Source organism: Schistocerca piceifrons, chromosome 4 (genome assembly GCF_021461385.2).
Source record: "Schistocerca piceifrons isolate TAMUIC-IGC-003096 chromosome 4, iqSchPice1.1, whole genome shotgun sequence".
Classification (NCBI taxonomy): Eukaryota; Metazoa; Arthropoda; class Insecta; order Orthoptera; family Acrididae; genus Schistocerca; species Schistocerca piceifrons.
This window is the reverse complement of record NC_060141.1, coordinates 371,392,410-371,680,767: the sequence shown is the minus strand read 5'-3', so window position 1 is coordinate 371,680,767 and position 288,358 is coordinate 371,392,410. Positions and strand designations below refer to the sequence as shown.

The window sequence follows — 288,358 nt, the reverse complement described above, 5'->3', positions numbered from 1 at the left end:
TTTCGTGATTCTTCTTCATCACCGTAAGCCTCTTCCACATCGTATTCATCATCATCTTATTCTTTTCCCCAAACTGCTATATCTCCACCTTGTGCAATCATAAATATATTGTTTTCTCTGATTTCATCTTCTTGGTCTGTCTTCTTCCAGAATATCTGTCCCAGCTTCTGTAGCGGTTGAGAAGCGGGTTTAAATACATTTTCCAGCACGGACTGAGTGTCAGCTTGCCTTTTGGCAGCAAAGTCAATTTCATGCAGAGGTTCTTCGAAATTTCAACGTCTGACTTTCAAAATTAGTCTTTCGTCCAATGGAACTGAGATACACGTTGACAACCGCAATGCTCCACCCACAACTGAACCGGCCATAAGCAAACGTCTCTATTTATACTACTGCTCACATGTAGCCAACGGTGCCAAATTCAGATATAGTTATCGAAATTCAGATGGATTCATTCACACAGAACGTTTAAAAACTAAAACGGGTTGTAACGGACTGCAACGTAATGGATCATAAAATAAGGGGTTGGGAGACATAGATTGTTAAAAAAAGGAAAGGGAAGAAAAAGATCTTTTAAAAGGCAGAACAGGTCACTGATTTTTTAAAGGGAAAAGATCAGAATACAACGTTCTGTAGCATTTTAGAAGTTTGGTTTATAAAAATTGCAGTACACTGCAAACAGACGTCTTTCACTTCTAAATCGCCTCAGTGCGAGCCAAAGTCATCGTCTGAAATGAGACTTCGAGAATATGGCCACTCCATATAACTCACTGAGGCCCACGTAGTCTTCAGTCCGACATCCGTCTATCCTTCGCAACCCTCTTCATATGTGCATAACCACTGCAAATTACATCCATCTGAACCTGCTTATTATAGACAGTGTTTGGTCTTTGTCGACAATTTTTACGCTTCTCGCACACTTTATATGTCCAATTGAGTACTGCTGTACGTTTAAGGTGTGTCCTATCAACACATATCTCCTTTTAGTCAAGTTGTGCGATAAATTTGTATTCTCCAAAATTCGATTCAATGCCTTTTCATTGGTTATCCGATCTACCATAAGATCGCCAACGTCCTTCCCTAACACTGTATTTCTAAAGCTTCAATTCTCTTCTAGTCTGTACTGTTGATAGTGCATATTGTACTTTAAGTCATGATTACGCTTCACAGAAAATACTTTCAGAAAAGAGTTATTAACACTAAAATATATCTCTTTTTACAAGTCGCTTTTTTGTGCCGTTCCACTTTCTGTATCCGCTCTACTTCGGGGCCGTCAGGTACTTTGCTGCGCAAATAACAAAACTAGTTTGCTACCTTCAGAGCGTAATTTCCCTTTCAAATTCCGTCTTTATCACTTGCTCCATTCGCGAATGGTTCGCGTGGAGAACGATTGCCGAATACCCTCCGTGTGAACTGGTATTTCTCTAATTTTATCCTCATGGCCTTTTCACGAGGTATACGAGTACGTAGGACGGAGCAATATGCGGGGGTGAACAAAAATATGGATATACCTCGAGAACCGCACGTTTGAACATAAACGCATAAGCTAGCCAAGCCTGCAGCTTAGGCTTTTATATTTTACCGCGAATGCCATCTGTGCAATGGCCTCAGTACGTTGCAACTGTCAGTCGTGGTAAGAGCAGTGACATCTGTAGTTGGGAGTGCATTGTATTGGAGTTCAATGCAATTGAATGTGGACAAATTGCTACAGTAAAACTAAAACTTCTTTTTTTTAACCAAATGCATTTCAAGAACCCACTAGATGCCTGAAACGTAAACAGCGACGTCCTTGTTCGACAGTTCCACTCAGAGAACGTATCAGGAAAGTGCTTTTATTCCTAAGGGTATGTTATGCCGTCTAAGATGGAAATAACGATGCACATATTTTTTTCTTATTTGGTCTAAGCCAAACGAAAAAAGCAAGTGTATATTTACCGTTCTATGGACGTCAAGATCGTTAGAGATGTAGCACCATATCGGATTTGACGAGGATGGTGACTGAAATTGACAATGGTCTTGTTTTAAGGAACTATCTGGATAGTTTCTTAACGCCATTTACAGAAAGCACGGGAAACAAACAAGGATGAAAAGACGGCGACTTCAGCCCTGCTAGCCCAATCAGAATTGTCTCTATTATTTTTCACTCGTTCGCTTCTTCTCTAGGATGTATTACTGAGAGTAGAAACCTTGGGAAATGTCGAGAAACAAAATGATTTATACAACACGTTGGTATGGTGTGAAAAGTGGCAGCTGACTCTAAAAATAGAAAAGTGTGAAGTCATCCACATGAGTACTAAAATAAATCCCCTAAATTTCCATTGTACGACGAATCACACAGATCTAAAGGCATCAAATTCAGCTAATTACTTAGGGATTACAATAACATATAACTTTGACTGGAACGATCACATAGATAATGTTGTGGAGAAAGGAAACCAAAGTCTGTGATTCATTACCAGAACACTTAGAAAATGTAATACGTCTACTAAATATACTGCTTACACCACGCTAATCCGCCGTCTTCTGGAGTATTGCTGTGCGGTGTGGAATCCGCATCACATAGTATTAACGGAGTACATCGAAAAAGTTCAAATATGAACAGTTCATTCTGCATTATAGCGTAACAGAGGAGAGAGTGCTGCAGTAGGACATTCTAATGACATTTCAATCACCAACTTTCTCCTCAGAGTGCGAAAATATTTTGTTGGTGCCCCTCTATATAGGGTGAAATGATCATCTTAATAAAATAAGAGAAATCAGATCTCGCACGGAAAGACTTACGTTTTCCATTTTCCCGCGCTGTTCGAGCGTGGAATGGTAGAGAAATGGCTCGAAGGTGATTCTATGAACCCTCTGCCAGGCACTTTATTGTGAATTGCTGAATAATCATGTAGATTTAGATGCAGATCAAGCTGATCCCTTTTTGCAACGTCTTATAACGCGACTGGATTTTTTTTTTTTTTCCACCTGAGTAGTGGATTAACCTGCTGTGTCTAACGACTATATTTCTCTGAGCACTCATGGATTTGGTACTTTCTTCGCAGCTGTGTATTGCGAATCCATGATAACTGCACCCAGTGGAATTTGCGCCCAACTAGATACGTGTGGAATCTGCGCCCAATACCTGCTCCCTTCGTGTCACGCCTTACCCCTGCCTCCGGACCGTCGTAATTAGTCTCAACTACCGGTTGTCTAAACACGGCCGAACTGCACCCCAAAAGCCCTCCTCTATCACAGTAGCCGATTGTCTGAAGAAACAGCCTTAGTATCGCTCTAGGTGTTCTAGAGCTGACATTGTGCGACTTATACACACATCAAAAAAAGTTTTGCATCACCTCGGTTCCGAGAGTTCCTGAACCTGTACAGAAAATTGGAACAGAGAACAACATAAACATCATTTCCGCCCTTTTTATTGCTCAAGAAAACCACATATTATATGATGTACCATCATTCAGTGAGACCTTCAGAGGTGGTGGTCCAGATTGCTGTACACACCGGTACCTCTATTACCCAGTAGCAAGTTCTCTTGCATTATTGCATGCCTGTATTCGTCGTGGCATACTATCCACAAGTTCATCTAGGCACTGTTGGTCCAAATTGTCCCACTCCTCAACGGCGATTAGGAAGCAAATCACTGCCGAGAAATGCTTAAAACAAAAGATTCGACGGTACTTTTTTCATCCGAACATGAATGTGGAGCCTCCGAATAACCCTCGGTTGAAAGTAAGGAAGATTTAAACCAGGCAAATAAAGAGTACGAGAGGAAGAGACTTCTATTTCCAAAATACGGTGGTCGAAACTTTAACAGTGGCAACTATTTACTTACAGCTCGTACAAAATAGTAACGAGTTTCAAAGTTTTACTGATCTTCAGAGTAGTCACCAGCATTGTGTATAACCCGTTGCCAGCGATGTGAAAGTTGTAGGATACTCTCAGCAGTGCCAGTTGTGTTGACAGTTCGAGCGGCGCGGTCTATTGCCCGACGAATTTGTAGCAGTTCTGAAGCGAATGCCGTGAAGTGTTTCCTGCAGTTTAGAAATCGAGTTGAACTCACGTGAGCTTAAGCCAGGGGAGTGCTGTAGTTGGTATAGCACTTAGCAGCCCCATCAGTCAAACAAATCAGTAACAGCTTGCACTGTACGTGGTTGAGCATTGCTCTGAAAAATGATGGTCAGGTCCTGGAGGAAGTGTCATCACTTCTGTCTCTGTGCTTTTATTTTTGAAACACAACCTACGACCAACTTCTATCACAGAAATCGTCACTGACTGAAAATCTGCGGTCATTCCATTCTGGAATAATTTCCATCAAATTTCGGGAAAGTCGGATGTGTGTCTCTCTTTTGCTTGACAATAATCCGAAGGTAACTGGGTATGCACTGAAGAGCCAAAGGAACCTGCCTAATATCATGTAGGGCCCCCGCAAGCACGCAGATGTGCCGCAACATCACGTGGCATGGACTCGACTAATGTCTGAAGTAGTGCTGGAGGGAAATGACACAATGAATCCTGCAGGCTGTCCATAAATCCCAAAGAGTACGAGGGGGTGGAGATCTCTTGTGAACAGCACGTTGCGAGGCATCCCACATACGCTCAATAATGATCGTGTTTGGTGAACAGCTGAAGCGTTTAAACTCAGAAGAGTGTTCCTGGAGGCTCTCTGTTGCAATTCTGGACTTGTGGGATGTCGCATTGTCCTGCTGGAGTTGCCAAGTCCGTCGGAAGGCACAATGGACGTGAATGGATGCAGGTGACTAGACAGGATGCTTACGTAAGTGTCACCTGTCTGCATATCCGTACACTCCATTGCTTTGTTCAGTTTGAAAAGAGTCTCGTCTGACCAGGCAACATGTTTCCAGTCATCAACAGTCCAATGCCGGTGTTGCGGGCCCAGGCAAGGCGTAAAGCTTTGTGTCGTGCAGTTATCATGGGTAGATGAGTGGGTCTCCGGCTCCGGAAGCCGATATCGATGATGCTTCGTTGAATGGTTCGTACCCTGACACCTGTTGATGGCCCAGCATTGAAATCTGCAGCAGTTTTCGGAAGGGCTGCTCTTCTGTCACATTTCACGATTTTCTTCAATCGTCATTGGTCCCGTTCTTGCAGGATCTTTTTCCAGCAGCAGCGATGTCGGAGATTTGATGTTTTACCGGAGTCCTGATGTTCACCGTACACTCGTAGAATGGTCGTATGGGAAGACCCCCACTTCATCTCTACCTCGGCTCGTGTGCCGACTATAACACCGCGTTTAAACTCACTTAAATCTTGTTAACCTGCCATTGTAGCAGCAGTAACCGATCTAACAACTGTGCTAGATACTTGTTGTCCTCGTATTCTGCCTCTTTGCATATCTGTGTATTTGAATACGCATGGCTATATCAGATTCTTTGGCGCTTCAGTGTATGTTTGTGTCATTATTTGCACTCCCAAAGTCGGCGTGAATGATGTATACTTGCGAAACTTGTTTGTGTTTTCTACAGCACTTGAACGTACCATGCATAAATAAGTCTTGTTTATTTTTAGAGCCTGTCTCCCTGCCCTTTCGCTTAAAATTCTTATCCTTTCTCGCGATACGTCGTCGCTCAACAGAAAACTGCTGCCATTACTCATTGCTGGTAACTCTGCCTGGTCGTAGCATGAGTTGCTGACTGTTGTCCAACGAGCATGTATGTCCGTAACAGCTATTACGAGATCAGTTAAAGGCACTGCAACATTTGTGGACTGGAGCAGTTTTGGCCCGAAGCTGACGTAGTGAAACGGCGAAACTGGCTGCCTACAAATAAACCTATATAACGGCGATTGGTATTGTTTTTATTGAAGATAAATTTTTGTCTTGAATCTGGATGAGGAATCACATGCCGACCTCCACGTGTGGCATTTTTTCTTCACCCGTACAATTCGCATTCAATTCGTATGAACTGAATTACAACGAAATGTCATTTCTTTTGTGTTATCTTTTCTGGTTCCCGTTTTCAGTGTGTTGTGTGTGACCTATTTTACTATCAGACTATTTACTTATTTAAAAGTAATTGTGGCATGAATTTTAAGAATTATTATACTTTGCTGTCTGGGCTATATTGGAATGTTTTGTACAAAAAAAGGAAAGCTGTAATAACAAACTGATAAAAAAGCAATCATCTGGAACTTTCATGCCATCTTTGTCCTACAGAGGTTCATGGAGGTATGTTCTGTCTATGCAAATAAATAAAAGTTTAACGCAGTGGCTTTGTCAATCACGCGGTAAGGCCACAGCAACTGCCCAGACGAGTCCCCACCACAGACGAAGAAATAAGATTTTTCTTTTAACCCTGATCACAGATTCGAACCTTATATGAAATTCCGAGTACCTCCGGGCAGTCGAATAATTAATTAAAAATTCATCAAACTTGATCATTGAATTAGTACCACTAAATTACTAAATTAATTTTCCCAAGTCCACAGACACTACCGATGTATTGTCTGCATAGGTTAGAGGGAGCAGGACAATTTTAGCATTCCCCATTTGATTAACATAGAAAACGCCCAACATGGTGGAATCTAGCTTGAAGTTCTGACCACTATCTGAAATCGTCGTTGGAGCCACGTGGTGGCGGAGGCACGCACGGTACTCCCGCCTTCTGAGAATTCTTGCCAGTTCAGGATACCCAACGTGAGGGTCGGAACTCTGCCACTTCACGCGGCCAGAAGAGCCCTGTTAGAGTGGCCAAGAGGACTTTTTCGCCTACCGCGGAGGTGCACTGTAGCTCATCGGCCGAGCATTTAAATAACCTGGAGAGCAACCCTCCACCCACTCCGTTGCAGTATCTAGAGGATTCAACATCGTGAAGTTCAGTGTACGGCATTTACCGCCATTTAATGGCCAGTGCTTCCCATTGCTCCGGGAGCTGCATAGGTTTAGTCATGTAGGAATCACAATTACGAAGGTTGTGACAACGTTATTGCTACGTCCGTACAGCAAGATACTAGCGCTGCAGAGCGGCATGTAGCGTAGTAAGATGTTTTGGCCTACCCCTGTTGCCGTTAGCGTGACCCACTATTTCATTTCTGTGCTCTCTCTGGGGACTGGTCTTCATACTGAAGACGTGTTTGTGAGTGATCTTATGTATTTTCAACTTGTCCTACAGCAAGTATGCTCGCCCAGCGACTACGCTCCGTGTATAACAAACCATGAATACTTGAGGCAGGGCTACCTCTGAATTTGTGTGTTCATCATGTTTCGCCAGATTACCCCGACTTTCATTGTATGTGGCTTCCTTACCGTCCCTTTTGTAAGCTAATTTCGTACCAGACTATGAAACACCTGCAGGAGAGATGAAATCTGACGCCTGGGACAGAAGATCCTCAGGTGAGTGATCTATTAGGGAACATTGTCAGTCGCAGCTTCACTGCTAATCTGCTACATTTATTGCCACCACAAACCAAAACACTACAAAAGACAGTTTTTTGCCATATGCGTTTCGCTTCTTTTAATTATGAAGTATCTTCAGTAGTCTGCAATACATGTTTCTTTCTATACTTATAATAATTGTATAATGTAGGAGCAACAAAATGTTCTATGTTAAGTTTTGTCATGCTTTTCTCTTGTTTTTCAGATTAGAAACAACTTTTGTAGCACAAATTTCGTGGCGTTAAATTATCGTGGGGTGTTACTTACGATTTCCATCGTTGTTAGTCTATATGTGTGGTCCTGGAGATGTTTTCATTCGGTCCCTATGTTCCAGATGGCCGATTTCCGCCTTTTTTTGCCCACATTATTACAACACATCATTTGTACTTTTCATTTTGTGCTCAACATGTGTGTGTTTACAGCGTGTAGTGTTGCCAACTGTCGCCGTATGCTTATCTTTCGTCTTTTGTTTTATTTAATGTGTATGTGTGGTTTGATATTTTGCATTTGTTGTGTGTGTGTGTGTGTGTGTGTGTGTGTGTGTGTGTGTGTGTGTGTGTGTGTGTGTGTGAATGAAATTCACCACTTCTTTAAAAAGATTACACTTGGTATGTTCAACGCCTATCATCCTCGTGCACTCTATGCACTCTAAGACGAATAAAAACTAATGATTAAACGGCTCACCACGAAGGAATTATGGGAACGGAACGGAAATCCTTAGATGCGAGGTACATGTACAGACAAACAAATTTTAGAAAAATTGGATAATTAATTCAAGAGAAATAGCTTCACAAACTAAGTAAGTCAACAATGCGTTGATCTACCTCTGCTCCTTAGTAAAGCAGTTATTCGGCTTGACATTGATTAACAGAGTTTTTGGATATCCTCCTGAAGGATATTGTGACAAATAGTCCTAATGGGACGTTAGATCACCAAAATACCGAGCGGGTTGGAGGGTGCTGCTCATAATGCTCGAAATGTTCTCAATTAGTGAGAGATCCAGCGACCTTGCTGGTCGAGGTAGGGTTTGGAAAGCACAAAGACCAGCAGTAGAAACTCTCGCCGGATATTGTCGGGCGTTCTCTTGGTGAAATGTAAACCCAGGATGGCTTGCCATGAAGGGCAACAAAACGGGGCGTAGACTATCGTCGATGTACTGCTGCGCTGTAAGGGGGCAGTGGGTGACAGCCAAAGTGGTCCCGCTATGAAAAGAAACGGCACCCCAGACCATCACACCCGGTTCTTGGCGGTATTTCGGGCGACAGTCAGGTTGATACCCTACCGTTGTCCAGGACCTTTCCAGATACCTCTTCGGCCAGAAACCCCATGAAGTGGGGTAGACTTGTCTTCAGTGATAAGTCCCGCTTCGAACTGAACCCCCATGACGAGCAACGGTCTTGGTCAGCGTGGTATACCAACCTCACTGTCGCCATCTGTATGACCCAACAACCAGGAATGATGGTCTGGGGTGACATTTCTCTTCATAGCAGTACTCTTTCGGTTGTCTTCCGCGGCAACCTTATAGCACAGCGGTACGTCGATGGTTTATTATAGCCCGTTTTGTTGCCCTTCATGCCAAGCCATCCTGGGCTTACATTTCAGCAAGATAATACCTGCCCACACACGGAGAGAGATTTTACTGCTTGTCTCATACTTACCAAACCCTACCTCGGCCAGCAAAGTCACCGGATCTCTCCACATTTGAGAAGCTCCACTGATACTCATAAAAGCATCAAATTATTTCTCCATCTGATGCTGCCACCCACGTCATGTTGTTCCGTACTATTTCCTTGTGTCAGAAGCTCGACACTCCACGTCAGTGTTTTTGGGGTTCTCTTAAATCTGTTTCATGCGTTTCTGGGGTTTCTTCGTGGTACTGTATTTATTTAGTCAAAAAATGGTTCAAATGGCTCTGAGCACTATGGAACTTCACATCTGAGGTCATCAGTCCCCTAGAACTTAGAACTACTTAAACCTAACTAACCTAAGGACATCACACACATCCATGGCCGAGGCGGGATTCGAACCTGCGACCGTAGCAGTAACGCGGTTCCGGATTGAAGCGCCTAGAACCGGTCGGTCATCGCGGCCGGCTTATTTAGTCAACACGCTCTTAGTTTTGAAGCTGTTACCCAAACTTGTCCCACAAAATTTAACATTGTGTTGTCAGTATTACTGAACGCCACACAAAAGAGTCATGCTGTCATAATCAGAGATATTACACAACTGCTGTGCAGAGGTTTGAAATAATGACTTAGTTTTTCATTGGTCAATCAAATGAATTTATATTTTTCATTTTACTTTTAATTACCTTTGATAACTAAACATCTTTTGACGCCTTAAAGATCTTACGTATCATAACACTACAGAAACTGCTGTAATAAATTAATATCGTCGTAATTTATTCAGTTGATAGATGCATTTTTATTAATATCTCACTGCCGTGTCTGAATTTTAGATTTGAGTTCGACCTATCAATTCTTTTACATAGAATCCTCTAGTAGACAAATATCAAATATTTCAGTTAAAAGTCTTCAGTAAAAATATCATCAGACATCATGTGGATAATTTATTGCTCATTTGCACTGTACATACTACTGCCAGATATTAAAAATATTACGTTAATTAGCAAACATCCATCGGCGTCCTTTGTTTCTACTTTGATCTGCTGTATTTGCTGATGTAGGTCACCGCAAGTACAAAGCTGGTTTCTGGAACCAAATATTACAGTTTTTTGGAACTTGCAAGTACTGCAGTGGTATCTCTAGACAAGAAAAGTTTTACATGGTAAATTCTAGGAGGTGCTTTTACTCGTGATAGCTGTTTTGCAAAGGTTAGCTTCAATAGAATCCCCATTTTCTGGAGACCGACATCTTAGTAACATGAGTTTGTAACCCATTATGAACAAGACCTGGGCAGCCACTGTTACTTAATTGCTACTGGGTTTCATCGAAGGACACGCAAGATTAGGGAGTATAAGGTCTGGCAGTACTTTGTACCTCAAGTTGGATTTTTGCTGAGCTTATCCTCTCATCTTGGGTATTCCCAGACAGCCACCTGGGCAGATGCAGCGGTCGTCAGTGTAGACTTGGCATGATAACAACTAATCTAATCTACCTTTCAGCAGATGTACCTATGTGTCTTTCTATATTTTTATCAACCAAGGTCTCTGCTTGAATTTATAAGTTGGTGCGATTGTTTCTGTCTTTGATCATGAAATGATTATGTTGTTAGTTCCCTTCTTCTGGCTGTTTTTGGTAGGTTCCCCACCAATATATGCTTAGGTAAGAGTCTTCTGAAGGCTTCAACATTTCCTATAATTTCCACTGCACTGTTCAAATCTCATAAACTTTCTTAGTGCCTAGAGAGTTTAAATTGACCTTATTTTAACGGACAATATTAAAAAAATCCTGCTATTCTGCATTATGTAAATATCTTCATGTAATTTACTCATCTTCAATCAATTATCTATCCGAGAATTTTCTGTCTGTTTCAACAATATTACTTTTTCTTTAACATTTGCATCTATTTTAGCATTTTGTAACTCCTAAGACTAGTATTGCGATGTCTTTATTTCTCAGTGAAGAAAAATCACTTTCTTTCTCATATACCTGTATTTGTTTTATTGCTTTGTTGCTCCTAAAATGTATAGAATGATTTAACCTAAATGCAGAAAATTAACTCGCCTTGGGGACTAATTAGAAGAACGAGTTGTTATTGGCGGCTACGTAGCTCATTTCGCAATCATTTACTGAACTTTCGCGTCTGTTGTCGTATTGTTACAAAACTATGAACTGGAAACCAGTTATACTTAACGTCAACGGCTCGATAATAAGTGTTTCGAGAATTAATGAATATCTCACTAGAATAGAATGGAAGCCAAACGCACGAAGATCTGTCTGTGATTCTAGATACACACACTTGAGTGTTCCAGAAAACACATGCACAACACGAAGGCAGTTTTTCCGCGTAGACACGTAACTACACAAGTGCAGTTTGCGGACTCCAGTGGCGTGTAACCAGAAACGTTATTGGTAACCATACATCTGATCACAAACCGAAGGACAGCGTGCGTAGATGAGTCCATAGATATACTCCTTAAGTAACTGGCGGATTATCGACATATTATGATTGTGAGGGATGGGACTGGATTTTCTGCAGCGGCCTACGGCTGCATTGACGTCTACGTTTTTCGAACCGTGTGTGATTCGCATGCACCAAATACAGAAGTTTCTTTCAGGCGCGAGGAAAGGATGGTCACTTATGTTGTTGTGTGCAACCAGATGTTCCTCTAATTTTGTCTTCTGTGTTCTTAACAGGACAGTATACAACAGAGCGAACAATATTTGGGGGATAGAAACTGAAAACAGCTTCTTTTTTGCAATTTTCCGAGACAATTTCAGAAGATATTTCGTCGATTATCTTCCAATCCATTTTCTGTAGCGCTCCAGTTACATTTTCTCTCAAGTCATTTCTTCAGTACAACATGGTACGGAGAAAACATAAAATCCAGTATCTGTCATTTTATAAACGAATTGTTTCACATGGAAACTGATCTGGAAACTAAAAATGAATCAACACTTAGCACTTCTCTGTCCCACGACTGGTCCAATACGATGGTTGCAATTTATATTCTACGCTGTGTCAGTCAGATATCTGTATGTTTTGAATATAGCTAGTGATGTCTAATTACTCATGTACACACATTTTTATCTCAGGTGAACTGCAAAAATTTATATGTCTCTAAATTTCAAGACATTTCCTAATTCCTGCAGGAGTGTCATATCTTACCGAAATCTGACTGGATATTTCTATATATATTCAGGAAAAGCACGAAAAATTACCGCCCGTGGTAACTCCTCCTCCTTCTCCTCCTCCTCATCGTCATCATCATTATCATGATCAGGATTTAGGTCCTTACTTCTGTTTCGTCTCAATATTGGTCTAGCTATCATTTACAACGGCGTCCCTGTCTTCGTCGACCTACTTGTATGTGTAACCAAGCCGTTTTAACTGTCTCCGCTTTAGGCACGTGCTACAACTGTTGTAGCTAGTCGTTCCTATAGTTCTTTATCAGTGATTCTCTGTGCTCCCTATTCATCCTTTATGTCTTCACTTCTTTTATTGCAAAGCAGTAAATAACCCGCTACGTATCGGAGGAATTTCATTTGGGCCGTTCCTATTTGTTTCACTTGGGGAGTCACTATCGTCCAGTTTTTAGTGCTTTACAGCAATAATGTAACCGCAATTACATAACTTAAGTAGTGTTTCTCTTCTCACTTAGTGGTCCAGCGTTTGCTATACTGTTCCCACGAAACATCAAATCTATTTTCGACCCCGCTTTCCTACAGTTTATCAAATTTTTCTGAAGATTCAGTAACAAGTGACATTAAAAGACAGTGTTTCTAGAAACTTTAAGGCCCACACTCGAAGTTTCAGGGGCAGGGAGTATGTGCCAGAGGTTATCCTGTTTGCCTGCTTGTGTTTACCCTCTGCTTATGCTACGCAACCATAAACGGTGTATGGGATGACACGTTGCAACACGCCTCTGTTTCAAGGTATAAACTGCGAGATAAACACAAGAAAAGTAAACAGTTATCCGGCGAGTAGATAATGCCTGTGATCGCAAACGCGCGTTTAGACTCCGTTAGTTACAGGATGCTGGCCGTCTTTGAGGATGCTTACATTTTTCACTGCTGAGCCAGAAAAAATGTGCTTCAGAATGAATTACTAATATGTACGAGGCAAACGAAAGTATAAATGCACGGATCACTTTAATAAATAGAGATAATGTAAATAGGAATATTATGTTAAAAGTAATGAAATTCTAGCTCTTATTGCACATTTTTAACAAAACAGGAAAGTAGATTAGGTTTTATCTTATAAAGAAGCCTCTGTTTTATGAAGTGGTCAAAACAGAAGTTGACAAAAATGTTCCGGTTAAGATGTAATTGCGAATATCATCAATCTGCACAAATCTCACAATGTCGCTTCATCGTCCAAACAAAATTACGTAGCACTCTGATATCTGAATGCATTCATTTGGGAAGCACTTTTCATCCCATGGAGGATGTTTTATGAGAGAGCTTTTTATCTCCATTAATATGAAGAGTTTTCTACATCATGTGGCGTCTCTCGCATCAAAGTTTCCATTTCGTTTTATCCCGACAGTCCTCGTCTTGCAGGGGTCTGTCCTCCATTGGACGTCTCACTTCATCGTTCCAATGTAGCTGGGCTCTTCCTCTTTCTGTGTAGTCGATGTTTCCAGTGCCAGATTTCAGAGGGTCATTTTTCCTTTGACTCTCTTTTAAGATGCCAATACCATGTTAGCCGTTTACTTTCAGTCGTGTCTACAATATCTTTTGTAACCCCCATCTGTTCTTGTAACACTTCACTTCCTTGCAGAGCAATGTTCTCAACTGTAGTTTCATGTATCCTCCTTTTCTAATCTTTTGACGTCGTTTTATTCCAAATAATGGAATATAAATGCCTAACTGTCACATTTCTCTTTCCGAATCTGTGCTTTATTTCCTCGTTGCTTCCACCTTTATCCGAAATGCTTGCCAATAAATATTTATATGAACGGCTATACTTTACTATGGATCCGTCAACCATAAGAAAATTCCTTCCTGTACCTCGACAACCAACTATACAGTCTTTATAAACTTTCAAGTCTCCTGCTCATATTCTTTCTTAAGCTTTCTTAACATATAATACACATTCTCTTCTTCCTCGACGAAGCTGACCTGATGTTCGGCGAAATTTGGAGAGAGCAGGATGTCATCGCCTGCTATAATCCTCAAGTCTTTGCGCTTCCTTTCCAGTGCTTCGTTAAAAAATATTTTAAAGATGGTATGTGCTAAACAACATTCTTGTTTCAGTCCTTTACTAACCCAAAGTTTCTGTGCTGGAAACTTTCCAACTTTCCCACAACAAGTATTATCCGAATAGAGCATTCCAACGGCCTGTACTGACACGTATGAACGTTCTGGTTTTCCATTGCTTCTTACATCCTAAAAATTGGTAGGCTGTCATAGGCCTCCTGCAGGTCTGTAAAAACCATGTTTGTCTCCAAGTTATGTCACCAATTTAAAGGACCAGATATTATCGACAGAACCTTCCTGCCCGAAGGCCTCTCTGTTCTACTTCCTTAATTTCTCTCTCAATTCTAGTTATAAATATCTTACCACACATTGTTGATATAGAACTGAGAATTGTGATGGTTCGATAATTTGTGCAGTCATCCTTGCTTCCCTTCCTAAATATATTTGCGATGAACCCTTCTTAAAAACTCGACAGTGCTTTCATCTCCACTAAGACAGCGTTTCACAAGTCGTGTCCTTTACAAAGGACCCATCCCGGCATTTGCCTGGACTTCAATATCTCCGCCAACGGACGTTGGCGATAACATAGTAGAGGCACTACAGTTAAAATTAGTCAGTTGCCACCAGGGATGCTGCCGCAAAGATACATGGTCAGATGCCCTGACGCCATGTGGTCAGTCTTATATCATACTCCACATGCACTCAGTTACACTATGCCTGATTGATATTCGGTATTTGACGTTGCTTTGGACTTCGACATCCGGCTTACTTTCTAGCCGTTTTTTCGGTGTTCCACTCAAAACAACAACGACTTTGTCTGTGGATCACGAGAGTGTGTCAGGCGCTGATACTTTGGGAGTGATTCAGAGAAATCATGGAAAGCCTATGTCTAGATGGGCGAACGCGCATTTTAACTGTCTTCCTCCTGAGTGTGAGCCCATTGTTCTAACCACTACGCCACCTCACTCGATGACACAGAGATAACAACAATTGTAGGATCACTCTGGTATAATATGACATATAATATTGTATCAGTTAATACAGGCTACATTCAGTATGAATCAGTAACAGAAATTAATTTCTCAGGATCATATAGCCTTCAGCAGAAGATACTACAGGTGATCTTATGTCACAACGGTCAAACTGCTTACTTCAGTGGAGACTCACCTTCAGTAATGCGAAACAGGAACAAAGTTATGTAACTATAAACTAAATTAATAAACTTTGTTATCTATAAAAGAGTTAGAACCGATAACGATAAATTATGACACGAAAGATCACAAGCAGGATTTTGGTGATATATTATAAATAATGTTTTATAACGAAGGAATGGGGTAACACATAAGTGTAAGTGAAATGAGATGACGAATTTTACACCTAAAGTATGAAGACTAATTGACACTATGAAGGACTAATCTTGAAGCATTTCTTTATTAAATATGACTTACAGGGTGCAGAAAAAATGCTGCATGTAATTCCTCATGGCAGTTCGAAGCAAAAGCATAGCTATCAAAATTACTCCCACCAATAAGTTTAACAGACATGCGATTAAAAACAAATTACTCTGGCAATGCTGTAGCTGTACGCCAAGAAGAGGTAGCACGAACTCTGCTGTGGGCCGCAGCTGTCCCATTAGCCCGGTCAAAGGGCTAGCTGCCCTGGGTGTCCAAGGACGTCTGCCCTGGAAAAGTGCGACGTACAATAACGAACAAAATGAGATAAAAAAAATTAGCTCAGTGAGACGATTAATGCAATGGATAACGGATATGCTGGCACGCCGATGTTCGAGTCGCGTTCATGCCAAACCGTTCATTTTTTTCCAGTTAGAGCGTCAAATTATACCAAACTACACATTCGCAATGTGGTATCTTGTGTATTTATTTCTGTTATTGTTACCTTTATTTACACATTAAGGCATAACATAAACATCTTGCAGAGGTGAACGACCACTTTGTTTTGTCCATGACACAACTAAAACCAGTAGAAAATAAATAGCAGATACAGTAACATCGTCTGTATCCAATGAAGTACAAAAACACAATAGTAGGTTACACTAGATTAACATGATCGATTCTGTAACATTATCTCGTTCTGTACGTTTGACGTTCAGGCTTACCATCAAAGAGCCAGTACGTATTCGTATGAGCAATGTTCACTTTAAAGAAGATGTTCAGAGCGTCCACCTTGCATTTGCAGACACTTCTCCACTCGCTGGATCATACTTTGCTGGACCTTAGGCAACACACCTGGATCCGCCATTGCCAAAGTGGCATCCATCCAACCCATTAGGTCGTGTATATCCATGGGTGCAGTACTATAAACTTGTTTCTTTAAGTGTCCCCACAAATTAAAATCTAGTAGATTATGGTCCAAGAACGTGGAGACCAGAACATTTGACCTCCACAATCAATCGATTTCTGTGGAAACGCTTTATTTAAATAGTTGCACCCATTCATTCTAAAACGAATGGTGGCAGTGCGCCATCATGCTGAAACCATAGCTGTCGCTGGACACAAAGTGGAACGTTTCCGCCGGCCGCGGTGGCCGTGCGGTTCTAGGTGCTCCAGTCCGGAGCAGCGCTGCTGCTACGGTCGAAGATTCGAATCCTGCCTCGGGCATGGGTGTGTGTGATATCCTTAGGTTGGATAGGTTTAAGTAGTTCTAAGTTCTAGGGGACTAATGACCACAGCAGTTGAGTCCCATAGTGCTCAGAGCCATTTTGGAACGTTTCCTGATGCGTCAGGCAAAGTACTGCAAAGAAACGTACAGTAAAGGGGCACATTCATCTTGTCCAGTAATAGGTAGGGGCCTAAAGCATTCCTCTTAGAGTTCCAGCCCACAGATTTATGCAAAAGCATGCATTGTTCCGACCAATAATGGCTGTTGTGGACATTGAAAATACCTTCAAGAGTGGAGTTAGGTGCATGAATCTATATCACTAAAATGTTTGTTGTCTTCGACTTGGTGCTATATCCATTCACAAAACTATAATCCTCGAATGCAGTCTTTTGTGTCTCTGGTGTTGAGTTAACGTGTAATGATATGGATGCAATTCTTCATGATGCAACACTTAAACAACCAGTTCTGGAGATACCGGGAACTGCCTTGCAACATCACGTGTACTCCGCCAAGGTGACTGGTGAGCGATTTCAGTAATCACGTCCTCTATTTGTGGAGTCCTTGGACGATTTCTGTTCATTATTTGTGGACAGAGGTTACTGGTTTACCGAAGGCGTTACTCCAGACGATGAAGAAAAGTACATACGGTTTATGAGTATTCTGGTTTTCACTGCTTCACGCATCCCAGAAAGTGGTAGACTGTGCCTTCTGAAACTTGCTAAAAACCGCGTATGTCTCCAAGTTATGTGCCAGTCTCTTGTTAGTCACATATTTAATGAACCAGATATTATCGATAAAAGACCTTCCTGCCCGAAAGCCCTCTGTTCTACTTCCTCAATTTCTCTCTCAATTCTAGTTTTAAGTATCTTACTATACAATGTTGGTACAGAACTGAGAACTGTGATGGTTCGATAATTTGCGCAATCATGCTTGTTTCCCTTTCTGAATATATTTGCGATGAATCCTTCTTTAAACTCGACAGTGCTTTTCTCTCCACTAACACAGTGGTTAACTAGTTTAGCGAGATGTTCAAATACCAAGTTTTTGCCAGCATCAACAACTCCATATGAACACTTACAGTTCCTAGCGCTTTCGCATTTTTAATCTGCTTAACTGTATCACTTCTGCTGTTATTATCTGCCTGATTTCTGTTTCATGTTCGTTGCCTGCAAAGGAGCGTATATCTATCTTCTTCAATCAGTCCTTCATAGTATGTCTTCTATCTATCTAAGCTTATCGCCTATGAGTTTATAGTATGTCTGTTATTTGTTGTTAGCTGTTTCATCACCTTTGAACTCCCTATGCAGTTATCAATTTCTTGACATTTAAAGTTCCACATAGCATTTTCTGCCCTAATTACTGCTTTATTTGCTCTCCCTCAGTCTTACATACTTACTTCTATCATCAGTGATATTTCTCAATAGCCATCTGTTGTAGACCTCCTTTTTCTCCTTCACCTTTGCCGCAATATCATCATCCCACCAATCACTTTTAAATTTGACAGACGTTTTTTCAACTGCTCCATGACTTTCAAAGGCAGCTTCATGAATAGCTCTGACAATTGTCTTATACGTTACCTCCACTGTTGTACCATCAGTCTCATGTAGCTTCCCGCTCAGTTAAACTTCAATAAGAAGGCAGTTGAAGGATCCTGTAATGAACTCAAGTCATATTGTGGTTGGTCCAGTTTCAGTCCATTCTCATGACAATTGTTTCGGCACGCAGAAATTTTTTGAAATGGGAAGCAAAGTTCACAATGATGCAAGAAATGGTCAGATTCACATTGTGCTCACCTGTAGACTCTGCAGTCCTCCACCTTTGGTTGATTACTTTCTTTCTCTGCAGCATTATCAATTACGGTTTGCAACTTCCTTGTAAGCTGTGTCCATGTATATTTATGAATCTCTTTGTGTTCAAAAAAAGCCGTTCCATATCTTAAGACTGTACTGTCCATTTATTTCTAGCAGCCTCACTCTATTCTCATTCACAATATTCTTCCCGAATTTTCCTACAACCTGCTTACCCTCCTGTCCATTAAAATCTAAAAGATATAGTTCCTTCCTAATGGTAATGGCATCTAAGAGGTTTGTCAAATCGTAAAAGAAATTATTCTTCTCAGCCTCAGCAGCATTATTTGAGGGTGCATATGCCGTAATGATCACTACGTCGTATCCTTTTACACTCCTGGAAATTGAAATAAGAACACCGTGAATTCATTGTCCCAGGAAGGGGAAACTTTATTGACACATTCCTGGGGTCAGATGCATCACATGATCACACTGACAGAACCACAGGCACATAGACACAGGCAACAGAGCATGCACAATGTCGGCACTAGTACAGTGTATATCCACCTTTCGCAGCAATGCAGGCTGCTATTCTCCCATGGAGACGATCGTAGAGATGCTGGATGTAGTCCTGTGGAATGGCTTGGCATGCCATTTCCACCTGGCGCCTCAGTTGGACCAGCGTTCGTGCTGGACGTGCAGACCGCGTGAGACGACGCTTCATCCAGTCCCAAACATGCTCAATGGGGGACAGATCCGGAGATCTTGCTGGCCGGGGTAGTTGACTTACACCTTCTAGAGCACGTTGGGTGGCACGGGATACATGCGGACGTGCATTGTCCTGTTGGAACAGCAAGTTCCCTTGCCGGTCTAGGAATGGTAGAACGATGGGTTCGATGACGGTTTGGATGTACCGTGCACTATTCAGTGTCCCCTCGACGAACACCAGTGGTGTACGGCCAGTGTAGGAGATCGCTCCCCACACCATAATGCCGGGTGTTGGCCCTGTGTGCCTCGGTCGTATGCAGTCCTGATTGTGGCGCTCACCTGCACGGCGCCAAACACGCATACGACCATCATTGGCACCAAGGCAGAAGCGACTCTCGTCGCTGAAGACGACACGTCTCCATTCGTCCCTCCATTCACGCCTGTCGCGACACCACTGGAGGCGGGCTGCACGATGTTGGGGCGTGAGCGGAAGACGGCCTAACGGTGTGCGGGACCGTAGCCCAGCTTCATGGAGACGGTTGCGAATGGTCCTCGCCGATACCCCAGGAGCAACAGTGTCCCTAATTTGCTGGGAAGTGGCGGTGCGGTCCCCTACGGCACTGCGTAGGATCCTACGGTCTTGGCGTGCATCCTTGCGTCGCTGCGGTCCGGTCCCAGGTCGACGGGCACGTGCACCTTCCGCCGACCACTGGCGACAACATCGATGTACTGTGGAGACCTCACGCCCCACGTGTTGAGCAATTCGGCGGTACGTCCACCCGGCCTCCCGCATGCCCACTATACGCCCTCGCTCAAAGTCCGTCAACTGCACATACGGTTCACGTCCACGCTGTCGCGGCATGCTACCAGTGTTAAAGACTGCGATGGAGCTCCGTATGCCACGGCAAACTGGCTGACACTGACGGCGGCGGTGCACAAATGGTGCGCAGCTAGCGCCATTCGACGACCAACACCGCGGTTCCTGGTGTGTCCGCTGTGCCGTGCGTGTGATCATTGCTTGTACAGCCCTCTCGCAGTGTCCGTAGCAAGTATGGTGGGTCTGACACACCAGTGTCAATGTGTTCTTTTTTCCATTTCCAGGAGTGTAGATTCATATCCTCGTGCGTCAGACATTCGTTCACACAATCCCATTTCTTAACGCAGCTTTTCCACTTTATGTACCACGACGCATATCCCCTTGTTTGCCCAACTCTTTATTCACACCATTGTAAATATAAATATAACCATCAATTTCCTCTAATCCTTTATCTTTCTTTTTTGTTTCTGTTAGTGCTATTGCGTTTACATTGTTCCGCTGGGTGTGATACTTTCTTTCCTTGGTTGCGGAAGTGCCAAAATCCATTTACCGTTTTTGTTTGCTGCGTCGAGTGGCACTAATTCTAATCTGGTATCGAGGCTTTACTCTTGGATTTTTTGCAGACCGAAGTTCTGAGTGATGTGGAGCAGGCCCAAGACGTGTTGTGTTTTTTCGGACAGAGAAGTTGCTGCAATACGTAGCTTTGGTCGATTCCGATAGGCCACCAACTCAAAAAACAGCGGGAGGCGGAACAACTGGACGCTTATTTGCGTGCCCAGTTGTTGAAATCGCCTTCCAACCATCCACACTGAGGTTCTCGCTGGAGGCAAATGGCGGCGTGGTTCCTTTGAAAGGATACGGATAGTTTTTTCCCTTTACTTCGCCAATCCGAGCTTGAACTCCGACTAACGACATCGTCATCGACGAGATGTTAAATGCTAACCTTACCTACTCTTTTTTTTTTGTGCCTGCTAGAGCTTTCAGAAAGTACTGCTGAGCGACGCGACAGCCTGCTGCTAGCTGACAAAGCGATGCCAAAACCGTAGACGTACAATCTGTTTCAAAACGTTGTGGAAATCAGCTGAAATATGAATGAACATACTATTTACTTTCAAGCTGCTACCATGATTGTATTTCATAATCATATTCCTTCTCAAATCTAACTCAGCACCTAGTACTATATTTTTCAGTGAATAATAATTCTGTAACAGGTAACAGACTGTGCCTGCCACTCAGTGCACGCGAGTCTTCCAGTACGGCATTCCATCATTCTTGGTCGCGCCATTAGTAAGCAACGCTGCCAAGGTTGATGACTCATCACACAAGTATTACTGCAGGAAGAGGAAAAACGAGACACTTTACTGATAGTCATAGCCGTCCTTAAAAAGTGGATTTCCTGAAGATTTGACGAGCTGCTCGAAAGTGACCTTCTCCTAAAATAGCGTAAAACATCTCGGATTTATTGTATGAGCATAACGTGGAGCAACGACGTACGTGGCATAATTTACTACTAAAAATCGTCCATAAAATACTTGAAAATGGCCTAAGGCCGAAACTGTACAACCGTACATGAAATAAAGAGAAGGACAGCTGGAGGCATCGCGAAATCTTTCAAAAAATTCATCGCAGCTTCAGACTCTGTCGCACTGAATATTGTAAAACGGTTTCTTTTGCAGGATGTGAACAAGTTCGGTCCAAAATAGTAATTAATAACGAAACAATGAAGCAAGTTAACGAAGTACATTTGTTACATGAATGCGTGGTATCTGTTCATTCGGACCTGTCCAGATGAATAGTAGCCACGCATTCATATAATAGATTCGTCTCGATGGACATTGAATCCACAATCTTCAGTAGAGATGCGCATTTCGTTCAACTTCCTGCGGGAATCTAAAATTAGAGAGATGGAGGAATGAATGGCAACCGTGGATGTGTGTCGCTAGGTGCGAAAGTCAGTCGGCCGGGGAGCTTGCTGAGATAGTCTGCGCATTTGCAGTGGGTAACGCAACTGCCTAGTAAGCAGGAGGTCCCGGGGTGGGATCTCGGTCTGGCACACATTTTCACTCTTCGCTCTTGACGCCGCATATAGTCCCGATGTATTTCCCTTTCCTTTCTTCCTCCTCCACCTTCAATTTACACAATAAAGTGAAATGTGTCAGGTTATCTTCCATTCAGAAGGCTGTTGCACGCAGCTACTGTTACTGACTTGTAAATAATAGATTTCAGCTATCAAAAAGCTATCATAAAGGACGACCGATATCTGAAAGTAAATTTGTCTTGGATGTCGGCATTTTGTCCACTCAGTAAACATTCCATCTCGAAAAACTCATCGTCGTCATTCTGCGAATGCATGCCACCCAATGGATTCTTTGCCAACAGGAAGATAAGGCAGTCACAAGGCGTCGCATCAAGAGAATAAAGGTCGGAGCAAAATTTAATAGTTATTAGTCTCTCCGTGTATTGAGAATGCTGTTGTTCCACAGCTGTACACTCAATTAACAAAAGGCCGCTCCAGTTGTATACATATTCGTAAAAGTCCTCGAACGGCTTTGCGCTTCACATCTAATCCATTTTCAGGTGGATCCGAAAATGAAAAGACATAAATGTTGAAACAGGTCGTGGGCATCAATATATCGACAACTGGAGCAGACTTTCATCAATTAATAAAATCTGACTGTCCAAAGAAGCGGGATGTATTGCAACATTGTAGTGACGCAGAAACACCTCTTTGGCCAGCCTAGAGCGAACCTCCATCTTAACAGTCTCCTAACTTCGCCAGGAGATTTCGGTAGCATGTTCTTTTGACGGTTTCTAGCATAATCTGTTATTATGACAATGAAGTACCGTTTCATTATGGTTACATTCTTTGATGCATGATGCATATTTATCACGCTGACTTTCACGTGGCATACTTAATTACTCCGCAAACCAATAGCCCCTGGAGAAGCCATGGGATGAGTTGTTCTATCCGGCCCTTGTATTCCCTTTCTGTGCTCATAAGTGAATCAAAATTAGTGTATCATTAGTTTCAATACTACCTCATAAGTTGAGTAGATTCATTGCCAACCCAATTTCAGGAGCAAGTTTAGCAAAGAACAAAGGATAGGAGATAATCAAAGTTATATGTCAGATCAAAACTTTATCATACAATGAGCCATTGCTCGGCATCTACCATGATAGCAACATTGTCTCCGGCGGACACGCCCTGTGGCACCGTCTCGTCTACTTTGTATACAGAATGCGTTATTTAGTTGTAGCAGCATCGTCTGTATTAGATAAATAGACCGAGGTCTTCCGCTTTTAACCCTAGTATTAAATTTTGCTGCAAGAGCGTAGTCTGATGGTCATAAGTGTGAGACTGTTTAACATTTTGTAAAATGTTAAAGATCATAAGTTGCCGTCTCTTCATCTAAGAATAGATGATGAATGTAGCTAGCCGCTAACTTTGCGTAATGTCTTGTCTGTATTGACGTGTATCTGTTGCCTTTAAGATCCCTTCACCTTCACACATAAATCTATAAGACAGGCGAAAAGTTAGACTAATGGAAGATTATTAGTATTATCTCTATTTTCATTCGCTCTCTCTCTTTCTCTCCTTTATCTATGTACAGTTTTTAATATAATATTTCATTACGTGAAATCAGCCAAATAGAATCTTCGGTGGAGTCCTTCGTCTTGGTAATCAGCGGCTGGCTTGCTGTAAGAGAGCTTTACATTTATTATTACTGTTAAACACTGCATTCAGTCGGGAGAATCAATCGTGTGGACAATTTGTTCCTTTTACGAAAGATTGCGAATTCCAGATGTGTACGAAGCCTTTTTGGACGATTTAACAAAGACTCAGTGATTGCAGGCTCTCTTCGACACAGCTGAAACTTCCCCACTAATTACAGGGCCAACGTGATCATCAAATGAATCAGAAAAAAAACTCATTCGTTCATTCACTCCAGAACAAAAAAGTCACAAACCTTATTTATGAAGGAAATTGTGTATTAAATCCATCTCCATTACATGTCCAGATCTCCGATGATTCCACGTCTTAATTATTTTCCGTTTACAGTCTCTTTCTCTTCAAACAAACCGCTAGCGGCACAAATGTTAATTGGCTCGCTTTAGCGAGAAGAAAAGCAGAATACGTATGTCTCAGAAGCACGTCAATCCCTCAACAGATACTCCAGAAGCTGTCCTAGTTACCACTCTAACAACCATGGAGAATGCATATATGCATCTCTGTTATTTCAAAGAATAAACGCACTAGAAAATACTTTGGCGTCGTCGAGCTGTCGCCGCATATGTTACGAGAAAATCAGATCAGATACTTTTCCAAAGTGAATGAATGTGGATGGTTTGATTGACAATGATTAATTGGTGCGTGGTAGAGGGTATTTTCTGTGGGGACATTACAATGCCCCTCGCAGCGAGCGAAGTTTGTGAGCCTACTTTTGATTTACCAAACACACTTCGCGAGCTATCTATTAGTGTGGGTAACCCGGAAGTGATGAGTGTCAGTCCTCCGACTGGAAAAAATTAATTATGTTTAAGACAGACGAAGAATAGAAACATTGAAAACAGAAGAAATGAAGAGACAGGTACCTCGGCTGTATTGCTTTTACGTGCATCAAGGTGTTATGTCTGTTGTGCACAACCAAGGAAGATGATCTTTCATGAAACTGTTATCAGGGTCTACCCATTCTGGAGCTTTCTTAAGCAGGGAAACCTTGGAAAACCTCTTAAGCCTAGACCCCCAGCCTACGGTACATAGAAGATAGGAAAGCCTACAGAAGAGAAAAAATAATTTTGAAATTTGTTCTCTAAATGAAAGATAGGTATCGATTTATATAACGATTTGGAGAAGAGTGATTTGTGCCTCTAGCTAAAAAATTTTACAATAAATAACTCGAGTTTTTTTTTTTCAAACTTGTTCCCAGGACAATATCTTGCGGTGCTGAAACTCCCCCGGATCTTGCATGTTCCCGACGTCCACATTTGTAGTCGGTCTTCTACGCGGCCCACAATGGGAAGAGTAGAAGGGACAGGGATACCAGATTTCACATGCAACATTCATTCCAAAAGAATTAGCAATGACCGAAAGGGAAACTCTTCCTGTAAATGAACTGGTTAGGTTGCACCGTCCAAGATTCTCCTTTTTGAAAACAAAATCCCTATGGCTTCATGCATCCTTTTTCTTACGATGTACTGCAAGGAATTTAGCCATTGACTTAAAGTTTCCATTTATCCATTGACTAATGCTGTTGCCGAAAACATCATAATATTTACTCTAGTTTGAATTTTCTTTTGGACTTCGTATCACCACTTGTGCTTGTAAGTCCAAAAATTCTGACACATTTTCTGTCAATGATTTATTCCGTAATTTAAAGGATTCACGCAACTTGCAGTAGATTTTGGATTCAAATCATCGAATAATGGAAAGTGTGGTTCATTTTATACAAAGACATAATCCATCATTTCCTTGAAAAGTCATATCATTTATCTATACTCATAAAAATGTTATCCTAAATACATATATTTCTCCGCTTGATTGCTGTAATGTAAAAGTTATTACTAGTGAGGAATGTGGATTCACATCTTTTATTTATTCTCTGATTCATCCGGCATTCATACATGCATGTATATGGAAATGGATTTTCAAACCAAATTCCAAAGTGAACAAGACCCATTAAATAACTACTAATTCTATGAATCTTAGTTTCTTTTGACATTCAACAATAAATCAAGAACTCTTAACGTCTAATTATGACACTTTTTTCAACATCAATCAGTTTCCCCTCGCGTTTAATGCGAGTCTCTTACAAAGCATATCTGTGTCGTCTATATCGATTCTAACTCTCGCGCCGACGTCAATAGTTTTGCGCGGGAAATTATCTTTGCGGCGTTAACCGTCACTCATGATTCACTGCCTAAACGCATCACTTCACACGTTTACATATCTAAGCGTGCACTTGAAATTATATATGAACATTCACTGGGAACCTCTTTTGATTATGCAGCGTCATTTTCTGGAAACATTTCATTCTTCTTGAAGGTCATTCAGATCCTTTATAAATCTTGATGACATTAGCAATGCTAAAGTTCCATGTTTACCCAAACACAGGGGAAGCCTATCTCCACTATCTTCTTTGCAGCACTCGATAGTAATAGTTAGTCACTATTTCTACAATCTGTGTCACTGATTAATTATTTCAGTTTAAAGTTTTCTAACACTAAACACACACAGTTTATTGTTATGTTTTTACGAGCATCCATCTCTGTCACTTGCAATGGGGAGCAGTATGGGCTTGCAGAGGGTTCGATCAAACCCCATTTCAACATGCGATCTATTTCCTTTTGAACTTGAGCCTTTAACCTCCAGGGAACAGGATAGAAAGTTCTACAATACGTTTCGTGCGGCTTAACGTAGAGATGGCATATGTATCCCTTAATAACTCCTGGCCTTTCATCAAAAACGTTTTCATACGTTAATAATAATTCATTGAGCTGCTTCTTCTGATCTTCGATAATGCAGTCGGATTCATTTAACTTTTCAAACACTAATTGATCGAAATCTTCTTTGACTTGGAACTCATTAATTCGTGCTCTTTCGAATTTTGGGCCGTCCTGATTACTTGCACACTGATCCCACAATTATATTTTCTCGTAAGGCTTTTTTTTCAACAACTCCAACTCAATTTTTTGTTTATTAACATTCAACCAAATTTTTCCTGCTTTAAAATCTATTCTGCATCCGTATCGACGTAGGCTGTCGACTCCGATAATGCAATCTACCACCAAATTTTTCACAACAAGGAATGTGCTTAATATTGCTACATTTCCGAATCTCACACCAAGTAGTGACTGCACCTTTACATTAGCCGATCGAGCCCCAACGGCGCCTATTATTCTGCAATTTTGAACTGGAAATACTGGTACTCGTCTTATATTTCTGATCCTTTTGAATAGTGCCTCCGAAATAACATTTGTGGTTGCAGCTGTGTCTAAAACCGCCACTATAGGTACGGTCTCCATAATGACTTGCACTTCGGCTACTGCCACCTGTTCCTTATCCTCATCTTGTGGTTCTAAGTCCTCGGTCAGTTCATCTGCCAGTAATTGTCCATCATTATACGTTAGCATGGGTACACATATCCTGTTGCCCCTCAACCAATTGTTGACCGCTCCTCCGGGGCACGAGTGGGTTTGTTGGATTTTGATTTGTCTGCTGGTTGATATCATCCGTCACTTCGGTAATTACCGGTTGATTCGTAGATGTCCGTCCCCACTGATGTTGGCTATTTGAATTCATTCCTCCCGGTTGATTCCACTTTCTATTATTGTTATTATTCCAGGCTTGGGGTCTGAAATTTCTTTCGTTCCCCCACACGGGATTGTATCTTTTCCCGTTCCTGTTGTTCCTTGAATAGCCCCTCGCAAGACCATTGTCGGGATTACTATTGAGATTTTGAGGGGTTTCTCCATTATTTAACGATCTCTGTTCATTCCCTTTAAGTGTCGATTGATCGCCATTGGTATAACACATACTTCCACCTTGCCTACCGTTTGGCGGAGGTTCTATCTCCCTATATTGGAATCTGTTATTACGGGCTTTCTGGTTGTTCTCTTCGATAATATCTATATGGTCTAACGTCGTGGGGAACGACTCCAAGTCTTTGTCGTTGCCGTAAATCAATTGATTCCGGATGCTAGTTGGTAGTCTTGCCTTAAGTATGTTTATTATGTCTGGCAAGGGCATAGGTCTGTCCCAGTATCTCGTTTTATTTATATACTTTTCGAAATACTTTTTAAGGCTTCCTTTCGAAAAGGAGAAAGGCTCTGGGTAGAGCACCTCCTGCCTTAGGCGTTCCTGTACCCCTTCTGACCAGAACTTTGCTAAAAACGCCTTCTCAAAATCGTCATACGTCGAGCAAACAGAAGTCATGTCCGAGGCCCAGATCGCCCTCGATCCTTGTATATATCCTGTAACAAAACTGATCTTCTACCACTCCGACCAATTTCTGGGTAGCACTCCTCTGAAACTTCGAATAAAAACAATTGGATGGACCCCCCTTTTGTCAGTGTTAAAAATCTGGAATTGCCGATGCTTTATCATTTTTTCTTCGGCATGGCAAAGGCTTTCGTAATCTCCGTTAGATAAGAATTCACGCGAACAACCAGCTTGTGGCAATTTAATGTTTGAATTACTTACACAAATCGGTATTGTGTGCGAATGGGCAGTAACTGGTTCTATAGTCGCTGCCAACTTCTGCTACTGCCCTGTATTCATTTGTTCTGAGCTTTGTTGTGAAGCGCGCATCGACTCTTCTATCGTTTGTTTCCAATGCTCCAAATCAGCACCTAACTGCTGCCGCACCTCCTCAAGGCCTTTCGCAAACAAATTTTCTTCCTGTTTGCCAGATAAACTCTGGAATGCTGCCTTAACATTTTGCTCAATGTTTTCACACATTAGCCTTTTGTTTTCTACTGTGATTTCGGATAATTTACCCGTTAATACGTTAATTTGGTGGTCTATAACGTCTTGACGCTCTGTCAGATGTTCAACGCTTTCCTTTAGGTTAGTCTGTGTACGTGCCAATTCAGGAAGTTGCGCAATTGCACATGACATGGCGTCTTGCTTTTGTGCTAATTGCGGAACCATTTCCACTTGTTCCCGTACAGTATCTATCTTAATAGCCACATACTCCTTCATTTCGATACGTACGCGGTGAGTAGATTCCTCACATTGTGCTTTCACCTATTCTATTTGTGCAGTTAATTTTCGTTCCGTCTCTTCGTCCTGATCTTTGAGTTCCTTGGTCTTCGCCTCTATCCGCTGCTCTAATTCGGAAAAACTGTCTTGTAACTGCTGCTTAATCTCAGTCTGGACTAATTTCATTTCTTCTTGAGTTTGAGTGACTGTCACTAATTGTGCTTTAAAATTGGTTTTCAGATTTTCCTGCCCTTCAGTAACTGAGGCTAATTTCGCGTTAATATCGGTTTTCAGATTTTCCTGCCCTTCAGTAACTGAGGCTAATTTCGTATTCAAATTATTTTGCCCTTCAGTAACTGAGGCTAATTTCGTATTCAAATCGTTTTGCCCTTCAGTAACTGAGGCTAATTTCGTATTCAAATCATTTTGCCCTTCAGTAACTGAGGTTAATTTCGCGTTAATGTCGGTTTTCAAAGTATTCATGCTCTCGGTTATCATCTGCATCTGTCTCATGATAATTACCAATGGATCTAATCCATGCTGCGTACTTGCTGTTACACCTCCAGCCGTGTCTACAGTGCGTTCTATTGCGCTATCTGTAGCCATCGGTCCTACAACACTTCTTACTGGATCATTATTATCAGTGCTAACAGCTGAAGGCTGTTGCGTGTTGCTATGCTCTGCTTGACTCATCCTAAACATTGCCCTAGTTAAAACCATATAAATGTTCTACCGTCACTATATATAACTCCCTTCTACTGTCACTATATGTAACTCCATTCACACAAGAGTACTTCTGCGTTCTATTGCGCTATCTGTAGCCATCGGTCCTACAACACTTCTTACTGGATCATTATTATCAGTGCTAACAGCTGAAGGCTGTTGCGTGCTGCTATGCTCTGCTTGACTCATCCTAAACATTGCCCTAGTTAAAACCATATAAATGTTCTACTGTCACTATATATAACTCCCTTCTACTGTCACTATATGTAACTCCATTCACACAAGAGTACTTCTGTGTCTACTTTCTTAATGTACGTACACAGATAAATGCAACTGGGCAGGTCTCTCAAAACACATCTAACATGAACACAATTATTCAGTGTTCAAATATCAAATAACACTAGACAGAAAAGCGTATACTCCAACTATACTAGCAAACTTTCATAATAAAAACATAGTTCTGGCCTCTTCTCTGCGCCCAGCAACTGGGACAGGTCTCTCAAAACACATCTAACATGAACACAATTACTCAATGTTCAAATAGCAAATAACACACTAGACAGAAAAGCGTATACTCCAACTATACTAGCAAACTTCCATAATAAAAACATAGTTTTGGCCTCTTCTCTGCGCCCAGTGTGCTGTCTTTCGGCTTTATTTGTAGATCCAATTATATCACCTGCGAGTCTTTCCTCTCTTTTCCAAGCGTCAGTTAGGTTCGTTTGTAGTAGCTGACATGAAACAGAGAACAAAATTATTTTAGCAACGTCCAAAAACGTGTCCTGTCACGGTCGCCATTTTAACATTTTGTAAAATGTTAAAGATCATAAATTGCCGTCTCTTCATCTAAGAATAGATTATGAATGTAGCTAGCCGCTAACTTTGTGTAATGTCTTGTCTGTATTGACGTGTATCTGTTGCCTTTAAGATCCCTTCACCTTCACACATAAATCTATAAGACAGGCGAAAAGTTAGACTAATGGAAGATTATTAGTATTATCTCTATTTTCATTCGCTCTCTCTCTTTCTCTCCTTTATCTATGTACAGTTTTTAATATAATATTTCATTACGTGAAATCAGCCAAATAGAATCTTCGGTGGAGTCCTTTGTCTTGGTAATCAGCGGCTGGATTGCTGTAAGAGATCTTTACATTTATTATTACTGTTAAACACTGCATTCAGTCGGGAGAATCAATCGTGTGGACAATTTGTTCCTTTTACGAAAGATTGCGAATTCCAGATGTGTACGAAGCCTTTTTGGACGATTTAACAAAGACTCAGTGATTGCAGGCTCTCTTCGACACAGCTGAAACTTCCCCACTAATTACAGGGCCAACGTGATCATCAAATGAATCAGAAAAAAAACTCATTCGTTCATTCACTCCAGAACAAAAAAGTCACAAACCTTATTTATGAAGGAAATTGTGTATTAAATCCATCTCCATTACATGTCCAGATCTCCGATGATTCCACGTCTTAATTATTTTCCGTTTACAGTCTCTTTCTCTTCAAACAAACCGCTAGCGGCACAAATGTTAATTGGCTCGCTTTAGCGAGAAGAAAAGCAGAATACGTATGTCTCAGAAGCACGTCAATCCCTCAACAGATACTCCAGAAGCTGTCCTAGTTACCACTCTAACAACCATGGAGAATGCATATATGCATCTCTGTTATTTCAAAGAATAAACGCACTAGAAAATACTTTGGCGTCGTCGAGCTGTCGCCGCATATGTTACGAGAAAATCAGATCAGATACTTTTCCAAAGTGAATGAATGTGGATGGTTTGATTGACAATGATTAATTGGTGCGTGGTAGAGGGTATTTTCTGTGGGGACATTGCAACTGAACAGTCGATACGTCCAGAAGTATCCCATGCCTTTAAGTGTTATGGATTCATAGTTTCTTAATATTTTGTTCATAGATAGCTCTCGTATAAATGCGGTGAAGTTTGTCCCAAATAAATGATTGTTTCTTTGTGAGCAGTATGAAGTTCTTTGTTCGCCACGTCCCCGACGTACTCATGATTTCACAGCCAGTAAACCATGCTACATTGCATTGAGTAGTATATTAAAATCCACGTACAACGTCTACCTACATCCCATACGGACTACTAAGTCGTGATTATTTCTCTGATTATTCGAGATTTTCGTAAACAATGTGTCTGCATTATTAGCTTCACTCAACACGCACGAATTTCTTCGTTTGGGTCACTAGTAAAGATGAAGATCTTCTTTAAACTACTAGTTTTTTGTGAATGTTGCACCAACCTTTGTTCGCCATCACCACCACCCTCGTATGGTCATCATTTTACTGCTAGTAAGTCTGGGTACGTTGCATTGCGTAGAACATTAAAATCTGCATAGATTGGCTACCTACATGCTGCCTGGATTATCGTTACTCAGTAACCTTTTTTTAAAATTATTTGTATCTCTGTCTATGTGCATGTGTCCTTGGTTTGAGTTTCCTCCATCACTCGGTGCGTTCGCTCTTCAATCAGATTCCTCTTAATAGTCAGTATTTGATGAAGTTGTCCACCAGTTATTAGCTGCTGAGTGCGGGCGTTATTTACATATTACTATCATTCAGTGGTGATTAGTAATGTTCATCTCCCATCATACTTTGTGTATCTAGCTTATTTTAGTCCAGTTGGATATTAGGGTATCAGCCGTTCTAGTATGATTTAATGCTTCCGATTTTGTGGCGAATGTATTAAATGTGTTCCCAATCGTTGCCGCCAAATCCTTTGGTTTAAGGAAATAAATATCTGCCATAAACCTGAATGGAATGCTCTTTCTTATGTAAATCTATCACCCAAGTCGTTGTCCAATACATCCAGACACTTTTACCCCAAAAGATCAGTTGTCTGCAGAGTTGAGCCTGAATAGAAATGGAGTAACGAGTGGAGAGAGGAATGTATAATACGATAAGAACTTGAGTGGCTTACGGAACCTTATCTTCTCTGACTTGCTACTATCACATAGCGTAATCGTTGTGCTAAGAACTAATGTAATTCTTATATTGGGTCAGGTTAGTCCTATATCGTGACGAGCCTTTTACTCAGCGAATGTTATGTGTTCGGAGGCTCACTTCCAACCTTTACAAAAGACATTACAACTACTAGCTTAGAATCAGTATTCAGAAACTTTTCTCTAACCCTCACGTGATCTATATAATAATAAACAATACAAACAATATTGTCTACAACTTCCTTTTAACATGATCGAATCACATTACCCGATAACGGTTGGGTTTTCGCCTTTTTCGGCGATGGTGAATCTACACTTTCTAGCTCTCGTTTGGCTCTTTTGTCTTGCTTTCGTAGTAATAAAAATAGGCGTCTGAAGAGTTCGTCTGTATCGGCCTGTCACACCTGCAACATTTCCGGTTCTCCCTGGGTGCGCCGGGCTCCTTGAATAAGCCGCTATATCTACAATGCTGAGACTGATAATAGAAATGATTGGGAAGAACAATGTGTAATACAGGGCCGGCCAGAAATTGTGCACGCGTGCGGTGCTCCTGCACATGTGCAACTTCCGGGTCACAGCGTGCACGCCGCAGCCGTCAGCGTTCATGTAGTGCATGTTTCTACGCGTAGATGTCGCTTTATGCACTTGCTGGGATACTCTGTACCGGCGCATTCTAGTGCTCTTTCCACAGCTTGCAAGCCAACCATGGGAAGGTATTTCGCGTATGAATGGCAAATGGCTCTGAGCACTATGGGACTTAACTTTTTGCGTATTAAACATCTAAAATACTGTCACAGTCTACTCATTGAGACGTCTACTTTTATGTTAACAGTTTAACCCAGTAAGACAAGTAATACAGTTAACAACCGTGGGTTTTTATTATGGCAGTTTGACTGACGGCACGTAAATACGCGTAATGTTTTTGATCAAGTATTTAAGAAAGAGAGCACTTAGCGACTTCCAACGAACCTTATTCATGATTTCAAATAACATTAAACTAATGCAAGGTTTCCTATAACTAATTCTCGGTGCCCTCAGTTACACCCACATAATTTCTGTCTCACTGACCTCTGAACAGAAATAATAACCGCAGACCTCTCGATGATCACCTGTTATTTCAATACCATTATTGCTATATCTTTCATCAGATCCGTCTGAAATCTACATAGTAACCGACAGTTAGCTGAATGTTATGTTTTATCGACTTCAGCCGAGCGTAACCCTTCACACATTAAAAAAAACCCTAAATGTAAGTATACATTGGAAAAATCGGTTTAATGACCAATTTTCCTGATAATAATGTAATGGAGCAGAATGAGGCAATAATGCACAGTTTGTAAACAATAATTTTTAAATATGAAAGGAATAAATCAAAACACGTTTATCACTGGTCATGTGAAATGATATAGTCAATATCGGGCACAAAAGCACGGCTCACTGACAAACGCAAGCAGTTGCGAAGATTCTCATCACTTATGTTTGATCTAAACCTTGATTTATTCATTTTCATCACCGAGAAGAATCTTTCACGAACATATGTCGACCCGAACATGAACATAACTCTCGCGGCTTCTCGGTGCAGGCGTGGGAATTCTTGTTGTCAAAAAATTTCGTGGAATTCTTTTGTACTTCGCACCGCAAAGAACTTGTCCTTCAGTCTTGTATTGCACTGTAGGTCGATCAGTTCCATCTGTAGATCATTTGGAGCATCTTCAACTGACGACAAGAACTGTCGAGCAAAGAGGCGAATGACAGGAGGCAAACTCGTAACATCTGCAAATTGTGCTCGAAATTGTTCCTTAATTTTTACAATTATTGACACGTATTCTTGAAATCTAGCACTTTCATGGACCGGTCCAAGAGTCGGGAAATGTGCAGTGTTTTCTGTCAATAGCTGGCTCTCCCAAAGCGCAAGATTCCTTTCAAAGGCATTTATTTTTCCAACACGTCAGAAATTAAATTATTTTCACTTTGCAAACTGACGTTCAGGCTGTTCATGTGAGACGTAATGTCCACGAGAAATGCAAGGTTGATATCCAACAAGGGTCTTTCAACATAGGTTCACTCTTTCCTTTCTCATGTAAGAATGCTACTATGACCAAACGTAAATCAAAAAATATTTTCAGCATTTTACCTCGACTGAGCCAGCGTACTTCGGTATAGTAAAGTATGTCGCCGTACTCCGCTCCTAATTCCTCCAAGAACCGCCGAAACTGGCGATGCGTAAGCCCATGTGTTTTCAGATAGTTTACAGTACGCACAACAATTTGCATGAGGTTTGCTAACGTTATTGATTTTGCACAAAGCGCCTCTCGATGCAGAATGCAGTGAATTCCATACGACGTCTCGTCTGTGCGCCCTAGCTTTTTGCGCATCCGTGCTATGAGTCCTGTCTGATGGTCTTGCATTGATGCGTATCTGTGGTCACTGAGACTAAACGATTCCAGTCCCTACCGACACCATCTATCGCTTGGTCGACAGCTTGGAGTAAGTCCGCACCTGTAGTAGTCCCTTTCAAAGGTACTAAGTCCAAAACGTCCTCTGTTACACAAATTGCGTTATCGACACCTCGTATGTATATCACAACCTGGGCTGTATCTGTAAGATCTGTTGCTTCATTGAGCGCAACAGAGAAAGCAACAAAATCTTTAGCCTTATTTATTAGCTGCCAGTGCACCTCGCCGGCCATAGCACTGATACGTCTTGTCACTGTTTGTTTGGATAGACAGATTTCTTGAAACCTGCTAAAGTTCGTGGGACACACAAGTTCTGCAGTATCAATCAGACGCCCTTTCACAAACTCCCCTTCGAAAAAGGGTTTCCAGATAGTACAATTCTTAATGCGATTTAAAATTTGCTCGCAGTGAAGATTTAGCGTGGTTGTCATTCTGGAAAATTGAAAACAGTAGATTGTACAGCGTACAGTAAAATAGACATAGATGTAACACAAGAAACTAAGAGTTCAAGAAGTATCAGTTACTTTGACGTACATTAAAATCGAGTTGATGTGTCCCATCCATTTTCTTAAGGACATTTAATTTTGCTTGCCGATCTTCACTGTTGAGTACACTACAATCGTCTTTGTGATATGTTTTGTAGTGTGTTTCAACTGAAAACTCACGCAGGACGCCTATTATTCGGCGGCACAGCAAACACTGTTGAGTTTTCGCCAACAGCTACGAAAAAGAATTGCAGTTCCTAGTCATTTTTAAACGTCTGAGAACATAGATCTCCCGTCCTTCGCTTTTTCTCAGTACCTGACGTTTCTCAGTACTTCTCTGTTAAGGTTACGCTCGCCAGGGGTAAACGCGACTGGGTATGTTGCGCTCTTGCTTGTACCACATAAACAGGGGAGTGGAGCCGCCGCCGTTCATTTAGGACACATGTTTAATAACAGATGTCGCTTTCGCTCGCTGTCGCACACGTGCGCACATGTGCAGCACTTCCGCACGTCTGTACACTGTACAGCGTTTGGCCGGCCCTGGTGTAATATGACCGCAGAACCCAACGGGTAGCGACTTACGCCAAGTTCAAAATTCCGCGCAAGATGTTGAACACTGATCCATTATTGATTTCCGCTTTTTGGAGTCTCGCCTCGACTGTGATAGACCGATGTTCGAGCACCAGGACCGCCACTTCCCTTGCGTTCCCGTTCCTTCACAGAGACCTCATTGGAAGCATTTGCGACACGTAGCCACTCTCTCATATGATGCTGCGTTGTTGTAGATTTCCGCCTACTCATAGATTGTTGCACCATTGTTTCCCTAAGAATGCTGAAAATAAATTGCCGCGCCATTATGTTTTGGCTCATCTAGAGGCAAGCATCGGTACTATGACGCGGAGATTTCATTAACAAAACTAGACGTGATTGTCTTATTGGGATTGCCGCGATCGTTCTTTAAATAAAAATAGGGCATTTCAGTCTTTGATCGTTATTTTTTTATTTTCAATGACCGGTTTCAGCCTAGCTGCCCATCTTCAGATCTGTTATATAAAGTTAAAAATACAATTAACAAGAGAGATATAGTTACTGATAGAACTCTCTTAGTTTACAAAAAGAATTTTTGGAATGTATTAAATGCCAACATAACATGCATTGCAGTTACAGAGTAACCTGTCAGGACAGAACTATTGCTTCACTGTCATAGCTAAAGTAATTTTTAATCTGTTAAAACCTTATATCACAGTTTGGAGAAACCTGATTGGTAGAAGTAAAAAGTGCCCTCTATCTGTAAGAATTGTACATATAGTAAGATGTTATTTTTTCACCATACATATTAATGGCGAAAATACTTCTTAAAAATAAGACAATTTTTAAAGAAATAACATATGAATAATCTTTTTTGAGTGGACCATGAACTGAAATAATTTACACAAATTTAAAAAAATTTATAAAGAAACTTAAAAATATAATTAAAACATATACATATTCTTTCGAAAATGTGCGTTTCCCCTTCTTTGTATTGAATGGTGGTGGAGAGGATTTCCCTGCGTCAGAACGTATACAGCGCCACGCCGAGTCCTCTTCCGCCGCGCCCAATTCACCTCGCCGCCAGTACGCTGGGGGTCGTTCCGCTGCAGCTGGTTCTTACTGGAGCGTGCTGTTGCATTCAAGAGTGAGCCTTAAACATGCCTTTAAAAATCTCGTAATAACTCCTGTGCATAAAATCACTTTCCTCATTAAGTAGCAGGTCTGGGTTTTTCCTTTGATGAGCGTATATTTCAATCTCTTCGAGCACGTTGAGATAGAGACTTTTTGGAGCTTTATGTAGCACCTCCATTTGTTCATTTGTATTGCTCACTTCATGTTTACTATGCTTTACATGCACTCCAAATGCTGTCCGATTGCTATGACTGCAGTGTTACCAGCATCGAATTTTAAAATTCCGCCCTGTCTGCCCTATATAATAACTGTCACACTCAGCACATTTGATCTTGTATACTCCGAAATTGTTGTATTTCATTTATTTTGTCGTTGTTGGTTTATGTCTTAGTCTATGTGCCATTTGCCCTTCATTCTGGAATACCACAGCGATGTTTTTTGGAAAGCATTTAGCAATTCTTCCCGACACACGCCCTTTGTATTTCAGGTTGACAAACTTCTTGACTTTAATTTTCCTAGAATCATTACTGATACCCGCGGATTTGTTTTTGATCTTGTTAAACATACGTGTAACATCTTGTGTCCTGTACCCTTTAGCTGCTGCTACTTGCTTAATAATGCCTAGTTCTTTCTGCAACTCATGTTCCTTTAGTGCCAACCTCAGGGCTCTGTTGCACATTGCATGAAAGTACGCTCTTTTATGCTGTGCCGGGTGGTGCGACGTCTCTATGATGTTGTCGAACAAGTGTCTTTTCTATAGACGCCGAAAACGTGCCTACCACCCTCCTTTCTGACGGTTAAATCTAAACAGTAAATCGCCCCATTGGTCTCCATTTCTAGCATGAACTGAATTTTTGGATGCTGCTCGTTTAAAACTTAGGCATTTCCTCTATTTCTTCTTTTTTCCCTTTGAATAATAAAAGTGTCGTCAGCATACCGTCTGTAATAAAGTAACTTCTCCTTAATTTCTGGAAAAAGAGCTGAAAACTTTGTTCTCAAAGTCATTCATAAAAATTTCAGCTAAAATTCCTGATACTGTTTCCCATAGCTAAACCTTCATCTTGAATAAAAACCTTGTCGTTAAAGACGAAACTATTAAAATTCAATGTGAACTCTAGCATATCCACGAGTTCGACGATTTCACCCATGCTCATTGACCTATTTTTTATCAGGTTTTTCCTTATAATTTGCAAAGTTTCTGTAATTGGTATTCACGACGTCCAACGAGGCTAGGACGGCGTCCTCTAGAATTGCAATGTCCTTCACTTATTTTGCGAAACACACACTATTTTTACGTTGTAAACTTGCTGGTATTTATATGCAGAATTTGACTTACGGTACAAAGCCTTCTTCAGGAGCTCATTAACGGCTTCCTTCCCATTACAAATAACCCGCATTGGTTTGTCCTCCTTGTGCAACTTTATCTGCGCTCTCGCTTCAGGTGTTCTTGAATTCACCTCTACTAATCTAGCTTTTTCACTTAGAGTAAATAAAAATTGTATTGCTGCTACCTTAGCCTTTAACTCTATCTGAAACTTCTTTGTTAGATCTTTTTTGATTTCTTTAATTCCATTTTCTCGAAAAAACTGCATTGTCTTATCTACATGATCTCTTTCGTAAATCACAACTGAGTCACTGCCCTTATCCGACTTAATCACGATTGCGTTGTTAGAATCCAGTTTTAAGTTAATTTCTTTCACTAACCTCAGCTCACTATATTTCCTTCTACGTAATGTTTTCTGGCATTCAATTGCTTCTTTGGCTTCGATGGCGATACATCTCTCCCGGAATTTAATTAACTTAGTGTCCCTACATGCTACCTTCACTTCTGCAATCATTCTCTTGATGTCTCGATCTTGGAAGTTCGTTCGCGGATTATGCTTAAGCCACTTATCCAAAAGCTTGTGCTCTTCATTAGAAAAGACAATATCTGTTAGGTTAATGGTTCTGTCATAAAATTTTGACATTTCATTGTGTATCTGAACTGCAGACATGTACTTGCAAATATAAGTTTGTTTTCGAGGCAATAATTAAAATTTTATTTCTACCCCTCGTAGTAACGCGTCAATATGCCGCTTGGAGTTTTTCTGTTCATTCTGCTTTTGTTGCGCTTTCAAACGCTGGACAGTATACTAAGCCTTATAGCTTGTAGAGGTGAAATAAAAGAATAACAGGAACCTAGAAGCTCAATTGAGTTTCTCGAGGTCCCAGTGAGGTGGCGCAGTGTTCAAAACAATGGAACTGCATGCACGAGGAGTGATACCCAAATCCCCGTCCAGACACCTGTGAAAGGTTTCCCGTAGTTTCATAAAACAGCTTCCTTTAAATAGGACATGGCCATTTTCCTTCCCCATCCTCGTCCAGCACAAAGTTGTGGTCTGTCCCTGATCATTTAATCGTCGACGAAACATTAAACTTCAGTCTTCCTTCTTTTACTTTACGTTACTGGCCCATCATAGTAATATTGAAGGGTCTCTGCATGAGCCTCTTCATGATTTTGTCATACCACACAGCTTCATCTGTTTGCCTCTGGCACCTCAATTGTTGGTGCAAATGGTCTATTACCCTGGATGTAATGAAGAAAAGGGAAAAGACTGAGCAGCCGAGAGTGTTTGTGGTGGCCGCAGTATATTATCCACATTTAGTTTTAACATTTCATTAGCTTATTGGTACTTGTCGGAGCCCCACACGCATGTTTGAAATACACTCCTGGAAATGGAAAAAAGAACACATTGACACCGGTGTGTCAGACCCACCATACTTGCTCCGGACACTGCGAGAGGGCTGTACAAGCAATGATCACACGTACGGCACAGCGGACACACCAGGAACCGCGGTGTTGGCCGTCGAATGGCGCTAGCTGCGCAGCATTTGTGCACCGCCGCCGTCAGTGTCAGCCAGTTTGCCGTGGCATACGGAGCTCCATCGCAGTCTTCAACACTGGTAGCATGCCGCGACAGCGTGGACGTGAACCGTATGTGCAGCTGACGGACTTTGAGCGAGGGCGTATAGTGGGCATGCGGGAGGCCGGGTGGACGTACCGCCGAATTGCTCAACACGTGGGGCGTGAGGTTGTAACCTCCCCCTCACTTACCGACCTTAATGACAGTGAAAAATGAAACCGCGTGTACCTAATGGGAGTTTTGGAAAAGCAATCGTCACCGAAGTTAACCTGTCGGTAAAGAGGGAGGAAAGGGTTACATCTAAATGAAAGGAAATGTGCTAATGAAACTGGTGGAAATTAATTTTGAAAAGGGGTAAAGTTAATAAAGAAGGTAAATGTGCAGCCGTTACGTTAACAATTAACTAGCGGTAATTAGGTATTTGAGATTTGGGGGAAATCACGGTCGCCAGTCCTAAGGACAATTACTATAGTAACTGAAAAAGAAAGGTTATTACACATATAATTAGCACTAGAAGCGTGGCAACTGAAGGTTGACACGTGTAGTGTGAAAACTGAAAGTTTGTCAGAAGTAATAAATTTCGCTACACTTAATTTAGCAAAAGAATTAATGAAACCGGAAAACTGAAAGTTAATTTAGTGACTGAAGTTAATAGTGAGCTTTCTTTCTGAAGCACATCGAAATTCAGTAAAATACGGTTAGTCTTGGACTACCTCAACAATCATTTCAAAAGCTACTTGAATCTACGCAATTTAGAAAGAAGAGATTTAACTTTGAACTTGAATTAAATGATTCTGAACAATTAACAATAGTAAAATTTAGTACGTACCAAGCTGAGCTGCAGTCACAGGTAACTAAAATACGGTAACAAAACTCGCACTCTTAATTTGTGCTTGTGCAATCTAAATATTGTAGCCAGCTGAACTTTGAAATTAAAGCAGTGAAATCGAAATCATATTATTTTAATGCTGGCGTTTGAATTTCAACGACACTCGGGTTCATTTCGGAAAAGGAAGGGACCCTGCTTGGCAATGCAATTGGGACAATGAGCAACAAAGGTTCATGCTAAGTTGCTGTAATTTTGCGAGGCAAATGGAACAATTTGAAAAGCTGAGGTCTGCCATACAGTTCTGAAACTTTACGTGCTTTTAGTCTTCCTTGTTGGTTGATTGAAGGTTTGAAGCCGTCGATCGAGGAGGTGGCGACAGTCACTCATTGTCGGCCGTCGCTGTTGCAGAAGCTGGATGTTGGCGCGCCTTCTTCTCGACACGGTTACCAGGCGAAACGGGCTCTTGATGTGCGCCAGCTAATGCTTCCCGTCCGCGACACCATGTCAGAAACTATCATCGCGAGTCGAGCGCAATTACATGCTGCCAAACCCCGAAAGCGCGGCAACTCGCGGGAGCTTCTCACAACACACCTGCTCCACCCGCTACTCCCGCCACACTCTCACTGTCCGCGCTCCACGCGGCAGAGTTAACACTACCAAAGATCCTACACACTTTGATTCTTCACACGACCTATCGTTGTAATCGTTCAATAGCAGTTTTCCCTAGGCAAGACCCAGCGTAAAAATACAAATAATCTTTACACAACAAACCAATTATACATCGACATAAATGCATAAATATATATACACAAACAGTAAAACAATTACAATATATAAAGAGACAGAAATGTCATATCTTGAGGTAGCAAAAATAAGGAAAACAAATTATAGTACAATAGATGGAAATAGGAGGATATGCATTTCCGGCGTTACACGTGCCCCACATTGTCTGAGGATGTTCGTGTAACGTAAACAGACTCAGAAAATGTCCCAAAAAAGAAACAGCGGAAATGCATATGCTCAAAACATCAAAAAAATTTAACATTCGTCTAATTAATCATAAATCAATTTTTAGACCATAATAATTGAGTGGAGACACTCCTAATCTTATTCCACTCTGTCATCTTGCACAAAATAAAACAGGTTGACAACATATTAAAATTCATAGAAAACATAGAAAGTGGTTTAGCTATTCTAAAATTGTCAAAATTCCTAACAGTATCAAGAAATGGAATACTATTTACAAAATTAATCAGAGTACATGGTCATAAAAAACAGGTATATCAAAATACGCAAATTAATAATTAATTACATACAATACGTATTTTATATAAACTTTTCATAATTAATATCTCGTCATGAGATTCCACTTAACGCTAAACAAGAAAATAATATTCAGTAGATCGAAAAAAACATAAATATTGACAGCAGAATTCTTTCACATCAGCTGTCCGGGAAGAAAAACTATTCCGCCTTTCGTACTCGCAAGTACAAAGAATGCCGACAGCGGCACAAGAGCCAACAGCGGCACAAGAGCCGACAGCGGCTCGCCTCGCCAGTATTGTTGCGCCCGCGTGTGCGGCACGCTTGATCTCACTCGCCCTTGTGACGGCGTTTCCAGAACGTCCGTTTCACTGAAATCTTTAGGAAAAACTCACTCCCGAGTAATCTCAAGGAGTCCCTTAATACTATCACAGTGGATAACTCAACACTGTCCATCATCACACGCATGTACTAGCCTGAAACTTAAAACAGCGTCTAAGTACATCGGCAATGACTAGTAAATCACATATTTATGGAATCTTACAGCTATTTACAAAATCATATTTACATTCCTTAATCTACCGTGACTCAGCTGAAACTTAAACTAGCAGCTTGGATTTTTAAATTGATTAATATTCAGTAACTTTTAAATCATTTAATCAACATAAATTACTTATTAATTACAACTTCTTTAATGACCTCTAGGTCAGGCAAAAGCATCGCCACATGGCACATCCTTAAATCTTACACTCTATATCTACATACTGTACAAATTACCCATTGTGTGGTATTAATCGATCCTAGGTTGGTACAATTTCAAGTCTACAATATTCCGTAAGCATTTGTGTGAGGCATACCAATGACTTTATGTGGTCCATTATAAACAAACTTAAATTTAGAGTTTTCATGGTCTATCTCGCTCGATTTCTCATGAGCTTTTACAAGTACTAAGTCTCCGATTGCAAATTTAGCAAAACGCGCTTTAGCGTCATGACGACGTATGCGAGCATCGGCTTTTAGCTTCATTACTTCTCGCAAACGATCTTTTTTCACACCAATACTAATGTTAATCCGTGGAGGGAATTTGATTATCTCTTCCAATTCACTTTCTACACTTTTGTCAACGCCGAAATTCCTCATGTTATGGCAGTTCAAACTCATTCCTACGTCAATGTCATCCGGCCAGTTAACAATGTGTATAGGCTGGTATTGCCTATGCACACCGTCTCCTGCCTCGTCAAAACTAACTACTATTGTTTTATCTTGGGACGTACATGTCAAAGTTTTGCTTTCGCAGTTAATCACTGCACGGTACTTTAATAGCCAATCTAACCCGATAATTACTTCCGTAGTTAAGTCTGGCACGACGACAAACTCTTGTTCAAATCGTGCCCCACATATCTCGAAGTTGACAAAAATCTGTTTCGTGACCGGTTTACTGGCCTTCCCAGTAGCACCGATAATTTTCACTCCTGTTACTGGCATAACTACGATGCCAGGTCTGTCTTTCAGTAACTCAAATATTTTCCCAGATACAGCACTCAATTCTGCACCGGTGTCAATCAACACGTTTAGTTGTAGGTCGTGCATATTAACAGACACTACTATCTGTCTACACTTGTCCTCGACTGTTTCTTTATTTTCCCACAGTAAATCCTCGTCTATATCCAGGTCATTCCAGAAAAAACCATCCGGCTTTGATCCCAAATCCGGTTTATCTGGCGGCTTTTTCAGCCTCTGTTCACATACAGTTTTAATTTCAACACGTCTGTCCTGAGGCTTAGTCTGTAGCTTCGCCTCCAATACCGAAACCTTTTCCTGTAACTCGTCAACTAGTGAGTGTTGCTTTGCTATCGATTCACTAATTGTCACCTTCGTTGATTCCTCTTTGGTCAGATTGATCTCATCTGCCAATCTACCTGGAGGAATGTGCCCAGTCGCATCTGAAATTACTTCCTCTGGATCTGCGCAACCCACACTGCTACCGTCTGACCGCATAACGTCAGCTCTAACCTCATACACGCTGAAATCTATGTGCTTTTCTACCAATTGTGTCCGGCTATCACTAAAATTTTCGTAATCTTTCCCCTTAATACTCTCGCAATGTTTAAACTGGAGGTTTGCGTCGGATGGGTCGGCTACTTCTACCACTATAACTTTCGGTAAAGTCTGCCGGTTAGGGCCAGAACTTTCCGTTACTCCTTCAACATCTAACTCCTGCGGGACGAAACACGACGAATCTTGCTCGTGCTGCCCATTAACATCAACTATTTCTGGTAAAGTCTGCCGGTTAGGGCCAGAACTTTCAATCACTTCACAAATACTATCTTCCTGTGGGACGAGACGCGGCAAATACTGCACGCGCTCCCCATAAACACTTCTCCCATACAGACCCCTATAATCTCTTAGTTCGTCGTATAAGCGACCGAACTGCCTTAACCAGACCTCATCCCTCTCTGCATCCCCTCGCTCAATGACGGACGTTTTATCCGACATCTGATCTTCTCTAAACAATTGCGAATCATTCTTAAACTCAATCTCCAGTTCCACTGTGGGTATTACAGCTGCCACTTTATGATCGATTTCCGGAACACTACTTAAATTGTTCTCACTGACAGCGAATGTATTTTCTACTGCCGTGTATACAGCTGATCTACTACTTGTGGGCGCACTCCTTTCTCCTAATACTGGCACACTCTCCCGCCGTTGATTATTCCATACGGAATTTTCATAACGACGACACCTGGGTTTTCTCCTGTTATTGGGCTGCCAAAATTTCTCCACGCCCGGTCGGCCCCTCACCGGCGCGGCTAATGGTTTCCCTGTCTCGTCCCAGCAGATACGCTCCCCGGATACTGCTGAGGCGGCTGGTCACACCCTCTGGCGTTATTACTATTCTGCGCAGCCCGTATCATGCTAGTATGATACTGGTTTCCGTCATTCCGGTTATTATTTGCATTGTACCGATTGTCATTACGGCCCGAACCATTATTGTTATTGCTGCCAAGATTGCGGTATGCATTATTCCCATAGTTATCGTTGTTGTGGTTCCTGTTGTTGTTACCACGGCCTCCACCACTGTCGCGATTATTGCGCCAATTGTCCTCGTCCTCCACTCTTTCCAGGAAATCATTTATTGTCCTGTAATTGCTTCCTACGTAGCGTTTTGTATCATCTGGAAGCTTCTTGTAGAGTTCCCAGACTATTTCGGATTCCGTGCGGCGATCACGCAAATATTCCAACTTGCGGACCCTGCCCTCACAAAACTCCCTCATCGAACCGCACGAATTCGCATCGAAAGGCCTCGATACGACAAATTCGCGCCAGACACTTTGCTGTTTTTGCTCCGACCAGTATTCAGCCAGAAACAAATTTTTAAACTCGTCAAAAGTCAGGTTCGTAATGTTGAGGTTTAAGCCCCAACGCTTGGCATCACCAGCCAGCACATCAATAACCGCATTAATTTTTCTCTCATTAGTCCATGATCTGGGTAAAACTCTTTCACAATTCTTAATGAAATCCGTCGCGTGTATACCGCCTTTTTTCAAGGGGTCGAACCGCTCCTCTTTCGTCAACAATTCCGAACTATGTGCACAGATTGGCACATAGCTCTGTTTTTCATCAAGTTTCTTTTCTAATTCCGACACTCTCGTAATTACTTGGCAAGTGGTTGTCGCAAGCGTTTCCACTTCCCTCTTTTTCTCTTCGCAGGTATTAGCCTGCTCCCTCACTTTAGTGTCTACTTCGGACACTAAAGCCTTTAAAGTTTCCACCTTCTGTTGATCCTCTTTTTTCACTAATTGAATTTGTTCCGTCACCTTATTCTCGATGATCGGAGCAACTGCTTCTCCTACACTTTTCTCGATTCTGCTAATTTCGGAATCAAAGCGAGTATTTATGCTCGCAATTTCCGCCTGAACGCCTATCATTTCCTGTTTAAGATTACCGATTTCGGTATTAATTACAACAATATCTTCTTTGATTTTATCAACTTTTGTATTAACAACTCCAACATTGTTGTTAACAACATTAATAGCTTTGTTCTGATTGTCTAGCTTTCGTTCAATCTTTTCAGACTGAGCTTCTTGCTTGGCAGACAGAGCTATAATTTCTGCCGATTGACTCTTGATTTCATTAATCAAAACATTCAATAAATCAGTTAAATTCCCGGAGACTACCGGTTTTACTTCCGTAGCTGGTTCCTCTGTACATGTTCCCCCGTATTCATCATCAAGGGGTACAGATTTGATTTTCGCTTCCGATTCCGAAACATTTTCTAAAGTTTGGAATTCCATTTCTGCTCTTTGTTGCGTTTCGGCGGTCGCGTCTTTCATGCTAGCCGCCTGCCCCTGAACAATGGGTACCGCGGTGCGCGTTTCCCACTGTTCGACCGATTGTTCCGTATCCAAGTCTACCAAATTTTGGCAGTTGTTGCCTTCACTCATTTTAATAATTTTCAATATAACTGACAAATCTCAAATGTAATTAGGATTACTCCCACTACTTATTCTCGCTGACGTAACGGCCTGTACGTAACCAGTACTTTGTTACGAGATTTGCACAATGCCAAATTCGTTTCCAGAACAACCTCAAATTCGAAGATTGTCCTGTCACGGTCGCCACGTGTAACCTCCCCCTCACTTACCGACCTTAATGACAGTGAAAAATGAAACCGCGTGTACCTAATGGGAGTTTTGGAAAAGCAATCGTCACCGAAGTTAACTTGTCGGTAAAGAGGGAGGAAAGGGTTACATCTAAATGAAAGGAAATGTGCTAATGAAACTGGTGGAAATTAATTTTGAAAAGGGGTAAAGTTAATAAAGAAGGTAAATGTGCAGCCGTTACGTTAACAATTAACTAGCGGTAATTAGGTATTTGAGATTTGGGGGAAATCACGGTCGCCAGTCCTAAGGACAATTACTATAGTAACTGAAAAAGAAAGGTTATTACACATATAATTAGCACTAGAAGCGTGGCAACTGAAGGTTGACACGTGTAGTGTGAAAACTGAAAGTTTGTCAGAAGTAATAAATTTCGCTACACTTAATTTAGCAAAAGAATTAATGAAACCGGAAAACTGAAAGTTAATTTAGTGACTGAAGTTAATAGTGAGCTTTCTTTCTGAAGCACATCGAAATTCAGTAAAATACGGTTAGTCTTGGACTACCTCAACAATCATTTCAAAAGCTACTTGAATCTACGCAATTTAGAAAGAAGAGATTTAACTTTGAACTTGAATTAAATGATTCTGAACAATTAACAATAGTAAAATTTAGTACGTACCAAGCTGAGCTGCAGTCACAGGTAACTAAAATACGGTAACAAAACTCGCACTCTTAATTTGTGCTTGTGCAATCTAAATATTGTAGCCAGCTGAACTTTGAAATTAAAGCAGTGAAATCGAAATCATATTATTTTAATGCTGGCGTTTGAATTTCAACGACACTCGGGTTCATTTCGGAAAAGGAAGGGACCCTGCTTGGCAATGCAATTGGGACAATGAGCAACAAAGGTTCATGCTAAGTTGCTGTAATTTTGCGAGGCAAATGGAACAATTTGAAAAGCTGAGGTCTGCCATACAGTTCTGAAACTTTACGTGCTTTTAGTCTTCCTTGTTGGTTGATTGAAGGTTTGAAGCCGTCGATCGAGGAGGTGGCGACAGTCACTCATTGTCGGCCGTCGCTGTTGCAGAAGCTGGATGTTGGCGCGCCTTCTTCTCGACACGGTTACCAGGCGAAACGGGCTCTTGATGTGCGCCAGCTAATGCTTCCCGTCCGCGACACCATGTCAGAAACTATCATCGCGAGTCGAGCGCAATTACATGCTGCCAAACCCCGAAAGCGCGGCAACTCGCGGGAGCTTCTCACAACACACCTGCTCCACCCGCTACTCCCGCCACACTCTCACTGTCCGCGCTCCACGCGGCAGAGTTAACACTACCAAAGATCCTACACACTTTGATTCTTCACACGATCTATCGTTGTAATCGTTCAATAGCAGTTTTCCCTAGGCAAGACCCAGCGTAAAAATACAAATAATCTTTACACAACAAACCAATTATACATCGACATAAATGCATAAATATATATACACAAACAGTAAAACAATTACAATATATAAAGAGACAGAAATGTCATATCTTGAGGTAGCAAAAATAAGGAAAACAAATTATAGTACAATAGATGGAAATAGGAGGATATGCATTTCCGGCGTTACAAGGTCTCCACAGTACATCGATGTTGTCGCCAGTGGTCGGCGGAAGGTGCACGTGCCCGTCGACCTGGGACCGGACCGCAGCGACGCACGGATGCACGCCAAGACCGTAGGATCCTACGCAGTGCCGTAGGGGACCGCACCGCCACTTCCCAGCAAATTAGGGACACTGTTGCTCCTGGGGTATCGGCGAGGACCATTCGCAACCGTCTCCATGCAGCTGGGCTACGGTCCCGCACACCGTTAGGCCGTCTTCCGCTCACGCCCCAACATCGTGCAGCCCGCCTCCAGTGGTGTCGCGACAGGCGTGAATGGAGGGACGAATGGAGACGTGTCGTCTTCAGCGATGAGAGTCGCTTCTGCCTTGGTGCCAATGATGGTCGTATGCGTGTTTGGCGCCGTGCAGGTGAGCGCCACAATCAGGACTGCATACGACCGAGGCACACAGGGCCAACACCCGGCATCATGGTGTGGGGAGCGATCTCCTACACTGGCCGTACACCACTGGTGATCGTCGAGGGGACACTGAATAGTGCACGGTACATCCAAACCGTCATCGAACCCATCGTTCTACCATTCCTAGACCGGCAAGGGAACTTGCTGTTCCAACAGGACAATGCACGTCCGCATGTATCCCGTGCCACCCAACGTGCTCTAGAAGGTGTAAGTCAACTACCCTGGCCAGCAAGATCTCCGGATCTGTCCCCCATTGAGCATGTTTGGGACTGGATGAAGCGTCGTCTCACGCGGTCTGCACGTCCAGCACGAACGCTGGTCCAACTGAGGCGCCAGGTGGAAATGGCATGGCAAGCCGTTCCACAGGACTACATCCAGCATCTCTACGATCGTCTCCATGGGAGAATAGCAGCCTGCATTGCTGCGAAAGGTGGATATACACTGTACTAGTGCCGACATTGTGCATGCTCTGTTGCCTGTGTCTATGTGCCTGTGGTTCTGTCAGTGTGATCATGTGATGTATCTGACCCCAGGAATGTGTCAATAAAGTTTCCCCTTCCTGGGACAATCAATTCACAGTGTTCTTATTTCAATTTCCAGGAGTGTGTATATATATATATATATATATATATATATATATATATATATATATATACTTCATGATATCCAGTATTACAAATTTACTCTTACTGGCGGACACACGTCCAGATCGTCTGCTCTTAAAATTCTGCCATTTTTCTCCACACATCCACCACTGCTGGCGGCTCACCTCCAACTGTGCAATGCTACGTGCTTTTCACATCCAACTGCCCAACACTACAATAGCGAATATTTCAACAATGCCAACCAGCCACAGACTGCACACAGCACAGTCAGTGATTTTCATACAGAGCGCTACGTGGTGTTACAAACATGAAAACCTAAACAGCCTACTTACACAACTAACGCAAATGTTACGCCCAGCGCGAAAGGCAAACATCACGAACATTGCGGGCAGGAAAAGAATACTTCGTACCACAGGGCACAGCCTAATCAGCTGTTGCTACACAGCTTTCGATACATGGCTCGTCGACTTGCAGGTGCAAGAACAAATGAACTTTATAAAATAAATTTCTATGACATGTGAGATACAGGTTCCTCAGTCTTATTGAAAAGAATGATCCAACAAGGCTCAAACCGATAGACAGGAATAATTTTAGCACAGACAGTTTCAGCCATTTAAGATAGCCAAGTTAGAACCAGCACTCTTTAAATAAAAACGGGGTTAGCTCAAACCTAACACAACTAACACTATATAAAGACCCCAACGGCACAGTGGATAGTGTGTAGGATCTTTAAATGGCCTACACATATAAGTAAATATTTGTAATGATCCTTATTCTCGCCGTCCCCGTGCGGCAAATATATTGTAGGGAGGTATGATTATACGTATGTCAGTAAGCTGACAAAATTGAAAGCTATACTGTCAATTTCTATGTACCTCTACTTTCTACAACGATCTTGTTGCTTGGCGATAAAGACGTCTGTAATTGCGCCCTCCCAGCGCTGTGTTAAGTCATAATATGAGGACGTCTCAAGTTTTCATTCTCCTACCGAGCTACGTCCTAATCTTCACATCCCCATGGGACGAGGACTTGCCTATTCAAATGGACCTTTTCGGAGAAGTCAAAGAAGGGAGAACAGCCGATGCATCCACGCCGGCATTGTTGGTTCAAATGGCTCTGAACACTATGGGACTTAACTTCTAAGGTCATCAGTCCCCTAGAACGTAAAACTACTTAAACCTAACTAACATAAGGACATCACATACATCCATGCCCGAGGCAGGATTCGAACCTGCGACCGTAGCGGTCGCGTGGTTCCAGACTGTAGCGCCTAGAACCGCTCGGCCACCCCGGCCGGCCCGGCATTGTTATACATCGTTAGGGAGACAAGGTAAATATCAAGTCGTTAATCTAGAATCAATGTTCCATTACTGCCACAACGTTTCTTAACCTACACGCATCCAGACCTGGCTGCATGCCTGCATTTGCAGTTTCGGGTACGGCTAAATGTGCATTAGCATAACTACGACAGCTCTGAACAATTCACATTCTCTCTCTCCCTAATCACTATAACAACTCCAGAATGAGATTTTCGCTCTGCAGCGGAGTGTGCGCTGATATGACACTTCCTGGCATAAAACTGTGTGCCGGACCGAGACTGTAGCTCGGGACCTTTGCCTTTCGCGGGCAAGTGATGTACTATGCGTGAGTCGTGCTTGGGTAGCTGAGATGGTAGATGTGACGTTGCAGGGTGCCACGCATTCGTACTATTACAGCGGACCTTTGAGCTAAATTTCAAATTTCTACGTCGCAATGGGAGATATTTACGGCGTTGCGGAAAAGCGATCCTTTGCGTTGCGCAGTGTAGTTAAAGTAGCGCAGTATGACACCTGTGTGTCCTCAAAGGGTAGTTCTACGCGACGCCCAATCGGGTTAGAGAGATTGTTGCTGCCAAAAGTGGGACTTCTGGAGTTGTAACGATCACAAGTACACTTTCGCATTAGTTCCTGTAAGTTGTCCAAAGCAGTTACTGTTTTGTTATTTTTCTTTACCTTGTAAAAACCAGTGTATTTGGTAAAGGAGATTAGTCATACATAGGCAGTATAGAGCTGTAAGGTATGTACGAAGTGTGATCAAAAAGCAACGGGGATTTTCTTTTTCTTAAGAATCTATTCATCAACATCAAAATTTTTTTCCCTTCAAAGTAATCCCCCTTATATGCAGTACACTAGTGCCAGTGCTTTTTCCAACCTTGGTAGCACTTCTGGAACTCACTTTTCTTTGTTGTTCAGCTCCTTTAGTGATTCTGTTTTTCAGCCTCGGGAGTAATAAGAAGTCGCAAGAGGCTATGACCAACAAACTCAGTGTGGAGGCAACATAATGGTTTTTTTTTTTTTTTTTTTTTTGCAAAAAACACGAACAATCACTGATGGGTGAGTGGAAGCATTATCATGATGCAATTTCCACGAGTGGTTTTGTGACAAATCTGGTCGTTTCCTTCGGATTGCTTCACGCAGACGGCGAGTATTGGGCATATGACCATAAGACAAGAACTCATGATACACCATCGCATTGTAATCGAATAAAACAGAACATCCCTCAATGTGGCCGACATTGTGCTGTAGTTTATGCAGGTTAACGCAGCTAAATGACAGGTAACACGATTTAAAGGACAAAATAAACTTCCGCTTTATTCGCACAACACATATTAATACATCTGACTACCAAAATTATATTACGTTGCCGCAACAACAAACACGCAACAGGTATTTTCCATAAAGTCTAATGCACTCTGCACATCATATCTTGTGCGCCACTATGCACGCTGGAAAATGTTCACATATCCCCAACAAATTGCCGAATTTTTGTCGGTGTTGGCTCTTCATGCAGTTTCCATTGAGATAATTGGGCCTTTGTATCGACTTAATGCCTGTATACCCATATTTCGTCAGTACTAAAACCTTCATAAATTCTACATCGTCGCCGACTTCGTTGAGCAGTTACTGGGCGATTTCTGCGAGTCGCCGTTTTTGGTAGAAATTCATCAGTTTCTCAACAAACTGTGCTGCTACACGTTTCATACCCAAAACAGAACAAAATTAATTAGCACGAGCCAAAGGATATGCCGATATCATTAGCTGCCTCTCTCTGATGGTCATCCGGTGATTTTCTAGAACCAGTTTCTTTACTTCTTCCACACTGTCAGTAATTCAAGTGCTCGGACGACCAGGGCGGTGGTCGTCTTTAACGTTTTCTCGAGCCTCTTTGAAATTTGTAAACCACACCTAAACTTCTGTCTTACTCATAGCAGATTCGCCTAAAACCACAGTCAACATTTCGAATTCGGTAATGCACTTTTTTTTCCATTTTTCAAGTAAATTTACTGTAAATTCTTTGATCCATCTCTTTAAAAATTAAAAATGAAGAACATGTATACCAAGAAGACAAATTTTGAAAATCGGATGTATAAAGCCTGCGAAATTAAAAATTCCCGTTACTTTTCGAGCACACCTCGTCTGCGTTGCAAGGTGAACACTGTTTTAGGTTACTGGACTAAAACGCAAGTAGTCTCCTGTTATAAACAAATTCATGACAAGTGAGCAATTTCGTAAGGCTTCAAAGATGAATAAGAAATTAGCTCAGTAGCTTACACTTCCATTAAATCTCGCAGCTAATAAAAGGCAGGCGTAGATTGTATTGCTGAACATCAACCGCTGTGAAAATAATTTGTGGGATCCTATTAGAATATCGTAATGGAGACCAACTTATAGTTCAACAATGTTGAATGGGTATCTTATCACCTGTTTGTAATCACCGTACTTAAATACGGAAATAACTCACCGCTGATAATACGTCAGATGTATTACATCTACAAGTTATTTGAATTCACATGAATTAATACGGAATCCTAAACACAACAGCAGAATGCTGTGGAACATGAAATGACACCGTAGAAAATCTGCAACAGCAGGTCTGCACTCGGCAATCAATGACAAAACTTACTTTCACAACTGAAAACTTGCGTACAGAGAGCGGGTTATTTGTTACTATAAATGAAGGAAAACTGCGTGAAGCACTTAATCATCTGCACTGTTTGAAGTCATTAGTAGCTAAAAAGGATACCTTCTATCATATGTGCACAAGATAGCTTCAGACAAAAGCTGCAACAAAATGTATGAAAATATTCGATAAATGACTGAGGAAATTAGAAATTTGTAACAGAAAAGAAATTAAATATTCTGTATTGAGTAAGCAAAATACAAGTCACTTAGCTTTCAGAATATATGGAGAGCATAAGTCGAGAATTTTAGTAATCACACATATTCAAATATGTATGTACAACTTCTAGCAAAACAAAGAATGACCTAAATTGTAGGAGAGAATGACGAAATTGAATGCATAACGCTTCGCAGTAAATGAGCAGAACATGATCCTGCAAACAGCCTCAAGTCCACGAAAAACACACTCTGAACTTCCGTAACACCTCGTGCCTAAATATCAGCTCGCCTTCGCATTTCATCACAACTTTATCACGCGAAATTAGTGAAAAATAAATCGTGCGATACAAGTACCACACAAATGAACTGACTGCAACACCCTGCCTATTAGCAAAATACTTAGAATAAATGGATCGTTGTCACCTGATCCCCTGAATGCTGCTGCTTGTGACCTGCGCCTACCCATCACACATTCCCTGGAACCAAGTGTCTTTCAAACACATACACGAGCGAGCCCCAACTAACAGAGTGACTAGTTGGGAGAGCGCGCTCGCGTGCGTAAACCACCACAGGTAGTACTCTTCTGCCGCAAATCAAAAAACCAACCCTGCATATCTATACCAGTTACTGAACAGCTTTGCAAAATGTTATCAAAGACCAGTTCGGGAGTAAATTAAAGAAACTTCCAACGTGTCTCCTTCAAGCAGAGTCTCTGGATGAATGAGTATGTTGATGTAAAAACTCAAAGTTAGTAAATTAGTTAGTTACGTATTCCTGAGATCATTTGAACGACGCTTTTATCTAAATGGTGTGGAACAAGTAAGTTTGAAGGATATGTATACAAATACACAATCAGTGCTAACAATAATGAAAACATTATTTAGTCCTACTCATACAACTTCCTAGTTTAGACAGTATGCTTTTCCCTTTTTTTTTTTTTTTTTTACATGCTACCAGTTTTTAAATATATATTGGTCCATGGGATAGAATGAATTGTCCAAGAGAAATGATATAAAGTTAATTTAAAATTTGCTTTGCTACCTATCGGACATTTTATGTTATTGTGAAACGTCCCCTTACAAAAATTAATGAATTACTGTGCTTAAACTGACACACAATATTTTTAGCGCAACGCAATCTGACTTTTAATAATCCCTACAAAAGAATGGCCCTGACTAACAATAACCTATACCTTTCACAAATCACTTACCTCACAAAAATCTTCGTTACTCGAACTACTGCAATACAGCGAGCGCCACTACTGCTAACTAAGTAAAAGATTCAAACTACTGAAGGCACTAACTACCGATAGGCATAGTTAGCAAATGAAAGATTTTGATAGAGAACAAACAATGTATTTACCTTAATATTGTTCAAAAGTCATATTATATATAAATATATAAATATATATATATATATATATATATATCAGTTCATGACATCCAGTCTTTCAAATGTACTGTCTCTGATGGACACACGTCCAGATCATCCGCTCTCAAAAATCTGCCATCTCACTTCCCCACATCCACCACTGCTGGCGGCTCACCTCCAACTGCGCAACGCTATGCGCTGTTAACAGCCAACTGCCCAACACTACAATGGCGAACAACAATGCAAACCAGCCACAGACTGCACACAGCACGGCCAGTGATTTTCATACAGAGCTCTACGTGGCGTTACCAATATAAAAACCTAAACAGCCTACTTACATAGCCCAAATGCTCCCCACAAAAAATTTTACAAATTGTTTTGGGCCAATACAGATTTGAAAAAAGTTTTCATAATTACATTAACAAAGATATCAAATGCACACACTTATTGATAAAATGTTTGTCAAAAGCTAAAATTTTCTCACAGTCCCATAAAGACAGTCCTGATCATTCATCACAGTAAAATTACAGTGTTTTTTTCTGAAAGTCTGGGCAGTAAAAGAGAATGCACATGGAAGTAGTGGATTTCCATGCAGTCTTGAAGAAGTAGTGTTGTCCTTCCAACGGAAAGATAGTGCTGACTCTTGACATGCAGACAGGTAATGGGCCACAGCAGAGCAAACCCACAGCAGAGTCATTCGAAGTTTTGAAGAATATTGGTAGGTAGGTCATCACAGAGCAGACCCACAATAGTCTTGGTAGAGAGTATGGTATTGGTGGGCCACCAGAGGTGCAAACCCACTGCAGTCTTTGTAGAAATAATGGTATTGGTGGATCATCAAAGGTGCAGACCCACTTCAGTCCTTGTAGAGACGGCCAGCAGTCATCTATTGCGACTGTGCAGGTGCACAATCACCATCGAAGAGTCTTGTACTATATAGCAAGTCCATAAACCACCACTTGTGCACGCACAAAGTTTTTGCTGAGTTATTAACAAACGTCCAAACACTAGCAGTCCTCTTTTTTTTCACATATTGTTCGTATACTATGACCAACAGAAACATGTACAGTGAAATGTAACTTACAAGTTACTTAATTTGATGAACTGGTGTCAATTACAATTTTATAACATAAGAATACAATAACAAAGGTACAAAATATATCATTAAAGAACATAACAATACAGATAACATTTGTAGTAACACGGGCTTTACAAAAGAATCGAACTAACATATACATCAGTGTTACAGGAATTATGACATAAGTAAATACATAAAAGATCAGAATAACTTTTGAAACATCAACTTTACACATGAGCATTAAAACAAAACGGAATAAATAATATCTAAGCATATTTACAAGGTAAATAACATATTATCAGAAAAACTCTACAACATAAATCTTATTAGCTAGACACATACAAACAGGAAAAACACAAATTCACATAGTGTAATAACGCAAAAATACAGGACAGGGTTTGTTTTCAGTGTAACATTTGTTACTGCAGTCCAACCCAAAACTTCATTCCATAGATCTTTCGTCTTACTTCAACATTTGTTTCCATCAAAAAAATCCTGTCCAAGCATGCTTTCTGTATTTATATGTTCACATATTTCTTACCTCATTATTTATTTTCCATTATCTTACCTCATCATTTTTTTCCAAGAAAATCCTACCTAAACCTGTTGTCTCTAAACCCTACTTCTTTGTTCATATCCTCTTTTAAATAATTTTTAGGTCAAACCATTTTCTTATAGCTTCTCAATGCATTTCTTTCCATTCATCACAACTCGTTCTCTTATATAGCCTACCCCATCTTAAGCTAACTTAAATCTACTGAGCTCAGATGCTAAACTAAGGGACGAGACAATGCAGCAGCACAAAACAATTAACACAAACAGCAATGAAAAAAATGCAACTTGGCAAGGCTAGCAGCAGTAAATGTAATAACTTATATCTAAACATGACAAACCCACAAGCAGAAAAAATATTACACTAAAGACAACAACGCAGATAAGGGAAATGTATATTCACATCTTAATGTCTATGTAATTAAAGTGGTGCATCACAAAAACTTATTCTATGAAATAAATTACCAAGTACTTGAAAAGAAAATTATGTATGCAGTTCCTGTGAAGGGAAATGTCTTTTTGTGCTACCTCATTTTTTGGAAGTATATCACAAAATTATTATTTACTGGATCTGTAGACAGAAAATATTTATATTAGTACATCTATAAAATTTTATTTTAACCAATGCTGCAGTGCAGCTAGAAACTAGATATAAAACAAAATAGGCAAAACCAAGCGTGAAACGTCATTCACTAGCCATATGACATTTCATAATGCAGTAAACAATCTTTCAACTAGCAAGACAATAGATGTGAAATGTTTCTCATCATTTCATTTCAGTAAATATCATAAATTAAGAACTCTACAGTATAATCATGTTTTCAAGTTTGAGCGTGTCATATTTGCGATGCTTTCTACAAAGAAATGTCAATAGCGAGGATAATGGCGTCTATCTTCTCCACCTAATGGCTTTCTTTTGTCAGGCAACTATCTCTCAGCTGGGCGCCCAAAATGCATTACGTCAAGGTCACTTACCATTCTTACTGAAATATTTATGACAGCAGTTTCTGCTACAGTGACAGTCTCATATAAAAATATTTTCACAGGTTGAGAATTTGCGTTACAAATGTGTAGAAAATAAAATCCTATAAATATAACAGTGTCCAAAAAATTTTCGACAGCATTGTAATAATTCACGCATGTACACACATTTCATAATTCTTAAAGTACGATTCTTGGTTTCCAACATCCTTTTCCACAAATCAGAGTTCCTAACCACTACTCATTATTCCTTACCTTATTATACATATACATATTCGTCGACACTTCTTCAACATTTCATCATAAGAAATATGTAGCATAATCAAATTCCTCATATATGGTAGCATCTCAACAGCATAATACACATCGTCATCCTAATAATATCATAACATCTCAGTCAATTCTCAAAATCGTCGTAGCTTCCTCCAATAATTTCAAAACCTAAAAAAAATTCTCTGTTCATTTCAATAGTGTCATCTACCTCAAACGTACTTTAAAGATCATGCTCCCTTACCAAATACATCATTCACACCTCCCATAGTATCACAATGGTTCTGAAAAAATATGAAGAGTTCACAAAGTACATACAAAATACAGTTTCATAAGTGTGAAGTTATCCAACTGTGTAATTGCGTAAACATCTGTCACTGACGTGGTAAAAAAATGTTTGTTTCTCTGTTAAATAATCAGGTAGCTGTGTAATTATGTGTTAGAGAAATATGGTACCGATGTGTAAAGTTGTATAAGCAAATACCATATTAGCTAGGGCTCCTTGTGTTTGCCAGACACATGGTACACCAAGTAAGCGTGTACCCCCCTGAGGATAAATGTAATTATACCCTCAGGTTTTACAGATTACAGCAATAGAATGAAATGTATAACGGAAAACTTTCTTTGTAATTCAAAAATCTTGAAAAATAAATGGTTCAAGTACAAAATTAATCACTCAAATGCGTGTCCTGTAGCGCTAAATGTGCGTCTTGCTGTAAGATAATTCTGTGGAAGTGTCGTAGTTATCGTCCTCTGTAAGCAAAGTTCTGCTGAAGTCAATGTACTTACCTCATCATAAACGAAAGTGAAATGATTTGCATATAGATATCGTAGTTATTACGTACCTTACCATGATCAAGAAATTACTATAATGTAACGTATTGTTGTGCTAGGGAAATGGCTGTCTCATTGTAGCTATACCACAAAAGTTACTACTAAAACATGTCTTCCTTTCCAGAAGAATTCAGAAAAACTGTGCAGATATAAAACAGAAACACCGCAAAAGCAACATTGTAAATTGTCACTCATTAGTAGTGTCGTGATAAAATCGTGTAGCTGTCACATAAACTAACCACTGTGTCATCTGGTATCTCACAGAAAGTACTTTAAATCCAGAATATATTTTCAAGTAAACCAAAATGTTGCATTAAAATCTCATTAGCAGTACCAGTATATGTTCTAAGTATGTAATCCTGATAGTTGTTATGTAATCGTGCAACTAACAAGCAAGAATGTACAAATAACAACACTATGTAGTCTGTTCACTATAACAATGCATTCATAAATACTGTCTAAATATGTTCCCTAGGTTCTAGACTGGATAGTTAACTTCAAAACATTGTTGCATGTTAACAGTTTCTCAGTGTGACAAATTGTACTAGTAGTGTGAAGTGAAAAATTGTGTGGCAAAGACTAAGTTAAAAAGCAGATTATCTCTCAATAAACGGATTTACATGTGAAATGTGGTGTAAACCTTTACTCTTCCTAGTACGCAGAGTTTCAACTTCAACGCAGTTATCATGTGGTATATGTCGGTAAGGAATGCTAAAATTTTTCTCAAGGTTAGTTTCTACGTTGTTTTTCTCAGAGCCAGCCGGCGCTCGTGGCTGCCTGCGGTGCGAGTCATTGTCTGTTTCTTTGTTGGCGCGCGCCGTTATTGGGATTAGGAGACCGAACTTCTACAAATTCACATTGTCGAAAGTGCCCTGCTCTGTTTGAATCCCGCCAGTTCTGATGCAATTCAGGTCTGTCGTCACGATCATATCGTCTGTCGTCATGTCGGTAGATTCCATAGTTTCTTTCTTGTCAGTCACATGGTGGAGAATTTCTCCCTGAATCGTAACTGCGCGCTGGACCGTTGCGTCTGAAGTTATTCTGTCTCCCTTGATAATAATTATTTTGGTTTCCATATTGTCTGTTTCTCTGATTGTTTCTGTGATAGTCATTACCATGGAGAGGTGATCTTTCCCTGTAATTATTACTACTCTGCCAATGGTTGTCATACGGGTAGTGTCTGTCTTGGTCACGATTTACGTTGTAAGAATAGCCTTGTCATGTATTATTTCTGTCATCGCGGAATTGTGACAGATGTGACCTGTAATTGTTGTGCTCCTGTTTTCGCGTTCCGTGATTGTCAGTGTCAATTTCCAGTTCTTGTAACAGTCCCTGAAAAGCTTCAATGTCGTCTTTGCAACGTCCTGCTAAAATAATACGTTGTAAATGTTCAGGCAATTTGGTTAAGCAAATGCGGATGAGTTCTGTGGGGCTGTATGGGTTTGAAACATACTGATTCTTGTGCAACATGTCTTCAAAATATTTCACAAGACTGGAGAATTCAGATTGTTCGAAATGTTTCATCATTATGATGCTATGTTTTACTCGGTCTTGTGTAGCTTGAGACTAATATGCTGAGAGGAAGGCATGACAAAATTCTCCTTCACTGTGGCAATCGTGAATGACCGATCGCATTCTTACAGCTGGTTCATTCTCTAAATAGCCACACATAAATTCTAATCTGTGCTCTAATGACCAGTTGGGAGGAAAACAATGAGAGAATTGATGAAGCCACGCTTGTGGATGAATGTCATTGCCGGAATTCTTAAATGTTTTTAATTTACGTGTAGTAATAAACAGCTTATAGTCAAAATCATCATGTCGGCGAGTCGCATATCAGTCATAGTTACTTCGTTTCGGCGGTTCCATCTCAAAATTCAATTCGCCTTGCCAATTTCTTTGATAATTTCCGAAGTGTCCTGTGTTATTATTTTGTGGTTGTTCCGTATTTCTATGTCCCTCTTCCCGTACTGGAGCGCGAGTGTCCTCTGAAATATGTAATTCTTGTATTACTTGTGCCAACTGATCTTGTACTTCCCGGATTTCTCCTCTTTTGTACTGTGTATTGATTTGATTTTGATTTTGTTTTAATTTTCTAATTTGTTCATACTCTTCAGTGTCAGTGAAGGCTACAGGTCTTGTGTCATTCAGATCATCATCTACCTTTATAGATAAGTTAGTGAACTGATCTGAAAGTTTGGCTACTTTATCCGATAGTGAAATTATTTCCTCTGTGTGTTTTTCTGAACCAAGTTTCAGAGTGTCCATTTGTGTTGAAATCGTATCTACTGTGTCCTTTAAGTTTTCCTGAGTTTTTGCAAGTTGCGTAACCGAATCGGTAGATGCAACTGAGTCAATTTTTGCTTGCAAGGTGTCGTGATTTTCATGAACAATAGTTCACAGTTCTTTTATGGCTGCTTCGTGATTCTGTAATGCATTTTCATGACGCGAAAAAATAGGTTGGAAATGCTCACAAATCTGTGTTTTTACGTCATTACAGACTTTTTGACATTTCGATCGATTTTATGTAACTCAGTAGTTAAATCATCACATGTTTGTTCAAGCGTATGTTCCACTGAGTCTAACTTTTGAAGCTTTTGTTCCATTACGTCTAACTTTTGAATATTTTGTCCCATTTGTTTCTGATTTTGTTCAAGCGTTGTGTCTAACTTTTGTAGCCTTTGTCCCATTAACTGTAATAACAATACACTGGTGTCTGAAACATGTTCCTCAGTGCTATTCGGCAGTGCATTTGAACTGGCAATATTCGCATTTTGAAAAGCAGAAAATGTGTCTTGACTTATTTGAGAAAACGGTGACGACGCAAAACCTGAACCTACAGTATTTGCAAGATTGTGTCCTGTCATTTCGGAATCCTGAGGCGAGCTGTTGCCGACCGATCGATCGATAATGCTTCCCTGTTCACTAATTGTTTCACTGTCTACGCCATTATTTGCAGCCCGCTCCATTTCCCCATGCCCAGTTACCAAATTACTACTTTGAACATTAGTTAATTCATTACACGGTGGCGCTAACACACTGCTTTCGTCTTCGCTGTCATTTCTCAGTTTACTTTGGAGCCTAGTGTTAAGTTTTTCACACGCCATTATTGTCACAATATCTCACACGATAACACAGAAAAGCACAATTTGAAGACCAAAAATAAGAGAACACATTAACATAGCACTGAAAATAATATCTAGTTAATTGCAAGCGCAGCTGCGAAATACTTGGCGCAAATCTACTTGAATGTCACAACTGTTTTACTGTACAACAATGAAAGACTGCAACTACAAAGGAGATTCTCTCTACAATTATGTGCTAGCAATAAATAAAAGCTACACTAATTACACAAACTCCAAGAAAAAATCAGAAGATTCCAGTGAGGTATCCTGGCAGGGTCGCCATATGAAACATCCCCTTAGAAAAATTAATGAATTACTGAGCTTAAACTGACACACAATATTTTTAGTGTAACGCAATCTGTCTTTTAATAATCCCTACAAAAGAATGGCCCTGACTAAGAATAACCTATACCTTTCACAAATCACTTACCTCACAAAAATCTTCGTTACTCGAACTACTGCAATACAGCGAGCGCCACTACTGCTAACTAAGTAAAAGATTCAAACTACTGAAGGCACTAACCACTGATAGGCATAGTTAGCAAATGAAAGATTTTGATACAGAACAAACAATGTATTTACCTTAATATTGTTCAAAAATCATATTATATATATCAGTTCATGACATCCAGTCTTACAAATGTATTGTCTCTGATGGACACACATCCAGATCATCCGCTCTCAAAAATCTGCCATCTCACTTCCCCACATCCACCACTGCTGGCGGCTCACCTCCAACTGCGCAACGCTATGCGCTGTTAACAGCCAACTGCCCAACACTACAATGGCGAACAACAATGCAAACCAGCCACAGACTGCACACAGCACGGCCAGTGATTTTCATACAGAGCTCTACGTGGCGTTACCAATATAAAAACCTAAACAGCCTACTTACAATTGGACCAATTATCAAAATTATTGTTGTTGCACACTGAACTCCTTTCTAAGCCACTGACGGCTGTTATAATGGGTAATAATGATCATTCTTCCCTCCAGAGCTGTAGGTGTGGACCTCACTGTTCTTCTGAACCTGTAATGGATTATTTATCACGAATTTTATTAGCAAATATATGTATTGTGACAGTGCAGTTAAAATGCCTAGGTGCTCGAATTGGTACCCACATGACGTACGTGGGAGTACTTCATATACTTATACTGCTCGCCTTCGTGTAATCAATACTTCCTTTCTTATTGGTTAGGAATCCCCATAAATTATTCCATAAGATGCTGAGTGGAAATCTGCAATATATATCACGAGTTTAATGCTTTTGTTTCCAAGATTAGAAATTATACAAAGAGCAAAACTAACTGAACGTAATTGTTTGAGAAGCTTAGTAATATACTTAAAGTTCAAGTTTTCACTAATATGTACACCCAGAAATTTGGAGCATTGTACCCAGTTTGTCAGCTGTTTTTGACGTGCTGCACCAGTTGCTGGTATGACACTATTTGTTGTACAGAACTGGAAATTGTTCAAATGGTTCAAATGGCTCTGAGCACTATGCGACTTAATTTCTGAGGTCATCAGTCGCCTAGAACTTAGAACTAATTAAACCTAACTAACCTAAGGACAAAACACACATCCATGCCCGAAGCAGGATTCGAACCTGCGACCGTAGCGGTCGCTCGGTTCCAGACTGTAGCGCCTGAAAATTGTGGCTTTTTCAAAATGTTGAGTCAGTTTTCTGACAACCACATAATAGTTCCATGGAAACAATACTTAGTCTCTTCTGTTGCGTGCTCTCTAATGGGGTTCATTAGAGCCTTAGTATCGCCTGCAAAAAATACTATTTTTGTTTGTTGAATGATAAGTGGAACGAAAATCGTATACACAGACTGAATCACCTAAAACTTGCACCGCAAATATTGCGGAAATGGAAAGCGCTTTGATGTGTGGTTTTCACAGTAAATAGATTGGTGGTAAGAGGCCCTTTTTGTGCGAACATGCCATTTTTAAATAGAACATTGCCTATTGACGTTAACAGACTGAAAACAGAATAAGTTAATACCTGTGGTAGCACACACTAAAGAACAAGGACCTACGCTAGTTATGTGAATTCTGACCAATAATGAGACAACTGACCATCAAGGATTGCGTTCAAAATGACCACCAGCAGCGGCAATATACACTTCCAGTCTGGTATGGAACGACTGCTGCACAGGTGCTAGCAGTTCAGCGGGAGATGTCCGAGCAGGTCGCAGTAATACGTCGATCCATATCATCGGGTGCAGTGCGTATGCTACTGTAGATAGCGTCTTTCAGCTTTCCCCGCAGGTAGAAGTCTACAGGCATCAAATCCAGAGAACAGGCCGGCCAGGGTACAGGTCCTCTGGGTCCATTCTGTAGTACTACAAGCACTATGGAGTGGATAGCCATCATGTTGGTATCACAGGATCCTCCTAGTATGCAGAGGCACGTTTTCTAGCTCCCGTAAAAGATGGTCTCTTAGAAGGCTTTGATACGTGTGCGCGTTCAGTGTTCTGTCTACGAAAAACTGGTCTATGATCTGATGGTTCACTACCCCACACCACACGTTTACATTCCTTGAACACTGATGCTCCAACTGACGAAGCCAACTGGGGTTATCAACAGACCAATAGTGAAACTTCCTGGCAGATTAAAATTGTGTGCCGGACTGAGGCAAGAACTCGGGACCCGAGTTCGAGTCTCGGTCCGACACACAGTTTTAATCTACCAGGAAGTTTCATATCAGCGCACACTCCGCTGCAGAATGAAAATCTCATTCTGGAACCATCCCCCAGGCTGTGGCTAAGTCATGTCTCCACAATATTCTTTCTTCCAGGACTGCTACTTCTGCAGGTTCTCAGAAGAGCTTCTGCGAAGATTGGAAGGTATGAGACGATGTACTGGCAGAATTGAAGCTGTGAGGGCGGGTCGTGAGCCGTTCTTGGGTAGCTCAGTTGATAGAGCACTTGTCCGCGAAAGGCAGTGGTCCCGAGTTCGAGTCTCGGTCCGGCAGTTTTAATCTGCCAGGAAGTTTCACTATAACAACTGTTTGTACAGCCTACACACTAAGCTGCTGACCAAACAAGTCTAGCAAGCGCCGATGTCTACGTCTCAGTACTCCCACCTTGCCTGTGAATTCTATAGGCGCAAACAGCAGAGCAAGTTCCAACGCCGTCTTCAACCAAATTCGAGAAACTTGCTTCCCGGGCATGCAGGTCAGTAGTAACAGATAACTCGGCTGCAGAGTGAAAATCTCATTCTGGAGAGCAATAGTGCATGTTTCGGCGATTTAGCTGGCCATGATTGGTAAATGTTAATTCATCAGTAAACAAGATACATTATGCATCTGCAGTGACCTGTCTTGCCCACGTACAGAAGTTTTCTCATAATCGTTACCATGCAGGTCTTGAAGGAGGAAGATGTGATAAGGATGGAGAATCCGTAGGACCCTTACCTGCCTCATGTCACTTCCTTGTTTGATTGCGCAGGAGCTAAAGTGCGGATGAACTGCAACAGCAGCAAGAACATAGGTTTTCCCCCCTCTACCGTCACTTGTTCCATTCTGTTACGTGGTCGAGTTGTTACACTAAGACTTTCACGTAACCGGTTGAAGAGGATGATAAACACCTGCCGAGATGGTTGACGTCTTTTGGGACATCTTGGCGCATACGTCGTACATCAACGAATTACATTCTTTCTACAATCTCCATGCACCATGAGCATGTTGGCTTTTTCCTCATCGGTAAATACCATCGTCCATTTACGACCTAAAGCTTGGACTGCCACACACTGCAATGCACGCGAGGAACACAAAAGTACTCTGTAAGAAAACACATCATCGTGCTCAGCAGCTACGCAGGGTGAATGGCACAAACAAGTATCGGTGTCACAACTTTTCAAAATACGATATCTCGTAAACATCTCGCACGAGACTTCTGCAACAAACGCCACTGAATTCTAATTTACACTACTTTTAGATTGCTAATGTCAGCAGGCATTGTTCCATTTAAGAAAGTATACGCTTTCTATGCATTATTACAGTCTGTTTATTATCTAGCAGTACGAGCCCCTGACAATCAACCCATTCTGTGAAGACTGAATGCCGGCCTGTGTGGCCGAGCGGTTCTAGGCTCTTCAGTCTGGAACAGCGCGACCGCTGCGGTCGCACGTTCGAATCCTGCCTCAGGCATGGATGTGTGTGATGTCCTTCGGTTAGGTAGGTTTAAAGTAGTTCTAAGTTCTAGGGGACTGATGACCTACGATGTTGAGTCCCATAGTGCTCAAAGCCATTTGATCCATTTTGTGAAAACCGAACGTCAATAGCAGTCTCCATTTCAGCAATATTTGCTGTGCAAATTTTAGGTGATTCACTCTGTCTATGGAACAGAAGTGTACCGAAAATTCAACCCTGTGGGACTCCCTTTGTGATTTCTCCCCAGTCACTAAAATCTTCTATTCTTTCAATATTCTTGAATGTGATTTTCACTTTGCAGCGGAGTTTCCGCTGATATGAAACTTCCTGACAGATTAAAACTGTGTGCTGGACCGAAACTCGAACTCAGGATCTTTGCCTTTCGCGGGCAAGTGCTCTACTGCCTGAGCTACGCAAGCACGACTCATGACCCCCCCCCCTCCCCCCCTCACAACTTCAATTCTGCAGTACGCCGTCTCCTACCTTCCAGGCTTCAAAGAAGCTTGCAGAACTAAAAAACTTAATCTCACTACTAATTATTGGGCAAATACTTCTATTAATTCTAGAATCAGCATAATTCAAGCTTATGTTTTCTCAATTCTAAGAACTTTATATTCTAGAGAAGTATACTAACCTATGTTAACAACTCGCACTTCTGGAAGAAAGGATATTGCGGAGACATGGCCTAGCCCGCGAAAGGCAAAGGTCCCGAGTTCGTCTCGGTCCGACATACAGTTTTCATCTGGCGGGAAGTTTCTTTCAACATTGTTTGAATTATTCGGCACGCCATTATTGTATTATATTTGTTAAGTATGCTCCAAACTAGCGGTGTGTGAAGCCAATGATTCCATAAAGAGTGTGTGGGTGTTGTGTCCACATGAGTGAGGCCCGTGAGCGGAAGCGATGTTTCATACTGTTGCACAACTGTTCGCGTCCGCTTAGCCATTCGGCGATATCCCCTGCGGTGCGCTCGTGCTCAGCTGCGCGATGACCGGCGAGCTCTGGCAGGCGATAACGAGCCGCCGATGTCACTGAAGGCCGGCCGCGGCGAGGATTTCCCAGTCGCGCAGCGGGCGCCGGCGCGGCACCATGGAGCAGCAGCAGAAGCGGCAAGCGCCCAGGGGCTCCCGGCGTCTCCAGTACGCCGCAGCCTTCTCCGGTAGGTGGCACGGCCTTTATATGCTATCTCACTTCGTCATTCATGTTAGATGCGCATTATTTGTGAATTGTATTTGGCACACGCAAACATTTTGATACTGACACCTTCTATTCACCTCTACGTCTCGTAAATACTAGAGACCACTGTAAAATGGATGGCAGAGGGTACGCGTATGGTGTATTAAACCTTTCCCTCGTTGCATCTACGAACGGAAGTGGAACAATGGTTGCTTTTACGCTAACGTATGTTATCGTTTTTGCAGTAAACGTGATTAAAGTGTGCATAGAATGTGCGCTTTTGTTTGGCTCGTACTTGGTTGTCAAAATATTTGCATCTGTACCTCTTTCCATCCAGTCACATCCGTCTGTACCTAGGTGTTTTTAGATTGCCTTTGTACATCTTTTTCACGTTGAATAAAATGCGTCAGTTACCCCCCTCCCCCCCCCCCCCCCCCCCCCCCCCGTGTACGTAAGAGAATTTCTGTATCACAGAAGTAGAATATTAGAGTAGGTTTCGAGCAAAAATTATTAGCGAGTGAGGTGGCGCAGTGCTGAGCACCTTGGACTCGTTTTCGGGAAGACGGCGGTTCAAATGATCGTCTAGTCGTCAGAGATCAGTTTCTCTATGATTTATTTAAATCGCTTAAGGTGAATAGCGGGATGGTTCCCATGAAACAGCACGGATGATTTAGCGACATTGTGCTGTCTCTAACGACCTCCTCGCAAAATTCTATTTGTCTTTCCTTCCCGCGCAAAAATTAAGCAATCGTCGCGAAGAATGATTTCGGATATCGCTAATATTTAGATGTTCGAAACCGAGCAAAAATGAGTTGTCAAAGGTCACATCATTCTTGATTAAGTTATCGTGGTAACCCTGTGTGATAACATGAACTAGATAAGGTACCACGTCACCATACGGAAGACTTTTTCCTGCAACTGCATCTGATAAACGCATTAGAAGCTACTCATCCAGTCACACTGACAAAGATATAAAATACAGCCGATGGAATTTGTTCTCCAGTGATACTGTAATATCGAAGCATGTTTCCTTATTAAGCCCATTGATTTCTAACTCGCAGTTGTTGTTGTTGTGGTCTTCAGTCCTGAGACTGGTTTGATGCAGCTCTCCATGCTACTCTAACCTGTGCAAGCTTCTTCATCTCCCAGTACCTACTGCAACCTACATCTTTCTGAATCTGCTTCGTGTATTCATCTCTTGGTCTCCCTCTACGATTTTCACCCTCCACGCTGCCCTCCAATACTAAATTGGTGACCCCTTGATGCCTCAGAACATGTCCTACCAATCGATCCCTTCTTCTAGTCAAGTTATGCCACAAACTCCTCCCCAATCCTATTCAGTACCTCCTCATAAGTTATGTGATCTACCCATCTAATCTTCAGCATTCTTCTGTAGCACCACATTTCAAAAGCTTCTATTCTCTTCTTGTCTAAACTATTTATCGTCCATGTTTCACTTCCATACATGGCTACACTCGCAGTTATCATCGTGCAAAAGTGGTAACAATGACGAACGCTAGCATTACTTTACCCATGCTTACAGTGACCCATTATCATATCGTGGCAGATTTTTGGTTGACCATTGTTTGAGATGTAACAAGCTCGTTTTATAACGTTTTCCTATAACCAGTCAAACCAATACAGAGTGAAGAGTAATCGTAACTCTGCAAATAGCGAAATGAAAATTTGTGTCGCACTGGGACTCTAACCACGATTCCCTGCCTCCACCAACATTCACCATAACCATCACGCTATCCCATCACAGCTCCCAGTTCGACGCAAACATTCCTATCAATAACATTTTCCCACTAACATTCTGAAGAATCAACCTGACCTCCATTTCTAAATTGCGCCATCAGACTAATGTACACTATCTGATCAGAAGTATCCGGACACTCCTATTCATTGTAGAATTGAGCACTAGATGTCACTAGAGGCGAGACCCAGGTAGAGAGCATATATAGGGAGAGAGTGGCCATCCGGACGATACGGCGGCCATTTTTCTGCCAAACTGCGGGCGGGACTTTTGAATGGCCAGTAGTGGAGTAGTGGAGTACACAGTCACCGAATCAAAAGCACGAGACAATATGGCGAAATCATTCGTCAAATGCCTTTCTTTACAGCTATAATATACTCATAGTAGCCTACTACGTACAGCACAGGACAATTTGATACAGTGGCTGTAAAAATTATTCGTTACTAGCATTTATCTCCTTTAAAGTTCGTTTACTAGACATATTGCAATGAATGTAACGTAAATAAAAAAATATAGTGTATAACATTTGTTTTGTATCGGAAGTGCATGACGCTAAAGATTTAACGTACCTGTATTACGCTAGATGAATGAAAGTCGTAAGCAGTTGTTTACTTGTGACATGCAAAAAGTGTGAGACGTATTAGTACTTCTTGTCACGTCTTCAAACTTTTTGCATGTCGTAAGTAAACAACTGCTCACGACTTTCTTTCATATATATACTGAATACCTCTCGTAGATAACAAACGAAAAAGATTACAAAAATCAGGTAATGTTAAGTGTAGGCTACTGTAATATCGACCAAATATAACAAGAAAACTACCGTATCCCTTCTACCCCACAGTAAGTAGGCCTATTAAAAACTGTCTTCAAGAGTACCTACCATTATTTACAACGAATAACGTTTCAGCAACCACGACAACTGCGGAAAACGTTCCTAAAATTTGCCTGCGTCAACAGTCAAGCAGTGGTTCATGGTGTGGGTTCCTATAGTCATGTCCTAGTTCATGAACCACGGGCAACGTATGAGTGGCCAAGTAAGTGGTCCCGACAGTCGGGATACCAGTTACTTTGGAATAAGGCTGGGCATCTCGGACATATTCTGAGTCGTGGTCACCTTAGTGCTCATACGGCAAAGACTACCAAATCCACCGGTTAGTCCCTCAGCCGTTAGGGGTAAAACCCAATGGAACTCGGGGCAAGTAAGGCTAGCAACCTGCTTCCCTGATACTTTAAATATGATGCTGGCAACAATCAGAGCAAAATGCCTCGGACCTTTGGAGGTGACGGAGTCCCACCTCTAACTGACATACCAGGGACTCCAAAGATACGACTTGGCAAACAAATGGTAATGAGATGGGGAGCTATTAATATCAATGGGGGCTACTCTGGGAAGAAGGTAGAGCTGGCAGAGGCTGCAAGTAAGATGGGGCTGGACGTTTTAGCTGTTAGTGACATTCGGGTAAGGGGTGAGAAAGAAGAGGAAGTGGGAGAATACAAGGTCTACCTGTCAGGAGTCAAAGCAGGAATAGCACAATGGGGCGTAGGGCTTTACATCAGGAAAGAAATGGAACCCAGCGTAGTTGCAATAAGGTATGTAAACGAACGACTAATGTGGATAGATTTGACAGTGTCTAGCAAGAAAATTAGGATTGTGTCAGTATATTCGCATTGTGAAGGGACAGATCAAGATAATATGGATAGTTTTTATGAGGCACTCAGTGATGTAGTTGTTAGAGTAAAGGACAAGGACAGTGTTCTGCTCATGGGTGACTTTATCGCCAGGATTGGAAATCGAACAGAAGGGTATGAAAAGGTTATGGGTAAATTTGGAGAGGATATGGAGGCCAACAGGAACGGGAAACAACTCTTGGATTTCTGTGCCAGTATGGGCTTAGTAATCACAAACTCCTTTTTTAAACATAAGAACATTCACCGGTATACTTGGGAAGGCAGGGGAACCAGATCTGTCATTGACTATATAATACCAGATCAGGAATTCAGGAAGGCTGTGAGGGACACACGTGTATTCAGGGGATTCTTTGATGACACTGATCATTATTTAATCTGCAGTGAAATTGGGATTGTGAGGCCGAAAGTGCAGGAGGTCAGGTCCATTTGTAGTAGGATAAGAGTGGAGAAACTTCAGGATAAGGAAATCAGGCACAAGTACATAACAGCGATCTCAGAAAGGTACCAGTTAGTTGAATGTAGTCAATTACAGTCATTGGAAAAGGAATGGACAAGGTAAAGGGACACAGTACTAGAAGTGGCTAAAGAATGTCTTGGAACAGTAGTGTGTAAAAGTAGGATGAAGCAAACAGCTTGGTGGAATGATACAGTCAAGGCAGCCTGTAAAAGGAAAAAGAAGGCGTATCAAAAATGGCTACAAACCAGAACCCAGGTAGACAGAGAAAGTTATGTTGAAGAAAGAAACAAAACCAAACAGATAATTGCAGCATCCAAGAAGAAATCGTGGGAAGACTTTGGAAACAGGTTGGAGACTATGGGTCAAGCTGCTGGAAACCCATTCTGGAGTGTAATTAGCAGTCTTCGAAAGGGAGGTAAGAAAGAAATGACAAGTATTTTGGACAGGTCAGGAAAACTGCTGGTGAATCCTGTGGATGCCTTGGGCAGATGGAGGGAATATTTTGAAGAGTTGCTCAATGTAGGTGAAAATGCGGTCAGTAATGTTTCAGATTTCGAGGTAGAATGGGATAGGAATGATGATGGAAATAGGATCACATTTGAGGAAGTGGAAAAAGTGGTCAATAGATTGCAGTGCAATAAATCGGCTGGGGTGGATGAAATTAAGTCGGATCTCATCAAATACAGTGGAATGTCAGGTCTTAAATGGCTACACAGGATAATTGAAATGGCCTGGGAGTCGGGACAGGTTCCATCAGACTGGACAAAAGCAGTAATCACACCAATCTTTAAACATGGAAACAGAAAAGATTGTAACAACTCTAGAGGTATCTCTTTAATCAGCGTTGTGGGTAAAATCTTCTCAGGTATTGTTGAAAGGAAAGTGCGAGTATTAGTTGAGGACCAATTGGATGAGAATCAGTGTGGGTTTAGGCCTCTTAGAGGTTGTCAGGACCAGATATTTAGCTTATGGCAAATAATGGAGAAGTGTTATGAGTGGAACAGGGAATTGTATCTATGCTTTATAGATCTAGAAAAGGCATATGACCGGGTTCGTAGGAGGAAGTTATTGTCTGTTCTACAAGATTATGGAATAGGAGGCAAACTTTTGCAAGCAATTAAAGGTCTTTACATGGATAGTCAAGCAGCAGTTAGAGTTGACGGTAAATTGAGTTCATGGTTCAGAGTAGTTTCAGGGGTAAGACAAGGCTGCAACCTGTCTCCACTGTTGTTCATATTATTTATGGATCATATGTTGAAAACAATAGACTGGCTGGGTGAGATTAAGATATGTGAACACAAAATAAGCAGTCTTGCATATGCGGATGACTTAGTTGTGATGGCAGATTCGATTGAAAGTTTGCAAAGTAATATTTCAGAGCTAGATCAGAAATGTAAGGACTATGGTATGAAGATTAGCATCTCCAAAACGAAAGTAATGTCAGTGGGAAAGAAATATAAACGGATTGAGTGCCAAATAGGGGGAACAAAGTTAGAACAGGTGGACGGTTTCAAGTACTTAGGATGCATATTCTCACAGGATGGCAACATAGTGAAAGAACTGGAAGCGAGGTGTAGCAAAGGTAATGCAGTGAGCGCTCAGCTACGATCTACTCTCTTCTGCAAGAAGGAAGTCAGTACCAAGACTAAGTTATCTGTGCACCGTTCAATCTTTCGACCAACTTTGTTGTATGGGAGCGAAAGCTGGGTGGATTCAGGTTACCTTATCAACAAGGTTGAGGTTACGGATATGAAAGTAGCTAGGATGATTGCAGGTACTAGTAGATGGGAACAATGGCAGGAGGGTGTCCACAATGAGGAAATCAAAGAAAAACTGGGAATGAACTGTATAGATGTAGCAGTCAGGGCGAACAGGCTTAGATGGTGGGGTCATGTTACACGCATGGGAGAAGCAAGGTTACCCAAGAGACTCATGGATTCAGCAGTAGAGGGTAGGAGGAGTCGGGGCAGACGGAGGAGAAGGTACCTGGATTCAGTTAAGAATGATTTTGAAGTAAGAGGTTTAACATCAGAAGAGGCACCAATGTTAGCACTGAATAGGGGATCATGGAGGAACTGTATAAGGGGGGCTATGCTCCAGACTGAACGCTGAAAGGCATAATCAGTCTTAAATGATGATGATGAACAGTCAGGTAATAATACTGAAGCCAAAATAATGCCTAGTGTTCTGATTCGGAACGAAATAAAGTTTGACGCTATAAAGTCGAACAAGCATGGCACAACTATTACAGAAACTTTCCGTTTGCAGCAAGGACTGTCAGATATTGGCTTCAGAAAAGCTTGTGATGCTACCAGTATGCGCGCAAACGCTAATTACGTACTAAAAACGATATACAACTAAATCGAACATGCATGCACAACGCATAACAAGTCTCTCAATAATTCCAATACCTTTTAATCGTTTCCAAAAGTCCTCTGAACTTAAATTCAACTCATAAGCACGGCGAACATAGGAAGAAAAATGGCTCCAAAGCTAATCAAACAATCACGTGCAACTTCACCTATGGCCACTCTCTCTGTATACAGACTCTCTAGACCCAGAAGTATAAAAGAAGTCGCGGAGTACTGTTGTCAGTAGAAAAGCAGTGACAGTAGAATGCGTCAGTTATAAGAGCTAGGTGACTTCGAACGTGGCTGAGCTGTGTGATATCACTTGAGTAACAAATGCATCAGGGACATTTCAACCATTTCGACGTACACTGTCGACTGTTGAAGTGGAAACGTTAAGGAGCAACCACGGCTAAACCTACCCCACGCAGACTTCAAGTACTGATGGACACGGACCATTGTTCCTTGCGAAGGGTGGTTGTAAAAATAATGTAAAATCAACGGAAGGAATGACTCGTGAGTTCCAAAGTGTTGACAGCAATCTAGCTAGCACAATGACTATTCGTAGTAAGTTGAAAAGAACAGTAAACAATGTCCCAGTAGCTCCTCACACACTGAGGACAAGTGAAAAGGTTCCCATCGTGATTATTGGCGCACGACGGGAATCAAGAGGCTTTGACCGCGGATTAGTAATTGGAGCTGGGACATTCCTTTTCGGAAATCGTTAGGGAATTCAGTATTCCGAGATCCACAATGTCAAGAGTGTGCCGAGAATACCACACTTTAGGCATTACATCTCACCACGGTCAACGCAACGGACGACGGCCTTCAATTACAGCCCGAGAGCAGCGGCGTTTGCTTAAAGTTGTCAGTGCTAACAGAGAAGTAGAAGTGCGTGAAACAATAGCAGACATCAATGTGGGGTGTACGATGAACGTAGCTGGTAGGGCAGTGCGGCGAAGTTTGGCACCAATGGGCTATGGCAGCAGACGAGCAACTGAGTGCCTTTGCTAACAGCACGACATCGCCTGCTGCACCTCTCCAAGGCTCGTCAGCGTATCGGTTGGACACTAGACCACTGTAAAACCGTGACCTGGCCAGATGAGTCCCAGTATCACTTGTTAAGAGCAGATGGTACGGTTCGAGTGTGGTGGAGACCCCACTAAGCTATTGACATAAATCATCAATAAGACATTGTGGAAGGTGGTGGTGGCTCGATAATGGTGTGGAATGTATTTATATGGAATGGACTGTATCTGCTGGTCCATCTAAACCGATCATTGACTATAAATGGTTATGTTCAGCTACTTGGAGATCGTTTGCTGATATTTATGGACTTAGAATTCCCAAACAATGATGGAATTTTTATGGATGACAACGCGCCGCGTCACCTGGCCAGTTATCTGCGATTGGTTTGAAGAATTCTGACAGTTCGAGAGAATGATTTGGCCACCTACATCGCCCAATAGGAACCCAACAGGAAATTTACAGGACATAAGCGATAGGAAACTTTGTACAAAATAACCAGCACCAGCAGCACTTTCGCAATTGTGGACGGCTATAGCATGGCCCTCTATTTCCCCAGGGGAGTTCCAACGACATGTTGAGTCCATGCTAAGTCGAGTTACAGACTCCGCCAGGAAAAATAAAGTGCGAAGCGTTATTGGGAGGTACCCTATAACTTTTTTCACTTCAGTGTAAGGCACACATTTCTGTAATCAATCCTTAGCGACGCTTGAGATGGAGTAGTGTGTCACTCCTGGACAGTGGATGACTAGAAACAAAGGATTTGCTGTGATTAATCATGCTACACTTTATGGGAATCCGATGGAATGGTTTTGGTTTGGGAAATGCCTGGAGCTTAATAATTTTTAACATTTTTATGCAGCGACAGCAACTGATATTGTTTATATAAGAATATACAGCCTACAGTTGCAGGTTAACTTTATCGTTTACCTAGGTTTCAACGTTAGTAATAACGTCTTCTTCAGAACATAAAATATTATTTAAATGTTTGCCTAAAACACGCCATGTCCTAGGTCAACTTTATAAAACTTGATGCATAACCATAAGATTTTGTCACTTCATTAAATAAGCTGTAGCAGATTCACTTTAAGCCCGTTGTATGGGCCTCGTCGTGTGACTTAGGACATGGCCTGTTTTAGGCAAACATTTAAATAATATTTTATGTTCTGAAGAAGACGTTATTACTAACGTTGAAACCTAGGTAAACGATAAAGTTAACCTGCAACTGTAGGCTGTATATTCTTATACAAATGCCTGGAGCACTTTACCTGTGATCATGTGTAGAGCCAACACTGAAATACGAACCAAGTGGTATTACGATGTTCAGATGCTTCTCGTGGTTGGATTTGGTCCTTTTATTGCGCTTCTGAAAACGCTACATTCAGAAGGGTATGAATACTTTTTGCTTTTACAGCACTGTGTATTGCATACAGTAGAGGAACAGTTAGGCCTAGGTGACGAAGATTATTTGCATCAGCATGGCAATGCACACTGCCATGAAGTACCATGTGTGAGGCGAAGGATAAGGTTTGTGGACAGTAACACTGCTGAATTCGGCTGGACTGCCCAGAGTCCCAACATGAACCCAATCGAACATATTTCAGATGAGTTACGACGTCGATTGCGCTCCACACCCCAGTGTAACTACCTTCTACTGGTTTTGGCCCTAGAGAAAGAATGGGCTTCCATTCATCAACAGACAGACACCTCACTAAAAGTGTCGCAAGCAGTGATGGAGCCGTCATAAAGGCCAAAGGTGGCCATACTCTACATTAATGTCAACTGTTAGGAGTTCATATGCTTTTCGTCAGCTAGTGTACCGCTAGACATTTCCCAATGGCAGGACATGGCACGTACCTCCATCAAATCTGTTCCCCCAGTGGTATTATTCCCATATATCCTGTGAGAAACCTCTCTCAAATAGGTTTCATTAGTTTCTATAGCTCATAACGTGGTTGCCGACAACATAACGATAATATTGTCATCTCTTTCAAATCATCACTGATTGCAGCTTGGCGTGTTTCGTCCTGTGCATTACACTGAGTAAAACACCGAACCACACCATTTTTGCTGACATCCAAATAGCGTGCTAATGGTCCTCCTATCAAACGCACTGCATATCGCCGCACTGACTGGAGGGCTGGGATCCAGCGAGACCTACCTGCTTGTAGTCTTCGAAAGTCACAATCACGGAATATACTCTTTCCGTGACAGTTAAATGCTGGAAAAATATCTACTTTAGTTAGGGATGCGTTTCGATCGATGGATCAGTCAGAACAAAAGAAACGTTTACTTGGTAGCGAGGTCGTTTCTTGAAACAGTACATAGAAGAAAGCTCTTCCCCAGTCACCACTGTGCCTGTCTTCACATAGACCTGCGGCGCGGGTCTTCCACGTTTTCTCACGACTCGCAAATGTAGGAGCATTTCACGTTAGTCATCGTAGAAACCAGATGGCAGTTATGAGTCTAGGGGCACGAAAGGGAAGCAGTGGTTGGGAAAGGAGTGAGACAGGGTTGTAGCCTATCCCCGATGTTATTCAATCTGTATATTGAGCAAGCAGTAAAGGAAACAGCAGAAAAATTCGGAGTAGGAATTAAAATCCATGGAGAAGAAATAAAAACTTCGAGGTTCGCCGATGACATTGTAATTCTGTCAGACAGCAAAGGACATGGAAGAGCAGCTGAACGGAATGGACAGTGTCTTGAAAGGAGGATATAAGATGAACATCAACAAAAGCAAAACGAGGATAATGGAATGTAGTCGAATTCAAATGGTTCAAATGGCTCTGAGCACTATGAGACTTAACAAAATGGTTCAAATGGCTCTGAGCACTATGGGACTCAACTGCTGAGGTCATTAGTCCCCTAGAACTTAGAACTAGTTAAACCTAACTAACCTAAGGCCATCACAAACATCCATGCCCGAGGCAGGATTCGAACCTGCGACCGTAGCGGTCTTGCGGTTCCAGACTGCAGCGCCTTTAACCGCACGGCCACTTCGGCCGGCTATGAGACTTAACATCTGTGGTCATCAGTCCCCTAGAACTTAGAACTACTTAAACCTAACTAACCTAAGGACACCACACACATCCATGCCCGAGGCAGGATTCGAACCTGCGACCGCAGCAGTCGCGCGGTGCCGGACTGAGCGCATAGAAACGCGAGACCATCGCGGCCGGCGTAGTCGAATTAAATCAGGTGATGCTGAGGTATTAACTTTGGAAATGAAACGCTTAAACTAGTAAATGAGTTTTGCTATTTGGGGAGCAAAATAACTGATGATGGTCGAAGTAGAGAGGATATAAAATGTAAACTGGCAATGGGAAGAAAAGCGTTTCTGAGGAAGAAAAATTTGTTAACATTGAGTATAGATTTGTGTCAGGAAGTCGTTTCTGAAAGTATTTGTATGGAGTGTAGCCATGTATGGAAGGGAAACACGGACGATAAATAGTTTTGACAAGAAGAGAAGAGAAGCTTTCGAAATGTGGTGCTACAGAAGAATGCTGAAGATTAGATGGGTAGATCACATAACTAATGAGGTATTGAATAGAATTGGGGAGAAGAGAAATTTGTGGCACAACTTGACTGGAAGAAGGGATCGGTTGGTAGGACATATTCTGAGGCATCAAGGGATATCCAATTTAGTATTGGAGGGCAGCGCGGAGGGTAAAAATCGTAGAGGGAGACCAAGAGATGAATACACGAAGCAGATTCAGAAGGATGTAGGTTGCAGTAGGTACTGGGAGATGAAGGAGCTTGCACAGGATAGAGTAGCATGGAGAGCTGCATCAAACCAGTCTCTGGACTGAAGACAACAACAACAACAACAACAACAACAACAACAACAATCGTGACCCAGCCGCCCTCAGCGATTTCGGTTACTATCAGTAACACGCAAACATGAGCCGCTAGCTCATGAAAGCCTTAATTGAGACATAGGCCAAGCTGCGCAGCGGCTTCGCCATCTCTAGTAGTCTAGTCATCAGAGGAAAATTAGGAGTAAAAGTTTGTGTAGTCGCAAAGTTTTGTATAGTAGTAGGAGGAAGTGCCATGAACCACGTACTATAGTTCCTTCCCTTTGCAGTGCGAACGTGGGAGGTGGGGAAAGGGGGGGGGGGGGGGGGGGGTAGGGGAGTCAGAAGTCCTTTTTTGTGTTTTTCTTGACTAACTTGAAAACTACGGTTTCTAGCGAAAATGTTTCCCGATTGAACTGCATTAAATTTCCTACGAAAAATTTCGATTTATTTTTTCTCTAGAGCTAAGAGTTTCTGTGTTTCAGAGGACGGAAGAATCGCAGATTATTATAAAATGTTTTAATGGTATAAAATTAACGTTTGTTACTAAATTAAATGGATTCAGAACAAATATTAGATGTGTACAACATGTAACTGCAGTAGCGCCGTGTTAAGGGATAAATTGTCTTCTATGGGTGTAACAAGCTAGACGAGGGGTGGGGGGGCGGTGGAGGGTAGGTAAGGGAATGTACTGTTAGTCTCCGGATTATGATCATATGCTTGCTCTTTCATAGGTCGGCAAACTGAAGAACGAGCAGGCGATTCCCCACTTACTCTTGCCCACTACAAGAAGCAACTACAGGGTGTTTCAAGAAGTTATGCTGACCCTTCCGCAGCCATTCTTATGAATCACTGGCGACGCAGTGAGTAGACGTGCCTGTGGGATAACACCAACGTGTTACGGAACTCCAAATATATCAACATAGGTCAACCAACACATTACAGCAGATTAACGCTCTAGACTGAAACCTAATCATTTCCATTGCATATGTTCACACAGGTATGTTGTGTGTTTTGGATAACTGTTTCCACTCAGCTACCAGCAAGATTTAATGATGGAAGTAAAGTAACTTTCTGGTCATTAATTCATCACCAAGTGACCACAACACTGTTACAGTTTTACAGTACGCTGTGAGGGATAGACAGTAGCAAGGTACCATATTTACCAATCAAATCCATTTCCACCACTACTGCATCAGGCACTGACAACATCTCACCTAAAAATTAAACATTTATCAGCCGTTTTGTCTATGAATGATGTTGTTGTTTTTGTTGTTGTTTTGTGGTCTTAAGTCCGAAGACTGGTTTGATGCTGCTCTCCATGCTACTCTATCCTGTGCGAGCCTGTTCGTTTTAGAATAACTACTGCAACCTACATCTTTCTGAATCTGCTTACTGTATCGTTCTTTTGGTCTCCCTTTACGGTTTTTATTTCCCCCCCCCCCCCCCCACACACACACTCTTCCCTCAAATACTAAATACTAAATTGGTGATTCCTTGACACTTCAGAATGTGTCCTATCAACCGGTCCCTTCTTTTGGTCAAGTTGTCACAAATCTCTTGTCTCCCCAATTCTGTTCAGTACTTCCTTATTTACGTGATCTACCCTTCTAATTCTCAGCATTATTCCGTACCACCATATTTCAAAAGCTTCTACTCTTTTTATCTAACCTGTTTATCGTCCACGTTGCACTTCCATACCTTCATAAAAGACTTCCTAACACTTAAATCTATATTCGATGTTAAGAAATTTACGTCTTCAGAAATACTTTTCTTGCCATTGCCGGTCTACATTTTGTATGTTCTCTACTTCGGCCGTGCTGAGTTATTTTCCTGTCCAAAAAGCAAAACGCACCTACTATTTTAAGTGTCTCGTTTCCTAATCTAATTCCCTTAGCATACACTAATTCAGTTCAACTACATTTCATTATTCTTGGTTCGTTTTTGTTTATGATCATCTTATACAAGGGTTGGAACTTTAATAGTGGCAACTATTTATTTACAGCTCGTGGAAAATAGATACATGTTTCAAAGTTTTACTGACCTTCAAAGTAGTCACCAGCATTGTGTATAACCCGTTGCCAGTGATGTGGAAGTCGTAGGATACTCTTAGCAGTGCCAGTTGTGTTGATAGTTCGAGCGGCGTGGTCTATTGCCCGACGAATTTGTAGTAGTTCTGAAGCGAATGCCGTGAGGTTTCCTTCAGTTTAGAAACTGAGTTGAACTCACGACGGCTTGTTAGGGGAGTGCAATAGGTGGTATAGCACTAAGGAGACCCATTAGTCAAACAAATCAGTAATAGCTTGCACTGTACGTGCTTGAGAATTGTCCTGCAAAATGATGGTCAGGTCCTGCAAGTGTCATCACTTCAGTCTCTATACTGTTCATTTTTGGAATACAACCTGCGACCAGCTTAGAGATAGAAGTGATGACACTTTCTGCAGGCCTGACCATCATTTTGCAGGACAATGCTCGGCGAAGTTATTTTGTGTGCTCACACAAGAGACCTGAACTGGAAAAGCTGTGAAGGTATATAGTCTGCCTGTAAACTGAAAAAATGAACAGCTCTCATCAGGAATGAAGTTGCCTTTTCTGGGATGACGCTACCGCTGCTGTACAGAATGACCCCTGCACCACGGAGACTACTGGTTCTAGAGAAATAATGAATACAATCTTGTATGTAGGAAATTTAATGTCATACATCAATAAAAGTTTTGCATCGCCCCGGTTCCCAGAAAACCTGAAGATAGACGCTGACTGTGGATATTGTATCAGAGACACAGGCCCTCTGACTGTTCAGAGATCTCACTAAACGCTCCAAAAGATGTAAACAAACATGCATGACCAGCACCTATTAGACTGAGGGATCCGACAGCGGATCAGTTCGTCATTCCACCAGGAAGGAGGTACACAGCTCGTGTAGTCTGTAGTTCAACCATGCCGAGACGGTCAGTACCGCGGTTCGATCGCGTCCGCATTGTTACTTTCTGACAGGAAGGGCTCTCAACATGGGAAGTGTCCAGGCATCTCAGAGTGAACCAAAGCGATGGTGTTCGGACGTGGAGGAGATACAGAGAGACAGGAACTGTCCATGACATGCCTCGCTCAGGCCGCCCAACGGCTACTACTGCAGTGGATGGCGGCTACCTACGGATTACGGCTCGGAGGAACCCTGACAGCAACGCCACCATGTTGAATAACACTTTTCGTGCAGCCGCAGGACGTCGTGTTACGACTCAAACTGTGCGCAGTAGGCTGCATGATGCGCAACTTCACACCCGACGTCCATGGCGAGGTCCATCTTTGCAACCACGACACCATGCAGCGTGTTACAGATGGGCCGAACGACATGCCGATGAGTGAGACACGTGCCTTAAACCAGAAAATCGTCTGAGATGGGTTTGGAGGCAACCCAGTCAGGCTGAACACCTTAGTCACATTTTTCAGCGAATGAAGCAAGTTGGAGGTTCCCTGATGTTTTGGGGTGGCATTATGTGGGGCCGACGTACGCTGCTGTTGGTCACGGAAGGCGCCGTAACTGCTGTACGATACGTGAATGCCATCCTCCGACCGATATCAGCAGCATATTGGCGAGGCATTCATCTTCACGGACGACAGTTCACGCCCCCCATCATGCACATCTTGTGAATGACTTCCTTCAGGATAACGACATCTCTCTACTAGTGGCCAGCATGTTCTCCAGACATGACCCCTACCGAACAAGCCTGAGATAGGTTGAAAAGGGCTCTTCATGGACGACGTGACCCACCAACCACCCTGACGGATGTGCGTCGAATCGTCGTTGAGGAGTGGGACAATCTGAATCAACAGTGGCTTGACGAACTTGTGGATAGTATGCCACGACGAATACAGGCATGCATCAATGCAAGAGGACGTGCTACTGGGTATTAGAGGTACCGGTGTGTACAGAAATCTGGAACACCACCTCCGCACGTATCGCTGTATGGTGGTACAACGTGCAGTGCGTGGTTTTCAAGAGCAATAAAAAGGGTGGAAGTGATGTTTATGTTGATCCCTATTCCAATTTGCTGTACAGGTTCCGGAATGCTCGGAACGGAAGTGATGCAAAACTTTTTTGATGTGTGTAGTTTACATTTTCAATAGGAGCAGCAGGTTTCGAGTTATCGAAGAAAAACATAAAAAGTAACCTAAATCACCCTCACATCACCCAGTAGACCCAAGAAACCACTGAAAAATGTGTTGGGAGATACTACCTCATCCTCCCTACGGTTCAGATTCGGCTACCTCGGATTTTCATTTCTTTGGTCCACTCCAGGAGTCATTACGTGGAATAAACTTCAGCAACAACGAGAAGGTCGAACGAATTGTGGTAAAGTAGCTCAGACAACAAGACAAAAATTTCTTTTCATCGGACTTAAACTAATTGATATTTGGGACAAGTGTATTAATATTGCTGGGGACTATGTTGATAAGTAGAAAGTCATTTTGTAAAAATAGTTTTCATTTTGTAAAAATAGTTTTTTTTTTTTTTTTTTTTGCTACACCAATCTGTCTAATTATCGGACAACCCTCGTATTTCCCGTCATAGCATTTAATTTATTTCGTTCTAACTGATTCTGTACATTTCATGCCAGTGAATGCAATTCAACTCATTTACAGATTTCCCCTAGTAATGATTGAAATCGGAAATTTGGTTTTCCGTGTGGTTAAAGTACGAAAATCGAAAATCATAAACTGCGATCCTCTTAATTTTTCTCCGCAGCAAACGTAATGAGTATTAGAAATGTAGCGTCTGTGACAGAGCGGACGGAGCAGGAGTCTCAAGTCCACCTAGGCATAATAGACACATTTTACTTTCATTTGTGACTGCAAATAAATCTCAACGCTTTGAATTCTTTTGTCTACGTAGGCACCAGTTGTCACCTAGAAGCTTTTATTACATACTTATTAGACGACTTAACCAGATGGAGAAATACACACTAACTTAATTCAGCATCTGAATATTGATTTGTGTCGTATGTTTTGATTACCACATTCTAGTCTTCATTAATCGAACTACTGAATCAAAGCAACACCACAACGTTTGCGGAGGAGTCAAAAATCACCTGAAACGAGACATGCTTAATTTGCTAGCCATCTTCCGCAGTAGGTGTGATGTATCTTTTATGGTACTACGTGGTTTCTATTTTTCTGACTTTAGCGTAATATAGTTTAAAAGAGTGGTTTACCAAACATACTTCACTTTTTTTTTACACGGCATCAGCAATCATTGTGTAAATATACCGCATAAAAGACATTCCTACAGTTTATTCTTTTGTGACATCTTCGTTTATTGCATTTCAATGCTGCAAATCTTCACACAGCGTAATTTCTACAAGGACAACTTGTGTCACAATTTACAAAAGTGAAACAAGGTGCAAAGAACGCAAATGCAACGAAAGGGGTCCCTGGAAACCGGAAAATCAAAAATGATAAAATTCCAACCGAGAGCCTTTCGGCTGCAGTCTCTGCTCTAAACGAGCGAAAAACAAGTCCATTTTAAAACATACTGCAAGGAGTAATAAATACCCTAAGTGAGATTCGTAGGCAAAACTTTTTTTTTTTCACGCTGGTGCTCATGTTTTGCATGTGTGCTTTTTCTCCTTAAAATATGTCGAGTTGATGTTTCCTCGTTAAGAGAATGGTAGCCAAGTCTGACATTCGTCGAATAGGAAAAACTATAAAAATTTAGTTCGATATAAGCAATCTCAGTTCGAGCCTACTGCCCCCCCCCCCCACCTCGCCCCCCCCCCCCTTCCTCCCACCGAATTGCAGGTTCAGTGAAAGTTTGTAACACTGCACTGGTACCTGATTTCTGATCGCACTTTGTTTGTGGATCCCTTTGGTAAAGTGTTCTTTATAATAGGACAGGCTGATAATAAACCACAGTATCGTAAACTATTGGAATTGTCTTGTACCAGATACCGCGCGAGCAGATAATGAAACTGCGAGTCCATACGTGAAGAAATGTTTCCGCATTCGCAAAGCGCGTATCAGTTTGAGCTGCGTCACTTTGTCGTCTAACCAGTTAAAGGCAAAAAATAAAAGATTAACGCTGCTACAGTAATTCCAGTGAGGAAACGCAGGCAATTACCGTTTGAAAAAACAAGTTTACTCTTACCAGCCACCTTTTTTTTTTTCATCATGCCTTTCAGATGTTTCATCCCTTATCGTGTGGATGTATGTGTTGCGTTTATTACTTTGAGGCAACCTGTGACAGTGTCTAGCAGAAGTTAGAAACAAAACACTATTTCATTACAAGGCTCATCGTTTTGTGAAGGTCTTTGATTGCAAAGTTGAACAAGAATATCAATTTAAACGTAAAAATAACTCCAGTGGTCACAGGATTTCTGTCATACTACATCACGTACAATATGATAAACACTTTTGCTTACTTTAGTGTTTACAATTGCTTACTTTAGTGTTTACAAAATGCGTGTAATGGTGGGTGTGATGTAACGTCAAAGGAAGGAACCCTGTGACCACTGAAAGTATTTTTACTTTTACATTTATATTTCTGTTCATCTTTTCAATCAAAGACCTCCACAAAATTATGAGCCATGTACTGTAAGTGTTTTGCTTTTGTTTTCTGCTACCAGACAGCGTCACAGGCTACCCTAAGCCGTAAACACAACATACGAATTCACCTGATCATGAAGGTTTAAACGTATGAAACCCGTAGTGGAAACAAAATAAATTGCGGCTGGTTAAGAGTAAACTTGTTGATTCAATCAATGTCAATGACAGTAGGTAACTTAACCATAGGACGCCCAAGCCTTTTTCTCTAACTTGGATGCCAAAGGGGGAGGGGTGTTAATTGTTATAAATATTGGATTGAGTGAATAAAAAATTGACATATTACAATACAAAATACAGATGTGTTAATATACAATAGACTACCCTGAATCCTCAACTTCATGGCAAGAGACACACTTCACAATTTTTTCTGAATGTGTGTTACACACATGTTTATGACTCTGTCCACAATACTGTTTTGGTTTACTTAGATTGTTGTGCTTCTGCTTCTTTGTTTAAGCGTCTCTTACACAAATATGGCACCTACCTTTCCCTGCAGTAGGCTGACGTGCTTCTGTTGTCACTTCTTTGATTTTCTTTTATAGAATAGTCTCCATTGATTGAACAATTTGGTTAGATAACCCTCTTGCACTGGCACTTCTTTCTTCTAGCTGCAATTTCACTAGTTCCATCCCAGCTTGCAGAAGATAAGGTTTCTGTTTGTTGTGTTTCTTTTCATTCCATCTTGGATGTTGCTGGATGAATATGGTGGTTTCAGTGATAGCACAAATGTCGATGAGAGAGTAAAATACGGATAGAGGCCATCCCTTTGTTCCCCTCTTGCAGGTGTACATACGCGCCATTTGATCAATGGTATCAATTCCACATTTAGTGTAATTATAATATGCATTTATCTCGGTTTTATTCTTCTCTCCTCCAACAGTGCCTTTATCTTGGTGCATTGTTGACAACATCAGTAAGTTTTTACTTGGTTTCGTTTTTGCTATCTAGGACACCAAAGTTACTGGAGGCCTACCTGTTGATGGGTCTGTGAACAAGAACATTGATCAGTGTAGCTCTCGATTTGACGTGTTCATTATTTCTGGAATATGCTTCCTGTTTGACTGGAGAGTTCCTATTGTAGTAACTTTGTAGTTTTGGTATAACTCTTCCGCCAAACCCACCGATGTGTAGTATCGGTCTGTAGTAATATTTCGACAGTATTTTTCACACATGCTACCAGATGTTTGACGACAGCTGCTGAACCCCGTTCTTCTTTCGACAAATTCTGAACATTACCAGCATAGCGTTCCATATTAAAGACGTATCTGTCAACTGCATCGGACATCATAAGGATGCCATACTCGCCCGGTTTATCCTTCATAAATACTTTGAACGGGTAGCGCCCCCTAAACAAGCTGAGCATCTCATCAATGGTGAGGTGGGCCCCTGGTTTATACAGTAGTGGAAACCTATTATTCACTTTGTTGAAAACATCACGAATTGCTGTGAACTTGTCTGCTTCTCTTCTTAGCTGGCGGGTACTTTTGTCATCAAACCTTATAATTGCAATAAGTTCCTTGAAACGTTCTCTTGCCATAATACCTTTGTAAACTGGCCGACCCATTAGGTCTGACCAAAGATCGTGTACACTGACAGAATTGTCCTTATTTGTCCCCATAAGTATCAGGATTCCTATAAAGGCATACAATTCTTTCTCATTAGTCAAAGTAACATTTCACCTAACTGCGTCTTCATTTGAATGTTTTACTATAATATCCACGATGTCAGGCGTAAGAAGTAACTTCAAGGCTTCTCCTGGTGAATGGCAAACACCAGCTGGAGTTACTCCTACCTGCTCTCTTACTATATTAGCAACAGACCTTCGAGGAATTCTAGGCTGTGTGGTTACGTACCTTCTTCCAGACCTGGCCACAAGTACATCCTGATGGTCACTGCCTGAAGCTGCGCTATCTTCATCTTTTCTAACATCCACATCACTTTCCCGATCTAAATCATACTCCATAACAACATCCTCATTTTCACTTTCACTCCCCGAGTCAGAATCGACATAAGTCTGGGTGTGATCAGTAGGGATCTGCACTAACTCACTGCAAGTTTACAAGATAAATAACAGCTGACTGACATCAACAATCACATCCCCTGAAAGTAAAAAGATTGTTGTGAATATCAAGAATACCAAACAACAAGAAACTAACTTGCATTGTTGTAGAGATGAGATACGGAATCCTACTAAGGGAAATTTCCTATAGCATGGAAACCTAAGGGGGGGGGGGGGGGTTTGGATCCATAATTATTTATTTTTTTCTTTCAAAGCAGGAATTTTCTATAAAATATATTGGCACTAACGTTTCATAAAATAGCCAACAAACAATAACTCAAAGGGAATATGTAGTAAAGTTACTTGGGCAAAAGCAGGGAACATAAAAAAATTGTGGGTTCAACGAACCCCCCCCCCCCCCCCCCCCTTAGACGTCCTAGGGTTAAGTACAATACTGAAGTCTTGCATTTGTAGGCGATACTAACAAATTGCTCCCCTCTTGTCCAAGGCACACAACTGAGCTATAAGCACATTTGCTCGCAGTTTGGCCTTGTAAATTCAGCGGTTTGTTAGCTTGTAAGGTTAGCGTTAAATATGCCCTGGACTAATATTCCCTCTCACACATAAACTTTAGGCCCACGAATTCATGTAAGAAAGGGATATGAGTGCAGCGTTAACGAAATATGACCGACAACAGGAGACACTCTGCTCGAGAAACTTCTAATGTAAGAAGCAAATAACTAATTGATTTGCGTGAACGCAGCTAGTTGTAATAAACAGTTGAAATTACGTAAGCAATGTATAAGCAACTGTGTTTTTATTTTATTTTTGGGGGGTGCTGGACCTGTTTTGGTTGGTACCATAGCCTACAAAAGCAAGATGTAAATTAATCACGCATTATACACACATAAAAAAAAGGTTTGCATCACCCCAGTTCCCAGAACTCTTGAAGATAGACGTCGACTGTGGATATTCTATCACAGACACAGTCCGTTTGACTGTTCAGAGATATCACTAAACCCGCCCAAAGATGTGAACAACCACGCATGAGCAGCGCCTATTACACGGAGGGGGCCCGACAACCGATCACTTCCAGTCATTCCACCAGGAAGGAGGTACACGTCTCGTGTTGTCTGTAGTTCAACCATGCCGAGACGGTCAATACCGCGGTTCGATCGCATCCGCCTCTGAAGGAGTCGCTGTATGGTGGGTCAACGTGCAATGTGTGGTTTTCATGAGCAATAAAATGTTCGGATATGATGTTTATGTTGATCTCTATTCCAATTTTCTGTACAGGTTCCGGAACTCTCGGAACTGAGGTGATGCAAAACTTTTTTGATGCGTGTATATACTTCATTTTCAGACTAATAATTAAAGCTATTGTGAGTAATTTGTTTTTATTAGTTAGTACTTCCAAGCAAACATAGCACAAGTAATCCATCAACGTTTATTTGTCCCTGGGCAGCAGGTCAAGTATTGCAGTGTGAACGTGTGGCCGCAAAATGGTTAGTTCGTACTGATAGCCATAGCCCATGTCGCGGTGTAGTTATAACTGTGCAGTAAACATCGGGTAGTAAATTGTGTGACGTCCTCGCAGGTAGACAGATAAAGAGAAGAAAAGAGTTAACACGCTGAGGTGAGCATATAATAAGTCCCCCAATGATCACATTATATGTGGTACACCTGAAAAGACGAGATCGATTTTGATCCGGTGACGGCATTTACCACCTGCTGGATAGCTGATGTACTGATAATGGTTTCAACAGATGGTATTGTGGGATAGCTACCAGAGCGCCATCTTTATCTACTCGTCAACAGGGAATGTTCTCAGCCAGAAGTCTCAGTTTGGTGCAGACGTTTGAAGCAAGTAGCCACCCATGCTACGAGACGCAGTTGCGGTTCCTACAGCCAACTGAGCAAGAATAAATTTCTTTATTTCACGTCTATGACCACAAATATTGCAGGTCTTCAGACTACCGGTTTCGCTCAGCAATTACCATCTTCAGATCTTCTGGAATACACAAATGCAGGTAGATGATATCTACAGCTATTTGCTCTGTGATTTTTTATATTATTCTGTGTATTCCTTACGCTGGTTATTATTTATGCCTTTATATTTTCATCTAAAATCGCCACTAGAGCATATTGTCACCAACCTTTTTCCCTTTCTAACAATCTAACTTTTGTTGTGTCTTAATTTATTCAATTTTATTATTGTAATGCTTTTACACCTGGTAAGCCTAGTACAGACATTACCGATTTTATTCTTCTTTTTACCTTGTATCGTGTAATTATATCGTTGAAGAATGTGTATGCCTACAGTAGCGGCATCTGGCGAGCTTGCGACACAAACATTTCGTGGCTACTGTGCGGCAGTTTCTTTTGTGCAGTAGCACTGTTAACAAGATGACTTTAGTGTGTTTAGCGTTTGACGATGCCATGATGGTAGAGTATATTATAAAACAGGTATCCATCGTTATATTTAAAGCGCGTAATTTTCACATGTATGTCAGTAATACTTTTCTTAGTGGTCTTTTTATAAAGCTATAGACATTCTTTCAAATTCTGAAGGTAGCGGGGGTAAAATACAGGGAGCGAAAGGCTATTTACAATTTGTACAGAAAGCAGATGGCAGTTATAAGGGTCGAGGGACATGAAAGGGAAGCAGTGGTTGGGAAGGGAGTGAGACAGGGTTTTAGCCTTTCCCCGATGATATTCAATCTGTATATTGAGCAAGCAGTAAAGGAAACAAAAGAAAAACTTGGAGTAGGTACTAAAATCCAGGGAGAAGAAATAAAAACTTTGAGGTTCGCCGATGACATTGTAATTCTGTCAGAGACAGCAAAGGACTTGGAAGAGCAGTTGAACGGGATGGACAGTGTCTTGAAAGGAGGATATAAGATGAACACCAACAAAAGCAAAACGAGGATAATGGAATGTGGTCGAATTAAGTCGGGTGATGCTGAGGGAATTAGATTAGGAAATGAGATACTTAAAGTAGTAAAGGAGTTTTGCTATTTGGGGAGCAAAATAACTGATGATGGTGGAAGTAGAGAGGATATAAAATGTAGACTGGCAATGGCAAGGAAAGCGTTTCTGAAGAAGAGAAATTTGTTAACATCGAATATAGATTTAAGTGTCAGGAAGCCATTTCTGAAAGTATTTGTATGGAGTGTAGCCATGTATGGAAGTGAAACATGGACGATAAATAGTTTGGACAAGAAGAGAATAGAAGCTTTAGAAATGTGGTGCTACAGAAGAATGCTGAAGATTAGATGGGTACATCAAATAACTAATGAGGAGGTATTGAATCGAATTGAAGAGAAATTTGTGGCACAACTTGACTAGAAGAAGGGATCGGTTGGTAGGGCACATTCTGAGGCATCAAGGGATCACCAATTTAGTATTGTAGGGCAGCGTGGAGGGTAAAAATCGTAGAGGGAGACAAAGAGATGAATACACTAAACAGATTCAGAAGGATGTAGTTTCCAGTAGATACTGGGAGATGAAGCCGCTTGCAGAGGATAGAGTAGCATGGAGAGCTACATTAAACCAGTCTCTGGACTGAAGACCACAACAACAGACATTGACTAGTTCTATTTGCGCTTTGTTGCAGATCTGAAGATGGTCATTGCTGAGAACTTACAATATGTGCGATCACAGACGTGGAATAAAGAAATTTAGTCTACATTTTCGGATCACTGCTCAATTCGCGACTACGCCGCAGCTTGTGCAGCTGAGGGAGTTTGAAAGGGTCAAACTGTGGCCTTCCGAGTGATGTAATGGCCCTTTCGCAGAATCGTCACAGAAGCTGGACGTGCTGCGTCACTTGTGCGACGACTGGTGTCATTGGTCACATGAACATTCTCACAACCGTGGACGAGTTTCTAGACGTCCACGCAGCACAGACGCCCTCCAGGTTCGTCGAATTATAAGATCAGCAGTGGCAGATCATAAGCTACCACAGCACATATGAGGCTTGTGATCCCAGACGTGTCAACACGAACTGTTGCGAACCAGTTGTTTGCAATTGTAGTATGGGCACGCACAGCTCTAGCCCATCGACCACTCACGCTACAGCATCGACGTGCACGGGTCTACTGATGCCGTCATAGGATCACATAGGAATGGCACGCCATGGTCTCACAGATGAAAGCAGTTACTACAGGCACACAAGTGTTGGTCGTTTGCGCTTATTATGGAGACCTGGACAGCGCTGTCTCGCAGAGCGCGTTCCTCCAATACACACTGGCCCCACCCCAGTACGATAATGTAAGTCTCTCGTTGACCTTTGGTGTTTCTGGAAGAGACGCTAACCAGTGCTCAGTACGTACAGGCTGTTGTTAGACTTCTTCTTGCAAGAGGTAGATGTGTTGTTCCTATGGGATAATGCTCGCCCACACACTGTCCGTGCAACTCAATGTGGTCCACAGGACGTGCAACAACTTCCCTGGCCAGCAGAACTACGTGAATAGGTCGAACAGGCGTTTCATAACGTATCCCGGGAAAGTACTCGCCATCTGTAGGGTCGACTGGAGGCCAGAGTCGGCGCCTGCATTGTCGCCTGTGGAGGCTGCACCACGTACTAGTATGGGTGTTTCAGCATGGGTCGATACCTGGTGCCTCAGAACCGCTTGTGCTATTGATCTGTAAAGGTAATCATTTCATGTACTCCGTGTTCACTGTTGCAACAATAAATCTTGACTGAAATGGAACCTCGGAAAGGTTGCACTAATTTTGTTCTGGGAGGATATACCGGGTGATCAAAAAGTCAGTATAAATTTGAAAACTGAATAAATCACGGAATAATGTAGATAGAGAGGTACAAATTGACACACATGCTTGGAATGACATGGGGTTTTATTAGAATCAAAAAAATACAAAAGTTCAAAAAATCTACATTCATACTCCGCAAGCCACCTGACGGTGCGTGGCGGAGGGTACCTTGAGTACCTCTATCGGTTCTCCCCTCTATTCCAGTCTCGTATTGTTCGTGGAAAGGAGGATTGTCGGTATGCTTCTGTGTGGGCTCTAATCTCTCTGATTTTATCCTCATGGTCTCTTCGCGAGATATACGTAGGAGGGAGCAATATACTGCTTGACTCTTCGGTGAAGGTATGTTCTCGAAACTTCAACAAAAGCCCGTACCGAGCGTCTCTCCTGCAGAGTCTTCCACTGGAGTTTATCTATCATCTCCGTAACGCTTTCACGATTACTAAATGATCCTGCAACGAAGCGCGCTGCTCTCCGTTGATCTTCTCTATCTCTTCTATCAGCGCTATCTGGTAAGGATCCCACACTGCTGAGCAGTATTCAAGCAGTGGGCGAACAAGCGTACTGTAACCTACTTCCTTTGTTTTCGGATTGCGGATAGCAATAATTAGCATGACAAAGTAAGACAAAGCAAAGATGATAATCTTTACACGAAATGCTCAATATGTCCACCATCATTCCTCTACAATAGCTGTAGTCGAGGAATAATGTTGTGAACAGCACTGTAAAGCATATCCGGAGTTCTGGTGAGGCATTGGCGTCGGATGTTGGCTTTCAGCATCCCTAGAGATGTCGGTCGATCACGATACACTTGCGACTTCAGGTAACCCCAACGCCAATAATCGCACGGACTGAGGTCTGGGTACCTGGGAGGCCAAGCATGACGAAAGTGGCGGCTGAGCACACTATCATCACCAAACGACGCGCGCAAGAGGTCTTTCACGCGTCTAGCAATATGGGGTGGAGCACCATCCTGCATAAACATCGTACGTTCCAGCAGGTGTTTATCAGCCTGGCTGGGGATGATGCGATTCTGTAACATATCGGCGCACCTCTCACACGTCACGGTAGAAGTTACAAAACCAGAATCACGCATTTCCTCGAAGAAAAAAGGCCCGATAACGGTAAATACCGTGACTTTCTCGTCGTGCAATGGAGTTTCCACGACAGTTCTAGGATTTTCGATAGCACATATTCTGCAGTTGTGCGCGTTGACAGGCCCTCGGAGCGTGAAATGAGCTTCGTCGGTCCACAACACGTTACTCAACCAATCATCTTCTGCCATCTTTTGAAACACCCACCGCAAATGCCCTCCGCTTCACTAAATCGCCAGGTAACAGTTCATGATGCCAATGGATTTTGTACGGATAGCATCGGAGGGTACGCCTAAGTGCCAACCAAACAGAAGTGTATGGAATGCCGGTGCGACGTGCGACTGCACGAGCGCCGACTTCCCCGTGCATAGACGAACCCGCTACAGTCTCCATTTCTTCCTGAACTGTCTCGGCAGCATTACGCCTTGTGCTCGGTCGGCCACTACGGGGTCTATCGTCTAAACAACCCGTGGCTTCGAACTTCGAAATCATTCTCGCTACAGCTGCATTTGCCAACGGACCCGTCCGAATCCCCTTCCTATGACGATATGATAACGCTGAACTAGCACATTCCACATTCTGATAATATAGCTTCATTAAAAGCGCCTTTTCAGGTAACGTCAACATGCTGCGACTGCTGGCGCATCTGATTCTCTCTCTCATTACAGCTCCTTTTATACACGATTGTCATGCGCAGTCACTGACGTTTTGCTGCCCAGCGCCATCTGTCGGACATTTTGTTAACTTTGTTTTTTTTTGTTTTAATTAAATCCCATGTCATTCCAAGCATGTGTGTCAATTTTTACCTCTCTATCTACATTATTCCGTGGTTTGTTCAGTTTTCAAATTTATACTGAATTTTGTATCACCCGGTATTTACAATTTCATTTTTGCATTGTCTACCTGGAGTCATCCCAAACAGGTAGTGCCCATCATGTTTTTCATCCAACGTCCAATGTCAGTGGAAAGCGTCGGTTTGTTTCCTGTTGTAAATAAAATGATTTTTAAAGCGGAATTTTAGGTGTCCATTCGATAGAGCGGTCCGCGTAAGTCTAGTCCGATACTCGTTTTGTTGATACCTATTAACATGAACAGTAAAACTCGAAGAATAACTAGTACCCCAGTATCGATAGTGCAGCCCTGGCCCACGCTGACTGCTGCCGCCAGATTTGCAGCGTTATCTGAGTCTGTTGCACTGCTGTTTATTCTTAGTGTTTCACTGTCCCTCTTAATGCAGACCGATAACACGAATATCGCACTAGACTAGTCTGAGACCGCTCTGTCGAAAGAGCACTGTAAAATTCCGCTTTAAAAATTATTTTGTTTGTAACGGGAAACAAACCGACGCTTTCCGGTGGCATTGGACGATATATGAAAGATGCGATGAGCACTATTTGTCTGGGCTGACTCCAGCTACACAACGCAAAAACGAAATTGCAAGTGTCTGCTGAAACGCCATAGAAAGCTAATAAATTCATAAATGCAGAACAGTCCACACTCGTTCTCTACTACTTCGAATCCAAATGCCAAACAGTGTTACAGGAAAAAGATTCTTCTGTGTTATCCAATTTAACAAATGATGAACGAAATAAAACCAACGACGTGACACTCGTAAGTTTTAGCAGCTACAAGGCTTCAAAGAATAATCATTGAATGCCGACGTATTTCCATTCTAGAAAAATCATATTAAAGTGTTACACTGCCCCTGACGTCGAGATACATTACTGTGTAACACAATGGGTGGTGACATCAATGATCAGTTAGTTACATTTTCCTGAGGAAAGCACGTCCATCAAATAATTCATATTAATGTTCAAAAATTCTTAGACGGCAGCGTTTAGAAAGTGGCAGTCGACAAAATTTCGTTTCATTTAACCTTAAGCTTATCCTAATTCACACTGAATCGTAGTTTTGACTTGACATCCGTTTGTCCTTCAGGCAAATCGATGAAGTTGTGTAAAACTTAAATTACTGATGTTTATCTTCTTGTGTAGTCAGTCAGCGAGACTCTATAGCTATGCTCACTTATGCCACAGTGCTACCTATGTACGTAAATTCGTCAATTTGTCTGTAGGACAGATAGACGGAAATCAACGCTTTTACTGTTGAATGTTTGAAAGTATGTGATTGTTTCTCTATCCGATGATTCAGATAGATACTGGAGCTACTAGGCTGCAAAAAATACTCAATGAATGCAGAGGTATTTATATTATAGAAAAATCGTATTAAGATACTAAACTGCTCCTAAGGTTGACATATATTGTTGTACGAGGGTTGCCCAGAAAATAATGGACCGCATTTTTTTTCTCGGGCGAAAACAATGCTACAAATGCGAAACGTTACTTGCGTATTATTTTATGTCTCCTGGGATAGAGCGCGCCACGTTTGTCACTTCCGACTGAGCGTAGCTCCAGGACAGTTTCAGAATGGCGTCTGTACGTGATATACGGTACGAGCAACAACGTGCCGTCATTGAATTTCTCACTGCAGAGACAAACTGTGGGGAATATTGACAAACGCTTATGCAAAGTCTATGGAGCATCTGCTGTCGACAGAAGTACAGTTTGTTCCTGGGCACGGGGGTCATCAGAAAGTGGTTCGGCGAAACTCCACGATTTGCAGCGGTCGGGGAGACCATCCACGGCTGTCACACCTGACATATTGCAACGAGCTGATGTTGCCATTCACGATGAAAGACACATTACGACTCGGCAGTTGGTGCTGCATCGTCAATCAGTAAACGAAGTTCACAGAGTGAAGCACTGGCTCCGCCACCAGGACAAGGATTGGTACCGACAGGGCATACACGCCCTTGTTTCGCGCTGAAGGAAGGCCACAGAACGGTATGGAGATTACGTGTGAAAATAGGCTCTGCAGATAAAACACCATTTTTTCGTGCGTGTAATTCTCATATGTTCAATAAAGAATGAAGAAAAAAACAAGTGATTCACCTTAGGACTGGGTGAGAGATAAGCTGGATACAGTAGAGACTCAGCTAGGAGGGCGGGAGTGTCGTCAGTGTAAGTAACGATCGTGGTACTAAGTTATATGATCTGTTTCCTTTTTTTGTATTTCCATTCATTACCGCTAATGGCTGTTAGAGTGATGACTCATTGGAGAGTCAGCGACTTTTCAGCAAAATACCAGCCAAGCCAGTAAGGGGCAAAATTGATTTTAAGTTCCAGCATTTCCCTTACAACCAAGGGAAACTTCTCGAAAACCTTGGTCAGAACGGGGATAAGAGAGTTATTCTTAATTTGATTCTGGGAAGCATGTCAAGTATTTCTTCTGTTATCCAAGGTTTCTTCGCAGGTACCTTCCTTGTACCTCTGTCTGTCCAGCTTCTATCAGTATCCTTTTTAAAGATTTCCATTCCTCCTCAGATGAAATGGCTACTGTGGTGTTCATTACCGAAATATCTACGGCCTTAGAGAACTTCAAACGTATCTCTTCATTCCTTACTATTTCAGTATCTTGTTTCGTTCCACAGTGATTCTCCCAGACGATTCTCTTAAAGTTCTGTCTACCTTTCATCATTACTACGGTTAGATACAGCTCAAGCATGATGGGACATAATGTTGTCCTCTAAAATAATGTTCTTTGAAGGGTCACTCAGCGGGTACCTTCCGGCTTATTTCTGTCGCCGCCAAAACATCACATTTTCCAGTCAAACGTGTTCGTTCACGGAGTTGCAGAGCAGTTAAATACGAATCATCCTGTAAGGTTTCAACCAGCAGCAGCGTATCTTCTTCCTCAATCTAAAAACACCATAAGCGATGTACAGTTCCTTACAAAGGCCTCGTTTCTCGGAACCAATCATTTCACCGATGTGCACACATTACAGCGGTGCGACACACTGAGAACGCAACCATTCCGTCACACATCCAGGCCATGTAATGGTGTCTTTCCAACATCACAGTTATCAGTTGCGGATTCCATAAAAATACGATTAAAATTCAGGGTGAAAGGATGTCAGCGATACGAGTTGCTTGCTTAGTTAGTTAGTTAGTTAGTTAAATGTTAGATCATTTGAACTATATCTTTTACAGGATATGTATACGTGATAATCGTTAACGTCAATGAACATATTTTTTTAGATTTACCTTTCCAGCTATATTAAAAAACTACGCCCTTTTTTAACAGATTACCTTTTCTAAATAAAAATTCGTCTGTCGAGTAGGAGTTGTCTAGGAAAAATGATTTTAGTTTAGATTTCAAACTTGCTTAGCTATCTATGAGGCACTTTATGTTATTGGAAAACTTCAGCTTTGATGATAGGTAATAAAGGCAATTTTTTCGTCTGTAGTTGCAGGTATGGACTTTACTATTCTTCTCATAGTGGAATGGATTAATTATGAGGAACTTCAGTAGCGAATTGATAAATTATGAAGGTGTAGTTAAAATGCCTAGCTCCTCGAAGAGGTACTTAAATCTTGACCGTGGATAGATACCACTTATTATTTGTACTGCTCGTTTTTGTGCTATCAACACTTTATTTCCAAGTGGTGAATTACCCCAGAAAATCATTCCATAGGACCTTATTTAGTGGAAATAAGCAAAATATTTCACGAGGTTGATTCGTTTGTTTGCAAGATTAACAATTATACAAATAGCAAAAGTAACTGAACTTAGTCGTTTGACAGCTCGGTAATGTGCTATTTCCACTTCAAGTTTTCACCAACATGTGCAACCACAAATTTGGCGATTCTACCCTGTTTACCGGCTTCTGTGCATGTGCTACTTCAGTTGTTGGTACGACTATTTCTTGAAGAGGCTCGCTTGATAATACTTTCAGAAACATAAATAACAATTTCTCCTGTTGCTTGCTCTCTAATGGGACTTATTGTAACATTAATATCGTCTGCAAAAAGTAGCAGTCCGCTTGATGAATGTTAAGTGGAAGGTCCTTCACTTATATAAGGAACAGTGGCGGATCAAAAAAATGATCGTTGTGGGATTCACTTATTGTTTTACCCCGCGTCATTACATCGGTATCATTAGTGAATGTGAGAAAGAATTACAGCACCTGTTGAGTGTAATTGTCTAATGAACACAGAATAGTGAATGACAGTAAAGAAATACCAAAGTAATGAGAAGAATGAAAAATGTCTACCAGTAAATGTAACACCAAAACTGCAGACCATGTAATAGATGAAATAAGGGAATCCTGCTTCCTTGGAAGCAAAATAACAGAAGCAAGGGGGATATAAGCAGCAATCTAGTGCAGGTAAATAGAGCATTTCCACAAAAAAAGTGTCTACTAGTGTCAAACACCCCTTAATTTGGGTAGTAAAATTCTGAGAGTATAAGTCTCGACGACAGCATTTTATAGAAGTGACTCACGAACTGCAAGAAAAACCGGAAAAGAAGAGAATCGAAGCGTTTGTGACTTGGGGTTGGAGAAAGATGTTGAAAACTTAGGAAACTGATAAGATAAAAATGAGGAGGTCCTCCACAGAGTTGACAACGAAAGGAATATGTGGAAAACATTAAAGAGATGGACTAGATGCTAGGACATATGTTGAGACATCAGCACGTGACTTCCGTGGTACTGTAGGGGAAAACGTACGTTGGAATATATTCAGCGTATAGTCGACGGTATAGAGTGCAAGTACTGCTCTGATATGAAGGGGCTGGCACAGGAAACTGTGACAAGTAGTATCAAAACAGTCAGAAGATGTGAGGCTAAAAAAGAAAAAAATCCATATGCAACACTAAGTTCACTTTGAAACTTCCCCTTTGAATGTAATGAATGACTGTACTGGTAAACTTCTTACGTTATTTGATTTTCAAACACCTGAGCAAAACTGAACGTACTCAGACTGTTTTCTCTTTACTTATTCTGATCATCACTAAACTGACACGATATTCGTAGCGCAACGCAATCTGACTTTCAATATTCCCTACAAAAGAATGGCCCTCCGAACTACTGCAATACAGCGAGCGTCAATACTGCCAGCTAAATAGAAGATTGTAACTACTGAAGGCACTAACTACTGATGGGAATAGCAAACGAAAGATACTGATAGAGAACAATCAATGTATTTACCTTAATAGTGTTCAAAAGTCATAATATATATATATCAGTCCATGACAGCCAGTCTTAAAAATTTCCTTTTTCTGACGGACACACGTCCAGATCGTCAACTCATAGTAACCTCTCAAAACTATGGCATCTGTGTCCCCACATCCACCACTGCTGGCGGCTCATCTCCAACTGCCCAACGCTACGCGCTGTTCACATCAAACTGCCCAACGCTACACTAGCGAATATTTCAACAATGAGTCCAACCAGCCACAGACTGCACAGAGCGCAGTCAGCGATTTTCATACAGAGCGCTACGTGGCGTTACGAACATAAAAAGCTAAACAGCCTACTTACAATTTAAGAACAGATTACGCAACAAACATAACTCATCGACGTTGCAATTGGAAAACATCGATGTACCTCTTTTCCATCAATGACACTGGCACACTGATTGAAATTGTCACGGCCTTCTAATTGTTGTTTATTTGGGCTTCTTTAACGATACATTCTCCTCTTTTTGCTGCTAGTAGCGTTTCTTTGCTTGTTCTTGAGAGTACCTGTTCGAATTCATACAGCTGTCCATCATGTCCAGTGCTGTACTAGACACTTTTCCTTTTAAGTTAAGAGTTGCAGCCTTTCATACAAGCACTTGTAACAAGGCTGTACATCCACAGCGACGCTGGGCTACGTGACGTTCGGTGCCTTCCTGGGCTGGGGAGCGCCGGTGCTGCCGCGACTCACCTCCAACTCGTCGCACATCCCTACCACCGAAGACGAGGCCTCCTGGATCATCGCGTCGAGCTCGCTCTCCATGGTGTTCCCCATGCTCTTCATCGGCCACCTAGTTGACATCGTGGGCCGCAAGCGGATGTTGCTGTGCACTGTGTTCCCCCACTCGGCACTCTGGCTGATCCAGATCTTCGCCACACAACCCTGGGAGTTGATGTTGTCCCGCGTCATCGGAGCCATCGCGCAGTGCATCGTCCTGGTCGCCTCCCCTTGCTATCTCGTCGAGATAGCCGAGCTCGAGATCCGGGGAACATTGATCACCATCTACCAGGTAAGCAAACAATGAAGCGACTTTTTTGATGCGTAATTGTTGTTGGGTTCTAGAGTGACTTGTCATCCAGAAGCAAAGTTCACCTCATCAGCACCTGATGTGTGAAGTGTGACTGACTATAAACGAGAGATTCCGGCTGTCACTATAGTATGAAGGAAATGGCACAATTCTGATTCCTTCTCCCACCAATTTCGGGGCTGGGTTTGCAACCAAGTGTTAATATGTTCATAAGTTACAGCGCCAACAAGTCAAATGAAAACCCAACACCCGGCACAAAGTGACCATGGAATGGGTCCATTCAAAAGTAATCACCACACTTGTTAAACATTTATCCCAATACGAGACGAAATAATCGATCCCTGTTTCAAATGGCTCTGAGCACTATGGGACTTAACATCTTAGGTCATCAGTCCCCTAGAACTTAGAACTACTTAAACCTAACTAACCTAAAGACATCACACACAACCATGCCCCAGGCAGGATACGAACCTGCGCCCGTAGCAGTCCCGCGGTTCCGGACTGCAGCGCCTAGAACCGCACGGCCACCGCGGCCGGCGATCCCTGTTTCGTAGGACGCGGTCGACCGCTGATGGATCCACAACCGCACCCTCATTTGCACTTCCTCGTCTGAATGAAATTAAAATCTTTCTTCAGGTCGTCAATGATGTGAAAATCACACAGTGAAAGATTTGGGCTATATGGAGGATGTTGCAGTGCTTTCCGACCAAAGTGCTGAAGCGTAGCCTTTGTCAGATTGGCAACGTGGGGGTGGGCATTAGCGTGTAACAGGATGATTCCCTCCAACAGCATTCTGACAGCACAAGGGAAAATGGCAAAACCAACAGTAGAAACATCCTACATCTCCCCACAAAGAAATCCAAAGCTGCTCACGGAAGTTCTGGTAAGTTCATGATGAAAAATGGGTCAAATGGCTCTAAGCACTATAGGACTTAACATCTGAGGTCATCAGTCCCATAGACGTAGAGCTACTTAAACCTAACTAACCTAAGGACATCACACACATCCATGCCCGCGGCAGGATTCAAACCTGCGACCGTAGCGGTCGCGCGGTTCCAGACTGTAGCGGCTAGAACCGCTCGTCCTCGCCGTCCGAAAGTTCATGATGACCTTCGTCTTCGACTGTAGTGACCTTTTGCTCACCTCCTCAAGCGATTTGACTTCATGGCACCTCGCAGTTTCTGCAAAGTGACTTCATAGCGCTGCACGTTGATTGTGGTTCCACGCTCGACGAACTCGACATTCAGAAGGACCCAACAATCGAAGAAGGGCGTCACGACTTTAACAGAACTTGAGTAACCAGCTTTGGATCACTTTGGCGAAGGAGGTTTGGGATGTTTCCACTGGTGGCTTTGCCATTTGTTCTCGGGTTGTCGGAATTCTGTCGGACGGTATCAACCTGTTGCACGATAACACCCGTCCCCACACTTCAGTGATTTGCTTAGGAAACACTTCAGCGCCCTACGTACTGCCCGGATATTTCACACCGAGTGATTTTCGCATCTGTAGCTACCCGAAGAAACACATACATGCACTTTGGTCTCAGTCGGACCAGGCAGTGCAAGAGTGGGTGTGGTTGTGGATCTGTAAGCGGACGGCCGCGTTCTACGAAACCGGAATTAATCGTCTCATCTGCCAATGGGGTAAATATATTAATGAATGTGATGATTACTTTGAATGGAACCATTCCATGGTCCTGTTGTGGTGGGTGTTCGATTTTAATTTGACTGCCGCTCTGACACAAATTGTTTGAAAAGCTTTTGTCCCAGTAACAATCAATTCCGTGTGGGCTTAAATTCAAACTGAGCAGGAATTGACAGAATAAGATTTATAAAACTAAAAAAAAAAAAAATTACTTGACTTTGAAATAAAAACAAAAGAGCAACCAGACTAAAGACAGTCTGACAAAAGTGCACATCTGTAAAATTAAAATTTGCTGGTGTGTAACATTAAAAACGATGTTGCCCCACTCCGTGCATTGTAAGGTTCTTGGATCCTCCTTGACATGCCTCCACAGGGCATAGCAAAACTCATTTACTACTTTGTCTCATTTCCTTCATTTCCTAATCTGATTCCCTCAACATCGCCCGATTTGATTCGACTACATTCCATTATCCTCGTTTTCCTTTTGTTGATGTTCATCTTATAACCTCCTTTCAAGACACTGTCCATTCCGTTCAGCTGCTCTTCCAGGTAGTTCGCTATCTCTGACATACGTACAATGTCATCGGCTAACCTCAAAGTTTTTATTTCTTCTCCATGGATTTTAATTCCTACTCCGAATTTTTCTTTTGTTTCCTTTACTGCTTGTTCAATATACATATTGAATAACATCGGGGGTAGGCTACAGCCCTGTCTCACTCCCTTCCCAACCCCTGCTTCCCTTTCATGCCCCTCGACTCTTATAACTCCTTCTGGTTTCTGTACAAATTCGAAATAGCCTTTCGCTCCCTGTATTTTACCCCTGCCACCTTCAGAATTTGAAAGAGAGTATTTCAGTCACCATTGTCAAAAGCTTTCTCTAAGTCTACAAATGCTAGAAATGTAGGTTTGCCTTTCCTTAATCTATCTTTTAGATGAGTAGTAGCGTCTGTATTGCCTCACCTGTTCCAATATTTCTACGGAACCCGAACTGATCTTCCCCAAGGTCGGCTCCTACCAGTTTTTCCATTCGTCTGTAAATAATTCTTTTTAGTATTTTGCATCCGTGATTTATTAAACTGATAGTTCGGTAATTTCCACACTTGTCAACACCTGCTTTCTTTGGGATTGGAATTATTATATTCTTCTCGAAGTCTGAGGGTTTCACCTGTCCTATACATCTTGCTCACCAGATCACCAGATGGTAGAGTTTTGTAGGAGCTGGCTATCAGTAGTTCTAATGGAATGTTGTCTACTCCCAGGGCCTTGTTTCGAGTTAGATCTTAATGTTTGGGTAGTGTGTGGTATTACCCCCAGACCTCCAAGTCCCACTCCATAAATCTTGGTTCTGGTGACAGACTGATTTGTAATGGTACTTTCCCAAGCAGGGGAACCACGAGCCGCGCCTGATCTGAGACAAGAGCGTCGTCAGGAGGTCCCGGGAAGTGTAATTATCTACGTACATAAATGTTTTGACGTTTAAGATGAGCAGTAGTCTCGGAGTCTCGGACTGTTTGCTGATGATACTGTATTATATGGGAAAATACCGTCGTTGACTGATTGTTGGAGGATACAGAACACAGATAGAATTTCTATTTGGTGTGACGAATGACGGCTTGCTGTACATGCAGAAAAATGCAGATGAGTAGGTAAAACTATCCTGCAACTTTCGAATACAGCATTAGTAGTGTGCTTCTAGACACAGTCGCAACGATAGAATATGTATCCATAACGTAGAAGAGGGATATCTACACATATATACTCCGCTAGCCACGAAGCAGTGTGTGGCAGATGGCACAATTCGCGCCAAATTCTTCCCCCCCCCCCCCCCCCTTTCACCCTCTGTTCCACTCGCGGATCGCGCGAGAGAAAAACGACTGTCTGACCGCCTCAGTAAGAGCTCTTATTTCCCTTATCCTTGAATGATGATCATTACGCGATTTGAAAGTTGGTGGTAATAATATATGCTCTACATCCGCGGTGAAGATTGGATTTCGGAATTTAGAAAGCAGCCCCTTCTGTTTAGCGCGTCGTCTATCTGCAAGTGTGTCCCACTTCAAACTTTCTATGAGATTGGTAACGATCTCGCGATGGCTGAATGTACCACTCACGAATCTTACCGCTCTTCTTTGGACCCTCTCAATCTCTTGAATCAGACCCAACTGGTAAGGGTCCCATACAGACGAACAATACTCTAAGACTGGACGAACTAACGTATTGTAAGCTATTTCCTTTGTTGAAGGACTGCATCGCTTCAGGATTCTATCAATAAACCGCAATCTAGAGTTCGCCTTACCCGTTACTTGTGTCCATTTGAGATCATTTCGAAAAGTCACACCCAGATACTTGACTGACGTTACCGCTTCCAAAGACTGGGAATTTATTTTGTACTCGTATATTAATGGTGATTTTCGCCTTGTTATACGCAGTACGTTGCACTTATTAATATTGAGAGATAACTGCCAGTCGTTACACCACGTATTTATTTTCTGCAAACCCTCATTTATTTGTTCACAACTTTCGTGTGATACTACTTTCCTGTAGACTACAGCATCATCGGCAAACAGTCTAATGCCGCTGTCAATACAGTCAACCAGATCGTTTATGTAAATCGTAAAAAGCAGAGGATCTATTCGCTATCCTGGGGCACACCTGAAGTTACTCTTGCTTCTGTTGAAGTTACCCCGTTCGGGACGACATACTGCTCCCTGTCTGTTAGAAAACTTTCTATCCAACCGCATATGTCATTGGATAGACCGTTAGCGCGCACTTCTTATAGCAAGCGACAGTGCGGAACTGAGTCGAACGCCTTTCGAAGGTCGTGAAATATGGCAGCAACCTGGGAGCCCGTATCTAGAGTCTGTTGTTTATCATGCACAAAGAGGGCCAACTGTGTCTCGCATGACCGCTGCTTCCTCAAACTGTGCTGGTTTCTGCAGATGAGCTTCTCAGGGTCTAGAAAGGTCATTATGTCTGAATACAAAATATGTTCCATGATTCTACAACAAGTCGATGTCAGTGAAATTGGCTGCTAATTATGAGCATCCGATTTTCTACTCTTTTTATAGATTGCTATGACCTGGGCCTTCTTCCGTGGAACTTTCCGCCATTCCAATGATCTCTGATAGATGACGGATAAGTGTACTATATTTGTAGCATAGTCAACATAAAACCTTATAGGGAAACCGTCTGGGCCAGATGCCTTTCTGGCGTCTAAGGATCTTAACTGTTTTACAATCACAGATACACTAAACACTATGTCAGCCCCCCCCCCCCCCATGGGGTCCACAACTCTTTTGTGGATACGTGCGTAGCGAGCACGGGACCCCGAGCTAATGTGGCCTTCCTTCCTTTCCGGGCTGCATACCTTCCCTTTCCGCATCCTTCATCATCCCCCATCTTCGCCCCCCCCCCCACCTCCGCCTCTTTCCTTCCCTTTCTCCCCCTCTGGGAGTATGTTTTGTGCCTACGTCGGGAGACGGACCCTCGAAAATGTAACACATTCTTTGCTTTCTCTGCTTGCAAGTCTTCGTCCTTCCTTTGTCCTTCTCTTTTCCATACCTCTTCTCTTTGCCCTTTTCTCCGCTGCGGCGTTTGAGACCTCTCTTCTTTCCTTTCCCTTTGCTTTTTCCCTTTCTCTTTTTTCCTACCCGTGCATGTCTGAAGGCCGGCCCACGAATTTCCATGCATAGCCGGTGACGGGGTAACGCGTAATTCCTCGCCCCGGGCAGACAGGTAGGACACGTACGTACCCCCTGGTAACGGCCAGGCCCAGGGAGGGGTGATTACCCGAGCTGATACCTTCCAAAAGTACCGATTGGTCCCTCCATCCGTTTCTCGGGAGATGTGACCCGAGGTGTGAACAATCACCTAAGGTGGGAGTGCCCTCAGAGAGGGCCCCCACAAGGAAGGAGCGCGCCATTGGAGATGCCGGTAATCATGGGGGATAATTTCGCAATGGTTTCCTCATCTTCTACTATGTCTGCTCACAAGCATAAGTTCAATGAGTCTCAGCCACAGCGAATCCTTCCATCGTTGCCACAGTTCCTTGTTGTTTCTCGGTCTGACGAAGGTCACGATTTCTCCATGGTCAACCCTTTCATTATTCAGAAAGGTGTCGACGCAATTGCAGGTCCTGTAAAGTCTTGTTCCAGATTACGAAATGGCACCTTGTTGTTAGAAACAGTCAGTGCCCTCCAGGCACAAAAATTGCTGCGTACTTCACTGCTACACACCTTCCCTGTCCGGGTGGAAGCGCACTGCACTTTAAATTCCTCACGTGGGGTCGTTTATACACGCTCCCTCGACGGATTGTCCGACGAGGAAATTCAACACTACCTGTCTGACCAGGGCGTAACGGCTGTACACAGTCATGAAAAGGGTTGACACGAACATCATTCCAACCCATACTGTCTTCTTGACATTTGACAAAGTTAAACTCCCATCTAAAATCAAAGCGGGCTATGAGATAATTTCCATTCGCCCTTACATCCCAAACCCTACGCGTTGCTATCGGTGTCAACGGTTCAATCACATCAGCCAGTCCTGTTCCAATCTGGCCAAATGTGTTAGGTGTGGCAAGGATGCCCATGAGGGTGCTTGTCCACCTCCATCCCCTCGTTGCATCAACTGTATGGGTAACCACACTGCTTCCTCTAGAGACTGCCCCATTTTTAAAGACGAAAAGCTCATTCAGGAAATCAGAGTGAAGGAAAAGGTGTCGACCTTAGCTGCTCGAAAATTATTCGCTAGTCGAAAGCCCACTGTGCCTCAGACAGGAAAATACAGCACTGTCCTTGGCTCTCCTCGGCCAACAAAGGAGGCAGCCACGCAGACTTGTGATCTCACCTTTAGTGCCACGGTCGTCAGATCGGCCAGCGCAAAGATCGCCCGTTGAACCTCCCCGCTTTCGCCTGCTCACTCTATGGCTCACCCTTCATCAGGTTCTGCTAAATCTCGAGTCCAAAAGTCAGGCACCAAGACTTCCAAAAAAGAGCATACGCATGAAGATTTTTTACGTACCCCAACCTCACAACCATCGGTTCCTCCTTTATCTAAACATCATGTTTCCAGGAAGGCTAATAAGAAACCCAGTTCCTCTCCTCTGCTAAGGCGTGTCTCATCTACAGCACCACCTGGCGGTAACCGCCCTCGGCCGTCTTCTGTGTCGCCAAGGCGCACTGCTGGCGGCCGATCAACCGGCAGATCTCTGGTGGCAGGAGCTGCTCCTGAACAACCTATGGATCACGATCTTCTGCCTTCGGCTGAATGCCGTTCCATGCTGTCGGTCGCAAGCTCTGAGCAGTCGTTGAGTTGACGGCAACCTTGGTCACATGCCTTCATTTTCTGTTCACCCAATGTCCATTATCCACTGGAATATCCGCGGCATTTGAGTCAATCGGGATGAATTGTCGATCCTCTTACGATCCTACTCGCCAGTCATCTTCTGTCTTCAGCAAACAAAGTTGCATCCCCACGACCGCTTTGTTCTCCCCCATTTTCAGTCTGTTCGATTTGATCTCCCCTCTGTTGAAGGCACTTATGATTCTTCTCCATTATACTCTCCATTATCACCCAATCCCCTTAAACACTTCCTTCCAAGCTGTCACAGTCCGTCTTTCCCTTTCTGGACACACCTTCTCTCTTTGTACAGTATACATTCCATCGTCCACACCAATGGCACGAGCTGATCTCCTTCATCTTCTTGGTCAGCTTCCACCCCCCTATTTGCTGGTTGGGGACTTCAATACCCACCACCCGCTTTGGGGATCTCCACATCCTTGTCCGCGTGGCTCACTATTGATAGACGTCTTCCGCCAAGTGGATCTTGTTTGCCTCAACACTGGGGACCCTACAATTTTGTCTGCCTCCACGACAAATTTCTCTCTTTTGGACCTTTCGGTCGGTACTGTTCCGTTAGCTCGGCGCTTCGAATGGTTCGCACTTGATGATACACACTCGAATGACCACTTTCCATGTGTCCTTAGACTGCAGCCTCAACTGCCATATATGCGCCCGCAACGCTGGAAGTTTGCCCAAGCCGATTGGACACTTTTTTCGTCTCTAGCGACATTCGATGACCATCACTTTCCTAGCGTCGACGATGAGGTCACACATATTACAGACGTTATTCTTACAGCTGCGGAACGTTCAATACCACGCACCTCCGAATGCCCCGGCGCCCCCCGGTTCCTTGGTGGAACGAGGCATGCCGTGACGCAATACGTAGGCGGCGACGTGCTCTTCGCGTTTTCAGCCACCATCCTACTTTGGCCAACTGTATCCGCTATAAGCAGTTCCGTGCGCCATGCCGTCGCGTCATCCGCGATAGCAAGAAGGCAAGCTGGGACTTCTTTACTAGCTCATTTAACACCTTCACTCCCTCCTCGGAAGTTTGGAGTCGGATTCGACGGTTATCTGGCGCGCCTAGTTTCTCCCCGGTCTCTGGGCTCACTGTCGCGCATGATACGTTAGTGGACCCCGTCGCAATTTCTAACTCATTGGGTCAACACTTTGCTGAGATTTCGAGCTCTTCAAATTACCCTCCAGCGTTTCTCCCGAAGACACGTGCAGCGGAAGTGCAACCTCTTGCTTTCTCCTCTCAAAATCGCGAAAGCTATAATACTGTTTTCTCCATGCGGGAACTCCAACATGCACTCTCTTCTTCTCGCTCCTCCGCCCCAGGACCGGATGGTATCCACATCCAAATGTTGCTGCATTTATCAACCCATAGTCTGCGTTACCTCCTTCGCCTTTATAATCGAATTTGGACCGTCAGTACTTTTCCCAGACCATGGCGGCAAGCTATCGTCGTTCCTGTTCCGAAACCTGGAAAGGACGAACATCTCCCCTCTAGCTATCGCCCCATTTCTCTCACGAGTAGTGTATGTAAGGTTTTGGAGCGTATGGTGAATAGCCGTATAGCTTGGTGGCTGGAGTCCTGCAGTCGCAGTCTTTTAACACCTGCCCAATGCGGTTTACGAAAGCATCGTTCTGCAGTTGACCATCTTGTTGCTCTCTCCACTTATATCATCAATTTTCTCTGGAAACGCCAAACAGTAGCAATATTTTTTGATCTGGAGAGAGCATACGATACCTGTTGGAGGACAGGCATCCTCCGCACACTGTTCTCTTGGGGCTTTCGAGGTCGGCTGCCCATTTTTCTTCGCGAATTTATGGCAGAGCGCACATTTAGAGTGCGGGTGAACACTACTCTCTCCCGTACTTACTCCCAAGAAAACGGGGTACCCCAGGGCTCCATGCTAAGTGTTGTACTGTTTGCCATTGCCATAAATCCAATTATGGACTGTCTCCTTCCCGATGTCTCGGGCTCCCTCTTTGTGGACGATTTTGTGATCTACTACAGCTCTCAACGGACCAGCCTTCTTGAACGACGTCTTCAAGGATGTCTCGATCGCCTCCACTCTTGAAGCATCGCAACAGGCTTCCGCTTTTCTCCCAGTAAGACCGTTTGTGTTAATTTTTGGCGTCGTATGGAGTTTCTTCCACCTTCCTTACATCTAGGACCTGTCAACCTTCAGTTTTCGGACGTCGCTAAGTTCTTGGGTCTTATGTTTGACAGAAAACTGTGCTGGTCCTCCCACGTTTCCTATCTTTCGGCTCGCTGTCTGCGATCCCTCAACACCCTCCGTGTCCTGAATGGTACCTCCTGGGGAGCGGACCGAGTGGTCCTTCTCCGCCTCTATCGCACCTTAGAGCGCTCGAAATTGGACTATGGAAGCATAGTTTACTCCTCTGCTCGACCGTCTATTCTTCGGCGTCTCGAATCTATCCACCACCGTGGATTACGTTTAGTGTCTGGAGCTTTTTACACCAGCCCTGTGGAAAGCCTTTATGCTGAGACTGCTGAACCTCCGCTGTCCAATCGGCGAGCAGTCCATGCCTGCTAATCCGGCCCATGACATTTTTTTCAACGCCTCCTTGGATTTAGGGTATGCAGGCCGCCCTTCCTCCCTACTACCAGCGGGAGTCCGCTTCCGTCAACTGCTCCATGCTCTTTCCTTCCGCTTTTCTAAAACCTTCTTGACAACTTGGGGTACAGCGCCGCCTTGGCTCCGTCCCCGGACCGTCCCGAACACTGGTCGGGAAGCCGAAATCGATTTGGGGTGTCGCCAACAATATATGCACTCCCTACACCAAAATCCCTTCGTCCTCATAACGACAGATGTTTCTCGAACAGAGTTCAGTGTCGATTTTCTAAAGCGTGTTCTCCCATGACTGATTTTTCAGACTGCGTAGGCGTTGCTCCACAGTGCAGTGGGCGACGTAATAGGAGCCACACTGATATGGCGGTTGCAGCGATCTGCAGCTCAGCAAAGCCTGGTACCCGGTCATCGCGAGGGACGAAAACATTAACACATGCGTCGAGGAAGGGGCACTAATGACGTACAGACAGCAGTGCGACCATATAACGGCGAAGTAACGGCGACGCAGCAAATCATTTACCACTTGACAATGGCCGAGGAGAGCTCTTTCCTAAGCTCGTGGATATTGGCCACGTGACGCGGCTGGAAGCCTTAGAAGATTTTATTACGAAGTTTGTGACTGCTGATTTCGTAGTAGCTACAATTCTTTTGATAAAATATATGTTTTTATGCGTGCACAGCCGCAAACCACACATTCTACAATATCCGTGGACGGAAACACATATGCAAATTACTTTTAAATACTGATTTTTATTACCCGTTATCGGTCATTATACTTCCTGCAAATCAGTTTTAATCCGAGGCTTTAGTATATTTTCATATGCTTTTTTCTCCTTTATGTTATACGACTGGCCGATGAACCATAGATCTTACCGTTCGTGAGGAAACTTGCGTGCCTCAGCGATGCAGATAGCCGTTCTCTAGGTGCAACCACGAAGGAGAGGCCAGACAAACTTGTGGTTCCTGAAGAGGGGCAGCTGCCTTTTCAGTAGTTAGAGGGGCAACAGTTTGGATGATTGACTGATCTGCTCGCATTCGGAAGGACGACGGTTCAATCCCGCTTCCGGCCATCCTGATTTAGGTTTTCCGTGATTTCCATAAATCGCTCGAGGCAAATGCCGGGATGGTTCCTTTGTAAGGGCATGGCCGACTTCCTTCCCCATCCTTACCTAATCCTATGAGACTGATAACCTCGCTGTTTGGTCTCTTCCCCCAAACAACCAACCAACCATGACTGATCTGGCCTTGTAACATTTACCAAAACGGCCTTGCTGTGCTGGTACTGCGAACGGCTGAAAGCAAGGAGAAACTACAGCCGTAATTTTTCGCGAGAGCATGCAGCTTTACTGTATGATTAAATGATGATGTCCTTCTGGGTAAAATATTCCTGAAGTAAAATAATCCCCCATTCGGATCTCCTGGAGGGGACTACTCAGGAGGATGTCGTTATCACGGGAAACAAAATTGTCATCCTACGGATCGGAGCGTGGAATGTCAGATCCCTTAATCGGGCAGGTAGGTTAGAAAATTTTAAAACGGAAATGGATAGGATAAACTTATAGTGTGAATTAGTGCAGTTCGGTGGCAGGGGGAATAAGAATACAGAGTTATAACTGCAAAATCATTTAAAGCTGATGCAGGAGTGGGTTTAATAATGAATAAAAAATAGGAGCACGGGTAAGCTACCACTAACAGCATAGTGAACGCATTATTGTAGCCAAGATAGACACGAAGCCCACGCCTATCATAGTAGTACAAGTTTACATGTCAACTAGCTCCGCAGATGACGAAGAGAATAAAGAAATGTACGAACAGATAAAAAAAATTATTCAAGTAGTGAAGGTAGACGAAAATTTAATAGTCATGGGTCACTGGAATTAGATAGTACGAAACAGAAGAGGAGGAAAAGTAGTAGGTCAATATGGAATGGGGGTAAGGAATGAAAGAGGAAACCACCTGGTAGAATTTGGCACAGAGAATAACTTAAGCATAGCTAAAACTTGGTTTAAGAATCATGAAAGAAGGTTATATACGTGGAAGAGGCCTGGAGACTGGAAGGTTTCAGACAGGTTACATAATGGTAAGACAGAGATTTAGGAACAAGGTTTTAAATTGTAAGACATTTCCAGGGTCAGATGTGGACTCTGACCACAATCGATTGGTTATGAACTGTAGATTAAAACCGAAGAAACTGCAAAAAGGTGGGAATTTAAGGAGATGGGACCTGGATAAACTGTAGTAACCAGAGGCTGTAGAGAGTTTCACAAAGAGCATTACGCAACGATTGACAAGAACTGGGGAAAGAAATACAGTATAAGACGAATAGGTAGCCTTGAGAGATCAATTAGGTAAAAAGACGAGGGCTAGTAGAAAAATGGCTCTGAGCACTATGGGACTTAACAGCTATGGTCATCAGTCCCCTAGAACTTAGAACTACTTAAACCTAACTAACCTAAGGACATCACACAACACCCAGTAGGGCTAGTAGAAATCATTGGGCAGCAGAAGAGATATTGAACTTAATCGCTAAAAGGAGACACTATAAATATGCAGTAAATGAAGCAGGCAAGAAGGAATACAAACGTCTCAAACATGAGATCGACGGTAAGTGCAAAATGGCTAAGCAGGGATGGCTAGAGGACAAATGTAAGGATGTAGAGGCATATCTCGCTAGGGGTAAGATAGACACTTCCTACAGGAAAATTAGAGAGACCTTTGAAGAAAAGAGAACCACTTGTATGAATATCAAGATCTCAGATGGAAAAACCGGTTCCAAGCAAAGAAGGGAAAGCAGAAAGGTGGAAGGAATATACACGGTGGTTCACTGATTGTGACCGGGCCAAATATCTCACGAAATAAGCGTCAAAGGAAAACACTACAAAGAACAAAACTTGTCTAGCTTGAAGAGGGAAACCAGTAGTTTTTTTCGTTTGATGTTTATTTCGTGAGATATTTGGCCCGGTCACTATCAATGGACCACCCTGTATAGAGGGTGTGTACAAGGGCGATGTACTCGAGGGCAATATTATGAAAATGGAAGAGGACGTAGGTGAAGATGAAATTAGAGATATGATACTGTGTGAAGAATTTGACTGAAAGACCTAACTCGAAACAAGGCCCCTGGAGTAGATAACATTCCATTAGAACTACTGATAGCCTTGGGAGAGCCAGCCGTGACAAAACTCTACCATCTGATGAGCAAGATGTATGGGACAGGAGAAATACCCGCAGACATCAAGAATATAATAATTCCAATCCCAAAGAAAGCAAGTGCTGGCAGGTGTGAAAATTACCGAGCTATTAGTTTCATATGTCACGGCTGCAAACTACTGACACTAATTCTTTACAGATGAATGGAAAAACTGGTAGAAGCCGACCTTGGGGAACATCAGTTTGGATTCCGTGGAAATTTTGGAACACGTGAGGCAATACTGACCCTACGACTTACCATAGGAGATTAAGGAAAGGCAAACCTACTTTTCTAGCATTTGTAGACTTAGAGACAATTTTTGACAATATAGACTGAATTCTCTTTCAAATTCTGAAGGTGGCAGGGGTAAAACACAGGGAGCGAAAGGCTATTTACAATTTGTAAAACCCTCAGGGGGCTCAGCATTTAGTTGCTGGGTATGGGCTTGGCGACCCCAGGGTCCCTGAGCTGGGGACTGGGAAGCGCCACCAGTCCTCAATACTGTAAGCTCTGAGCGTGCTTCAACGACCACCGTAAGGCGCGACGGTGGAACGTTGTACGGTACAGAGCCTGGGGGTCTTGACTTAACTGACTGGGTCGCGAGGATGGTATAAACTTCTATAAAAAAAACCTCAATCTCAAGGTGTGCTGCGCGCCGAGGAGATGCATGGCTGTTCATCTACATCTACATCTACATCCATACTCCGCAAGCCACCTGACGGTGTGTGGCGGAGGGCACCTTGAGTACCTCTATCGGTTCTGTGGACACTATCTGTTGAGATAGAACAGTTGCTAGCGGGCGACCTCTTGGGAACTTGCCGCCCCCAGTTGTATTAGGCTTACCCAGGCATGTGGGGCTCTGTCTGGGTAGACATTCCTTTCCCTAGCTGCTCGTGGGACCACCATGAAAAGAAATACGAATAGTGCTCAAGCACGAGTCTCTAAGAAAGGAAAGTTCAATGCTTTAAAGTACGACCCCCAATTGTTTCCTTCCCTGCCCACACCAGGGGAGGAACGGCGATCTAAATTACCTGGTGAGAAGTATTCTCCTCGATTTCTGGTTTGCAGCTGAACAGATGGGGACTCATTTCTGATCACAAAGTCTCAGTTTTTTGTGGAAAATTTAGAGGACAAGTTTGGAGAAGTTGAGGGCATGTCTAAAATATGGTCTGGAGCAGTCCTCATACAGACAGCATCCCCAGCACAGTCACGGGCATTGCTTGCTTGTGACAAGCTCGGTGATGTTGCAGTCTCCATTATGCCTCATTAGAGCCTTAAATGGTTCAGGGACTTATTTTTCATTGTGACCTGTTGTTGCAATCTGACGACAAGCTCCGTGCAAATCTGGAACGCTGCGGTGTCCACTTTGTACGACATGTCTGCAATGGGACCTAAAGATAGTTGGGTCGCTACCGGCGCCTTCATCTTGGCTTTCGAGGGTGACACCCTACCCGATAAGGTCAAGGTGATGATATTTCGATGTGATGTTAGCCCTTATGTCCCTCCTCCCATGCGCTGCTTTAAGTGCTGTAGGTTTGGGCATATGTCATCGAGATGTGACGCCAACCCTACCTGTTGGGATTGTGGATATGCCTCCCACCCCAACATCCCATGTTCGCCGCCCCCTGTTTGTGTCAACTGCGGACAGAAGCATTCACCTTGCTTGTCAGACTGCACGGTTTATCAAAAAGAACGGAAGATTATTGAGTATAAGACCTTGGACAGGCACACTTACACAGAGGCTAAACGCAAGTACGACCGACTTCACCCTGTGCGCATTTCATTGACATATGCTGCAGCAGCTTCTATGTCGTCATCCCTGGCAATGAGCCCCCAAGCTCAGCCGTTTTCTGTGGGCCCTCCAGCCTGGCCGTCTATTCCTGTCCCCCCTGGTAGTTGGAACACCCTCTTCCATTGCTCCCCCATTATCAACATCGGGAGTAACAATCCCTCCTTATTTGGGGACTTCAGTCCCCACCGCTGCACTGGAGAAGTGCCCGCCACCTCAAGCTTCCCTCACGCAGAAGGGATCGCTTGGTGCCCTCCCTTCCACGGTTACTGCCCCTCCAGATGTCATCCAGTGGCTGAAAAAGCCACCACCTGAGGAATGTAGGGCTTCCAGGTCTTCCTCGGTCCATGAGACTGGGTCAGAAATGCCCACCAAGCCTGATAAACCGAAGGACAAATGGGAACTTACCAAATAGAAGAAAAAGCAAAAGGAGGAGGACATAGAGACAGAAAAGGAGTTCACCACTGCACCTGAAGATGATGTGGAGCATCTAGTGTCCACTCAGGAGCTAGATGTTGCTCGACCCACAGCTCCTATGGAAGTTGATTGGTGGCGGCGAGCGCTTCTAATGCGTGACATATCTCCCCCCAGGTTCTTTCATGTCTTCAGTCAGATACCATTATCCTTCAATGGAATTGCTGTGGTTTTTCCACCACCTTGCTGAGTTGAAACAGCTTTTGTGCATCTTCCCTGCCACTTGTCTGGCCCTACAGGAAACCTGGTTTCCTGTTCGGCGGACCCCCTCCCTCTGTGGCTACCGGGGTTGCTATAAGATGGTTCAAATGGCTCTGAGCACTATGGGACTTAACATCTATGGTCATCAGTCCCCTAGAACTTAGAACTACTTAAACCTAACTAACCTAAGGACAGCACACAACACCCAGCCATCACTGCTATAAGAACCGCGTAGAATATGACAGGGTGTCTGGCGGTGTCTGTGTTTATGTTCTTGCCACTGTTCCCAGTGCCACTTCACACGGCTCTCGAGGCTGTGGCTGTTAGAATCTGGGCAGGAATGGAGCTTATAATCTGTTCCCTCTACCTTCCCCCAGATGAGGTTGTCCCTCTTGCTGACCTAGCTGCCTTGTTCTCCCAGCTCCCCCCGCCATTCCTCCTTTTGGGGGACTTTAATGCCCACCACCCTTTATGGGGTGGGGCCCAGATCTCGGGCCAGGGTAGGAATGTTGAGGCTCTCTTGGCACAGCAGGACATTTGCCTCCTTAACACTGGTGCTCCCACATATTTTAGCTTGACTCATGGCACATACTTGGCCATTCACCTCTCTCTTAGTAGCCCAGGTCTTCTTCCATACTTCAGTTGGAAGGTCCATGACGACCTCTGTGATAGCGAGCACTTTCCTATCTTGGTTTCTCTTCTTTATTCCCAACCCCCTGACCAGCTGCCACGATGGTCTCTTTGTGGAGCTGATTGGGCAGCCTACACTTCAGCTACTATGACCATTGCTCCACTTCGTGGTGACATTGATTTGGCAGTGGACGAGGTCACTATGGCCATTGTTTCTGCTGCCGAGGCAACTGTCCCCCGTTCTTCAAGTACCCTAAGAATCTGGTTGCCTTTAAACAGCTATGGGCCCGGGCCAGGCGGTTATTCCGGCGGAGCAAACAAGACTGCTGGGAATGATATGTTGCCATAATAGGTTCTCGCACCTCCCCATCTCAGGTGTGGTCGCGGGTTCGGCGTATTTTTGGCTTTCGCCCTCATGCGTCTGTCCCTTGCCTTTCTCTTCAGGGTACACATTATACTGACCCAATCGCCATCGCCGAACATCTGGCAGAGTGCTTCGCTCGTAGTTCCGTGACAGCAGGCTACAGCGCAGAATTCCGCGCCATTAAAGAGCAGCCTGAGCGTATGTAGTTGTCATTTCGCAAGCACCGTTGGGAACGATACAACGCCCTGTTTAGTAAATGGGAATTCCAAAGTGCGTTTACAGGTTGTCCTGATACCTCTCCAAGGCCAGACCAAATTCATAACCAGTTTCTTCGCCATCTCTCAGCGCACTGTCAGGGTGAATTACTCGCCCTGTTTAACTGCATCTGGACGGAGGGCATTTTCCCAACTCGTTGGCAGGATAGTGTTACCATCCCAGTGCTGAAACCTGGTGCAGATCAGTTGGTGGTTGATAGCTATCGCCCTATCAGCATTACCAACGTTATGTGCGAACTCCTGGAACAGATGGTGAGTCGGCGGCTCATGTGGATCCTCGAAGCTCGGGGCCTCCTGGCCCAGCAACAGGGGGGGCTTCTGTCAGGGCCACTCAGCGATCGACAATTTAGTCTCGCTAGAGTCTGCTATTTGTACAGCTTTTACTCGGCGTGAAAATCTAGCTGCTGTTTTCTTTGATCTTTGGAAGGCGTGCGATACCACCTGGCGCCATCACATCCTTGCTACACTGCATGAATGGGGCTTACAGGGTCCACTTCCGATTTTTTCGGAATTTTCTCTCCAATCGCCCTTTCGGGTTAGCGTACGTTTACACTGATTGCGATGCGATGCGACGCGACGCGACGCTATGCGAAGCATAACGGCCAAAGCGATGCAATACGATGGAGCGTTCACATTGCACACGATTTATTAGAAAACAGTGCTCTGAGAATTCAACGCAGTCGTGAATGGGTGCATGAAATCAACAAGGAGAGGAGGGCTTCAGGAGAATTTCATCATTTGTACAGTGACTTGAGAAAAGAGGAGGATAAATTTTGGAGTTACTTCAGAATGAGTACAGAGACATTTGATTATATAGTGTCGTCTGTTTCAAATAGATTACAGAAGCAAAACACAAATTTCAGAATGGCTATTACCCCTGAAAAAGTTATGATCACCATTAGGTAAGTCCAATATTAAGTTTACAGCAATCATTTTACTATGAAAAATTTACAAATTGTGATAGATTCAAACTTTCTTTTAATAAATTTTGACATAGTTGACAATGAGAAGTAAAATACATCACAGTTCACTCACTTAAGTATCAAAGCTTTCAGAATCTTGGTGGCTTGAAATAACAATGTCATCAGGTTCAATTTCAGAAATGACTATTTCATTCTGCGGATTTCCAGCAATTACGATTTCAACTGGATTTTCAGGTGCATAGGGTGACATCAACTAATGTGCAGTGGAAGTGATTGATTGTTCCAATTCTTCCAAAAGAACCTGCTGAATTTTTATCCTGGCTCTCAACTGAGCTGCTGGTGATGGTTTCGCATTGCTGGCAGCAAACTTACTACAAAATGATAGCTGTCATCTTGCGTTTCTGATTTCGACATTTGTTGCTCAATTAGCTTCAACTTTTGCTTCTCTATATTTAGCGCCCGAAAACCTCAAACCACACACACACACACACACACACACACACAGCAACTCAGAGTTTGTCGATTTCTTCGATCTCTTGTTTTGGTTTGTGTGTAGGGTGGGTGAGGGAGGAGGCATCGAAACGCTACCCTCTGAACTTACAGACAGTCTTGAAGACCTGGCTTGGTTGGTTTCATCAGGCCAAACACTCTCTTTCTCTGTAAGAGCTGGTGAAAATGGTACGTCGTCGTGTTGCGATGCTGTTCTTTTACTGTGATGAACATTAGTGTTGGTCTTCCGTGGCGTCATTATGTCAGTCAGGAAGGTCATTAGCTCGTACCACGGGCCGGCTAGAGTGGCCGAGCGGTTCTAGGCGCTACAGTCTGGAACCGCGCGACCGCTACGGTCGCAGGTTCGAATCCTGCCTTGGGCATGGATGTGTGTGATGTCCTTAGGTTAGTTAGGTTTAAGTAGTTCTAAGTTCTAGGGGACTGATGACCCCAGAAGTTAAGTCCCATAGTGCTCAGAGCCATTTCGTACCACTGCCAATTGGATTGGAAATGCGGCATGCCACCTTCGTCTCCTAAACGTTTTTGAGTTCAGAGCGGAAAGTGTCACGTAGGTTCTTCCACTTATTCTTCAGTACCTCGCCTGAAAATATAGACGTGAAATTCCAAAATGACAGAGCAAACAGTAGTGCTTCAAGAAGAGCGGGGAGTGTCAGAGAGGCCTTCAAAAACTATGTCAACAGTCACTAACGCAAATATATTTCATGTCGAAATTATCAAATACTGTAACTATTGTGAACGTCATTTCATTATCAAAATACTGTAATAGTATCTATACACAATTAAAATTAGAAAATAAACGAAGTTGTTTGTGTTACTTATTTCTTGGAGTCTTGTAGCTATTTATTTTACTTTTTTGTACTTACTGTCTGTTCCACGATCTTCAGCTATTTCATTCCATGCTTGACGAACAAAATCCCTATTGTGGTAATATTTATTTTTCTGCTCCCACAACACGGAGCGCTCACGCACACTGTTAATTAGTCTTTCAATGCCCATTGCAAGCAAGCAATTACTTCAGACGCAAGCGCAAACGAGCAATCGCTCCAAACACTCGCGCGAAACGCAAACTCGGTTGCGACTACACTGGAGTCAATCGCATCGCACCGCATCACATCGCTCGGCCCTGCCTGCAGTCTAAACGGGCACCGTTCTGTTGCCACTGTTAAACCAAGCCTGCCCATTGTCACGCGATTTCAGCGCTTCATCGGTCCGCTCGGCTCGGCATCGCATCGCATCGCATCGCGGGCAGTGTAAATTTAGCCTTAGAGTTGGCACTTATTTTAGCTCTGCTCATATTCAGGAGAATGGTGTCCCACAGGGCTCAGTTCTCAGTGTTCCCATCTTTTGGTGGCGATTAATGCTCTTGCGGCTGCGGTGGGCTCATTGGTCTGTTCCTCTCTATATGCCGATGACTTTTATCTTTATTACAGTTCCCCAAGCATCAGTGTCACTAAACGGTGACTGCAGTGAGCTATCCATAAGGCACATTTTTGGGCATCCAACCATGGTTTTCAGTTCTCAGCCTCTAAGACCTGAGTGATGCATTTCTGTTGTCATCGAACGGTCCACCTCCATCCAGAGCTCTACCTTGCCAATGAACTCCTTCGTATTGAGGAGACGCATCGCTTTCTTGGCATACTGTTTGATGCCCAGCTCACTTGGACACCACATCTTCGCGAGCTTAAATAACGGTGCTGGCAGCACCTCAACATCCTTGGCTGCTTCAGCCACACTGTTTGGGGGCTGCACGAACAGCCCTCCTACAGCTCTATAAGGCCTTAGTCCAATCCTGTCTCGACTACAGAAGCGTGGTGTACGACTCATCAGCACCTTCAACGTTGCAGATACTCGACCCGATTCTCCATTGTAGCGTCAGACTGGCGACAGGTGCATTCCACACTAGTCCGGTGACTAGCCTTCTTGTAGAAGCTGGAATCCTTCCCCTATGATTCCGCTGACAAGAGTTGCTTGCGTCATACATCGCCCACGTCCATGCCTCGCCTGACCACCCAAACCACAGGCTCCTTTTTCCACCTTCTGCACTCCCCTCCCCACGACGGCGGCCTATGTCGGGTCTTCCGATCGCGATCCGCGTTCGTTCCCTTCTCTCGTCACTAGAGTCCTTTCCCCTTCCTCCATCCTTCTGGCCCTCTTCTTCTACCCCTTCTTGGTCCCTCCCTCGCTTGCCGCTTTGCTTGTATTTGTCCTGCGACTCCAAGTCCTCCGTTCCACCTGCCAGTCTTCGTCAACAATTCCTGGCTCTTCTTGCCTCATTTCGCGATGCAGATGTAGTCTACACCGATGGTTCTGTGGTCGATGGACGCACTGGGTTTGCTTTCATCCACGGCGACTACATTGAGCAGCATTCCCTGCCTTGTGGGACCAGTGTTTTCACTGCGGAGCTGGTTGCTCTTTATCGTGCACTCGTTCACCTTTCCTCCTGCCCTGGGGAGTCATTTGTCACATTCAGTGACTCCCCGAGTGGATTGCAAGCACTCGACCAGTGTTTTTCTCGAGATCCTTTGGTGCGCGGTATTCAAGATGCTGTTTTTGCTCTCGCCGAGTGTGGTCGTTCAGCGACGTTTGTGTGGACCCCGAGCCACATCAGCATTCCAGGAAACGAACGTGTCGATCCGTTGGCCAAGCAGGCCACCACTTCGCCACCCCTGGAGCTTGGTCTCCCGACATCGCAAGGTCCGCGATATCTGGAGCTCTGAATGGTCTGTCTTGAACACGCATGGTAAAGTCATCCACAGCCATATGGAACTCATCCTTGAGGAGCACACGTAGGGACTCAGTTGTTCTCTGCCATCTCCGAATTGGACATACGCAGTTGACCCACAGCTATCTCCTTCGCCATGAGAACCCACCCAAGTGTCGCTGTGATGCAGGGCTGACAGTGGTCCATCTTGTGATGGACTGCTCCCTTTTAGATCCCTTGGCAGTCCCTTAATTTACCAGCTGCACTTCCTTTAATTCTAGGTGACGATGCCTCTATAGCTGACTCAGCTTTACGTTTTATCCGTGTAGCAGGCTACACCCACTCCAGCGACTTTTAATTGTGACATGGATACCAAAATAGTGTCTTTTATGGTAACAAGTTGTGTTGGTACCTCTATCAACGCTTTCCAGCTGGAGGTTCTTCGTTTGTAGTTGAGTGGTTGACCTTTTACCTGATCCATCATTCTCTGTAGTCTGTTTTACTCTAGTCAACTATTTGCTCTGCTCCTTTTAAGTGTCCTCTATTTTGTGTTATTGCGGTGTTTATTTTACCTCTGTACCCCTTGGTGTTCCCTCCCTCTGAGTACAGAGGTTACACTTTTACTGTATACGCCTTTTACAAGTATGTCGGTTTGGAACAGGGGACTGATGACCTCGATGTTTAGCCCCCATCAAACCCTAAAACCAACCAACCAACAAATTTATACATAAACCAGAAGGCAGTTGTGAGTCGAGGACCATGAAAGGGAACCAATGGTTGGGAATGGAGTGAGATAGGGTTGTAGCCTATCCTCGATGTTATTCAATCTATATATTGAGCAAGAAGTATAGGAAACAAAAGAAAAATTGAAACGTCCCCTTTGAACAATTATACAAGACTGTGCTTAAACTGACATACAATAATTTTAGCGCAACGCAATCTGACTTTCAAAAATCCCTGCAAAAGAATGGCCCTGACTAACATTAAACTATACCTTTCAGAAATCACTTACCTCACAAAAATCTTCATTACTCGAACTACTGCAATACAGCGAGCGCCACTACTGCCAGCTAAATAAAAGATTCAAACTACGGAAGGCACTAACTACTGATAGGGGTAGTTAGCAAATGAAAGATATTAATAGAGAACAAACAATGTATTTACCTTAATAGTCATAATATATGTAGCAGTTCATGACAAATTACAAAACTCCGCCATCTCTCTCCCCACATCCACCACTGCTGGCGGCTCACCTCCAACTGCGCAACGCTATGCGCTGTTCACAGCCAGCTGCCTAACACTACAATGGCGAGTATTACAACAATGCAAAGCAGCCACAAACTGCACACAGCACATCCAGTGATTTTCATACAGAGGTGGCGTTACCAATAAAAAAACCTAAACAGCCTACTTACATAGCCCCCATGCTCGCCACAAAAAATTTTACAAATTGGTTTGGGCAGTGGCCAATACAGATTTGAAAAATTTTTTCATAATTACAATAACAAAGAAATCAAATGCACACACTTATTGATACAATGTTGGTCAAAAGCTCAAATTTTCTCACAGTCCATAAAGACAGTCCTGATCGTTCATCATGGTAAAATAGTAGTGTTTTTCTCAAAGTCTGAGCAGTAGAAGAAAATGCACACGGAAGTAGTGGATTTCCATGCAATCTTGAAGAAGTAGTGTTGTCCTTCCAATGGAAAGACAGTGCTGACTCTTGACATGCAGACAGGTAATGGGCCACAACAGAGCAAACCCACAGCAGAGTCAGTCGAAATTTTGAAGAGCAGACCCACTGTAGTCCTGGTAGAGATTACGGTATTGGTGGGCCACCAGAGGTGCAGACCCACTGCAGTCCTTGTAGAAATAATGGTACTGGTGAGTCAGCAAAGGTGTAGACCCACTGTAGTCCTTGTAGAAATAATGGTATTGGTGGGTCATCAAAGGTGCAGACCCACTGTAGTCCTTGTAGAGACGGCCAGCAGCCATCTGTTGCAAATGTGCAGGTGCACAATCACCATCGAAGAGTCTTGCGGACAATATAGCAAATCCATAAACCACCACATGTGCACTCACAAAGTTTTTTTTAATTGTCCTTAGAACCAGCAATGCTGTTATCAGTCCCTTGCTGAATTATTAACACACGTGCAAACACTAACAGTCCCTACTTCTCACATATTGTCCATATACCATGACCAACAGAAACGTGTGCAGTGAAATGGAACTTACAAGTTACTTAATTTGATGAACTGGTGTCAATTACAATTTTATAACATAAGAATACAATTACAAACGTACAAAATACATCATTAAAGAACATAATAGTACAGATAACATTTGTAGTAATATGGGCTTTACAAAAGAATCGAAATAACATATACATCAGTGTTACAGGAATTATGACATAAGTACATACATAAAAGATCAGAATAACTTTTGAAATATCAACTTCACACATGAGCATTAAAACAAAACAGAATAAATAATGTCTAAACATCTTTACAAAGAAAATAACATATTATCAATGCAAATTATATTTGAGGATAACAGTATTCCTCATCATAGTGAATGTAGCTTAGTACTAGAACAGAAAAAAATTTCTATGAAACAGTACACAGAGACAGGAAGAAAAGAAATACACAAGGGTACACAAACACATAGTGGGATAACACAAAAGGAAAGGACAGGGTTTGTTTTCAGTGTAACATTTGGTACTGCAGTCCAACCCAGAACTTCATTCCATATATCTTTCCTCTTATTTCAATATTTGTTTCCACCAAAAAAATTCTATCCAAGCATGCTTTCTGTATTTATATGTTCACACATTTCTTACCTCATTATTTATTTTCCATTATCTTACCTCATCATTTATTTCCAAGAAAATCCTACCTAAACCTGTTGTCCCTAAACCCTACTTGTTTGGTTCATATCCTCTTTCAAAATACTTTTTTTTTTTTTTTGGCCAAACCATTTTCTTATAGCTTCTAAATGCATTTCTTCCAATTCATCATAGTTAGTTTCTTATATAGTCTACCCCCTCTTAAGATAACTTAAATCTACTGAGCTCAGATGCTAAACTAAGGGACAAGGCAATGCAGCAGCACAAAATAATTAACGCAAACAGCAATGAAAAAAAATGCAGATTTGCGAAGCAAGCAGCATTATAGAAATTAGCAAAGCAATTGGAATATTACAACTAATATAAGGCAATGTGCAGCAAACAATAAAAATAAATCGTTAGTAAAACTGGCTTAACAGAATAATACAAAGTCAATTTCAGTAACACTATGCCTGGCAAGCAGCAGCAGCAAGTGCTATAAACCTAAACATGACAAAGCTCAAGCAGAAAGAATATTACACTAAAAAATGGCCATGGCTAATACCTATGTCACATCTTAACACTATAGTGATGCATCACGAGAACTTACACTAGCAGATAAGTTACCAAATCGTAAAGAAATTATTTATGCAATTCCTGTGAAGGGAAATGTCTATTTATGTGCCCTCGTTTTCTTGGAAGTAGATCATAAATTTCTTATTGACTGGATCTGTAGGCATAAAATAACTATATTAGTACATATATTAAATTTTATTTTAACCAATGCTGCAGTGCATCTAGAAACTAGATATTAAAGAAAATGAGCAAATATGTACAAAGGACGACATGAAACATCATTCTTTAACCATATGGCATTTCATAAGGCAGTAAAAATTCTCTCAATTCTCGAGAAAAACGCTTGTCATAATCAGGTGTGCAGATGTAAGTATCTTTCCAAGTAATGAGCGTGTCGTATTTGCGGTGCTTTCTACAAAGGAATGTCGATAGCGAGGCTAATGGCCTCCCTTTTTTTTTTCTTCCTGTGCTCTGAAAAGGCACGCGCTAATGGCTTTTTCTCCAGGCATCTGACACAGCTGGGTGCCCACGACGCATTACGTGCAGGTGGTCACTTAATTTTCTTACGGAAATATTTACGACAGCAGTTTCCGCTACAGTGGCAGTCTCACATAAAAAATTTCAGAGGTCGAGAATTCGCGTTGCAAATGTGTAGATACAAAATCTTATGAATATAACAGTGTCCAAAAAATTTTCGCCGGCATTGTGATACATTCACGCATTGACATACATTTCACAACTCTTAAAGTATGATTCTTGGTTTCCAACAACCTTTTTCACAAATCAGCGTCCCTAACCACTACTCATTATTCCTTACCTTATTCGTCGACACTTCTACAATATTTTATCTTAATAGATATGTAGCATAATCAAATAACTCATATAGCATCAGCTTATTGATCATAAACATACCGCAACAGCATAATACACATAGTCATCGTAATAATAACATCATAGCACCTCAGTCAAGTCTCAAAATCGTCGTAGCTTTCTCCAATAATTTCAAAACCTAAAAAAAATTCTCTGCTCATGTCAAAAGTGTCATCTGCCTCAAACGCACTTCAAAAATCATGATCCCATACCAAATACATCATTCAAAGCTCTCATAGTATCACAATGGTTCCGAAAAAATATGAACAGTTTACAAAGTACAGACAAAATACAGTTTCATAAGTGTGAAGTTATCCAACTGTGTAATTGTGTAAACATCTGTCACTGATGTAATAAAAAAAATGTTTGTTTCTCTGTTAAATAATCAGATAGCTGTGTAATTTATGTGTTAGAGAAATATGGTACCGATGTGTAAAGTTGTATAAGCAAATACCATATTAGCTAGGGCTCCTTGTGCTTGCCAAACACATGGTACACAAAGTAAGCGTGTACCCCCCTGAGGATTAATGTAATTATACCCTCAGGTGTTACAGATTACAGCAATGGAATGAAATATATCACAGAAAACCCTCGTATCATTGTACTTCAAATATCTTTAAAAAAATGCATGTTTTAAGTGCGAAATTAATCACTCAAATACGTGTCCTGTAGCGCTAAATGTGCGTCTTGCTGTAAGATAATCTCTGTGGAAGTGTCGTAGTTATCGTCCTCCGAAAGCTAAGTTCTGCAGAAGCCAATGTACTTCCCTCATGATACACCAAATTTCAAGTAAACCAAAATGTTGCATTAAAATCTCATTAGCAGTACTGGTAAATGGTTCAAATGGCTCTGAGCACTATGGGACTCAACTGCTGTGGTCATAAGTCCCCTAGAACTTAGAACTACTTAAACCTAACTAACCTAAGGACAGCACACAACACCCAGCCATCACGAGGCAGAGAAAATCCCTGACCCCGCCGGGAATCGAACCCGGGAACCCAGGCGTGGGAAGCGAGAACGCTACCGCACGACCACGAGATGCGGGCAGTACTGGTAAATGTTCTAAGTATGTGAGCCTTATAGTCATTACGTAATCGTGCAACTAACAAGCAAGAATGTACACACACAATAGCACTGTGACGTCTGTTCACTATAACAATGCGTTCGTAATTTCTGTTTAAAAATGTTCCCTAGGTTCTAGACTGGATATATAACTTCAAACATTGTTGCATGTTAACAGATTCTAAGTCTGACAAAGCATACTAGAAATGTGAAGTGAAAAGTTTTATACCAAAGACTAAGTTAAAAAGCAGATTATCTCTCAATAAATGGTTTTACATGTGAAATGTGGTGTAAACCTTTACTCATCCTAGTACTCACAGTTTGATTTGAATGCAATTATCATGCGGTATACGTCGGTAAGGAATGCTAAAATTTTTCTCAAGGTTAGCGTCTGTGTTATTTTTCTCTGAGCGAGCCGGCGCAGGTGGCTGCCTGCGGTGCGAGTCATTGTCTGTTTCTTTGTTGGCGCGCGCCGTTATTGGGATTAGGAGACCGAACTTCTACAAATTCACATTGTCGAAAGTGCCCTGCTCTGTTTGAATCCCGCCAGTTCTGATGAAATTCAGGTCTGTCGTTGCGATCATATCGTCTGTCGTCATGTCGGTAGATTCCATAGTTTCTTTCTTGTCGGTCACGTGGTGGAGAATTTCTCCCTGAACCGTGACTGCGCACTGAACTGTTGCGTCTGAAGTTATTCTGTCTCCCTTGATAATAATTATTTTGGTTCCCATATTGTCTGTTTCTCTGATTGCCTCTGTGATAGTCATTACCGCGGAGAGGTGATCTTTCCCTGTAATTATTACTACTCTGCCAACGGTTGTCGTACGGGTGGTGTCTATTTTGGTCACGATTTGCGTTGTAAGAATAGACCTGTCGTGTCCAGTTATTGTTTCTGTCGTCACGGAATTGTGACGGATGTGACCTGTAGTGATTGTTTTCCTGTTTTCGCATCCCGCGACTGTCTGTGTCAATTTCTAATTCTTGTAAGAGTCCCTGAAAAGCTTCAATGTCGTCTTTGCAACGTCCTGCCAAAATAATACGTCGTAAATGTTCAGGTAATTTGATTAAGCAAATGCGGATGAGTTCTGAAGGGCTGTATGGGTTTGAAAGATATTGATTCTTATGCAACATGTCTTCAAAATATTTGACAAGACTGGAAAATTCAGATTGTTCGAAGTGTTTCATCATCATGATGCTATGGTTTACTCGGTCTTGTGTAGCTTGAGACCAATATGCTGAGAGGAAGGCATGGTAAAACTCTCCTTCACTGTGGCAATCGTGAATGACCGATCGCATTCTTACAGCTGGTTCATTCTCTAAGTAGCCACACATAAATTCTAATCTGTGCTCTAATGACCAGTTGGGAGGAAAACAATCAGAGAATTGATGGAGCCACGCTTGTGGGTGAATGTCGTTGCCAGAATTCTTAAATGCTTTGAATTTACGTGTAGTAATGAACAGCTTATAGTCAAAGTCATCATGTCGGCGAGTCGCATATCGGTCATTGTTACGTCGTTTCGGCGGTTCCATTTCAAAATTCGGTGCACCTTGCCAATTTCTTTCATAATTTCCGAAATGCGCTGTGTTATTATTTTGTGGCTGTTCCGTATTTGTATGTCCCTCTTCCCGTATTGGGGCGCGAGTGTCCTCTGAAATACGTAATTCTTGTATTACCTGTGTCAGCTGATCTTGTACTTCCCGGATTTCTCTTTGGTGTTGCGTATTAATTTGATTCTGGTTTTGTTTGAATTTCCTAATTTGTTTGCACTCTTCTGTGTCATTCAGATTATCATCTACCTTCGTAGATAAATTAGTGACTTGATCCGAAAGTTCGGCTACTTTCTCCGATAGTGAACACATTTCCTCAGTGTGTTTTTCTGAACCAAGTTTCAGAGTGTCCATTTGTGTTGAAATCGAATCTACTGTGTCCTTTAAGTTTCCTTGAGTTTTTGCAAGTTGAGTAACCGAATCGGTAGATGCAACTGAGTCAATTTTAGCTTGCAAGGTGTCGTGACTTTCATGAACAATAGTTTGCAGTTCTTTTATGGCTGCTTCGTGATTCTGTAATGCATTTTCATGGCGCGAAACAATAGGTTGGAAATGCTCACAAATTTGTGGTTTTACGTCATTACAGACTTTTTGACATTTCGATTCGATGTTATGTAACTCAGTAGTTAAATCTTCACGTGTGTGTTCAAGCGTGGTGTCTAACTTTTGAAGATTTTGTTCCATTGTGTCCAACTTTTTAAGATTTTGTTCCACTGTGTCTAACTTTTGAAAATTTTCTTCCATTATGTCTAACTTTTGAAGATTTTGTTCCATTGTGTCTAACTGTAGCTGCGTTTGTCTCTGATTTTGTTTCATTTGTTGCAGTAATTGCAATAATAATGTATTAGTGTCTGGAATCTGTTCCTCTATGCTTTTCGGCAGTGCATTTGCACCGGAAACATTCACATTTTGACAAACAGAAAATGTGTCTTGACTTATTTGAGAAAACGGTGAGGACCCAAAACCTGAATCTACAGTATTTGCGAGATTGTTTCCTGTCATTCCGGATTCCTGAGGCGAGCTGTTGCCGACCGATCGATCGATAATGCTTCCCTGTTCAGTAATTGTTTCACTGTGTACACCATTAATTGCAACCCGCTCAATTTCCCTATGCGCAATTACCAAATTACTACTTTGAACATTACAAAATTTGGAGTAGGAATTAAAAAACATGTCAAGAAATAAAAACTTAGACTTTAGCCGATGACATTCTAATTCTGTCGGAGACAGCAAAGGACCTGGAAGAGCAGTTGAACGGAATGGACAGTGTCTTCAAAGGAGGATAAAAGATGAACATCAAAAAAAGCAAAACGAGGATAATGGAATGTAGTCTAATTAAACCAGGTGATGCTGAGGGAATTGAATTAGGAAATGAGAAAGTACTAGATGAGTGTTGGTATTTAGGGAACAAGATAACGGATGATGGTCGAAGTGGAGAGAATATAAAATGTAGACTGGCAATGGCAAGAAATTTGTTAACATCGAGTATACTTTTACTAAAATTATTTGTATGGACGTGAGACACGGACGATAAATAGTTTAGACAAGAAGGGAATAGAAGCTTTCGAAATGTGGTGCTACAGAAGAATGCTGAAGACTAGATGGGTAGATCATGTAACTAATGAAGATTTACTGAAGAGAACTGGGAAGAAGAGGAATTTCTGGTACAACTTGAGTAGTAAAAGGGATCGGTTGGTAGGTCATGTTCTGAGGCAGCAAGGGATCTTCAAGTTAGTATTGGAGGGCAGCGTGGACGGTAAAAATCGTTGAGGGAGACCTAGAGATGAATACACTAATCAGATTCAGAGGGATGTTGGGTGCAGTAGTTACTTGGAAATGAAGAAGCTTGCACAGGATAGAGTAGCGTGGAGAGCTGCATCAAACCAGTCTTCAGACTGAAGGCAACAACTATAACAACAACAACAACATGTAATATGAAGTGTCTCTTCTACCCTGATTGTTCCATTATCTTTTCCGTGTTGCGTCAATATTTTCATTTCAGAATGACACCTAGAGCCAACAACGTTAACCGTGACAAGTAAATAATTAACCCCCCCCCCCCCCCCCCACGGCCCGTCTTTTTTTCGGTTTCACATTTTCGTCGCGTTTAGGAAGTTCCTATTGCGATAGTATTGGTGGCTGTTTCCTCCGTCGAGGGGCGTTATGTCATACCTATGAGGTGTATGTGGTAACGTTTATCTTCCTATAGTCAGGTAGCTCAAGAATGTATCAACTGCACACGGTATCTGTTGTCATGGTGATTTTTTTGTAAACCTGTTACATGGTATTATTTTGAATCTTATTTGAAACGGTTTCCTTTCTTCCAACATTAGTGAGGTTCCCTGTTGCCCAGTCACATTAACCCTTCAAATGGTTCTATTTCGTCAAACCCAGTTTGTTCCATAAACACGCAAATCCACGAAGTACGTGTGTATTCCAAGGAGTTACCCTCAAGGCTCGAAACAGAGATCTGCTTTTTTCACAAGCTGTTCCTTTCTTACCTTGAAACATTGCGGTTACATAAAGGGATGTACTTGATTACCCGACGATAAAGAATCCGAACATGCGACGGTCACGCAAACCACTATAGAACACGCTGTGATAGCGGTCGCTTATCGATAAGTGGACTGTGTGCAAAGCTGATAAGTAGTGTTCTGTCAGGGAGATGACAGAGCTCTTGATAAGCGATGAGAACGCTTTTCATTATCCATAGAATGATGCGCCTCTGTAATGAAGTAATTATTGTAATCCGTATGCCACAGGCAGGCATATCTTCTTTGGAGCGTGTAGTAACGTCTCCCCAAGTTGTATCGCGATTTCTGGCGGTGTACAACGCCTGTTCGTCCTTCAATCTTACCACTGTTGTCTGTATTTACTTTCACAAGCCTTAAGAAAGCTACGTGCCGAACTGGAATGAATCAATGAATCGCTAGTGACATGGTGGCAAGTTGAATTGTTTAGGAACAGGATCATTATATATATATATACAGCACATAAATTAATTTCTAATGAATTAATCAACTGAGACATAATTTGTAAAAAAAATGCTAATAAGGAACTAGATTATAAAAGTGGGAAAAACGGGAATCGTCTAATTGCAAGGAAAGATCGAGCAGATTATTGTCAATATAGCAGGTAAACACCAACTATGCTGACATAAATAAATCTAAAAATATTTACAAAATAATTAGTAACAAAACAGAATATAATAGTGGAAGAAAACTCATACAACGAACAAACCTTTACTATGACTTGTGGTTCGTAGAATTTAAGTTACTATCTTTCAAATGGCTCTGAGCACTATGGGACTCAACTGCTGAGGTCATTAGTCCCCTAGAACTTAGAACTAGTTAAACCTAACTAACCTAAGGACATCACAAACAGCCATGCCCCAGGCAGGATTCGAACCTGCGACCGTAGCGGTCTTGCGGTTCCAGACTGCAGCGCCTTTAACCGCACGGCCACTTCGGCCGGCTTAATGTCTTTCATTTCACTGATGTTCATCACTGATTTCCTTACTTCTGCTTTTCTCACTATGACAGTGCTATCCTGAATGCATAAACTTTGTAAACTAAACGAGAGATGGCGCTAGTTAACAGTTTTAGTCTCTCATGTGGAAAATCTGCACTGACTGTTAATTTATTTCAGGAGAAAAAATGTTTAAGGTGTTGCAGAAGACCTGGAATTTACTTGGAGTGAATATTGTTCCGGATCTATCTATATTGCAGTATAAAGCGAATGTTATTGGTAAAGATTTTATTATTCGCAAATAAGTATCGCATTCACATTACAAAGCACTTGTTTGCCGATTTATACATAGCAGTTGGTTAGCAATGCGGCGCATTCGCATTACAAAACACTCTTTTGCCGAGTTTATTCTTTACAATTAGTTAGCTATGCGATGTCACGTGGACCGTGAGTTTACGACAGTGTGGTGGCGCAACTCCCTACCACTATCCATCAGACACCAAAACTCCAAAGAGGACAGAGATGGATCACCCTTCTTGGCAAGTTTCCCCCTTTTAACTGAACTCTTCCGCTCTTTCTTGATATAATGATATGCTTATGAGCCTAGGTTTCATGACACCTGGTAGCCTCCGACCACCGTGATGGCTTCTGTCAATGTCCACTACATTTACCTGTAGGCCAAGCTTCTAACAGACAATCACAACAAATAAATCATTCATGTTTCCCCAGTCACCCCCCCCCCCCACCCCCCGCCGCCCGCCGAGCAAGACGAAGTTATTCATTCTCTATATTGCGTCAGTCTGTCAACGTCCACGATCATGTTATTCTCAACACCTGAGGATCTTCTCTTTCATTTTTGGTTAAAGAAATGCTTACAGATATGCTATGATTTTTGCCGTGTCGTCGTTGCGTGGGTGCCTGCCTGCCTGAGACCAGACGAATCACTGATGCCACGAAGTGAAGCCTTACCCTGTGAGTTTACGATCCTGGCTGACTCCTGGCTTCGTCTTGGAGGGGAGTGTACTGGTGATGAACAAAGCAGGGCGATGAATGCTGTAGGTTATAACTAGAAAGCCCTGACAGATTTTTGGTTCTGAAACTGTCTGTAGATGATGGCCGACGGTCTAAATGTCAGTTCTCTGTTACGAAACATTGCTCGTCAATACCACACAGAAAATACTAAAACTGAAGCCAAACAACTTACACAATAAATGAGGACCTCAAATTGTCACAAGTTCGATGCAGTGTTCGACGCCACTGTAAGAACTTGCATGGTTTTCGCATGGTTGGGTCTGACGGACAGTTGCTGGTGAGTCTAGGCGGTGTTCAACAGGGTTTGAACTTAATCTACGAGCTGTAATCCAGGTGAGCCATTTCAACACTTAAAATTTTGCAAGGAATGTTTTCGACTGTAAGATTTTAACTTTGCGTGACTGATAGTTCTATTTCGTGCTGAAGTTTAACAGACAGTGAAGCAGATCAGTGACAGAATTCCACATTAACACATGGTCGGGGCCTAGATTTAGGTTCAGCTTTCACACAGGCGAACTAACTAGGAAATCTGTCAAATTTTATTGATTATTCCCGCAATCATAACCACATTCACCTAGAATACTAAATTTTTAACCTTGCCGTCGAACCTACATGCATTTAATGATTTTATGTAAGAGCATTATGTTTATTTTTGTGTTTTTAACGAACACTTTATAACATTCAACTCAACTTCCCTACAGTATTGATTACGTTTCTTATTATTTATTTCCCTCTGAATTTTCATTACTTTATTAACTTATTTAATTATTCATTAATTGTTTCAATATATGCCAAAATTCAAGTGTGTGTTATCAGTGCTTGCCTAACGAAACGTATTGCAGACACCAGATGCCGTTATTAGGACATATGAACAGCACTGGACGCACCATTCCTGTGACTGTAGAGCCCTTATTCCTCGTCAGGGTCGTTCACTTATCTGCACCTCAATAAATTTCGGATCCTGTCCGACACCTTTGATGTAACATGTCGTAATCCGTCTTCTCAGCTTGAAGGAAGGAGGAGGGAGGGGGGGGGCAGAAGGTGTTGAGGGGAGGGAGACGGCTTGCAACCCGCAGCCTGGGATTGGGCACTCATTTTGTGCAGTTGAACACAATAGTGGGATGTCAAGTGTAGTTTTGCACATATATTGAACAATATCATATATTGCACATACCGGGTGATCAAAAAGTCAGTATAAATTTGAAAACTTAGTAATCCACGGAATAATGTAGATAGAGAGGTAAAAATTGACACACATGCTTGAAATGACATGGGGTTTTATTAGAACCGAAAAAAAAACATACTGCTAAACGCGTGAAAGATCTCTTGCGCGCGTCGTTTGGTGGTGATCGTGTGCTCAGCCGCCACTTTCGTCATGCTTAGCCTCCCAGGTCCCCAAACCTGAGTCCGTGCAATTATTGGCTTTGGAGTTACCTGAAGTCGCAAGTGTATCGTGATCGATCGACATCTTTAGGGATGCTGAAAGACAACATCCGATGCCAATGCCTCACCACAACTCCGGACATGCTTTACAGTGCTGTTCACAACATTATTCCTCGACTACAGCTACTGTTGAGGAATGATGGTGGACATATTGAGCATTTCCTGTAAAGAACATCATCTTTGCTTTGTCTTACTTTATGCTAATTATTGCTATTCTGATCAGATGAAGCGCCATCTGACGGACATTTTTTGAACGTTTGTATTTTTTTTGTTCTAATAAAACCCCATGTCATTCCAAGCATGTGTGTCAATTTGGACCTCTCTATCTACATTATTCCATGATTTATTCAGTTTTCAAATTTATGCTGACATTTTGATCACCGGTATATTGGACAACAGTGGTCCTCTAGAACTCCATCAAAGTTGGTAAAAACAGGCGAGCAAAAGTAACGCACGTTTTTCAGTGACTGCCGTGACACTTTTCACTGATTCGTAGTATTATCTCTCGATTCGTCAGACACTGGAAGTCTTAGTGGACGTCTGGAGCTGATATGTTGTTGGGTGGGTGCACTGTGCAGGTGATGCAGAACCTGGGCACGCTGGTGGTGTTCTGCGTGGCGCCGTACGTGCACTTCCGCACTCTGGCCGGCATCCTGCTGGCGTTCCCCCTGCTGCTGGTGGCCACCCTCTCGTGGATGCCGGAGTCCCCCACCTACCTGCTGCTCAGAGGGCGCAACAAGGAGGCCCAGCAGTCGCTCGTCAGGCTGCGCGGCATGAACAACTTCGAGGTAGAGCGCATTATGTTTAGCTTCAGTAGCAGTTATGAATGCTTGTTTACATCCACTCATCCGCCTTTCAAAATGTATGACGTAGTCATTTACTTCCGCTTTGTCTGACAGGTGCTAAGGAACGAAAGGAATTGTTGGACTGGAATAATCACAGGCAATGAGGAACGATATTAAACACAATACATACGTAATAGGGGTGGAATACTATATTTAAAACGAAAAATGATACCGTATTTAACCACATGAGAAAGCAGAGTAACAGGCATATATAACGTTCATTTTAAATGCGAACATTTTTAGGTTAGGCTTTACCGTGACTGTTACTGACATTAAATGAAACAACAAGTTCACTGTTACCAGTCACCGTTTTATTTATTTCCACGACGCGTTTCGAAGGTTCAAACCTCCATCATCGGATGGATTTACATTAGTAAGTATTACATTTGTGTGTGTGTTGTGATACCATTTTGGAGGAACTTGTGGCACTGCGTAGTGGAGAAACAAGACACTATTTCAGAATATGGTTTAGGATTACTTTTGACAAAAAATTAAACTGATATCTAATGGTAAACATTAAATAAGTAAAGTCGAGTACCTTCAGTGGTCACAGGTTCCTTTTGCTGTCGTAACACATCACATGTATACTGCCACATTTGTAAACAAATATGGCGTCTGGAATCAGCTGGGTGCAAGGTTCGTATAGCAGAAGAGAAGACATAATCACAAAGTGCAAAGAATATACATCGTAACAATATTATTGCAGAATAATTGTTTAAAGCATTTGGTGGTGTTTGTTTTGAGGTGTCAAATATATGTGTGTGTACTTCAGGTGGTATATAAATCCAATTCTGACAAGTTAAAACAGCTAAACATTCGTACTCGTTTATACAATCAGGTGAAGCGTTAAAATGGCTTAAACTTCATACTTGTTGATAACAATTAGGTGAAATGTTACATACTTTAATTACAATGATCATATTGGCTACAACAGTAAAATCATACACACATTACACTCTTTCATTGGGATTAATAAACAGATGTGAGGTGAGGGGCTGGAGGCAGAAGGAGAGGTAGAGAGAGAGAAAGAGTGTGTGTGTGTGTGTGTGTGTGTGTGTGTGTGTGTGTGTGTGTGTGTGTGTGTGTGAGTGAGTGAAAGAGAGAGAGAGAGAGAGAGAGAGAGAGAGGAAGGAGTGATTATATGAGAGCAAACATTTACATGGCAAGGAGTCTTAAGATTGCGTGTTGCATATATTAGCTACCTAAAGGTTGGGGTAGTACATTGGTCAGTGCTATAAAATATGCAGAGAGATATACATTTGTGCCAGTAGTTGATGTACATACAGTTTCAAGCTGACAAGGGGTACAAGCTGTTGGTGTGATGAATTATCTGTGAATGAAGTCAATCTCTTGTACTCTTCGCAGCTGTCAATATTTATGATAAATGTTAGGTGTGTGTGTGTGTGTGTGTTTGTATTTTTAAGAGTGTAGGCAGTTGCTGAAAACGGAGATGATACTATTGTAAATATTGTCATTTTTGTCATTTAAGATGGACTCTGGTTGTTTCATTTGATGTTTGTATATTTGGAGTGTTTCAAGGATGTCTAGTTTTCTGCCTTTTGGTTGGATGTGTAGGATGCTAATACTTGTGTTGTTAACATGGTGTTTTGTTTCTTGCAGGTGGGTAGCTATTGCCGATGTGTGATATTTTTTGTTTTTTAGTGCCGTCATGTGTTCCTTGAACCTAATCTCAAATGATCTGCCTGTCTGGCCTATGTAGAAGCAGTCACAATCCAAACATTCAATTGTGTACACACCTGTGTGATGAAGTGGGTTTCGTGTGCCGATGTTGTGGGGTAATTTCTGTCTGGAAATAAATAAAACGGTGACTGGTAACAGTGAACTTGTTGTTTCATTTAATAACGTTCATTCTTGAGACAGATCAGACTCCCAATGAGCGTTGATATGACGCTCTCAGTAAGGAGTATGCCCTCCCTGGGTGCACATTTTTCACCTGTTTTTCATACTGGCTACCAAACTGTTAAAGAGTCCTCCGGGACATCGTCCCACTCCCCTCTCAAGGGGGTTTTTCTTTCTTGCCCTTTTCGGAGAGGCAGTGTTCCGTTCAGAATCACCTCTTCAAAGAGTTTCCCAGGCACGCTCTATACTGTTTAGGTCGATGGAACACGCATGCCATTCCATGCTGTCAATATCTTAACTTTCCAGGGTGTCCAGCACTTCAGCGGTCCTGTGTCAGCGGCCATTGTCGTCTATAAACAGAAAATCGAAACCTACCGCACCCCTAAACAGACGGAGATGATCCAGAATAATCTCGCCGTAATGGCGCTGTGCTGTAACAGTACCTCGCACAAAGATAAGCAGCGGTGTTTGGCCATTGTGTATAATGCTTGCTCACACCGTAATGCCTAGGCCATACCGATTATTCGGTAACGTGTTCCCGTTGTAGCGATGCAAAGGGCACCAAATTTGTTATAAAAGTCAATCAATTACTCAACGGACAGTATTTTTCGTTCATTCCAAGCAAGTGTGGCTTCGTGATGTCATCGTCCAGACACGACAGTAATCTGAATCCGTTTAAGCAAACTAATAATTTTTCTTAGTTGATAAAATTTTATTGGTTATGGAATAAAAGTTCTTAAAGTTTATATAGAATTGGAAATTTTTAATTCGTAATTACATGCCATAATTTATTTGTTTAATATAATGCAGTTTTGAACTTTGTATACATCAAAAAGTGTGAATTTATGTGCGGTTTTTAGTCTGAGACTAGTTATCACTTAGTGCTAAAAGTGAGCGTGTTCAGTTCGTTGACCTATGTGGCGAGTTTTATTTTGTGATCTTGACCCGAATAGAGAGTAAATCCAGTTTAAATGAAACTTTAAGTGAGATAGACACATCACATTATTACAAAAGAGTCGTTTAGCCCATTAGGGAAAACTGAAACCTGCGCACTCGATCTGAAATACGTTACACGCCAGTGCGTGATCGAGCTGTCCAGTAAATCGAGTACAATAGTTGCAAAATGCGTTTGGACTTAATGCACGAAGCTGGAAATTAATTTTGAGACAAGTGCTGATTTTTACAAAAATAAATGAACCGAAAGATTATTCAAAATATCGAGGTCCAGTTTTAATTGAGACACGTATCACCTTGTTGATTAGGTTACCTAGCAACACTGTAAAGCAGCTTAGTTAATTCATTAGAACGCTTTGCGACGTAGTAAGGCCCATTACACACACACAAAATATTACACGAAATTTGCTGACCGCTTGAGAGTATGAGAGTGTTTTTCTTTCCATAAATGCCAATAAACCGGCAGTTTCAAAAGTTAAATTATTGTTGTGTAACTTCATTGACTCTCCTAAACCGCTACGGAATTTGTTGTATCGCGTCTCTTCACAAGAGATCTCAAGAAGCCGGGATAAACAACAAGAAGGAAAAGACTAAAGAAGAGGCACCGGTATACCGTCTCTCTTTACACTAACTAGTGGCCGGAATCACTAGCCACAGTGTAGCGGGATACAGCGGAGACTATCATTCTGGACCACTGTTTCTGACCACAACCAACATTCTCCCTACACCAACGAAATCTTTTTCAGTAGTGGTGTAGTAGGAGATATACGAATTCAACAGGCTTCCAAGCATACACACCAGCCTGAAATAATCACCGAGGAATGTTTCTGGCAGAGATATGTATACGAGTAGCGGTTCCAACAAGTGCAGCGATCTGCCTAGGAGTGAGATACGCTTGTCTTCACTAGGGCTACGTGTCGATCCTCTTGCGGTATGGTAGGCCGTCTGCGACTACGCTTTCGCGTATCACTTACTCCTTCAGTGGCCTTTTTAAAGTGCGATATGGTTCTTTTGAACACAGCCATTCGGTGGCCACAGTGGTGGCACTCTGATCGGCTTCAGGACGTCCGACTGCTCGTCCATGATCGTAAATAGTCAAATGATCTCCTACAGACATGTTGCCGTACCACATGGAATGTCGCACTACTTGGGTCCACAGCAACCTTCGTCTAACACCCAACTACCATGAAATGTCGAAGGCATACAGAGCGTTCGTGCACAGGCTTCGCTGCAGTTGTTTTGTCCTCTACAGTTCCTTTTACTATCATTGGTCGGGTGTTCCATAGCAATTGCCGGTTGATACGTAGCAATTGGCATTTATTCCTACGGACCATAGACTGCGCACGTCACTATATCTGCCGTGCTGAGGTTTGAAACCAACGTCTAAGCCACGTGTCGCAGTGTAGGAAGCAGAGTTTCCATCATTACGAGCTGTGTGGAGTAGACAGTTAATGTTTTTCTCATTTATAACTGAAATCAAGCATTGATTTTAACAATAAAACAATGTGCCTTATTTATATTACATATGTAGTAGTGCGATTAACCTATTTCTCCGAAAATACTAATATTAATGCGATGGTTATCGTCTTTACATGTGACCAGGTGAAACGCACTTACAGCTCCGTTTACAAGCAATAGAACTACAGTTCTTCAATGTATACCTGTTTTTGTTGCACTGTGAGGTTTTTATTCATCGCTTCCACAGGAGTGAAAAAGAAAATGACGACTACTCAACAATACGTGCGAAATGTTTTGTTATAATTTTTTTAAGAAATTAAATCCTCTTATATCCTTAAAGCTTATTTTTACTCAAAGTAAGCATACAACGAAACATTATATACTATATTATATTACAAAACTTTGATTATGGAGAAAACTCCTCACTTGGGGAAACTTGTGGCAACCATGAAACTCAGCCGAAACTGATGTAATAAACGATCAATGTCGTTCCAGGCAATAATTAAACATTGCGTCAGAGCAAATTAAATCAGAAGCATATATGGATATAAATGTTGAACACTGTATAAAAGAGACTGCCAAGAAAAAGAAAAGAAAGAAAGGAAGAAAGGAAAATACTCATAAAAATTTTAGGACCACAATAGATCAATGACAACATCTGGACGAAGAGGAGAAATGAAGATTTATACAGAAACATAGAAACACTCATGCAATAAGGAAGAGGAGATTAAAGTTTTACTGTCTTATTTACGGAATGAACGACAATAGGCTAACGAAGAAAACTTCTAATTTCATTTCCAAATTAAAAAACACAACGGGGTGGAAAGTAGAGACAAGAAGGAATTCAAGAAAACTTAACGTCACAGAAGACACCATACAGGACACAGACCATTTCAGCCTAATGATCAATACTCCTAAATTTCCTATCCAACAACAGTAATAAATAAAGAGGCCCAGGAATGGTGTCGGACGGAGTCATGTTGCACGATAACGCTTGACCCAACACTGATTATCGGACGAAGGCCACGCTTCAGCACTATCTTTGGAAAAACTGCAACATCCTCCGTACAGCCTAGATCTTTCACGATATCCTTTTCACATCTGTGGAGACCTGAAGAAAGACATGCGCGGATGTTGGTTTCAGCAGGACGAGAAAGTGCAAGAGTGGTTTCGATTCTGGATCCGTCAGCGGCCGACCGTATTCTACGAAACAGGACCACACAAACGATGGAGCCCCTCCACGCCCACACCAACGTGGTGACCAAACCAAAAGTTCTACTGCCACCTCCGTATAACATGCTAGTTTTTGAATCAGGAGTCACAGGATGCGGGCTGTGATGTTATCCATGCATCTGGGTAAGATTACTCATTAACATGGTCCATCAGGAGATAGAAAGTGGACGAAAGCGATTGAAGGGTAGCGGTTGTAAGCGCAGAGGAAAAAAAGTGCCAAGGCAAGAGCCAAGGGAAAAAAACCTCTGCGACAGTAGGACGGGTGGTAAGGGCAGTAGCGGCTTGCTATCTGCGACAGTGCATGCAAGGTGTGGTTATGTTAGTTCGAAGTATCGTGCATCGTTACCTTTGTCGTTGTTGGAGCTCGTTGCGGCGCTTGCTGCAGTTACTGCGTCCCTGCAACAGTTCTACGTCGTTGCAGATTAGTGGGCGATCGGTCATAGATCGGCTCACAGACGGTGTAGGGTGTGTGTGTGGCTGGTTTGCGTGCTGCGGTTGCCTGTTTTTCGGCTGGTCGAACATCTGGGGTTTCCAGTAATAACTGTGTTGCAGGGGCTCGCCAGTACTATCGTGTTAGCGTTCTATGGCCCATCGATGTTTAGTTCCTAGCCAGTAATGTCTTTGGTCTGTTATGCTTCCATCTATGGTTGTGGTCGTAGTTACCCAGAGAAAGGACAAACGGGTTGCGCGAGTGTCTCGTGTTATTGTACAGTCGTGTGGAGAGTTTTTGGAATACCTGCAACATAGTATCTAGCCGGTATTCCCGGTGAAGGTCCGCGATGCGTGTGTAGCGCGGAGCGTTGCTTATGATTTTGAGTACTTTGTTCTGTATGAGCTGCAGACGGCGCAGGTGAGTTGGCGCAGCGTATCCCCAGACAGGGGCTACGTACGTCATCAGGGGTCTAATAAGTGTCATGTACATGGACCTAGACACCCTCCTGTTCAGTGTGCTACGCCTGTTAAGCATAGGGTAGAGTTGTTTGAGCCTCGCGTTAGCTTTGTTGGTCACGTGTTGAATGTGGTCCCCCCAGAGTAGTTTCCTGTCCAGCCAGACACCGAGGTATTTGACCTTCTCGCGGAAACGTATTGGGCGTGTGTGTAGTGTTATTGGGTTGCAGTGCTGATGTTTGCGCAGTTGCTTCGGTCTTCTAGTGAACAGAACGGCCTCGCACTTGTCGACGTTTACTCTAACACGCCATTTCACCAGCCAAGGCTCCGCCGTTCTGAGTGCAGTCTGTAGTCGTGAGTTAATGTTAGACGGCTTCCAATTTTGCGCAAGGATGGCGGTGTCATCCGCGTAGATTGCTACCGTCGTGTTGTGTGTAGCTGGGAGGTCGTTAATGTAGAGGTTAAACAGTAGGGCCCTAGGATACTTCCTTGGGGTACTCCTGCCTGTATACCATGTCGTGTCGATTGTTTGCCCTGCACGTCGGTGTTGAAACTCCTGTCCGTGATATATGAGTGTATGAAACGTACGAGCCCGTCGGGGAACCCTGCGTCGCGAAGTTTGCGTATTAGGCCATTGTGCCATAGACGATCTAAAGCCTTTCCGATGTCCAGGAACACCGCCCAAGTTGCTTTGTTTGTGTTGTATCCGTGTGTTATGTATTCAACGACGCGGAGGAGTTGTTGTGTTGTTGAGTGATGATTCCCGAAACCGAATTGCTCCGGTCTCAGGGTGTCGTTTGTGATACAGTGCCTGGTGAGTCGTTTTAATATTACCTTCTCAACGATCTTGCTGAGCGCGCTCAGCAGACTGATGGGTCGGTAATTTTGTGGGAGGGAGTGGTCTTTTCCCGGCTTCCTGAACATCAGGACCTTGGCCGTCTTCCAAAAGGCGGGGAAGTGTTGGTGCTTGAGTATGGCATTCGTGATGTGTGTTAGGTAGTCTACAGCTTTGTCTGTGAGCTCCTGGAGAACACGGTTTTGAATGCCATCGTGACCAGGGGCCTTCCTAGCGGTGGTATGCATGATGGCCCATTTAACTTCAGCTGTACTAGCTTGTCGGATGATGATGCGCGCTGGTTGGGCCAAGATGCGTGTGACCTCCTGGTCCGTAGCAAGTCTGAACGCTGTGTCTGAGGGATCCAGGTTCGGTGTGAATGACGATGCGAGTGTGAGGGTCATCAGTTCCGCTTTTTCTTCCGCAGAATATGCTGGTCCGTCGGGCCCTTGTAACGTGGGGGTGTACAGTTTCTCCCTGGTGAAGTGTCGGGCTAGCTGCCACACGCGTGGTGTCCAGCCCTTCGAGTTTCTGGTCCCACTGTTGTGTCTTAAATGTTCGTATTTTTTCCCGGATTATACCCTGGAGCCTGTTAATGTGCTGCCAATGTCTCCTGAGTCGGTTCCTCATTGAGATCAGGCCCAGTATCTCCTGGGGCAGGGCAGCATTGTGTTGTTGTGGCGTGCGGATTGGTATGGTGTCGGCTATTGCGTCCTGGACGGCGCCGGTGAGGGTTTCAACTGCCTCGTTAATTTGGGCTGTCTCGTTAATCGCGTGGGTGGGATGCGACTGTCAAGCGTTTCCTTGAACTGGGTCCAATTCGCGCGCCTGTAGTCTAACATCCTGGGTGGGTTGTTCCATGTGCTGCAGTGTTTCTTCAATGTACAGTATAACGGGTTGGTGATTTGAGGGCAGATCGTTTTCAACGGCAACGTTGAGTGTTGTTGTTATGCCCTTGATGAGGGCCATGTCTAACACGTCTGGCCTGTGTCGCCTCCGGTAGGGAATGTGCGTCGGTTCGGTCGGCGCTAGTCTGATGTAGTTTCGTCCTAGTGCGTGTTCGTATAGTTTCTTGCCGTTGGAGTTTCGTATTCGTGAGTTCCAGTCCGGGTGTCTTGCGTTAAGATCTCCAGCGGCTATTACGCGCGGTGATATGTTGAGTATTGTGCTGATGTCGCGTGTTTTAATGTTTTTAGGGCTGTTGTATACTGACACCAGCGTAGTGTAGGCTCCGTTGAACATGACCCTGACGGCGGTTGCCTCTAGTTTTTCAAGTTCAGGGAGCACTATGTTTGTGTGTTATATGTCTTTGTGTATGATGATGGCTGTTCCGCCGTGACCGGAGCCGTCCGGTCGGACGGTACGATAGACGCAGTAGCCGGTGAAGTGTAGTTGGTTGCGTGGTTTCAGCTTAGTTTCGCTCAGTAGTGCGATAAGGATATCCTTACGCTCCATGAGCGCGGCAAATTCCGACCTTTTGTTGTTGATCCCGTCTGCATTCCAGAACAGGATCCGTGTCAGTGTCTGGTTGTTTGCGATGGGGGCGGGGTGTGGCGTGTTATCCATGTATGGGTGTAAACAGTGTGGTGAGCGCTGCTTGTATGGCGGCCCAGTACTGCCCAGGTTGAGCAGTCAAGAGCCGTGTGACGAGTGTGGTGACGGCCGCCGCGAACTTGTTAAAGGTCTGAGCGGTCGTGTGATGGGGGAATATTGTTTCCAATAAACCCTCAAGTGTTGTGTTGGTGTTGTGTGTGTCGGCCTGTGGCTCGGTTGGGGTGTTGGCGGCCGCTGGTGCGGGTGTTGGCGTTATGTGTGGGCTGGCGCTTGTGTTGTTGTTATGTGGAACATTTTGAGGTGCCTGTGTGTCAGACGTGGTGGGGGGTTGAGTAGTGCGTGTGTGTGCTGGTATCACTGGCTTGCTGACTGTGTGTCTGTGTTTTGTTGTTGTTGGGTACTTTGTTGTGGTGCACGTGTGTTCCCACCCCTGTTTCCGCGTGGTCGCCTACGCCTTCTCTGGGTTTTTGGTTCTGGGGTTCCTTGTGTAAGTGTGTCTTCCTGTGTGTCGTGTGTAGGTTCGCAGGCAGTGGCTTCAGGGAGTGGGGTTTTGTTGTTTTTGGGGGCTGGTGTTGGTACTGGTGTGGTTGTAGTGTCGTGTGTTGGCTGAGACGACTGTGTTGTTGTCGCAGCGGTTGTGTTAGGTGCGTGTGCTGGGCGCAGAGGTTCCGCGGCCTGCTCCGCTCCTCCAGGGCGTGTAGCCATGGCGAACGACACTCCGTTCCTGACAGGGTTTGGTGCGGGCCTTGGACGTGTTATGACGTTGGGTGGCTTCGACTGTTGATTTTTGCGCCTCTGCGCCTCTTTGTACACGTCGCAGCCCCCGTAGTTGGCCGCATGGCCTTGGCCACAGTTGGCGCAACGGTGTATGTTTTCGTGGATTAGTGTACATGCGTTGGATGCGTGTTTGCCAGCGCATCCGCGGCAACGGGGTGGCAGGCCGCAGCGGAGGGCCGAATGACCGAACCGCTGGCAGTTGTTACTTTGTTGTGGGACCTGTGGCGGTTCGTATATTTCTACCCTTACGTCCATCCGCAGAAGGCTTTTTATCTGCAGAAGGCCGCGGGAGGCGGCCGTTTCGGCCATCTCGACCAGGTAGTGTGGTAGACGGTGGTGGAAGCGGAAGCCCGTCATCCTGGAAGCACTTTTGCAGTCGAATCCTAGGAAGTTGAGCGCCGCTTGTACTGTGGTGTTTGGGGTACTGGGGTCCACTCCCTTTGCCACGTACTGCTGTGTCCGTTCTTCAGCAGTCCTGTACGTATAATGTTCGATCCCCTTTTCCTTTGGGGAATATAAGGAGATCTTTATATTCATTGTTAGTTGATACGTACAGTGAGGCCCTAACCCCAGAGTACTTCGTGTGTAGCGTTCAAGGTGTGTGCCTTTCCGCGAATGTTGTGTTGAGGACACTGAGGTCCCCGTAGTTTTGTATTACGACTGGGGGAAAACCAGTCTTCTGTTGTGCGGGCGTAGCTGCGGTTGGTGCTTGTGTGGTGTTGCTGACCGCAGGTCGGGTCGTGTTTGTTGTTGTGTTGGTGTTCCTAACCGGAAGTGCGGGTTTTGGTGTAGGCAGCAGCGCCTTTCGGCTACCTTGCGAGTGTGGTTGCTCGCTTGTTTGCGTAGTGTTTCTCTGTTTGCGTCGTGGGCCCTCCACCTGCCAGGGCCCAGTGTAGTGTTGTTTTGTGTCTGCATCTGCAGCTGCTGGTTCCGCCGTTGGAGTCAGCTGCCGCAGTGGGACGGTAGTGCATGAGTCACCAGTTGCAGGTGAATGTAGCGTGATGTCGAGGGTACTTGTCCGCGTGGGGGACTCACTCGGGCCACAGAGGTCGGTTATCAATCGGCGCTGGCTCAGCAGTTCCTGCGCTTGCGCAGCGATCTGCCGATCCTTGTCGGCCAACACCTCCTCAACGGCGGCAAACGGGACGTTGACGTCGACGGGAACAGCCGACTCACGCGCCTCTTTAGCTGCAGCCTTGCTGCGGGTTAGAGCGGGGGAAACACCGGCGGAATCTGCCATCTTGATGCTTTCAGGAGCTTTATTAGGTGTGGGAGGGCACGACAATTATGCTTTTTCTGAAAAGAAAAGCTATCAAATAGGTCCTACAGAAGAGGGGGAATACCCTACGGCCTAGCGTGCGCCGTTGGTGCAGTGGCGCGGCACCTAAAGGAGGTGCGGAGGAAGAGAAGTGGCCTACAGCACGCGGGGTGGTCCGACGTGAACGGGCCCCTGGCACTGATCAACCCTAGCACAGAACGAGATAGTCTCGCTAAGGGAGTTTGTAACCGAAGTTACGGGTTACTGCGAGTCAGTGACTCTTCCGACAATTGAGCTTCTCCGCGAGCTACGCGGCTTTCCGACGAAACGAAACAGGAATTGCCCGTCTCGTTTGCCAGGGCGATATATGTCTTAAAGTGTAAGGTGATTACTGTTGACGGAAACATCCCATGGACCCGTTGTGGCGGGTGTTCTGTTTTCGTCTGAATGCCACTCATACGTTAAGTAACTTGAGTTACATTAACTGATCTGTCTGTGAACACTGGTCTAGTCCTGAATCCAACGAACAAGACCAACAAAATTAGGAGAAGGTCCAGTTGGGATCTTCTGGGCGACAACTGTAGCTAAATCTTATCCTGCATTGTGGCACAGTGTTGATACTGTTGACTAAGTGCGGAGTGGAGCGGTGCACCTGCTTCTATCTGCGTATAGCAGAGGGTGTCCACTTAAGATCTACTTTCATGAAGTTAGTCAGTCAGTCCGAGTCTCCGTACCTTGTCAGTCCGAGTCTCCGTACCTTGTCAGTCCGAGTCTCCGTACGTTGTCAGTCCGAGTCTCCGTACCTTGTCAGGAACAGCAGCACAGCATCAGTGAATTCTGAGTTGCATCTCAGCGCGCTGGAGGCTAACCATCTAGACAAATGGTTTTGATACCAAGTACAGTACAGTACAGTAGTGTAGTGTAGTGTAGTGTAGTCCAGAATAATGCAGTAAACTAGTAGCGTGTGCCTCCTGATGTCCGGATGGACAGATGTCTGTACGTCAGACGGCCAAATGGTTGTATGTAGACCTTTCCTAAATTTTTTAATTATTTGTTTCTTTTATGTTGTAATTCTACGTAGTTTTTTCTTCCTCTTTCAAATAGCATAAAGCTAAGTTGTTACTAAAATATTTGTAATTATGCTAAAATATTATGTGCTATATTCACGTTAACTATATGCAGCATTCGGTCTGTTCTTTTATATAGATAATAGACTAAAGGAAAATAGCAAATAAAATTAAAAAAATTTTAAAAAAGTGTATGATACAGTCCGTGTCGTCTAGACATTATGCCATATGTTGAGCCTTTATGGAGCTTGCCTTGCCATGTGAAGTATTCTATTCTCGGTTATGGCTGTTTTGCATCTTCTGGTAGACACAGCAAGATTATTTTTTTCCATCTCCAAACGCAAACTCCGCCTCCATAACTGATTGGTCAGCTTAGATAGGTGTCATGTGGAGGACTCGGGTTCGACACCCGGTACTCCCAAGGAGTTTCCCTTAGTTAGGAGACTGGTATAGGGTGCACTCAGCCTCATGATGGCAACTGAGTTGCTTGTTGACCGAGCAGTAGCGGCTGCACGGTCTGCAAAGTCCGTAAAACGTTCGAGAGAGCTGTGTCCTGGTCCCACGCCCCTGCATGACGCTCAAAGGCGGTGATACAGAGGCCGGTAGACATCCCTTACGTGTCCACGGCTAGGCGAGGAGCTTGTTGTAAACACAACCTTTATAGTCAGTTGCACCCAACAGATACACACACAACCCTCACGCCCCGTGAGGAAAGACATCATTCTGTACGGGGGAGAAAACATTTTCCGATTAGGTGGCTGAACCTACCCCTCAGTGCCTCCTCGGAAGCACTGACACATGACAGTTAATTCCTTTGTGCAGGATGTGGAGGAGGAGTTCGCGGCGATGCGCCGCGCGGTGGAGGAGCGCAACAGCGACCCGTTGGCGCGCGGCGGATACGTGGCGACGATGCGCGAGCTGGTGTGCGACCCGGTGAACCGGCGCACGCTGCTGCTCGCGTCGGCGCTGCAGGCGCTGCTGCTGTGGTGCGGCTTCCTCGTCATGATGACGTACGCCACCTTCTTCTTCAAGCTGTCCGGCAGCTCGCTCGACCCCGACCTATCGTCCATCTCGCTCGCCGTCATCCAGCTCATCATGAGCGTTGTCGCTTCCGTCGCCGTCGAGCGCTTCCGCACGCGCAAGATACCGCTCATGGTGTGCTTCTCGGGAGCCTGCTTGGCGCTCATCTCAGAAGGCTTCTACTTCTACATGAAGGACGGTCTCCACGCCGACGTGTCTTCCATCGGCTGGCTTCCACTCACGGCTCATATCGCTTTCTTGGTAAGCGTGCTGGACTGAGTTTCAGCTTTAATGTTATGTTGTCATTAGCGACTGACTTACCTCAGTCACAGTGATCAATTTCACCTAGGTAGCATTTAACCAGTAGTCCATTCCATAAGTAACTCGTTTCACTAATCCTTACATGTACTACTCCAACAAAATCGTTACAGACGTTATATATATATATATATATATATATATATATATATATATATATATATACACACTCCTGGAAATGGAAAAAAGAACACATTGACACCGGTGTGTCAGACCCACCATACTTGCTCCGGACACTGCGAGAGGGCTGTACAAGCAATGATCACACGCACGGCACAGCGGACACACCAGGAACCGCGGTGTTGGCCGTCGAATGGCGCTAGCTGCGCAGCATTTGTGCACCGCCGCCGTCAGTGTCAGCCAGTTTGCCGTGGCATACGGAGCTCCATCGCAGTCTTCAACACTGGTAGCATGCCGCGACAGCGTGGACGTGAACCGTATGTGCAGTTGACGGACTTTGAGCGAGGGCGTATAGTGGGCATGCGGGAGGCCGGGTGGACGTACCGCCGAATTGCTCAACACGTGGGGCGTGAGGTCTCCACAGTACATCGATGTTGTCGCCAGTGGTCGGCGGAAGGTGCACGTGCCCGTCGACCTGGGACCGGACCGCAGCGACGCACGGATGCACGCCAAGACCGTAGGATCCTACGCAGTGCCGTAGGGGACCGCACCGCCACTTCCCAGCAAATTAGGGACACTGTTGCTCCTGGGGTATCGGCGAGGACCATTCGCAACCGTCTCCATGAAGCTGGGCTACGGTCCCGCACACCGTTAGGCCGTCTTCCGCTCACGCCCCAACATCGTGCAGCCCGCCTCCAGTGGTGTCGCAACAGGCGTGAATGGAGGGACGAATGGAGACGTGTCGTCTTCAGCGATGAGAGTCGCTTCTGCCTTGGTGCCATGATGGTCGTATGCGTGTTTGGCGCCGTGCAGGTGAGCGCCACAATCAGGACTGCATACGACCGAGGCACACAGGGCCAACACCCGGCATCATGGTGTGGGGAGCGATCTCCTACACTGGCCGTACACCACTGGTGATCGTCGAGGGGACACTGAATAGCGTACGGTACATCCAAACCGTCATCGAACCCATCGTTCTACCATTCCTGGACCGGCAAGGGACCTTGCTGTTCCAACAGGACAATGCACGTCCGCATGTATCCCGTGCCACCCAACGTGCTCTAGAAGGTGTAAGTCAACTACCCTGGCCAGCAAGATCTCCGGATCTGTCCCCCATTGAGCATGTTTGTGACTGGATGAAGCGTCGTCTCACGCGGTCTGCACGTCCAGCACGAACGCTGGTCCAACTGAGGCGCCAGGTGGAAATGGCATGGCAAGCCGTTCCACAGGACTACATCCAGCATCTCTACGATCGTCTCCATGGGAGAATAGCAGCCTGCATTGCTGCGTAAGGTGGATATACACTGTACTAGTGCCGACATTGTGCATGCTCTGTTGCCTGTGTCTATGTGCCTGTGGTTCTGTCAGTGTGATCATGTGATGTATCTGACCCCAGGAATGTGTCAATAAAGTTTCCACTTCCTGGGACAATGAATTCACGGTGTTCTTATTTCAATTTCCAGGAGAATATATATATATATATATATATATATATATATATATATATATATATATATATATATATGTGATGTCTGTTCTTTCGGACAACTAAGATGAAGACGGACAATGATCTCTTTATTGAACATCCACACCTGGCTCGAACTCTATCGAGAAACGGCAAAATCCCGCGAGTAAAGAGAGTATTGGGCAGGGGCACTACATTAGTAGTGATGATGATGGTCATGAAACACTACTGGCCATTAAAATTGCTACACCACGAAGATGACGTGCTATAGACGCGAAATTTAACCGACAGGCAGAAGATGCTGTGATATGGAAATGATTAGCTTTTCAGAGCATTCACACAAGGTTGGCGCCGGTGGCGACACCTACTATGTGCTGACATGAGGAAAGTTTCCAACCGATTTCTCACACACAAACAGCAGTTGACCGGCCTTTCCTGGTGAAACGTTGTTGTGATGCCTCGTGTAAGGAGGAGAAATGCGTACCATCACGTTTCCGACTTTGATAAAGGTCGAATTGTAGCATATCGCGACATTGCTGCTCGTGTTGGTCGAGATCCAATGACTGTTAGTCGAATATGAAATCGGTGGGTTCAGGAGGGTAATACGGAACGACGTGCTGGATCCCAACGGCCTCGTATCACTAGCAGTCGAGATGACAGGCATCTTATGCGCAAGGCTGTAACGGTTCGATCCCTGAGTCAACAGATGGGGACGTTTGCAAGACGACAACCATCTGCACGAACAGTTCGACGTTTGCAGCAGCATGGACTATCAGCTCGGAGACCATGGCTGCGGTTACCCTTGAATCTGTTTCACAGACAGGAGCGCCTGCGATTGTGTACTCAACGACGAACGTGGGTGCACGAATGGCAAAACGTCATTTTTTCGGATGAATCCAGGTACAGCATCATGATGGTCGCATCCGTGTTTGGCGAAATCGCGGTGAACGCACATTGGAAGCGTGTATTTGTCATCTGCCATACTGGCGTATCACCCGGCGTGATGGTATGGGGTGCCATTAGTTACACGTCTCGGTCACCTCTTGTTCACATTGACGGCACTTTGGACAGTGGACGTTACATTTCATATCTTACGACCCGTGGCTCTACCCTTCATTCGATCCCTGTGAAACCCTACATTTCAGCAGGATAATGCACGACCGCATGTTCCACGTCCTGTACGGGTCTTTCTGGATACAGAAAATGTTGTTCGACTGCTGCCCTGGCCAGCACATTCTCCAGATCTCTCACCAACTGAAAACGTCTGGTCAATGGTGGCCGAGCAACTCGCTCGTCACAATACGCCAGTCACTACTCTTCATGAACTGTCGTATCGTGTTCAAACCGCATGGGCAGCTGTACCTGTACACGCCATCCACGCTCTGTTTGACTCAATGCCCAGGCGTATCAAGGCCGTTATTACGGCCAGAGGTGGTTGTTCTGGGTACTGATTTCTCAGGATCTGTTCATCCAAATTGCGTGAAAATGTAATCACATGTCAGTTCTAGTATAATATACTTGTCCAATGAATACCCGTTTATCATCTGCATTTCTGCTTGGTGTAGCAATTTTAATGGCCAGTAGTGTATTTGGTTTGTGGGGCGATCAACTCCGCGGTTATGAGAGCCTGTACAAATTCGCAATCTTTTCACAGTCCGGTCACGACACTTTCACCGAATGATGATGGAATGACGAGGACAGCACAAACACCCAGTCCCAGGGCGGAGAAAACCGTCGAACACGAGGCCCCGTGATCCAGAGGCTTATTTTTTTGTGGTCATCAGTATCCTGACTGTTTTGATGCGGCCTGCCACGAATTCCTCTCCTGTGACAACCTCTTCATCTCAGAGTAGCACTTGCAACCTACGTCCTCAATTATTTGCGGCATTTATTTCAATCTCGGTCTTCCTCTACAGTCTTTGCCCTCTACAGTTCCCTCTAGTATCATGGAAGTCATTCCCTTGTGTCTTAACAGATGTCCTTACATACTGGATACTGTCCCTTCTCCTTGTCAGTGTTTCCCATGATTTCCTCTCCGATTCTGCGCAGAATCTCCTCATTACGCACCATATCAGTCCACCTAATTTTCAACATTCGCCTGTAGCACCACATCTCAAATGCTCTTCTGGTCCGGTTTTCTCACAGTCCATGTTTCACTACCATGCAATGCTGTACTCCAGACATACGTTCTCAGAAATTTCTTCCTCAAATTAAGATCTATATTTGATACTAGTAGACTTCTCTTGGACAGGAATCCCCTTTTTTGCCATTGCTCTTCTGCTTCTGATGTCCTCCTTGCTCCGTCAGTCATTGCTTAATTTACTGCCTACGTAACTGAATTCCTTAACTTCATCTACTTCCTGACCGTCAATCCTGATGTTAAGTTTCTTGCTGTTCTCATTTCTACTTTTTCTCATTACCTTCGTCTTTCTTCGATTTACTCTCAATCCATACTCTGTACTCATTAGACTGTTCATTCCGTTAAGCAGATCATGTAATTCTTCTTCACTTTGACTCAGGATAGCGATGTCATTAGCGAACCATATCATTGATATCCTTTCACCTTGAATTCTAATTCAACTCCTGAACCTTTCTTTTATTTCCATCATTGCTTCTGTTATGTACAGAATGAACGTTCGGGGTGAAAGACCACATCCCGGTCTTGCACCCATTTTAATCCAAATGGTTTATTCTTGGTCGTCCACTCTTATTATCCTCTCTTGGCTCTTGTAAATATTTTGTATTGCTAATCACTCCCTATAGCTTACGCCTATTTTTCTCAGAATTTCGAACATCTTGCACCATTTTGCACTGTCGAACGCTTTTTCCAGGTCATCAAATCTTATGATCTTGTCTTTTCTTTATCCTTTCTTTCGTTATCAACCGCAATATCAGAATTGCCTCTCTGGTGCCCATAGCTTTCCTAAAGCCAAACTGATCATCTAACACATCAATTTTCTTTTCCATTCTTCTGTATATTATTGTTGTAAGCAACTTGGATGCATTAGCTGTTAAGTTGATTGTGCAATATTCTCACATTTGTCGGCTCTTGCAATCCTTCGAATTGTATCGATGATCTTTTTCCGAAAGTCGGATGGTGTATCGCCAGACTTATACATTCCGCACACCAACGTGAATAGTCGTTTTCTTGCCAATTCCCCCAATTATTTTAGAAATTCTGAGGGAATTTTATTTATCCCTTCTGCCTTATTTTATCGTAAGTCCGATTCTAATACTGGATCCCCTATCTCTTCTAAATCGGCTCCTGTTTCTTCTTCTGTAACTTCATTTAAGTCTTGGCCTCATAGAAGTTCTCAATGTATTCTTTCCACCTATCCGCCCTCTCCTCTGCATTTAACAGTGGAATTCCCGTTGCACTCTTAATGTTACCACTCTTGCTTTCATAATTTCACAGAAGGTTATTTTGACTTTGTTATAAGCAGTCAGTGCTTCTGACAATCATTTATTTTTCGATTTCTTCACATTTTTCATGCAGCCATTTCGTCTTAGCTTCCCTGCACTTCCTATTTATTCCATTCCTCAGTGGCTTGTATTTCTGTATTCCTGAATTTCCCTGAACGTTTTTGTACTTCCTCCTTTCATCAATCAACTGAAGTATTTCTTCTGTTGTCTGTAGTTTCTTCGCAGTTGGCTTCTTTGTACCTAAGTTTTTCTTTCCAGGTTCTGTATTTGCGCTTTTTAGAGATGTCTATTCCTCTTCAACTTTACTGCCTATTGAGCTATTTCTTATTGCTGTATCTATAGCCTTAGAGATCAAGAGTATCTCGACATTCCGTAGTACTTCTGTATCCCACTTGTTTGCGAATTGTTTCTTCCTGACTCATCGCTTGAACTTCAGTCTACTCTTCATCACTACTACATTGTGATCTGAGTCTATATCTGCTTCTGGGTACGCCTTACAATCCAGTATCTGATTACGGAATCTCTGTCTGATCAAAACGTAATCTAACTGAAATCCTCCCGTATCACCCGGCCTTTCCCAGCTAGTAGTTCGTAAATACACTGTCTTGGTTAACGATATATGCTGTGACGCCTTTTCTTTCCTACGAAACATGGAACCAAAAAATGGAAATCTCCATTTTTATCCACTTTCTTGGTGAAACAAATGGTAGGTTGGAGAGAATTTAGATGTTCTAAAACCCAGGTAACTGCGAGTAGGACATTCGGTCTGATAGTTCCGTACAAATTTATTTATGTACATACAGTTCATCTCTAAGTTTTGATGAATTTCTTTGTATCATAAAATGTGACATAAATATCGGAATCTTTTGATATCATTGACTTAGAAGATTAAATTTTTTTACAGAAATTTCAGCTCGATACCGCTAACCGTTTCTGAGAAAAAGGGATCTCAAAAGACGGCCAGAGAGGATCCTAAAGTACGGAACCCTACAAACGAAGGCCGCATTGCGGCCCCCTGTGACCATATGACAGATGTACCGTCTACACATCTCCAAAAAGATTTCGGTTGTTCAGTTGTTCAAAAAGAATTATCCTCGAAGTTTTCTATAAAAAGGTTAGCTGCTACTTGTAGTTTGACGATACAATACAGCTCCCAATTTTTGCAATAAACTTTCAAGATTTTTTTGGTGGCATATTGAGGCAGTTTAATGCTAGTTAAAGCCCTTACGTAGATCTATTATCGATTGCTATATAATGTGATCTTACTCAAAACATGAAGTGGGATGGAATACAGGATTATTGGGCGTCCTCTAATACACTACCTAACAAAAAAGTTCAGCACCCAAAAGAGAAAGGGAAACAAAATTAAACTCCACGGGCTGAGAGAGTATTTGATACTATTTCAGTGATTAGATAAACGAGTCAATTTTACAAAGAACGTAGTCGTATTAGCTCGTTCATCCCCTCTGGCCTGGACGCATGCACTAACTCGGTTGGGAAGGAGGAGGTAGTAAAGCCGTTGCATCCTCTCCTGAGGCCAGCTAACCCATAACTGTTGTAACTGGCCACTGATATCCTGGCTAGTACAATGGCGACGTTCAAGCTGGTCTTACATGTTTCATCGAAGACAGATCTGGAGATCTCGCAGACTATAGGAGTCCCTCTACAACACACAGTTCATAGAGGCTCGTGCCATGTTTGGCGAAAATTTTCCTATTGAAATGGGGCACCACGATACAGTCGCATGAGAGGTAGCACTGAGGACATAGAATGTCCATGAAGTGCAGTTGTGCCGTCATAACTACGTGATCGAAAGTATCTGGACACCCCCGAAAACATAAGTTTTTCATAGGTGCGTTGTGCTACCACCTACTGCCAGGTACTCCAATCAGCGACCTCAGAAGTCATAAGAGGTCGTGAGAGAGCAGAGTGAGGCGCTCCGGACTTCGAACGTGGTCAGGCGATTGGGTGACACCTGTGTCATACGTCTGTACGCGAGATTTCGACACTCCTAAACATCCCTAGGTTTACTGTTTCCGATGTGATAGTGAAGTGGGAACGTGAAGGGACACGTACAGCACAAACCGTACAAGCCGACGGCGTCTGTTGACTGACAGAGACCGCCGACAGTTGAAGAGGGTCATAATGTGTAATAGGCAGACATCTATCCAGACCATGACACAGGAATTCCAAACCACATCAGGATCCATGAAAGCTAGGCAGGAGGTGAGAATACTTGGATTTCATGGTCGAGCGGCTGCTCATAAGCCACACATCATGCTGGTAAATGCCAAACGACACCTCGCTCGGTGTAAGGAGCTAAACATTGAACAGTGGAAAAACGTTGTGTGGAGTGACGAATCACGGTACACAATGTGGCGATCCGATGGCAGGGGGTGGGTATGGCGAATGCCCGGTGAACGTAATCTGCCAGCATGTATAGTGCCAACAGTAAAATTCGGATGCGCTGTTGTTGTGCTGTAGTCGTGTTTTTCATGGAGGAGGCTTGAACCCCTTGTTGGTTTGCGTGGCACTACCACAGCACAGGACTACATTGAGATTTCAAGCACCCTCTTGCTTCTCACTGTTGAAGAGCAATTCGGGGACGGCGATTCAATCTTTAAATACGATTGAGCACCTGTTCAAAATGCACGGCATGTGGCAGAGTGGTTAAACGACAATAACGTACCTGTAATGAACTGACTTGCACAGAGTCCTGACCTGAATCCCATAGAACAACTTTCGGATGTTTTGGAACGCGGACTTCGCGCCAGGCCTCACCCACTGACATCGATACCGCTCCCCTGTGCAGCACTCCGTGAAGAATGGGCTGCCATTCCCCAAGAAACATTCCAGCACCTGATTGAACGTATGCCTGCGAGAGTGGAAGCCGTCATCAAGGGTAAGGGCGGGCCAAAACCATTTTGAATTCCAGCGTTGCCGATGGAGGGCGCCACGAACTTGTAACATATTTTCAGCCAGGTATCCGGTCACTTTTTATCACATAGTGTAGTAATCTCAATTACTACCAAACATGACCTGATGTGGTATCCAATGGCTCCCCATAGCATTACATCTCGAGTAAGACCATTGTGCCTGTTTGTAGCAAAGCAAGAAATGGTCTGCTCACCTTATTGTAGCAATTCTCGCCGATGATAGTCATCTGGAGTGGTGCAGAACCACGAATCATCGCTAGACACAATGCAATGTCATTCATCAGCAGTCCACGCTTCCTAGTCACAACATAACTCAAATGCAGCCGTTTGTGATGTGGTGTTAACTACAGCTTATCTATGGGATGGTAATTTCCTTGTCCAGCTGCTACTAGTCTCCGATCAATTATGCGGGATGACGCAGGATGTTGCAGGGAATCCATTACTTGCTCCCGGATGGCAGACGCAGATGTGAAGGGGTTAAGATGTGCTTGGCACATAATATGGTGAATCTTCCCTGTATCAGTCAGACTTGGTCGACCAGAACCTTGAAAAAAGTGTGTGCTTTCCCTTACGTTCCTACGCAGTCCAACATTGGGCCTCTGTCACCTCTGAATAAACAAAATCTGGGTATTGCACTATTCGATAAGTCGTCCAAAAGTATTCCCACAATGAGGCTCCTTTCAAACCCCGTCTAGTGCTGATAACGCTGTCTCATGCGAGTACGTAGCATCTCTGTGTCTTTCACAGCGATCAATCAACATTTGACACCGTTCACTCCGCTTATATACCCTACCAGGCCTGGTAACAACACATCTACATCTACGTGATTACTCTGCTAGCACTTAAATTTTTTTGTGCGAGCCCTGATTTCACTTATTTTATCGTGATGATCATTTCTCCCTATGTAGGTGGGTGCCAGTAGAGTGTTTTCGCAATCGGAGGAGAAAACTGGTGACTGAAATTTCATGAGAAGATCTCGTCGCAACGAAAAACGCCTTTGTTTTAATGATTGCCACTCCAATGCACGTATCATGTCTGTGACATTATCTCCCCTATTTTGCGATAATACAAAACGAGCTGCCCTTCTTTGTACTTTTTCGATGTCATCCGTCAGTCACACCTGTTGCGGATCCCACACCGCACAGCAATGCTCCAGAATAGGGCGGAAAAGCGTAGTGTAAGCAGTCTCTTTGGTAGACCTGTTGCACCTTCTAAGTGTTTTGCCAATGAATCGCAGTCTTTTGTCTGCTCTACCCACAATATTATCTATGTGATCGTTCCAATTTAGGTTATTTGTAATTGTAATCCCTAAGTATTTAGTGGAATTTACAGCCCTCAGATTTGTGTGACTTATCGCGTAATCGAAATTTAGCTGATTTCTTTTAGTACTCGTGTGAACAACTTCACACTTTTCTTTATTCAGGGTCAATTGCCACTTTTTACATCATACAGATATCTTATCTAAATCATTTTGCAAGTCGTTTTGATCATCTGATGGCTTTACAAGACGGTAAATGACAGCATCATCTGCAAACAATCTAAGACGGCTACTCAGATTGTCTATGTCGTTAATATAGATCAGGAACGACAGACGGTCTATAACACTTCCTTGGGGAACGCCGGATGTTTTACTCGATGACTTTCCGTCTGTTACTACGAACTGTGAAGTTTCTGGCAGTAAATCACGAATCCAGTAGCACAACTGAGACGATACTCCGTAGGCGCGCAGTTTGGTTAGAAGACCCTTGTGAGGAACGGTGTCGAAAGCCTTCTGGAAATCTAAAAATATGGAATCAGTTTGATATCCCCTGTCGATAGCACTTATTACTTCATGAGTATAGAGAGCTTGTTGTTTCACAAGAACATTTTCTGCACCAGTGCTGACTATTTTACAGTAAATCGTTTTCTTCGATGTACTTCATAATGTTCGAATACAGTATATGTCCTAAACCCCTACTACAAATCGACGTTAGTGATATAGGCCTGTAATTCAGCGGATTACTCCTACTTCCATTTTTGGGTACTGGTGTAACTTGAGCAATTTTCCAGTCTTTAGGTACGGATCTTTCTGTGAGTGAGTGGTTGTATATAATTGCTAAATATGAGGCTATTTTATCAGCATACTCTGAGAGGAACCTGACTGGTATATATCTGGACCGGAGACCTTGCCTTTATTGATTTAAGCTGCTTCGTTACGCCGAGGATATCTACTTCTATGTTTCTCATCTTGGTAGTTGTTCTTGATTGGAATTCAGGAATATTTACTTCATCTTCTTTGGTGAAGGAGTTTCGGAAAACCGTGTTTAATAACTCTGCTTTAGTGGCACTGTCATCAGTGACTTCATCGTTGTTATCGCCACTGGAGTTCTTTATGTATGACCAGAATCTTTGGGTTTTCTGCCAGATTTCGAGACAGAATTTCGTTGTGCAAATTATTAAAAGCATATCGCATTGAAGTACGCGCTATATTTCGAACTTCTGTAAAACTTTGCCAATCTTGGGGATTTTGCGTTCTTTTAAATTTGACATCCGACCATATCTTCTGGCTGCTTCACTTCGTCATTTTTCATCACAGAAAAGAAAATTTTGCTGGAGGATTAGTGTTTAGTCTAACAAACCAGCATCATGTCCTTCGCAAGTAAAAACTTCTATAAATGGCATTATAATTTCTTCAGTCATAATTTGCAATTGCCTTAATAATCTCTTCCTTTAAGACAGTAATGCCCATATTGTCACGTGTAAAACAGGATGTGTGACAAATTTCATGCTTTCCTAGTTCTGGATTGTCTGTCCCCGGTAGCTGAGTGGTAAGCGCGACATAATGTCAATCCTATGGGCCCGGGTTCGATTCCCGGCTCGGTCGGAGATTTTCTCTGCTCAGGGACTGGGTGTTTTGTTGTCCTAATCATCCGCATTTCATCCCCATCGACGCGCAAGTTGCCGAAGTGGCGTCAAATCGAAAGACTTGCACTCCGCGAACGGTCTACCCGACGGGAGGCCCTAGTCACACGGCATTTATTTTTTTGTTTAGTTCTGGATTAGGTTACATCTAATAGTGAACACAGTGGGAGTATGCATTCTTTGCACAGTCGTCTGCTCTTTCTCAAGCATGCTTTGATTGTCGTAGTAAGCTGGATAATAATTGCGTTTTGGTTGGTGATAACCGCACTTAATACAATATCATCACTTTGTTTGCGTTGTCCAGGTTGAGTTACAGGGCTATCATAATTTATATATAACCTGTTTCGATTTTTTCTGTCATAATTTTTATTATCTTCCACACGATGAATTCTGCTTGCCGATAACACACCTTTAGGACGGGTGGTGGTGCTATTCTCATGAGGAAAAAGTTGGCCGATGATAAAATGGGTCATCTGTCTGCCATCACGACCCACTGGAAAATTATACGAGAATTCATTTTCCAATAACATTCATCCATTTTTACGTCAACAGCACTTCTCGAACTATCCATATCTTCACTAATGTGTCACGCTATGGGTTCTGGATATTGTTGGAATGGCTTCAGAAATATTATAGACGTGTGTTGAGCGATCCACCGTAACACAAGATCTCTGTCTCACTGGACGCATATGGGATGACACAAAGAAGACTGCACTCCTTGAACCACGCTCTGAACAGTGAGTTGTGACTGACACTTGAAGGGTTATCTATCACAGCGGTCTCCAAACTGCATCCCGCGGGTCAACACCGGCCCGCAAGCACCATCAATCCGGTCCGCGGTGACGGATCGGATATCCATGATATCCGGCTCACCGATTTTTTTTTATTTTTTAACGAACGAAGCTTCGCATGAAGACAGTTTAGTGTTATTCTTTTCAGTCTTTTATAACTATTTCAGACACCACTTCCTGGCGTGAATCGGTCCCTTTGGCCACTGTAAATGAACACTGTATTAGTCAAGTGTTCTCCTGTAAACTATTGCTCTTTAAGGTAGAGGCTCCAACAATGCTGTACTCAGTTAGCTGTACTGCTCGCAATGCGCCTCACGCTGCAATTGTTGTCAGCCAAACCACTGCCAGGGCTTCCGCGCCGATGTTGTAGATTCACTGCAACGATGTCACAAGATCTTTCCTTCTTTACTTAGCAGTATCTGCTTATGAATTCCAATTTTGATTTGTTGTCGTTAGCTAACACGAATTCATAGATGCCCACAGGGCAGTAGCTACGCACGTTACGAATTCCATTAACAGTAATGATACATCTCTTATTTTCTACTAATTTTGAAGCACAGGCATAAACAAATATCTTTAGACAACTTTCTTCTAAAATAACATGTAGTGCGCTATAAATAAAAGATGACAATATTGTATCATAAATCTGTTTGAGTACCTATTTTATCGGAACGAAGCGCATTTACCCATTCTACATTGATTCCTACCGAAAAAAGTGTTTCACTTAACGAGTGTCAATTACGAGTAAGATTCAGGAACAAATTACGATCATCAAACAAACGTAAAACAATCAGTTCTCTTTATTTTATGACCAATTAAGGTACACATTAACTAGCATATACAATGCAGCTGAACATTTTAACCACAATTAATTATATGAAATTTCCTGAAAATTTACCTTAGTGACATACATAGGCAATTCACATAACGAAATCAGGCACTGTAATTATAATTAATTAGAATTATGTAATTGTAACTTCTCACATACAATTGTTTAGAGTTGTTGATCAAGTTTACTGGTGGAAATTATCAGCAGTGACCTCAAATGCTCATCAGTTAGTTTAGATTTGCAGAAACTTTTGTATATTCCATTTTGGGGAACGTTATTTCACAGAGATACACAGTGCCGAAAGTGAAAAAAGCTAAGAGCAAAATTATGAACCTCAAACGGTGTCAGTGGAAGACTCTTACAAAATTTCCGCAATGAGAAATATTAATATTTATCTTTATAAACATCGCTACCTTGTAAATCTGCCATTTCTAAGAAATTCTGGGGCAATAGTTTCTGTATCGGCTATAAAAGGATTTTGCAAAATGTCAATACCGTTTGCAATTACATCAAAATCTGTTAAAAGAGACTGGGAATTTATTTTTGAAGTACTCAAACCTTCAGCTGCGAAATATAAAGGAAATGGAGTCTCTGGTTGCTGACTAAAAGTTTGGCGTGTATTGAAATGCATAAAATATTTTTTGTTTTGTTGAGACTCAAACAAAATAATGTTTTGAAGAAAGTATTTAGTATGAGTGCACAAATCATGCAGTAGCTGGTTCTTTCCTTGTAATTTTAAGTTAAGGTCATTGGCATTTTCAGTTAAATCTGTATAAAATGACCTCAATAAGAACTCATTCTTTTGTCTCAGCCAGAGAACGATTCCTTTCATGCAAGAAAATTTCGATTAGTGTTTGGAGCTGAAAGTGAAACCTCCCGTTAGATATTTGATTTTCAAACAGCTGAGCAGAACTGAACGTACTCAGACATTTTGCTCTTTACCTATTCTGATCAACACTTAACTGAAACACAATATTTTTAGCGTAACGCAATCTGACTTTCAATAATCCCTGTAAAAGAATGGCCCTGACTAACATTAACCTATACCTTTCACAAATCACTTACCTCACAAAAATCTTCGTTACTCAAGCTACTGCAATACAGCGAGCGCCACTACTGCCAGCTAAATAAAAGATTCAAACTACTGAAGGCACTAACTACTGATAGGCATAGTTAGTAAATGACAGATTTTGATGGAGAACAATGTATTTACCTTAATAGTGGTCAAAAGTCATAATATATATAGCAGTTCATGACATCCAGTCTTACAAATTTACTGTCTTTGATGGACACACGTCCAGATCATCCGCTCTCAAAACTCCACCATCTCTCTCCCCACATCCACCACTGCTGGCGGCTCACCTCCAACTGCGCAACGCTACGCGCTGTTAATAGCCAACTGCCCAACACTACAATAGAGACTATTTCAACAATGCCCACTAGCCACAGACTGCACACAGCACAGCCAGTGATTTTCATACAGAGCACTAGGTGACGTTACCAACATAAAAACCTAAACTGTCTACTTACAAAAGCATCGCTTCAGAGCTTTTCCACAGCTACGCCATTGTCTTCAGTCTCTTCAATACAAGCGCGGGATTGGTGAGGTTGGAATATTGTGGTTTTGTTTAATTAACAGCTGACATGAGTTAGCTTTCAAACTTCTGACATATCCAAGAAGTTTCTGCAAAAAGACTGTTGATGAATGATGCAATGTACAATTCATGGCTTTGATCCACCGTCGCTTTCTGTTTCTTTATTTCTACCACACTTGTTTTTTACTACCATCAGTTGTGATGCACCTTAAATTTTTCCACTGAAATTTGTTTTTCTGAATAGCATTTTCCATTCCTTTAAAAATTTCTTCTCCACGAATGCTACGAACTTCAAGAAGATCTTCATACACTTCATATTTTTTGTTTATCTCTCGAATAAAAATTAACGCCTGCGCAGTGTCTGAAACATCTGTTGACTCTTACAGAGCTAAATAGAGCCACTCTTAAATATCAAATTTTCTGAGACAGTTGAGTCAATATATTTTCAGCAATAACATTTTCTCTTCAAGCAACCATGTTTGCTGTATTTGCTGACAAACTGATATTTTTAAATAAATTAGTTCTTTGCGGGCACTGCTTCAACTGGTGCAGTCATACAGTCCTGTATTAATTTGGCGTCAGTAAATGATTATCAATGTTTTGCTATTGAGTGAGCCAAGTGAAAGCTAGCGCGAGTTGCTACTTCTGGTTTAACATTTACTTTCTTAACCAACATTTGCTGAGTTTTTAAACTTCATTTCAAAGGTGTATATATATATCTAACCCTTGGCTTCCGGTAAATTTGGAATAACTCTGAGAATGTTTAGTCCTATAATGATGTTTTATATTGTAAATATTCTCTGGTTACTGATATTCTTCCAATACAAATTATACACCTTTCTACTCACTCAGCTGCGGAACAGTGATGTCCCCATCGCTCTTTAAAATTTATGCACTCACTATCTTCCGTTTCTTTTCTATATTTACACAAATCCACACAAAAGGGATGTAGCAATTAATAGTATTAAACGCAAGGGTCCTGGGTAAAGAATTGCGTTGGATTTATCTTTAAGGCAATTTTAATTAATTTAAACACTGTTTCTTCACCAAGAAACTGTAGTCACAAAGCAGGCTAGTCCCAACATATTTTGCTTTTCAGATGCCACCAACCTCAAGTTGGTGCTGTATTACTGCAATTGATTTCTCTAACCTCCGAAAGGTCTCACTGCTATACATTTAGCATTGCCAGAAGTAGTCGCAACAATACGTAAAGTGCAGTACACGCATCGGCTATCACCGTAGCAATGAAATTACCTGGACGCTTTCCCGTAATTACCAACAGAAATCGCGAAGTGAAATTCACCCCCGCTCCCTGAGCCGTAGATACGATGGTTACCAAAAAAAATCGGAATAACATTGCCGTGGGCGGAGCTTGTGTAGTGCGCATTTCTGCCGCCACGCGTGTATAGTACAACTCATTGTCAGTTCAGTGTCGCCTGTGTTGTCCAACTGTGTTGTTCTGTTCATATGGTGTGATTGTTTTTGCTAGAACTGTTTTGTTCTTGTTCCATTTTTTTATGATGGAAAGTTTAGGTGAACAACGTGCAGCTGTGAAATTTTGTTTTCTACTCCTTCAAAATGATGCTGAAACCGTGTCAGTGTTGGAAACAGCTTACCAAGATGACTGTATGGGAAAAAGTCAAGTGTACGAGTGGTCTGCTCGATTTGAAACAGGCGCCATGTTGATTGACGACAAACCTCGTTCTGGACGTCCATCAACTGCCCGAATGACCGAAAATATTGAAAAAATTCGAGAGATTATGCTCACAGACAGTCGACAGTCAATTGATCAACTGTCAGAGATTGGCTTGTTATCTTGGAGATCGATTCAGCGAATTTTAACGGAAGATTTGGGAATGAAAAGGGTTGCTGCCAAGTTTGTTCCTCGGATTCTGATTGACAGTCAAAAGGACCGTCGAGATGAAACATGTCATGTTTTGAAACAACAGCTTGAAACTTATCCACAATTTCTGGTGAAGCAACAGTCAAAGCCAAAAAAAATATGGTTCAAATGGCTCTAACCACTATGGGACTTAACATATGAGGTCATCAGTCCCCTAGACTTAGAACTACTTAAACCTAACTAACCTATGGACATCACACACATCCATGCCTGAGGCAGGATTAGAACCTGCGACCGTAGCAGCAGTGCGAGTCCGGCCTGAAGCGGCTAGAACCGCTCGGTAACAGCGGCCGGTAGTCAAAGCCAATGGAAGACGTCATCGTCACCCCGTCCAAAGAAATGTCGCCAAACCAAACATGAAAACAATACTGATTTGCTTTTTTGATGCCAAGGGCGTAGTTCATTCAAAGTTTGTTCCTCCAGGTTAGACCTTCAATCAAACCCTTTATTTTGAAGTTTTAAAAAGATTGTGCAACAGTGTCCATCAAAAAAGACCAGATTTGTGGCAGACAGGTGACTGGCTCCTCCACCATGACAACGCACCTGCACACACAACCATCTCTGTTAACACTTTTTGGCTAAAAATGCCATGGTTCCGCTGCTCCACGCACTTTACTCTCCTGACCTAGCTCTGTGCGACTTTTTCTTAATTCCACGCATAAGAACTGGCCTAAAAGGACACCGATTTGACAACACTGAAGAAGTCGAGAAAAAAATGTTTCGAACAGTGGAAGCACCAGTGGGACAAATGTATTAGCATTTTTTTTAATTTTATTATATTATTATCATTATTTTGTAACCACTCACCTCACCTCAATCACGGTGTTGTCCTCAAACGAAAATTTGCGCGTAATTCAACACTACAGTATGTTGGTACAATGAAGTATAGTCTGTCTAACTTTTCCTGAGCCATACTAACGGTGATCGCAGGGAATGAAAGAGTAACCGCTATTGCCGCCTCGTGGCGAGGAATGTTGCGGTGGGAAAGCATCCCGCAGTGCTGACACCATATGCAGCTCGCGCTAAGTTCTGAACACTTGCTGTGATGTTAATGAAGCGCGGAAGTAACAAGGTTCGTGGAAGCACTTTACAACTACCTTCACGAGTGGCATTTAATTATAGCAATGTATATAAAATTAACTTAAGGCCACAGCTCAAGGTCAAACAATAAGCAGTTCACTGGGTAATGTATACTGTGGTGTCAGTTCATAACGACAGGCAGTAGTGGTAAGGGTCACAAAAAATTCTGAGCTCTACAGACGAGTTCTGAGCCGTGCCAGGGTATCAGGCCACAAGAAAACTTGGACCCACTGTAGTTAGGTCTTGGCCTTGGCCACGCGGAGTGACCGCGCGGTTTGAAGCGCTATGTTACGGGTTGCGCGGCCCCTCCCACCGGATGTTCGATTCCTCCCTCGGGCATGAATGTGTGTGTTGTTCTTAGCATAAGTTAGTTTAAGTAGTATGTATGTCTCACCGAAGACCTCAGCAGTTTGGTCCCTTAGGAATCCACACACATTTGAACATTTCTTGGCCTTAGGACTTAATAGAAGAGCAAGTGTGGCCGTTAAGCGAAAATGTTTGGAGAGACCCCTGATCCGTAAGATTGGGTCCCCAACGCATTTATTTTCGGTGAAGTCCATACCCCTAGATGTAGCCTCCATCATAAGTGTGAAAAGTGATGCTACACAAAATTCCAAGCTTATGTAATAGCCTAAGTCTATGACGCTGAAATTATTTTTCCAAAACTGTAAGAACTGAGGATGTGTCACTGTTTTATTTGATCTGTCTATGTCTCTCTCACCGTTTCTGTAACTTCTTTCATAGAAAGTTTGATCTGAAGCTACAGAAGGAAATTTAAATCCTCCAGTGTTAACTAAACCATTGAAGCTCTACAAATGCAAAAACCTACTGTCTGATATTTTTTCTGAAACAGCTCATAAGTTGCTATGGTTCAGAACTTTTCAACTTTCTGTAAACAAAACGTATCTGAAGTACTCTGTTTAGTAGCTGCACCATACAGAGAAAGAAAAAATAAACAGATAACCTTATCCCTTACGAATGATTTACGACCTGTGTCTATGAATTCAATGTATATACATAAAACTGCAAGCAATCACTTTTTGAGATATTCATTTACTCTATTAACTAGTTTCCTTACCTTTCCAGTCTCCTCTTTATATGCTGCACATGGAAGTTTCATGTTTATTACCTTAGCGTGAAGTTGAGTACTGGCTCTTAGACAAGAAGGTAGATAAAATGATTGTAATCTATCGCCATGAGCAATGTTTATACGGCGAGCTCTATTGAAAAATGAACTGCATGATTTATTGCGACAATATGGGCGGCTTTGTAAATAGTATCCCTCTGGCAACCTTCATAGAGATTGCCAATTGGCCACAGTTTGACAAGCTTTTTTTGTCACCATCTCTAACCAGAACAAACAGCTTTTATGCTGAAGTGATGGTTGGATCCGGCACAGAGAGAGAGAAAATGTGCCGAATTATTGTTTTGGATTTAAACGTGAACAAAAATTTTTGAATATGAATAAAATGGTCCAGGTGTCGCCTAAACTGGCTTGCATAATTCATATTTGCCAAGAAGTTATTTTATAATGTAAGAAACTAGTCCTACGCTGCCCATTCATTTCTGTACTCCAGACGCCGTACACCCTGCATGTCTCTATACACACTATTTCATAACGTAAAGTGTAGCACTCTCAAAGGAGATAATACACATCTATACACACAGTATTAGCTAAAACCTGTCTTCATCCCCCCATAAAGATTGAGATATTGACCGTCGGAAACAGGATAAAACGTTATTATTATCGATGGCAAAGGTTAGGTTTAAAGTTTCCCAGAACAAAAACAGTATAGGTTGAAAGTTCGTAGTGAAGAAGCAATGATGTTTTGCTATTACTTACGAGTACTATAACAATATCAAATTTCAAATGCAATGAAATATTGTGTTATTCGGCATACCGAGAACGATAAATGTTGTACTTATAATGCCATATCGTATGCCCACAGATCTTCAACACATTGGGCCCAGGAGCCCTCATATGGACTGTGTGCGGCGAGGTGTTCAGGCCGCGTGTCAAGGGCGTCGCCATGTCGGTGTTGTCCATCGTCAACTGCGGATCGGCGTTCGCCACACTCAAAACCTACCACCTCATGTATACCTATTTTGACCTGTACTACTCCTTCTGGATGTTCGCCACCATCTGCTTGGGGGGAATGGTGTTCGTGTGGCAGCTTGTTCCCGAGACCAAGGGCAGGCACCCAGAGGAGGTGGCACTCGAGATAGCGGGGCTCAAACCCGGCCGCACTGACGACGTGCCCGCCACGGCAGAGGAGATGCAGAAGATCAAGGTGTAGCCCACACACGGAGACGCAGAGGATGGACGCTGCTAACCCATACACGATTATGGTGTACCATGCGACACCCTCGGTGTTGTGTATTGTGCTGATCGCTCTTGGATGAGCTCGAGATTTCAAGTGTATCCATGTTGACTGAACGACTATCGCCATCTCTTCGACCCACTGCATTCAACATTACGCTTCCCAAGGTGCTACTACGTCAGTTGCCTGACTAAAAACAAAGAATTTTTGCAACTTCCTCGGCTGATATCTTCCTCGTCACCAGGAAGGACAGTCTGCAGGCCTGTGGCATCATTTCGATTAATCCAGCCAACTGCGAACTGGACAACATGTGTACTTCGTTATACACAAAGCTGGGCTCCGTATAATGGATGGGAACCTCATTTACAATGCATTGTATGTGGACATACCTCGTAGGATTCAGTTGCGACGTGTCTACCACATTTACTCAGACATAAATAGAGGACGTGCGTTCGGTTCGTTGTATGAGCGGAACAAATTAAATTACCCGTTCTTTTCTTCTGTTGTGCTGATTCCTTAGAAATTTTCTCTCTTCCAAGACCTTGATAACAAATAAAGATAACAAATACAGCCTCTACTAGCTCCAATTGTTTCTGGCGTCCTGATGATTCGAATAAGCCATGACGCCGAGAAAACCTTGTAAATGTAGTAGTTTCTAGTCATGTAGTTTATGAAAGAAAAAAAACAGAGCGTCGGCGTATCTTATAAATTACCACTGGGTGGGCTTTTGGGATCCACATCTCACGTGCAACTTGTTTCATCCTGATTCTCCACCTTGACTACTGTGAGCCGAATTTTGTTGAGTATTTAGCCATTTCTACAGAAATTAAATATGAACTAGAAGTTGAAAACACTGGACAGAAATGGAACTAAAATTTGGTATTTCAATTAAAATCTGAAAATCGAACTGAACACTTCTCCTACCAATGTTGCAGATTTCTTACTGTTTTCCATTACACGCTTCTTATTAAAGAGATCGGCTTTAATAATTTTTAAGTTTTTATTGCATAACGGCTGATAGAAACTAAAAATCATGAGTGTTCAACAAAACTAAGAGTCGTGTTATGAATCTTATAAGTGAGTCGAGGAATACAGCGCACTCACTGCATATCCTGATTACTTCACGCTGATTTCAATAAAGGGATTCCTGCAGAACTGTTTTATAAGCAGTTCTCTTAAGTACAACAGTGATACCGCCCTGTGTTACACTGACGGAAAATCCAGCACAGCGACCATAGTACAACACTAGCCACGAGTCTCCAAGTCAACAATACGTCTCGCCACAGGCCTGAAGATTTCGTTAGAAACGCAAGACTTCGATTCATTGTGAAAGTTCCTTAAAACTGTTACCAATGTGATAGTATTTAATTGTGTTAAATTATTAAATTAAAAGAGACTTCCGCATTATTATTCAGTGTTGTACTCCAGTTTTTCATTTACCTCAACCAGCATCCCAAAATTTACGCTGTCCGTCCAAAAAGTTACGAGACTGGTTTTATTTCTGGTGTATAAGCGACGTCAGTGCAGTAACTACGTTGGCACCTTAAACCAGCAACTGTGAGCAACAGACGCGTATTCGACCAGACAATTGCGAGCAGGCAGTGTTAAACAGTGCAAGTGTGGCGGCACTGTGTGACAAATCGCAATGTAGCAAATTCTCTAAATCGAGTGAACAAAACATTCTCCAGAAGAAAAGAAAATTGTGTACAAAGTTTGTCGTGCACTCCTTGACTACTGAACAAAAACGACGCACGGATGCTTTCTGCGTCCTGATTGAAATGCGAAACGCTGAAAATTCTCCCCTGGAAAAAAACACAGGTGAGTGCCTAGAGTTAGTGTTATCAACATGAACCTACCACAAAACGAAAAGTGCAGAAATTCACATGAAGGGTCAACGCTTTGCCGACATAACCGACATTCAGGCCAATCTGACTCTCGAGTTGAACAACATTCCAAAGAAATATTTTTCTGACATTGTCACACGGTTGTATGAACGTTATGTGCATTCTAATCGGGAGGGGGGAGGGGATGGGAGCTATGTAGATATCTGAAGCATTAGAACCTGAATCTAGAAATTTTTCTCTCTGACGAGGTATAATAACGACTATAAAACTGGTGAGTGCTGAAACCTTACCTGAGTCACGCCATGGTCGCTGTCGATTACAGTACAACTAGGGCACAGGCTGCCTTCAAGCATTGCAAACTGCAAATGTTCCTTAATAAGTACCACAAATCAGTATGTGACATGAGAAACAGAGCTATTTTTTTCTAGACTAGGAACATTTTAACGACTCTTTAATTGATGTACATGGCATACAAATATAATGAAAAATACATATTTTGTGAATGAAACTCCGTCCATTGTCTGTATCTCGATTTTTTAGGTTTTCATTTCCGATCCTTATTTTGGAGTGAAAGCTCCTTTAGCAGAGTTTCCAACCCTCAGTTGGGGCTTTTCTTCGTGATATAGTGAAGCAGCACATACGAGCGGTGTCATATTGTTATACAAACGAAAAAACGTGAGCATTAGTTAAAAATCAAGAGCTTTATGAAATACCTGCACATTGCCGGAATCTTCTTCACTGGGTGGTCCCTGATGAAATTCTTCAACTTGGAAAAATAACGTCCATCCCTCAAGTTCGACTTCTTCAGCAGATCTTGGTGAGACCCAGGTGATGGAGATTTCGTTCTGAAACACGTACCGGGTATAAAAACCTGAAAAAATCAGCATACGAACAGTCGACGGACTTTTTTTCATAAAACTTATAGGAGCATTTACCCTCAGTACTGATTCAGAAGAGAGCATCGTCGTTATTTTTCAATAGATATTTAACTGTATCATATCTACGCAGCCAGTTTGACTGCCACCCATTATTACAAAGTAAAGTATTCAGTGACAACGAAGTAGTGATTCCATTGTTCAGAGAGGATTTTTTAGAAATGGATAACCCATTTCAGATAGACAGTTCCAAATGGTTCCTTTATGCAGTAAGTATGGACGCCCCGCAAAATTAGTTAAATGAAAAGAGATAGTTAGAATGGGAAGAAAAGTAAATGTAAAACAATTCTGACGTAAATACATGTGCTCTGTATCTCTTAACTGCTGGCTATCGTTCACCCAGAAACGAACTCTGTGTTTGAGCTGTTCCTATATCAAACTACTGTAGCACTGTCTTTGCTGTAAACTGTGATTTGACTGTTTACCTGTGGAGATACTATTTTAATGATAATTGTATACTACTACCGTCAACAAAAATCGTTATTACTCTGCTCTCGCAAAAGCAATCTACACACAATAGAAACTGATAAGCAGCCTTCCTTGAAACCGCACTGCATCGGAGTCGAAAACACACACACACACACACACACACACACACACACACACAGTCTCATACATACCAACGAGACAAACAGAACATAAAATAAACAGCAATGAACTACGATGATGATTGACTATTTCATACATTTAACAAGTTAGTGTCCACATCTACTGTGATATGCCGAATAATGTTAATGTTGCACTGTCTTTGATTATTGTAACGTATTTGCACAGAATATGTAGTCCTGTGGATAAGTCTTACACTGCTTACTGAATTTAATGTACTTTTTTGAAACTCATCGCAAAGTGATAATCCCACAGATTTAAGTTTCACTCGAGCAACCATACTTTATCTAGCTGCAACCAAGAGTTTGGTTTTTACTGTAACACACGAATATTTCTGTTGTTGATAAATTGCTCACTATATTTAAAATTTTGCCCTTCAGAATGTTTTTATCAACCGAGCTGAAAGCTTCTTTGCAGTTCTATAGCGTTCGTATAGCTGTGTAAGTGATCTCTATGCTATGTGGATGTAGATCTTAGACCTCAGTGCATGAAACACTCTACAATCTAGTCGTCTGAATGTGCGGCAGATTCTTGTCATCTGCATTATCCGCCATGTTATAGTTAACCTTAAACGTTTTCATCGGTCTTTACATGATAAACAACTCTTTACTTCTTTCTGTATTTGAACATTATATCAATATGCGATGTAATAGACTGATGTGAAAACAGAACCGAAAAGTATTTTCATTTTATGTTCTCATGAAATTTCGTGGTAACCATATTGTAATTAGGCAAGAAACGAAATACGAGCTTCTTTGGCCGGCACATTCAGACAGCTAGAGTTCGACATCCCTATCGTAGAAAGACCACTGGCTGTGTACTGGCAGTCTGTTTATTTTGATTCGAGGACAAAAGTATTAAATCAAAAAGTTCTGTATCTTGCGCTGTCGAGCTTCCATTGTCTTCAGCTGCTGGCGAGAGGATCTCTGGACCAATACTCCGCTCTAACAATTAATATGGCGACGTCCCGTCTCGAGAAATTAAATAAGTTAATCGAAAATTTCTTCAAATCAAGAATATAACTTTGGAACACTGGTCGGCGGCAAGAAATACTTTAAATCATTTCAGGTGATGTATCTGGACGGGATGTAGTGAGTTATTTCGTAGAACACACACACAACTATTACAGGTGGCAACTGACAACAATGCGATTATATATTCCAAGTGGCGTGGCGTCAATTAATTCAAAGTTTCCATTCTCGAGTACATGCGATGCTCTTACAAACATAATATAGCTCAATGTGCTATGCAGATAACAAGTTTTACAAATTCTCTCACTGCTAAATCACAGTCCAGGCACTTAACAAATGTTAATATGCACGTCTTCATTTAGGCCCACAAATAAGAGTTCGCACCCAGTCTTCACTCCCTCCATCCACACATTACCAAAAGGGTCTGGGTAGTTAACTTCTTCAGGATAACGTAATATCTGACTACCAAGTCCACGTATTATCGATGAAAGTCTGAGAAGTTATTAATTGTCTGCAAGAGAACGCAAATGCCGTCTTTCTTACGATGTCTCCTTTTCTTCTATTGTGTTCTATGTTCCTTCTGCGGCAACTTCAGTTTATTGTTTTTCTTCTTTCTCGTAATACACCTTCCTCCGTCCAATACTTTAGAAACCTAATGTTCTGTGGAGAAGTTAATTGAGTCATTATAACGTGAAGCCATTATATCATCTCCGACAACTTCTTCGTAACGTTCATTTCTAATCCTCCAAAATGCTTCAATTTAACCACTTCTCGTAATCGTTCCTTTTTCTGCTTCATACAGGTCACAGTACGAAATTAACTCGAAAAAAATTTATTCCCACACCAAGCGGGATCGTCCTTTCGCTAACGCTCTCCATTAAAACTCTCTTTACGCCACTCTTCAACTGTCTCCTTACCCATTACAAAGACATTAATACTAGGTATTTAGCCTACTGACACAGAACTTGTTTCACATCAAGCACAATGTTTTCATTGACGTTACTTAAAATAAACAACTAAACATTCATTTACAGACGTGGTTACATACTGAAACACAGCATTCAAATTTCTTCACTGGAATTTGGGAGTGTTCTCGCATGCGGTGAGGTTGGAACTTCAAACTTCATTACTGCAAGATAGATGAATGGAGCCAGATCGAAATATTAGTACTTATCTTTCTTTGCGTTGGTTTCTTCTAAATGGAAACTTTGCCTAGTGTGTTCCCCGGTCCTGGAATTCGTGTAGCAAGGTTTGATGTTCTCCGCTGCTTGTCAACGAAAACCACAGAAAGTGTAAACTGCTATGCGTGTATCTCCATTAATTCATTGGTAGGCAAATCTCTACTCGGCATAATTCATTGCACAATCCTCGACACCGTTGCGCAGTAAGTACAATTACAGAGCGTTTGAAATTTATTTCCTTATCAGGACATTCACATCAAAAGTAAGTTTCGCGTCAGAAATAACTAAAGTCTTTGGCAAACGTCCTGCACCAAAGCATCAACTATAACGTAATTTCGTTACACCATGTTTATTAGGAAAAAATACTAGTGTTAAAATAGGTCAGATATTGATGTTTTATTTAATAAAAAAGTAGTGTTGTATCGATGATTAATAACGAAAACATACTTTTACAATTTCGGTAATTACAACTAATACAACTAATACAACTAATTTGACGAGAAAGTGAATCTGGCGTCTTCTCGTCGAAAATGTATTTCGATAACTATTTTCATTAAGATGTGACTTTTTCTTTGTTGTTCAATTCATTTAGTAGTGCAAAAATAGGATATAAATTTTTGTAAAGGTAATCACGAAATTTAATAAGTTATGCACTTCATGAATTTCTGTGTTTCTTCCATTATGTGGCAGTTACCAATGTTATTTACTAACTGGCTACATTGAGAAACTTCGTGTTTTAACTGCTTCGCTATTGATTAGTATTGATTTATTGTGTCTTTTCAACTGTGCTAGTAATTTTGATATGTAATAAAATATTGTTAATTGGAAGAAAATAATTCGACTGATTTTCTGTAAGGTACATGTCAGTATCAAGGTTGGCGTATAGAAGGTTGTCATTCCACCTGGAAGTGTTACTCGTTAAACTATAGCGTAAAAATATCAACTGAACCGTTCTATGTCAAGCATCTTGAATTGGTGCTCGACAGAAGATCATTTTTGCAGAATGAATTTACCGATCTTTTCTTTAAAGTGTTACAATACATTTAATATAAATTTCATTTGAACCTTAGTAAAAAGAAATCAATAAAACATGTATATCACCTCCATAAACAAAAACTAAGAAGATTTTACTGGAATGGATTTTACGGAGTACAAAAATCTCAGTCGCAACTGCACTCATACGCTGTCGAGATATTAACGCGTGTTGTTCTTCTGTATCATAGCCAAGTCGAAATGTTGCAGTAATGCGGAAATAGCACATTCAGGGCGGCATAAGAATTTGGCGAACAACGGAAGAAGGCGCAACAGCATAATCTCAAAACAGTATTGAAATATCCTGGTCTGAATCCTAACTTTGTCCTCAGTGTCTCACGGAGTGATGACGTGCAACAGTGTTGTGGTAATCCATCTCTCCCATAGGACTGCCAGATGCTGAGATCTGCTCAGTGCGTTTTAAGGAAGGTGGACTAAGCGGTAGCACCGATTTTCAGTCCCTGTTTTCGCCACATTCCGCACTCATCCACAACACATCATATCATTTCACAAGAAGTCATTCCAGCCATCATAATGAAGCTATCAGACCATCTCATTGTGGTCACAGATACAGTTCCTTCTAGGGAGTAACTTTTCGAACGCCGTTTAGCGATATGCCCATACTCCGAGACATATCACACGCTCTCATCCGTATCCCACCGTATTTCTTGTACTGAGCAATACAAAATCGGGAATCTGTAATATTTCTTCCCAGACGAGAAACACAACTTTAATATTCCTTCCCATATCAGTAAGCCATAAAGTCGAACATCAGTCAGAGTAAGTACGTTTTATATTTTAGAATTCACCATCCTTGCACTACGTAACTAACACTCGGAAGAAATAGTTACAAACAAATCAATTATTATTTATCATTTATTCTTGTTTCCAGCTCATTATTCAGGGTCAATATTATGACTTTTCTTGGTTTTTCTTCCTTTGCATACGTCGAAACAGCGTTTGTAATTAGCACCTCCCTAGCAAAAATAGATGGTGAGATAATGAATCTTTATTGCTATAATATTAGATATAGGGATTGTACTCAACTATAGCCCAAAAGAAATGCTTTTATTAGGTACAACACCTACTGAATGAAATAATCACTGATATGTCACCTCATGTGTCACGTAACCCTATCAAAAATCTCGAAAAGTTCGTGACCAATATACTTCAAACTTACTTACTTAAACTTTCGAATTTTAACATAAATCTCGGAAAGTTCTAAACCAATTTACTTCAGATTTTTAAATAATACACTAATAAGCATAGGCGCCATATATATTAATATACAGGGTGTCTCATTTATCTTGCCCACCCTAAATAACTTTTTGTCCAGATGCAAATTATAAAACTGTTTCAAGCAAATGTTCTTTAGCCGTCAGGGAGACATCAATCAGCCTGATTGCCTTCGTTGTAGCTTTGTTTTTTACAAAGATATGAACAGCGGTATCACTTTTTTAAATGACACCATGTATTTTTTATTCGGTAATTCATTTCCTCTCCTAAAGACCTATCAAAAATGTATCACAGTGTACCATTCACTGAAATACAACGTTATTAATTAGATAACACAACATTGACTTCCTCCCCATGAACCATGGACCTTGCCGTTGGTCGGCAGGCTTGCATGCCTCAATGATACAGATAGGCGTACCGTAGGTGCAATCACAACGGAGGGGTATCTGTTGAGAGGCCAGACAAACGTGTGGTTCCTGAAGAGTTTCAGCAGCCTTTTCAGTAGTTGCAGGGGCATCAGTCTGGATGAATGACTGATCTGGCCTTGTAACACTAACCAAAACGGCCTTGCTGTTTTGGTACAGCGAGCGGCTGAAAGCAAGGGGAAACTACAGCCGTAATTTTTCCCGAGGGCATGCAGCTTTACTGTATAATTGAATGATGATGGCGTCCTCTTGGGTAAAATATTCCGGAGGTAAAATAGTCTCCCATTCGGATCCCCGGGCGTGGACTACTCAAGAGGACGTCGTTATCAGGAGGAAGAAAACTGGCGTTCTACGGATCGGAGCGTGGAATATCAGATCCCTTAATCGGGCAGGTAGGTTAGAAAATTTAAAAAGGGAAATGGATAGGTTAAAGTTAGATATAGTGGGAATTAGTGAAGTTCGGTGGCAGGAGGAACAAGACTTTTGGTCAGGTGAATACAGGGTTATAAATACAAAATCTAATAGGGGTAATGCAGGAGCAGAGTTAATAATTAATAAAAAAAATAGGAGTGCGGGTAAGCTACTACAAACAGCATAGTGAACGCATTATTGTGGCCAAGATAGACACGATGCCCACGCCTACTACAGTAGTAGAAGTTTATATGCCAACTAGCTCTGCAGATGATGAAGAAATTGATGAAATGTATGATGAGATAAAAGAAATTATTCAGGTAGTGGAGGGAGACGAAAATTAAATAGTCATGGGCGATTGGAATTCGACAGTAGTAAAAGGAAGAGAAGGAAACGTAGTAGGTGAATATGGATTGGGGCTAAGAAATGAAAGAGGAAGCCGCCTGGTAGAATTTTGTACAGAGCATAACTTAATCATAGCTAACACTTGGTTCAAGAATCATGAAAGAAGGTTGTATACATGGAAGAACCCTGGAGATACTAGAAGGTTTCAAATAGATTATATAATGGTAAGACAGAGATTTAGGAACCAGGTTTTAAATTGTAAGACATTTCCAGGGGCAGATGTGGACTCTGACCACAATCTATTGGTTATGAATTGTATATTAAAACTGAAGAAACTGCAAAAAGGTGGGAATTTAAGGAGATGGGACCTGGATAAACTGAAAGAATCGGAGGTTGTACAGAGTTTCAGGGAGAGCATAAGGGAACAATTGACAGGGAAAGAAATACAGTAGAAGGAGAATGGGTAGGTTGGAGGAATGAAATAGTGAAGGCAGCAGAGGATCAAATAGGTAAAAAGACGAGGGCTAGTAGAAACCCTTGGGTTACAGAGGAGATACTGAATTTAATTGCTGAAAGGAGAAAATACAAAAATGCAGTAAGTGAAGCAGGCAAAAAAGGAATACAAACGTCTCAAAAATGAAATCGACAGGAAGTGCAAAATGGCTAAGCAGGGATGGCTAGGGGACAAATGTAAGAATGTAGAGACTTAACTCACGAGGGGTAAGATAGATACTGCCTTACTGCCTACAGGAAAATTAAAGAGTCCTTTGGAGAAAAGAGAACCACTTGCATGAATATCAAGAGCTCAGATGGAAACTCAGTTCTAAGCAAAGAAGGAAAAGCAGAAAGGTGGAAGAAGTATATAGAGAGTCTATACAGGGGCGATGTTCTTGAGGACAATATTAGGGAAATAGAAGAGGATGTAGATGAAGAGGAAATGGGAGATACGATACTGCGTGAAGAGTTTGACGGAGCACTGAAAGACCTAAGTCGAAATAAGGCCCTGGGAGTAGACAACATTCCATTAGAACTACTGGCAGCCTAGGGAGAGCCAGTCCTGACAAAACTCTACCATCTGGTGAGCAAGATGTATGAGACAGGCGAAATTCCCTCAGACTTCAAGAAGGATATAATAATTCCAATCCCAAAGAAAGCAAGCCGGCCGAAGTGGCCGTGCGGTTAAAGGCGCTGCAGTCTGGAACCGCAAGACCGCTACGGTCGCAGGTTCGAATCCTGCCTCGGGCATGGATGTTTGTGATGTCCTTATGTTAGTTAGGTTTAACTAATTCTAAGTTCTAGGGGACTAATGACCTCAGCAGTTGAGTCCCATAGTGCTCAGAGCCATTTTTGAGCCCAAAGAAAGCAGGTGTTGACAGATGTGAAAATTACCGAACTATCAGTTTAATAAGTCACAGCTGCAAAATACTAACGCGAAATCTTTACAGACGAATGAAAAACTGGTAGAAGCCGACCTCGGGGAAGATCAGTTTAGATTCCGTAGAGATTTTGGAACACGTGTGGCAATACTGACCCTACGACTTATCTTAGAAGAAAGATTAAGGAAAGGCAAACCTACGTTTCTAGCATTTGTAGACTTAGAGAAAGCTTTTGACAATGTCGACCGGAATATTCTTTTTCAAATTCTGTAGGTGACAGGGGTAAAATACAGGGAGCGAAAGGCTATTTATAATTTGTACAGATGGCAGCCATAAGAGTCGAGGGACATGAAAGGGAAGCAGTGGTTGGGAACGGAGTGAGACAGGGTTGTAGCCTCTCCCCGATGCTATTCGATCTGTATATTGAGCAAGCAGTGAAGGAAACAAAAGAAAAATTCGGAGTAGGTATTAAAATCCATGGAGAAGAAATAAAAACGTTGAGGTTCGCCGATGACATCGTAATTCTGTCAGAGACAGCAAAGGACTTGGAAGAGCAGTTGAACGGGATGGACAGCGTCTTGAAAGGAGGATATAAGATGAATATCAACAAAAGCAAAACGAGGATAATGGAATGTGGTCAAAGTAAGTCGAGTGATGCTGAGGGAATTAGATTAGGAAATGAGAGGCTTAAAGTAGTAAAGGTGTTTTGCTATTTGGGGAGCAAAATAACTGATGATGGTCGAAGTAGAGAGGATATAAAATGTAGACTGGCAATGGCAAGGAAAGCGTTTCTGAAGAAGAGAAATTTGTTAACATCGAGTATTGATTTAGGTGTCAGGAAGTCGTTTCTGAAAGTATTTGTATGGACTGTAGCCATGCATGGAAGTGAAACATGGACGTAAATAGTTTAGACAAGAAGAGAATAGAAGCTTTCGAAATGTGGTGCTACAGAAGAATGATGAAGATTAGATGGGTAGATCACATAACTAATGAGGAGGTATTGAATAGAATTGGGGAGAAGAGGAGTTTGTGACACAACTTGACTAGAAGAAGGGATCGGTTGGTAGAACATGTTCTGAGGCATCAAGGGATCACCAATTTAGTACTGGAGAGCAGCGTGGAGGGTAAAAATCGTAGAGGGAGACCAAGAAATGAAAAGACTAAGCAGATTCAGAAGGATGTAGGCTGCCGTAGGTACTGGGAGATGAAGAAGCTTGCACAGGATAGAGTAGCATGGAGAGCTGCATCAAACCAGTCTCAGGACTGAAGACCACAACAACAACCACATTGACTTTGACCGTGGGATCACAAACTCGTCCACTTGCTGGAGTTGTCAGAAAACAAATGAAAACCAAGTAAAAACATAACACAAAATTGACTTTGACTCTCCTGTACCATTGACCAGGAGTAGAACATTCAAAGGTGCTCAAAGTGGTAACCCTGGACACCGATACACTGGTGCACTTGTTGAATGAAAGAATTATTTACTGCTTCCAGTGTTGCCTGCTGAAGAGAAATGCAAGCAATCACGATACGTTCCGGCATGTCCTCTGGAGTTGTTGAAATATCGCGATAGACAACGACTTTAATGCAAACCCAAAGAAAAAAGTCCACAGGATTTAAATCTGTAGACCTAGCAGACCAAGTAACTGTTCGTCCTCGATCAATTCATCTGGCAGGATACCTTTGCTCCAGAACACGACGTGCACGCAAGGCATTACGTGCTGCACATCCATCGTGTTGATACCACATAAACATTCTGGTTATTAGCGGCACTTCATCCAGAAGAGGAGGAAGAATTCGTCTGAGGACGTTGGCATACGCTGTGCCGTTTAGACTACCATTGAGGGCCAATAATTGTAGTTCCAAGCATCCCACACCAGACGTTAACTCTCCATTGACGCTGAAGTTCCACCTGTCTAAGCCATCGTGGATTGTCGGTGGACCAATAATGGATGTTCCTTGTATTTACCTGTCATTTATTTGAGAAGGAACATTCATCAGTAAAGAGAACATTGGAGAAGAAGTTCGAGTTGGCGAGGGTTTGCTGTTGTGCCCACTGACGGAACTGTACACAATTCTGGAAATCATTCCCATGCAATTCTTGGTGGAGATGTACATGGTAAGTATGGAACCGGTGACATGTAAGAATACGATGTACACTGGTTTTAGGAGTGCCAGTCTCGTGTTCAAGCTGTCGTGTGCTCACATGTGGAGTGATAGCAACGGAAGCGAGATTAACTTCGGCAGCTTCGTCCTTGCGAGTGCTACGACGATTGCGTTGTCGTGGGTTGAAACTTCCCTTTTCCTGAAGCGTCGCAACAAGACGAGAAAACATCCGTCGGGAACGTGAGTTCTTGTCAGTTCCGCTGCCTGCATAGCATTTCGCCTACCTTCAACAACAATAAAAGAAACGTTATGTCGATGCAGTTTGTAGGCCTGCTCTACACAACAGTATTTAAAAGGACCAAACTACTATACTAAACGTACCTGTACATAGGAAGAGAAAGTAAAGAGGTGGAGCCGCTCCACGCCCACACCGGTATGATGGTCAACTCAAAAGGTCTACTGCCATCTCTGCATAAATGTTAGTTTTCACTAAAGTGAGATGTCGCAGGATGTGGGTACTGCGATGTTTTCGTACGTCTGGCTACGGTTAGCCATTTACACGCGCTATCTGGAGATAAATTGGGTCGAAAGTCGAACGAAGGGTAGCGGTTTGAAGGGGAAAAAGTGCCAAGGCAAGCGCCAATGGAAAAAATCCTCTGCGATAGGTCGGGTAGTGAGAGCAGTAGCGGATGTCTTGCTGACTGCGATAGGTCATGCAAGAGTAGGTTATGTTAGAAGCGGGCATCGTGCGATAGGATACCGTGTCATGCCAAGTTTCGTCGTAAGAGATCAGTGCTGGACGGTGCTGCAGCACAGAGTGCGGCAGGTTGAGCTGTGAGAGCCCCTACCGCGCTGTCAGTGATGACATCGCGCGGAAGAGGCCCCAGGTCGTCCACCGGAGTCTGGTGGGCGTGCGTCGAAGCCAAGCGCTCGGAGATGCGTGACCGCGTAGCGGCACCAGTCCTCGCTTGTTGGCTGCGCAGGCAGGCTCAATGAGGGCCGTGGCTGCGTCTTCCCCGTGTTGCGCATGACGTAGCCCATGTCCTTGAGCGTCCTTATCGCCCTGGTTGTCCAATCGTCGGAGCAGAGCTTCTCGGAGCCGATGGACTTCGGTGTCGGTGCAGCTCGTTCCGTCTTCTTCCTCGGTGTGTCCGCCGCGGTGTGTCCTGCCACCGGCTGCTCCGCCAGGGGAGCGGCGGCTGACGTCTCTTCTCCGCCTGCTGCGTCTGCACGGATGTCTTGGGCTATCTGCGAGCGCAACTGCCGCAGCTGGTTGCATGCCTTCGTCGTCTCTGTGGTCAGGGTGGTCTTGAAGGCCGCCCTATCCGCGTGCATGGCGGCTTTGAAGGAGGCAATCGCCGCGGCCGCCAGCATGGCGCGCATCTCCTGTACTTGCGGCGCCTGCTTTGCCATCGTCGGCGGCCGGTCCCCCGACCCACTCTCACTGGCGCGGTTTCCCGCCGCCTGTGGGCAGTGGGAGCAGTCTTCTCTCCTCCCGGCAACTTCTTCAAAAATGGTTCAAATGGCTCTGAGCACTATGGGACTCAACTGCTGAGGTCATTAGTCCCCTGGAACTTAGAACTAGTTAAACCTAACTAACCTAAAGACATCACAAACATCCATGCCCGAGGCAGGATTCGAACCTGCGACCGTAGCGGTCTTGCGGTTCCAGACTGCAGCGCCTTTAACCGCACGGCCACTTCGGCGGGGGCAACTTCTTCGGCGGCGCCTGCGGCACCGTCGTCGTTGCCTCTCGATATGCGTCTTGTATCCAGCGCAGCCGTCGCTGGCGAAAGCTGGGCAGCCGCGCCAGTTCGCCACATGTGTTCCGCCGCAGCGAGCACAATTCGGCGCCTCTTCTTTTCTTCTGTCACTTGCGCGGGTGTCGTGCGCGCCGGCGAACTTCACGCACCGCGGTGAGTTGCGGCAGTATTTGGCCACATGGCCCTCGGCTTGGCACTTGAAGCACTGTGGCTTAGGGCCCATGTCCCGGGGGAGAGCTTCAGCGGTCACGGGGAAGCCTAGGAGCTTCCTTAACTCGAAGATGTCGCAGCCATCCGTCGCAGTACCCACTACGACGATGAACAGCGGCGGCCTCTTCCCATTCGTCCGGTTGTGCAGCTTGATAGTTGCACCCTGGAATCCGGCGCGTGTCAGCCCTTCCTGGACTGTCTCCTCGTCGCAGATCCAAGGGAGCCCCCTAATCAGGGCCTCGTATTGCTTCGCGCGCTGTTTCGGCGCGGTCTTCTGCACGCCGGGTGGGTCCACTCGGTGCCTGCAGTTGGATCATGGCGCCTGAGTCAAGTGACTCGACGCCTACTTCTTCGCTGCAGCAGCTGCCTATATCTCTGTCCATGACCCTCTGCTGCACTAAATGTACAGAGGGGGGACAGGTACATGATGCTCTTCACGCTTTCGATCCGAATTCCTGCCGTGTTGCGGCGTCGGCGGCTTCTTCTCGACGACTGTCTTCTTCTTCCGTCAGTTTCTGCCCATACTGTGAAGTGAGAGAACACGACAAAATTTGCAGAGTCGTAAAAACGACACACGACAATTTGCGCTAGCGTTGCGTCACAGTCAGAGCACGGCTTCGCAGTTCATCTTTTCGCCCAGCACAGGTGGCGCGCTTCACTAGAGATGTGCGCGCCTCCGCTGCTCAGCTGCAACTTCACCCGCCCCGTACATAAGAAAACAGTATTGCAATTACTGTTCTGCTAACTTTCATTCCCCATAGATGAGAAGCATTTCTATTTTCTCTTCATTGGTGTACATTATACTCACACAACTCTTCAACTGACGATGGTTGACCGAATGACGGGTGGGCATTCTACTTATGTTTTAATTTGTCCTCTGTCAACGTCCGCACATGGATGTGTTCCATTACTCCGAGTACCTGCACTAAGCACTGGGAGCGCCAACGTCAGTGTTGTGATATGTAATTAATAACGTTGTGTTTCAGTGAATGGTACACTCTAATACATTTTTGAATAGTTCTTTAGGAGACGAAATGAATTACCGAATAAAAATACAGGGTGCCATTTGAAAAATTCATACCGCTGTTCATATCTTTCTAAAAAACAAAGCCACATTGTCCTTCTTTTACGTCCATCGTGAATTTTATGTTGGTGTGGAGACTATTTTGGTGCCCTAGGAAGTGACCAAGATGTTCCTCATTACGAAGGTATTGTCGATGTACATGCGCCACTCGAACTGCTTACAAACTAAGTAGTCGAAGTTGGGAGGCTGCTTGCTGTACTGTCTCTTAGGAAATTCATGGATTTTATACGTCTCTTAAGTCGGAAACTAACTGGGAATACATAAACGCAGAGAAAAAATATCATGAAATGCGGGGAATTGAGGTAGGTTGGGGTACCGCTGCTATCAAGACCGAGAAAAGCTTAAGAATCATTCTCTATCTGCATTCAGTTTTAAGTGCCCCACCCCCTCTAAACTATGGGAATATTCGTAGCACATACTTCAACGATATATTCGTAACACATACTTCAACAAAGATGATATAAGCATTACACAGAAGCGCTATATTAAAGCAGCCGAAACATATGTCTCATAATCCAGGACAGTGTGCTCACACGTGCAGTCGAATATGGATGTGACCGAATTAGGATTGGTTCTCACAAGCAATGTTAGTTCACAAGTATTAAGGAGAAGAATCAGTGTGTTCAAGAGACTAGCGCCATTCCGTAGAGTGTTCAGTAGAAGAGTGGACTGATGCTATATGTATCTGCCTTAATAGTGTGAGGTGGTATACTCTAAAGGTGTTTGGACGGAATTGCTATATTATTCTACTCATAAGCAAAAATACCTAACATCAGATAATGACTTCTGTGTGCAAGAGTAAGGCTATCAGCACCGTGGTGATGCTGCTGTAAACAGCAATAAGACTGTTACATCTCCATTGGCTATTGATCGTGGTGTTTACTTCCTCGTAAGATGTCGCTGTTTCTTCGTGTGCGTTTTCATGCAGAAGGACGCGCGTGGGAACTCAATGTATCAAGTAACGAAAATATTCAAAAACCGCTACTAGTAGTAGTAATAAGCACAACTGACATGGGAAATGTGATTGAGGGTACGTGAGTTTCCGACTTAAAAGACGTATAAAATCGGTAAATTTCCTGAGAGACAGGCTCCCAACTGCGGCTAGTTGGTTTATAAGCAATTCGAGTGGCGGATGTACATCGACAATACTTTCTTATCGAGGAACAGCTTGGTCACTTCCTAGGACACCAGAATAGTCTCCATATAAACATAAAATTCACGGTAGAAGTAAAAAAAGGACTGAAAACTACTCTTTCTGGATGTGCTGATCATAGGACATGGTGAGGAACCTAGTGCATATAGCGACCAACACACACATGTAGCTATAGCATAAGCCGTCAAATCATCAAAAAGAGAAATACTCAATACACACTAGACAAATATGTGAGATGCAACACCTAGAGAATTTTCTGATGGGCAGTGAGAGCTCCACCCACTGCATAAGAAAGGCACGTCAGAGGAGGAAGATGTTGGGGATAGCCTTTGCCTTTCGTGACCAACGGTGATCGTGTATAGGGGAAGGTAGCTTATAGTCAACACCATTCCCGTTCTGCCCTTAAGTGAGTGTTAAGTGTCCTCCGCCTGTAGGGGAGGGGGGGGGGGGGCTATCTCAGTTGGGGGCTCTGAGACGCATTAAAAAATATCTACCAGCATGATGGGTGTCTTAGGAAAGGTTGTAGGAGTGATTATTGTCATGTCGGAACTGAGAGGGGGGAAATTAGGATCCTGTGCGTCCATCGTCAAAAAATTGATGCCGAGCTTTGATTTTCCAGACAAGTATTTAACGACAATTCGTAGTAAATTATTTGACATGTCACAATGCAGGATAGGACTTGTGAAAATGGCTGAACCGGTGCTTGTGACCACCGAAATTTCGTACTATAATCGATGTTCTGAAATACCGGGTGGTTATAATTAAATTTTCCCTATTTAACACGTTGTAAACGGAAACTAATCACCGTACAAGTGCCAAAATTGGTAGCATTATTGTCAAGGACATGGGGAAGAGAAATAATGCATAATCAATTCAGTTCAAACACTTTTAATATGCTACTACGGTACATCATACCATTACGAACCAGTATCATTAGTGCTACAAAAGAGTCTCAATACGACGCCTGTCAGTGTCCAGAAGAGTCTGAAAGTGCAGGATTGCATTTTACATAGAAGAACGAAGCATGTCGTTAGGTATGCTGGCTATCTCTCTCGATATGCTGCTCTTCAGATCAGGAAATGTTTGAATGTTCCCCTGGTAAACCCTGTCCTCCAGGTAGCCTCACAAACAGAAATAATAGGGAGCGATATCAAGTGATCGTGCCGGCCAAGCATTTGGAAACGATCGGCTGATATTTCGATCGTTTCCAAATGTGATTAGGAGAAACAGGTCAGATTCACTATTGACGTACGGTGCGACTCCATCTTACATGAAAACTGTTGAGTTCAATGCGTCTTCTCCTATAGGATGGGAGGACATGCTGGTGAAGTTTATCTCAGCAACGCTGGTCAGTTACACATGATGTCTTTGGTCCTTCAGGGCCAACTTGATCAAAAAAGAATGGGCCAATGATGAACGTAGCCGTGGAGCCACACCATACGGTGACACGTCCACCATACAGAGGAACTTCATGCACAGTGACTGGAAGTGAAGATCCCCACACCTGGGAATTCTGTGTTTTCATCTCACCCGTTAGAGAAAAATGAGCTTCATAGGATGGCCCAGGGCCAGCCCTCATTAACTTCAATCCTTGCGAGATAGTGGACAGCGAAGTCAACACATCGTTATGCCTCCTGTGGTGCAAACTGCTGTACGATATGGACCTTGTACGTATACCATTTGAGAATGGTCAACGTACCCAACTGCCGTGAAACAGCACGCGCACTGTCTGACGATCGGGAATTGCCCGCAGCGTTGTTTGCCATAGCAACAGTAATTGCATCAGCCACCTGTGGTGCAACCGATCGTTGGACTCTTCCCGGACCGACGCCCATTTCTCCAGTTGATTCGAACTTCATCACGCTCCGCAGAGCAGGTGGAGAAATAGGACCCTTCCATAATCCTTTCAGCCGGCAATATTCTCTAAGTGCAGCTGCAGCATTACTGTTGTTTTGATAATACAGCTTCACCAACAACGCCCTGCTCCGTTTCTCCAAGCTCCTGTTGACACGTCAACAAGTGCACTGCGACTTGTCAGGTGTGTGAGACTATGAATCACGAAGGCTGATCATGTTACCTGGTGGCCACTGTTGCAACAGGACGGTGGGGTTTTGACGCATGGAAATCATGCTCCCTTACTCTGGTCATTAATGCTACCATGTTTGGTACTCGTACGGTAATTAGTTTCCGTGTTATAGCTTGTTAAATTGGGGAAGTTTAATTATAACCACCCGGTATGCAGGTGGCTTAACTCCACAGGTATAGGACAGTCTGGAATACTTTGTGCGCATGTCTGAGAATAAATCCGAATATTCGTGCTGCACAGTTATCTGTCTATCAACATTTGTACGCTAATATATAGTAACGATGCCTTTGTCAATAAATTCGTATGTATGACCTGGGTGTTAAGTCTACGATAGTTATGTCTGTCCTCCCGCCGGAGGTTCGAGTCCTCCCTCGGGCATGGGTGTGTTGTTCTTAGCACAAGTTAGTTTAAGTAGTGTGTAAGTCTAGGGACCGATGACCCAAGCAGTTTGGTCCCTTAGGAATTCACACACATTTGAACATTTGAGTCATGCCTGTAAAAATATGTAGGAAACGTGTAGCATACGGCTCGAATGTACTAACACAAATTCAGCTGATGAACTCCAGTTTGGCCGTCCGAATATAAGACGTCACTGCATTGGCTGGATTTAAAAACAGTGTGAAAGTATCTAAAATACGAAAAAATGACGGCCTTTCTGTCGTTAAGTGTGGCACGTATGTTAAATCGCTGCCTCTCCTCGATTCTGATCGACTTGACGACCTGTATGTTAAATCATTTCGTGGAAGTGGCGAAGTCGAAAAACCTCGTGAGATGTCTGGCGGTGAGGTGATGTTTTTGTAGTAGTTAGCTAGACCCCCTGAAGTTACTTTTTCTGTAATAATCGTGTCCGTTCTTCAAGCTCTGGTATACGCTGACTGTCGTGCAGGAACGTAAGTAACATAAATAAAAGACGTAATTGTAATTACATCCTTTATTCCTCGACTCATGCATGATTATGACGAAATGAAGGTGGGGTTTTCCCACTGGGCAGTGCGAAACGATACTCAGCTGCTGCGAATATGGACATACCATAATTTTTCGGACGCAATACACCTACAAATGGTAATCGGAAATGTTAAGCTGTCGGAATATAAACTTATTGCGGTTAGCGTTCCGACATGTGCAAAGAAAATGACGGGCGGTACTTGATATGCTCGTAAGGAACGCGATTGTGCGTTTTTTTTTTAATAGAAAGTTCCTTGTAAGAAGTAAGTTGACGTCAAATACAATTGCTCCAATAAATTTTCTATTGCAGAACAGCAAACGCAAGCGGATTCACCTGCAGTCGGCAGATGATGTAGTGCTCACAGGTAAACATCTTAGGGAAAAAAATCATGTTTCTCTTCTTTGTGCTGTAGAGTGATTAGTTGTCTCTCTTTTTTCTGTAGTCCACCGGCCTGCTACGTACTCTTGGCGAGAGATCAGGGTCTTCAGCTGTTGGGTGGCTGGAACATCTGCTTGCATCGCCTATGGCAGCGGACGGCTCTTCCAGCCGGTTCTTTTATGTTTCATAATCGCTAGCACCATATATCTTTACGTTGGTAAAGCAGGACCTGACATGGTATAAATACTACATCCTCTTGGATTATAGATTGTTGTGGAACTTAAAAGAATGATAGTGTTTTTCTCCTACATGTGAGTTGTATTGCATGAAACACGTTTAGAGATGACCAAATTGCCTCTGGAATTACAACTCAAGAGTCTGCTGCTTTTGCAAATGATTGTCTGCATGCAAACGATGGTCTGCATGGCGTGGTCTTCTTCTTCAAGTATAAGTGACAGAAGCTTTACCCGCACGTCGGAAGAGGCGAGATATGGAGCAACTATGTCTAGCGTCAGCACGCAGATCGCGTCTGTTTTCGATGCAACGGTGAAATCTTATTGTGTTGTCTACTAACTAACATTAGGGAGATCTATTACAAGGCATGTTCTGACAACTTGTTTCCATGTTTTGTAAACGCCAGCGCCAAATAACATTGCAGTGGTAAAATGCACCTGCCATAGTTTACAAAACAACGACGTCCTCTTGAATTATAGCTTGTTGTTGCTGAATGTAAAATGATGGTGTTTTTCCGACATGTGAACAGACACCTTGAAAGACTGCATTTCCTAATGCTATTTCACATTACTGAAATGTTTGCAATAACCAAGTGCATGACAGTTTATTTACATACACTGACGCTCTCAAACCATGTAATTTTGTCCAACAAACTGAAAGAAACAGGTTAATATAGATGTTTCGTTAGACTGTATGTTCTTTTTTCTTCAGAGTTTAAATTCTCGCTTTCTGTTTACTCCAAGGAAAGTTTCGAAATAATTAGGAATTCTGCAGTGATTTGTAGTTTTCACAGCAAAATAGTGGAAGGTTTTTCGATTTTATATAGGATGGGCATGTATATGAGATGTGCGATAAGTTAATACATCTGTCAGAAGTATTGCTAAAGAGCTTCGACCTCTGCAGATCTGTAATCAAAGGCAGTGCTGTAGTCGTTTTATTCGCACAATTGGATACCACAAAATAACGGGAGGTGGGGAGAGAGAGATAGATAGAGAGAGAGAAAGAGGTAAGGAAAGAGAGGTGTGACTTGTATCCTGCAGTCGAATGTAAAAATCACTGTATAGGTGAACATACTTGCAGCTGCGGCCCATATCTGTTAGTATTATGTTTTGGGGTCAGTTTTGCGGTATTTGTGTTATTACAACGATTATTCTCAATTCCCAGTACGTGTGCTGCGCTAAGACTCATTTCTTACGAATGCAGCTTTTCTTTTCACGATAATTTCAACGTGTCTTTATAACAGTGAAGCATTTTCCATCAGTTGTCGTAGCGTGTGTTGGACTTCCTACAATTCAGTGTAGTTAGCTGCCCTATCCCCTCTTACTACGTATCAATGTACACGGTTCTCAGTAGCTACACCAAGGTGACCTCTTGGAGGCACCAGAATGAGACTAAGATGTTGAGAAATAAAGAAAGCACCGTTTCTAGCACCTGGATTTGCTGTCGGAACTAGTTTACCTTGTAGTGAAATTGTATTAGATAGTTCCTGCGAAATAATATGGGTAGAGGTTATACACTACTGGCCATTGAAATTGCTCACCAAGAAGAAATGCATATGATAAACGGGTATTCATTGGACAAATATATTATACTAGAACTGACATGTGATTACATTTTCACGCAATTTGGGTGCATAGATCCTGAGAAATCAGTACCCAGAAAACCCACCTCTAGCCGTAATAACGGTCTTGATACGCCTGGGCATTGAGTCAGAGCTTGGATGGCGTGTACAGACAGGTACAGCTGCCCATGCGGCTTCAACATCATACCACAGTTCATCAAGAGTAGTGACTGGCGTATTGTGACGAGCCAGTTGCTCAGACACCTTTGACCAGACTTTTCAATTGGTGAGAGATCTGGAGAATGTGCTGGCCAGGGCAGCAGTCGAACATTTTCTGTATCCAGAAAGGCCCGTACAGGACCTGCAACATGCGGTCGTGCATTATCCTGCTGAAATGTAGGATTTCGCAGGGATCGAATGAAGGGTAGAGCCACGGGTCGTAACACATCTGAAATGTAACGTCCATTGTTCAAAGTGCTGTCAATGCGAACAAGAGGTGACCAAGACGTGTAACCAATGGCATTCCATTCCATCACGCCGGGTGATACGCCAGCATGGCGATGACGAAGACACGCTTCCAATGTGCGTTCACCGCGATGTCGCCAAACACGTATGCGACCATCATGATGCTGTAAACAGAACCTGGATTCATCCGAAAAAATGACGTTTTGCCATTCGTGCATCCAGATTCTTCGTTGAGCACACCATCGCAGGCGCTCCTGTCTGGGATGCAGCGTCAAGGTTAACTGAAGCCATGGTCTCCGAGCTGATAGACCATGCTGCTGCAAACGTCGTCGAACTGTTCATGCAGATGGTTGTTGTCTTGCAAACGTCCCCATCTGTTGACTCAGGGATCGAGATGTGGCTGCACGATCCGTTACAGCCATGCGGATAAGATGCCTGTCAACTCCACTGCTAGTGATACGAGGCCGTTGGGATCCAGCACGGCGTTCCGTATTACCCTCCTGAACCCACCGATTCCATTTTCTGCTAACAGTCATTGGATCTCGACCAACGCTAACAGCAATGTCGCGATACGATAAACCGCAGTCGCGATAGGCTACAATCCGACCTTTATCAAAGTCGGAAACGTGATGGTACGCATTTCTCCTTCTTACACGAGGCATCACAACAACGTTTAACCAGGTGACGCTGGTCAACTGCTGTTTGTGTATGAGAAATCGGTTGGAAACTTTCCTCATGTCAGCAAATTGTAGGTGTTGCCACCGGCGCCAACCTTGTGTGAATGCTCTATAAAGCTAATCATTTGCATATCACAGCATCTTCTTCCTGTCGGTTAAATTTCGCGTCTGTAGCACATCTTCGTGGTGTAGCAATTTTAATGGCCAGTAGTGTACTTGACAATCGGGCTAGACTGTTAATTGCATCGTTTTACCGACCGCCTGACTCAGAAGATATAGTTGCAAAGAAGTTCAAAGAAAAATTCAGCCTCATTTCAAATAGGTACCTCACTCACAAAATTATAGTCGTTGGTGACTTCAATCTACCCTCGATACGCTGGAAAAATTAAACGTTTATACCCGGTGGCAGGCAAAAAACGTCATCTGAAATTGTACTGAATACTTACTCAGAAAATTATTTTGAACAATTACGTCATCAGCCAACTCGAAGCGTTAGTAGATGAGAAAACATTCATGACCTCTTAGCAACAAATAATCCTGGATATATAGGGAATATCAAGACGAATACAGGGATTGGCGACCACAAGGCAGTAGCTGCTAGGCTTAACATCTGCAACCATAAAAAGAAACGCAAAGTACATCTATTTAAAAAAGCTGATAAAAAAACTCTTAACGCATTTTTAAGAGACGGTCTCCACTCCTTCCGACTGATCACGCAAGCGTAGGAAAGATGCGGTACGATTTCATAGAGATAGTATCGACGGCAGTTGAGAGATATATCTCTCCCGAACAGGTCATGAAGGCCCAACGGTCCCGAGCGACCGCCGTGTCATCTCAGCCCACAGGCGCCACTGGATGCGGATACGGAGAGGCATGTGGTCAACACACCGCTCTCCCGGCCGTATGTCAGTTTCCGAGACCGGAGCCGCGATTCCTCAATCAAGTAACTCATCAGTTTGCCTCACAAGGTCTGAGTACACCGCACTTGCCAACATCCAAAGGCTAGCCCAGCCCGGCAGCGCTTAAGTTCGGTGATCTGATACCTCAAATGGTTCAAATGGCTCTGAGTACTATGCGACTAAACTTCTGAGGTCATCAGTCGCCTAGACTTAGAACTAATTAAACCTAACTAACCTAAGGACATTGCACACATCCATGCCCGAGGCAGGATTCGAACCTGCGACCGTAGCGGTCGCTCGGCTCCAGACTGTAGGGTGATCTGACGGGTACCAGTGTTACCACTGCGGCAAGGCCGTTGGCTGAGAGATATATACCACATAAATTAATAAGTCATGGTACTGATCCCCCATGGTACACAACACGGGTCGGATCGCTGTTGCAGAAGCAACGAAAAAAGCATGCCAAATTTAAAAGAACCCAAAATCCCCAAAATTGGCAAAGTTTTGCAGAAGTTCGAAATATAGCGCGTACTTCAATGCGAGATACTTTTAATAATTTCCACAACGAAACACTGTCGCGGAACCTGGCACAAAACACAAAGAGATTCTGGTCATACATAAAGCACACCAGTGGCAAGACGCAATCAATACCTTGACTGTGCGATAACAACGGTGAAGTCACTGATGACAGTGCCACTAAAGCAGAGTTATTAAACACGGTTTTCCGAAACTCCTTCGCCAAAGAAAACGAAGTAAATATTAATGAATTCCAATCAAGAACAACTACCAAGATGAGAAACATAGAAGTAGATATGCTCGGTGTAGCAAAGTAGCTTAAATCACTTAATAAAGGCAGATTGTATACCAGTCAGGTTCCTTTCAGAATACGCTAATACAATAGCTCCATATTTAGCAATTACATACAACCGCTCGCTCACAGAAAGATTCATACCTAAAGACTGGAAAATTGCTGAAGTCACACCAATACCCAAAGAGGGAAATCGGAGTAATCCACTGAATTACATGCCCATATCACTAACGGCGATTTGCAGTAGGGTTTTGGATCATATACTACGTTCGAACCTTATAAATTACCTCGAAGAAAACTATTTATCGGAACATAGTCAGCATGGATTAAAAAAAAAAAAACCATCGTTGTTGTGAAACACAACTAGCTCTTTATACCCATGAAGTAATGAGTGCTATAGACAGGGGATGTCAAATTGATTCCATACTTTGAGATTTCCAGAAGGCTTTCCACACCGTTCCTCACAAGCGTCTTCTAACCAAACTGCGTGCCTATGGAATATCGTCTCATTTGTGCGACTGGATTCGAGATTTTCTGTCAGAAAAGTCGCAGTTCGTAGTATTAGACGGAAAGTCATCGAGTAAAACAGAAGTAATATCCAGCGTTCCCCAAGGAATTGTTATAGGCCCTCTATTGTTCCTGATCTATATTAACGACATAGGAGACAATATGAGTAGCGCTATTAGATTGTTTGCAGATGATGTTGTCATTTAACGCTTTGTAAGGTCAGCAGATGAACAAAACGAATTGTAAAATGATTTATATAAGATATCTGTGTGGTGCGAAAAGTGGCAATTTACCCTGAGTAAAGAAAAGTGTGAAGTTATTCACATGAGTATTAAAGGAAATCCGCTAAATTTCGATTACGCGATAAGTGACACAAATTTTAAGGCTGTAAATTCAACTAAATACTTAGGGATTACAATTACAAGTAACATAAATTGGATCTATCACATAGATAACGTTGTGGGTAGAGCAAATAAGGACCGCAATTCTTCGACAGAACACTTACTAGGTGCAACAGGTCTACTAAAGACACTGCTTACACCACGCTTGTCCACCCTATTCTGAAGTATTGATGTGTGGTGTGGGATTCGCATCAGGTGTGACTGACGGATGACATCGAAAAAGTTCAAAGAAGGGCGGGGCGTTTTGTACTATGGCGAAATAGGGGAGATAATGCCACAGACATGATACGTGAATTGGAGTGGCAATCATTAAAACAAAGCCGTTTTTCGTTGCGACGGGATCGTCTCACGAAATTTCAATCACCAGTTTTCTTCACCGATTGCGAAAGCATTCCGTTGGCACTCACCTACATAGGGAGTAATGATCATCACGATAAAATAAGAGAAATCAGGGCTCATTCAGAAAATATTAAGTGCTCGTTTTTCCCGCGCGCCGTTTGGGAGTGGAACAGTAGAGAGACAGCTTGAAGATGGTTCACTGAACCCTCTACCAGGCACTTTATTGTGAATAGCAGAGTAATCACGTAGATGTAGATGGCTGCATGCTGTTTGTCGAGTAGGTCACACAGCAATGCAGCGGGAGGCTTATGTAGCGACCTCCAATGTCAGACAGCGAGACACACACGCAGTCAGTAAAAATGGATGGCGGTGGGCACTCAAAGTCGTCTCCTACACTATGGGCCGACGGGTCATTACAGAAACACGAACAGCTGCAGCTCAGCCAATATTCTCTATAAGTTGTGAAATGCATCTTCAGTCCACTCCCCTGTGCATCACCATTATTTGCTGAAAAGTAGTCCCCCTACAATCGTCCATTTTCACCTTCATTCCTCATGTAGATGGCTATGATCACAATCCTCAGCTTATTAAACACCGAGCGAGGTGGCGCAGTGGTTATCATACTGGATTCACGTTCGGAAGCACGACAGTTCAACCCCGCGTCCGGCCATTCTGATTTAAGTTTTCCGTGATTTCCCTAAATCGCTTGAGGCAAATGCCAGGATGGTTTCTTTGATATGGTGTGGTCGACTTTCTACCCTAATCTGATGGGACTGATGACCTCGCTGTTTGGTCCCAACTCTCAAATTAATCTATCAACTTATTAAACTCCTTTCTGTCCAGCACCAACATCTCGTTCGTTGGACACATTTCCCGTCAAAAATAAAGGTAGTATCTTCCACTCCAGCCTTTTTCCCGCCAATTCACAAGTGAAGCAGAGAGATTTATTTCGACTTGTAGGTAAATGGATCATCCTACTCAGAGCTACTGTTTATTTTGAGTATGTCTGCTACACGTTTCAAGTGGTATTGTGAATTTTTTTCCAGCGAGATTAATACCAGTTGTATAGACATCGACCATTTTTGAGCTGTGTTGCAAATTTAGGCGCTCAGTGTGTAACATTATGCATATAGATCTGTAATTAGGACCGATTTTCACATAATTATGGCCGATTTTTACTTCAGTTTCCCACTCAAAATAAAGAAAGTACGCTAACCTAACCTTCCTCTCCTGCAGCTGGACAGAGACTGACCGTTTCCCTCTTTACGTGGCTGTACTAGGGCTTTCCACACAGAAGGTTAGAGTCCCAGAAAGGGCACATTCCATTTTGTATTTGCCACCAATTCCCGGATTTTAGGGGGGTAGGGGGTGAAGAGGGTGATGTTAGCACAGTCTTATGACATAGAAATTCCCGCCATTTTTGAAATTCCCCAATTTCTTGAATTTTCAGCCTAAATTCGTAATTCCCACCAATTGACCTGGTGGGGAAGTGTAGGAAGTGGGGAGAGGGGGGAAGGGGAAAGTTACCCACATACCGGTTGGGAAAAACTTATGATGTCATCTGTGTGTGGGAGTAATTGATTGATCTATTAATTAATTTACATCATTGATTTGGAATTAATTTGATATCAAAATTGTTCCAGAAATGGCTTTGCACTACTACTCATATAGGCACACGGCACACGTATTTAAAAAATTTCTCACCTGCTTATACACATGGTTCACATGTGTCTCCAGCAAAATTCTCCCTGCAGTTCCGTTTTCACAGAGCTCAATATTTATAACATCATGTCTCCTGAGCTATGTATGTTACAGTGATGAATTTTATAGGTACATTCAGTGATGTATGTTGATATAGTTTGTGAAATGGGTTGCGAATATAGTTAGTGGCGAAGAAGAAATAAATTGAAGCATTATGCAGTATGCAGCAGTTTTTCATACATCTCATTGTTTATGACATCATACCTGCTGAACTATGTATTGCACAACGATCATTCAGCAGTGTACGTGGATGTGGTCTTCGAAATGTGTTGCGAATATGGAGTTAGTAGCAAAGAAGTCATAAATTTAAACGTTATGCATGATGCAGCAGTTTTTCACGCATCTCAGTATCTGTGACGTCATATATAATGGAGTATGAGTCGTACATTGATCTGATATTGCAGATCCATTCAGTGGTGTAAGTGAATACCGTCTGAAAAATGTGTCGCTAGTACACTTGGTGGCAAAGAAGTAATAAATTAAAAGATCATGTCTGTTGCTGCATGAATTCCGTAGACTAAGTAAGCGAAAGACTGTTTTCGTTTCGTCATTATGTGAGCGTTGTCAGCGAAAAAAAAGGGAGAAGAAGAAGAAGTTTAATAAAGGTTTGAAATTATGTGTCAAGTTAGTTGCAAGTCACTCAGTGCTCTCATTCCCAATACTGGATGAATAAAGTCTGGTTATTCGAGCTTGTTGGGCTTCACTTCTTTTTACCTGCAACCCTATATGATAGTATGGTTCGTACACCCACAGTGATTCTTTTCAGACAGAAAGTGATATTTATACCAAGTTTGGTTGAAACCGGTTCAGTGGTTTAGCAGGAGATGTGGAATATACATGCATACATTTTTATAATATGTATGGATTCGTTAATGTATCGAGATATAACTTCTAAATAACATTAAAAACCTTTTAAATTTCAGAATTTCTAACGATAGGAAGGAGGGATGGTGGGCTGCAAGGAAAGGCTCATAGACACTTGACGATGTGCGTACATTAAAAATGCAATTATTCAATAGAAGCAATAAATAGATGTGCGTCCCTAAAGCATCGACTGCACACCAACCAGCACAGCGCCGCGAAACGGCATCAAGAAGGCGCAGAGCCACGCGCCAATGGAAAACCAGGCAGTGCCACACCTCCAGGAAGACAGAGTTCAGCGCCCCCTGTCAACGCTGACTTAACCAGCCGCTCATTGGTGGGAGGGCGCAGTTCGGTCGCAGACTTCGAGAGCATCGGTACTGTGTAATAGGAAGACAATACTTAGCCCGAGTTCTACGAATAGTAATGAAATGTAAATGTAATTGCACATAGAAGCCACAGGAAGTACACCAAGCCACCTCATAACAAGAAGTTATGTTTTTTTTTACTTTTTAGAAATAAAGTGTTCTATTAATTTGAAAGTATTATGTACAGACCATTTTTGATTTCTACCACCGGCCATCACAACAACTTCTCTCCTTCCTTGTTTGTGTCGGAGCTGTTCCCACAGCAAGCGACACAACATTAGGTATACACGAACTCGAGTTATAAGAAGGTAGAAATTAGGTCATTTTTTCCATACTGTGTGCATGAAAATCATGGCAAGGGAGGAACTTGCATCGACAGATTGCTCTTTTTCCATACATTTCACCGTGACGCAAATCAAAATAATCTACAACTGTCATTTGACAATAAAACGGCTAACTGAAAGATGAGGGACTCCCTCAATGAAGATAGTAGGGTTATATCTGTAAACTACACCCAAGAAACTTATTACGAAATGGCATTCTTGCTTTCGTAGCTTTTCAAAATTAATACTTCCAAATGAAAACGGAAATCATAAGGAAATGCTCAAAGAAGAAAGCTTTTCGTAAATATTTTAAATAAACCATAACAACATACCGAGTAAAATGACTCTTCCACTGTTCCGGTGGGACCGATCATTGCATTGCAATGGAACCACGGAAGGATCTCGAGGCATCGGTCAGTCATTATAAAAGTAGTAGACACTAGTCAGATAAGGAGTTTAGAGACGGTTACGATGTTGAAGAGAGAGCAGTCGTGTAGGCACGGCGAAGAAGAGTAGTCCAGCACGTCAAGCGACTGATTTGCCACCTAAGGTCATGGCGGATAATATACGTACTATCAGCGTATTTCATTCCAGACAAATCGTGAGTGCCAGAAACATGGATCTCCGAGGTCACGCAGGCACTAGCAGTTTTCCATGCCACTGTGTCAAGGACTTACGCTGAGCGCCTCGATTACGGAAAAACGTCGCCATCAGAGTCCACTGCCGTGTGCAGAAGATCACAAAGGTCGCTGTCAACTGTCACTGATTAGCACTGTAGTCAGTCACTCAGTAGAAGTCAACTACTTGCGATTAGTCAGACCATCCTTATCCACATTCAGTCAGATCTTGATAACATTTCGAGTGGTGGAAAGACTGGCAGCTTACTTTAAATGTTGAAAATGTAAAATCTGAAACGGCACCTAATGTACCGTTCCATTATTATCATTTTGATGTGGCTTGCATACACACAATGTCGACTTTGCTGCTGTGTATTTAATTGCTCAGCGGACCAATGGTCTTTGTAGAAGGAATGGACGGACTTGTTAGCTTATTCATTGGTACTCAACCTTTCTGACATTTGTGTTTCTCTTCTCTGAGCCCCTCAGTGTATGGAAATGAGTGTAGCATAAGTCTGAATGGTTCCAAGGGGCAACTACACATGTGTGAGTGGTATAGAAACATTGCCAATCCAACTTCATGGAAAAGTTTAGCAGTGAATGGGGGCCAGAGGACGAAACATTAATATAGGATGGGTTCGAATTTTGTCATGCTGTAGTTGCCCACAGCCACTAGGCCTCAATCTCCCACCATTTGTCTGAACGCGAAGTCATTTCTGAGCATTCACCATGACAGGCATTCGGTCCCCGATGCGGTAAGAGAGCAGACGCTCTATAAGAGCGCCTTGCTTGGTGTCAGAATGTTTATTTAGCTGTAAATAAATAATTATGTTTCTTTCAAAGTTTTTGATGTCAGGGAGGTGAGGCAAGGTCACCTAATTGTGTTTATTTTGGTAAATTCTCTGGGAAGATTGTAACCCGATGATGATCCTCCTTGCGCGAGTTAGAGCCACCAGTGTATGCCCAAGTATCACTTTCCTTAGGGGGACCAGTATGTGAATAAGATTCAAGAAAATCGATTGTTTTATTTTTATCCTAAAAATTTCTCTGTAGTTTTCAGAACAAGAAAAAGTTTACGGCGAGGAAACTGCACGGAATAAAGTCCCAAAATTAAGGAATTTAAAAGTATCTGCTCACATGACGACGCCCCCACCTCACACAGACAGCTCTGTTAAAAACAGAATTTTGTTCTCAAGTTTTTTATGATTTTCTAGTCTCTAATGTCTTAATGACACAAGATTATTAGTGAAGTAATTACATGGTGGAACTCAAAACCCCACTGAGAGTTTCAACAACTGTACTTGTGAACGGATACCAAAAACTTTTCTGGTAAGACTAAGTACTTTGAACATTAGTCTGCTTGATGCTGTGATATGTTTCAGCGACGGTGCAGTGTCGAGGTTAAAGGTTACCGAACTGATGGGAATGACTTTTGGACTAAATATACAAACAACTTTAATTGCCATTGACCACAGGAGACTCTTCGAAAGCCGGCCGAGCAGGTTCGAATCCTGCCTCGGGCATGGATGTGTATGATGTCCTTAGGTTAGCTAGGTTTAAGTAGTTCTAAGTTCTAGGGGACTGATGACGTCAGAAGTTAAGTCCCATAGTGCTCAGAGCCATTTGAACCATTTTTGAACTCTTCGAAATAGAGCTACCAAAGAAGAAGGAATGAGAAGGAGAAGAAGAAGAAATTTGAAAATGAAAATGGAGAGAGAACAACACCAGAAAGAAGATAAATATAGATCTTGGATCTAATAGTGTTATGCAGGGTAGGTAGAAAAACCAGTTTTAACTTTGACTTGAATTTCCCAGAAATTCACTGTTTAATGTTCTCGTACACATTCGCTGAAAGCAATTTAAAGACAGAGAGCTGTAATTTTGTATGCTGCCTTAAAACATACTTAACTAAAAGACACATTATTCTTATGATTTAAATTTGCAACTTAAAGACTATTAAATAAAAACTCTGAGTTAATTACTGAAATTTCTGATAATCATCATTAAAAATCATTTAATGACAGCAACATCTTTTTAAAAGTCTGCTTTAAACATAACGGGGTAAAGAACTTCCAGAATAAAGTCATGCTTTTACTTTGTTTCTATTTCGAAATATGTATACCTACGCCGTACATAAATAACTAACGTACTTTATTTCGCTTGAAACACAAATTACAATTCAGAAAAAAATGTGAGACCAAAAACCGTGGTTCATACATCAAATTTTTCCCAAAAGATCTGCTAAAGGATGGTAAGCGTTACCTGCGCTTACAACTCTTATTTCAAGAGCTACACCGTTTAGAAAACTGACAAATGTTTCAAGATCTACCCTTACGTTCAAGAACCAATACCCTTAAGCATATAGGGTTAATACGTTGTTACTGCTGGGCTATAGATGGTTCACATAGGACTCTGAGTGGTATCAAATTCTAAATGTGTTTTCTTGGAGGCTAGCATGTCCACCTTTGGCTACTACCACCCTATGTCTTCATGGGTCCACAACTGACGAGCTATGGTAGTTTCTGCTTTGTAACATATTAAATATCGTGTAAATTTTGTCAGTGGATTTGAGCTGATTTTAGTGATGGTTTCTTTGCGAAAGTCCGCTTCCGTAGCTGAGTGGGTGGCGCGGCTGACTGCCATGTGGAGGACCCGGATTCGATTCCCGGTACTGCCAGGGATTTTATCGTTGGTGGGAGGACTGGTACGGGGTGTACTCAACTTCGTGAGGCCAACTGAGTAGCTACTCGACCAATTAGTAGTGGTTCCAACCTCAAGAAACCCGAAAAAGACCAGGAGAGCAGTGTGCTGACCGCGTGCCACTCCATACCGCATCAAATGACGCCGAGGGCGACACGGCGGTCGGTCGAGCAAGGTTAGGCTATCTAGAGCCAGAGGGTAGGAATTTTATTTACTTCTACTTGCATTTCTGGTTGAACAGACATTAATGACGATTTACAGCAGTCCGAAATTAATTCGAAATAAATTTGCTGAAAGCAAAAAATCTCGGCATCAGTAGTGTTAGGTATATATGTTGCACTGTGACGGAAATGGTAACACCTAGGAACCACAGATTCGGCACTTCTTTCGTACTGTATCAGCCAAACACCTACGTAATTATGTCTCAAATAATCGTTACGTATACACCGGCAGCAATCAATATTTCAAATACGGTTTTACGAGAGGTAGATCCTGTGGCGAACAGTGCTCCATATCCGCTGAAGCAGCAAACAACACTTACGACGTGCATACGTATGTGGAGAATTGTGGTTACGTACATATGCCATGTGCTTAAATCTGATGTTACTGTGTTCCAGCACAAATCTACTCCTATTTAAATTAAATTTCGAAGTAGTAACCGCGCGCCTTATTGCATCCGAACTGCCTACTAATCACTAGAACCAGATGTCTTTAGTAAGTTGGAAGTACGTAGCTGGACTTTTAAATGGAGGGTAGAGGACATTCGCTATTGTTAAGTGTCTTAATAAATAATACAATATTATACAAACTTTGCTTTCACGTTCTCTAAAAGTATACGCAGTGGTAAGTATTTCGTAGAAACGTAACAAGATATGGTGCAAAATATTTGGTATGTGCTATCTACCTGTTGTGCTCAAACAAATTATTTATGAATATGTTCTAAGCGGTTTTATCGCGATGACACCTATTTCATTGATACAATGCAGAAACATCGCTTAGTGACTTTCCCTTGCCTAAAATATTTAATTGGTGAAATTTCTGCTGACATTGTGAATAAAAGGAAGCCGATCATTTCAGACAAAAAAAAGTCTCACAGTCAAAGATGTAATTTTTCTCGACAAATATTAGCTCTGTTTTGTTTCAGTATAAAATAAATATTTTATTTATTTCCTCTTTAATACTTTGGCCTCAAGATTCACTGTAAAGAATTTAACTAGATATTAATCAACGGTTTTGATAACGGTTCCTTCTTTAGCTGTTTTCATTTAAATATGAAATGCTGTCATCAGCTCATGGTAGCGCTAAATTAATGCGTCTATGAACTGGTTTCTATCTAGCAGCGAACAGAACAATAATATCTTTGCATTGCAGTTACCTTATCTATAAATTTCTAAATGTGTCTTCTCCTTAATTTAATTTCAATAACTTTTTCTTCAACGACTTAAATTGTTTTGGGGGTAACTTTAATTTTTTGTAAATAATAGTCGTCAGATCTTTTTTATTTTGACGTACCGCGGCTTTATTTGAACTTTTTCAGTACATTAGAAATCGACAGTTGTGAACGAGTGCCAGCAATTCTCTATCCCCCAACACAGTAATTCAAGATTCACTAAAAAATTCTAACAAAAATACTACGTCCAACCACGAGTTTCGGCCCTGAAATTATACAGTTTAAACAAATTTTAAGCCTCTTCAGCTGTTGCCTAACGCGACCCACTCACTATTTCTTACCAGATGTAATGGTCACTCCCCACCTCAAATCTTTAAGTGGCTCTGAGCACTATGGGACTTAACTTCTGACGTCATCAGTCCCTTAGAACTTAGAACTACTTAAACCTAACTAACCTAAGGACATCACACACATCCATGCCCGAGGCACGATTCGAACCTGCGACCGTAGCGGTCACGCGGTTCCAGACTGAAGCGCCTAGAACCGCACGGCCACACCGGGCGGCCAAATCTTTAAGTGATTGTATATCTACGAAGTGCTTACATAAATGTTTCCTATATTTCTCTACTTTTAATTGAGGGAAAGATCTCGGCAGGTTATGGGCGATTAACACTGTACGGTCAATATATAGCTTTATTCTGAAATTCCCTAGGGCTTGTTGAACCAAAACCGTTGCTAATTCGTAGCTATCGCTCACTGCAATTACAAATACATTCACCACACAAAGGACGCAACACATTATCCTCTCAGAGCGAACAGACCCCCATATAACACTGCTTACATTCGATTGCCTCTGGGTGCGCTAACCATACATACACAATTACAGAAATACTTAACCACGTGTGTGTTGCTGAACAGGAACACCAGCTAGAGCATCTGGAGCACTCCAGATGAGTATCTACTCATAATTCCAATCAAATATCAAACTTCACACTTACTCCCAGTACAGTTCTCACTAGGAAATATTTCAGTCACTCAACAAACTAATTAAGCCGACTCATTACCATTATATTGCCAGATCTACCTAACTAATGATTCAACGATTCTCATCGGGAACCATCAGACAGTATTTCACTGGTGTGAAATGCCAGAGATGATTCAGTCATTCTAAACCCCTCCTCAGGACAACTACCCCCGGACGGCTGCTCTTTACAACCAAAGTCCATGTTAAACATTTATCCAAACAAGCGTACAGCGATACCACTAATTTTAACAGTTACACGCACCAACCGAGTAACCGACCGACAAATTGGACGTGTGTAGCCGTTTTGACCGGTTTGAATTACCTACCGACGAACATTCCTTATCGGGATGTCAGGCGGGTAGGACCACCCTATAGTCGCGCCTGCCCCCCCCCCCCCCTCTCCCACTCCACCCAAAAATAGTACCATGTGTAGCCCTGTCGTGCTGATAGCCACACAAAAGTTCGTTTTTTGTCACTGCGCGTGGATTAAGTTCGGTTCTAATGTAAATAACAGGATGCGAGGAGGACGAAACGTCAAGGACAGAATTTCTGGATAAATTTAAAGACTGCAGATGTTGGCAGGACACGTCGTGTGAGAAGTACAGCACATATGTATAAGAAATGAGGATTTTCTTATTTTTAACGAATCCACAACGGTTTCGTGTGGCATATGGAGAGAATAAAAGTACGTCGACATACTGTATTTCTGTTTCTAGCTTTTCTTTCCGATACCTATAGGAAATGAAGTCTAAAAACTGAAATGCCGCCATTTAATGGGTGTTAATACGTTACACACTTTCTTCATTGGTATAAGTGTTAAAAGAAAAAGTTCAATTTACGTCCAAGCCTTCTGGTGTGAAGAGCAAAGTGTGAGATTTTTTTTCTACAGTTCTAACAGTTGTTAAATACTTCATTTATTATGTATGTATTGTTGTATTTATTAGATGATGTGCACCACCACAATCTTCTTCGAATCTGAAATACGTTTCTTAAACTCACAGGCCATCTTTTACGCTACATACATAGTTAAATTAATAACGTTTACATTAACATCTTTTGTTTTATTTATTTTTCTTTGCAATGGTGTATTTCCTCACTGAACTATAAATCACGTTGCAGGTTTCAGCAGTCATTTTAGTTAATAATTCTGGGGACACAACAGCAGTGAATTTGGGGTCCTCTTAACTTCTGCCGCCGGCCGCTGTGACCGAGCGGTTCTAGGCGCTTCAGCCCGGAACCGCGGTGCTGCTACGGTCGCAGGTTCGAATCCTGCCTAGGGCATGCATGTGTGTGATGTCCTTAGGTTAGTTAGGTTTAAGTAGTTCTAAGTCTAGGGGACTGATGACCTCAGATGGTAAGTCCCATAGTGCTAACAGCCATTTGAACCTTTTTTTTTTAATTTCTGCCACCGGCTACAAATAGCAATATAGCTAACAGTCTCTTCTCGCAGGTTACAGCACGACTGTATTCTTTTAGGTGCACAATGGTTTGATGATGTTCAAAAGCTCAGAAATGCTTGTCTCGTCCATTGTTAGATGATTACAAAAATAATATTTAAGTAACAAAACGTCAGTAATTTCTGTCCTTGCGTTTGCCGCTTCTATGCACACAGTTTTCTGTCGGCTTCTTTTTGTCTTGTTACCTCTAAAACAGTCAAGACAAACATCCGTTTCTGTTCCTGTGTAAAACCAAGCGGGATCTCGTAGAACATAAACTCAGTGAACTAAAGACAAAGAAGTCACAACAGGACGGCGCTGTAATCGCTGGCTGCAGTCGGTCGGGTCATGTGTAGGCTGCCACGAAATTGGTCTATCGTTCGGTCAGCCGATAGGTTGGTGTGTATGTTGGGGTCTTTGTCATAATTTCAGACGGTCATCAACCCTTATCTCGTGACCGGCTTCTACCATCGTAGAATCTACTTTCGTCCGCCACATAAGTAATTACGATCTCTGCCGCTCGAAGCTTGAATACTGGTTTTGCTTCTGCATGGATACTCTATCTCATATTGAACACAGACACATATAAGTAACGTTACAGTAAATAACAGTGAATATTCAACACATATCAATGTAAATTTCCGCTACTACACCAATAGGCTAAGATGGTAAAACTACCGTGATAACTACAAAATTAAATTGAAAAAAAAATACAGATAAATTTGCTGAATGTGAATATCTTGGCACCACCTGTGTTGGGTACAGTATCATATAAAAATTTACGTTGGACCTGCGCTCGAATTCAAATTTCCCCCATATCGCGAGCAGTCGGCTTAACAACTTCGGCTGTCCGTGCGTGTCTCCGAACATGTGTACCTAACACAAGTAATGCCAAGATATTCACATTCAGCAAATTCATTTCTAATTTATTTATTTATTTTCGAATCTTTGCGAGTAGCGCATCTACCTTTGTCCACCACCAGCCCCAGTGCTCATGGGTCTACGGCTGGCGAGCTATAGTTTCCTCCGGGGCGTAGTTTGTTGAATTCTATGTGAGCTGTGTGACTGCTCGAGTTACGTGCTAGAAAAATCAAAATTGCAATTTGACCACAGCTACTCAAAGGAGATAGGAATCTAGGCATCATTGCTGATGTACAAACTTGTGGCTGCCACATAATTTTAATTTCCACTAAAGAACAAATTTCATTATTACGCAGTTACAAAATTAGAATAACAACATAAAATTTGTCCTCTTAAGAGAATGTACAACTGACTTTAACCGTCTGCCATGAATTGATACAACAAACAATATTTTAAAGATAATAAGTAGATCTGATTGCAAAAGGATCACAGACAGTCACCGCCATAAGCCCACTGTTAATTTCATTGCTTACGTAACCAAAATTTACACTACATTAATGATTCACTTTCAGTTACTTATAAAAAGATCTCGTCCGTCCCGGCGGACAGGCCGGATACTTAACTAAAGGAAGGGAGCATGACTTACACATGGTGGTACTTAGAACAAACGAGTAGAAAGCAACCGCCAAGCAATTTCGAATATGATTAGGCTGCAAACCAGGGCAGAAAACACGCCGAACACACACACGATCACATCCTGCCCGCCAAGGCGACAAACCCCATCTGCCCCACATATTAGATCATTTCTGCAACAGCAAATACTTTACACGCAGCAGACAAATTCAACTCGTGATTCAGCTTTTTCAAGACCATGCAAGGCTTACTAACTACGCGACTACCTGTAACATAACTGACAACCAAATGGAGACATTTAACGAATAAAAGAACAATTAAAATTACACTATCTTACAAAGCTCTGAACTTCATATTAAAAGAAAGTCTAAAACCAAAACTGGGCGAAGAGCACACTAAGTAACACACTCCATCAAATTAACATTGCAAGGAACTTTTAAAACAATCAGTAAACGACACTTGGAAGCCTTAAACTTCGTAAGTTCAGTATAACACTCTTATTCAGAATCATCCTTAGCTGATCTCCAGCATATACAACATGCCACCATAAGTTTCACAAATCTTCGCAGGTTAACAGCAGAAAATGAATCATACGTGACTTAATGCTTCCAGTTACGCTATGAGAAGATGTCCAGCCTGAGATGACGGACCCGCCACAGTTTCGCACGCAAACGCGCCGACTAATCACCACCGCACGCCCGGCGCGCGGCAAAACGGCGAGGACGGCTGGACCCAGGCACAGCGGATAGAGACGAGGGCCTGCCTTCAAAACATGTTGCCTCGTTGAACGCCGACCAGCGAGAGAGCTCGGCCACACGCGAAGCCGGAAAACCAATGGCTGAACAGTCAGAGATATAAGACCAAAAGAGTGTCGATATCAGCGACGCAAGTGGAGCATAACTAGCGCCGGTCGCCACGGCTCACTATGGACAAAGAGTACCTAAGTCCCATGTAACGTATAAATCGTAGTCCATTTTCTTTCCTGAATTACACTGTACAAGAGAATTAAGTGATTACTTTTTCGAAACTCTGTATTGTCTCCCATTCCAACGCGTAAGTTTGAAATTGGGCTCAAAGGTGCCTATAGCCTTTCTCTGTAACGCTGCAAAAGCGTGGCGCCCTGCGACGTCACCCTCGGGTTCGACGACGCGTCAAGCAGAAAGGTGTCGATACACGCAGAAAAAATGCCAGATCTCAGAAGTTCATGTGATGTGTAAAATGGGTTAATGGCGTAACACTGATACCAAATTTCCGCCCAGTTCTGTACAATGCCACCCACCGTGGACGCGTCACACGATAGGAAAGTCCCCGCAACCTCTCTTACAAATCACACTTTCTTTAGACACCTCTGCGATGGAGATCAGAACCGCGACGTCCAGCATTAAAATCATGCGATTTTCTTATGGGTGCCAGAGGAAAACATTTCAGACACACCACCGCTCAGAATCGAGACGAAAAGGCCTCAAGCTGTGGCATAAATGACGTCTATAAAATAACTGGACTTTTCAGATCTTCTCTATGGACATTGTGGGGCTGAATCCCCATTGAATGTGATACCACCCCCACTGCAGTGCAGCGCTACCGCTATTTTTGCTTGCTGTATAGGATGCAACCACTAGGGACTGTTGAAAACTATTCGACGAAATTTGAACGAAATCGGAAGCAGCCAAGAGACCTTATGCTCTCTCAGTCCACCTGTTTCATGCTTTCTCAGCATAATCACATTGAGGCGCGACATTGACACATGTGTGAATAAAACGTCAAAAGTTCCCTTTAAGACCACCCACTTTGGCAAAAGCGTACCATCCCAAAATTCTTGAGAATTTTAAAAATGTCGCTTTGCAGAGAAAACCCGCGAAGTAGCGCAAGCGCCTGCGGGTAGGCAACCTCTTGGCACTCTTCTGAGGCCAGTTGCCTGCCTGCAGGTTCTCTCCACAAAGGGAGAGCTTTAAAATTCTCAAGAAATGTGGGGAGGTGCGGTTTTGCCAACTGGGTGGTCTTATGGGGACACTTTGTCACTTTGTTCATGCAAGTGTCAATGTCACATCCCTCCATGATCATGACACAGGAAGGTGTGAAACAGGAGCACTGAAAAACCATAATGGCCCTTAGCTGCTTCGGATCACGTTCAAATTTCGTCGAATGGTTTTAAAAGGTCCCTAGTGGTTCCACCATCTACACTAAGCAAATATTACAGTCGAACTGCACTCCAAAGGTGTGACATCACGTTCAATGGTGTTGCAGCCCTGCGATGTTCATCGAGAAGGGTTGAATCGCCCATCAGGTGCCAACAGTGCCAAGGGTTGTTAAGAGTGTCGTCCTTTTGCTCATCGCACTGCAAAGTGTCATTTTAGAGCGCGAAATATGTGGGGATCAACGTCCCAAGGAAAGGAGTGGTTTCATTGATACTTTTATGCCAACACCTGAGGCCTTTTCGTGTAGATTCGGAGCGGCTGTGTGTCTGAAATGCTTTCTTCGGTCAACCATAAGAAAACCGCGTGGTTTCAATGCTAGGTGCCGCGATTATGACCTCCATCACGTAGGGGTCAAAAGAAGGAGAGAAATGTTGGTAAGAGCGGCTATGACGACCTTCCTATCGTGTGACACACCCACGGTGGCGATGGGCAGAATTATTGCGAAATTTGGTGCCCGAGGTCCACGATAAAGATGCCATGGCGCGTACGTCGCAGCAAGCGACACTGCAGGTCTTACAAGTGCCAGCAGCCACCTCTGGCGGGGAGCGAGTAACTGTTTCAGAGGTCTTTAATTTATTCTTGGCTGCGTGTTTAAATACATGCAATTTCTAGATATCACATGACAGATTTAAGACCTTCAGTGGGTACCTTTCCATTTAAATACTGATCTCCCGTGCGCCCCGGAGGGAACTGATCTTTCGCGAAGTGTGGCGAACAAGCCGACTAGTGTGATGTCACAAGTTCGCTACAGTGCCCGTATACCTCGTTAACCCCGTTAATTCCAATGTGATATCACCAACACACTTTACACGTCAGATGAACTTCTGAACTCTTGGCCTTTTTTCCGCATGTCTCGACATCTTATTGTATGGAGCGTCGTCGAGTCCGAAGGTGAAGTTGCAAGGCGCCACGCATTTGCATCATTGTAGAGGAATTTTTTTTAAAAAAATCACTGTCTTTCGAGACATGCCCATACAAACATCCCTAACATTAAATATGAATTATGACGACACGAACGTAAAGACAACATAACACTCAGTCCCCGAGAGGAGAAAATTCCGATCCGGTTGGGAATCGAACGCGATACTCTTCGGTTATCAGACCGCCGCGCAGACCGCGCAACTACCGAGGCGCACCAGAGGAAGATTTTAGGCACCTTCGAGCCAAAATTGGAACTTATGATTTGGAAATGGAGACAATTACGGAGTTTCGAAAAACTGATCCTTTAATCCTGTTGCGCAGTGTATTTGAAGTTCTCGTTCATGATTGTGCGTACTTAGTATGGGCTTCACCCGTACCCGCGATGATTATTTATCGTACCAACCCGTCGGTGAGGACCAGGGAGTAGTTTTGGGCAGGATTTAAACTTAATTTAGTGAGGTTTCGTTGTGAGTATGCGTCTACCTTAGTAAACCACCGCCCCGCGTGTTCATGTATTCACGATTAGCAAGCAATAGTTCCCTTTATTATGCAGTACATTTAAGGCTAAGCATGCCAATCAACTAGACGCTATTCAAATTATATATTTTTAGCCACGTTCCGCAGTTTTTGAGAGCCTTTTGAGTAGATATACATTTTGATATGGCTGTCACTTACCATCCAGCACATTCGTCCTTTGCTCAGCTTTCCCCTCATAGCTAGTAGCACATGCGATTGCCCGTTGCTTAAGTGTGCGAACACGAGCGTGATGTAAGGATTCGAGTCAGTCACTGGTAACTAATTATAAGGCCAATTACTCTAGTACGATTTTTATACCCCTGAATGTGTAAGGAATGTACGTGTTCCAAACTGTTATAGTATAATCGTTGATCTTCAGAAAAGAATTTCGATTACAAATGAAACGGAAACCCCGTTGTCCAAGCAAATGATTTCTCAGCCCTTAAGCCATTATTAGTCCAGGGGAAACCATTTTTCTTCCGAGAGATCAATACGTTTATATTAATAGAGACTGATAATTTGCAAGGCACTGAGCGGAAACAGGAATCAACTGTCTTAGAAAAACCTAGACGCCTTCCTTTCCCATTCAATTGCATTTTGCGTTGTGTTATTAACTGTTATTCCTATTAAATATTGTGCTGATTAATGACGTGCCATTAAATGTTGCACTTCAAAATGCAGTAATTTTATAGTAAGACCTAGTTATAAGTTCACCCGATCTTACGACCTCCCCTAGGAAAGCTTACCACCAAAGAGAAGCAAAACTGTAATACATCCCACCTCTTTCAAACAGAGTACTTCACAAAACGAAAACCCGTATTGACATCTTCAACTTTTGTAGTCCTGTCTTCCACAGTTGCGTGTAATATTACGGCATATTGATACTTTTTACTTATGGACCGTCTGACAGCAACTGAATAAAACACAATTTTAGTGCCATACGCGTTTCGTCTTTATTTTCTGCAAGGCATCATCACTGGCAGGTTGCGTGGACAATTTCTTACATATTACGCTCCTGTTGCATTTTTGGTGTTCTTCTTCTTATGAATGTCAATTTGCGGGTTTTTTCCCACATTCCACAGCACTATGAGCTGAACGCTTTTTTCAATGCAACACTGCAAATGTCGCAGACATGCTGAACAAACTGAACTGACAAACACTTGAAGTTATATGCACGCTATCCGGGGAAAGCCTACTTACAACGATTCAAGAAGCGGCTTTAAATGATGATTGTGGAAATATACTAATCCCTAGGTATCGCTTCGTAGCGATCATGAAGATAAGACTAATCACACCACGCACAGACTCATTGAAACACACATTCTTCCTGTGCTCCATACGTGAATGGAACGAGAACATATCCTAATAACTGGTGCCGTGGGACGCACTCCCTGCCATGCACTCCCCTGTGGTGTGCATAGTATGGTTGTAAATGAAGATGTAGACCTTCTCCATATGATAGACAACAGTTACGGCCTTACGCTTGTGCTTCCCAACATCTCGGGACACAGATAGCAAGGCTGCACGGACCACACCAGTCGACACTTGGAGAATGCAAAATATCCCTTTGACTTAGTCGCGATGCTCGAAGGTACACGTCAACTGAATGGTCCAAAAACAAACAAACAAACAAAAATAGGGGTTAAAGTCATCAGAGATGGAACAAACTAGCTCGAATTGGAGATCAATCAATGTGGCGCAGTTGTAAGAGAATGTTCTCGTATTCGGTTCGAATCCATGTTCTGCCGCCCAGATTTAGGTATTCCATGATTTTTGTAAATAGTTTGGCAACACCCTTGGTACCATCCACCATCCACCATCCACCATATTTGAGCATGTTAAAAATGTACCTGTCTGAAACTTCGCGACACATTCCGCCTTGCAGCGCCTCTATTTGTTAGAAGAGGCAGGCAAACACTACTTGAAGGGTGTCGAAGGGGTTGCCTGAGCTTCAGGCGTTAGGTCAGCCACGAGGTTCAATATGCGTCGAAGTTTCAGACAGGTACATTTTTAGCATGCTCATTAAGGTGCGTCGGTGGTACACAGGGTGTTGCCTAACTGGTGGAAGCGGGGATGTCTTAGTGGGACACTTTTCCATTTTATTCACATGCATCTTAACGTCGCATCCGTCCCAGGAGGGCGCAAAAAACAGGAATGAAAATGCATAACCACCTTTATCTGCCACGGATCACGTGCAAATTGCGTCGAGTGGTTCCATCCTGTACACCACCCAAGAACTGCAGTCGCGCTGTCCTCCAAAGGTGTCAGATCACGTTTAATGGAGATGAGCCCCACAACATCTTTGCAGAAGGGTTGAAACGTACGATGGAATCAGCAATATCAAACGTTGTGAAGAACGTCTTCTTGTTGCTCATTGCGCTGTGAACTGCTGTTTTCTACCGCGAAATGTGTAGCCATCAACGGCCCAGTGAAAGTAATGGTTTCGTTGACACCTTTTATCGCATCCCCTGAGGCCTTTTCGCGCCTTTGGTGAGCGGCGGTGTGTCCGAAACATTTTCCTCGGCCACTCATAAGAAAAAGGCGTGATTCCTGCGCTGTTTGTGGCGGTTCTAATCTCCATCGCAGAGGCGGCGAAAGAAGGGGTGAACTGTGGGCTGTGACGACCTTCCCGTCGGATAACACAGCCACGGCCGCTCTGGGCATAATTGTGGTGATGTCTGGTGCCAATGCGACGTCATTAACCCACCTTACACATCACATCAACTTCTACGCTGTTGTCTGTCTGTCAAATGTGTCGACATCTTGCTGTGGGAGTGTCGTCGAGTCCGAGTGTGAAGACGCTACTCTTATGCACTATTAGAGAGGAAGTTTGTGTGCACCTATGAGCCAAATGTCAAGCCTGTGTCTCACAACGGGACAGTTAGGGGGTTTCAAAAAACTGATCCTTTAATTCTGTTCCGCAGTGTAGATAACGGTGTTCGCACCACAAGAATTGATTTACAGAAACATTTGTATCATATATGTACGTTAAAACATATCGCATCCCCTAGGCCTTTTGGCGCCTATGGTGAGCGGCCGGGCAAGCTAGGACTTTTCCTCTTTGTAACTCTATAGAACACTTGCGGTCCAAATGCACTCGCCTCAAACCGGCGCAGCCCGACCATCCCGATTTAGGTTTTCTGTGATCTGTTTAAATCGCTTAAGGCTTGTGCCCTGTCCCTAAATGCCTCGTTGTCGACGATACGTCAAAGACTAGTCTCCTCCTCCAATCAAACAGAGTTTTTTTAAATAAATGTGTTTTTGTGGTTCACAATCGAATTAATCGGTTTATAATCATAAACGTAAGACAATAAAAAACTGTTGGTTAAAAAACCTTTCAACGTTTTCTCGATTCATCTCGGTTCAACACATTAGACTTGTGGACTGAAGTTTTCTGTAAGATTGTTCTGGTTGCTTCTTCATAAGGTTTTGATAGAAATCTTTACCTGCCAATTTTTCTTCTCTCTTAAATTTGTGAGATATTACTAAACTTTCTTCCAAATCGTGACTCAACTTTTGAAAATTCAATCTTAGATACCGGCGCTAACCTGGAATATAAATCTCTCACGTGTGCTAGAGATATTTCTTCCCTAATGTTCTTTAAATGTTGTTTTGAAAAAACCAACTGAGGTGTCACAGATGTCTACTGATTCTCTACAATGATTTTAATCTCCTTTCCCGTTTAGTTCTATGAACTAAACTCCTTCCGAAGCCGCTTGTTTCACTGCAGTCTTCGATCACTCACCGCGACGCTCGCTGGTAGGCTTCAAACTTGGTACCGTCTCCTTAAAAAATAAATTAAAAAAATACTTGTATGGCCCATACCACCTGATTTTGGCATGACGCACACTTATTAATCTTAGTATGATAATATTATTTCTTACCTTATAAACCGATGCTGAAAATTACACCATTCATCAGCTTCGACAGTTAAAGACAAATACAATTGTCTTGTGACAGAAATTCAGCAGCTACATCACTCACCTTATTGCAAATAGATGAGTGATGTCTCCGCTGCGTGCGTCCACTGTTTCTCAGCAAACCCGAGAAAAACCAAGTAGCCCATATTACCCGCTGGTCCATATTTAACACTTGTTTCCCTAAGCGCAAGGTGAACAAGTTCCTCTTAGGTCACCGTGAGCAATTATTCAAAAATTGTGACACCATTTTACCAATTCATCACGGGTTGGCAACTGGTAATGACGTTTACTTAGCTTGGATTTATCGCGAATCTCTCGCCTAGCGCAAAGTCCCAATAGAGCAGATGACTCCCAACTATAAGAAGGATAACGGAAAGGACCCGAAAAACTACAGACCAATATATTTAACATAGGTTTGCTGCTGAATCCTTGAACATATTCTCAGTTCGAATATAACAAGCTCCCTTGCGAGGGAGAAGATTCTGTCCAGAAATCAGCACGGTTTTGCAAAGGACTGCTCGTGCTTAACTCAGCTCGTCACATGAGAGCCTGCGCACTATGGAAAAGGCGAACTCCATATTCCTAGATTTCTATAAATAATTTGAAATCGTGCCACATTGCCAACTGTTAACGAAGGTACAAGCATACGGAATAGTTTCCCAGGTATGTGAGAGATTCGAAGAGTCCTTAGGTTAAAGAACCCAGTATGTTCTCCTCGACGGCAAGAGTTCGTCATAGACAAGGGTATCATCAGGAGAGCTCCAGGGAAGTGTGATAGAACCGCTGTTATTTTCTATATACGTTAAATGATCTTGCGGACAGGATAAGCGGCAGCTGCGGCTGTTTGCTGGTGATTCTGTGGTGTGCGGAAAGCAGTCTTCGTGGAGTGACTGTTGGTGGACACAAAGTAACAGACGAAATTTCTAGTTGATGTGAGGAATGGTAGTTATCTCTAAATGTGGAAAAATGTAAGTTAATGCAGATGAGTAAGAAAAACAAACCTATAATTTTCGAGTACAGCACTAGTAATGTAGCGATTGACGCAGTTACGCCGGATAATATCTAGGCGTAACGTTGCAAAGCAATATGAAATGGGATGGGCATTTAAGGTTTGTTGTAGGGGAGGCGAATGGTTGCCTGAGGTTTATTGGGATAATTTTTAGGAAAGGTGGTTCATTTGCAAATGAGACCGCATATACCCTACTGGCCACTAAAATTACTACACTAAAAAGAAATGCAGTGATAAACGGGTATTCATTGGACAAATATATTATACTAGAACTGACGTGATTTCATTTTCACGCAAATTGGGTGCATAGATCCTGAGAAATCAGTACCCAGAACAAATACCTCTGGCCGTAATAACGGCCTTGATACCCCTGGGAATTGAGTGAAACAGAGCTTGGATGGCGTGTACAGGTACAGCTGCCCATGCAGCTTCAACACGATACCACAGTTCATCAAGAGTAGTCACTGGCGTATTGTGACGAGCCAGTTGCTCGGACACCATTGACCAGACGTTTTCAATTGGTGAGAGATCTGGAGAATGTGCTGACCAGGGCAGCAGTCGAACATTTTCTGTATCCAGAAAGGCCCGTACAGGACCTGCAACATGCGGTCGTGCATTATCCTGCTGAAATGTAGGGTTTCGCAGGGATCGAATGAAAGGTAGAGCCATGGGTCGTAACACATCTGAAATGTAACGTCCACTGTTCAAAGTGCCGTCAATGCCAACAAGAGGTGACCGAGATGTGTAACCAATGGCACCCCATACGATCACGCCGGGTGATTCGCCAGTATGGCGATGACGAATACACGCTTCCAATGTTTGTTCACCGCGATGTCGCCAAACAAGGATGCGACCATCATGATGCTGTAAACAGAACCTGGATTCATCCGAAAAAATGAAGTTTTGCCATTCGTGCATCCAGATTCGTCGTTGAGTACACCATCGCACGCGCTCCTGTCTGTGATGCAGCGTCAAGGGTAACCGCAGCCTTGGTCTCCGAGCTGATAGTCCATGCTGCTGCAAACGTCGTCGAACTGTTCGTGCAGATGGTTGTTGTCTTGCAAACGTCCCCATCTGTTGACTCAGGGATCGAGACGTGACTGCACGATCCGTTACAGCCATGCGGATAAGATGCCTGTCATCTCGACTGCTAGTGATACGAGGCCGTTGGGATCCAGCACGGCGTTCCGTATTACCCTCCTGAACCCACGGATTCCGTATTTCTGCTAACAGTCATTGGATCTCGACCAACGTGAGCAGCAATGTCGCGATACGATAAACCGCAATCGCGATAGGCTACAATCCGACGTTTATCAAAGTTGGAAACGTGACGGTACGCATTTCTCCTCCTTACACGAGGCATCACCACAACATTTCACCAGGCAACGCCGGTCAACTGCTGTTTGTGTATGAGAAATCGGTTGGAAACTTTCCTCGTGTCAGCACGTTGTAGGTGTCGCCACCGGCGCCAACTTTGTGCGTTAAATTGGGTTAAATTTCGCGTCTGTAGCACGTCATCTTCGTGGTGTAGCAGTTTTAATGGCCAGTAGTGTAGGACACTAGTGCGATCCATTGGTGAGTACTGTTCAAGTGTCTGGGATCCACACCAGGTCGGATTAATGGAAGACATCGAAGCAATTCGGAGGCAAGCTGCTTCATTTGTTACCGGGAGACTCGAACAACACGCAAGTATTACAGAGATGCTTCGGGAAACCGAATGAGAATCACTGGAGGGAAGGTGACGTTCTTTTCGAAAATTTAGAGAACCGGCATTTGAAGCTGAGCGCAGAACGGTTATACTTCCGCCAACGTACATTTCGCGTAAGGACCATTAAGATAAGATTAGAGAGATTAGGGCTCGTACGGAAGCGTACAGACAGTCATTTGTCCCCCCCGTCCGTCCCCGGTAGCTGAATGGTTCAAATGTTCAAATGTGTGTGAAATCTTATGGGACTTAACTGCTAAGGTCATCAGTCTCTAAGCTTACACACTACTTAACCTAAATTATCCTAAGGACAAACACACACACCCATGCCCGAGGGAAGACTCGAACCTCCGCCGGGACCAGCCGCACAGTCCATGACTGCAGCGCCTGAGACCGCTCGGCTAATCCCGCGCGAGCTGAATGGTCAGCGTGACTGATTGTCAGTCCTCTGTGCGCGGGTTCGATTCCCGGCTGGGTCGGGGAATTTTCTCCGCCCAGGGACTGGGTGTTGTGCTGTCCTCATCATCATCATATCATCCTCATCGACAGGAGATCGCCGAAGTGGCGTCAAATTGAAAGACCGGCCTGCCCGACGGGGTGCCCTAGTCATACGGTTAAATAAATAAATTTCACCCTCTCTGTGTTGCCGAATGGTATAGGAAAGGAAATGACTAGTAGTTGTACTGGGTACCTTACGCAGTATACTTGTAGATGTAGGTGGTCGCGCTCGGCTAATAGCGGCCCTCTCGCCGCGCCTTTGGACTAGCGCACGTCGCCAGGCAACAAGCGACCCACAGACATTGTTCCTCTTAAAACTCTTAAGTCACACGCTGTATCAAAATTTCAGACTACAGCAACATGTGTTCTGCGGCGAAGGACTCGTCACATTCTCTATTTCGAATGTGCTCGAAATGCTCTTCGCACATAAAATTGTTTGAAATACGGAGGTGGCACCATTTTCGCAAGGAATGCTGTTATCGTGGCAGTCATATGTTTTGCACAGCTCTTTCCGGATCGGACCAGCTGTGAGGCTATTATCTGTGGGCAGGCTGGCCACGGTCGACTCACACTCCGCCCCACGGTGACGACACGTATCCGAGGCTAGTGGTGGCAGATAAGGCGAGCACGCAATGTAGGCCTTCCAGTCGCACAGCGGGCTCGTCACCGGCGCCATGGGGCAACCTCAGCACCAGGAGCAGCAGCAGGAGCCGCGCACCGGGTCCCGGCGGCTGCAGTATGCCGCCGCCTTCTCAGGTACGCCTTACCACATAGCTAAATTACCGCTTTGCTTGCGAACGTGGCTCGTATTAATTATTGCAGAAGATAGGATTAATTACCGAGCTAGTGGCATATGTTGCTGATAAAGTCGTCACTCCCCGAATTAAGCGCACAATATATCGTAGATCCCTAGAACAAAACAACTGCACTAATCGATCAAAAGTATCTGAACACTTATTTGTAGATATTATTATGGGGTTTTTCCACCCTAGTGTAGCCATGTATGGAAGTGAAACATGGACGATAAATAGTTTGGACAAGAAGAGAATAGAAGCTTTCGAAATGTGGTGCTACAGAAGAATGCTGAAGATTAGATGGGTAGATCACATAACTAATGGTGAAGAATTGAATTGAATTGGGGAGAAGAAGAGTATGTGGCACAACTTGACAAAAAGAAGGGACCGGTTAGTAGGACATGTTCTGAGGCATCAAGGGATCACAAATTTAGCATTGGAGGGCGGCGTGGAGGGTAAAAGTCGTAGAGAGAGACCAAGAGATGAATATGCTAAGCAGATTCAGAAGGATGTGGGTTGCAGTAAGTACTGGGAGATGAAGAAGCTTGCACAGGATAGGGTAGCATGGAGAGCTGTATCAAACCAGTCTCAGGACTGAAGACCACAACAACAACAACAACACCTCCTGAGGCAAATGAACGTCTGTGGAGGAATAACTGCCCATTCTTCCTCAAGGGCTGAAACCAGAGAAGGTAATTGTTGTGTTGGCAGAAGAGCCAACACCGTGTTACTAGTGGAGGCCGAAATGCACGCGTATAGCTCACGCAGGCTGGCGTGAGGAGGGAAGGACTATACTGACGAGAGGTCTGGAACATGACAAGAAATTATAATTCAGAAAGCGGACGTAATTAGTTTTAACGCCGCTCTTGACGGTACATGAGTCACAATATTATCTGTTCAGATTATAGTAACTGAATATGGCGCCTTGCTAGGTCGTAGCAAATGACGTAGCTGAAGGCTATGCTAAACCGTCGTCTCTGCAAATGAGAGCGTATGTAGACAGTGAACCATCGCTAGCAAAGTCGGCTGTACAACTGGGGCGAGTGCTACGGAGTCTCTGTAGACTATACCTGCCGTGTGGCGGCGCTCGGTCTGCAATCACTGATAGTGGCGACACGCGGGTCCGACGTATATTAACGGACAGCGGCCGATTTAAAGGCTACCACCTCGCAAGTGTGGTGTCTGGCGGAGACACCACAGTAATAATGTTACTTACTGGAAAGAAACTGAATATCTAACTACCCCAATGATTTTCTATTGGGTTCAGGTCGGGACTCTGGACGGGACACTCTAGTTCAGGAGTGCTGTTCTCCACTGACCATGACCTCTTTATGAAAGATGCCTTGTAGGGCTGATACAGCCAGTCATCGTCTCCGATCTGTTCCCCTACAGCATGCAGAATACAATGCTGTAAAATGAGTTGTTATTCTTTCGCATTTTGCATTTTCTTAATTGCAATAAGTGACCCCCACTACAGTCACAGAAAACACCCCATGGAGTAACAGTAAGTTCACCATATTTCACTGTTGCCACTATACATGATGGCATGTAACGTTCTCAAATGCCTCTGAGCACTATGGGACTTAACATCTGTGGTCATCAGTCCCCTACAACTTAGAACTTCTTAAATATAAGTAACCTAAGGACATCACACACATCCATGTCCGAGGCAGGATTCGAACCTGCGACCGCAGCGGTCACGCGGTTCCAGACTGAAGCGCCTAGAACCGCACGGCCACACCGGCCGGCTGTAACGTTCTCAAACCATTCACCAAACCCAAACGCATCCATCAGACTGCTACATGGTATATCGTGAATTATCACTCCAGATCACTCGTTTCAAGTCGTCAACTACCCAGAGACGTCGATCTTTACACCATCTCAAGCACTGCTTAGCATTGACTACAGAAATATGCGGCATAAGGAAACTGGTAGACGATTCTCACTAATCACAGAAATTGCGCTGGTAGCATTTTGGAACTGCCGTGTGAGTCCTTTCGGTGAGTCCATGCTATTTTTTGTCCAACCACCTTCCGCAGTGCTCGACAGTAACTGGTCTGAGGTCTGCCTGGGTCTTGGTTTAGCTGTGATTGTTCTTCCGCGTTTCCACTTCACGGTCGCATCTCCAAGTGTCGGCTTGGGCAGCATTAGAAGGGTTGAAGTGTTCCTGATGAATTTGTTATTCAGATGACATCCATCACTAGTCCACGTTGGAAGTCCCTTACCTCTCCTCACCGACCCATTCTGCCGTTACTTCTTGTCTAGCGACAACTAAACACTCCCTCCCAACCCCCCCCCCCCCTCCCTCCCCGTCACCTTTTATACTGGTGGGATCCGATTCTCATGACATGTAGTGGTCAATTCCGCATTACATACGGTGTCCGGTTACTTTTGATCGCACAACGTATCTCCAGTGGACCCGACTGGATAGCTCGCGCGGCGAATTGACGACGAAAGCCGAAGTGTCGGCCTGGCTGTCGGTGTCCCACATCTGACTAGGAAAACACCGGACTGGTGCCTGTGTCCCGCCTCAGTTGCACGATTCACAAACATACAAACATTTAAAAAGCGTTAGACCCTTTTCCATGGATAACACTACACGCAGACGATTGAGGTATACAAATTCTGTCCCGAGGAGGGAATGGAGGAGAGGGGGCAGGGGTGGTAGAGGGGTTGCAGGGGCGGTGACAGGGAGGGCATCCGACCACCACCTAACTTTTTTTTTTTTTTTTTCAGGCTTGTGACTGGTTTGACGCGGCCTGCCAATAGTTGCTATCCTGTGCCAACATCTTCATCTCAAAGTAGCTCATGCAACCTACGTCCTCAATTATTTGCTGGATGTATTCCAATTTCCGTTATTCTCTACAGTTTTTGCCCTCTACAGCTCCCTCTAGTGCGATGGAAGCCATTCTCTCGTGTCTTAACAGATGTCCTATCATCCTGTTCCTTCGCCTTGTCTTTGTTTTCCACGTATTCCTTTTCGATTCTGCACAGAAGCTCCTCATTCCTTACCTTATCAGTCCACCTAATTTTCAAAATTCGTCTGCAGCACCACATCTTAAATGCTTCGATTCTCTTCCGTTCCGATTTTCCCACAATCCATGTTTCACTACCATACAATGGTGTACTCCAAACGTACATTCTCAGAAATTTCTTCCTCAAATTAAGGCCTATGTTTAATACTAGGAGACTTCTCTTGGTCAGGAATGCCCTTTTTGCCACTGATAGTCTGCTTTTGATGTCCTCCTTACTCCTCCGTCATTGGTCATTTGGCTTCCTAAAAACTAAACTAAACTCCTCCCGAACAGGCCTTGAAGGCCCAACGGTGGCGACTGACCGCCATGTCATCCTCAGACCACAGGCGTCACTGGATGCGAATATGGAGGATCACGTGGTCAGCACACCGCTCTCCCGACTGTATGTCAGTTTCCGAAACGGGAGCTGCTACTTCTCAATCAAGTAGCTCCTCAGTTTGCCTTACAAGGGCTGAGTGCAACCCGCTTGCCAACAGCTCTCGGTTACCGGATGGCCACCCATTCAAGTGCATTTGGCTTGCTAGGTAGTAGAATTCCCTAACATCATCTACTTCGTGACCATCAATCCTCATAAGTTTCTCGCTGTTCTCATTTCTGCTACTTCGCATTACTTTTTTCTTTCTTCGATTTACTATCAGTCCATATTCTGTAATCGTTCCTCACAAGCGTCTTGTAACCAAACTGCGTGCCTACGGAGTATCGCCTCAGTTATGCGAATGGATTCGTGATTTCCTGTCAGGAAGGTCACAGTTCGTAGTAATAGACGGAAAGTCATCGAGTAAAACAGAAGTAATATCCGGCGTTCCCCGAGGAACTGTTATAGGCCCTCTATTGTTCCTGATCTATATTAACGACATAGGTGACAATCTGAGTAGCCGTCTTAGATTGTTTGCAGATAATGCTGTCATTTACCGTCTTGTAAAGTCATCAGATGATCAAAACGACTTGCAAAATGATTTAGATAAGATATTTGTATGGCGCGAAATGTGGCAACTGACCCTGAATAAGGAAAAGTGTGAAGTTATTCACACGAGTACTAAAAGAAATCAGTTAAATTTCGATTACGCGATAATTCACACAAATCTGAAAGTTGTAAATTCAACTACATACTTTGGGATTGCAATTACAAATAACCTAAACTGGAACGATCACATAGATAATGTAGTGGGTAGAGCAAACCAAAGACTGTGATCAACTGGCAGAACTCTTAGAAGTGCTTACACCACGCTTGTCCGCCCTATTCTGGAGTACTGCTGTGCGGTGTGGGATCCGCATCAGGTGGGACTGACGGATGACATCGAAAAAGTACAAAGAAGGGCAGCTCGTTTTGTAATATCGCGAAATAGGGGAAATAGTGTCACGACATGATACGTGAATTGGAGTGGTAATCATTAAAACAAAGGCGTTTTTCGTTGCGACTGGATCTTCTCATGAAATTTCAATCACCTGTTTTCTCCTCCGATTGCGAAAACATTAGCACCCACCTACATAGGGAGAAATGATCATCACGATAAAATAAGAGAAATCAGGGCTCGCACAGAAAAATTTAAGTGCTCGTTTTTCCTGCATGCCGTTCGAAAGCGGAACGTAGAGAGACAGCTTGAAGGTGATTCATTGAACCCTCTGCCAGGCACTTTATTGTGAATAGCAGAGTAATCACGTAGATTTAGATGTAGACTGTTCATTCCATTCAGCAGATCACGTAATTCTCCTTCACTTTCATTCAGTATAGCAGTGTTAACAGTGAATCATATCACTGATATACTTTCACATCTAATTGTAATTCCAATTCTGAGCCTTTCTTTTATTTCCATCATAGGTTCTTCGATGTAAAGATTGAACAGCAGGGGCGAAAGACTACACCCTGTCTTACACCCCTTTCATCGAGCACTTCGTTCTTGGTCGTCCACTCTTATTATTCCTTTTTGGCTCTTGTACATTTTGTATATAACCCGTCTCTCCCTATAGCTTCGCCCTATTTTTCTAATAATTTCGAACATTTTGCACTATTTAAAATTGTTTATTCCAAGTCGACGAATCCTATGAACGTGTGTTGATTCTTTTTTAGCCTTGCCCCGCAACGTCAAATTGACTCTCTGGTGCCCTTGCCTTTCCTAAAGCCAAACATCGTCATCTAACACACTCCAAATCGTATAGTAAACATGCGGGATGGCGATTTGTGTAGGTGCGATATATAAGCAAAATAAGAAGAAGAAGAGAGGAGTAGTTGGAAAAACGCTCAGGTCACACACTTCTAAGAGAAGGCTAACAGAACTTATCCAGAAAGCTACCGCCCAGAATCCTTCGCATCCACATATTGTAGAATCTTTGAACATATTCTGATCTAAACGTAACTATGTATCCCGAACAGAATTACCTGCTCCCGGCTAACAAGCATGGATTTCTCACATAGCCTCCTGAAATCGATACATAAAAGCGTTTAGGTAGGTGAAATATTTATCGACTTACGAAAATCATTTAACTGAATGCCACAAAAATGGTTCAAACGGTTCTGAGCGCTATGGGACTTAACTGCTGTGGTCATCAGTCCCCTAGAACTTAGAACTACTTAAACCTAACTAACCTAAGGACATCACACACATCCATGCCCGAGGCAGGATTCGAACCTGCGACCGTAGCAGTCGCGCGGTTCCGGACTGAGCGCCTTAACCGCGAGACCACCGCGGCCGGCCTGAATGCCACACCTACACTTCTTATCAAAAGTACGATAGAACCACGGCGGGTCTATCCTATGCCTCACAACTTTGATCAGCACATCCTCGTCCAAATCGTATTTAAGATCCTCCACTGATAACCAATATTGGTACATTAATGATATCATCTATATCTACGTGATTACTCTGATATTCACAATAAAGTGCCTGGCAGAGGGTTCAATAAAGCACCTTCCATTTCCCATTCTAGAACTAACGTATCTCTAGTTTCACAGCCTCCTTTTTCGACTATGGAACGGAATCGTTCCACTCTCGAACAACACGCGGGAAAAACGAGCACCTATTTTTCTGTGCGAGCCCCGATTTCTCTTATTTTATCGTGATGATCATTTCTCCCTATGTAGGTGGGTGCCAACAGAATGTTTTCGCAATCGGAGGAGAAAACTGGTGATTGAAATTTCATGAAAATATCCAGTCGCAACGAAAAACGCCTTTGTTTTAATGATTGCCACTCCAATTCACGTATCCTGTCTGTGACACTATCTCCCCTATTTCGCGATAATACGAAACGGGCTGCCCTTCTTTGTACTTTTCCGATGTCATCTGTCAGTTCCACCTGATGCGGATCCCACACCGCACAGCAATACTCCAGAATAGGGCGGACAAGCGTAGTGTAAGCAGTCTCTTTAGTAGACCTGTTGCACCTTCTAAGTGTTCTGCCAATGAATCGCAGTCTTTGGTTTGCTCTACCCACAATATTATCTATGTGATCGTTCCAATTTAGTTTATTTGTAATTGTAATCCCAAAGTATTTAGTTGAATTTACAGCCTTCAGATTTTTGTGACTTATCGCATAATTGAAATTTAGCTGATTTCTTTTAGTACTCATGTGAATAACTTTGTACTTCTCCTTATTCAGGGTCAATTGCCACATTTCGCACCATACAGATATCTCATCTAAATCATTTTGCAAGTCGCTTTGATCATCTGAAGACTTTAGAAGACGGTAAATGACAGCATCATCTGCAAACAATCTAACACTGCTACTCAGATTGTCTCCTATATCGTTAACATAGATCAGGAACAGTAGAGGGCCTACAACACTTCCTTGGAGAACGCCGGATATTACTTCTGTTTTACTCGATGACTTTCCGTCTGTTACTAAGAACTGTGACTTTTCTGGCTGGAAATCACGAATCCAGTCACGCAACTGAGGCGATACTCCGTAGGCACGCAGTTTGGTTAGAAGACGCTTGTGAGGAACAGTGTCGAAAGCCTTCTGGAAATCTAAAACTATGGAATCAATTTGATATCCCCTGTCGATAAAACTTATTACTTCATGAGTATAAAGAGCTAGTTGTGTTCACAAGAACGATATTTTGTGAATCCGCGCTGACTATGTGTCAATAAATCGTTTTCTTCGAGGTAATTCATAATATTCGAATATAGTATATGTTCCAAAACCCTACTGCAAATCGACGTTAGTGATACAGGCCTGTAATTCAGCGGATTACTCCTACTTCCCTTTTTTGGTATTGGTGTGATTTGAGCAATTTTCCAATCCTTAGGTACGGATCTTTCTGTGAACGAGTGGTTGTATACAGGGTGTTACAAAAAGGTACGGCCAAATTTTCAGGAAACCTTCCTCACACACAAATAAAGAAAATATGTTATGTGGACATGTGTCCGGAAGCACTTAATTCCCAAGTTCCAGCTCATTTTAGGTTGTTCTTCCACCTACGCTCAATGGAGCACGTTATCATGATTTCATACGGGATACTCTACCTGTGCTGCTAGAACATGTGCCTTTACAAGTACGACACAACATGTGGCTCATGCACGATGGAGCTCCTGCACATTTCAGTCGAAGTGTTCGTACGCTTCTCAACAACAGATTCGGTGACCGATGGATTGGTAGAGGCGGACCAATTCCGTGGCCTCCACGCTCTCCTGACCTCAACCCTCTTGACTTTCATTTATGGGGGCATTTGAAAGCTCTTGTCTACGCAACCCCGGTACCAAATGTCGAGACTCTTCGTGCTCGTATTGTGGACGGCTGTGATACAATACGCCATTCTCCAGGGCTGCATCAGCGCATCAGGGATTCCATGCGACGGAGGGTGGATGCATGTATCCTCGCTAACGGAGGACATTTTGAACATTTCCTGTAACAAAGTGTTTGAAGTCACGCTGGTACGTTCTGTTGCTGTGTGTTTCCATTCCATGATTAATGTGATTTGAAGAGAAGTAATAAAATGAGCTCTAACATGGAAAGTAAGCGTTTCCAGACACATGTCCACATAACATATTTTCTTTCTTTGTGTGTGAGGAATGTTTCCTGAAAGTTTGACCGTACCTTTTTGTAACACCCTGTATAATTCTTAAATATGGAACTATTTTATCAGCATACTCTGAGAGGAACTTGACTGGTATACAATCTGGACTGGAGGCCTTGCCTTTATTAAGTGATTTAAGCTGCTTCTTTATTCCGAGGATATCTAGCTACTATGCTGTCTTGGAATCTTCTTCCATAGAAGCAATTATAAAGTTTGAAGAGCACGTAGTTTCGTTGAAAATAGCAGTACTGATTGCCAGATTTTCGCTCTGTATCGCCAGAGAGCCACGGAAGCGCTGTAGCTGGTGTTGCTGTGTGCCGGCAGCGACGCTGGGCTACCTGTCGTTCGGCGCGTTCGCCGGCTGGGCGGCGCCGGTGCTGCCGCGGCTCATCTCCAACTCGTCGCACATCCCCACCACGGAGGACGAGGCCTCGTGGATCGTGGCGTCCAGCTCGCTGACCATGGTCTTCCCCATGCTCTTCATCGGCCACCTGGTGGACCTGCTGGGCCGCAAGCGCATGCTGCTGTACAGCGCCGGGCCGCACCTGGCGCTCTGGGCCATCCAGATCTTCGCCACGCAGCCCTGGGAGCTCATCGTGTCGCGCGTCGTCGGCGCCATCTCGCAGTGCATCATCATCGTCACCTCGCCCTGCTACCTCGTCGAGATCGCCGAGCTCGAGATCCGCGGCACGCTGGTCACCCTCTACCAGGTGAGAGCCCTACTCTAGCCTAGTGTTTGTCCGCTGCTCCTCACGAGGGCACCATCAAATGTGTTCACCACGGATTTTGATGAGTCTTAGGTATGTTGTACAGGGACCCGTGCTGAGTATCTGGCTAGCGGCTTTTCATGCAACGGTTCTTTGTTTCGAAGAAAATCGAAGTTTTATGCGAACCCGCGTATGTGAGACGTTAATCATATTTCGACTAAGCGAGCGTAGCCCAGGGGCTAAGGTTCACAGTTGTCACGCTAGCAGTACTGGTTCAAATCCTGAACAAGTGCTTTCCCTCCCGTTTCATCGTACAGAATACCATTAAGTAGAATGAGATTTTTCACTCTGCAGCGGAGTGTGCACTGATATGAAACTTCCTGGCAGATTAAAACTGTGTGCCGGACCGAGACTCGAAATCGGTACCTCTGTCTTTCGCGGGAAAGTGCTCTACCATCTGAGCTACCCAAGCACGACTCACGTCCCGTCCTCAGAGCTTTACTTCTGCCAGTAACTCGTCTCCTACCTTACAAACTTTACAGAAGCTCTCCTGCGAACCTTGCAGAACTAACACACAGTTTTAATCTGACAAGAAGTTTCATACCATAAAGTAGTTTATGTAGAGTTCCACTCTGGCAAAACTACTGTTCGTTAATTTTGGTACACTGCATAAATGATGTATTAAATGGTAGGACTACTGGTAGTCTCCAAGACGTTGGTAGCACTGGTAGCGAAAGATAAATAAAGGAGTGTCTGAGAGAGAAACTGTTGTTGTTGTTGTTTTGGTCTTCAGTCCTGACACTGGTTTGATGCAGCTCTCCATGCTAATCTATTCTGTGCTATCTCCTTCATCTCCCAGTACCTACTGCAACCTACATCCTTCTGAATCTGCTTAGTGTATTCATCTCTTGGTCTCCCTCTACGATTTTTACCCTCCACGCTGCCCTCCAATGCTAAATTTGTGATCCCTTGATGCCTCAGGACATGTCCTACCAACCGATCCCTTCTTCTAGTCAAGTTGTGCCACAAACTTCTCTTCTCCCCAATCCTATTCAATACCTCCACATTAGTTACGTCATCTACCCACCTAATCTTCAACATTCTTCTGTAGCACCATATTTCGAAAGCTTCTATTCTCTTCTTGTCCAAACTATTTATTGTCCATGTTTCACTTCCAAACATGGCTACACTCCATACAAATACATTCAGAAACGACTTCCTGACACTTAAATCTATACTCGATGTTAACAAATTTCTCTTCTTCAGAAACGCTTTCCTTACCATTGCCAGTCTACATTTTATATCTTCTCTACTTCGACCATCATCAGTTATTTTGCTCCCCAAATAGCAAAATTCCTTTACTACTTTAAGTGTCTTATTTCCTAATCTAATTCCCTCAGCATCACCAGACTTAATTCGACTACATTCCATTATCCTTGTTTTGCTTTTGTTGATGTTCATCTTATATCCTCCTTTCAAGACACTGTTCATTCCGTTCAACTGCTCTTCCAAGTCCTTTGCTGCCTCTGACAGAATTACAATGTCGTCAGCGAACCTCAAAGTTTTTATTTCTTCTCCATGGATTTTAATACCTACTCCGAATTTTTCTTTAGTTTCCTTTACTGCTTGCTCAATATACAGATTGAATAGCATTGGGGAGAGGCTACAACCCTGTCTCACTCCCTTCCCAACTACTGCTTCCCTTTCATGCCCCTCGACTCTTATAACTGCCATCTGGTTTCTGTACAAATTGTAAATAGCCTTTCGCTCCCTGTATTTTACCCCAGCCACCTTTAGAATTTGAAAGAGAGTATTCCAGTCAACATTGTCAAAAGCTTTCTCTAAGTCTACAAATGCTAGAAACGTAGGTTTGCCTTTCCTTAATCTTTCTTCTAAGATAAGTCGTAAGGTCAGTATTACCTCACGTGTTCCAACATTTCTACCAAATCCAAACTGATCTTCCCGGAGGTTGGCTTCTACCAGTTTTTCATTCGTCTGTAAATAATTAGCGTTAGTATTTTGCAGCTGTGACTTATTAAACTGATAGTTCGGTAATTTTCACATCTGTCAACACCTGTTTTCTTTGGGATTGGAATTATTATATTCTTCTTGAAGTCTGAGGGTATTTCGCCTGTCTCGTACATCTTGGTCACCAGATGATAGAGTTTTGTCAGGACTTGCTCTCCCAAGGCCATCAGTAGTTCTAATGGAATTTTGTCTACTCCCGGGGCGTTGTTTCGACTCAGGTCTTTCAGTACTCTGTCAAACTCTTCACGCAGCATCGTATCTCCCATTTCATCTTCATCTACATCCTATTCTATTTCCATAATATTGTCCTCAAGTACATCGCCCTTGTATAGACCCTCTGTATACTCCTTCCACCTTTCTGCCCTCCCTTCTTTGCTACGAACTGGGTTTCCATCTGAGCTCTTGATATTCATACAAGTGGCTCTCTTTTCTCCAAAGGTCTCTTTAATTATCCTGTAGGATGTATCTATCTTACCCCTAATGAGATAAGCCTCTACATCCTTACATTTGTCCTCTAGCCATGCCTGCTTAGTCACTTTGCACTTCCTGTAGACCTCATTTTTGAGACGTTTGTATTCCTTTTTGCCTGCTTTATTTACTGCATTTTTATATTTTCTCCTTTCATCACTTAGATTCAATATTTCTTCTGTTACCCAAGGATTTCTACTAGCCCTCGTCTTTTTACCTACTTGATCCTCTGCTGCCTTCACTACTTCATCCCTCAGAGCTACCCATTCTTCTTCTACTGTATTTCTTTCCCCCATTCTTGTCAATTGTTCCCTTATGCTGTCCCTGAAACTCTGTACAACCTATGGTTTAGTCAGTTTATCCAGGTCCCATCTCCTTAAATTCCCACCTTTTTGCAGTTTCTTCAGTTTTAATATACAGTTCATAATCAATAGATTGTGGGCAGAGTCCACATCTGCCCCTGGAAATGTCTTACAATTTAAAACATGGTTTCTAAATCTCTGTCTTACCATTATATTATCTATCTGAAACCTGTCAGTGTCTCCAGGCTTCTTCCATGTATAAAACCTTCTTTCATGATTCTTAAACCAAGTGTTAGCTATGATTAAGTTGTGCTCTGTGCAAAATTCTGCCAGATTGCTTCCTCTTTCATTTCTTAGCCCCAATTCATATTCACCTACTATGTTTCCTTCTCTCCCTTTTCCTACTGTCGAATTCCAGTCACCCATGACTATTAAATTTTCGTCTCCCTTCACTACCTGAATAATTTCTTTTATCTCATCATACATTTCTTCAATTTCTTCGTCATCTGCAGAGCTAGTTGGCATATAAACTAATACTACTGTAGTAGGCATGGGCTTCGTGTCTATCTTGGCCACTATAATACGCTCACTATGCTGTTTGTAGTAGCTTACCCGCACTCCTAGTTTTTATTCATTATTAAACCTACTCCTGCATTACCCTATTTGATTTTGTATTTATAACCCTGTATTCACCTGACCAGAAGTCTTGTTCCTCCTGCCAACGAACTTCACTAATTCCCTCTATATCTAACTTTAACCTATCCATTTCCCTTTTTAAATTTTCTAACCTACCTGCCCGATTAAGGGATCTGACATTCCACGCTCTGATCCGTAGAACGCCAGTTTTCTTTCTCCTGATAATGACGTCCTCGTGAGTAGTCGCCGGCCGAAGTGGCCGTGCGGTTAAAGGCGCTGCAGTCTGGAGCCGCAAGACCGCTACGGTCGCAGGTTCGAATCCTGCCTCGGGCATGGATGTTTGTGATGTCCTTAGGTTAGTTAGGTTTAACTAGTTCTAAGTTCTAGGGGACTAATGACCTCAGCAGTTGAGTCCCATAGTGCTCAGAGCCATTTGAACCATTTTTTCTTGAGTAGTCGCCGCCCGGAGATCCGAGTGGGGGACTATTTTACCTCCGGAATATTTTACCCAAGAGGACGCCATCATCATTTAACCATACAGTAAAGTTGCATGCCCTCGGGAAAAATTACGGCTGTAGTTTCCCCTTGCTTTCAGCCGTGAGAGAAACTGGAAGCCAACAAATTCTTTTTTTTTTATCCTTACAGAATACAAATTGCATTTATGTAACCAAAGCTATTACTTTTGATGCAAGTACAGTCAACATGCGCAAACATAAGAAATATACATAATTACTGTTGTTATTTTGGCTCAATAGTATGTTCTTCATCATGGTCGAAGGCAAGAGTTTTCTGTTATTATTGATAAGTGCGAAAGTTGCTTATGAAAAACAGACTCATGTTTCATTTAAGTTCGACGAAGTATTGAGGCGTTGCTTGACACACTTTTGTTTTGCGTTTTTTATTTTACCTCTTTTTTTGGAAAATTGCATTTCCTAGCACTACATGGTAAATCCATATTGTTACTGCATTTTTATTACTCTATCTCTCTGTTTCAAGTTATAAATCAACCATTAACATGAATTAAACATTGAGAGTATCAGTTTTGCTATAAATACTGTTTACTTTTAAGTAACAGACAGGAGGATAACTATGCAGAACACAAATTTTCTGTACGTTATCCAGCCCTTTATATATCCTCAATCAGTTCCTAGACGGTTTCCTACTTACGATTTTTAGGGGGATCTAGTAAGATATTGATCGCATAGTAAAGGAAGCGATAGTTATGAAGTGAAGCCTGATAGGTATGCGACATTCCTAATATACAAGTAACAAGGGATCGACCTTAACTGGCCAAAGCTACCGTAGTCTACGGAAGCCTACCGTAGTTTTGAAACTCTAAGTACATGCCATACAAACTGCGAAGAATCTTTCGGTGTATCTGATGGCGTTAGCAAGCTTACCCTTCGATTCCTCATACTACTCCTGTACTTTCATGGATCTTCTTTTGGTTGTCCTTCTGCAGAAAGGCTCGTTTCTTCCTTTTCATTGCACTGCGCTGCACTAACGACGCGTTACCAACAACCGATGCTAGTGACAAATGTCAGCTAGCAGTTTACAGGGCCTAGGAATTCTGTAAGGGTCCATGAGGGAGAGGGTACAACTAGAGGAGAAGTCACGACTACGAAACGCATTGTCCAAATATTTGGAATTTTAACTGTGAACTACAAACTGAATACACTAAGAAGTATCCTGTACTGACTGATTTGTTAATGAAATTACTACGGCGACAAGGAGTACTTTCGAATAATTTTGCGTGTCATATACTATTTAATGTATTTTGTACGATGAAACTGAAAAAAGAAGTACACGGAGCAGAATATGAAGCCGTAGCGCTAGCGTACTAGCCCTGAACCTTAGCTGCTGCGCTACGCTCGCTTGATGGAATCGTGGTTAACGTTACTGGTATGCGAGCACGAACAAAAATTTAATATCGATTCTATCGGAAACTAGGGACCATCGTATGAAATGCCAGTGAAATTTTCTCTAAAAAAAATATTAGTTTTATTGATAGCTTCTACTTATTGATTTTGCATTGACAATTGCTTTTCTTTGAACGTCTGAAAAGATTGTTTGAGAAGTAGCGTCTATTACAAGCAATGAATCGAAACAGAAGTTAATCTGACTCGTGATTTCCAAGGAAGTGTACTGAGTCGTCCAATAAGGAAATCCAAGTACTACCTAAGTTCCCTTCAAAAATCATAACACTTTGTCTTATACTGCTTTACTTCTCGGGCATCAAATTAGACAAAACATTAACTAGTTTTTGATCGTATGAAAGAAAGTCCATTGAAACCTGAAAGGTAATTTTTTTCTTCTTATCTTTTGGCTTTCCTGTGACAATTAATAACGCGCGGCCAGCAGTTCTCTGGAAACTGCTGCTGCTATCGCTACTGAAAGCTACTAAAAAGGCACGTGTCGTTTACTGAGCGGCAAAGTAATCACAGGTGAACTCAGTGCACAGTGAATCCACGCAATGTGTCTGCATTTAAATTCCAGTAGTGAAACTTTCTCTAATAAATGACAAAGATTGGGAAATGGACGATGACGTGGTAAATTACATCAATGCTGATTCCTTTAAAAAGGTGTATTGGCAAATTTTGAAAAGTAACTTTTTAAAAGTGTTCTTCACTATAATCAAGAACTGCAAAGATGACAAATTCTAAAAATACTTTAAAGTTGTCTGTTCAACAGTGTCATGTCCAAAGAATTGCTAAAAAAATGTATATGTTCATCGCAGATTATAAAAATGCATTAACTGAATCAATCTTTCCTGAATTGTCGCTAATGTTATCTAATTAAGAAGAGAGGGGAAAGTTCTGTTTGGATACTGAAATGTCGAGTGTCTAGGGCCTCCTGTTGGTAGACCGGTCTCCTGGCCAAGTCTTTTTAGTTGACGCCACATCGGTGACTCGTGTGTCGACAGGGATAAAATTGTGATGAATACAACACCCAGTCCCCGAGAGGAGGAAATCTCCGACCGAGCCGAGAATGGAACCCGGGCCCCCTGGCACGGAATGCTACCGCGCTGACCACTTTTTTACTTCTTTTGTTGTTTTGTTCGTTAGTGTTCGTTGCATTTGTTCCGGGCGGGCGGACATATGACAGGCGTTAAAGTTCATCGTTGACCTAGTCACTAACAAGGGAACCTCCCCATCGCACCCCCCTCAGATTTAGTTATATGTTGGCACAGTGGATAGGCCTTGAAAAACTGAACACAGATCAATCGAGAAAACAGGAAGAAGTTGTGTGGAACCGTGAAAAAAAGTAGTAAAATATACAAACTGAGTAGTCCAGTTCCGTTTCAGGCGCGCTCGCGAGTGGCCGCTGTTAACTGTTGCGCTGCACTTCCGTGTTTACATCGCTGTACGTGTGCTTCGCCGAGTGCCGTCCGTCCGTTAATCTCCGTCTTCGTTCCTGTTCCTTGTGATCTGATCGCTCTTTCTGGTCTTGCTGCTGCTTGTTTAACCGAAATTGCTTCGCTGGATTAACCATGGCTACAAACCTCAGGAAGAATACTCTGGTATTTGCTTTTGACAAAGAATCCCGTCCTGTTCAGCCGACATCCCTGGAAATAGATGACTGGATTACACAGGTAATTGGTCTAAATTCTGAAACCGTTCATACCCGGCAACTGGATCAGGAAAAATACTGTGTTTTTGTCAAGTTAATCAGTGCTTCGACTGTTGATAAAGTGTTACGAAAGTGGGGCTATAGAGTAGATTTTGTGCATAGAAATGGTTATAAAAGTAAGGTTTCCATCTGTAGAGCGGACATTCATTACAAAACCGTTCGTGTCTTGAATCTCCCCATTGAAATTGAAAATGATAAGATTAAGGAAGCTCTTTTAAACTACGGAGACGTTAAATCAATTGCAAATGAAAGATGGTCGCCTCGCTTTAAACTGCAGTGTTTTAACGGGGTCCGCTGTGTAGAGATGGACGTTAAGACGAATATTCCGTCTCACATAACTGTTTGTGGGTATAAGGCACAAATTGTTTATACAGGTCAGGAAGCAACATGTCATGTATCTAACGAAACCGGCCACTTCAGACAGGAATGTCCGCGGCGAACTGTTGTGCTTAAAAGTAATTTGATACAGCGTCAGAAGCTTACCTTAAATGATCTGTTACCAAAGAATAGCCCGGAACAACTGGTTGAGGATGTTAACGCAGCGGGACAAGCTGATGTCTCCCTTCACGATAACAGTCAATTTCCCTCGTTAACAACAAAAGGAAACCCTGTTGCCACTACTCGTGAAACTGAAACGCAACCGAAAAAACGACCTCTGGAGATAACTGATACTTGTTCAGAGGACGAGCTGTCTTGTCCCACTCCCTCACTCCGCAAGCAAAAACAGTGCGATGAGAAGGCAGAGGAACCTGAAGGCAAAATGCGAATGGAAACTAATGAACAGAAAGATAATACACATACGCTACCAGAAAATGAAAGGGGTGTAAGCAGCATTAATTTGCAAGAAACAACAGGTGCAGTAGCCGATTGCAAAGATCAGAATCTAGCTGTTAATAAACAAATTCAGGGAGAGGATGCAAAACTACAGTCTCCATTTGTTTCCCTCGATCAGAAAGTGAGTGAAATTAATAAAGAACGAGGAAGTGGTGGCCAAACTGAAATCACGGTCAACACCTCAGGGCAGGCGCCGGCAACCGAAATTGCTAAAGCGTCTGCTGCTGCTCCAGATAAGCCGCGAAGTAAAATACCGACGCAACCAAATGAGAATGTAGCTCGTAACCAAGGGAAGGGAAAATCCAGTAGGGGCGACCCAAGCCCAAAGAATGTCCAGTCCGAAACGGTCGTACACGAATCACTGGAGGAAAAATCAGAAAGTTTACCACGAAATCAGTCTGCTTGCGGTACAAGAGAAAACATCAGAAGTAGAAAAAAAAAAAACAGGACAGTAACTAATAAACTGATTGAAGTGTTATTCCATGTTCAGCCTTCCGAGAAAACTGTTACAGCTTAACTGAACCCTGAACACAGTAAACTAAATTAGTTCAACAAAACAACTACATAGTGACAGCACAATGACGCAATCTTATTCTGTCACCACTATAAACATAAATAAAATCACGACCGGTTTGAAATTATCGGCCCTTAAGGAATTTTTGTACGAATCCGCGACTGATATTGCCCTGTTACAAGAAGTTCTAATTTCGGATTTGGTAATTCCCGGTTTTGTCAGTTATATAAATGTGTCTCCCGAAACAAGTGTTGGAACAGCTATTTTGGTAAGGGAAGGGATTACAGTAAGCGAGGTGGAACGACTGGAATACGGAAGGGGAATAGGACTAAATATCTATGATGTGACTATCATCAACTTGTACGCCCCTTCAGGAAGTTCTCATCGAGCTGACAGGGCACGTTTCTTCAAAGATGACTTGATATACTTGTTAAGGAAATCACCAAGACAGTTATTACTTGGAGGTGATTTTAATTGTGTTTTAAATCGAAAAGATCAGTTACCTAATTTTAATTTCTCAAGTGAATTAAAACAATTAGTTACTGGTTTAGAATTAAAGGATATATTGGAAATCAAATACCCCTCCACTGTTGAGTTCACTTATGTCACGGCAACATCACGTAGCAGGATTGATAGACTATATATTTCTAAAAATCTTTTAACTTCCGTGACAAAAGTAGAAACCATTCCTACGTACTTTTCAGACCATTCAAGTGTCTTTGCTTGCATAAATCTAACGAGACAGCCGGTTCGCCGATTCAAGAATCAGTGGAATTTGAAAACTTCCTTGTTAGTTAATCATTATTTAGAAGATCTGATTAAAGAAACATGGGCAATATGCCTGCGAGCCCGTAGTAGATATGCCACTGCTATTGACTGGTGGGTTAAAATGGCAAAGCCAAAGTTGAGGAAAGTTCTTATTCAATACAGTGCCCAGAGCGCAAGGGAAATGAAATGCACTATAGAGTATTACTATTCCGTTTTGAGAGATCTATATGATGAAGTCACAGCAGGTTCCTCACCTCGGATAGCAGACATAAAAAAAGTCAAAGCCAAGTTACTTAATATCAAGAGAAGTCAAATGAAAGGGTTGAAAATAAAATCGAAGGCAAATTCGGTGTCAGCAGATGAAACTACTTCCCTGTATCATTTAGTGAAGCATACGAAAAACGGGAGAAGGACTTTTATTGAAAAAATTCGAACAAAACACGGCACGATTCTCAGAACCCAGCAGGATATCATGGACGAGATTTATCGCTATTATTGCGAGCTATATTCTGTACATCAAAGTAGTGATGCTTCCTTGGAAGAATTCCTTGACATCCTAGCCCCACAGCTGACAGAAGATGACAACGAAAATATTCTCGAGGTTGTCAGTGAAGAAGACGTGTATGAGACTCTGTGCGCCTCGCCACCAAAAATATCCCCAGGACCGGATAGTCTGCCAGCAGAGTTTTACATCCGTTACTGGCCAATAGTAGGTGCGAAAATCACGGACATTGTAAATGAAGTTATTCAGGGTAAAATGATTCCGGCTGAGTTTAAGGAGAGTAAAATTGTTCTGGTGCCAAAAAATAATGGAAACAACGATTTAAATAATTTTCGTCCGATTTCACTGCTGAATTCTGATTATAAATTAATAATAAACAAGATAATTTCATGCCTTACAGATAAAATTATTAGTCAACATCAGAACTGTGCGCAAGGCAGAACCATTTTTCAAAATCTAGCGGAATTCAGGGATATCATTGCAATAACTTCTGTAACAAACATAAAGTGTGCTTTATTGTTTTTAGATTTTTATAAGGCGTTCGATGTAGTAAACCATGAATATCTTCTACAGACATTGAAGAAAATAGGTTTCAAGGATAGGGTTATACAGTTGATTAAGAACATAGCAACTGGAATAAATGCTAAAATTGCGGTGAATTGTCAACCATCCAGGCCGATGCAAATACAGCGAGGTGTTCCTCAAGGAAGTCCTCTGTCCATGTCGCTCTTTGCAATTTCGCTGGAACCTTTCCTCCAACATGTACATACTACATTAAAAGGCTTAACATTATCAGGAAACAAAACAGTTATAAGAGCCTATGCTGACGATATAGGGGTCATTATAAGGAATAATGACGAGGTAACCACGCTAGCAACAGTGATTGATTCGTACTGTAGTGCATCTGGAGCCAATGCAAACGGAAAAAAAGTAAGATGTTAAATCTCAGAGGTTTTGATAATATCAACGTCGAGTGGGCAAAATTAGTCCGACAACATAAAACACTTGGGATCACCCTGACAGCATGCCCTATGAAAATGACGGCTTTAAATTGGAAAGTTGCAGCAGATAAAGTGCAAGGAGCCATTGTAGAGAATTGAACTCGATATATGAACCAAGTTCAAAGAACACAGTATATCAACTCATGCATCCTTGCTAAGGCTTATTATACTGCCCAGCTGTTTCCAATACCGAGAATGATAGCGAGGAGAATAATGTCCAAAATCACAAAATTTTTGTGGAGAGGTGAAGTGTTCAGAGTACCTGCTAAAGTAGCCACTTTAGATCCTAAAAATGGTGGACTAGGATTAACTGATATAACGGATAAAGCCTCTGCTCTTTTTATCAAAAGGCAAGTTAATTTAATAAGAGACTCGCGAGAAAGCATAACCAGCCAACTTTTCGAGATCATTAAACCTCCAAGCCTGCTTCCCCCGATTGACGTGCAGAATATCAACAGTCGCTTACAGCACGTGAGGATTTTCTATGTTGAGTTTAGTTATGTCAGTGTCGAACTCAGGCAGTCCCGACACTTAACATCGAGAGCCATAATGCGGGAACGAAAGAAAAGCGAAGGAAGAAACAAAATAGAACGACAGTTTCCAAACATTGAGTGGACTGAGATTTGGAAAAACATTACTTCTAATGTGCTCACGTCTAATATAAAAACGTCATGGTACAAGACGGTTAACAACATAGTTAGTACCAATGAAAGACTGCACGCAACCGGACTCTGTGAAACAAATTTATGTCAACAATGCCATCTAGTTGACACAGTAATTCATCGATAAATTTTGCAGTGGTCACATGAATAGTTGGAAGTGGATCCGGGAGCAAATAGCTCTGATTACAAGAACATCCCCTGAGTATATATCGCTGTCATTGATACACAGGCCTGAAGCACGCTATTTCCCAGAAGCAAAAAATAACGCTGTGTACTGGTTGCTGGGAAATTTTGTTAACTACGTCCTTAACAAATTAGGATCTGATAGCATCATAGAGTTCAAGGTACACATGCTGTGTGAGTTCCACAAAATTAGAAGCTATTCGAATCACAAGAAAAAGTTTGGTAATATGCTAAAAATTGTATTTGAAAGAATGGGCATTGCTTAATATAAAAAAGAATACTGTGTTGACAGTGATGTATTGTAGTTACCTTAAGGATACTATTTAAGATTTTACAGTATATTTATGATGTGTGCTTTCTCTACTTCAGAGAGTAGTTTTTTGAAATTTATAACCTAATGTACAGAACTTATGTGACATTGAGATTGTGTGTCTAATAGAGCCAAACACAAAACATGAAAGGTGCATTATTGGCTTCTACTAGAAATTTTGAAATAGACAGTTTTTATAGAAATCTCCTTATCGATTGGTTAAAACCATAAGATTCTATCCGATAAATGTAATATTCAATGGCTGGCACGTTGCCCTGTTCATTTTTGCAGTGAAAGACTGATTATATAGATCTGATCACTTCAAATACTTAGATTCAATTAATGTCCAGAAAGTGTAGTTGGAAGGCTAGTCAACTTTATTATATATCTCCTTTCCGCCATTCTCAAGTATTTATGTTTAATTTAATTCTTTCTGGTGATTTAGTCAGTAACACAATCTTCTGTTGTCTTTCCTTAATGTCAGCGCAATTGAAATGATCAAACCGCTTTGTTTAAATAACTTCATGTATGTATAACTTAGTATGTATTTGCAATGTGTAACATTGTTTTTTTTAATAAAGCTTTTATAAAAAAAAATGGTTAGCGTGAGTTGCTGCTGCACGAGAGGTCCTAGGTTCAAGTCTTCCCTCGACTGAAAATTTTACTTTCTTTATTTTCGCAAAGTTATGATCTGTCCGTTCGTTCGTTGACGTTTCTGTTCACTGCAATAAGTTTAGTGTCTGTGTTTTGCGACCGCACCGCAAAACCGTGCGATTGGTAGACGAAAGGACGTGCCTCTCCAATGGGAACCGAAAACATTTGATCGCAAGGTCATAGGTCAACCGATTCCTCCAAGGGAAAACACGTCTGATATATTCTATACGACACTGGTGACGGCATGTGCGTCACATGACAGGAATATGTTGTCGACCCACCTAACTTGTACACTTAGCGAATGGGTAAAAAGATTCTTCTACCTTGCCCGATTTAGGTTTTCTTGTAGATGTGATAATCACTCACAAAATAGTGATGAAAACATAAGAGTTTGTCACATAAACTGAAAATAAAAAATTAAACTTGTCACTCGAAGGAAGACTTGAACCTAGGACCTCTCGTTCCGTAGCTGCTCTCGCTAACCACGGAACCACGGCGCACCTTGACTCCCAGTGTCCTTGATGTTGCCTATCTTCACATGGACTACTAAGTTTGTATATTTTACTAATTTTTTTCGTAGTTTCACACAACTTCTTCCTGTTTTCTCGATTGATCTGTGTTCAGTTTTTCAAGGTCTATCCACTGTGCCATCTTATAACTAAATCTGAGGGGGGTGCGATGGGGAGGTTCCCTTGTAAGTTTTTTTTTTTTTATTACAGAGGACAGCTAACTCTCTAACCGAACACGCTGAGCTACCGTGCCGGCAACACCACTCAGCTATGTAGGCGCACGCAAATAAAGCAAAGAAAATTATTACCTTATTATGAAGGTTTCATCAAATTAATCAGGAAATCTCTCTCTTTCGCAATGAAGATATTAAAACAATATTATGAAATTGATTTCCTCATTTTAGACAAATTTTGTCATTCTTGCCATACCATTTTCTCGGCGGTGGCCCACTTCACGCTTACACGATTCGGACTGACTGTCTCTGAGACCAACATCCGTGAGAGACGGCCAATGCAGAGTTGTTACTGTAGATGCACAATGTCGCAGGTAACATTGCGCGCTGTCTGAGAAACAGAGTAAGCGCAACGAGCATCCTTGTATCCAAGTTGTAATGGAAGGTAATAGTGAACAAATTTCAACACCCCTTTTACCACGAGACAGTAACTAGGTCTCTCAACAAAATACTTAAGACTCATTAAAATCTTTGATTATCAGTTTTAATTGTCCCCTGGTCAGTGTCTTCCAGTCTGGGCAGCGCTCGCCAACCGAGGTACCCAGTAAGATGGTGTGCATCAACACACGTTCTTTCTTCATTGGTGAAGAAATGGGAGTCGATACGGGAAACATAGCGGATTCAATATTATAGAGCCCAATAGTGCTTAGGAAGACTTGCAATCAAATGAAATTTTTTTCCCTTTATTGGATTTCGATTCCCCCCGAAGGGGGCGGTTTGGCAGCAGCTTAGTACGTCGCTCTTCAACCTACAGAGTTTTTTAAACATAAGAAGATAAGAAACAATAAAAACAGGCTATAAAATGGTGACGTGAAATGTAAAACGGTGAAAAATTGTGGAAAGTTAAAACATAAAACTAATGGTGGGCGATGATAATAAAATACACAGGAAGCAGACAGGGAAAAAGTAGACAGACAATTAAAAAATAAACACGGCGTCAGTCTGGATTCTGTTCGCAAGAGATATAAAAAATCACATGTGACAGCATGATGTCTGTTCGCAACACCTCGGAAAAGACGCACAACATTTAACAATCACTGGGAACACTGCACTAAAAGGTCAGCACGAAGATGATACACCACAGGCAAGGGGAGATGGGAGGGGGGACCTGGACAGATGAGGGGGAAGAAAATGGGGGGTGGAGAGGAAAAACGAAAGGCGGGGCGGGGGGGGGACGAAGGAAGAGGACTCAGAAGGGGGGAGCAGGACAGATGTGAGAGGGATTGGGGAAAGGCAGAGGAAGGAAAATGCAAAAGGACTCAGGGGAGAGAGGGGAGGCAGAGAGAGGGTAGATGGGGAGAAAACAGGATGGAGGGGAGGGAGGGGGGAAAGGAAGAGGGAGTCCAGGTAAAGGACAAAGGAAAGGAGGTGGGGTGAGGATCAGAGTTGATAGGAGGGATAAATGGAGGGAGAGAGGGTATATCCGGGAGGGGAGTTGAGGGAAGCCACCTTGGGAAAGGAGATGAAGGGTGTAGAAATGGAGGGCAGGGGGGGGGGGGGGGCAACAACAGTGAAGGTGCGGCAGAGGGTGGGGGTTGGAGGGGAGAGGAGCAACCAGGAGATGAGGGGGATCAAGGCAGAGGGAGGTGTAGAGTATGTGGATATGTTCGAGGAATAGCAGCAGTTGGGGGAAGGAATCAAGTCGTAGAGGATACATGTGAGGGATGGGAGGCGTATATGGGAGGTGAGGTGGAGTGCATGGCGCTCGAGGATCTGGAGGGACTTATAGAATTTGGAATTTCGGGGGGGGGGGGGGCTGGCATAACTGAGGATGGGACAGATTAAGGATTTGATCAAATGAGAAAGAAGGGATACTTATCACTCCTTCAGAATATCTGAAATCATAGGGAGAAATAGCAATCAAGCGACTATTCAATTCAGTGTCTAAAATCTATGACTATGGAGACATATCATCAGACTTTGGTAGAAATACTATGCTTACAATTAGACGAATGTGGTACTCTATTACAGAACGCTGCTTCTCGTACACCGACAGTCACTCTGCACACCACCACGTTACGCGCTACAGTTCGGAGCCCTGAAGCGGCAGAGGGTTGCAACTTGCGCCATAGAACCGCGAAAGCCGACCGAGTTATGTGCTTTACATGTAGTACATCTACCGATATTGAGAACGGAATAAAAAAGTCGGTAAAATCATTTTTCAGCACGCGCTCGTAGAAGCAAATCCTTACCACCACCCTTTTGCTGATGATATTGTACTGTTCTCGAATTAAATCAAGCGATGCTGGTAGAATTAGATTACGGAGTGAGACACGAAAAGCATTCGTTGGATTTCGACATTTCGGTGGCAAATTAACTGTTGATTTCCAAAGTAGAAAGCATGTTAAATGCAGACTGGCAACAGCAAGAAAAACGTTTCTGAGAAAGAGAAAATTGTGAACATCTAATATAACAGTGATTGTTAGGAAATCTTTTTTGAAGACATTTGCTTGGATTGTAGCCTTGTACGGAAATGACACGTGGACAATAAGCCATTCAGATATGAAGAGAATACAAGATTTTGAATTGTGCTCCTGCTGAAGAATGCAGTAGATGGTAGATCGAGTAACTAACAAGGAGAAACTGAACCGAACTGGGGACAAAAGAAATTTGTGGTAGATCTCGACTAAAAAGAAGGGATGGGGTGACAGGACGCAGCATGAGGCATCAGGAAATCGATCGTTTGGTTATGCAATGAAGTGTGGAGGGTAAAAATTGCAGAGGGAGACCAATGCTTGAATACAGTAATCAGGCTTAAACAGATGAAGGTTGCAATATTATGCAGAGATGAAGTCACCTACACAACACAAAAATAGTAATTTATCCTGAATATCGTTCGTTTTTTATTCTAACTTTTTTCAGATTCTCGGCTCTGGCTCATCATGAACTGATTAATTTCTTTGCTTTTTTTATATAAAACCTACAGAATCTGCCACTGACTGTCAAGGATGGAACATTTCATCCATTGTAATCTACGGAATGGCTAGACTATCTTAGGCGTCTGTACATATTCCTAGTCTGACCACAGAGATCTAGGTTGTCCTTGTATCTTAAGGCAAACGTCTTTGAAACTGTCATGGCCGATTGATCTCTTTCCTCGTCCTTTCCCAGTCAGAGTTTTTACTCCTACTGTGATGTCGCTCCCTCAATGGGACGTTAAACTCAAATCTCTCTTCTATCTTTCTTCTGCACCTTTAGTATCATTTCTATCAATCCCCAAAGGCATATGAAATTTCATTCAAAAATCAGCTCAAAATATTGTTTAGTTCTGACTTCTTTCGTGTTGATGCCTCATGTATATAGTTGAATAAAAGTACCTTGTCAATTATAGTTCAGCAAACTAACTTCTAGATATGGGTGTCTTCTTTCAGTTCCAGCATCTGTCTGTAGATGTTTGAGGATCATGACCTACTATAATAATTCATTACCAGTTCTATAACTAAAGCAATTTCAGAATTTTACATGAACTTATAGGTGAAATGTCATAAGTTCTTTATTACGTGTCAACTACCAGCCTACACAACATACATCGAGTTCCTGTAATGTTTAAAGGCTTGTACATCAGTTTCATAGCCTTACCACCTCTCTGTATGCAAAAGCGGTAGCAGAAAATCCTGATAAATATTCTTAATTTCAGTCACATGTCTGACAACGTAACCGTAATTGAGGTCCCCTAAACTACAGTTAAGATAGTTGGCACATCGTTAACTAGAAGACTGTTACGAGGCATCAAAAGTTTCGCTAACGTCACAACCGTTATGATTACAAGTCTTCACGTGGTCGTCTTCAACATAAATTGGCTCTGCAAACCTCTCAGGAGATCAACGTGAAATACCGCACGTACTTGTTTCTAGTATCATCTAGCCTCAGTCACTGTCTGATATATTCACAGTCCTTCAGAGTACTCCAAAGATAAAAGTACAACGTCGTTACCTCTTGACATCTTGGTGGATACATATCTGCTCCTCGTCAGACTATCCGACTCCCTACTAATGTGTGACGTAGAAATGCGTCAGAATCACACAGTGAGTCCGCGATCTGGCACATGTCGGTAGCCACTGCAAGCAATGAAAGCTACTGTCCTCGGAGAGGGAAATGTATCAGTGCATATCTAAGAAATTAAAAAATTTAATATGTTAATCAACATCTAAGAAAGGGAAGACTGCTTATACATTTGGACACCAGTCAGAAATAACCCACACCACCCCTCAGTTCATAATCTGCTGTAACGATTCCTCAGTGCTTGTATAGGCTTTCGCCAACCTGATTACGAGCGTTCGCACGTATTTCAGCTGCTCACGTTATCGGTCTACCGAAATCTGTTTACGTAAGTGACCCACTCGATTACCGGAGATAGGCTGATATGGCCAGTTGAAGCTTATCTGGCAAAATATGATAAACTCTCTCGATTATACAGACAGCGTAAATGCTTCGTACTAAGGCCGAATCTGTTGAAGTCTCTTACAACTTGTCAGATGGTTGACAGGTTTTTCTTTCCAATGATGAAATTTCCCTTCGCTGGTGAAATATTACTGCTGTTACCACTTACAACATTTACGAGTTAACTATACATACTAGTGAGCCATACGATATCAAAGAGAGTCAGGGAAGATATCAGACACAGATGGGTTCAGACGGAAGGAAGTCTCTTCCACAGAAGAGATAAGTGACCTCACCAAGATAAACGGCAATTTATAATGTTATCACTCTACACTGTACAGATAGACGAAGAAAATGCTTAACGAACGTGACCTACCGTTTCATGGCGAGCTGCTTCTGGCTCTACCGATGCTATAAATGCTGTAATACTCCAATACAAGGCAACTCAAAGTAACATAGTTCTCGTAGAACTTGAGTTCTATTTTGAAATGTTTCCTCACTTGTCTGCGCTGTTCACTTACACTCGTATTGACCTACATCAGAATCTATGTCACAGATACGTCATACGAGTCTCGCAACTGATTTCTCGTGAGCGTAATGGAATTTTGCCCGTCACGATAAGCACAGAATTGAACTTCGTCTATCACAATTATAAGGTAGTGATCAGCGTACATCACACGACAGAATCCTTTCACGATTAATCCGTGTTTTTTAACTGATAGTTCAATGCACGGATGGTATTTAGGATTATAAATCACTTCCCACGAGCCTTTTTTCTTTCTTTTTTTTCAAAATAAATACGGAAGCATATCCCTCTGTTCCGTTCTTCTGCTACACGCACCAACAATTAATTACTTAATACTGCCCAATAAAGCTTTTACCACCACGCACTTTACCACGCTCCTACGAACGTGCCATTTCCACCGCGACTTCTCCCAACAATTTATGTATATTAACCATCTTTCTGTGAGCGAAAACGAACAAAACGTCTCTACCGGCGAACCATCGATATCAAAGTGTACGACTATTCTAGCTTACTAGTGTAAACTCAAACAACTCACCAAAAAATTTCTGAAACTGTATGTCTGGGGCACAGCATTATCTCCATCTACATCTACATCCATACTCCGCAAGCCACCTGGCGGTGTGTGGCGGAGGGTACTTTGACTATCTCTATCGGCTCTCCCTTCTATTCCCGTCTCGTATTGTTCGTGGAAAGAAAGATTGCCGGTATGCCTCTGTGTGGGCTCTAATCTCTCTGATTTTATCCTCATGGTCTCTTCGCGAGATATACGTAGGAGGGAGCAATATACTGCTTGACTCCTCGGTGAAGGTATGTTCTCGAAACTTTAACAAAAGCCCGTACCGAGCTACTGAGCGTCTCTCCTGCAGAGTCTTTCACTGGAGTTTATCTATCATCACCGTAACGCTTTCGCGATTGCTAAATGATCCTGTAACGAAGCGCGCTGCTCTCCGTTGGATCTTCTCTATCTCTTCTATCAACCCTATCTGGTACGGATCTCACACTGGTGAGCAGTATTCAAGCAGTGGGCGAACAAGCGTACTGTAACCTACTTCCCTTGTTTTCGGATTGCATTTCCTTAGGATTCTTCCAATGAATCTCAGTCTGGCATCTGCTTTACCGACGATCAACTTTATATGATCATTCCATTTTAAATCACTTCTAATGCCTACTCCCAGATATTTATGGTGTTAACTGCTTCCAGCTGCTGACCTGCTATATTGTAGCAAAGTGATAAAAGATCTTTCTTTCTATGTATTCGCAGCACATTACAGTTGTCTACATTGAGATTCAATTGCCATTTCCTGCACCATGCGTCAATTCGTTGCAGATCCTCCTGCATTTCAGTACAATTTTCATTGTTACAACCTCTCGATATACCACAGCATCATCCGCAAAAAGCCTCAGTGAACTTCCTACGTTATCCACAAGGTCATTTATGTATATTGTGAATAGCAACGGTCCTACGACACTCCCCTGCGGCACACCTGAAATCACTCTTACTTCGGAAGACTTCTCTCCATTGAGAATGACATGCTGTGTTTTGTTATCTAGGAACTGTTCAATCCATTCACACAATTGGCCTGATAGTCCATATGCTCTTACTCTGTTCATTAACCGACTGTGGGGAACTCTATCGATCGCCTTGCGGAAATCAAAAAACACGACATCTACCTGTGAACCCGTGTCTATGGCCCTCTCAGTCTCGTGGTCGAATAGCACGAGCTGGGTTTCACACGATGGTCTTTTTCGAAACCCATGCTGATTCCTACGGAGTAGATTTCTAGTCTCCAGAAAAGTCATTATACTCGAACATGATACGTGTTCTAAAATTCTACGACTAATCGACGTTAGAGATATAGGTCTATCGTTCTGCACATCTGTTCGACGTCCCTTCTTGACCTGTACCCTTTTCCAATCCTTTGGAACGCTACGCTCTTCTAGAGACCTACTGTACACCGCTGCAAGAAGGGGGGCAAGGGTGATTAAAAAAAATAACAGATTTCAGTTGTTCATTACAGAGAAATTATGAGAGACAGAATCACATTGCGCATGTCACTGGACACGGAAAGGTTCAGAGGTTTATGTTCGCACAGACACTATACAATACACCCAACGTGAACACCATGCGTTGTTCGAGAAACATTGAAATGATAGTCCATTTGATTTCACACACGAATCAACAGGTTGCTGTTTGTTGGATCGGTAATTTCAACAGTTCGATTTCTCAGGTCTTGAAGAAAAGCTACCATAAGTGCGAAAAAGACTCTGTGTTTTATGTACCGCCACAGAAAAAAAATCTCAAGCTGTGAGGTCTGGTGACCTGGGAGGTTAGAGACAATGAACACGATCATGTTGTCCACCTCTTCCATTCCAGCGTTGTGGGATGGTGCTCTTAAGATAACGCCGCACCTCAACGTGAAAGTGAGGCGGGGCGTCGTCACATATAAAAATGTAATCACTGGAATTTTCGTGGAGTTTAGAAAACAACCAACATGTCCAGGTATGACATTACTGTCACAGTTTCCTCCGTAGAAAAAGAAAGGTCCATAAACAGAAGCAGGACAAAACACATTCAGTTTCGGTGAGTCTCTTTCACGTTGACAGCCCAATTACATTACTGGCCATTAAAAATGCTACACCACGAAGAAGACGTGCTACAGACGCGAAATTTAACCGACGGGAAGAAGATGCTGTGATATGCAAATGATTACCTTTTCAGAGCATTCACACAAGGTTGGCGACGGTGGCGACACCTACAACGTGAGGACATGAGGAAAGTTTCCAACCGATTTCTCATACACAAACAACAGTTGACCGGCGTTGCCTGGTGAAAGGTCGTTGTGATGCCTCGTGTAAGGAGGAGAAATGAGTACCATCACGTTTCCGACTTTGATAAAGGTCGGATTGAAGCTTATCGCGATTGCGGTTTATCGTATCGCGACATTGCTGCTCACGTTGGTCGAGATCCAAGAACTGCTAGCAGAATATGGAATCGGTGGGTTCAGGAGGGTAATACGAAACTCCGTGCTGGATCCCAACGGCCTGGTATCACTAGCAGTCGAGATGACAGGCATCTTATCCGCATGGCTGTAACGGATCGTGCAGCCACGTTTCGATCCCTGAGTCAACAGATGGGGACAACAAGACAACAACCATCTGCACGAACAGTTCGACGACGTTTTGCAGCAGCATCGACTATCAGCTCGGAGACCATGGCTGCGGTTACCCTTGACGCTGTATCACAGACAGGAGCGCGTGCGATGGTGTACTCAAAGACGAACCTGGGTGCACGAATGGCAAAACCTCATTTTTTCGGATGAGTCCTGTTTCTGTTTACAGCATCACGATGGTCGCATCCGTGTTTAGCGACATCGCGCTGAACGCACATTGGAAGCGTGTATTCGTCATCGCCATACCGGCGTATCACCCGGCATGATGGTTTGGGGTGCCATTGGTTACACGTCTCGGTAACCTCTTGTTCGCATTGACGGTACTTCGAAAAGTGGACGTTACATTTCAGATGTGTTACGACCCGTGGCTCTAACCTTCATTCGAACCGTGCGAAACCCTACATTTCAGCAGGATAATGCACGACCGCATGTCGCAGGTCCTGTACAGGAATTTCTAGATATAGAAAATTTTCGACTGCTGCTCTGGCCAGCACACTCTCCAGATCTCTCACCAATTGAAAACGTCTGGTCAATGGGGGCCGAGCAACTGGCTCGTCACAATACGCCAGTCACTACTCTTGATGAACTGTGGTATCGTGTTGAAGCTGCATGGGCAGCTTTACCTGTACAAGCCTTCCAACCTCTGTTTGACTCAATGCCCAGGCGTCTCAAGGCCGTTATTAGGGCCAGAGGTGGTTGTTCTGGGTACTGATTTCTCAGGTTCTATGCACCCAAATTGCGTGAAAATGTAATCACATATCAGTTCTAGTATAATATATTTGTCCAATAGATACCCGTTTATCATCTGCATATCTTCTTGGTGTAGCAATTTTAATGGTCCAATAGTGTAGCTGAATGGTCAGCGCGTTGGAATGCCACGTAGGGGCTGGAGTGGGACATTTTCTTCCCTCAGGGACTCGGTGTTCTGCTGTCCTCATCTTCATTTCATCCGCATTGTCGACGCGCATGTCGCCCAACTTGCACTTGGCGGTCGAACTTCCCGCCTGGGAACTCCCGGCCACTGACACCATACGATTATTCATTCTTTCACGTTCTAGGACGACTGTCTAATTCGTACTACAAGGCTGTCTACTTTACCCTCTAGACGAAACGTCTATTCGTTCGAAAAGATGAGTCGCTCGGAAAGCCATTTCGTGGCGAACTCAAAAATTGTTCAAATGGCTTTAAGCACTACGGAACGTAACATCTGAAGTCATAAGTCCCCTAGACTTAGAACTACGTAAACTTAACCAAACCAAGGACATCACACACATCCATACCCGAGGCAGAATTTGAACCTGCGACCGTAGCAGCAGCGCGGTTCCGGACTGAAGCGCCTAGAACCGCTCGGTCACAGAGGCCGGCCCTGGAGAACTGAAATGTAAAATTCGTTCCTATGGTCTCCGTGACGCAAATGCTGCAGTAACTGCCGCACCGTTGTTTGAGTAAGTTTAAGTTCCTGGCCTGCTTTACGGGGAGCTCCGTGTGAACACACCTCGTAAACGCTCGACATTTTCATCAAGACGTGCGTGACCAACCAGTGCTATTGTCTTTGCATATGCAAGCAACTTACAAGAATTTTATATGTCTGTTCATAAACCAGCGTGTGCAGAAGCAGCTTCTTGCTGAATCGACGGCGGAAAAAACGTTGCAGTTGAACAATGGACTGAATTCGTGCGAATTCTAACACACAAAGAAATTTCTCTTGTGGCGAAATTTCCAGGTTGCTACTAACAACAGCGCAGCTGTTTCAAAACTCTATCCAGTGGCATGTGCAATGTGTTTCGATCTTTTATAGTTTGTTTGTAATAAACAATTAAAGTCTCTTCTTTCTTTTCGAATCACGCGGTACTATAGCGAAACAGCTAAAGCGGAGAAAAATGAACTGGAAACGTACGAAAGGAATTGCTACGAAGCAAGAGAAAATTGAGGAGCTAAATAAAATACAAAGTAAATAAAATACTGGACAAAAAGGTGGAAAAAAAGCTTTTTTACAGTATCTGCTATAGGAAAATCTGGTTAGAGGAACATGCGCAGACGCACTGAAAGGTGCACAGGAAGGGCAGATTTCTAATTACAAGCAATTAGGTGTGTTGTCGTTGCTGTTGTGATCTTCAGTCCGAAGACTGGTTTGCTGCAGCTTTGCACGCTAGCCTCTCCAGTGCAAGCCTCTTCATCTCTGCACAGTGGCTGCAAATTACATCTATTCGAACCTGTTTACTGCATTCACCACTTGGTCTCCCTCGACAGTTTTTAACCACCACATTTCTCTCCATTACCAAATCGACGATTTTTTGAGGCCGCAAGATCCAGTGTATCAGCTGATTCCTGCTTTTAGTCAACGTATGACATAACATTCTTTTCTTCTCAGTTCTGTTCAGTATCTCCACATTGGTAACTGGATCTACCGATCTAATCTTCAGCATTCTTCTGTAGCGCCACGTATCAAATGCTTCTATTCTCTTCTTGTGTGAAATCTTTTATTGTCCGCGATCCACTTCTGTACACCCCAGACAAGAAAAGACTTCTGAACACTAGCATTTACATTCGGTACTAACAGCATTCTCTTTTTCAGAAATATTTTTCTTGCTATTCCCATTCACCACTTAATTTGCTTTCTACTTCGCCCATCATTAGTTATTCTCTTTCAAATCAGCAAAAGTCATCTACTACTTTTAGTGTCTCATTTCCCAATATCATTTTCTCAACATCGTCTGACTGACATCTATTACATTCCATTACGCTTCTTTTATCGAATGAAACAACAAGTTTCCTGTTTCCAGTCACGGTTTATTTACATCCACAACGCGTTTCAAAGGTTTAAACCTCCATTATCAGATGGATTTATATGTGTTAATAAGACAAATGTGCGTATGCGTTGTGTTACGACTTTGGGTTGGGTTGGGTTGTTTTGGGGAAGGAGACCAGACAGCGAGGTCATCGGTCTCATAGGATTAGGGAAGGATGGCGAAGGAAGTCGTCCGTGTCCTTTGAAAGGAACCATCCCTGCATTTGCCTAGAGCGATTTAGGGAAATCACGAAAAACCTAAATCAGGATGGCCGGACGCGGGATTGAACCGTCGTCCTCCCGAATGCGAGGCCAGTGTCTAACCAACGACTTTGGGGTAACGTGTGGCACTGTCTAGTCGAAAGTCAAAACAATATTTCAGAACATGCTTTTGAGGAGGTATTTGACTAAAGATTAAATGAAAACGTGAAAATAAAACAACTAAGATAGAATACCTCCAGTGCTCACAAGTTACTTTCTCTGTTGTAACACATCACAAATACAAAGTTACATTTTGTAAATAAAAATGGTGCCTGGAAATTACTAGGTGAAAAAAACAAACAGCGAAAACAGAAACATTTTTTCGACTTACAAAGAACATTTGACAAAATAACACTATTATCGCAGAGTAAAGTTTTAAAGCGTTTTGGAGATCTTTGGTTAGGTTGATGAATACCTACGGCCTTTCCTGTCAGGTATATATATCGTCTCTTTTGTACCCGTTTATATAATCAGGTGACATGTTACAAAACCTAAGTACAACAATTATGTTGCCAACAGTGGTGAAATTAAAAATAAATAACAATTCTGTGTGGGATTTAGAGACGGAGGGTAAAAGGAGAAAGATATGCTACAGCTGCCTACAAGATTTAACAGATAACTTCTAATCGTCTATTTCCGATAACTTCCGCAGCATGGTCATGGCGTGCTTTATTCTCGGTAGAGCGCACCACTCCTCCAAGCCGAAACACCGAAGTTCGGAATATAAATAGTCAGCAGATACGACAAATCGTGGTAATATTGCAATCGCTGTACCACCTTGAGGACGCGCGGCGTCCATCCGTGTCAGTTTACATGCAGAGACAAAGCCAAAGACTTCGAAAAAATGATGAAACCTCCAAAACATTTTCGACCCTAAATTAAATGGTTTCAGCTACCGCGATCATCATTCGTAAGTTAGGTGGACGTTGAACTAACAACATTTTACCGAAATGATACGTTACACCACAACGTTTTGCTCCCTGTACTCTATTGCTGCTACGTTCAGAGTTTCCAACGGTATATTCCAGTCTCTCTTGACAAAAGTTTTTCCTAAATCTACTAATACTATGAACGTCTGTTTGTGTTTCTTTAACCTGACTTCTAAGAAACGTCGTACTGTCGGTATTGTCTCTCGCGTCCCTACATTTATCCAGACTGATGTTCACCAAGTTCAGCTCCTACCAGTTTTTCCATTTTTCTATAAATAATTCGTGTCAGTACTTTGCAACCATGGGTTATTAGGCTGACAGTTCGGTAATATTCACATCTGTCAGGTCTCCATCATTAGGAATTTGTGAAGTCACATTCTTCGTTGAGGTTACCTCGCCAGTCTCATCATCTGTCACACCAGGTAGAATAGTGTTGTGGCTAATTCTACCAATAATCTCATTTGTTCTCAAGGAAAGTCGTCGAGTCTAGAGACCTTTTTTCGACTGCACTGACAAATTCTTCTCGCAGTATCATACCTGCCACCCCATCTTCAGCTACTTCGTCTTCTCTTTCTCCAATATTGTCCTGAAGTTTGGTTCCCTCTGCCAGACACCGCTGCATTCTGGAACCGCGCGACCTCTATGGTCGCAGGTTCGAATCCTGCCTCGGGCATGGATGTGCGTGATGTCCTAACGTTAGTCAGGTTTAAGTAGTTCTAAGTTCTAGGGGACTGATGACCCCAGATGTTAAGTCCCATAGTGCTCAGAGCCATTTGAACCAGACTCCGAGTGTACTACGAACACGATCTTGCTCGTCAGGTGTTCTGTGGGTGTGCAGATTAGACTGATGCTGAATCTATCACTCCAGATCATACAGAATAATAGGCTACCCCATGAAGGTAATAGTCTACTTGAAAAATCGACTGTAGCACTCATCGGGAAACGTCATTTGACGAGTTCCTGAACACGACAGGGGCCCCGCCGGTTGCTTGTCGCTGGAGGACCTAAGAATTTCAATTTAATAATTTAATGTTTGCTGAATGTTAGGGTCTAATCTGGTACAATTATATTTTTTCTCGAGTAGTGTTCAAAATTACTCACGGCTCATAAATATCGAGGTTATATAACTACACTCCTGGAAATTGAAATAAGAACACCGTGAATTCACTGTCCCAGGAAGGGGAAACATTGTTGACACATTCCTGGGGTCAGATACATCACATGATCACACTGACAGAACCACAGGCACAGAGACACAGGCAACAGAGCATGCACAATGTCGGCACTAGTACAGTGTATATCCACCTTTCGCAGCAATGCAGGCTGCTATTCTCCCATGGAGACGATCGTAGAGATGCTGGATGTAGTCCTGTGGAACGGCTTGCCATGCCATTTCCACCTGGCGCCTCAGTTGGACCAGCGTTCGTGCTGGACGTGCAGACCGCGTGAGACGACGCTTCATCCAGTCCCAAACATGCTCAATGGGGGACAGATCCGGAGATCTTGCTGCCCAGGGTAGTTGACTTACACCTTCTAGAGCACGTTGGGTGGCACGGGATACATGCGGACGTGCATTGTCCTGTTGGAACAGCAAGTTCCCTTGCCGGTCTAGGAATGGTAGAACGATGGGTTCGATGACGGTTTGGATGTACCGTGCACTATTCAGTGTCCCCTCGACGATCACCAGTGGTGTACGGCCAGTGTAGGAGATCGCTCCCCACACCATGATGCCGGGTGTTGGCCCTGTGTGCCTCGGTCGTATGCAGTCCTGATTGTGGCGCTCACCTGCACGGCGCCAAACACGCATATGACCATCATTGGTACCAAGGCAGAAGCGACTCTCATCGCTGAAGACGACACGTCTCCATTCGTCCCTCCATTCACGCCTGTCGCGACACCACTGGAGGCGGGCTGCACGATGTTGGGGCGTGAGCGGAAGACGGCCTAACGGTGTGCGGGACCGTAGCCCAGCTTCATGGAGACGGTTGCGAATGGTCCTCGCCGATACCCCAGGAGCAACAGTGTCCCTAATTTGCTGGGAAGTGGCGGTGCGGTCCCCTACGGCACTGCGTAGGATCCTACGGTCTTGGCGTGCATCCGTGCGTCGCTGCGGTCCGGTCCCAGGTCGACGGGCACGTGCACCTTCCGCCGACCACTGGCGACAACATCGATGTACTGTTGAGACCTCACGCCCCACGTGTTGAGCAATTCGGCGGTACGTCCACCCGGCCTCCCGCATGCCCACTATATGCCCTCGCTCAAAGTCCGTCAACTGCACATACGGTTCACGTCCACGCTGTCGCGGCATGCTACCAGTGTTAAAGACTGCGATGTATCTCCGTATACCACGGCAAACTGGCTGACACTGACGGCGGCGGTGCACAAATGCTGCGCAGCTAGCGCCATTCGACGGCCAACACCGCGGTTCCTGGTGTGTCCGCTGTGCCGTGCGTGTGATCATTGCTTGTACAGCCCTCTCGCAGTGTCCGGAGCTAGTATGGTGGGTCTGACACACCGGTGTCAATGTGTTCTTTTTTCCATTTCCAGGAGTGTATATTATGAAAAGGATAGATTGCTAGTCACCGTATAGCGGAGATGTTGAATCGCAGACAAGAACAGAAGGACTAGTAAGCACGTAAGCTTCGCCCAGAAGGCCTTCTTCTCAAACAGACAACATTCACACACACATCCGCGTAAACGCAGCTCAATCTGGCCCCGGCAACCAGAAACAGTGGTCATACGTGTGTGAGCTGCGTTTGCGTGAATGAATGTGTATGCATGATGTCTATATCAGAAGGCCTTCTGGCTGAAAGCTTACGTATTTGGTAGCCCTTTTGTTGTGCTTGTCTGCGACTCAACATTTCCTGTATATGGTGAGTAGTAATATATCATTTTCATAATATTGTCATTATTCCATCCTGGATTTTCCATTGTCTGAGGTTATAAAACAAATTGAGGATAAATTTACGTAATTAAAATGGAACAATGATAAGAAAATGAATGATTGTTAGGGTCGGCACCAGCATGATGGTGGGCAACTACCACTGAGAGGGTGCCCAGACACATAAAGGATACAAATTACGTTATCAGTCGTGACTGCAAAATTATATAATTCCATAAGAAGCGCTATGAACACGAACAGAGCAAACAACCTATCGATGAATAAAGGAAGAATCAGAAACATCTCCAGGTGGGTGGCATCCAATGAGCTAACACAACAAAGCAAAATCGTGAGTGGTTATGAACAAAATCCCTTTTGAAGCATGAATTAGATTGCAGAAAAATATGGATACTAGTGCATGAGGTGCTTAGATGAAATTATGAAAACTAAAAACAGAAATCAGGAATTAACTGCTCCTGCCACGGTTTCTGAAGCCGCGAGTGCGCATTGCAAATGCGGCCTCACGGTGAGTGCTTTCGAGGTAGCTGCGGAGAAGTAGAGGTGCCGCTGCTAACGGTTGTAGTGGCGAGTAGTTGTGATGTGATTGAGAATCACGCGTCTGATCATGCTCCCAGTTACCGGCCGCGGATGTGACTAAGTCCCAAAGAAAAAACTTCAAAGAATAGACACAAGTCAGAAGTCAAGAAAAAAACGTACGGGCGCGGAGTCCAGAGCATAATGACCAAGTTCGAATCAGACTATAAATGCCAGTCTCAGTTTTCATAGTCTGCCGTCCGATCTGGGACGGCACCGGGTACAGTCTTTTCTAACCAATCCCAGAAAAGACCTTAAAGCTCTTCCAATCAGAGAACCGGAAGCTCGTTCACTAGCTCCCGCCATAAATTTAAAGATGTACCCGCCAATGAGATACGTGTATATGGAAACGGAAAAAGAATGTCATCCCATCCCCATACCTAGACTTGTCTGTCGGAAATTCTGTTGGGCTTCGCACAGCGTTCAAACAGGAAGGGAAAAGTCTGGAAATTTACGGACGCACGAATGGCTGCGTATTTTCCTCGAGAAAAAGTGTCTGATGATCACACACAGCAAGATAACGGGAAGCGGGCAGCTGAGGACTGCACCCGAAGTTTAATAACCAGCTGAGCTCTCAACCTTTCTACCAGTGGTTTCCCGTTCTGCTATTGAGGACACCAGCCTTCCGTTCCCCCGCTCATTGTTCACGAAAGCTGAGCCAAGAGGGTAATGCCTGAAAGGCTCGCCTGACTTTCTGTGCGGTCTGCTAGCGTAGGAGCTGCCTTCTGAGTGACCCTCAGCTCTTCCAGGAAGTGCGAAACTGCCTTCTGTTTTCACTCCAGCCAGATGCTTTTAAGGAACAAACTACTACTGGAATGAGATGTTAGATTTGGTACAGAGGGGTGGGTTACCTTCATACTACACGCCATCCCCTCATGATGTCAGTCCTCAGTACAGGTGGAAAGACAAGTAACAACCGAATCGGAAAGTAAATGAAGCAAGATAATCTCGTATGCAAATTCAGTATGCAAACAGGATAAAATGTGAGGAGGAAGGTCCGAAACAGGCCGCCGCCTCGACCTCTTATAGACCTTCTGTATATTTATTCCACTTTACAGCTTTCCCTTCTTTGCTTAGTATGGCATTGCCATATGAACTCTTGACATTCATACAACTCCTTTTTTCCCAAAGGTCTCTAATTTTCCTATTACGTATGCATACTTGTACAGCTTTGTATTTGACCTCCACTTAGACATTTAACACGTTCTTTCAGTCTCATCTTTACACGCCTGTGTTCCCCTTCGCCTGCTCTATTTGCTACATTCTTACATGTTCTCTTTCCGTCAATTAGTTCAGTATCTCCACTGGCGTGGGCAGCATATTATCAAAGATGATAAGATAGCTTTTGGAAGACATATAAAACGAAAACGGACCAATTTTAAATTACGCTGTTTTCCAAACGGAGAAACGACTTTTTTTTTTTTTTTTTTTTTTTTTTAGCAGCATTCAAAAAATTTAGGAAAGACGCATACAGGGATAAATTCACTTTTTGCCTTGAAAATTTTGCAAATTTGGCAATAAAAGTGTAAAACGTTCTATTACACCTCTAGTGTAGTATTAACACACTACCGACTCTCAAATGGTGACACTGGATTGTGTTGTATGTTCTTGAAAGAGCTGTCTAATGTCATAGTTAGTACACCATTATGCTAACAAATCTACGGATGTACAAGTATCAAGTTAGGTAATTAAGTTAACAGCACTATTGATGCTCGTTTGGGAATTATCTTTGCCAGAATCTTCCTTTAGATATTCTGAAATGTTCATGAAGTAATAGAGATGTCCACTTCTATCAATTAGCAGTTAACATCAATGTTATTGCATCCTTAAACCAGATGTAGCTTGCTGAAGCACACAAAGACTGGCCATAGCAAATGGAAATTCTTGTCCCATTAAGAGAGACGTTACAGGTGGCTCCTGACGGAAAATGATAGTTTCCATATCAGTTACCGTTGTTGGACTATCTCTGATGAGCTAATTGGATATTTGACACGTTATTTAAGATAAATATCAGTACTAGCTCTCACGCAGCTCAGCATAATCAGATGCTATCTCGTTAGATGTACGTTTATCTGCCTAATATCTGACCTTCTAGATCCCTTTTTCGCAATTCATGGTTGTCGCCAATAATCTGCGTCGCTCTGTTATCTTCTGGATAGTTTCAATCTTTTGCTCTAAATTACTGTGCGCAGATCAATTACAGGGTGAAGATCACTATCTGTCAATCACATACCTAACGTTATAGAGATATTTCATTGCTTTCCATACACCAATTCCTTCGGTGTATTATGTCAAAATAAATATAAGTATAGAGGATGTAATTTGTCAGCTAATGTCTAAGGAACTAAAATGCGAATACGGTAGTTTCTTGTGACAGTTTGGATGTCTTTCCACTGTTTCTCCTAATAGTTAAATTTTGTTAATGGAATAAATGTCACGCCATTTTTTTCTGAAAATGTGTAGAGTTAAAATAAGACGACACATGAATTGGTGGATAACAAAGTTTTCTTCAGGAAATAGTGGCGATAATGAATTAGTATTAGCAAATACCATACGTTGTGTTAAGATCCTCCTTGTCAACTCCAATACTGGACAGTTCTGTCCTGTATGAAGATATGGTGCTCTCATAATGAAGACTGATACGCATCTGAACGAGACCAAGAGAATTATAACAACCGTTGAAAAGTTAGTTTCTACACATCTTTTTCCTATGTTACAAAATATTCGACCCGCTGGAACGCAGAGAGAAAGGCACAAGTTTTCAAATAAGTGAAAATCCAATGAGATATAAAACTTCACTTTACAGGATGCTGTGAAATGATGTGATACGCACAAGACAACGCAGTTTACGATTAATTGATTCAGAAAGTACACCATTTTAGTAGAAAATTGAATTAAAGTTTCACAACAATAATTATTAATCATTTAATATCCACTGCTGCGTACAGGACTCATCCAGACTTGTCACAGCGCTAAGGTGTTTCAATTTGTTTTTCGTGCCATATAATTAAAAATTAACAATCTTCTGATTTCCCCCCCTTTATTTTCACTGTGAAATCTTGCTTCTTATCAAATTTCCTAATTTTATGCCAACCGGTAGTACCCTATACGTTTAAATGAGTGGATTTGCGAATATCAAGATATGTGACATAAAAGGCAGTATATTTTGATTGCATTGACTTGGAACCTTAACTGTTTTACGCCACCAAGAGACCATAGCATTTGACATAAATTTCACTTTGACATGTCAGCTGTTCACGAGGGAAAGGCATTTTAACAGACGGACAGTCAGAGAGACAGTCGGTTAATAATTTTTTTTCGTGTGATATTACTTAAAAAATAATTTTCGATTTTTTCCTTTACTTGTACTGTGAATCTTTGCTTCTCACCAAATTTCATGAATATAGGTTAGCGAGAAGTACGCTTTAGATTAGAACGAGGGAATTTTCGAGTATCAAAGAAAGAGATACGAATGTCTGTATCTTTTGGTTGCATTGGCTTACAAGCTTCAATTCTTTACACCCCAAAGGGATCGTAGACCTCAATGTGTTTTTCAAATGCCATTTTCTCACCTTCCAGTTTTTGAGAACTTAGATACACTTGTCTCAGGCGCTGAAAGGAATGAGGCTTTGAAATTTTCTAGGTAGCGTTATGCAGTCATGGCACAACTTTTTATAAAGGCTTGAAGCCCCTACCCTTTATTAGTACATATCACTGGTATTTATAACGATAATTTTTTAAGCTTTTCGTCATTCAGAACTGAAAGTTCCAAGAAATGTTGTTTTCAAATATATATTACAAAGAGTATGTAAACGATAATGCCTCATTTTACTCAAAATTTTTCTGAGACCCCATTTAAAATGATATAATTCCGAACTTTTACACAACTATTAAGAATTATTGGCATGTTTATAAACAAGAGTGCAGGGACTTATAAAGAGAAAATGGCACACCGCTGCACTCACTTAAAAAGAAACTCCTGTCTTGAGTAGGTACAGATTACAGATCAACTACTGGAGGGATATTGCTTTGGTTCTTTGAGGGTAATAACAAAGTCCATATATTTCAAAAAACACGAAGAATTGTTTAGTGGGGAATCTAGAAATATACTACATCCCCCTAGATATCACTCCCATACAGATTACGAAGAAAAGATTAGAGGCGTTTAAGCCAATAGAACGCGAAAAAGCCCTAATAACTGGTACAGTTTGAAGTGTGACGCACTTCACGTTGATTTTCAGAGTATCGCTATATATGTAGATATAAGTGGCTTGTTCCGTGGAACTGTGAAAATTACCCAACTTTGGGAGGTGGTCATTGTCAAGCAGAAAGACTACACTGAAGAACTGTAAAGAGGTAATGTCAGGAAATAAATATAGAAATAAATGAAAGATTACTTGCATTATTTATGAAATGGTCTTCCTACTTACAGTTTATGATTTCTCGTGGCTGAAAGCCTACACATAGAATATATTTCCTGTTTAAGACCGCACTTCAAGTCTGCAAGCCCTCTGCTTACAATCCACCTTCAGAGCAACTGACTTTGTCACTTTAATCATTTCCGTTTTTCACAAACGAAAGCTTAATTTGATTCTGTGTCGAAGAGGACACCAAACTAATACAGATGCAGACTCATTCTGCAGCGCTATCTCGACGAAATGGATTCTGGCGTGTGGTCTTTTCATGTTATTTGTGTGTGATTTTGTGCAGGTGATGCAGAACCTGGGCACTCTGGTGGTGTTCTGCGTAGCACCGTACGTGCATTTCCGCACTTTGGCCGGCATCATGATGGCCTTCCCCGTTCTGCTGGTGGCCACCCTCTCGTGGATGCCGGAGTCCCCCACCTACCTGTTGCTCAGAGGGCGTTACAAGGAAGCCCAGCAGTCCCTCAAGCGTTTGCGAGGCACCAGAGTCTTCGAGGTACGTCACATCTCGCTTATCGGGTCACACATGCACACTTTAAAAAATTTTGGTGTTGGAGAGACGTACTGAGTAATCATGTAAGCTACTCGATCTCACCTAATTAAGAAAGTAACGGCTGAGAGCATGCTGCTCCAAAATAACGGATATTTTGCACATACAAACAAAATGACTGGATATTTATCTTTTGGATCTGCACCTCTCGTCCTTTCTTTCCGCATTTTTAGTTAAATTATAGGAATATATAAAGGTTTTTTTTAAATTACCACTACCAGTCACAAAGTTTGTCAACTATTGTATTACTTATTTATTTAGCGACATGTTTCGAGGTAAACCTCATCTTCAGGCTATATGGCATTACAAAAACAACTTTAAAATAAGGCCATACTGATGTTACGTAGTCATTTCGTAAATGCTGGGGTCATCCTGTGAAAGAAGAGAAAACTTAGTAAGGGATGATGTCACTTTGTAAGCTGGACTGATGTTTGAACGAAAATGTTTTTTAACGGTCACCGTTATCTCCATTTTACGGCTACATTTCGGTACTCCTACTGATATGTATCTGAGGGGGTTCAAATGGCTCTGAGCACTATGGGACTCAACTTCTGAGGTCATCAGTCCCGTAGAACTTAGAACTAATTAAACCTAACTAACCTAAGGACATCACACACATCCATGCCCGAGGCAGGATTCGAACCTGCGACCGTAGCGGTCGTTCGGCTCCAGACTGTAGCGCCTAGAACCACACAGCCACTCCGGCCGGCCAGGAATGTTCGTTGAACCACCCTGTATTGGCTTTAACCGTGCCAGAGTGATTGTCAGTGATGTTCAATGGCGGACCTCTCATCCATTAACTCAAACGTTTGCTCATGTCAAATAAACGTGGTGGGAAAATTGGACTCCTACTGAACTATCAGTACTGACGAGTTCTCGTTCTTAAAATCATCTAAAAGTTTATTTTATTACTCTTTTATCTAACTACTTGCTCTTTATTACTGACTTCACTTCACGCGACGCGTAGTCCCCTTGCCCAAATATGATTCACTATAATATCTCCGGATGTAACTATTTCATGTATTCATTTTATTAGTACTAACATTAACTATGGTCACTCCTTTTTTTATACTGAAATAAAAGAATACGTAGGGTAGGTTATGACTGCCCTAGCAACCTAAGATTTTAACTACTTTCAACAGCCGCACAAACCGAATCATTTACACTCATGCACCGGTCACATACATTTCTGGACAATGAAATTATGGTTATGCGATTAGAAACTGCTCAGTTGACTGTATAGGAGGAGGAGATTAGTGTTTAACGTCCCGTCGACAACGAGGCTATTAGAGACGGAGCGCAAGCTCGGGTTAGGGAAGGACGGGGAAGGAAATCGGGAGTGCCCTTTCAAAGGAACCATCCCGGCATTTGCCTGAAAGGATTTAGGGAAATCACGGAAAACCTAAATCAGGATGGCCGGAGACGAGATTGAACCGTCGTTCTCCCGAATGCGAGTCCAGTGTGCTAACCACTGCGCCACCTCGCTCGGTTGTTGACTATATAATGGCCTCCTACAGGCGTATGGGCAATAACAATGACAAAACTACATTAAACAATTATATTGTTTAAAATATATGCACATGCCACTTCCTAGCTTTTAAATTAAATCTGCAATAACGTTTCACGGTTATCGTCGTGCAATTCCAGCCTTGAATGGTATTTTCCTTGTCGCCATGCCAGTGCTAATGCGGTACATACCAGGCCGAGACATCAGTGCTAATACTGATCACCAGAAAAAGTGATTACCACTGCACAAAACATCACAGGCAAAATGAAAGAATTCTTGGATTAATATATTGAATATATAGCAATATTTGTAGTAACTTAAAATCAACAAACGCACTTAAATATTTCAATTATCTCTAACATCATGTCCTGAAACCAATTTCTGAAACCTGAAGAAAGAAGTGGATCATGACATGAACAAAGGACCTAAGTACCGCCCCGGTCTTAACTACTGGAGTAACACCCCATCATATTAAAATGTCCGTCCTGCAATTAACACAAAATATTACTTGCAGAGCCGGCCAGAGTGACCGAGCGGTTCTAGGTGCTACAGTTTGGAGCCGCGAGACCGCTACGGTCGCAGGTTCGAATCCTGCCTCGGGGATGGATGTGTGTGATGTCCTTAGGTTAGTTAGATTTAAGTAGTTCTAAGTTCTAGGGGACTGATGACCTCAGAAGTTAAGTCCCATAGTGCTCAGAGCCATTTGAACCATTACCTACAGAAAGAAATGTTTTATTAGTATTGCAACTTAAATATTCCACAAGCTTACCATGTTTGAGATGGCTTATTATTTCATAGTACTAAACAGAGTACACCTGCTTCGTCTAACCACCAGTGCCTCCTCTCCAGCAGTCCTCGGTCCGTAGTTTCGCTAACCGCCAGTTCCTTCCACTTCCCAGACAGAGGAGGGGAGGTCTACCTAACCAGGTTGGCCAACTGCGGCTGATGGAACCTCCCCGCCCACGTCTTTGGTTTCTTTTACCAAGTTGCAGACTATCGACCTAGTAAACTTCCAACTTCATTTGTAATATCTTTACCAGACTCACCTCACTAGCATAAAGCTCACTCACACAAACCCAAACATACAAAAATTTAAACAAAATTAAATTACTGAATGAGGGCACAGCAATGAATATCTTAGGAAGTGCGCACATACATAAGAATAATAAATGAAACACAAACGTTCACCTCTTCCTTCAGTGCTTAGTGTAGTGCCAAGTGTACTTCAGATCGCACTGTCAATATGACTCGATACCAAATGGATGTTACATTACTTGAAATAGTTGAAACGGAACATGCAGATCCTTTCCATATCAGCTCGAGGCGGTTTCACGAACCATGTCGTTCGATTCCGCCGACATCCTTTCTTTCTGGAATATTGAATAATGCATTTCCTAAGTTGTAGTTTAACTTATGGAAGCCACTAACTAATCCTTCTTCGTCTTGACTGAGATATTTAACCCAAGGTTTTTTTTATATCGTCTTTCAGACCGCTGCCGTCCAGTATTGGAGTGTTTAGTTGGCAAGCGCCACAGCCGAGAAAGGTTGTTTGCTTCACATGTCTGAAGGTTCTACAGGGTGATTCACGAAGATGTGCAAATATTTTAATATGTTATTCTACAAGAAAAACTAAAGAAAAAAGTTCATGTAAACGTAGGTCCGCATGTGTTTCGTTACGGAGTTACGGCTAATAAAAGATTTTGCCTGAAATTCAGCAACTTCGCTATTATGAAGCCATCACAAAACTGTACGCGCTTGAAGTAAAGGGGGATTTCTATTTATTTCGTTCTTATTGATCTGGTGAATCTAATAAAACATATCCCAGACGTGTATCTGCAGTAGTTATCCAGAACATTCAGAGAAGCAAAGTAATTTGGTAAAATTTTTAATTTATTAACTATTTGGCCCAATTTGTTTTTTAAATTCCAGACAATTGCACAAAGTTTTCAACAGAAGTTATAGAGAATTTAATTTTGGAAAAATGATGGTAATTACGTTAACTGAAACTGTACGAATGTGACAGATAATATGCTTTTATTAATACCATAGCCCACGTGAATTCATGTGAAACCGAAGAAAACATAGCTCAGTGTTAAGGAAGTTGTATAGTGTGCATACAGTTTCAGAATACATTCACTATAAATGTTCCAAAATGTCCCCACAGAGTTCAATGCATTTAGCAGCACTTGTATGAACAGAGTTTGTTGCTCATTACAGTTTCACAGGATTGTTCTTAATTTCGTCTTTTGCATTCATAATGCGAGCAAGTAATCCATCACTTGTATTAACTTTGTCCTCATGAATTATGTCTTTCACCCATCCTCATACACAGACGTGTAGCACAACGAGCAATCCATTTCTGGGGAAAATGTTCATTTAAATGTGTAGTAACGGTTTTGGTGAAATATGGAGACGCGCCGTCATGTTGAAAATCTGTCTGGGACATGTTTTATTAGACTCATCAGATCAATAACAACAAAATAAATGGAAATCATGCTTTACATTAACCTCGCACAGTTTCGCGATGGCTTCGTATTAGCGAAGTTGCTAAATTTCAGGCAAAATCTTTGATCAGCCGTAACTCCGTAACTGAAACATTTGCGGACCTATATTTATATAAACTTTTTTATTTGGTTTTAGTTTTACTTGTAGAATAACATATTAAAATACACTCCTGGAAATGGAAAAATGAACACATTGACACCGGTGTGTCAGACCCACCATACTAGCTCCGGACACTGCGAGAGGGCTGTACAAGCAATGATCACACGCACGGCACAGCGGACACACCAGGGACCGCGGTGTTGGCCGTCGAATGGCGCTAGCTGCGCAGCATTTGTGCACCGCCGCCGTCAGTGTCAGCCAGTTTGCCGTGGCATACGGAGCTCCATCGCAGTCTTTAACACTGGTAGCATGCCGCGACAGCGTGGACGTGAACCGTATGTGCAGTTGACGGACTTTGAGCGAGGGCGTATAGTGGGCATGCGGGAGGCCGGGTGGACGTACCGCCGAATTGCTCAACACGTGGGGCGTGAGGTCTCCACAGTACATCGATGTTGTAGCCAGTGGTCGGCGGAAGGTGCACGTGCCCGTCGACCTGGGACCGGACCGCAGCGACGCACGGATGCACGCCAAGACCGTAGGATCCTACGCAGTGCCGTAGGGGACCGCACCGCCACTTCCCAGCAAATTAGGGACACTGTTGCTCCTGGGGTATCGGCGAGGACCATTCGCAACCGTCTCCATGAATCTGGGCTACGGTCCCGCACACCTTTAGGCCGTCTTCCGCTCACGCCCCAACATCGTACAGCCCGCCTCCAATGGTGTCGCGACAGGCGTGAATGGAGGGACGAATGGAGACGTGTCGTCTTCAGCGATGAGAGTCGCTTCTGCCTTGGTGCCAATGATGGTCGTATGCGTGTTTGGCGCCGTGCAGGTGAGTGCCACAATCAGGACTGCATACGACCGAGGCACACAGGGCCAACACCCGGCATCATGGTGTGGGGAGCGATCTCCTACATTGGCCGTACACCACTGGTGATCGTCGAGGGGACACTGAATAGTGCACGGTACATCCAAACCGTCATCGAACCCATCGTTCTACCATTCCTAGACCGGCAAGGGAACTTGCTGTTCCAACAGGACAATGCACGTCCGCATGTATCCCGTGCCACCCAACGTGCTCTAGAAGGTGTAAGTCAACTACCCTGGGCAGCAAGATCTCCGGATCTGTCCCCCATTGAGCATGTTTGGGACTGGATGAAGCGTCGTCTCACGCGGTCTGCACGTCCAGCACGAACGCTGGTCCAACTGAGGCGCCAGGTGGAAATGGCATGGCAAGCCGTTCCACAGGACTACATCCAGCATCTCTACGATCGTCTCCATGGGAGAATAGCAGCCTGCATTGCTGCGAAAGGTGGATATACACTGTACTAGTGCCGACATTGTGCATGCTCTGTTGCCTGTGTCTATGTGCCTGTGGTTCTGTCAGTGTGATCATGTGATGTATCTGACCCCAGGAATGTGTCAATAAAGTTTCCCCTTCCTGGGACAATGAATTCACGGTGTTCTTATTTCAATTTCCAGGAGTGTATTTGCATATCTTCGTGAATTACCCTGTATAGTAGGCGACATAACCCGAAAAGCTCACCGAGTGAGGTGGCGCAGTGGTTAGAACACTGGACTCACATTCTGGAGGACGAAGGTTTAGTCCCGCGTCCGGCCATCCTGATTTGGTTTTTCCGTGATTTCCCTAAATCGCCTTAGGCAGATGCCGCGATGGTTCCTTTGAAAGGGTACGGCCGACTTCCTTCCACATCCTTCCCTAATCCGATATGACCGATGACCTCGCAGTTTGGTCTCTTTCCTCAAAATCAACCCCCAAAAAGCTCACAGGTCAATATTCACAAACTGTTACATTAGGTAAAACCCCTGTACTGACGTAGAGTCACTCTAGTCTGCTTACGGAATCTCTATTTACGTATGTTTCACATACGACTTTCGGGTGGAAATAAGCCCAAGCGTTTACCATAGTGTCTGTCTCCGCTGACTGCCATGTGGGGGGGAGGGGGGGCGGGTTCGACTCCCAGTACTACCAGGGATTTTTCCTTGATGAGAGGACTGGTAAGGGGTGCACTCAGCCTCGCGAGGTCAAGTGAAGAATTACTATACCGATTAGTAGCGCTTCCAGGACAACAAGCCCACAACGACCGGGAGAGTGGTGTGCTGATTACATGCCCCTCCATTCCGCATCCGATGTCGCCAATGGCAGGGGATGACACTGCGGATGGTCGGCCACGATTGGACTGTCAAGGACCTTTAACTACCATAGTGAGTGCGTCGTTTGAAACTTCCAGCTCACCACGAGCATTAAAATTTGGTGCCTGACCTTTCTGCAGTACAGAATTAAAATCTCTGCCTATTGTTACGTGTCAGGAGTGTGGCCTGAGCTCCCAGTTGGTGCACATCGACAGCGCAGAAAGATACGTATATAGCTTTTTTTCTGTGTTTACTTCGTAGATTGTTACTTAAATTGCGTGAGAGTTTCGTATAGGAGGTGTAATTTCGAGTTTTAGTTACTGTAATCGTAAATTCAGGCAGATTGTAGCGCAGTCGTTAGGCATTTGTACAGGTTAGTGTTTCAGTAACTGTTGTTCAACATCGATTAGAATGGACAGGGACTGTGATTGCTGTGTTCGGATGAGGGCTGAGTTGGCATCCCTTCGCTCACAGCTGCAGGCGGCGCTGACTTCGGTCGCGCAGCTTGAAGCTGTTGCCAATGGGCACCACTGTGGGGAGCCGGACTTGGGTATCACGGGAATGCCAACCTCGTGCCGCCTGTCCCCAGATCGGTCTGCCGCTGTGGTTGCCCCGGTTGCTGCCCGCAGTGGGGCTGAGCCCTCGCCTGTGGTTGATTGGGAAGTCATTCCAAGGCGTGGAAGGCAGCGAAAGACGTCCCCGGAGGCTGATCAGAAAGCCTCCCAGGTGCGTCTGACAAACAGGTTTCAGGTACTGTCTCTGGCTGAGCCAGATGCAGCTGCCTGCCCTGTTTCAGATGATGATTCTCAAAGGTCCGGGCAATCGAAGAGGGTGGGCTTATTGGTAGTTGGGAGCTCCAATGTTAGGCGCGTAATGGGACCCCTTAGGGATATGGCGGCTAAGGAGGGGAAGAAATCCAGTGTGCACTCCGTGTGCATTCCGGGTGGTGTCATTCCTGATGTGGAAAGGGTCCTTCCGGATGCCATGAAGAGCACAGGGTGCAGTCAACTAAAGGTGGTGGCAAATGTCGGCACTAATGACGTGTGTCGCTTTGGATCTGAGGAAATTCTCTCTGGATTCCAGCGGCTATCTGATTTGGTGAAGGCTGCCGGTCTTGCTCACGAGATGAAGGCAGCATCGTTGACAGAACCGACTGCAGACCTTTGGTGCAGAGCCGTGTGGAGGGTCTGACTCAGAGGCTCAGACGGTTTTGCGACCGTGTTGGCTGCAGATTCCTTGACTTGCGCCATAGGAAGGTGGGGTTTCGGGTTCCGCTTAATAGGTCAGGAGTTCACTACACTCAGCTGGCGGCTACACGGGTAGCGGAGGCTGTGTGGCGTGGACTGGGCGGTTTTTTAGGTTGGAAGGCCTCGGGAAAGTACGGGGTGGGCTGCAATCTCAAAGGGTGCATGGCAAATACAGGACGTGCTTGGATCAAGGAACCGTCGGAATTGTAGTTGTAAATTGTTGTAGTTGTGCTGGGAAAGTTCTTGAGCTTCAAGCGCTAATAGAAAGCACAGAAGCTGAAATCGTTATAGGTACAGAAAGCTGGCTAAAGCCTGAAATAAGTTCTCCAGAAAATTTTACGAAGTCTCAGACGGTGTTCAGGAAGGATAGATTAGGCAGAATTGGTGGTGGACTGTTTGTGTCTGTCAGTAGTGGTTTATCTTGCAGTGAAGTCGAAGTAGATACTCCGTGCGAATTGGTATGGGTGGAGGTTATACTTAACAGCCGAACTAAGTTAATAATTGGCTCCTTCTACCGACCCCCAGACTCCGATTATATAGTTGCTGAACAGTTCAGAGAAAATCTGAGTCTCGTAACAAATAAATACCCCACTCATACGGTTATAGTTGGTGGGGACTTCAACCTTCCCTCGATACGTTGGCAAAAATACTTGTTCAAATCCGGTGGTAGGCAGAAAACATCTTCCGAGATTGTCCTAGATGCTTTCTCCGAAAATTATTTCGAGCAGTTAGTCCACGAACCCACGCGAACTGTAAATGGTTGCGAAAACACACTTGACCTCTTAGCCACAAACAACCCAGAGCTAATAGAGAGCATCATGACTGATACAGGGATTAGTGATCACAAGGTCGTTGTAGCTAGGCTCAATACCGTTTCTTCCAAATCCATCAGAAACAAACGCAAAAAAATTTTATTTAAAAAAGCGGATAAAGTGTCACTAGAAGCCTTCCTAAGAGACAATCTCCATTCCTTCCGAACTGACTATGCAAATGTAGACGAGATGTGGCACAAATTCAAAGATATAGTAGCAACAGCAATTGAGAGATTCATACCTCATAAATTGGTAATAGATGGAACTGATTCCCCATGGTACACAAAACAGGTCCGAACGCTGTTGCAGAGGCAACGGAAAAAGCATGCGAAGTTCAGAAGAACGCGAAATCCCGAAGATTGGCTATAATTTACAGACGCGCGAAAGTTGGCACGGACTTCAATGCGAGATGCCTTTAATAGGTTCCACAACAAAACATTGTCTCGAAATTTGGTAGAAAAGCCGAAAAAATTCTGGTCGTATGTAAAGAACACAAGCGGCAAGACGCAGTCAATACCCTCGCTGCGCAGTGCCGATGGTACTGTTACCGACGACTGTGTCGCTAAAGCGGAGTTATTGAACGCAGTTTTCCGAAATTCCTTCCCCAGGGAAGACGAATGGAATATTCCAGAATTTGAAACACGAACATCTGCTAGCATGAGTTTCTTAGAAGTAGATACCTTAGGGATTGCGAAGTAACTCAAATCGCTTGATACGGGCAAGCCCTCAGGTCCAGATTGTATACCGATTAGGTTCCTTTCAGATTACGCTGATACAATAGCTCCATACTTAGCAATCATATACAACCGCTCGCTCACCGATAGATCTGTACCTACAGATTGGAAAATTGTGCAGGTTGCACCAGTGCTTAAGAAGGGTAGTAGGAGTAATCCATCGAACTACAGACCTATATCATTGACGTCGGTTTGCAGTAGGGTTTTGGAGCATATGCTGTATTCAAACATTATGTATCACCTCGAAGGGAACTATCTATTGATACGTAATCAGCATGGTTTCAGAAAACATCGTTCTTGTGCAACGCAGCTGGCTCTTTATTCGCACGAAGTAATGGCCGCTATCGACAGGAGATCTCAAGTTGATTCCGTATTTCTAGATTTCTGGAAAGCTTTTGACACCGTTTCTCACAAGCGACTTCTAATCAAGCTGCGGGCCTATGGGGTATCGTCTCAGTTGTGCGACTGGATTCGTGATTTCCTGTCAGGAAGGTCGCAGTTCGTAGTAATAGACGGCAAATCATCGAGTAAAACTGAAGTGATATCAGGTGTTCCCCAGGGAAGCGTCCTGGGACCTCTGCTGTTCCTGATCTATATAAATGACCTGGGTGACAATCTGAGCAGTTCTCTTAGTTGTTCGCAGAGGATGCTGTAATTTACCTTCTAGTAAGGTCATCCGAAGACCAGTATCAGTTGCAAAGCGATTTAGGAAAGATTGCTGTATGGTGTGGCAGGTGGCAGTTGACGCTAAATAACGGAAAGTGTGAGGTGATCCACATGAGTTCCAAAAGAAATCCGTTGGAATTCGATTACTCGATAAATAGTACAATTCTCAAGGCTGTCAATTCAACTAAGTACCTGGGTGTTAAAATTACGAACAACTTCAGTTGGAATGACCACACAGATAATATTGTGGGGAAGGCGAGCCAAAGGTTGCGTTTCATTGGCAGGACACTTAGAAGATGCAACAAGTCCACTAAAGAGACAGCTTACACTACACTCGTTCGTCCTCTGTAAAAATACTGCTGCGCGGTGTGGGATCCTTACCAGGTGGGATTGACGGAGGACATCGAAAGGGTGCAAAAAAGGGCATCTGGTTTTGTATTATCACGTAATAGGGGAGAGAGTGTGGCAGATATGATACGCGAGTTGGCATGGAAGCCATTAAAGCAAAGACGTTTCTCGTCGCGGCGAGATCTATTTACGAAATTTCAGTCACCAACTTTCTCTTCCGAATGCGAAGATATTTTATTGAGCCCAACCTACATAGGTAGGAATGATCATCATAATAAAATAAGGGAAATCAGAGCTCGAACAGAAAGGTTTAGGTGTTCGTCTTTCCCGCGCGCTGTTCGGGAGTGGAATGGTAGAGAGATAGTATGATTGTGGTTCGATGAACTCTCTGCCAAGCACTTAAATGTGAATTGCAGAGTAATCATGTAGATGTAGATGTAGACACCGGGCATTTGCTAAAAGGTTCACAGTTGCATTCTTAAAGAAGTCACTTATACTCCGTTTTCTGGTGAAACCCGTTGGTGCATATACACTGAGGTGGCAAGATTCATGGAACACTGCCTAATGTCATGTCGCATCTCCTTTGACGCGGCATCGTGAAGCAACTCGACGTGGCATGGACTCAACAAGTCGCTGGAAGTCCCCTGCAGAAATATTGAGACATGCTGCCACTATAGCCGTCCATAATTGCCAAAGGTTTGCCAATGCAGGATTCTGTGCACGATCTCTTGATTATGTCCTATAAATTTTTGATGAGTAGCCAAATCATTAGCTCTAACTGCCCAGAATTTTCTTCATACCGACTGCGAACTTGGTGCATTGTAATCCATAAAAATCCCATCGTCGTTTTGGACCATGATGTCCATTAATGGCTGCAAATGGCCTCCAAGTAGCCGAATATAACTATTTCTAGTCAATGATTGGTTCAGCTGGACCAGAGGACCCAGACCATTCCATGTAATCACAGCCAACACCATTATGGAGCCCCCACCAGCTTGCACAGTGCCTTATTGACTACTTGGTCATAGCTTCGTGGGGTCTTTGGCACACAAGAACCCTACCATCAGCTGTTACCAACTGAAATCGTGGCTCACTTGTTATGGTCACGAGCCCAGGAGAGGATCTGCAGGCGATGTCGTGCTGTTAGCAAAGGCACTCGCGACGGTCGTCCGCTGCCATAGTACATTAACATCAAATTTCGCCGCACTCTGCTAACGGATATGTTCTTCATACGTCCCACGTTGATTTCTCAGGTTGTTTCACGCAGTGTTGCATGCTTGTTAAAACTAACAAGTCTACGCAAACTCCGCTGCTCGCGATCATAAAATGAAGGCCGTCGGCCACTTCATTGTTCGTGGTTAGAGGCAATGCCTGAAATTTGGTATTCTCGGCTCACTCTTGACACTGTGAATCTCGGAATATTGAATTCCCTAATGATTTCCTAAATGGAAGGTCCCATTCCTCTAATTCCAACTATCATTCCGGGTTCAAAGTATGATAATTTCCGTCGTGCGGCCATAATCACGTCGAAAATCTTCTCGCATGGGTCACCTGAGAACAAATGACAGCTCCGCCAATGCACTACCCTTTTATACTTGTGTAAGTTATATATGTGCATATTGTTATCCTCTGAGTTTTGTCACCTCACAGTATGCTCAGAAGACATAAATCATGTATCTGGATTGAAACCCTCTACCAGTTTCCGAAAGATCGATATCTTTACATGGGATGCCACCTTTATACAATACTGCTATGCCACATTCAGCCCCGTTACTAATAATTTCATAACCAGTCATATCTGTGAGCTTCGCCGTGAATACTTGTTGTACGACTGCGATGTCAACATCCTTTAGGCTCTGTGACTTTAAATCGGATTCTACTCTGTTCACATTAGTAGTTGCTAATTTATAAACTTACATGTAAATTTCGCTGCTCTTCAGGTTCATGGGCTCAGTCACAATTCCAGTTTGTTGCACTGTTGCTTTAATGCAACAGTTGGCAAAGTTCTCGGCTATTTAACCTCGTGCCGGTTGATTGCCATTCATAGTATAGGCCACTGAGCTGCCATCCGCGTCTTCTACCCAATCCATGGTTTTGTCTTTACTACGACAATATCAGTGAGCGATTGCATACTATACTAACGTTTTTCTTCTAATGCTCTTTTCGCATGTTTGTCTTCCGGTTTATTTTTCTTTTCTAGCGCTTGCGGATTTTCACTTTCCTTTTTAATGGCCATCTGAATTGAAAGAGTCTCTATCGCCAGTTCAAAAGTAAGTTCGGTATTTTCAAGGGAGCAACATCCTTGGTCGGCTGTCAATGTTTCTTTCTGCCGCGGTACGCTGACATATCGCTCCTTAAGATTCATCAATTCCGGAACCACTACGTAGCTCTATCTTGCGACAGTTTAGCCGATATTTCAAAGGAACTTTACTGTTAGATTGTTTTTTCTGTGATTTGCGTTGGGTAAGTGTTCTGACAGGCCGTGATGGCCGAGCGGATCTAGGCCCTTCAGTCTGGAACCGTGCGACCGCTACGGTCGCAGGTTCGAATCCTGCCTCGGGCATGGATGTGTGTGATGTCGTTAGGTTAGTTAGGTTTAAGTAGTTCTAAGTTCTATGGGACTGATGACCTTAGATGTTAAGTCTCATAGTGCTCAGAGCCATAAGTGTTCTGACAGACGATTACGCCTTCCCTATCTACACCTTTCTGTTACTTTCCTGAGATTCTTCAGTTACGGGGGTGGCTCAATCGAATGAAGGTCTGCTTGGGAATGTTATCGGTAGCTTTCGCGTCAACAACGATATTTGGTTATCAGTGCTGGCTCTCGCGTCGGCGACTACACAGTGTGGACGAGAGCTTCCACAGCATGTGCTTGCGGACCTTCCCAGGTTTGGAATGCACTTTCATCCACTATTTCGCTCAATAATGGTGTTGCCCTATCGCCATCACTAGCGACGGACTCCCTAGACAGCTGACGAGGTCCACCGACATATTGCACAGGTTTCTATGGATCAGTATATGAGTCGAATGTTCGGTAAACTCCGAGATATTTTCAGAGTGGTCAGAACCACTGTGAAAGGCTTGTAAGGGTGTTGCAGGGTAGGTTGTGTTGAGAAATATTTCTTAAGAAAAAAATGTTTTACATTGCGCCTTTTCCAAATTAATTATTATTGAAAATAGCCAATCAGGCCGTTGAGAGGGAAAATTCATGCTGCCCGCCAGTTACAATAAATTAGTATCAGGTGTCCTCATAGCGTAGATGATAGCGCACGAGACTGCTCAGCTTTTGGCTCGGGTTCAATCCTTACTGCCGTCCCATGTCCAATTTTTGCATCGCTGTTTTTTTTTTCGATTTTAGGAAACCAAACGAAGAACACGTTTGGCGACACTGGCGGGCCGCTTGAATCTGCGAGCGCAACGGCCTGACTAGCTACCCTCAATGCTAATTAACTCAGAAGCGACGCAATGTATAGAATTTTATTCTTAACAATTATTTCTCAGCACAGCCTAACCAGCAGCATCCTTACAAGCTTTTCAGACTGTTTCTGACCACCTTACGTATATATACAGGGTGTATCATAATTAATGGGGTAAACGCATGGAGTTGAAATTACACGATACTAGAAGCAAAAAAGTCTCAGTAAACATAAGGTCGAAAATGTATACCTTAAGAGCTACGAGCAATTTTTCATCTTCGATACTGTGAAGCAAATCTCTTCTACTGCAAGCTCTTTGCTTTCCATGTTTTGGGAAGTGATAATATGGACCAAAACAAGAAAAAAATGCCCAGTAAACATGCGCTCTAAAATGCATACCTTAAAAGTTATGAGCATTTGCTCATTAAAAGAGTTGTTCCAAAGTACCGCAATCGTTTCATGAGTCATATTCTTCATGATGTTTGTAGATAAGGTTACAAGGATATCTACCAGTGAGTGATAGTACGACGTATCCCCTGAGTGTCTCGCCACGTGTGAAACTCAAGATAAAACGTCACACTCTTGCAGTGTATAGATAGTGTGATTCCAAGAGGCATTCTCTTGTTAGATGACCCCAGTATTGCTACCGATGGAAATGAGACGTCAGGACGAGAGCAGATTCGTTTAATTAACTTCTTTATTCCGGCCCTTGGCCGTAGCACATCAGGAACAGCTTGGTGGATGCGTCCAGTTGCCGCTCATGTGAAACAACAGACGTCAGGCACTGCCGACAGCACAAAGAGCGAGGACGAGCTTGGTATCACTCGAATGCCACAGTCCCTGACACTTCTGGCTGTGACGTAGCGCCGCAGCGCATCTAGCGATACCACAGAGACGGCCTAAACCTCCGTCCAGCGGCGGGCGGCTCTCTGCTCCAGCGGCTCAGAGCCGGCTGCCCCGTCCCGTGTTCGAACAGCGGTCCCTACCCTGCATTCCAGAATGTCGCTCTGGGTGTCACAGGCTCGTGATGTAGGCTGTGATACTGAGACAAGAGTATTTTAGTACGCAAATGGCAGAGTACTTACACGCTACAGAGTATGTTCGTTTAGGACTTAAGGCAAGTGAGCAAAGGCTTCATCCCTTCCGCTCCGTACAGCCGGGTCAGCTGTTGCTATACGGCGTCCAGTTGACCGTGCTTTGCTTCGCAGTGCACAACACTCACGCCTAGCTGCGGCTGTCTCTGTTTGAACTTACCTCTGTTCTGGAGTCTTTCTGACCGAATACGGTAGATACGTTACATTTCCCTCCTTTTTGTCAAGACCCTGTCCCTCAGGTCGACCAAACTAGATTATCCTTTAAACTAAAGTTCCTGGCGACCAGCCCTTCTGGTCCTGTTTCATCTCTTACGAATTATTCTAACAATTTGTTTCCTTAACCCTAACAGTTTATCTTCCACATTTCTTTAGGGCCCCTTGCCGTACTTCTTAACTCAAAACTACATGGAACTTCTTCATTACTAGGCTTGTTGCACGATAACTTCCTCTAATCCCAACTCACAAGCTAAAATGAATCAATTGTCCTTAATACTACCCCATTGTGCGTTCTTCTTCCTGCTGCTGCTTTTATGCTCGAGATATCCAATCTACTAGAATCTGGACGACGGCTAGATCTGAGCTCAGTCTTGGGCCTCATCTTCTACATACCAAAACGAGGACTACACTCAGCAGAACAAGTGTCGCTGTGGTGGCTGTTATGATAAAACTCAATATTATTTCTTTTCGGTACAGATTTTCCCAATATAAATTTACATGTTGCACTAAGGTGTTTAGGGAGACTCGTCCCTCTTGCTGGTTCAGGATCTTGTTTATAGACTGTATTAATTCAGGCCCTATAGTTTGATTTAAGCTGGTCACATATGCGGCAGGTTGCACTTCCGCGGGCTGCTCTGGCAAAAACAAACGAGGCTGCGAAATATTCAATTGAATTATCCCTGAAATCACGGCAGGCAGGTGGAAAATAGACCCCATTATATCGCAAGCTGTTCCATTTTATAACAAACGACTCCCGTTTAATTCTCGCCTGACGTAAACTTCCACTGCTCGAAAGACCTAGCCACTACTACCATATTGTCAAAGCTAGAGTACAATCATTGTGCCTCGACCTTAGAAAGTGCAATTCCGAATCGATCACTTCTTTATGGTGTTCCCTTACTTCCTTTTGTCCCATTATCTATTTCACTGCCTAGGAATCCTGCCCCTCTCTTATCACCATATTCGGACGGACTATGATTTCCCCTCAGTAGCGTCTTTGTAACTTTGATTCCTCCACTATTGTCTTTTTCAATTAATAATAGTCACTGGGATTTTACTCTTACAAATTTCTTCTTTATCCCCCACTTGACAGGATACGCATGAACCATGTAGCAGTCGTACCTCGCTTGTTTCCCTGCTACAGGTATAAAAACGGAAATGTAAACTTTCGCTCCATCGGCTCTCATCGATGCTGCGGCTACCTTGAAATATATCTACATCTACATCTACATGGATACTCTGCAAATCACATTTAATTGCCTGGCAGAGGGTTCATGGAACCACCTTCACAATTCTCTATTATTCCAATCTCGTATAGCGCTCGGAAAGAATGAACACCTATATCTTTCCGTGCGAGCTCTTATTGCCCTTATTTTTTCGTGGTGATCGTTCCTCCCCATCTAGGTCCGTGTCATGAAAATATTTTCGCATTCGGAGGAGAAAGTTTGTGTTTGGAATTTCATGAGAAAATTCCGTCGCAACGAAAAACGTCTTTCTTTTAATGATGTCCATCCCAAATCCTGTATCATTTCTGTGACACTCTCTCCCATATTTCGAGATAGTACAAAACGTGCTCCTTTTCTTTGAACTTTTTCGATGTACTCAGTCAGTCCTATCTGGTAAGGATCCCATACCGTGCAACAGTATTCGAAAAGAGGACGGACAAGCGTAGTGTAGGCAGTTTCCTTAGTAGGTCTGTTACATTTTTAAGTGTCCTGCCAATGAAACGCAGTCTTTGGTTAGCCTTACCCACAACATTTTCTGTGTGTTCCTTCCAATTTAAATTATTCGTAAATGTAATTCCTAGGTATTTATTTGAATTTACGGCTTTTAGATTAGACTGATTTATCGTGTAACCGAAGTTTAACGTGTACTTTTTAGCACTCATGTGGATGACCTCACACTTTTAATTATTCAGGGTCAACTGCCACTTTTCGCACCATTCAGATATTTTTTCAAAATCATTTTGCAGTTTATTTTGTTCTTCTGATGATTTTGTTAGTCGATAAACGACAGAGTCATCTACAAACAACCGAAGACGGCCGCTCAGATTGTCTCCCAGATCATTTATATAGATAAGGAACAGCAAAGGGCCTATAACACTACCTTGGGGAACGCCGGAAATCACTTCTGTTTTACTCGATGACCTCCCGTCAATTACTACGAACTGTGACGTCTCTGACAGGAAATCACTAATCCAGTCACATAACTGAGACGATATTCCATAATCACGCAATTTCACTACGAGCCACTTGTGTGGTACAGTGTCAAAAGGCTTCCGGAAATCCAGAAATACGGAATAGATCTGAAATCCCTTGTCAATAGCACTCAGCGCTTCATGTGAATAAAGAGCTAATTGTGTTTCACAAGAACGATGTTTTCTAAACCCATGTTGACTGTGTGTCAATAGACCGTTTCCTTAGAGGTAATCCATTACGTTCTAACACAATATATGTTCTAAAATCCTGCTGCATATCGACGTTAACGATATAGGCCCGTAATTTAGTGGATTACTCCTACTACCTTTCTTGAATATTGGTGTGACCGGTGCAGCTTTCCAGTCTTTGGGTACGGATCTTTCGTCGAGCGAACGGTTGTATATGATTGTTAAGTATGGAGCTACTGCATCAGCATACTCCGAAAGGAACCTAATTGGTGTACAGTCTGGACCAGAAGACTTGCTTTTATTAAGTGATTTCAGTTGCTTCGATGCTCCGAGGATATTTACTTCTAAGTTACTCATGTTGGCAGCTGTTCTCGGTTCGAATTCTGGAATATTTACTTCGTCTTCTTTTGTGAAGGCATTTCGAAAAGCTGTGTTTAGTAACTCCGCTTTGGCAGACTGCGTTATGACTGGACCGGGATGCACCACCCGCTGCTACATCGGATCAGCTTTGTCAGTATGTGAAAGTAGCATGGACTGCTATACCCCAACAACACATCCGGAGCTTCTTTCATTCAATGCCGAATCGTGTAGCAGCGGTTATAGCCAGCAATGGCGGCAACACTCAATGCCAATTTCATCATCTTCCTTCTTCGTGTTGCATTTTGGATGGCCAGAAGTGCAATTTACACTACTGGCCATTAAAATTGCTACACCAAGAAGAAATGCAGATGAAAACGAGTTTTCGTTGGACAAATATATTACACTAGGACTGACGTGTGATTACATTTTCTTGCAGTTTGGGTGCATAGATCCTGAGAAATCAGTACCCAGAAAAATCAGCTCTGGCCGTAATAACGGCCTTGATATGCCTGGGCATTGAGTCAAAGAGAGCTTGGATGGCGTGTACAGGTACAGCTGCCCATACAGCTTCAACACGATACCACAATTCATCAAGAGTAGTGACTGGCTTATTGTGGCGAGCCAATTGCTCGGTCACCATTGACCAGACGTTTTCAATTGGTGAGAGACCTGTTCCTTATCTATATAAATGATCTGGGAGACAATCTGAGCGGCCGTCTTCGGTTGTTTGTAGATGACGCTGTCGTTTATCGACTAATAAAATCATCAGAAGAACAAAACAAACTGCAAAATGATTTTGAAAAAATATCTGAATGGTGCGAAAAGTGGCAGTTGACCCTGAATAATTAAAAGTGTGAGGTCATCCACATGAGTGCTAAAAAGTACACGTTAAACTTCGGTTACACGATAAATCAGTCTAATCTAAAAGCCGTAAATTCAAATAAATACCTAGGAATTACATTTACGAACAATTTAAATTGGAAGGAACACACAGAAAATGTTGTGGGTAAGGCTAACCAAAGACTGCGTTTCATTGGCAGGACACTTAAAAATGTAACAGACCTACTAAGGAAACTGCCTACACTACGCTTGTCCACCGCAGCAGTCGAACATTTTTTGTATCCAGAAAGGCCCGTACAGGACCTGCAACATGCGGTCGTGCATTATCCTGCTGAAATGTAGGGTTTCGCAAGCATCGAATGAAGGGTAGAGCCACGGGTCGTAACACTTCTGAAATGTAACATCCACTGTTAAAAGTGCCGTCAATGCGAACAAGAGGCGAACGAGACGTGTAACCAATGGCACCCCATACCATCACGCTGGGTGATACGCCAGTATTGCGATGACGAATACACGCTTCCAACGTGCGTTCAACGCGATGTCGCAAAACACGGATGCGACCATCATGATGCTGTAAATAGAACCAGAATTCATCCGAAAAAATGACGTTTTGCCATAGTACATCCAGGTTCGTCTTTGAGTACACCATCGCAGGTGCTCATGTCTGTGATGCAACGTCAGGGGTAACCGCAGCCATGGTCTCCGAGCTGATAGTCCATGCTGCTGCAAACGTCGTCGAACTGTTCGTGCAGATGGTTGTTATCTTGCAAACGTCCGCATCTGTTGACTCAGGGATCGAGACGTGGCTGCACGATCCGTTACAGCCATGCGGATAAGATGCCTGTCATCTCGACTGCTAGTCACACGAGGCCGTTGGGATCCAGCAAGGCGTTCCGTATTACCCTCCTGAACCCACCGATTCCATATTCTGCCAACAGTCATTGGATCTCGACCAACGCAAGCAGCAATGTCGCGATACGATAAACCGCAATCGCGATAGGCTACAATGCGACCTTTATCAAAGTCGGAAACGTGATGGTACGCATTTCTCCTCCTTACACGAGGCATCACAACAACGTTTCACCAGGCAACGCCGGTCAACTGCTGTTTGTGTATGAGAAATTGGTTGGAAACTTTCCTCATGTCAGCACGTTGTAGGTGCCGCCACCGGCGCCAACCTTGTGTGAATGCTCTGAAAAGCTAATCACTCGCATATCACAGCATCTTCTTCCTGTCTGTTAAATTTCGCTTCTGCAGCACGTCAACTTCTTGGTGTAGCAATTTTAATTGGCAGTAGTGTATGTGCACGCTACTTGGTGAGCGTACTGGCACAGCACTCAGAGAGCGTTGAACTTACTCACTCGGGAATGTGTTGTGCAGGACGTGGAGGAGGAGTTCGAGGCTCTGAGGCGGTCGGTGGAGGAGCGCCAGAGCGAGCCGGGCGCGGGCGACGGCTACATGGCGACGATGCGGGAGCTGGTGTGCGACTCCGTCAACCGGCGCACGCTGCTCATCTCGGGCATCCTGATGCCGCTGCTGCTCTGGTCGGGCTACCTCGTGCTCATGACGTACGCCACAGTGTTCTTCCAGCGCTCGGGCAGCTCCGTGGACCCCGACGTGTCGTCCATCACGCTGGCCGTCGTGCAGATGGTGATGAGCGTGGTGGCCTCGTTGGCCGTGGAGCGCTTCAGGACGCGCCGCACGCCGCTCATGGTGTGCTTCGCCGGCGCCGCCCTGGCGCTCGTGGCGGAGGGCCTCTACTTCTACCTGCTGGACGTGGCGCAAGCTGACGTGGCCGCCTTCAGCTGGGTGCCGCTCGCGTCACACATTGTCTACTTGGTGAGTCTGCGATACACTGATGGGAAGAAATCACAACACAAAAAGTGAATTAATGTGGACGAATAAAATGTCGGGAATACATTTGTTCAACTAACATATTTGAAGCGTGAATTTACTTTCAAAACTTTTTCTTAAGAATTTACTTTATTTACTAGCGATTCATCAAGAACATTAACACATTTAATCATGCTATGTGAGCGTGGAAGTAGTTGCCAGGGAGCAACTCTCGAAATAAAAATGAAATTGCTTTTAACAAATGGGAATTTTTATTCCTAAAAGCTTTTGTTCTTTTTTAGAAACAGATTTAAAATTATAAGCAGAAACCACCCTCTAAATATCAAGTTACAATTCAGAGGCAGAAAGAAACAAATTTTTGACTGTATGAGCTTTCGGGCTGAGATCCTTGCCGCTCCCTTTTGACACGGCCGTAGTCACTACCGCTCACAACAACCTCTGAAAGACTACACTGGTGCAAATCTGCAACACACCAGATTACTTTAAACTAAAAGTTTTAACAATTCACATAAGCACACGAACTATACACCCCGTAGGAGAGATGGAAATGGTATAAAACACTAAAATTAAAAAATTAACTTTGCCACCGAAGGTGCAACTTGATTTTAACTTCTAAGAAAAGTCTTACGGTGGAAAGGTGGCAACTTTATATACTAAAACGATCATTTAAATAAAAGCCCATAAAATGCAATCTTATATAAAATTCTGCAAGGTTGGCCAAGCAAGTAAAGATGCTCTTCAGTACACAGATACCGCCTCTAAAGATAATAGGCAAGATCACGACATATTTCAGCAATTAGGCCGTTACACTAAAAGCAAAAATTCGTCAACACACCAGATCCGACAAACATGACAGAGACAGCTCCGAACGACAGACAGACACTAACTGCCTAACAAATGCGGACGAGAGACAGACGAGCAAACTGAGGACGAGAGACTGACCAAGAAAACAGGTAGAATTTAACAAGAGTAACCACACAACCTATAACCAATCACTTAACTTCTCATAAACTGCGATTTCTCTAGAGGACCTGGCGCAGCACCCCCAAATCGCTCTCCCGAACCGTCCGCTGCCAACCGCTTCAACGGACGCAGGAAAGCGCGCCGGTCTCCCGTCTTTCCTGGTCCGCACCAACCGACCGACTTCCTGCTGGTCGGTCCGCGACTGCTGCTCCGTCGCGACTGCACTGCTGGTGTGTCTCCCACTCACTTCCAGACACACGACGGCGGAAATACTGGCTCGGACCCAACCATGCAGAGGAAACACGCCCACTGGAAAAACGACATCCCTGTACCAGGAAAGGACCGAGCCAAGCTCCACAAGATGGTAACTGAAGGGGCCCAGAAGCGTTCGGAGAACCAGTTACACCACGGCGTCGCAGCTCGCACCGGCCAGACTGCCCAGTCGTCTTGTGTCTCATTGCGCGACCGACCAACCGAGCGAACCAACCGCCAATTACCATTGCCTGAGCAAACTCGAGCAGACTGGCGGCCTAACGCGCAGACTCAGATGCAGGACATAAGCCCCGACCGGGCGACCACTCGCTGAGTGCTCTTACAGTCGGAGTGGAAAGACTCTCATTTTGCCGGCTTTAATGGTTGATCCGAACGAGAGACATACTAGCACTCCGCACGACAGACAGACACTAACTGCCTCACAAATGCGGACAAGAGACAGACTAGCAAGCTGGGAACGAGAGACTTCCCCGACTGACCCCGACTCACTCAGACTGACCAACTGACCGACTGGCGAGCTCATAGCGCCCTTAAAGGCACGTGAACAGTCAACCTTTCCCCTTTCCCACCAGAGGGAGACACCAAAGCTGCGATTGCCACAGCGGCGCCACCGCCAGAAACGGAGGGCGACTGCGACACACTACGCGCTGCGGCGCGCTCTTCAAAACAGCAATTTTTACCACGGCTCAATATTTAAGTGATTAACATTGCAAGATCACAGGTTAATGTAAGTGGGCTGCAAGCCATTGCAGATGTGAAATGCTGGTGCATTAATAACTGGTGTAATCGCCAATGTGGTGAATGCAAGCATGCAAACGTGCATGCATTGTGTTGTATAGGTGCTGGATGTTAATTTGTGGAATGGTGCTCCATACCTGCTGCACTTGGTCGGACAATACAGGGACGATTAATGTTGTTTGTGGATGATGCTTTAGTTGTCGTCCGATGATGTCACACATGCGAAATGAAAGCAGCTGTCAGAAGGAAAATGAGAGATTCTTTTAACGAATTTTAAAGCAATATTTTATCTGCAGATTCTAAAAGTAACCCCAAAAGATTTTCGTCGTACATAAAATCTATGAACACTACAAATAATTGAATACCTTCTCTTGCTGACAGTACGGGTAATTTAACTGATGATGATAAACAGAAGGCCTAAATTCTAAGACGGCCGAAGTGGCCGTGCGGTTCTAGGCGCTGCAGTCTGAAACCGCGAGACCGCTACGGTCGCAGGTTCGAAACCTGCCTCGGGCATGAAAGTGTGGTGTCCTTAGGTTAGTTAGGTTTAACCAGTTCTAAGTTCTAGGGGACTAATGACATCAGAAGTTGAGTCCCATAGTGCTCAGAGCCATTTGAAACGAAATTCTAAACCTAGCTTTCAAAAACTCTTGTACGGTAGAGGACTGCAGCACCATTCCCCCTTTCAACTATCGAAAGAACGCAAGGATGGCGACCATAGTGTTTAGTGCATCTGGGATAGTAAAACAGTTAAGATCCTTAGACGCCAGGAAGGCATCTGGCCCAGACGGTATACCCGTAAGATTTTATGTTAACTATGCAACAAATATAGCACCATTCTTATCCATCATCTACCAGAGATCATTGGGACAGCGGAAAGTTCCACGAGACTGGAAGAAGGCCCAGGTCAGAGCAAGCTATAAAAAGGGTAGACAATCGGATGCACATAATTACCGGCCAATTTCACTGACATCGATTTGTAGTAGAATCATGGAATGTATTTTGTGTTCAGACATTATGACCTTTCTAGACTCTGACAAGTTCATCTGCAGAAACCAGCACAGTTTCAGGAAACAGCGGTCAGGCGAGACACAGGTGGCCCTCTTTGTGCATGATATACAACAGGCTCTAGATACCGACTCCCAGGTTGATGCCATATTTCTCGACTTTCGAAAGGCGTTCGACTCAGTTCCGCACTGTCGCTTGCTCCAAAAAGTGCGCGCTTACGGTCTGTCCGATGACATATGCGATTGGATAAAAGTTTTCTAACAGACAGGGAGCGGTATGTCGTCCTGAACGGGGTGACTTCAACAGAAACAAGCGTAACTGCAGATGTGCCCCAGGGCAGCGTAATAGGTCCGCTGCTTTTTTACGATTTACATAAACGATCTGGTTGATGGTATTGACAGCGGCATTAGACTGTTTGTCGATGATGCTGTAGTCTACAGGAAAGTAGTATCACACGAAAGTTGTGAACAAATCAATGAGGATTTGCAGAAAATAAATGCGTGGTGTAATGACTAGCAGTTATCTCTCAATGTTAGTAAGTGTAACCTACTCCGCATAGCAAGGCGAAAATCCCCATTAATGTACGAGTACAAAATAAATTCCCAATCTTTGGAAGCGGTAACATCCGTCAAGTATCTGAGTGTGACTGTTCGAAATGATCTCAAATGGAATGATCAGTTTACACAACTAGCGGGTAAGGCGAACTCTAAATTGCGGTTTATTGGTAGAATCCTGAAGAGCTTACGTTAGTTCGTCCAGTCTTAAGAGTATTGTTCGTCTGTGTGGGGCCCTTACCAGTTGGGTCTGATTCAAGAGATTGAGAGGGTCCAAAGAAGAGCGGTAAGATTCGTAATTGGAACATTTAGCCATCGCGAGAGTTACAAATCTCATAGAAAACTTGAAGTGGGACACACTTGCAGATAGACGGCGCGCTAAATGGAAGGGGCTGCTCACTAAATTCCGAAATCCGATCTTCACCGAGGATGTAGAGCATATATTATTACCACCAACTTTCAAATCGCGCAATGATCACCATTCAAAGACAGAGAAATTAGAGCTCGTACTGAGGCGTTCAGACAGTCGTTTTTCCCCCGCGCGATCCGCGAGTGGAACAGTGGGGGGGGGGGGGGGGGGTAATTTGACTTTGGATCGATGGAACGAATTGTGCCCTCCGCCACACACAGCTTGGTGGTTAGCTGAGTATATATGTAGATGTAGATATGTGCTCGATTAGGGACAGACCTGGTGATCGGGGAGACCAAGACCACATGTAGACACTCTGTAGAGCATACTGGGCTACAACAACGGCATGTGGGCGAGCGTTATCCTGCTGGAAAACACTCCCTGGAACGCTTTTCATGAATGGCAGCACAACAGGTCGAATCACCAGATTAACGTACAATTTTGCAGTGAGTGTGCGTGGGACAACCACGAGAGAGCTCCTGCTGTTATACGAAATCGCATCCCAGAACGTAACTCCAGCTATAGGTCCAGTATGTCTAGGACGCAGACAGGCTGGTTGCAGGTCCTCAACTGGCCTCCTTCTAACCAAGATGCTGCCATCACTGGCACCAAGGCAGAACCGGCTTTCGTCATGAAACACAACATACGTCCACCTTGCCCTCCAACGAGCACTCGCTTGACACCACCGAACTCGCAAATGGCGGTGGTTTGGGGTCAGTGGAATGCACGCTACAGTGCGTCTGGCTCGGAGCTGTCCTTGAAGTTGCCGATTTGTAACTCTTCGATGTGTTACTGTGGTACAAACTGCTGCTCAATCTGCTGCTGCAAACGCAGTACGATGAGCCAGAGCCATACATGGTACACCGTGTTATTTCCTCTCGGTAGTGACACATGGCCGTTCGGAGCAGGGTCTTCTTGCGACCGTACATTCTCGTGATCACCGCTGTCAGCATTCGAGTACATTGGTTAAATTCCTTCGAAGTTTTTTCTGCAATATCGCAGAAGCAACATCCAGCTTCTCGTAGTCCTGCCTGTCCCAGTGTACAACAGACAACCAGAATCTTTCTGAGAGTGCGACAGAACTACATGCTGCAATACGTGCATTGAGATTGGCGGTCATCGTCTAAACAGTTACTACGAGCTACACTGTTGTTATGTGCTGTACGACTGTACGCTATGTATGTCCGTAACACAGTAAATATTAATTTCCAACTATTGGTTCCTTATTTCAATATAATAGGTTGTGGACCCCTATGACCTGTTTCAAATGGTTCAAATGGCTCTGAGCACTATGGGACTTAACATCTGAGGTCATCAGTCCCCTAGAACTTAGAACTACTTTAACCTAATTAACCTAAGGACATCACACACATCCATGCCCGAGGCAGGATTCGAATCTGCGACGCGCCTAGAACCGCTCGGCCACTCCGACCGGCTGACCTGTTTCGATTTGACCCTTGTAGTTTGAGACACCCTGTATTGACGTTTGCGGTGTCGATACTGAGTACCTGTAGTATCCACTGATCTGTGCTTGTTTTCACACATGGTTCGCGATCGCAACGGCCCCGGCATATACCACGATCGTCGCAATACTACGTTCCTATATAATTAAATTATATAATTTTATGATCACCAAGGAGTTCATTACCTCTACACTGAGCTGACCAGTGGGGATATAACAGTGATGGCAATCACAAGTTTTTCATTCCAGTTTGCGCACTGATGAGTATTATTACTCATATACATCTGTTTATAGTACATCCGCACTCACTCTTGACACGCACAGTTATTGGACGTCTCTGAAATACTCTAACAATACTGGATTATTGAAAATCAGAAATTTAAAGCAGTTATGAGTTGAAATTATGAACACTTATCAGATTCGAATAACAACTGTGTGTCTGCTGCCAGGTTATTTAACAAGTACTATACAACAGTACAAGATATGCAGCATTTAAATTTCACAAAATCAATATTTTTTGATGGAATAACATTCTCTGCTGATACCTTCGAGCAAATACTTATATTTTTCATCTCACCTGAATGGTCAGAAATCTTAGGTTGAATATTGTAGATACTTAACTTCCAGACAAACAATTCAACTATCCATATACCGCTTCCTGCTCATATATCGAATAATCAATCCTTCGGCTCACCCCAGGTACATGCACAGCGTGGCGCGCAGTAGTATCAACATAATCAGTATGCCACAAAGTTGTTAGCAAGTAAGAATGAGAAGGAAGCTCGGATTGTAGTCCAACGACTAGAAGTGCGGCTAGAGGTTACTTTTGTACTTTTTAGGGTTCCTTGCCTCAGTCTGTAGAAGTGGAACCTTTAAGGATCGTTTTGTTGTCCATCTGCCTGTCTGTTTTCCCAGCAACGAGTAGACATATCATGTTCGAATTTACATCACATACTAAGACCCATAGTCAGTTGGTGGCATAAAAATTTTAAGCTTTTAAGTCAGTGCAATCAAAAGATAGGACTCTTTATGTCACATATTTTGATACTCGAAAACTCACGCATTAAAACCTATAGGGTACTTCAAGTTGACCTAGAATCATGAAATTTTGCCAGAAGCAAGATTTCACAGTACAAGGAAAGGAAAAAGTCAAAAGTTGTTAATTTGTAATTATATCACATGAAAAAAAATATTTCTTATGTCATTTGTTATCCGACTTCAAACATGGCATTAAAAGATTCTCGAAAGTCTTGGAATATGAATGTAAATCTGAAAAGACTGAAAAATCAGCCAACCAGTTGCAAACAAAGCTTTATTAGCCCCTGACCTAGGTTTCGATATTTATAAAAAATATTTGTCAGAAAGAGTGGGCCTTGTTACATCACATGATGGTACACTAGATTAGATGAAGCCGTACGGCTCTTGTCCTATATAAAATGACAAAACTAGAACTATCCCAAGCAATGGCTTTAGGTAGCAGCCAGATTACATATATCGTACTTCAGAATGAATTCTCACTAGTAAATGGCCACAGATAGAGGCTTTTGTCAACGTAAAATTTTAATAGGAATCTAATGATAAATTATTTGCATAAGTTACGAGTACATCATTTTTTAACTTCCTGGCAGATTCAAACGGTGTGCCGGACCTTTCGCGGGCAAGTGCTCTACCAACTGAGCTACCCAAGCACGATTCACGCCCCGTCCTCACAGCTTCAATTCCGCCAGTACCTCGTCTCCTACCTTCCAAACTTCACAGAAGCTCTCCTGCGAAAATTGCAGAACTAGCCTCCTGGAAGTGAGAATACTGCAGAGACATGGCTTTGCCACAGCCTGGGGGATGTTTCCAGAATGAAATTTTCGCTCTGCAGCGGAGTGTGCGCTGATATGGAACTTCCTGGCAAAGGTCCCGAGTTCGAGTCTCGGTCCGGCACACAGTTTTAATCTGCCAGCGCACACTCCGCCGCAGAGTCAAAATTTCATTGTTTTTTTTTTGTTTTTTACTAAATTCACGTAAACAGGGTCTTTGCAACTGCCGAGAAACTTGAAGACACTTCTTTTAAAGCATATGCAAACTGACGTCTTTCATTTTGTGTTCAAATGTTTCGTCTCTCTTCAATTTTCGAATCTTAGGGGGAGGGGGGGGGGGGGACGAAAACTCCTTCTTTCAGCTTATTCTCTGTTAGCCTTGGAAACTTACTTGTCGCATGCTTGAAAGTGTCACTGTCTCTTGGTAGGGCTATAATAAGTAGTATCATAATTTCAAGTTTTGTGTGAGATGAAGGCAGGAGTATTTCTTCCGGTTCACAAGAGAACCTAACAGTCCTTTTTTTCCTCTAACTTTTGGCATTCTGTGTGGCCAGAGTTTCTGATTCCTTTTCTCACTGTGGCTACTTATTCATTAAACTAACGGCTATTTATTCATTACATTAACGCCAGCATTGTTCTGTAATGTTTTGCAATGTAGCGTGCTACAAAAATTTGTTTTATTTTGTAGGCTATAAGACAGCTACCACTTCGTGGCACAGTCGTTTTTCTTCAATTGTGGTACAGAGAGGCAGCTTTGTTATAGCCTATAAAATAAAATAACTTTTTTTAGCAATTTACACAGTGCTGGTGTTGGTGTAATCAATAAATAGCCACATTTTACATATAAGTAAACATTTTAAGTACTTGACCTGAAATCAGCACTCAAAAATACACCAGACAACTGTATATATTTAAGAAAAAAAATTGCATTGACGACTAGCGTCATCAGCTGCACCTTAACATTAACTTCAAGTGAGATATCGTCGTAGTGTCATTAAGGCGCCTAATTGTGCCCTAAAGCTAATTCATGTTTCTGATCGACAGATATGCATGACGATGGGTCCAGGCGCCCTCATATGGACGGTCTGCAGCGAGGTGTTCCGTCCTCGCGTCAAGGGCATCGCCATGTCAGTGTTGTCCATCGTCAACTGCGGATCGGCTTTTGCCACGCTCAAGACATACCACGCCATGTCCATCCACTTCGAGCTGTACGTGCCCTTCTGGATGTTCGCCATTTTCTGCGCATTCGCCGTGTTCTACGTGTGGAGGTTCGTTCCCGAGACCAAAGGCCGGCTGGCTGAGGAGGTGGCGTTGGAGATAGCGGGCATCAAACCTGGACGCACTGAAGACGAGACCGCCACCAAAGAGGAGAGGGAAAAGATAAAAGTGTGAGCCTGCACTCCGTGGCACGCCAATACTCTACAATATGACAAACTCTGATGCGCCCAGTATCATGAAAAGTGTCGCCCATCTCTTGACTGTGATAGCCTTTCGATATTCTAGACTTTTCGGTGCTGCTCAAGAAGTGTTATCATTCGCATTATATATTTCACATTCATACAAAGTATCAACCATACCACTTTATTGTATTTGATGCAAAGAGATTATTTATTGCAAGAGATCGTAGGCTTACCTGGCCGTCTCCAGTGAAAATATAAGTTCCTCAATTTTTATAAACGATCATTCTACAAGGTGATATATATGTATATAAAGAACAGATCAGCAGGGACTTGTGTTTACTCCTGATGCTTCACCCGTTTTTTTGGCCTAAATGAAGAGGGCTCTTTCATTGCTACGACTGCTACTTAGTTTCAGTGTCTTAGCAAAAAAAAAAAAAAAAAAGAAAACTTTCATCACCAGTGGCAATCTACGAAAGAATGGAGCATCTTGAAGCAGTTTCTTAGGTTCTTTGCAGACTTTCTCGCAATATCCTTCTGATCGTCTTGAAGCAGTTGTGGCCCAAATTTCTCCGCAATACTTCTCATGTTCAACTTTTCTCATACAATACGTTAACGTATACCATAACGTATTCCCAAGGTGTTAGAGAGGTCTTGACAGCCTGTCCACGAACTTGCAGAATCAGATCCTCCATTTGCCGAACATTTCCTAGAGTGATACCAGTTGACGGCCGACTGGAAAAGTCCTCTTTGTCACTAGATGTTCGCCTGTTTTGAAACGCCTATACCAGTCGTAAGTCTGTATCTTGCCAAAGCGTTGTCTCCAAGTGCTTGCTTCAACATCTGGTGCGTTTCTGCAGC

The 288,358-nt window shown here is 43.0% G+C and overlaps 2 protein-coding genes across 2 annotated transcripts; both read left to right on the top strand.

The window, feature by feature from the left end:
• The first annotated feature begins 67,002 nt into the window (after window positions 1-67,002).
• LOC124795092 (facilitated trehalose transporter Tret1-like) lies at window positions 67,003-168,053 on the top strand. Its single transcript, XM_047258925.1, has 5 exons — window positions 67,003-67,086; window positions 99,342-99,727; window positions 133,791-134,000; window positions 146,764-147,222; window positions 166,272-168,053. Exons 1-5 carry the CDS (start codon window positions 67,017-67,019, stop codon window positions 166,617-166,619), a joined length of 1,473 nt encoding a protein of 490 aa, XP_047114881.1. The 5' UTR covers window positions 67,003-67,016; the 3' UTR covers window positions 166,620-168,053.
• A 47,970-nt stretch (window positions 168,054-216,023) lies between these two features.
• On the top strand, window positions 216,024-287,726 carry LOC124796316 (facilitated trehalose transporter Tret1-like). The gene is made up of 5 exons (XM_047260443.1): window positions 216,024-216,119; window positions 224,528-224,913; window positions 258,384-258,593; window positions 278,412-278,870; window positions 287,145-287,726. The coding sequence occupies exons 1-5, from the start codon at window positions 216,038-216,040 to the stop codon at window positions 287,490-287,492; spliced, it is 1,485 nt and encodes a 494-aa protein (XP_047116399.1). The 5' UTR covers window positions 216,024-216,037; the 3' UTR covers window positions 287,493-287,726.
• Window positions 287,727-288,358: the final 632 nt, after the last annotated feature.

Coding starts and splice junctions, on each gene's coding strand:
- LOC124795092 (XM_047258925.1), top strand. CDS start 67,017: ATGGAGCAGCAGCAGAAGCGGCAAGCGCCCAGGGGCTCCCGGCGTCTC. Junction 99,728..133,790: donor CATTGATCACCATCTACCAG/GTAAGCAAACAA, acceptor TGCACTGTGCAG/GTGATGCAGAACCTGGGCAC. Junction 147,223..166,271: donor CGGCTCATATCGCTTTCTTG/GTAAGCGTGCTG, acceptor GTATGCCCACAG/ATCTTCAACACATTGGGCCC.
- LOC124796316 (XM_047260443.1), top strand. CDS start 216,038: ATGGGGCAACCTCAGCACCAGGAGCAGCAGCAGGAGCCGCGCACCGGG. Junction 224,914..258,383: donor CGCTGGTCACCCTCTACCAG/GTGAGAGCCCTA, acceptor GATTTTGTGCAG/GTGATGCAGAACCTGGGCAC. Junction 258,594..278,411: donor GAGGCACCAGAGTCTTCGAG/GTACGTCACATC, acceptor TGTGTTGTGCAG/GACGTGGAGGAGGAGTTCGA.